General features: G+C 54.9%; 18 protein-coding genes and 2 long non-coding RNA genes across 32 annotated transcripts in view; 13 read left to right on the top strand and 7 right to left on the bottom strand.

Moving 5' to 3' along the window:
• Nucleotides 1-185, top strand: part of HAPLN4 (hyaluronan and proteoglycan link protein 4) — a 4,437-nt gene extending 4,252 nt beyond the window's left edge. The window contains exon 4 of the mRNA XM_069878321.1: nucleotides 1-185. This exon is cut by the window's left edge and continues 276 nt beyond it. Coding sequence (XP_069734422.1) covers nucleotides 1-62 — 62 coding nt within the window. The 3' untranslated portion in view covers nucleotides 63-185.
• A 1,881-nt stretch (nucleotides 186-2,066) lies between these two features.
• On the bottom strand, nucleotides 2,067-19,356 carry NCAN (neurocan). Of its 2 annotated transcripts, XM_069878294.1 has the most exons (15): nucleotides 19,339-19,356; nucleotides 11,758-11,837; nucleotides 10,411-10,812; nucleotides 9,531-9,705; nucleotides 9,325-9,452; nucleotides 8,797-9,090; nucleotides 6,787-7,629; nucleotides 5,545-6,705; nucleotides 4,931-5,047; nucleotides 4,426-4,539; nucleotides 3,891-4,049; nucleotides 3,702-3,784; nucleotides 3,481-3,625; nucleotides 2,520-2,702; nucleotides 2,067-2,408 (listed from the first exon to the last, which is right to left on the bottom strand). In XM_069878294.1, exons 2-15 carry the CDS (start codon nucleotides 11,828-11,830, stop codon nucleotides 2,179-2,181), a joined length of 4,107 nt encoding a protein of 1,368 aa, XP_069734395.1. In that variant the 5' UTR covers nucleotides 11,831-11,837; nucleotides 19,339-19,356; the 3' UTR covers nucleotides 2,067-2,178. The 2 variants fall into 2 exon arrangements, with proteins under 2 accessions (XP_069734395.1, XP_069734396.1); XM_069878295.1 differs by lacking the exon at nucleotides 19,339-19,356 and having other exon boundaries at nucleotides 2,132-2,412; nucleotides 11,758-11,852.
• Nucleotides 19,357-27,413: 8,057 nt separating this feature from the next.
• Nucleotides 27,414-30,937, top strand: NR2C2AP (nuclear receptor 2C2 associated protein). 2 transcript variants are annotated; one of them, XM_069878354.1, is made up of 6 exons: nucleotides 27,414-27,451; nucleotides 29,054-29,115; nucleotides 29,210-29,300; nucleotides 29,437-29,542; nucleotides 30,291-30,359; nucleotides 30,600-30,937. In XM_069878354.1, the coding sequence occupies exons 2-6, from the start codon at nucleotides 29,075-29,077 to the stop codon at nucleotides 30,713-30,715; spliced, it is 423 nt and encodes a 140-aa protein (XP_069734455.1). In that variant the 5' UTR covers nucleotides 27,414-27,451; nucleotides 29,054-29,074; the 3' UTR covers nucleotides 30,716-30,937. The 2 variants fall into 2 exon arrangements, with proteins under 2 accessions (XP_069734455.1, XP_069734454.1); XM_069878353.1 differs by lacking the exon at nucleotides 27,414-27,451 and having other exon boundaries at nucleotides 29,031-29,115; nucleotides 29,482-29,542.
• A 414-nt stretch (nucleotides 30,938-31,351) lies between these two features.
• On the bottom strand, nucleotides 31,352-38,339 carry RFXANK (regulatory factor X associated ankyrin containing protein). The gene is made up of 10 exons (XM_069878352.1): nucleotides 38,257-38,339; nucleotides 36,567-36,781; nucleotides 36,280-36,357; nucleotides 35,578-35,658; nucleotides 34,492-34,557; nucleotides 34,237-34,337; nucleotides 32,982-33,107; nucleotides 32,338-32,404; nucleotides 32,029-32,109; nucleotides 31,352-31,723 (listed from the first exon to the last, which is right to left on the bottom strand). The coding sequence occupies exons 2-10, from the start codon at nucleotides 36,772-36,774 to the stop codon at nucleotides 31,665-31,667; spliced, it is 867 nt and encodes a 288-aa protein (XP_069734453.1). The 5' UTR covers nucleotides 36,775-36,781; nucleotides 38,257-38,339; the 3' UTR covers nucleotides 31,352-31,664.
• On the top strand, nucleotides 33,143-36,057 carry LOC138732009 (uncharacterized). The gene is made up of 6 exons (XR_011339242.1): nucleotides 33,143-33,296; nucleotides 33,717-33,956; nucleotides 34,277-34,625; nucleotides 34,918-35,259; nucleotides 35,440-35,528; nucleotides 35,770-36,057. It is a non-coding gene; the product is annotated as an uncharacterized lncRNA (long non-coding RNA).
• A 1,247-nt stretch (nucleotides 38,340-39,586) lies between the features above and the next one.
• On the top strand, nucleotides 39,587-47,051 carry BORCS8 (BLOC-1 related complex subunit 8). Its single transcript, XM_069878355.1, has 5 exons — nucleotides 39,587-39,651; nucleotides 41,475-41,587; nucleotides 44,893-44,957; nucleotides 45,405-45,512; nucleotides 46,502-47,051. The coding sequence occupies exons 1-5, from the start codon at nucleotides 39,615-39,617 to the stop codon at nucleotides 46,542-46,544; spliced, it is 366 nt and encodes a 121-aa protein (XP_069734456.1). The 5' UTR covers nucleotides 39,587-39,614; the 3' UTR covers nucleotides 46,545-47,051.
• A 671-nt stretch (nucleotides 47,052-47,722) lies between these two features.
• Nucleotides 47,723-52,882, bottom strand: TMEM221 (transmembrane protein 221). Its single transcript, XM_069878351.1, has 3 exons — nucleotides 52,570-52,882; nucleotides 48,586-48,671; nucleotides 47,723-48,350 (listed from the first exon to the last, which is right to left on the bottom strand). Exons 1-3 carry the CDS (start codon nucleotides 52,875-52,877, stop codon nucleotides 47,839-47,841), a joined length of 906 nt encoding a protein of 301 aa, XP_069734452.1. The 5' UTR covers nucleotides 52,878-52,882; the 3' UTR covers nucleotides 47,723-47,838.
• Nucleotides 52,883-65,548: 12,666 nt separating this feature from the next.
• On the top strand, nucleotides 65,549-69,658 carry MEF2B (myocyte enhancer factor 2B). Of its 2 annotated transcripts, none has more exons than XM_069877885.1 (8): nucleotides 65,549-65,666; nucleotides 65,830-66,033; nucleotides 66,104-66,178; nucleotides 66,317-66,479; nucleotides 67,312-67,457; nucleotides 67,902-68,013; nucleotides 68,115-68,205; nucleotides 68,651-69,658. In XM_069877885.1, the coding sequence occupies exons 1-8, from the start codon at nucleotides 65,613-65,615 to the stop codon at nucleotides 68,937-68,939; spliced, it is 1,134 nt and encodes a 377-aa protein (XP_069733986.1). In that variant the 5' UTR covers nucleotides 65,549-65,612; the 3' UTR covers nucleotides 68,940-69,658. The 2 variants fall into 2 exon arrangements, with proteins under 2 accessions (XP_069733986.1, XP_069733985.1); XM_069877884.1 differs by having other exon boundaries at nucleotides 66,104-66,232; nucleotides 68,651-69,655.
• Nucleotides 69,659-110,461: 40,803 nt separating this feature from the next.
• TMEM161A (transmembrane protein 161A) lies at nucleotides 110,462-114,865 on the top strand. Its single transcript, XM_069877810.1, has 11 exons — nucleotides 110,462-110,587; nucleotides 110,663-110,743; nucleotides 111,133-111,230; nucleotides 111,327-111,483; nucleotides 112,060-112,211; nucleotides 112,294-112,354; nucleotides 112,479-112,622; nucleotides 112,826-112,939; nucleotides 113,447-113,621; nucleotides 113,697-113,793; nucleotides 114,007-114,865. Exons 1-11 carry the CDS (start codon nucleotides 110,490-110,492, stop codon nucleotides 114,261-114,263), a joined length of 1,434 nt encoding a protein of 477 aa, XP_069733911.1. The 5' UTR covers nucleotides 110,462-110,489; the 3' UTR covers nucleotides 114,264-114,865.
• Nucleotides 114,866-117,913: 3,048 nt separating this feature from the next.
• Nucleotides 117,914-129,648, bottom strand: SLC25A42 (solute carrier family 25 member 42). 2 transcript variants are annotated; one of them, XM_069877818.1, is made up of 8 exons: nucleotides 129,584-129,620; nucleotides 129,116-129,238; nucleotides 127,806-127,917; nucleotides 125,540-125,565; nucleotides 124,571-124,737; nucleotides 123,806-123,922; nucleotides 123,174-123,325; nucleotides 117,914-122,780 (listed from the first exon to the last, which is right to left on the bottom strand). In XM_069877818.1, exons 2-8 carry the CDS (start codon nucleotides 129,197-129,199, stop codon nucleotides 122,455-122,457), a joined length of 984 nt encoding a protein of 327 aa, XP_069733919.1. In that variant the 5' UTR covers nucleotides 129,200-129,238; nucleotides 129,584-129,620; the 3' UTR covers nucleotides 117,914-122,454. The 2 variants fall into 2 exon arrangements, with proteins under 2 accessions (XP_069733919.1, XP_069733920.1); XM_069877819.1 differs by lacking the exon at nucleotides 123,806-123,922 and having other exon boundaries at nucleotides 129,584-129,648.
• Nucleotides 129,649-139,936: 10,288 nt separating this feature from the next.
• ARMC6 (armadillo repeat containing 6) lies at nucleotides 139,937-146,386 on the bottom strand. The gene is made up of 8 exons (XM_069877893.1): nucleotides 146,315-146,386; nucleotides 144,968-145,120; nucleotides 144,425-144,507; nucleotides 143,171-143,741; nucleotides 142,534-142,679; nucleotides 141,855-141,986; nucleotides 141,480-141,617; nucleotides 139,937-140,660 (listed from the first exon to the last, which is right to left on the bottom strand). Exons 2-8 carry the CDS (start codon nucleotides 145,086-145,088, stop codon nucleotides 140,448-140,450), a joined length of 1,404 nt encoding a protein of 467 aa, XP_069733994.1. The 5' UTR covers nucleotides 145,089-145,120; nucleotides 146,315-146,386; the 3' UTR covers nucleotides 139,937-140,447.
• Nucleotides 146,387-147,761: 1,375 nt separating this feature from the next.
• On the top strand, nucleotides 147,762-163,290 carry SUGP2 (SURP and G-patch domain containing 2). Of its 4 annotated transcripts, none has more exons than XM_069878286.1 (10): nucleotides 147,762-147,964; nucleotides 149,742-151,388; nucleotides 152,759-152,876; nucleotides 153,559-154,067; nucleotides 154,253-154,364; nucleotides 155,429-155,952; nucleotides 156,815-156,879; nucleotides 157,481-157,617; nucleotides 159,898-160,018; nucleotides 163,025-163,290. In XM_069878286.1, exons 1-9 carry the CDS (start codon nucleotides 147,844-147,846, stop codon nucleotides 160,016-160,018), a joined length of 3,354 nt encoding a protein of 1,117 aa, XP_069734387.1. In that variant the 5' UTR covers nucleotides 147,762-147,843; the 3' UTR covers nucleotides 163,025-163,290. The 4 variants fall into 4 exon arrangements, with proteins under 4 accessions (XP_069734387.1, XP_069734386.1, XP_069734385.1 ...); XM_069878285.1 differs by having other exon boundaries at nucleotides 161,067-163,290; XM_069878284.1 differs by having other exon boundaries at nucleotides 160,213-163,290.
• Nucleotides 163,291-166,271: 2,981 nt separating this feature from the next.
• Nucleotides 166,272-176,125, top strand: LOC138731937 (semaphorin-4E-like). The gene is made up of 15 exons (XM_069878241.1): nucleotides 166,272-166,345; nucleotides 168,042-168,338; nucleotides 168,733-168,878; nucleotides 169,200-169,259; nucleotides 169,456-169,554; nucleotides 169,715-169,814; nucleotides 169,991-170,101; nucleotides 170,454-170,605; nucleotides 170,933-171,108; nucleotides 172,251-172,407; nucleotides 172,752-172,974; nucleotides 173,447-173,562; nucleotides 173,975-174,144; nucleotides 174,325-174,377; nucleotides 175,204-176,125. The coding sequence occupies exons 2-15, from the start codon at nucleotides 168,236-168,238 to the stop codon at nucleotides 175,839-175,841; spliced, it is 2,304 nt and encodes a 767-aa protein (XP_069734342.1). The 5' UTR covers nucleotides 166,272-166,345; nucleotides 168,042-168,235; the 3' UTR covers nucleotides 175,842-176,125.
• A 2,197-nt stretch (nucleotides 176,126-178,322) lies between these two features.
• Nucleotides 178,323-201,848, top strand: HOMER3 (homer scaffold protein 3). Of its 3 annotated transcripts, none has more exons than XM_069877811.1 (10): nucleotides 178,323-178,612; nucleotides 187,880-188,024; nucleotides 189,448-189,604; nucleotides 190,981-191,112; nucleotides 191,528-191,635; nucleotides 194,734-194,855; nucleotides 195,771-195,927; nucleotides 197,390-197,500; nucleotides 198,399-198,479; nucleotides 199,828-201,848. In XM_069877811.1, exons 2-10 carry the CDS (start codon nucleotides 188,011-188,013, stop codon nucleotides 200,014-200,016), a joined length of 1,071 nt encoding a protein of 356 aa, XP_069733912.1. In that variant the 5' UTR covers nucleotides 178,323-178,612; nucleotides 187,880-188,010; the 3' UTR covers nucleotides 200,017-201,848. The 3 variants fall into 3 exon arrangements, with proteins under 3 accessions (XP_069733912.1, XP_069733914.1, XP_069733913.1); XM_069877812.1 differs by lacking the exon at nucleotides 178,323-178,612 and adding an exon at nucleotides 187,660-187,783; XM_069877813.1 differs by lacking the exon at nucleotides 187,880-188,024 and having other exon boundaries at nucleotides 178,326-178,612.
• Nucleotides 201,849-207,507: 5,659 nt separating this feature from the next.
• Nucleotides 207,508-212,422, bottom strand: DDX49 (DEAD-box helicase 49). Its single transcript, XM_069877809.1, has 13 exons — nucleotides 212,300-212,422; nucleotides 212,092-212,215; nucleotides 211,913-211,998; nucleotides 211,361-211,482; nucleotides 211,085-211,272; nucleotides 210,805-210,945; nucleotides 210,502-210,577; nucleotides 210,312-210,388; nucleotides 209,769-209,866; nucleotides 209,483-209,557; nucleotides 208,841-208,929; nucleotides 208,381-208,452; nucleotides 207,508-208,001 (listed from the first exon to the last, which is right to left on the bottom strand). The coding sequence occupies exons 1-13, from the start codon at nucleotides 212,412-212,414 to the stop codon at nucleotides 207,825-207,827; spliced, it is 1,440 nt and encodes a 479-aa protein (XP_069733910.1). The 5' UTR covers nucleotides 212,415-212,422; the 3' UTR covers nucleotides 207,508-207,824.
• A 402-nt stretch (nucleotides 212,423-212,824) lies between these two features.
• COPE (COPI coat complex subunit epsilon) lies at nucleotides 212,825-230,387 on the top strand. 2 transcript variants are annotated; one of them, XM_069877821.1, is made up of 11 exons: nucleotides 212,825-212,976; nucleotides 213,832-213,894; nucleotides 214,299-214,399; nucleotides 214,590-214,742; nucleotides 216,041-216,094; nucleotides 216,551-216,632; nucleotides 217,586-217,741; nucleotides 218,187-218,255; nucleotides 218,512-218,586; nucleotides 219,043-219,098; nucleotides 230,366-230,387. In XM_069877821.1, the coding sequence occupies exons 1-10, from the start codon at nucleotides 212,854-212,856 to the stop codon at nucleotides 219,088-219,090; spliced, it is 924 nt and encodes a 307-aa protein (XP_069733922.1). In that variant the 5' UTR covers nucleotides 212,825-212,853; the 3' UTR covers nucleotides 219,091-219,098; nucleotides 230,366-230,387. The 2 variants fall into 2 exon arrangements, with proteins under 2 accessions (XP_069733922.1, XP_069733921.1); XM_069877820.1 differs by lacking the exon at nucleotides 230,366-230,387 and having other exon boundaries at nucleotides 219,043-219,371.
• Nucleotides 222,583-235,999, top strand: CERS1 (ceramide synthase 1). Of its 2 annotated transcripts, none has more exons than XM_069877814.1 (7): nucleotides 222,583-222,822; nucleotides 232,035-232,194; nucleotides 232,654-232,834; nucleotides 233,071-233,232; nucleotides 234,081-234,228; nucleotides 234,745-234,893; nucleotides 235,286-235,999. In XM_069877814.1, exons 1-7 carry the CDS (start codon nucleotides 222,595-222,597, stop codon nucleotides 235,326-235,328), a joined length of 1,071 nt encoding a protein of 356 aa, XP_069733915.1. In that variant the 5' UTR covers nucleotides 222,583-222,594; the 3' UTR covers nucleotides 235,329-235,999. The 2 variants fall into 2 exon arrangements, with proteins under 2 accessions (XP_069733915.1, XP_069733916.1); XM_069877815.1 differs by having other exon boundaries at nucleotides 222,603-222,626; nucleotides 235,286-235,997.
• A 1,337-nt stretch (nucleotides 236,000-237,336) lies between these two features.
• GDF1 (growth differentiation factor 1) lies at nucleotides 237,337-239,658 on the top strand. The gene is made up of 2 exons (XM_069877822.1): nucleotides 237,337-237,880; nucleotides 238,767-239,658. Exons 1-2 carry the CDS (start codon nucleotides 237,601-237,603, stop codon nucleotides 239,603-239,605), a joined length of 1,119 nt encoding a protein of 372 aa, XP_069733923.1. The 5' UTR covers nucleotides 237,337-237,600; the 3' UTR covers nucleotides 239,606-239,658.
• Nucleotides 239,659-241,544: 1,886 nt separating this feature from the next.
• Nucleotides 241,545-265,185, bottom strand: UPF1 (UPF1 RNA helicase and ATPase). 2 transcript variants are annotated; one of them, XM_069877795.1, is made up of 24 exons: nucleotides 264,762-265,185; nucleotides 258,385-258,527; nucleotides 257,471-257,560; nucleotides 256,756-256,923; nucleotides 255,682-255,862; nucleotides 254,970-255,131; nucleotides 254,244-254,328; nucleotides 253,973-254,071; nucleotides 253,675-253,792; nucleotides 252,676-252,835; nucleotides 252,437-252,555; nucleotides 252,002-252,166; nucleotides 251,674-251,788; nucleotides 251,336-251,479; nucleotides 250,444-250,657; nucleotides 250,123-250,240; nucleotides 248,389-248,545; nucleotides 247,242-247,384; nucleotides 246,576-246,750; nucleotides 245,752-245,833; nucleotides 245,063-245,224; nucleotides 244,567-244,784; nucleotides 244,070-244,192; nucleotides 241,545-243,957 (listed from the first exon to the last, which is right to left on the bottom strand). In XM_069877795.1, exons 1-23 carry the CDS (start codon nucleotides 264,984-264,986, stop codon nucleotides 244,073-244,075), a joined length of 3,363 nt encoding a protein of 1,120 aa, XP_069733896.1. In that variant the 5' UTR covers nucleotides 264,987-265,185; the 3' UTR covers nucleotides 241,545-243,957; nucleotides 244,070-244,072. The 2 variants fall into 2 exon arrangements, with proteins under 2 accessions (XP_069733896.1, XP_069733897.1); XM_069877796.1 differs by having other exon boundaries at nucleotides 253,675-253,783; nucleotides 264,762-265,184.
• A 682-nt stretch (nucleotides 265,186-265,867) lies between these two features.
• LOC138731968 (uncharacterized) lies at nucleotides 265,868-267,486 on the top strand. Its single transcript, XR_011339240.1, has 3 exons — nucleotides 265,868-265,905; nucleotides 266,753-266,833; nucleotides 267,399-267,486. It is a non-coding gene; the product is annotated as an uncharacterized lncRNA (long non-coding RNA).
• The last annotated feature ends 1,393 nt before the right edge of the window (nucleotides 267,487-268,879 follow it).

The raw sequence follows: 268,879 nt of genomic DNA, 5'->3' as shown, positions 1-268,879 counted from the left end.
AGAAGGCCGGCGAGGCTGAGCCGGAGAAGGCATCGGGCGGGGTGCACCCCAATCGCGTGTGAGGCTCCCCGGCTTTGGGAGCACCCCCTGATTTGGCTGGGGACCCCGCCAGGTGCTGGGGTCCCCGGCGCGGCGGCAGCGCGGGGAGCTGCGGGCAGCCCCTGCCTTGGACTGGGAGGAGGTGCCCGTGCCTGCTGGGGCGGCTGCTGCCCCGCGGGCTGCAGGCAAAGCCCCGTGACGCTTGGGGAAACTGAGGCAGCGGGAGGGGAGCAACTTCAAGCAGCCCAGCCGGGAGCCTGCGCTCAGATCCAGGGCCGGCTCCCCAGCTCATCGCTTATCAACCAGCGTAGTGCATGTGCTAAAGGCCCGGCCGGAGCATGATGTCCCCGTCCTCGCGCCTGGGGACATCCCTGAGACCCCATGCAGCACCGAACCCCCCAGGGCGATGCCCCAGGCAACCGGCACCCTGGGACCAGGGATGCTGACCCATCACAAGCTCCCCTCGTCCCCAGACTCCCACCTCGGTGCTGGGCGAGCGCTGGGGGGCTCTGGGTTTGGCTTCGTGCAGCGGGTGGTGCCCCCGAGCGCCCGCATGCACCCGCCACGCTGCGAGCCCGGAGCTGCGGCAGCTCCTTGGCGCTCGGCTTCGTGCAGAAGCAGCCGATGCCGGGAGTGGGGAAGCACCCGGTGGGCACCGTGCCCTGTGCCCGAGGCTCCCCGCAGCCCCGGCGCTCGCAAGCTGGACGTAGATGAAATAAAAGCTTCGGCTGCTTTGGAGAGCTGAGCCGGGCTCTCGTGTCTCCGTCACTGGTGCCACTCTGAGGGGGCATCTCGGGGGCAAGGGGACCCCAGGCTGCCCTGCGCTTCTTCTATTCACTCTCGAATCCAAAGCCCTGGAGTTGTTAGTCCCGCTGTGCCCTCCAGACGGAGCCGGGCACGTTCGGAGCATCCCAGCTGCAGCATCGCTCTCGGATTTATTGGGAGCAGCTCCAAGGGAGCAGCAGCAGAGCTGAGGCTTTGAGGTGCTGGCAGGGATCTGGAGCCACCACGGGGGTGGCAGCGCAGGGCTGGGGACCCTGGGGTGCTGGAGGGGGGTCAGGGCTTCCTCCACGCACACTCCATCCATCACCTTTGCTGATTTTCAGCAAGAAAGAGCTGCTGGGATGCGACCCTCGCAGCCGCCGTGACCTCTGGGAGGGGAAAGAGGGGACCGCGTGGCCACCAGAGCCCCAGGTGGTGGCTACCAGACGCTCATGGATGGCAACCGGGGTGCAGCCCCAGGGCTCACACGGGCATCACCCTGATAAATTCACCAGCATCTTCCGATCTCATCGGGGTCGTCAGGGAAAGCCGCGGCGGCCACCACTGGCGTGACTCACGGGTGCTTGGCTGGTGCCGGGAGCACAGGGAGCGCTGGGAGAAGGGTTAGGGGTGCTTAAAATGAATTTAGTGGCATCAAAAGGATGCAGAGTGGTGGCGAGGAAGCCCCTGGTCAAGGCAAGGGCTGTGGGGGGAGCATCCCCACTCTCCCATCACCCCAGGAAAGCGCAGGCTCGGGGCGGCTCAATGTTAAAAAAATTTATTAAAATGTCCAGCAGTACAGAAAGGCAGAGTCAGAAATGGCACAGGGAGTTTGGGGGGGGGGGGGTGGGAACGATGGGGAGGGGGCTCGGGACACGGCAGTCACGTCGCAAACAGCAGAGAAAGCGCCGTACACACACACACACGCCAACTCCAACGGGACCCGACGACGAGGGAACGGGGGGAGAAAACCCAACCCCTAAACCAGGCGGCAGAGCGGGACGGCAGCATCGTGTCCCCCTTCCTTTGCCCCACCACCCCCCAGCTGCAGGGACACCCCCGCGGGCAGGACTGGGGGGGCTGGCGTGGGGAGCTGGGGGCTCGGGCGCTAAAAAACCAGAGTCGCCCTGTGCCAGCGGGACACGACGGCCCAGGGGGAGGTGGGGGCTGGTGGATCCATCCCCTCCTTTGGGGAGGGGGCCAGAGCCCAGCCCGGGAGCAGCCTCCGCGTGGGGCAGGGGGGCTGCACCCCAACTCCGGGGGCGCTGAGCGTGGGGCATGCAGGGAGGGCTGGGGACGCACACGCAGCCGCCCCCTCCGGATCCTATTCCCTACGGGGCTGGGCATCCTAGGAGCTAAAGCCGAGGGTTGGGGGGGTTATAAAAGAGGGGTGGGGGGTAGGAAAGGGGGGCAGGCAACGTCACCGCATCCCACGGGGGACACCTTTGTGCTTCCTCGCGCCCCGGCTCTAGAAGTAGTGGCCCTCCTCCATCCAGTCCAGCCGGAGGTGCTTGCGGTGTTTTCTCCGCTCCTTGCGGGGTTTGTGGTGGTGGTGCTGGTGGTGGCTGTGCCGGTGGCGGTGGTGACGCCGCGCTCGGTGCGACCGCCTGGCTAACAGGGGCAAGGGAGGGGACCCAGGGGGGTCAGGAGGCGCCGCTCCATGAAGTGCCTCGACACCCCCTTTCCACCCTGAAACACCCCCCCAAGTCCCCACTAACGTTTTGTGCAGAGGATTTTGGGCCGGTCCCACTTGCCGGTGCTGTGGCACTTGATGGTGGGGACGTGGCGCTGGGTGAAGCCCTCCTCGCACTGGTAGCGCACGCTGGAGTGGATGTTGTATTTCTCCTTCTTCTTCCCAACGGTGAAGGCGTTTTCCACCTCCGGCGGGGGCCGGCACAGCACTGGGGGGACACACAGACCCCGTCACCCCCAGGGGACAAGGGGACACCGTGCCCAGTGCCACCGGTTCGCTCCAGGAGCAGCTCTAGGATGAGTTCCTCCATTGGGTTGGCCATGAGGTGTTCCCCGAGATTTACCTCGTTAATTAATGGCCTTATCGGGGCGAGCGCATCGTTAATGCGCAGCCGGCGGGAGAGGGCGGCGCGCTCCTCCGCCTCGAAACGAGCGGCTGGAGGTTAATATAACTTTCAAGATAAGGAATGGGAACTTAATAGTATTAATGGCGGCAAATTGAACAAATTAAGTGGAGAGGGAAGAAGTGACTATGGGAAAAGAAAGAAAAAAACCCAGAGATTAAGCGGAACTGCTTGAGTTTTCCTGGACCAGGGGCTGGGAGAGGCTTCCTAAGGATGAGGAGGGCCCCGAGGGCTGAAGGATGAGGATGCTGGGGGCTGCGGGATGGGGATGAGTATGCTGGGAGCTGCGGGATGAGGATGCTGGGGGCTGCAGGATGGGGTTGAGGATGCTGGGGGCTGCGGGATGGGGATGAGGATGCTCAGGGCTGTGGGATGGGGATGAGGATGCTCAGGGCTGTGGGATGGGGATGAGGATGCTGGGGTCTGCGGGATGGGGATGAGGATGCTGGGGTCTGCGGGATGGAGATGTCAGAGCCTGTGGGACACGGATACTGGGTGCTGTGGGATGGAGACTGGGATAACTGGGGCCGTGGGCCTGGGACAGCGGGTATGCCAGGGGTGGAAACGTTGGGGAAGGTGGTACCTGTGCCTTTCTTGCAGATGTAGGGCAGGTTGTAGTTGCAGGGCACGTCATTCCACTTGCCGATCTCGTGGGACACCAGCACCACGCAGTCCTCGCCGCCCGCAAAGAAGTTGTCGGGTTGGTTCTCCCGCCAGTTCTCGTATTGCTGGTGGGACACGCCGGGCGATGAGAATCTGACACCCACACCCTGCACCCCAGAGAAGCCACCCCGAGGGTCTCACCAAGGCCGTGTTGTCGGTCCACTGGAAATCCTGCTCCACAATCCTGTCATTGAGCCCGATCCAGGTGTTCTCGTGCCCGAAGCCTGCGGAGAGAGGCACCCATGGCTCGCACGGCGAAGGTGAGGAGCACCCAGGGGTGCTGGTGCTCGGAGGGCTGTAGGATGGGCTTCCACCACCCCCGACCCGCACCGTTGATGAAGCCGTGCTCCTCCTGCGAGTGGATGCTGGTGAGGTGGCCGGCGCGGCGGCGACAATCCCGCTCGGCATCCTCCCAGGAGCGCCGCCGGGCGAAGTAGCGGTAGCAGTGACCCTGGAACTTGTGCCAGTTGTGGTCGCAGCCCTCGGTGTCTGCGGGGACACGGGGACGGTGGGGACGGTGCCGGGGGGGGCTACCCCAGCTCTGGGGAGGGATGCAGCGAGCAGCTCCCCATCATCAAATCATAGAATTACCAGGTTGGAAGAGACCCACCGGATCATCGAGTCCAACCATTCCCATCAATCACTAACCCATGTCCCTCAGCGCCTCGTCCACCCGGCCCTTAAACCCCTCCAGGGAAGGGGACTCAACCCCCTCCCTGGGCAGCCTCGGACAGGGACCAATCACCCTTTCCATGAAAAACTTTTTCCTAATGTTCAGCCTGACCCTCCCCTGTTGGAGCTTGAGGCCATTCCCTCTCGTCCCATCCCCTGTCCCTGCGCTGGGGACACCTCTGCCTCTCCTCACCTTTCTCGCAGCGGCTGCCGCCGTAGCTGGGCAGGCAGAGGCAGACGAAGGAGTTGACCTCGTCGATGCAGGTGCCGCCGTTCTGACAGGGGCTGGACAGGCAATCGTCGATGTCTGCGGGGAGACAGGAGAGCAGTGGGCACGTGGAGACCCCCGCTGCCACCCACCCAGCCCACTGTGCCCTCCACAGGGACAGGGATGGAGCAGGATCCTCTCCACCAGCCCCAGTGCCAGGGACAGAGATGGAGCAGGATCCTCTCCACCAGCCCCGGTGCCAGGGACAGGGATGGAGCAGGATCCTCTCCACCAGCCCCGGTGCCAGGGACAGGGATGGAGCAGGATCCTCTCCACCAGCCCTGGTGCCAGGGACAGGGATGGAGCAGGATCCTCTCCACCAGCCCTGGTGCCAGGGATGGAGCAGGATTTAGAGCTGCAGCCCCATTCCCCATCCCGCTTTCGCTGTCTCTGTGCTGGGGAGGCACAGGGGGATGCTCGGGCCGCTCACCGATCTCACAGTTCTCGCCGGTGAAGCCCGGGGCGCAGCTGCAGCCGCAGACGGTGCCGTTGGCGTGGCAGGTGCCGCCGTGCAGGCAGGGGTTGTTCTGGCAGGGGTCAGACGGAGCTGTGGGGTGGGAGAGGGTCCCCTGAGCCAGGGCTGGGGGGCAGACACCACTGCACCCACCCCCTTCCCCACCAGGAGCCAGGACCTGCCGTACATTAACCGTGGCACCTTTTCTGCTTGGCCACAGCCAGGCTGCGTGTGCCACGTGTCCCCTGTCACCAGCCCCCTCCCCAGCTACAACCGTTATTATTAGCATCACAAATATTAAATATTTAAGAGAGTGCCTTCCCAGCTTCATTAATAGCTCGTCTCCATTTGAAACACCCAAGACCTCCTCCCAGCGCATCGCGGTTGCTGGAAACTCCCCGTGGAGTCAATTGGTTTGGGTAAAAGGAGAGACTCAATCCCAAAGCCAGCGCCAAGGGTTGGCATCGTCTTGTGGGGAGGTCAACGTCGAGGTCCCCATGTCCTCCAGCCCACGTCTCCCCGTGCCCCCCAGCTCTGGGTGCCCCCAGCCCTGGATCCCGCAGCCCTGGATCCCCCAGCACGGCGCTCACCTTCCTGGCTGGTGTTGTAGGCATCTCCCCAGGCCAGCAGCTCCCGCTCCTCCAGCCCCGGCTCCTCGCCGCTCCCGCTGTCGGCATCCAGCAGTGGGGACCCCCCGAGCCCCCCGAGCTCCGACACCGTGGAGGGCTCCGAGAGCGGCTCTGTGCTTGGGGACAGCCCTGGCTGGGGGACGGTGGGGGACAGCCGGGGGCTGGGGGTGGCTGAGCTGGGGGGCTCTTCCCTCTTGGCTTCCCCAGACGCATCCTCCTCACCGGGGGCTGTCAGCGTGTCCCTGGGGCTGGGGACACCCTGGGGGCCGGGAGGCTGGCGAGGGGCCGGAGGGGACAGGAGGAAATGCTCCGCGTCCCCAAGCTCCGGCACAGAGTGGTCGGGGGGCTGGGGAGCCTCAGAGGTGAAGCCCACGGACACCTCCGAGGCCACCGGCTCCATCGCTTCCACCTCTGCCGGCCACTCGGAGCCCCCCGAGGTCACCTCGCTGGCCAAGACGGGAGGTGAAGGTGATGGAAGATCTTGTGCTAGGAGAGACGTGGCTGCCTCACTGCTTGGCTTGGCTGCACCTTCCCCGGCATCCCCGTACCCAGCCAGCGGTTCGGCTGATCCGTGGGGATCTGTGACGCTCAGCATCTCCCAGGGATGGGGAGAAGCTGCCTCGGTGGGGCTGGGGGTGCTGGGGTTCCCCACGGAGGAGGTGGCCGAGTGGAAGAAGGTCACGGCTTTCCTCTGCCTCTCCAGCGCGCCGTCAGCCAGGGCCCCGCTGCCATCGGCACCGTCGCCACGGGGCTGCGGGGCCGTCGCGGGACCCTCAGCCACCCGCGGGGCTGGGGGCAGCGGGGGCTGCGGTGGGACGGAGCCACCGTCCTCCCGGGAGGAGGCATCCCCAGAGAAGTCCTCGGTGGCATCCGCGGGTGGCCGGGGAGAGTCACCACGGGCGCTGGGGGCGCGGGGCTGAACCCCAACCGTGGTGCCGTCCCGGTGGCCGAGAGCATCGTGGGGAGCGGTGGCGGCGGGCAGGGATGGGGATGGCGGAAGGGGTGTCCGTGCGGCCCCCCCGAGATTGTGGGGGGCCATGCGGGGGCTCCACTGGGGCGAATCCCTCCGGGCAGGCGCCTGCGGCGAAGGGGACAGCGGGGTGGCGGCTGGTGCCATCAGCTCTGCAAAGAACCACAGCCATGAGGTCCTCAAGCTGCCGCAGCCCCCACCAGGACCCCCTGGCTCTTTAGGGCATCGCTTACCAGGGCTGGTCTCCTCCTCCAACGCATCGGAGGGCGCGTAGGTGCCCTCCTGTAGGACGCTCTCGGTGCTGGCGTGGGGCACGTTCCATGTCTCCACCGTGTTGGCTGCAGCCTCCTTCACCTCCAGGGCCAGGATGGGGGCCTGGGTGACCGTCTCAACCACATCTCCAGCCACCGTGGCATCTCTGGCCACCGGTGGGTCCCCAGCTGCCCCCGCGGGGTCCCGGCTCTGCCGCGGCAGCTGGAAGTGGCGCCCGTTGAGCCCAGGGTAGCTGCTGCGCCGCGGGGCGTGGGAGCTGCCCGGTGGGGTGCTGGGGACCATCCCCATCCCAGGGGGTGCTGCTGGTGAGCCCACGACGTGCTCCTTCGTTGGGCTTTGGGACTGCAGCGGGAGGGTGGCCAGAGGCTGCTTGGAGCCAGGGACCTCTTGCGCTGGGCTGGTGCCGGCCGGACCCTGCCAGGAGCTCAACGGCACCAGGTCCACCACGTTGAGAACTTCATCCTCGCGGGGCCACGCTGGTGAGGAAGCCACGGTGGCAGGTAGGGATGTGCCACCACCCAGGCCATGAGCCACGGTTGCCCGCGAGGCCACAGCCGTGGGGAGGTCGCCGCGCTGCACCGCGGGGCTGCTGCTCGCTGGCCGCAACTGCTCGTCCTCGTCCTTGTCCTCCCCCAGCCCCGCGGGCTCCGGCTGTGGCACGAGGCCGTGGTGCTCCGGCAGCGTGTCCCGGGTGTCCCCCGACGTGCCCGGGTCCTCGCCGTGCTCCACCAGCACGTTGTCGCTGCTCGGAGGGTCGGGTGTGGGGGGCTCTGCCAGCTTCCTCTGCCCCACGGCTGCGTCTGCTGCAGGGAGAGTGTGAGCATCAGCCGTGCCGGCAGCGGGACCGAGGGGCGGAATCACAGAATCACAGAATCACCAGGTTGGAAGAGACCCATTGGATCATCGAGTCCAACCATCCCCATCAATCACTAACCCATGTCCCTCAGCACCTCGTCCACCCGGCCCTTAAACCCCTCCAGGGAAGGGGACTCAACCCCCTCCCTGGGCAGCCTCAGACAGGGACCAATCACACTTTCCATGAAATATTTTTTCCTAATGTCCAGCCTGACCCTCCCCTGGTGGAGCTTGAGGCCATTCCCTCTCGTCCTGTCCCCTGTCCCTTGGGAGAAGGCTGAGGGGAGACCTCATTGCTCTCTGCAACTCCCTGAGCCTCCTCTTCTCCAGGCTTAACACCCCCAGCTCTCTCAGCTGCTCCTCTTCTTCTCCAGCCCCCTCCCCAGCTTCGTTGCTCTTCTCTGCACTCGCTCCAGAGCCTCAACATCCTTCTTGTGGTGAGGGGCCCAGAACTGACCCCAGGATTCGAGGAGCGGTCTCCCCAGTGCCGAGTCCAGAGGGAGAAGAACCTCCCTGGCCCTGCTGGCCATGCCGTGTCTGATCCAAGCCAAGATGCCATTGGCCTTCTTGGCCACCTGGGCCACTGCTGGCCCATGAATGGGCACCCCGGGCACGAGTCCAGGCCCCACATCGCCCCTGGGGCTCAGCGCCAGGCGCCGCATCCCCCAGCCAGGGTGATAGATGGAGCTGGGCTCCCTCCCAGCACAGCTCTCCTCATTTATCTCATTAATTCCCCAATTAAATATTCATCTGCAGCAATTTTCCTGGCCATGCCCACCAATTCCCAAGGGAAGAAGGGCCGGGGCTGGGGAAGGGGTACGGGGCGTGAATGAGGTGCCAGCATCGCTCGTTTTGAGCCGAAAGAGGGGAGATTGAGATGAGATCTTAGGCAGAAATGTTTTGCTGTGAGGGTGGGGAGGCCCTGGTGCAGGTTTCCAGAGCAGGGGTGGCTGCCCCATCCCCAGAGGGGTTCAAGGCCAGGCTGGATGGGGCTTGGAGCCCCTGATCCAGCGGGAGGTGTCCCTGCCCATGGCAGGGGTGGGACTGGATGGGCTTGGAGGCCCCTTCCAACCCAACCCATCCCAGGATTCTCTGATCGCAGTGGTCACTCTTACCTTTATAGCAGTAGGCGTCAAATTTGGAGGTGGCGGGGGGGAAGCCAGTGCGGTTGGGGAACTGGTAGAGGGTTCTGACGCCAGAGGCATCCCCACCGCATCTCTTGCGCGGGAACCTGATGGGGTAGCGGACGCTGCCGTCGGCCAGCCAGCCCGGGTCGCACTGGTCCAGGCCCTCACGCCACGCCAGGTAGAGCTGCCCCGTGGTGGCTAACGAAGCGCCCCGGCTCCGGCAGTGCCAGCGGGCCCCCTGCCAGGTGAAGCGCCCCGGCATCGTGGCGTAGAACACCGTCCCTGCAAGAGAGCAGAGCCGGGTGGGGATGCGGGGATGGAAAGTCCTGGTGGCTCAGGACCAAGGAGTGGTCCTTGGCCAAGGCTCACCACGCCGCTCAGCACCGAGGGTGACATGGAGCGCTGGCACAGCACCAACACCCATCCCTGCAGCAGGAGATGCCCACGATCCCATCCAAGCCGTCACCCCGGAGTGACGCTCCCGGGCACGCACCGAGCCCCCGCGGCACCGCTCACCTCGCAGCTCCCGCGCGTAGCAGTAGACGTCGTACTCTTCTCCGGGCTCCCTCCAGCCGTAGCTGCGCACACCGGGGAGGCTGTTGCGGTCTCCGTAACAGCCGGGCCGGGAGAGCGTGATGGGGTACCTGGCAGACAGGCGTGCGGTGGGTGCGGAGCCCACCAGCTGAGCCGTGTCCCGGCGGCAGCGCGTGCCGCGCTCTTACCGCACTGTCTGGTCAGCCAGCCAGCCCGCGTCGCAGTTGTCGTAGCCGTCCTCGAAGGCCGCCTGGAGGTGCTGGGGCGAGGCGACCACGGCCGAGTTGTCCAGGCAGGCGCGCCGGGCGGCGGCGAAGGTCAGAGCGTAGCGCTCGCCCGCGGGGCGGTAGTGGAAGACGACACCTAGAAGGGCAGCGGGTGGCACAGCTGGCACGGCTTGTGCACGGGATGCACCAAGCACACGGCTTGTACGAAATCCAGGGCTTGAATGAGGTGCATGGGGCACGCAGGACGTATCAGAAATGGTGTGACCAGCAGGTCCAGGGAGGTTCTTCTCCCTCTGGACTCGGCACTGGTGAGACCGCTCCTTGAATCCTGGGGTCAGTTCTGGGCCCCTCCCCACAAGAAGGATGTTGAGGCTCTGGAGCGAGTCCAGAGAAGAGCAACAAAGCTGGGGAGGGGGCTGGAGAACAAGAGGAGCGGCTGAGAGAGCTGGGGGTGTTTAGCCTGGAGAAGAGGAGGCTGAGGGGAGACCTCATTGCTCTCTCCAACTCCCTGAGAGGAGCTTGTGGAGAGGAGGGAGCTGGGCTCTTCTCCCAAGTGACAGGGGACAGGACGAGAGGGAATGGCCTCAAGCTCCGCCAGGGGAGGGTCAGGCTGGACATTAGGAAAAAATTTTTCGTGGAAAGGGTGATTGGTTCCTGCCCGAGGCTGCCCAGGGAGGGGGTTGAGTCCCCGTCCCTGGAGGGGTTTAAGGGCCGGGTGGACGAGGCGCTGAGGGACATGGGTTAGTGATTGATGGGAATGGTTGGACTCGATGACCCGGTGGGTCTTTTCCAACCCGGTGATTCTATGATTCTATGATTCGAAGTGATGTGCCCGGCTCACCCGTCACCTCCAGCGGCAGCAGGTCCTGCTCGTCGTCGATGCCGGCCACCACCTCGCAGCGGTACAGCCCCGCGTCGCTGGCGCGGGCGGCGAGCAGCAGCAACGTGGCATTGGAGCGGTCGCGGGGGTAGCCGGGCAGGGTCACCCGGCCCTCGTAGGCTTTCACCACCTTCACCGCATTGTCCTTGGCCACCAGGATGGGGACGTCCTCCCGCTGGCCGGTGGCCGAGCGCACCTTGCTCCATTTGACGCGGGGAGGGTCGGGGGGCTCATTGGGGCCCAGCGAGGCGGAGGGCTGGAGCAGGAATTGGCAGGGCAGGGCGACGGGCTCCCCCAGCCCCACGCGGACCGCTTGGTGCTGCACCCTGTTGATGTGGATCACCTTCCCGTTGTCCTGGGAGCCTGGAAGGAGAGGTGCCCAGATGCCACGGGGATGGGCGGTGGGAGTTCCAGCAGGGCTCTCGCTCACAGAGGGCAGAGCTGGGGGCAGGGGGGGTGGTGAGGGCTCCGTATGGGGTACCCCGAGCCCCAGCAAGGAGCAGGACAATGAGCAGCCTCCCTTTCTAGTGGCTGGAGACCGACTTTGCCAGTCAAATCTGCTCCTTCAGGGCTGAACCCCCGACTTGGTGGAGTCCTGGTGCTCCCTGGGATGCTGCTGGGCACCCATGGGGACGTCGGTGCTCCCTGCACCGGTGACTCTGTGCCACCCAAGTGCCTTAGCACCCATGGGAGAGCCACCCCCCTGCTGGGATAAAGCGTGGCAGCCACCATCACCTCCTCCTCCCGCACTAATCCTGCCCCAGCCCGTGCCAGCTCCAGCTCTGCTGCCCCAAATCCCCCCACTCTCGGAGCCCCCCGTGGCTCGGCTCTCCCTGCGCTTGGGGGGACGCTCCCCGCAGAGCTGGGGACCGGGGACGGCCACTAATCCCTTCTTGGCACCTTCTCCCTCCCCAGCTCCTCACCCTCCATCACCCCCCAAGCCCTTGGCTCACCGGGAGGTGCTGGGGTACCGGGGTGGGGGGACACAGCGGGGATGCTGCGATGCCCCCACTGTGCAGGGTTGGGGTGGGGGGACACGGATTCTCCTGCTCAGAGACACCACAAATCCCCGGGGGACTCAGCAGGGAGGGGACCGGGGGGGCCACCAACGGGATTAAGGATTTAAGGTCTCAGCTGCATGGGGGGTGTCGCGGTCGCCTGGGGGGCTGCTCCCTCGCTAATCCCCCGCAGCCCAGGGTAGGGGGGCCGGGGGAGCCCTCCCCTGGTTATTATTGATCTTCGCTATTTATTATGGACCATAGTTCGTTATTCGCTGGTGTTTATGGGGTAATTAGCCCTGGCACTTACCCAGGACGGCGACGGGGAGCAGGGAGAGCCCGAGCAGGAGCCAGCAGCCCGCATCCCCCATCACATGGACCATCCTTGACCTGCAAGGAGAGCCAGGGTGGAGAGGAGCCCGCTGCTCCTTCAGCAAAATCAGGGGCCATAAATCACGCTGACACCAACCCGGGAGCCGCGGGGAGGGAGCAGGATTAGCCCCACGTAATAAGATGCCACTGGCCCAACGGGGGTTTGATTTCGCTCTCAGCATGAAGCCGGCGTGGGGTTGGGATGGACCACGCGGTGGCACCCACCGAGCCCTCAGCTGCCCCGTCGTGGTGTCCTTCGGTGTCCCCTGCCACCAGTGCCACCCACGGCGACATCCCTGCATCTACACGGAGCCACCCACTGAGCCCCTGGTCACCTCGTCATGGTGTCCTTCTGCATCCAGTGTCACCCACAGTGACAACCCCACAACCACAGAGCCACCCACTGACCCACCAAGCCCCCAGCTGCCCCATCGTGGTGCCCTTCTGTGTCCTCTGCCACCAGTGCCACCCATGGTGACACCCCTGCATCTACACGGAGCCACCCACTGAGCCTACGGCCACCTCGTCATGGTGTCCTTCTGCATCCAGTGCCACCTACGGTGACAACCCCACAACCACAGAGCCACCCACTGACCCACTGAGCCCTCATCTGCGTCCCTCTGTGTCCCCTGCCACCAGTGCCACCCACGGTGACACCCCTGGATCTACACGGAGCCACCTACCAAGTCCCCAGCCACCTCTTCACGGTGTCCTTCTGCATCCCCTGCCACCAGTGCCACCCACGGTGCCACCAGCCCTGAGCTCAGCTGCAGGTGGGACACGCACGTCCGCATTGGGGTCAGCGGGCAATCTCGGGGGTCTCGCAGCCCCCCTAGATCCAGCAGAGCCGGAGGGAGCCCTCGCGCTGCCCCCAGCATTAACATGCAGCGGATGCTCCGGCTGCCGGAGCCGGCGTGTGGCGTGCGGAGCACAAAGCCGGCACGGCCACTCGCCGAAAATCTCCCATCCATCTGTTTGACCGCGGCGACGATGAGGATTTCGAAATCATTTGGTCTCGGGGCTCACGGGGAAGTCGGACGCGTCGCCCACCCGGCGCGGGCACCACTATTACCCGTCTCCCGCTGCCACCGCAGCCCCGTTCTGGCTTTGTTTGGGATTCCAACCAGGCTCCGGAATCCTGTGCTGCCAAACCAGCCAAGCAGAGGCAGCAGGGGTGCAACCAGCACCCCAAAACCCCAAACCGACTCCGCACCACACGGCAGCGAGCTCAAACCCTGGTTCTCCACACACCAGCAGGTCCAGGATGGGGTTTGCGGCTCTAACAACGCCCCCTGCTCTGTCCCCTGGGCTGGAGGGTGAGCTGGGGAGCACCCAGCTTTTGGGGGGACACCAGGAGCCCCCCATCCCTCTCCCAGCTGCCCCCAGGAAAGGCTGCAGCTCAGCCCACAGGTTCCCACGTCCCTGATGCTCCATTTTCCAGCCCTTGATGGCTCATTCTGTCCCTTCTGCTTTTATGGGACAAAAATAGAAAGAAAGAGCGAAACGGTGAGGGAAGCAAAGGAGACCCCCCATGTTCAGCGCTAGAAAAGGCCCTTTTAGGGGTGCAGAACTGGGTTTTATGTGATGTCTTCTCAAGAAGAAAGCGTTGGCAGCCCCCTTCCCTCCCGCAGCAGCTCCAGGGGCCTTTCAAGCCTCCAAACCTGCTTTCAGCCTTCAACCTGCGGATGAAAGATGAGGAGGTGACCTGACTGCGGCTGCGGTGCCGGAGCGGAATTCCTGGGGTGCAGAGCAGGCAGGGGCTGCAGGTCACTGCCACGTCTCCCGGGAGCCGAACAACCCCAGAGCAGCCCCCGGGATGCTCCCCAGCACCAACGGCAGCTCCTACCTGCCCAGTCAGAGATGCTCCAGGGTGGAAATGCCCCAGGCTCACAGCCTCAGCAGCACCAAACTCTCTCCTGCCTTCCCACTAGGAGGAATTTCTTGGCACCGTTGGGATCAGGAGGTTCCAGCTCCTCCCCACTGAAATGTTCTTGACTTTCTGGGGTGTCAGGAGTTCTCCCAGCACAAACCATCCGTGCTGGGACGTGGGAAGGGATGAGGTGGCTCCTGGCCGTGGGACGGGGTGGCTCTGCCCTCCCAGCTCATGTCCTTGGCCGCCCCGCTGGGTGAGGGTGGGGTGGTGGCTGCAGGATGGGGACACCCGAGACACTCCGCACCAGGTGAGACGGGTGCCCTGAGCTGTGCTCCCACACGTCCCAGAGCTTCAAACCACCCACAGCCCCTTTTCTACAGTCTTTCCACCCATTTTCTTCTTCGCATCCCTCCACACTCCCCTCCCATGCAGCTTCCAGGCGACTTTTCCCATCGAAGGGCAAACACGACAACTTCTCACGTGGCAAAGCAGCGACCAAGTCTCACTCCACAACAGCATCACCAAGACCTTCCTCTTCTCCATCCTCCCTCCACCCCAGTTCCCAGCGCAGCAACCCCCATTTCCAGCCAGGGCCACCAACCCCAGGGCCAGACCGGGACGGTGGGACGGAGCAGAAGCCAAAGGGATCCAAGAGATCCCGAAAACCCACGTTAACGTGCCAGCGTATAAATCCTCTTCTAAGCTCTCGGTTGTTTACCCAGAGCGGCTGTTCTGGAGACGGGTCCTCGCTGAGCAAACGGCGGGCAGCGGCGCTGAGCAAACAGCCCAGGGTTTATTTAAATGTTAAACAGAGAAGTTGCTCTTTGGATTTGCAGCCGCTACCCCAGCCAGCTGCGAGCCGGGCACACGATGGGATGGATGGATGGATGGGATGGGATGGGATGGGATGGGATGGGATGGGATGGGATGGGATGGGATGGGATGGGATGGGACGGGACGGGATGGGATGCAAGGGAAGGAATGCAAGGGATGGGATGCAAGGGATGGGATGCAAGGGAAGGGATGGGATGCAAGGGATGGGATGCAAGGGATGGGATGCAAGGGATGGGATACAAAGGAAGGGATGTAAGGGATGGGATGGGATGCAAGGGATGGCATGCAAAGGAAGGGATGCAAGGGAAGGGATGGGACCGTGGTCCTGGATCCCACCAGGACACCCCAACCTGGCAGCACCATGGGGAGCGGGCGCTGCTGGCACCAATGGGGCCGGAGGCTGCAGGGCTGCGCGGCTCCATCTGCGGCTGCCGCCTTCCCTGACATCAGCACTTCTGCAGGTTCTGCTTTCGCAGCAGGGACGGTGCCGCGGTGGGGAGAGCTGGCACCGCCGGCAGCCCCCACCGCCTCCTCGGGGACCCCAGCCCCAGCCTGCGCTCCCTTGGGGACACCCGGCTGGCACCTCGGAGCCACGCGGGCACCGCGTTCTCGCTGGCACCATGCTCCCACCGCGCAGACAAAGGGAGGACCCCGCTCTGCTCCCCCCAGCAGACCCCCCGGCAGCCCCCGCGCTGAGCCAGCAGAAAGCTGATCCCAAGGTCAGGGCAAGCGGCACAGCGGCCTCCAGCCGCGCCGGTGCCACCACACGCGGTGTCCCCCACACCAGGACCCCCGCGCTGCGCCGGGGGCTGCCGAAGCCTCAGCCGAGCAGCATCCATCCAGCCTCGGCGCCTCGTTAATTATTGAGACCGTCTCCCTCCCACCTCCTCTTGATCCACTAACCCACAATCGGGCGCCGACGGTGCCAGCGAGGCAGCCCGGGGCTGGCACCGCCGAGTCGTGACCCTGTGGCACCACCGGCATCAGCCCTGGCCTCATCCTGGCTCCCCACCGCAGGCTCAGCACCACCAGCCTCTGTGCCGAGGGGGAAAAAGCAGCACCAGCTCCATCCCAATGGGGCAGGATCCATCCTGGGGCTCCACAGAGGGGACTGTGGGCATCACTGCGCCATCGCCAGCGGTGCCAGCAGGACAAGGACGGTGGCACCGAGACCCACGCTGCCAGGACCCCACGAATCCAATGCTGACGGGGTCTCTCCGCGCAGCCCGGGCGATGCCAGGGGGCTCGGGGCGCAGCGACGTCCCCGGTGCTCGCGGCACCCGCGTCCCCGTCCCCACAGCAGATAGAGGGATCTAAAATAACGCCGGTGCACAGCCGCCCCCCCAAAACCCCGGGTGAACATTTTCACATCTGTCACTAGCTGTCACCTTGTGAATAATTCATCTGCCTCATGAATATGCAAACCCAGGGCTGGTGATTAGCTGCAGCTGAAACGTAGCTTAATTCCTCACAGGCCACCGGGTGTCGGGACGGCTGGTTTTGGGGTCTCCTTTCACCCCAAGCTCCCTCGAATCACAGTCCGGGGGGGCAGCTCGGGACCCCGGGGAGCTGGGGGGGCATTTGGGATAGCGGGGAGACGCAGAATGGGGTGAAGAGGCTGCTACCCACCCATGCACACCGATGCGATGGGACACAGGTGCCCCCCACCCTGGGGATGCCGCGGCTTTCGGGGGGCCCCCCAGCCGCCCCCCCAGCCACGACGCAGCCCCCGTGCCCTCTGCCATCCACACGGGTCGCTCCGGCATCACCGGAGCACACGCAGCCTGGGGGTGCCCACTCACCCACCCACCCACCGCGGGCACCCCGCGAGCTCCCCCCAGCCCCCCCAGCCCCAGCGCAGCCCCCCAGCACCCACCTCCCTCCCAGCGCCTCCGCGGTGCCTCCGTCGCCCCGACGGGGAGGGGGTGTCCGTCCTGGAACCCCCCAGCGTCGCGAGGCCGCGGTGGGAGCCCCCGCGATGAGGTTGGCTCCGCGTCCCCTCCTCTCTGCCCACAACAAAGGAATTCTGCAAACCTCGCTGCCGTCACATCTCACAGGCAACGTGATGCTTCCCGCTCCCCCCCAGCCTACGAGAATAAATTAGCACCTCGGAAAACTGTGATCCCGTCCAATATGGGCCCTTTGCCGGGTGCGATTTTTATTAGGCAGACAGTCTGCAGCCTTTATTTTAGATTTTGCTCCTCTCTCTATGCTTTTTTTTTTTCCTTTTCATTTTTCTCCCCTGCTTTCTGCCTCTCCCTGGGAAGCTGGAAGCGCCGTGGGAGCCCCAAAGCCGGTGCGGCATCACGACAAACCCCTGCCCCACGGGTGGCTTGGCCGCACGCCGGCGAGCGACTCCGAAAGCGGCACCGGGAATGGGAAGGAGAACACCGGGAGGGTGGGCCTGGCACGGGATTGAGCCTCCAGCACCATCCCGGCTGCTGGGCTGGCACACGGGAGCGAGGAGCCCGCGAGCGGCTGCAGACCCCTCAGTGGTACCCACATCCATCCATCCATGCCGGCATCCCTCCATCCATCCATCCATCTTTCCATCCCAGCCTCCCCGCGTGGCATCCCCATGCCAGGGCACGCCGGCTGGGACTTTTCCCGCAGAGCCCTCGCTGCTCTGCCAGCCCTTTCTGCTTCCCGGCACGCCGGGAATGCCAAACTTCCCAGCTCCTTCCCTGCCAGGGAACCACGGGCAGCACCGATGGCACATGGGGCTCCAGCCCCGCGCAGGGACGGCTCCGGGGGGCACCCACCCGCCAGCACCTCCTGCTCTCCTGCTGGGTTCCCCCAGCCCTATGTGTGCCCCCAGCTCCGCTGACCGTGTCCCCCAGCCCCTCTCAGCCCCCAGTCTTGGTGTCCCCCAGCGTGAGAGCCCTGGTGTCCCCCCCAGTGTCCCCATCCCCCTGATCCACCTGCCCTGGTGCCCCCAACCCCACTCCTGATCCCCTCCGATCCTACCATCCCCATCCCCAATCCCAGCATCCCTGACACCTTGAGTCCTCTCAATGTCCCCAAATCTCAGCCACAGCATCTCCCCAACTCCAGCGCCACCTCTCCTCATCCATCCTGGTCCCCACAGCGTCCCCCAGCTCCAGCGTCCCCTGCATCCCAGTGTCTCCCAGCACCAATCCCAGTGCTCCCAGCCTCAGTGCCAGTATCCCCTCCATCCCAGTGCTCCCCCCACCCCAATCCCAGTGCCTCCCCCATCCCAGTGCTCCCCAGCCCCTGATCCCAGTCTCTCCCCAGCCCTGACAGCCCCGTTGTCCTCACCACGTCACCTACCACAGATCCATCCCTCTCCTACCGTTGCAGTGCCGGTGCTATCCCCGTTCCCATCCTCATCCCCGTTCCTGTTCACAACCCCATCCCTGCTCCTGTTCCCATCCTCACCTTCATCCCCGTTCCCATCCTCATCTTCATTCTTGTTCCCATCCTCATTCCCATCCGCTATCCCTGTTCCCATCCTCATCCTGGCTCCTGTTCCCTACCCCTGTTCACATCCTCATTTCATTCATGCTCCCATCCTCATCCTCGCTCCAGTTACCGTTCCCATCCTCATCCCCGTTCCCATTCCCATCCTCATCCTCATTCCCATCCCCTATCCCTGTTCCCACCCTCATCCTCGCTCCTGTCCCCTATCCCTGTTCCCATCCTCATTTCATTCATGTTCCCATCCTCATCCTCTCTCCTGTTAGCTCATCCCCGTTCCTGTTCACAACCCCATCCCTGCTCCCGTTCCCATCCTCTCCTTCATCCCCGTTCCCATCCTCATCCTCTTTCCCGTCTCCTACCCCTGTTTCCACCCTCATCCCCGTTCCTGTTCACAACCCCAACCCTGCTCCTGTTCTCATCCTCATCCTCGCTCCTGCTACCGTTCCCACCCTCATCCTCATCCATTCCCATCCTCATCTTCATCCCTGTTCCCATCCTCATCCTCATTCCTGTTTCCATCCCCATTTCAGTTCCCATCCTCATTTTCATTCATGTTCCCATCCTCATTTTCATTCATGTTCCCATCCTCATCCTCGCTCCTGCTACCGTTCCCATCCTCATCCTCATCCCTGTTCCCATCCTCTCCTTCATCCCTGTTCCCATCCTCATCCCCATTCCTCTTTCCATCCCCATTTCAGTTGCATCCTCATCTTCATTCATGTTCCCATCCTCATCCTCGCTCCTGCTACCGTTCCCATCCCCATCCCCATCCTGCATCCCCATCCCCATCCTCATCCCCGTTCCTGTTCTCATCCCCATTCCCATCCTGCATCCTCATCCCCATCCTGCATCCTCATGCTCATCCCCATTCCTGTTCTCATCCCCATCCTGCATCCCCATCCTGCATCCCCAACCTGCATCCCCATCCCCATCCTGCATCCCCAACCTGCATCCCCATCCCCATCCTGCATCCCCATCCTGCATCCCCATCCCCATCCCCATCCTGCATCCCCATCCCCATCCTGCATCCCCATCCCCATCCCCATCCTGCATCCCCATCCCCATCCTGCATCCCCATCCCCATCCTGCATCCCCATCCCCATCCTGCATCCCCATCCTGCATCCCCATCCCCATCCCCATCCCCATCCTGCATCCCCATCCCCAACCTGCATCCCCATCCTGTATCCCCATCCCCATCCCCATCCCCAACCTGCATCCCCATCCCCATCCCCATCCTGCATCCCCATCCTGCATCCCCATCCCCATCCCCATCCCCATCCTGCATCCCCATCCTGCATCCCCATCCCCGTCCCCATCCCCATCCCCGTCCCCATCCCCGTTCCCGTTCCCGTTCCCGGTGCCGCCGGTACCTGCTCTCAGGGCGCTCCGGGCTTCATCGCCGCCGGCACCGGGGGCTTTAAACGCGGGGGGCGCGGAGCGGCGCGGGGCGGGGGGCGGCGGGGCCGGGCCCCCCCCGTGTCCCCCCACCCCGGAGGGGGCCGAGCCGGGCCGGGCCGGGCCAATCGCGGCTGTTCCGGCCCCCCCGGTGCCGCCCGCCCCGCACCTGCCCGAGAACGCGCTCCCGACGGCGCAGGGCGAGGGGCGCCGCGCATGCGCCCCCCCCGGACCCCCCCCTTCCCCGACCCGGACCCCCTCCAACTGGGGCCGCCCCCTCGGACACCCCCGAACCGAGCTGCCCCCCGCCCTCAAACCGGAGCTGCCCCTCCTCCATCCAGAGAATCCCCCCCCTCAAACCGCAGCTGCCTCCCCCCCCCCTCCAACCTTCCCCATCTCGCCCCCTCCCCCATCTCAACCCCCCTCTCAACCCCCCCAAACCGGAGCTGCCCCTCCTCCATCCAGCCCCCCCGCACGGAGGCCCCCCCCCACTTCAAACAGGGGCTGCCCCCCCATCTCACCCCCTCCCCCCCCCATCGAGGCTCCCCCCCCCACTCCAACCGGACCCGACCCCCCAGCTGGACTCGAACCCCCTCTCCATCCAGCGGAGCCCCCCCCTCCCCAATCGGGGCTGCCCCCTCCCCTCCCAACAGAGCCACCTGCCCCCCCCCCGCTGCCTCCCCCCCTCCCCAACAGGGCCCCCTCCCCACCGGAGCCACCCCCCGTTCAATCGAGGTAACCACCCCACACAACCGGGGTCACCCCCTCCCCACTCAGAGCACCCCCCTCTCCCCCCACCTCACCCCCCCAATCAGGGGGGGAGCACTCTCCAGCCCCTCTGCAGCCCCCCAAGCCAAAGTGGGACCCGTCGTGTCACCCCCTGCAAGGTCTGTCCCCCCCCCACCTTGGCATCCCCACCCTGGGACCCAGTGGGGTTTTAGGGTGCCTCCAAAGAGGGGAACATTTTCCAGCCCCTCCGCACCCCAAAACCCCTTCTACCCCATCCAGGCTGTGTCCAGAATCATCTACCAGTCCCCCTGCGCCCCTAAATCCCTTCTCAAGCTACACTGGCTGCATCCAGCAGCCCCTTTTGCACCCCCAAACCCCTTCCAAGCCACACAGGGTCCTCCAGCAGCATCCTCCAGCCCCTCTGCACCCCAAAATCCCTCCTGCCCTATACAGGCTGCATCCAGCAGCATCTTCTGCGCCCCAAACCCCCTTCCAAGCCACATAGGGTCCTCCAGCAGCATCCTCCAGCCCCTCTGCACCCCCAGATTCTCTTGAAGATGCTGAGAACGGCTGAAGGCTTTGAAAAAGCCTGAGCAACTCCAATAAACCGAGTGAGACCCTCCACGGAGCTGCAGTACCAGAAACAACCCCCAAAATGGGGGAGAAAGCCATCACTGAGCTGCTGGGGAGGGTTTAGGGGGGTCACCTCCCGACCGGTGGATGGAGGATGCCACCCTGCTCCCACGGCTTGGCAACCAGCGGGGTAAGAGAGATTTTTCCCCCCTCTTATTTTCCTTATAGGATGGGTCCGCGGAAACCCGAGAGCAAAGTTCTCATTTCCGACTCCATTGTGCCAGACTCCCTTTTTTCGCGGCGTTTCCTGCCTTTTGTGAACCCCCCTGGCACAACCCCGGCGCACAGAGCTCCTCTGTTCCCCTTCTTTATGTGGCTGCAGCTGGCGTCCCCGTCCCCACGTAGGTGCCCGAGCGTGGGGGACACAACCAGGGGTGGAGCCCCCCAAGGGTCTTTGCCAAGCAGGATCGGGGGTCCTGGGGGATTTGCCGGCACCCTGATGTCTTGACTACATCCTCCTCCAAGCGGATCCAGGTGGCTGGCGATGCCACCCTGGGGGTCTCCATCCCGCTGGCGGCTTTGGAAAGAGCACCCAGGGGTGCTGGGTGGGCTTTGCTGCCCCATCTCCATAGAATCATAGAATCACAGAATCACCAGGTTGGAAGAGACCCATCGGATCATCGAGTCCAACCATTCCCGTCAATCACTAACCCATGTCCCTCAGCGCCTCGTCCACCCGGCCCTTAAACCCCTCCAGGGAAGGGGACTCAACCGCCTCTCTGGGCAGCCTCGGACAGGGACCAATCACACTTTCCATGAAATATTTTTTTCCTGATGTCCAGCCTGACCCTCCCCTGGTGGAGCTTGAGGCCATTCCCTCTCGTCCTGTCCCCTGTCCCTTGGGAGAAGAGCCCAGCTCCCTCCTCTCCACAACCTCCTCTCAGGGAGTTGGAGAGAGCAATGAGGTCTCCCCCCAGCCTCCTCTTATCCAGGCTAAACACCCCCAGCTCTCTCAGCCGCTCCTCTTCTTCTCCAGCCCCTTCCCCAGCTCCGTTGCTCTTCTCTGGACTCGCTCCAGAGCCTCAACATCCTTCTTGTGGTGAGGGGCCCAGAACTGACCCCAGGATTCGAGGAGTGGTCTCCCCAGTGCCGAGTCCAGAGGGAGAAAGTGCCTGAAGAAGACAGTCTAGCGTGGATAAGCGCGACTCCCAGTGGAGTTGGGGCCGCTGCCTGTGCGAGGTGGAGCCGGCTCCCAAACACTCATAAACGTTCACAAACGCGCCAAATGCCTGGGAGCCCGTTGGGGTGAAGATGCTCCCGCTGCCCCCACCACAACCAGGTCCTGCGCCCGCAGCAAGACCCACATCCCACCCACCTGCTGCCTCCGCGCGGCTCCCAGGGCTGCCCAAACCCTTCTTCCCACTCTTCGTCTTCCCAAGCTTCATCCGGCATGAGGCGTCACGCCTGGGGAAGGGATGTGATGGGTTCTTTGAGAGCCCAGCTCCTTTGGGGTCCCTCTAGAACCCACCACCCTTCACTAATGAGCACGATGACCAAGCGGCACCCAGTGTTCGACTCGGACCCACGACGGGGGTGAGGGAAGAGTGGAACCAGAGCCACCTGGGGGACTCAGACCTTCCTGAGGCTTTGGAGGAGCAAGGGGGAGGTGAGTGAAGAGTTGGGGGGACCTTGAATACCTACCCACCCTCCTCCTGGGGGGACGCAGGGCCTGGCTGGGCCACCAGCCGTTTGTCTCGCTGAGGAAGGTGCCGGCAGTGAGTTATCGGAGCTCTCCTCTCGAGTGGAGATAAATGTCATAACAGACACCAGCCAGCGCGCCTTACGGACGGGGATTTAATAGACAGCGTTCCCCCCGCACACCTCCTCATGAGGGCACCGGGGGGACCAGTTCTTCTACCAGCACCAGTTTGGAGCCCCAGTGTCCCCTCCGGCTGGGAGGTGACTTCATGGGGAGCCCCCACCCCTAGCCTGGAGCCCCAGCATCCCGCTGTGATTGGGATGGATCTCCAAGCACCCGGAGAGGGTGGTCCAGCATGGATGAGCGCGGCTCTCGGAGGAGCAGGACCACGTCCACGCCGCTGGGAGGTGACTTCATGGGGTGCCCCCGTCCCCGAGCCCAGCCTGGAGCCCCAAACCCCCTCTCCATCCCCATCGCTCCAGCCGGGAGGGAGAGGCAGCTCTGCCTGGTGAGGAGGGACACCCCCATCACCCCATCCTCACTGGGCTTGGGGTCCCTTCTGCACCCCCAGCCCCACATCAAACCCACCCTCGCCCCATCGCCCCAGTTGCGCTGGTGGCTCCGTCTCGAGCTGCTCCCACAAGGCAGCGTGTGTTGTCACCACATCCTCGCTGTGCCCCACGTCCCCGGTGGGGCCAGGCCAGGCCCCCAGAGCAGCGTCACCGCGGTGTCTCCATCCCGCTGGGCCACACGCTCAGCCCTGGCCCCCTTGGGTTTTGCACCCGCGCCCGCCGGGACGAGCAGGGACCCGAATGCCTTTTTTGAGCCGGAACGCTGGGTTTCTGGTGAAATCCTGCAGCAGTGTTGCCGTGACGACCCTCCTGCAGTTTCCATCCAGAGATGTTTTCCTTTGTTGTGACAGGGACGTGGGGAGGCGGCTGCTGGCGCTTGGGGTGCGCGATGGCGAGGGGCTCCCATCACAGACAACCAGGACCCGCTGCCCCTGGGAAACCCAGCGAGGCTCCGGCTCTGGGGTGGGGCTGGGGGGTCCCCACGGCTCCGACACAGACCTGGATTGGTCCTGGCCACCCAGGGGATGGCACAGAGAGCAGGAGCCACACATAACATGAGTTTGATGGGTCTCTATTGCGCTCCCATCAAGAGCCGCAATAGAGAGGTGACGCGGCCAGCGGGGAGCGCAGGGACACTGAGGAGCCCCACAGGGGATGGAAGGGTCACCCCTGGCAGAGCATGTGGTGAAACCAGTGACCCCTCAATGACGGAGCCGGTTTGGGGGCGGCGAGGCCAGGAGCAGCTCCAGTGCTGCCCAGTTTGGCAGCCAGGGCGGCTGTGCCGTGACTGGGGTGCTGAGCGGTGTCACCGGTGCCGTCCCTCAGGTGCTGAGTGTGGGGGGACCGGGGTGCCCGGGACCCTCCCTGGGTGGCGAGGAGCCCCTCGGCTCCCCAGGGCTGGAGCGTGGCCGCGTGCCCCAGTCCCTGTGGTGCTGGGGGGTGTGGGGGACCCCGTCCTGCGCCCCGTGGAGCCGCTTGTTATTCCGCTCAGGTCCGCCGGCGGCTAATGAAGCCCGTTCCAGGAGAGCTGCCACATTCATCGGGAGAGCCGCTTATTAATGAGGCCTCTGCCACCGCAGCTGGGGCCGGCGCTCGGGGCGCTGGCACAGGAGTGGATGGATGGATGGATGGATGGACGGACAGACAGACAGCTCCGCAGCAGGTGAACCAGGAGCTGGTGCCACTCCTGGGTGAGGTGCTGGTCTCTCCCGGGCGAGATGCAGGATGCTCCGACCCGGGTACCACTGGGAGGGGATGAGCCGAGCCCTGGCACCGTGGACCCGCATCCACATCATCCCTGATCCCTCACCAGGGCCAAGTCTTCCCCGCGGCACAACCGGGCACCGTGGCGAGGGCGCAGCGAGCCCGGGGCTGGGGGCCACGGTGCCTCCCCCAGGGCTGTAGAGCCCCTGCCCTGGCCAGGCCCGACTTCCCTCCAAACCTGCCAGCAGGATGCATTGATTTTATTTTCTGTTTCCATGGCAACCGCCTCCTTCCCTGCCTTCACCCTCCCGCAGCACCCAGCACCCAGCACCCTCCGGTGACACGGGCTGCGTTGTCCCCTCCGGAGCGGCGATGCCACCAGCTCAGCTCCCACGATGTTCAATCCGGCGTCCGATCCCGGTGCCGGGGGGGATCGTGGGGGCGCAGGCGGCAGGGCTGGCGCGGGGCTGGCAGCGGGCACGGGGAGCACCAGCCCTGGCCAGTCCCTCTCCGACGCCGGCAACAATTAGCAGCAGGGCTGGCGGGATGCTGTGCTGGTTCATTAGCCAGGGCGTTAATTATCCACCCCCCTCCCCAGCACTGACTGCACAGGGATGCCGGGCAGCATCTCCCATTAGCAAAGCCAAGCTCATTAACGGCACATCCCACCCCACACCTGCTCGCGGCTGATGTGCCGCATCCCTGGCATCCCCTGCGTGGGGAGGACACCAGCACCGCCGCGGAACAACAGTTTGTGGCTTAAAACGAGGTTATAATAAGATAATTATAATTCCATCCCTTTATCCATCCCCTTCAGAGGGACGCACCCATCACCATCCTGATACGGAAGAAGAATCAGGGCCGCACGGCTGCTTCCCAGCGCGGAGATGCCACCACATCGCTGTTTGGCATTAATTATGGTTGTGCCAAATCCTGCCCTTCTCTCTCGCTCCAGGCCCCTCGGACCCTCCAAGGGGGCTAAAGGAGGGGCCGCGATGTTCAATAAGCGCCGGTGCCGCATTCACCGCTCATCTCCAGTGTTTACACGGAAGTGGAAATCAATCCCTGCAAGTAATTAACGGCGAAGGGCACGACACCCGCTTCTTTTTGGGAAGCGGCTCCCAGCGCCAGCCGGGGCTGCTCAGCAAAACTCAAAACCCTCCACACCAAGGGCCCTGGTGCCCCGTTTCCGAGGCGGCCGCGGCGGCACCAGGCCAGCGTCCCGCCGGCTGCCGGGTGGGAGCTCGTGCCGGGTGGGAGCGGGGGGGGTCGGGATCCGTGCCCACGCTTGGTTTGGCATCAGGCTCTCCATTAGCTCTTGGATAAAAGGCGAAGGACCCCCCGCAGCGGGCGGCTGGATGGCAGCCGCGAGCCAACGCGGCCAAGCTGCTCCCGGCTGCGTCTACTGCCTCGTTCCTCGAGAGCGAAGAGGAGGAGGAAGATGCTGAGGCCGAAGAGCCCTGGTGTCCCCCCCCAAAACAAGGGGTTGGGAGTCACTGGGGCGAGAGGGGATGGTGCTGGCATGTGCAGGCGGGAGGGGACGCGGTGACGCGGTGGCAGAGCTGGCAGCTGCGTCCCCGACGCGCAACGTGCCGTGGGGCAACTGAGGCTCCTGTGGATTTTGACCCAATTTCTCTGGCAAAACTCAAGTGGGGGAGAAGGGGAGGAAGGGGGAGGAAGGCAGCGCGTGTCACGCGTGCGCTGCCGTGTGTCACCGCGGGTGCGTGCACGCATGGGCACGCGTGTGTGCAGCCCCCAGGTGGGGCTGAGCCCCCAGAGCCGCGTGGCGAGGGGGAGGTGATGGTTTTGCAGCCCTCAGCAGGCTTTATTCTTGCTTGTGGCTGAGCGCAGGCAGCTTCGACGCGGCCACCGTGACTCATGCAGGCGGCTCAGCACCCAGGGAGGATTGGGGGGGGCTGAGCAGCCCTGCTGGGCCCTGTCCTTGCGTCGCCTCCCCCGGCAAGGTGGGGCGAGAGCCAGCTGGGGACGTGGGACCACCGCGGGGTCAAGGCTTGGCGACCTCACCGAGCACCAGGGCGCGTCCACAGAGCCCGTGGGCAAGCGCAGCGGGACCATAAGCCTGCAAAGGATGATTTTAAGCAGATGCTGTGTTATATTTGGGGGATGTGGGTGTGATTTCTGCCTGCACAGCTGCTCCGGGCTCCCTGGGAGAGCTGTGCTGGCCCAGAGGCAGCGGGGAGGGCTTGGATTCCATGCTGGTGTCTTGTATTGGTGAGGGGGACACTGGGAGTGCGGGGATGCTGGAGCGTGCAGGGATGCACCAAGCCCCTAGAGATGCTCCCAGTGCACAGAGATGCTTGAGAACGTAGGGATACTGGAGCATGTGGAGGTGCTGGGTGTGCAGGAACACTGGAGCATGCAGGGATACTGGGACGTGTAGGGATGCTGGAGCGGGCCAGGATGCTGGGATGTGCTGGGTTGCTGAGATGTGCAGGTATACTGGAACGCGCCAGGATGCTGGAATGCACTGGGATGGCGGGATGTGCCAGAATGCTGGGTTGTACTGGGATGCTGGGATGCAGGGATGCACAGGAATGTTGGGTTGTACTGGGATGCTGGGATGCTGGGATACTGGGTTGTACTGGGATGTAGGGATGCTGGGTTGTACTGGGATGCTGGGTTGTACTGGGATGCAAGGATTCTGGGTTGTATTGGGATGCCGGGATTCTGGGTTGTACTGGGATGCAGGGACGCTGGGTTTACCAGGATGAAGGATTGTACTGGGATGCTGGGATGCTGGGTTGTACTGGGATGCAGGGATTCTGGATTTTACTGAGATCCTGGGATGCTGGGTTGTACTAGGATGCTGGGTTGTACTGGGATGCTGGGTTGTACTGGGTTGCTGGGATTCTGGGTTGTACTGGGATGCAGGGATTCTGGATTTTACTGAGATGCTGGGATGCTGGGTTGTGCTTGGATGCTGGATTGTACTGGGATGCTGGATTGTACTGAGATGCTGGGATGCTGGGATGCTGGGTTGTACTGGGATGCTGGGATGCTGGGATGTTGGGTTGTACTGGGATCCTGGGGACCCCCCCCCCCCGCGGGCCCTCAGCCGCGCTCCCACAGCGCCCCCTGGCGGTCAGACTCGGGATGGCGCCGCGCCCGCCCCGCCGCGCCCCCCGGCCCCCGGTACCGGCTGTTGGGGGGGGGGGGCACCCCCCGTGCCCCGGGCCGAGCAGGGAGGGGAGGGGGCGGGGGGCGAAGCTTTTGCGGGGAGGGGCGGGGAAGGGGGCGGTCCCGGATGCGCGGGGCCCGGGGAGGCGGTTCCGCCTCTTCCTGCACCGGGAGGTGAGACCGAGGGGCTGGGGGGGGGGGTCCCCGGGGCTGCTAACGGGTCCCAAATGCTCCCCCGGGGTGGGGGGGGGGGTCCCCGGGGCTGCTAAAGGGTCCCCAGTACTCCCCCGGGTGTCGCCGGGGCTGCTCGAGGCTCCCCAGCGCTGCCCGGGTGCCCCCGGTGCGGTTGTGGGGGGTCCCCGGGGATGCTTGGGGGTCCCCGGTGATGCTGGGGGGGCTCCCCGGGGCTGTTTGGGGGTCCCCTGTGCTGCCCGGGGTCCCCTGTGCTCCTCAGGGGGTCCCCAATACTGCTCCTGGGGTCCCTATGCTGCTCCTGGGGTCCCCAATGCTGCTCCTGGGGTCCCCGGTGCCTCTTGGGGGTCCCCACTACCACCGAGTGCCCCCTGTGCTGCTCCTGGGGTCCCCAGTGCTTCCTGGGGAGTCTCCAAAACTTCTCGGGGGGGTGGTCCTCAGTGTTGCCCAGCAGTCCCCAGTGCTGCTTAGGGGTCCCCAGTGCCGCCCGGGGGGCGTCCCCTGTGCTGCTCAAGGGTCCCCAATATTACACAGGGGTCCCCAGTGCTATCAGGGTGTCCCAGGTGCTGCTGGAGGGTCTCCAATGGTTCTTGGGGGTCTGTATTGCTGCCCAGGTGTCTCCAGTGGTTCTTGGGGGTCTCTATTGCTGCCCAGGTGTCTCCACTGCTGTTGGAGGGTCTCCAGTGGTTCTTTGGGGTCTCTATTGCTGCTCAGGTGTCTCCAGTGGTTCTTGGGGGTCTCTATTGCTGCCCAGGTGTCCCCAGTGGTGTTGGAGGGTCTCCAGTAGTTCCTTGGGGTCCCTATTGCTCCTCAGGTGTCCCCAGTGCTGCTGGAGGGTCTCCTGTGCTGCTCAAGGGTCTGTATTGCTGCTCAAGTGTCCCCAGTGATGTTGAAGGGTCTCCAGTGGTTCCTGGGGGTCTGTATTGCTGCCCAGGTGTCTCCAGTGGTTCTTGGGGGTCTGTATTGCTGCCCAGGTGTCTCCAGTGATGTTGAAGGGTCTCCAGTGGTTCCCGGGGGTCTGTATTGCTGCCCAGGTGTCCCCAGTGCTGCTGGAGGGTCCCCAGTGGTTCTTTGGGGTCCCTACTGCTGCCCAGGTGTCTCCAGTGCTGTTGGAGGGTCTCTAGTGGTTCTTGGGGGTCTGTATTGCTGCTCAGGTGTCTCCAGTGGTTCTTGGGGGTCTCTATTGCTGCCCAGGTGTCCCCAGTGCTGTTGGAGGGTCTCCAGTGGTTCCTGGGGGTCTGTATTGCTGCCCAGGTCTGTATTGCTGTCCAGTGGTTCTCGGGGGTCTCCAGTGGTTCTTTGGGGTCCCTATTGCTGCCCAGGTGTCTCCAGTGCTGTTGGAGGGTCTCCAGTGGTTCTTGGGGGTCCCTGTTGCTGCCCAGGTGTCCCCAGTGCTGCTGGAGGGTCTCCAGTGGTTCTTGGGGGGTCTCTATTGCTGCCCAGGTGTCTCCAGTGGTTCTCGGGGGTCCCTATTGCTGCCCAGGTGTCCCCAGTGCTGCTGGAGGGTCTCCAGTGGTTCTTGGGTTCCCCAGTGCAGCCCAGGTGTCCCCACGTTTGCCCCTCGCTGACCCCGTCTCTCCTCAGGCAGCTCGGCCGCGGGCAGCGATGCCCGTGGAGCCCCTGGTCTGCGCCGACACGGCCACGCGGTGAGTCCCGGCGCTGGAGGGGACAGCGGGTGGCAGGGGGGGCTGCCAGGAGGGTCCTTCTGTCCCTGACGCTGTCCCCATCGCGTCCCCGCAGGGTGAGCTCCGTGCTTAACCGGGATGTGAAGCAGTTTGGGAAGAAGCACATGTTCGACACGAGCGAGGAGACGTGCTGGAACTCGGACCAGGTCGGGGGACGAGGATGGGGGAGGCCACAAGGGCCATGGATGGGACAAGAGCCACGCGCGAGGGCTGGGAGCCGTGCTCGTGGGGAGCAGCCGCTGTCCCCGCCGTGACGGACCCCGGTGTCATTCCTGCTTCCAGGGCACCTGCCAGTGGGTCACCCTGGACTTCCCCCGCACCGTCAAGGTCTCGCAGCTCCACATCCAGTTCCAGGGAGGATTCTCCAGCCGGCTGTGCACGCTGGAAGGTGAGGAGTTGGTTTTGGGGGACATGGGGGAGCCCTCTGCCTCAGTTTACCCACACACCTGGATCCCACAGTGGTTTGTGAGGTCCAGAGGTGTTTTTCAGTTGGTCCTGAAACCTGAGAGGGGTTGAGACCGTGGGCTGGAGCAGAGGTGGGGGAACAGCAAGGACCAGAAGAGGCTACAGAGATGATTGAAGGGCTGGAGAACCTCCTGTATGAGGACAGGCTGAGAGAGTTGGGGTTGCTCAGCCTGGAGAAGAGAAGGCTCTGGGGAGACCTTAGAGCACCTTCCAGTACTGAAAGGGGGTCCAGGAAAGCTGAGGAGGGGCTGTAGGTCAGGGAGTGCAGAGACAGGATGAGGGGGAACAGTTTTGAGCTGAAAGAGGGGAGTTTGAGACAAGAAATGTGAGGGTGGGGAGTCCCTGGCCCAGGCTGCCCAGAGCAGGGGTGGCTGCCCCATCCCTGGAGGGGTTCAAGGCCAGGTTGGATGGGGCTTGGAGCCCCTGATCCAGTGGGAGGTGTCCCTGCCCATGGCAGGGGTGGGACTGGATGGGCTTGGAGGTCCCTTCCGACCCAAACCATCCTGTGACCCGGGGTTCTCCAGGATGCTTCGGTTGTGGATGGGAACCTGGTCCCTTAGATGAACCCCTGCTCCCAGAGCCAATGCAGGGAGGATCTGGGGGGTCTCTGTGGCCGTGGCCGCCAGCAGAAGCTCCCCCAGCACCTGAGCCTCCACCTTTGCCCTCCGCAGGCTGTAGAGCAGGTGAAGAACTGGTGAAAATATCCGACCTGTACCCCCAGGACATCAATGCCATGCAGATATCCTTTGCCACGTTGTGCGATGGGCTGAACAGCTTGGTGGGTGGGTTCAGAGCCCCCTGCGGCTGCGAAGAGACAGGGAGGTGATGGCAGAGCTGGTATTTAAAGCAGCTCAGCAGAGCTGGAGCAAATCTGGACATCGCTGGCTGCAGCGTGAGCCCCACACGAGCCTCTTTAGAGCCGGTCTTCCACCAGTCATGACATCCCCCTGCCTGTTTTTCTCCTTTACGGGCCCCACACAGATTCCAGGTGGAGGAGACGGTGCTGGATAAGCTGAAGATCACGTTTGAGAACAGCACGGACTTCTTCGGGAGGATTGTGGTGTACCACCTCGGGGTGCTGGGGGAGAAGCTGTAGGGCAGCAGCGAGGGGCGGCGTGGGGGGCTGTTCCCCATCGCCTGCGTGACCCCACGGGGGGACGCGGGGCAGCAAACCCTGCCGGCCGCCCCCTGGGACGCTGAGAGGGAATCCCACCCCACGGGTGGCAGCGACGGAGGGACATTAGTGCAGATCCTCCACTTCCAAGCCTTTGGTGGGACGCAGCCTGTGTAACTGGCTGAATAAACGGTGTCCCCGCTCCTTCCCGGCTGCTCCTCGGGCAAGTGGCAACCCAGAACCGAGCCCTCTGGGGTTTACTGTGGGTTCTGGCTGTCTGTCCCCTTTTCTAACCACCCCAGAGCTTCTTGGAGGGGCTTTTGTGGCCTTGCAGGGCTCTGGCTCAGGGTTGTGGTGTGCCGGCTGTCGGCTGGGGCCGCGCAGGGTGATGCTTCCTGCAGAATTTCGCTCCAGCCTGTGGATATTTCCCTGTGTGGTTAGAGCGCTACGTGCAGACAGGGCTTGGCAAGTTTCTGGGTGTAAGAGGGAGGTTCCCTCTTCCAAGAGACAGCTCTGGAGAGGAATAAAGTGGCACTGGGAGGGGAGGTGGGTGGCCCAGTACCCCAGCGCTGGGTTCAGGGACTGGCAGCTGCGATGGGCTGAGGCAGTGGACAGGGCTTCAGAGGCTGCAGGAAAGTTTACTTCCAATAATGCAATACCTGAATGCAGACGCACGGAGCAGCCGAGCCCAGACAGGGCAGAACCACAGCTGCCCCGAGGAAGGAGTGTCTCTAGGTACGAGGTGGCGTGGACGTGCCACCCTGTGGGAGAAGCAGAGGGCAGGTGGTTCCCAGCCTCCTCCACGTGCTCCTTGCTCCACGTGTCGTGCCGTTCTCTGTTTCGACGTGGCTGGGTGAGGCCGCCTTGGTCCCAGAGCCCTTGTCGGGCCGGAGAAGCCCTGGTGCTGCAGCAGCACCGCGTGAGCGCCATGTCACTCCAGCTCCTTTTTCTGAAAGAGCTTGAGGATGTGATTTTCAATAACCTGTTGAACTAAGGGAGGAGAGAGGGGTGAAACCTGGGGAAGCCAAGCCTGCGAGAAGCCAGCACCACGGTGGGCAGGAGCTGGTCACTGTTTTGTTCCCATTTTCCAGTGGGAGGCTGGAAAATCCTTTTCTCCCTCTGCCCTGTACCAGCGTGGCTCTGGTTTGGAGGGCGAGCAAGGGGAACAGGACCCATCTTAGTTCCTCTAGGGAGCTGTGGAAGGTCGAAACAAGCCCCAAGCAAGGCTAGAAGCTGGGAATTGCCTGTAGGCTTTTGGAGAAGGGCTTGCTGCCGGGCACGGAGGGGCCACTTGCCTTTCTTGTGTCCCAGGGCCACGGCCAGATCCATCGGGGTGTAGCCAGAATCCGCCTCCGTGGTCAGGTCGGCGCCGCGAGCTGCAGGCAGGCAGTGGGGATCAGGGCAGAGCTGCCAACGCGGCTGCCCCTCTGGGTCGGGCACAGGGCGAGGGGACCCCCAAAAAGGTGCCCGTCCTCGCGGAGCAGCCCCCCGCGACACCCCCAGGCTGCTCAGTTTCTCCCCCCAGGCGTGTCCCGCTCTCCCCGAGGCGATGGGCAGCGAGCAGCGATTCGAGGCCAAGGCTAAGAGCAGATCTTCCCCGTTACCTAGTAGAGCCTCGACACACTTGACGTGGTTGCCGCGCACGGCGTAGAGCAGGGGGGTGCCGCCGTTCTGCAGGGAGAGGGAAGGGACCGTGTTCACACAACTCCTGCTTCTCCCCAAGCTGTAGGTCCCCAACCCACTGGGATCCTCTTTCCACCCTCTCGCAGCTCCAGGCTCGGTGTTTTCTCAAAGAGCATCTCTGCGCAAGGTTTCTTCCCTGCCTGCCATACAATTAACTTTTAAACCGTGTCATTTTAAAGACAACCTGAAGTTCTGAGCGCTGATTCCTTGTGGTAGCATCACCAGTGTGAGCGGCTGAGGAAATCATTTAAAATTATTATCCAGATTAATTTCTCGAAGCAACCGCATGAGCAAGCAAACGAGTGCTGTGAGCCTGGCGGGCGGCTGGGAGAAAGGAATTGCTGCTAACACAGCCCAGAAGGACGGGAACTCCTTCTGCTCCCATTTTCCTTCCCTCAGGAAGGAGCGTCTCTGGGTGTTTGGTGCTGCGGCCGTGCCACCCTCTGGGGGAGAAGTGTGGCTCCAGTGAGGGTAGATCATAAAATGCGCTGCTGCTTCTTAAAATGAGCCCAGCGGAGCCCCGTGTGGGGCTCGGTGTCGCTCCCAGCGCTTTAGCAGCACTCACCCAGTCGTAGATGTTGATGTCCACGTTCCTCTCCAGCAGCATGATGACGATGTCGGTGTAGCCGCCCATGCTGGCCAGGGACAGGGCGCTCTCCCGCTCCTTGGCCAGCGTGTGGGGGTCAGCGCCCTGGGGACGGCACGGGCGTTAGTCCCCAGGGGGGGCAGAGCCCTGCGGGGACCCAGCGTGCTCGGCACAGCCCTGCTGGGCACCCCAGGGGCGCTGGTCGTGGAGCACAGACGGCTCGCACGTTCCCAGTGACCTCTCCTTGACTAAAGTCCTTACCGGGCAGGTTTTTATCATCATTGAACTTCTCAGGTGAGGACTTAAAAGCCCTTCTCCTGCGTCAGTATCTGAGCCTGATGGTTCCTGTTACTCAGCCCTATTTCCCATCACGAGCAACCGCGTTACTGACCTGTCTAAATCCTGTACAGTCTCCACCATCTCTTTTATTACCGATTTACCTAGAAAACCTCCCTGTTCTCCAAGCCCTGTCAACCAGGACCTCTCTGGACTTCATTATAGCCTTTATCACCTCATAGGGAGGGGGTTGAGTCCCCTTCTCTGGAGGGGTTTAAGGGACGGGTGGACGAGGCACTGAGGGACATGGGTTAGTGATTGATGGGAATGGTTGGACTCGATGATCCGGTGGGTCTCTTCCAACCTGGTGATTCTGTGATTTATTTTGGGTTCAGTTTGTCTCTCTGGTAACACATTGCGATTTTGCTGCGAGTACAGTAAGAGAGCCAGAGTTTGGCCTTTACGTGGCTTGAGTGGTCGCCGGTCCTTGGACACATGGATGTGGGACTGAGCTCTGGGGAGCAGCTTGATCCAGACAGCAGGAGGATGTGGCTCCTGCTCGCCCCCAGCCCGTGCTCGCCTGCAAGCCCGGCACTCAAGGACGATGCAGCAATGAGTTCATTAACTGCGATGATACCTCAGCGAACACATTTGCCGGCAGATTACAGGGCCCAAGTGGTAAGCCTGATCTCAAATTACCAATAAGCAGATATTTAATTACAAACAGTTATTGCTAGCTGTGAGATAAGACTCTTCATGCTCCTGACTTAGCTCATAGCCCAGCGGGGAGCAGCAGCCGACAGCGTCGGAGCGGTTAGCTCTGCAAACCCGTCCTGTTTGGTGCCATGGGAAAGTCAGGCTGAGATGGTATCGGGACAGCGCTGGACGATTTGGCAGCTCTTGGGGTTGGAGATGGGAATTCTCTGGTTAACAAGGTGCTGTGTGAGCTTGGCCTTACCCATTCCAGCAGGTGACGGACTGTTTCGATCTCTCCGAAGGCTGCAGCCCAGATCAGCGGCGTGAAACCTCTCTCATCGGGTTTATTCACCAAGTTCTCGCCTGTACAAACACGGGTGAGACGTCATGAACAGGATGGGTAAAGCCCCCTCTGCCCCCTGTCCCCTCAGGAAACGCAGTGAAGGGTGTAAATGAAGCCAAGGGTTTAGCAAAAGGCCTGCGATGACTCTCTGTGACCCCAAAGGAAGAGACCTACCTTTCCGCAGATGCTCTTTCAGCTGGCTGAGCTCTCCTTGGGCAGCAAGCTGGTGGATGGACAACGCTGAGGAGCAGAAGGAATTCACCCATCAGGACAAAACGCTTCCCCAGCTCAGCACCCACTGTCTTCAGGTTGGCCCCTCGAAATCTGGGAGGTGGTAACCCATCCAAGCCCCAAAAAGCCCAGTGAGTAGCTAACACTGTTCTGGTCTGAGCTAAAGCAGACTGATTTTCTAACTTTTCAGCTAAGCCTCTTCTAAGTAACTTCAGGTTTTGAGAGTTCACAATATGTTTTTCAGAGAGTGTCTGTCTCTAGAAGTGATAATGTTTAATATTTATAGTTTAGTTTAATATTTATAGTTAATCACCAAAGTAACAGGGCACTGGTATGCAGAAAAGCCACTGTTTATACTTATTTGTGTAGAAACCAAGGCCATGGTGGAGCTGGTGCAATGCTTCAAGCCTAAAGGGCACCTGCAGGGGTGAGTGGACAGGAGAGTTGACCCCAAATTACCCAGCGAGGTATTCCATGCCATATACATCATGCTCAGTACAAAACTGAGGGATCACAAGGGTCAAGACCTCTTCTTCACAGTGACTGGCAGCTAGTGAGAGCCTCGCACATCCTTCTGCCTCCTGATTCTGATCCACTCGTTACTGAATCCAGCTCCTCTCTGCTGCTGAGTCCAGCCAGGGACCTCTCCCTGTCGCCACCCTGCATCATCACTGGTGATGAAGTCATTGAGGGGTTCGATTTTGTATATTTGTATGTGGTTTGTTATTTTCATATTAATATTTTCCTTATTATTGTTTTTCAACCCACAAATCTCTCTCCCTCGTTTCCCTTTCCCCTCTCCACGTGGCGGTGGGAGCTGGGACACCGCTGCCCGTGTTTAGCTGCCGTCCAGGCTGGGAGTGGGGCTAAACCGTGACAAACTCTGTTCAGGAGCAGGAACAGGCGGACACAGCGAGTGCTGGGAGCGACGGGGAGAAGCCCGAGAGGCGCTGAACAGCGAGGCAGCAGGAGCCAGCAGGGTATGTCCATGGTGTGGGGTGCACAGCTGCTCTGCGCAGCGGAACTCACTGTCCAGCGTGGCTGGGAGGGCTGAGACCTCGTTTCCTCGCTGCCTGTTCGTCAGCGTGTTCGAATGCTTCAGGGGAAAACCTGTTCCAGAGAGAGGAGAGAGTCAGTGAGGAGCTGCGCTGGCTCTAGAGCTTCATGAAAGCTCAGGTCTCAAGCAACTTCTCCAAATCTGTCCCCTCCTGTTCTTGGCAGAAACCGAGTCTGGTGAAAAAGGAATTTTCCCCTTGCACATAAAGAGCCTGGAGACTGCGGTTTGACCGGTGTGTGGGACCAACAGCTGAGCAGGGAAGATAAAACAGCTGCCCAAGGAGGGGCAGGGTCCATCTGGGGCACCGCGGGAAGCAGGGATCTGGCATTAATGGCATCATTGCAAATGGTACGCGGCAGGGGGGCACAGCCTGGGGGATGCGCTCATATTTCCTACCCTTGAAGAACTCCACTTGGAATTAGCGAAGTGTTTTCAGTGAGCTATTTGTAGTTTAATTAGGAAAATATACAGAAAGAGCCTCTGGTTCTACTGCACAAAGCTGCAGCGACCTCTCACTGCTGTCACGAGTCATCTGGATTTGGACTTGGCAGTGGTAAAAGACTTCTTTTTTCCATGTCTTTGTGGAATGGGAGACCCAGATGACCTCTCCCATGCCCGTCTCCCACTGGGGCTGCGCCTGAGCATCTGTGAGCAGCAGGTACCGCGACACTCACTGTCCAGGGCCGAGAGCTTGGGGCTCCTCTGCGTGTCCCGCGAGGCAGCCGAGGGCTTTGGGAGAGCGTCTGCTCCACCTGTGAAACCAGCGTGGCCGTTAGGGGCCTTGGTTGTGCTTTTTGGGGAGCAAGCTGGGCTCCACACATGGCACGATGAGACCCAACCCGCGTGCACCCCGACCTCCAAGCAGGCTGATCCCAGTTTACAGCGGGACAGATGCTGCAGGACCCCAGGTTTGTGCACGTCCCATCTCAGCTCCCACCCCCCTGTCCCCCCCAGCACTCACTGCCCCTGTGCTCCAAGCGTGTCCTGTCCTCATCTGCTTGCAGATGCTCCTGGGGGGCACTGCTGTCCCCCACATCCCCCCTCACAGCCAGCTCCTCTGCAGATGCTGCTCCCTTGGCTTCATTTTCACCCCCTTTCAGCATCTCCTGGGCATCCTCATCGCTCGGGGGGGTCTCCACGAGACGAGCGGCGCCTTCTTCACCCTCCATGGGGCAGCTGCCACACGCAACACGTTAGGAAGGAGGAAAAAGTGGGGTTGTCCCCTGGGATGGAGGGGACAGCAGGGATGGGGGGCGGCTGCCAGGTCCCCCAGCGCTTGCAGCCACCAAACTCTGTGCCGGCAGCGCAGTTTGGGGTTCCCCTTGCCCTCTCCGGCCAGACTCCCCGCAACGGTGGTGACAAAAGCTGCCGTCACGGGACTGTGGCCAAACCACTCATCCCAGCATGCCTGTCTCCCCACTCACAGCGGGGCCAAGCCAGGGATCCCCCTTTCTCCCTGGTTCCCCCACTGCCACCTCCATCCCCCTTGACCCCAAGGTGGCTGGGGGGCTCCCCAGCTCCCTCTGTCCCCAAGCTGGTTGGGGGTGCTCCCAGCTCCCCCTGTCTCCAAGCTGGCTGTGGGGGCTCCCCCTGTCCCCAGGATGGCTCAGGGGCTCCCTACCTCTTCCTTGACCCCAGGATGGCTCGGGGGGTCCACAGCTCCCCCTATCCCCAAGCTGGCTGGGGGCACTCCGCAGCCCCTCCTTGACCCCAAGCTGGCTGGGGGGCTCCCTACCTCCCCCTTGTCCCCAAGCTGGCTGGGGGTCTCCCCACCTCTCCTTGTCCCCAAGCTGGCTGAGGGGGGCTCCCCCTGTCCCCAAGATGGCTGGGGGGGCGCTCCCCCTGTCCCCAAGCTGGCTGAGGGGGCTCCCCCTGTCCCCAAGATGGCTGGGGGGCTCCCCAGCTCCCCCTGTCCCCAAGCTGGCTGGGGGTGCTCCCCTTGTCCCCAGGCTGGCTGGGGGGGCTCCCCCTGTCCCCAAGATGGCTCGAGGGGGGGCTCCCCCTGTCCCCAAGCTGGCTGGGGGGCGCTCCCCCTGTCCTCAAGCTGGCTGAGGGGGCTCCCCCTGTCCCCAAGCTGGCTGGGGGGCTCCCCCTGTCCCCAAGCTGGCTGGGGGTGCTCCCCTTGTCCCCAAGCTGGCTGGTGGGGCTCCCCCTGTCCCCAAGCTGGCTGGGGGGTGCTCCCCTTGTCCTCAAGCTGGCTGGGGGGGCTCCCCCTGTCCTCAAGCTGGCTGGGGGGGCTCCCCCTGTCCCCAAGCTGGCTGGGGGGTGCTCCCCTTGTCCCCAAGCTGGCTGGGGGTGCTCCCCTTGTCCCCAAGCTGGCTGGTGGGGCTCCCCCTGTCCCCAAGCTGGCTGGGGGGGCTGCCCCTGTCCCTAAGCTGGTTGGGGGGGGCTCCCCCTGTCCCCAGGCTGGCTGGGGGGGCTCCCTCCAAGCTGCCCCTTCCCGCTGAGGACTCTGGGCTCGCCCCCAGCATCCTCCGCTGCAGGATCCCCCCGCTCCGCGCGAGGCCCCTTCCTCGGGCCAACCTGGGGGGGCTCCTTGAGGGAAGCGGGGGGCTCCCTGGGCCCCCAGCCCAGCTCCCCCGGCGCTGAGGGAGGCGAAGCGGAACGCGTGGCGTTCAAGCCGCAGCGGGGGAGCCTCGTGGCCATCTTACCGCGGCGGGTGGAACTTTGGGTTCGTTCTTCTTCTTTCTCTTCGCAAGCTTCGCTTGGAGGCAGCCAGACCTCGGGGTTCCGCGTACGGGACGGGGCCTGGGGGCGCGAGGAGCTGGGGCGAAGGCGACGAGCGTTTCCCGGAACGCGTCGGAGGAGCGCGGGTCGCGTATAAACAAGCCCCGATGGTCTCTGCTGGGAGATAAGGGAAAACTGGCCAAGGAGAAACGGCTGCGAGGTTAAGGATTGTGGGAAACACTCGCTGGTAAAATAGTGAAAAGGACAAAGTCTTCAAAGCCAAGGCGATAATATTCCTATTCTACAATCCGGCGCCCAACTGGATGCCTTTCCTTACAAAAGCAGTGGGTATACATCCTAGTTTTAGAAAAAGAACCATATAAATCCTCAAAGAATGTTCTTTTTTTTTAATATATTATCCAACCATGTCCAGAGACTCCCTTCAGGTTATCCCGTGACCTAAACCAGCTACATCTTACAAGACACATTTATACAATGAAATAATTATAGGTACAAACCAGCTGCAGCAAAACTGATCGATTAATTCTCACAGGATCGTCAAGAGGAGATGGAGAGCACTCATTACCCTGCTGGAGACCACCATAAGAACTGGTAAAAGGAGAATTTTGGAGGATGTGCACCCTTCATCTTAGAAAAAATACGAACTCCACAGTTAAGCAACTTAAAGTTGAAAGCGTATGATGGAAGAAGGAAAGGGAGATCGGGAAGGGAGGGTTTGTGATTGTGTAAGGTTAACATCCTTATCCTAACTAAGGAATTCTGGCTTCAGTTTTGGGTCCCTCACTCCAAGAAAGACATTGAGGGGCTGAAGAAGGGGAATGGGGCTGGAGAACAAGGGTTATGAGAGGCAGCTGAGGGACCTGGGGTGTTTATCCTGGAGAAAAGGAGGCTGAGGGGAGACTTTATCGCTCTCCACAGCTCCCAGAAAAGAGGTTGTGGTGAGGTGGGTGCTAGTCTCTTCTCCCAGGTAAAAAGTGATGGGATGAGAGGAACTGGCTTCAAGTTTATACTGGATATTAGGGAGAAATATCTTCACTGAGGGAGCGGTGAAGCCCAGGACAGTGGGCCAGGAGAGATTTAAAAGCCAGGAAGATGAGGTGCTCAGGGATGGTTCAGCAGTGGGCAGGAAGGGGGGGACTTGATGCTCTCAAAGATCTTTTCTAACCAAACTATTTGGGGGGGGGGGGGGAGCGGAATGAAAGCGCCGGGTCGGTGTTTCCAGCCGGGGCCCTTTGTGGTGCAGTGGGGGGGGGGGGCGGTGTTTCCAGCCGGGGCTATTTAAGCCGAGCACCGCGGAAAGCGGAAGTGGCGGCGGGGCGGGATGGAGGAGCCCGAGATGCAGCTGAAGGTGAAGAAAGGTGGGAGCGGAGCGGGGACGGTCGCGGCCGGGCTCTGCGGGGCTGAGGGGGACGGGGGGGACGGAGGGAGTCGCGGCGGGGCCCCGTGGCGGCAGCTGGAGTGGCGACAGGGCCCCGTGGCGGCAGCTGGAGTGGCGACAGGGCCCCGTGGCGGCAGCTGGCGTCGCGGTGGGGCCTTGAGGGGAAAGATAGGCTGGGGCAGGACAAGTCGCAACGGGGTGAGGGGTGGTAGGGCTCTGTAGCGACAGCAGGAGTCGCGACAGGGCCGTGTCGTGACGACAGGGGTCGCGACAGGGGCCTGATGGAGAAGGGTAGGCCGAAGCAGGGCAAGGCGTGACAGGGTGGTTGGTGAAAGGGTGTTATAAGTGCTGATAGGGCTCTGCGGCGACAGCAGGAATCGCGACAGGGCCCCGTGGTGACAGTAGGAGTCAGGACAGGGCCCTGCATCGATAGGAGGAGTCGTGACGGGGCCCTGGGGTAGAAGAGTAGACCACGGCAGGGCAAGTCGCGACAGGGTGGGTGGTGGTGACAGGGCTCTGCAGCCGCAGCAGGGCCTCTGGGCTTGGTCACAACGGGGAACTGGATGTCGTGACAGAGCAGGGGACGACGTGCGTGGGGCCTGTCGGGATCCCCGTGCACCCCGGTAGCTGCCTTGTGCCCCCTGCTCCCACCCTGTCCCTGCTATTCCTGCCCCGCCACCAGGCTCTGTCAGGTCGCTTGTGCCAGGAGGACAGACAGACAGGGTCTGCCCCAGCTGGTGCCATTATCCCTGGAAAGCTTTCCCTTTATTCCCATTCCTATTCAGGAGGCTCGCTCTGTTTTCTGGCATAACAGAACTGCGGGACCTGAGCGGATCTCACTGAAACAAAAGCTCTGGAGGGAGGAGGAGAGAATCCTTATCCTTAAAACACAACTTTATGCTCTGTTTCTGCGTGGCAAAACACTCCTGGATTCACCTCCAGCGAAAGCATCTCTGGTTTTTGTGGCTCTTAATAACCAGGAGCTGTCAGCGTTCACCTTGCAAACCTGCAGTGAGAGAGAGGGCAGAGCTGGGATGCAGCTGGACCAGGAGAGGGGTGGAGGGAGGGGAAGCAGCTCGGAAAGCCAACGAAGCTCCTCAAACTCACGTCTGCATCCACCGTGTCCCCTCCGCGGGCATATTTTGGATGTCACCTGAGGGAGGTGTCTAGAGGGGAGCAGCAGGAGGACCCTGCAGCGAGGAGTGGCTGAGGCACAAGAGAACTTGAGGCTCTGAGCAGGGATGAACCCAAAGGGTTAGTAACGAGACTGGGAGATGCTCAGAGAAGCAGTGGAGTCTCTGTCCCTGGAGGGGTTCAAAATGCATGTAGATGTGGCTCTTCAGGATGAGCTTATTCACTGTGGTGGGGTTGGGCTGGATGAGCTGAGAGGTCTTTTCCAACCTTTATGATTCTATGTGGTGTTCCCAGCTGGATGGGGCAGCTGTGGGGCGCTGGAACGGGAGCCAGGCCACTGCTGGGCTCCGCTCATCTCTCGGTCCCTCCAAATTGGTCAGAAAGGGCCCAGTGTCGTGTTCCAACCCCCTGCCATGGGCAGGGACACCTCCCCCTGGATCAGGGGCTCCAAGCCCCATCCAACCTGGCCTCGAACCCCTCCAGGGATGGGGCAGCCACCCCTGCTCTGGGCACCCAGGGCCTCCCCACCCTCACAGAAAAACATTTCTTCCCAAGATCTCATCTCAATCTCTCCTCTTCCAGCTCCAAACCATTCCCTTTCATCCTCTCCCTGCCGTCCCTGATCAAGAGGCCCCACTTTCCATAATGCTGTTGTTTTTCTCATTGCAGTTACGGACAAATTCACGGAGAGCATGTACGTCCTGGCCAATGAGCCCTCCGTGGCCCTGTACCGGCTCCAGGAGCACGTGCGGAGATCCCTTCCGGAGCTCGCGCAGCACAAAGTGAGTTCTGCGTCACTTTGAACTCCACAACTGTGACACCGTTGGACACAAGCTGGATTTTTTCCACACATTACCCCTGTTTCACCTCCCTGGAGATGAGCAGGGAGGAGGGAGATAAGCCATCAGGGTGTGAGGTGCTGCAGGACCCTGTTTGGTCTGAACTGGGGATGTGGGGACGTTGCAAATTTACCTCAGGGTGTAAAAAAAACCCTCGAGAGCTCAACCCCATGCTCGCATGGCTAGAGTTGTGTGTGGAAACAAAGGAAAATGAGTAGTCTGTCTTGTCCGGGGAGAAGGGAGATGTTAAATCTTATTACCCCTGCCTGCGCTGCGAGGGTTTTATTTCCTACATAAAATAAGGGGGAGGTTGAGAGGAGGGAAGGGGGAGCGCGAGGGAACAAGTGCGAAGAGCCCACATGAGGCAAAGCAGGATAATGAATCGCATCTCGCAGCTGTGTTCCTGCTTTCCTCCGGAGCACGGAGCACAGACACTTTAATGCCAGCCTTGTTGTCCTTCTCCCTCTTCTGCCAGTCATGATTCATTAGGAGTGATGTCTCATGAATAGATTACTGCTTCATGTCTATGCTAATGCACTGTCAGGCTCCATTTTTCACCTTTGCTTTACAGCCCTGCTTTCCAAATTAACCTGGATTGTGACACTTTATTATTCAATTATTTATTAACGTTTTATATACGTGCCTGTGTGCAGTGGTAGGTATAGAGATGTATGTGCATGTATAGCACACGCTTATGCGATTGCATCACTGGCACGCGGGAGACAGCTTCGTAATGTTATTCCAGAGCTGTCGCTCGCTCTCATTTAATCAAGATAGTCCCGGTTTCAGGGAATGCATCCTGAACAAAAGGAAATTGAGCAAATTGTATGACAAGTCATGCAGAGGGAAGAGATGGGTCTCCACCGTTGTGTAACGGGGATGAGGGCGAGGGGCAGCGCAGAAGCGCTTGTGGAAGCGACAGCCGAGTGAAGGCACTGGACACAGAGCGTGTTGTTAGGCAGCAGGATTTATATCACACAGGATCTCTGGAAACCTTTGATTCTCTCGTTTTCCCTGCCCAGCACACTCCTCGCAGTTATCCACAGCGTTCTGTGACCTCTCTGGCTCGGTGAAGCTCATTTCCTAGCTGCAGTCATCCCAGAGAATTCTCTTTTGTAGCTAAAATTGCTGCCGTTTCCCAGTTTCTTCCTGTGAGAAAGGAGGTCATACAGGACACCAGCAGCAAATACAACAACCTGAGCTCAGTTGTTCTGAGGCTGCAGTGTCATGTTTGGAAACACACTCTTCCTCCCTGCTGGTAACCAGTCCCTGGTAAGAACTGGGAGAGTTAAACGTAACTTGGCTAGGCCAGTGTCCTGACTGTGCTGCCAGGCTGCTGCTGACGGGCTTGTGGTCAAGTTCTCTCCATTGTCCTTGATCCCACTCTCATTTTATCCAACTTTCAGGCACTGCTGTTTGCAGGGAATGGGCTGGGCCTGCCAGGCAGCCAAACCCCAGGAGACTCAGGGCCCTGACAGGACTATCATCCCAGCGGAGCGTTCCGTTATATGGGGATGGATATTTTGGGTTGCTGTGCCAGAGCCCATCGGCTTTGTGGCCAGGCACTGGAACAGGAGGGTGTCAGCAGGGCTGCGCACCGTGAAAACGCTGTCAGGTTTTATCTAAATCAGAGTGAAGGCATTAAAGTGAGATGGGTTTGATTCCTCAGAACAGAAGAAAAAGGAACGCTCTGCGTGGATCCATTCTCAGGTAATTTAGTCCCAGGATGTAGGTAATGTATAAAGGAAACAGGATTTATTGGTGGTTTCCAGCTTTCCTTGAGCTGTGCAGCAACTCTGTCTCTGGCTGGCTGGGTTCTCCCGAGACGCAGCCTTTGAAATTCCCAGAGGGATTAAACTTAGGAAAAATTGGGAGTGAGGAACTCTAAGGAAAGATCTTTTTCCTAATTAAGGACATGAGGATCCCAGGAATTGATGGGAATGCTGGGAACAGACATCACTGGCTCTGATTATGGGGAGGGATTAAAATCTATGGGTTCTCAGGCATGGGAGGAGCACAGAAGCAGCTGTGATGTGACTGATGGATATCGGGGTCTGAACAGTTGTTAAAGATCCACCTGGCTGCTCTCGGAGAGAGCAGGGTGAGGGGTTGCAGGAAGGCTTCTGCAGCTCCAGCAGCTGCCTCCACACACAAATCTCGTTCCCAGCAACAGATGGAGTTATGTAACACACAACTGGACTCGGGGACGAGCGTGATCTTGGTGGGGTTGCAAGTCCTGGGTTGAAGGCCCCTCTCCTGCAGAGAACTGCCTAGAGCACTGCATGTAGAGGCTTGTTTCTTTTGTAGTTTGAGGCTCTGTGATCAAGCGTCCTGATTGTAAGGCAGGCTTTGAACAGCAGGAGTGATTCTGGATGCAGTCCAAGCTCCTACCCAGCCTCCTTCAGCCACAGAAAGAGGCCCTTGCAGTTCCTCTGGCTTGTAACTAGATCCAGCAGAATAGAGGGGTGAATTAGCTCCCATGAGAACGTGTTTTAAAGAATGCCCAAACTGCTTCAGCACTTCTGAAATAGTTACCTATTGAGCAGTGCCTCTGAACTCAGCTGGGCTTGGAGCTTGGAGCGCTTACCTCCCGTGCCAGAGCTGGCTGTGTGCGGTGCTTCTTGGGTTTGCGTGTCCTCTCAGGGTTCCTTCGTGCTCGTGAAAGGATGGGCACGGTGTTAACAGCTGCTTGGGATCAGATGCCAGAGTTTTTGAGCAGATTGGAGGACAGGGCCGCTTGTGGCTGTGAGAACAGCAGGTCCGATGGCCTGAGAACTTGCAGCGTTGGAAAAGAAACTTTCAGCTGGTGTTGGACGAAAGAGTGGGCACTGCAAGAGCTGTGTTAGTTCAGATCCTGTCTGCCTGCCCGAGTATCCCAGTACTCTGCAACATCCAGCTGGTTCATTGCACTCAGTGCGATGGTGCAACCGACGGCTTGGTCACCGTGGCTCTGAGCTGGCTCGTGGGCTAAAACGTCTGAAAACAAAGGGAGTTTTGCCAGAGTATCCAAAGTGTTTGACTGACCCAGTTGCCCTTCCAGAAATACACGCAATAGATGTTTCTTTTAAGTGCTACAGCACTTGGAGCCCAGAGCCGTCACAGGCTTTCAAGCAGGAGACAGATTCCAAAAGCAGTTTCCAGTGCAAAGCAGCCAGAGCTCTTGTCTGGGAAGGGCTGGCAGTGCGAATCGCTGCGTGCTGTACCTGTCTGCTGCGCACCTAACGATGCCGCCTTCTTTTCTCTTTCAGTCCGACATGCAGAACTGGGAGGAGCAAAGCCAAGGTGCCATCTACACCGTGGAGTACGCCTGCAGGTACAGGAGACTCCTCCGAGCAGGAGGGTCAGATTTGCAGGAGCAAAGCAGAAGCTGCCTGCGCTTCCCTGAGGCCTCCCCGGTGTAAGCCATGGTTGGTGACGGTGTGAGGCTGCAAGGCTGTTCTCCCTGAACCACTGCCCTGAATCTTGGGGGCTTCACTGTGATGAGTGTGCCACCTCCTCCCCAGTTCCGTGCATGGTGCAGACCTGCTGATCTCATAGGAATGGTTGGACTCGATGATCCGGTGGGTCTCTTCCAACCTGGTGATTCTATGATTCTATAATCTCCTTCAGTAAACTTACCCACCAGCTAGAGTGTGAAGATGCATAAAGCTGAGGTTTCTTAACAGTCCTCTCTGTCAGGGAGCGTGTGCTCTAAGACCAGGGTGCCTTTGGAAACACTAACCAGTCTTCCATCTCCCTCCACCCCTCTCACTTCTTTCAGTGCCATAAAGAACATGACTGACAGCACCGTCTACTTCAAGAGCATTGACAGTCTGCTCAAACACGCCATAGCCCTGAAGGATCAGCTGAACGCTGCACAGGGACGCAGGTAGCAAGGGGTTACGACGCTGCCTCTTTATCTGAGTGACTGTACAGGCTTTCGGGACATGGAAGGTGGGAAGTGTCTCTGCCCATGGCAGGGGTGTTGGAACTGGATGATCTTTAAGGTGCCTTCCAACCCAAACCGTTCTTTGATTCTGTGTAATGCAGCCCAGTGTGAATATGCCAAGCATTTGTCTCAATTCTAGACTGTTATTTGAAGGAATGTGCTGCTTGCCTTCCAGTGATCTTCTGTCTTTGTTACTGGGAAGCAAATAATCTCGTTTTCAAAAGGGCAGCTGGAGAATAATTTATTTCCTCATTTTAAAAGGGCTGTTTGGTGGGTAAAACATGAAATCTTTGTGTTGATGGTATTTGAGATGATGCTGCTGAGATGGAGTAGGTGAGAGCCTGCGTTTGGTGCTGTTCTCTGTCATCTCTGTGGCTCTGTTTGAGCAGACTTCTGTAGAGGTAGGTGATGGTGGCAGGTGGAGCAGAATGATGAGGCAGTTTTGTATGTCTGCAACTGAATTGCAGCTACTAAAACACCTTCCAGCAGATCATTTCAGTCTAGTCTGTTTGTCTCTCCTGAGAATGGTATTGGTTTTGGGGTCTGACAGGGTGGGAGTGAGAAAACTCCCCAATGCCCATCCCTGATGAAACCACTGGAGCAAACAGAGAGCTGCAGAACGGCTCTGCCTTAGGCGGTTGTGGTTCAGGCTCTGCGATTTCCCAGTTGCCTGCGTGGCAGGGTCACACTGTGCAGCCCAGACCATTTTTAGTGGTTTTTGTGGTAAGGATTGCTGCCTTGACACCCATGGGGGCTGGTGTGTGTTGCTCCGTAGTCTGCATCGCGCACTGAAAGGTGTCCTTGTCTCTGCTGCTCTCCTGCTGCAAGCAGGGAGGTTTTATTGGAGGGAGGCCCTGGTTCTTTGCATTCTTACGGCTGCTGGTGCCCTGTCTGCCCCTCTGGGCATGACTGTCTCTTTCTTTTTACAGCACTGTTGCTCCACAAGCCAAGAATCCTCCAGCTAGTTCCTGATCTCAAAGACTGGCTGCCATCTGCTGCCTTCTCCAGCCCAGCTTTATGTTCTCCAACCACGAGGAGGAGTGAGAAACCGTTGGCTTAATCTCTGAAGCTGCACAGAGCTCTCTGCCTGCTGCTCTGTTCCTGGTGAGGTGCTGCACCTGAGCAGGCAAATCCTGCCACTGGGGCCAGGAACTACCTTTGCGGGGTGCTTTGGGGAGCAGTTGTGTCCCTTTCCAGAGCACTTCACAAAAGGGAAATGGGGTGGATTTATCCTTTCCAGTTCTTTTCCATGGCAGACTGCTACGAGGTGTTATTCTCTCTACCTCTTGGCCACAGAAATCTGTCAGAAAAACTAGGTCTTGCTTTCAGTGTTTTGTAGTCGGCTGTGTAAAGACGTAATGTGGGCACACTTCAGCTTTGTTCAGGAGGCATTCGGCGAGGAGAGCTATTCATGCGTGTGCCAGGGAGCTGCTGAATTTGGTTTTAGTGAGAACAATAATAAAAAGGAAAAACAAGAAAGTTCTAAGACCTTCCCCTGTGGCTCCCTCGGGCTGGGGGGTCTTGGAGCCCGCTGGCTCTGCGTGTTTCAAAGGGCATGGGGCAAAACAAAGACATGCAGAGTTGAAACCTTTTAAGTGGGGAAAAAAGAAACTGTCCTGTTCTTCAAAAAACAACAACAAAAAAAGGACTTTCTTCATCCCCTGGCAAGCAGTGGGAAGCAGAGCTGTGCACACGGCTTCGGAGATCACTTTAAATAGGATGTGACTTCAGTGTTAAATTCTCCTGGAACCAGCAGTTCTGTTCTGCTGAGGAATTTACCAAGGATGCAGGGATCAAAGCAGTGCTAGACTTCCCAAAGAAATAGTATTGTGCACAGGATGACAGGTATCTTCAGGATAATAGCATGGGAGGTGAGAGAGGATCTGAATTGGCGGCCTCCACTCCCCGAAATGCTTTACTGTTTGCTGAATGGTAAGGAATTGGGGAAGAACCAAGTGTGCTGCTTCCCTGGGCCTGGGCAGGGCTGGTGGAGCGTGGGGCTGTGAGCAACCAGCAAGGTGTCCGGTCACCACAGCGACAGAGTGAGTTGAACCTGCTTGTGTTTGATGGAAATAGCTGCCGCCTTTCCCTGTGCTTTCTGCCCCGCACACGGCAGAGGGCTGGGGTGCAAACCCTTCCCAGCCCTCACCCTGGACAATTGGCTCTTCTCCTGGGGACCTCTGTTTAGCTCTAGGAGATGCAAATCTTGGCTCTGGTGCCTGAAGCTCCCTTGGGATGAGATGAGGCAAAAAGGTCCCACTTCCCCTCACACCAGGGTTGAGTCCTTGCCCGAGGCTCCGGGTTTGCGTGCCAGCACGTTCCTCATCTCCTCCGTGACACCATTCCAGGGCTTTCCCTGTGCATGCAGCAGGGCTGACTCTGCCGACAGCGTCCGGTGTGTCCGGGGCAGGTTGTAGCTCTCCTTCTCGGAATGAAGCCCAGGGCTGCCTGAGGAAGTGAGGTTGCTGCTGGCTGGAGAGCCCAGCTGGGATTTGCGCTCCAGGAAAGGAGGGAAGGAAAATTCCCGGTGGATCTCGGGCCGGGGTGCAGCCACATTCTTGTTGTTCAGATCGCTGGTGGAGGATTCGCCGTGCTGGGCGGAGTCGTTCTCGTACAGGGTGTGAGAGACCTCAGAGCAGCTGCGGCGCGAAACCTGGGAAGCGCGTACCAGGGCGTGCGTCACCGTGATCAGCAGGACGATGACGCCGGAGGAGAGGATACAAGCGCTGGCAATGCCGGCTTCCAGTTCAAAGAGCAGCAGCATGTAGATAGCGAGAGCTGGAAGGAAAGCGCAGAAGAGCTTGAGGAGCCAGAAAGGCTAAAACGATGCAGCTGACCTGCAAAACCTTAGGCTCCGTGAGGGCTGGTCACTGAGAAGAGAAAGATTGTGCTATGGGAATGAGCTGGCAAAGCCGTTTGCAAAACAAACCCGATGCTGAAGTAGAACCTCAGCAGCTCATGAGCGCTCAGCAACCATCACAGGGTGTATGGGCTGGGCTGAAAATACACTTGCCTGTTAGGTAAACTGAGACCCCGCAGCAAAACAAGCCGATGGCAGCGTGGCGAACCATCCGGCTGTCCAGAAGGAACCAGTCTGCCCTGCAAAACAGGAGAAAACCCCAGGTCTGTATGATCTCCTGGCCCTGGTCTCAGCACAGCAAAAACACTGATGCTGTGGCCTGGCCCCTGCTGAGAAACTGAAACACTGGGTTTACATAGAGAACAGGTTCCAAGCCAGGTCACGAGCCCAAGGACCTCTGTGAGCTGGGGTTTTGACCAGGCTGCAGGGTTGCACAGCTCCGGGCTGCGTTGTTCCCACTCTGGAACAGGAGATTTTGAGATCACTTGAAATGTCAAACTTTTCCTCCCTGGTTCAAGCTGTGCAGATGGGGTAGAGAAATGGTTGGAGGCTTTTTGCTGCTGTTCAGCTGACCCTGAGAGCAAGCAGGGAATGAAACTGAGGCTGTCAAGCCCATCTCCCCCTAAAGAAAGAGTGACAGGTCAAGTGCTGGTGCGCTGAATTAAGCAAGGCTGGGTTCTCCACCCTTGGGATTGGATTTCTGTGCTCAGCTCGGATTGCAAGCCTTTTGTCTGGAAGGGGCTTGGTACTTGAATTGTTCTTAAAACACATGAAAAGACCAGCTCCTTTCCAGCAGGGCTTTTGTTTCCCATCCAACACCAACCCCTGCGCCTGCTGCCGGCGCTTTCCTCCGCCGAGGCACCCACAGCTCTGCCTGGGCACCTTCGGAGCCAGATTGACCTGGCAAATCTCAGTCCTCGCTGGATTTTGGAGGCAGCTGTCACCAGAGGATGCCTCCGCTAATTGGGAAGGTGGGATGTGGTTGTTAGGGAACGCAGCGCAGTGTGGCAGCCGGGTGCTGGGAAACTCGGGGGGCTGGCAGTGGGAGTGCTCAGAGAGATGCTGGGAAGATGCAAACTGTCCCTCAGAACAACAGGGGGTGCGCAGGGCACTGCTGGTCCTGCCACCCACCTCCAGAAGCCTCACAGAGCTCTTTGGAAACGTGCTCTGGCATGGAAGGACCAGCTGAAGAGGCAGCAGCACAACCGTCCTCCTGCCAGGACCAGCCGTCGTGTTGCTCCTCTGCGATGCCAGCTCCTTCCACCCCACAGGGTGAACTTAGCAGCCAAGGATGCTGTGTCCTGGCCCCCTCCCCTCCTCTGGGGCTTGTTGTAGCCCCTCAGCCGTTGCCGCCCGCGCGGGGAGTCCGCAGCCAAGCGCCGTTAATAGAGCCTGGACCTGCTCCCACTCCTCGCTGCTGGTGGGGAAGAGCAGCCGCTTTGTTTTATTAATTACCTGAGTCGGAGGGGGATTAGCGGGGAGGAGAAGGACTTTGTTTGGAGCTGGCTCGGACTATTGAGCACAGCGCTGAGAAGTGGAGTGGTAATTCAGTGTGACAGGCCCAACGTGGGAAAGGTCCCTGGGACGTGAGCGGGTCCCCTAATGAAACCGGCGCCCGGTGAGACCAGGCCAGCTCGGCCACGAAGAGACGGCGGCTAATGGCATCCCACATCGCTGGGGAGAGGGGCTGCGTCCTTCCAGCACCTCCTGCCCGAGACAGCCTGCAGAGAGCATCCCTGTGTCCTCAGAACCTGCCCTTCTCCTTCCGAAGACAAGTGTAACCCTCAGGTCACGTCTGGGGAAACTGAGGCACAGCCAGACTAAGTTATGTGCCTGAGGGACACCAACCCTGGCTGCCAACCCTACTAACACCTTGTATCACCGGCAGCAGAGCCCAGAGCAGCCTCTTGCTTTGCTGGGGCTCTGAAGAAGAGCACAGAAATATTATTTAAAACCAAATTGGGAACATCTCGCCCTGGTGAGACGAACCAGTGGGGTCTGCGGCGGTGCCAGTGATGGTTGCTCTGTCCTGTAAGTCCTTGAACAAGGTGCTGCTGCTGTTGGATGGGGGCTGAACCACGGCGGGGCCATGCTCCATCTCCCAACCTGTGACTTTGCATCCAGCTGCCTGATTAGCGCTGCTCCTGTTTCACCCTCGGGGTTCCAAAGTTGACCCTCACACCTTCCAAACGGTGTTTTACAGCCCGAATCAGTACCAGGTCATAGAATCACAGAATGGTTTGGGTTGGAAGGGACCTCAGAGCCCATCCAGTCCCACCCCTGCCATGGGCAGGGACACCTCCCACTGGATCAGGGGCTCCAAGCCCCATCCAGCCTGGCCTTGAACCCCTCCAGGGATGGGGCAGCCACCCCTGAACTGGGCAACCTGGGCCAGGGCCTCCCCACCCTCACAGCAAAATGTTTCTCCCCAAGATCTCATCTCAATCTCCCCTCTTTCAGCTCCAAACCATTCCCCCTCATCCTCTCCCTGATCAAGAGCCCCTCCCCAGCTTTCCTGGAGCCCCTTTCAGGACTGGAAGGTGCTCTAAGGTCTCCCCAAAGCCTTCTCTTCTCTGGATCTCAGACACATTTACAGCTGCGGGGGAATTTAGCGCTTTTAACAGTTTTCCAGCAGAAGCCGAGATCCCACCAGCAGCCAAGTTTGCTGCGGGAACATTGTGTTTCACAGAAATATTTTGCTCTCCTTCGTTAATGAGCACGCTCGGCCTCGGCTTCGGTTGGAAGATGCTGAGAGGAGACACTGCCGCTTGCTGGAGTCCCTCCAGCCGTCATGAAGCACTGATGGGTTTGTCTAATTAGTGACACAAGTAACTGTTGAAACATTATTATCTCCTTTAAATGGGTTTTGACTTCCTTAAGTCAGAGTGGTCCCAAAACGGTCCCATGAGCTGCCTTGAGGAACCTCCACGCACAGACCAGTTTCCACCAAAATGCCTTTAAATCTGATCATTTGGAAGCTGTTCTCCCCCTGCAGCTCCCCTCGCAGGGCAGTGCCTGGGGGGGCAGCAAAGCCCAGATCTTGGGGGGCAGGAGGGGTTGGCAGGGCTGCTGCCCCCTGAGTCCCCCCTGCACCCTCAAGCTTTGCTGCCCCCCAAGCTCTGCTGCCCCCTGAGTGCCCCCTGTGTACCCCCTGCACCCCCGAGCCCCCCTGCACCCCCAAGCTCTGCTGCACCCCAAGTCCCCCCTGCCCCCTGAGCCCCCCCTGCGCCCCCAAGTTCTGGAGCCTCCTGAGCTCCCCCTGCACCCCCAAGCTCTGCTGCACCTCAAGTCCCCTCTGCCCCCTGACGCCCCCCCTGTGCCCCCAAGCTCTGAAGCCTCCTGAGCTCCTCCAAGCTCTGCTGCCCCCCGAGCCCCCCTGCACCCCCAAGCTCTGCTGCCCCCAAGTACCCCCTGCACCCCTGAGTCCCCTTGCACCCCCAAACTCTGCTGCCCCCCAAGCCCTGCTGCACCCCAAGCTCTGAAGCCTCCTGAGCCCCCTTGCACCCCCAAACTCTGCTGCACCCCAAGCCCCCCCTGCACTCCCAAGCTCTGAAGCCTCCCGAACTCCCCCTGCACCCCCAAGCTCTGCTGCACCCCAAGCCCCCCCTGCACCCCCAGGCTCTGAAGCCTCCTGAACTCCCCCAAGCTCTGCTGCCCCCCAAGTACCCCTTGCACCCCGAGCCCCCCTGCACCCCCAAGCTCTGCTGCCCCCTGAGCTCTGCTACCCCCTGAGTACCCCCTGCACCCCTGAGCCCCCTGCACCCCCAAGCTCTGCTGCCCCCCAAGACCCCCCTGCACCCCCAAGCTCTGCTGCCCCCCAAGACCCCCCTGCACCCCCAAGCTCTGCTGCACCCGAAGCCCCACCTGCACCCCAAGCTCGGAAGCCTCCTGAGCTCCCCCTGCACCCCGAGCTCTGCTGCCCCCCAAGACCCCCCTGCACCCCCAAGCTCTGCTGCACCCCAAGCCCCCCCCGGCACCCCCAAGCTCTGAAGCCTCCTGAGCTCCCCCAAGCTCTGCTGCCCCCCAAGCCCCCCCTGCACCCCAAGCTCGGAAGCCTCCTGAGCTCCCCCTGCCCCCCCGAGCCCCGCTGCCCCCCAGCCCCCCCTGCCCCCGTTCCCTCGCCCCCCGCGCTCTCACCGGTGGGAGCCGGGCTGCCCCCGGCAGAGCTCGGTGCTCAGGTAGCCGTGGAGGAGGCAGAGCAGGAGGCAGCTCACGTTGAGCACCAGGCAGAGCGCGGCCAGCACGGCCGAGACCGGCAGCAGCGCGGCGGCCACCGGCTCGGGCAGCGCCCCGGGACCCCCCCCGGGACCGGGACCCCCCCCGGCACCCCCCCGGCCCGCCGGCAGCTGGAAGATGAGGCTGGAGGCGAGCAGGGACATGGCAGCGGCCAGAGTCCCGAACAGCAGCAGCACCCACAGAGCCCGCTGAGGGTAAGCGGGGGGCATGGCGGGGCCGGTACCGGGGACCCCGAGGGAAGCGGAGGGGAACGGGGCGAGGGGGGGATACCGGGGACCGGGAGGCACAGGGAGCCGGGATGCTCCGGGAGCCGGAGGGAAATGATGGGGATACGGGGTACCGGGAGGTACAGGGAGCCGGGATGCTCCGGGAACCGGGGGGGAATGAGGGGATACCGGGTACCGGGAGGCACAGGGAGCCGGGATGCTCCGGGAACCGGGGGGGAATGATGGGGATACCGGGTACCGGGAGGCACAGGGAGCCGGGATGCTCCAGGAGCCGGAGGGGAATGAGGGGATACCGGGTACCGGGAGGCACAGGGAGCCGGGATGCTCCGGGAACCGGGGGGGAATGATGGGGATACCGGGTACCGGGAGGCACAGGGAGCCGGGATGCTCCAGGAGCCGGAGGGGAATGATGGGGATACTGGGTACCGGGAGGCACAGGGAGCCGGGATGCTCCGGGAACCGGGGGGGAATGATGGGGATACGGGGTACCGGGAGATACAGGGAGCCGGGATGCTCCGGGAGCCGGAGGGGAATGAGGGGATACCGGGTACCGGGAACCGGAGGGGAATGGGGGGATACCGGGTACCGGGAGATACAGGGAGCCGGGATGCTCCGGGAGCCGGAGGGGAATGAGGGGATACCGGGTACCGGGAGGCACAGGGAGCCGGGGGGGAATGGGGGGATACCGGGTACCGGGAGGCACAGGGAGCCGGGGGGGAATGGGGGGATACCGGGTACCGGGAGGCACAGGGAGCCGGGATGCTCCGGGAAGCGGAGGGGCACGGGGCCGGCAGACCCCGCTCTGAGCCGCCGAAGCTGCGTTCGCTCCGATCCCGGGACGGGAACCGGGAACCGGCCCCGGTGCTGGAGCTGCGGCCCCGCCGGGATCGCTCCTCCTCCCGGGGCGGGACCGAGCCGGACCCCCGCGGGGCCCCCCGAGCCCCCGGAGGGGGGACGGGAACGGGAGGAGCGGGAGCGGGGGCTCTGGAGCCCCGTCGGGCTCGGGGGGACGGACAGAGGGACGGATGAGTGGATGGACAGAGGGACGGGAGGGTGGAGAGACAGAGGGATGGAAGGACAGAGGGACAGGTGCTTGGATAGAAGGACACACAGGTGGAGGCACAGAGGAAGGGGTGTGGGGACAGAGGGACATGTGGATGGACAGAGGGACATGTGGATGGACAGAGGGATGGGTGGAGGGACAGGCAGAGTGACAGAGGGATGGGTGTGTGGATGGACAGAGGGACGGGTGGATGGACAGAGGGATGGGCAGGTGGATGGAGAGAGGGATGGGTGGATGGAGAGAGGGAGAGGTGGATGGACAGAGGGACGGGTGGATGGACAGAGGGACGGGTGGATGGACAGAGGGATGGGCAGGTGGATGGACAGAGGGACGGGTGGATGGAGAGAGGGACGGGTGGAGGGACAGGCAGAGTGACAGAGGGATGGGCAGGTGGATGGACAGAGGGACGGGTGGATGGACAGAGGGATGGGCAGGTGGATGGACAGAGGGACGGGTGGATGGACAGAGGGACAGACAGGGTGACAGAGAGGCAGGCAGGTGGATGGACAGGTGGAAGGACAGACGGACAGACAGACAGGCCCTGCAGGTGCTCTGAGGGCGCATCCCGCTGCTCGCCGGGGTCAGCCCCAGCTTCCCTGCTCCTGGACAAACCCCGGGATCAACCCCAGAAACACAAACGCGGCCTCGCGTGGAGTGAGCGCAGGGGGGAGAGGGGTGAGAAGGGGGCACCCCCACGGCCTAATCCCTCTAATCCCTCTTCCCTGGGGAAAGAGCCGCGTTTGGTCTCCACCTGCCCTGGGAGCAGCATCCTCGCCAGGTCGGGGGAGCACCCAGAATGTTCTTGGTTTGGTGATTGATGGGAATGGTTGGACTTGATGATCTGGTGGGTCTTTTCCAACCTGGTGATCCTATGATTCCATGATTCTATGATTCTCAGTCCTGCAAGGCTGAGAAAGGACCCGCGAGGCGCTGCCCTCGGCCGCAGCCCCTGGGACCAGCACCAGTTTCCCGTGGCTTATAAATATCCTGGGAAGCAGAAGCGCCTTTTCCCTCGAGATCTGCCCTGCCAGTGGGTTCCCCCTGGGAATCTGAGGGGGACAAGAGGGGGATTAACTCAGGCAAATTCACTCTACAGGTCACCCGTTGCCTTGAGAAAAACCCCACGCCTTGGGAGCAGTGGGGAAACTGAGGCAGAGTTTCCCTACTCAAACCCAGACCTAATTTCCCTTGTGAATGAGACACTGGGACATCAGGATCTGGTATTTCCATGCTCATCCTGGGCCTCCTGCCATGCACGCCTGACGCTGCCTCCTCCATCCCGGTGTCCTCATCCCCTGGGCCCGTGCCTGGTGCCGCCTGCGGGATGTGGACGGGGTGACCTTTCCGTCTGGCGAGGGAGAGGCTGCTCCGGCCTCCCCGTCCCGCGTGGGTGGTTCCCGCTGGCACCCTCTGCTCCGGCCGGAGCCGCGCGGGACAGGGGCTATTTTGGAGGCTGGCGTGTTGGCCTTGGCAGGCAGCGCAGGTTTGGCTCCTGGATCCATTCCAGCCCCACTCACATTTTTGTCTGGAGAGGGGGATGACGCTCCCCGAGCCCGTGTCGCTGGCTCTCAGCCCAAAGTCCCCAAACCAGCTCCTGGTATGTTTGTGTCCCTGCTCTGTGTCCTCTGGGCTGCGTCATCGCCCAGAGCAGGGGTGGCTGCCCCATCCCTGGGGGTGTCCAAGGCCAGGTTGGATGGGGCTTGGAGCCCCTGATCCAGTGGGAGGTGTCCCTGCCCATGGCAGGGGGTGCAACTGGATGGGCTTGGGGGTCCCTTCCAACCCAACCCATCCCATGATTTAGGGTGCAAAGCACTGCAGATCTCAGCGTGGGGCACCGAGCAGCTTTGGCTCCCCCAAACCCCAGGATTTTGGGGTAGGAAGAGCCTCAAGAGGGAGCTCAAAGCTTTCAAGCTGCTCACCTGGAGCTTGCAGGGAGCAGCCAGGCAGAGCCCAGCCTGGGCACCCCCTGACCTGGGGGTCCGGGCTGCCCCTGTGCCCAAAGAGGGGGTTCAGCTGCTGCATCTGGAAGCGGCTTTAGCCCAGCTGAGCCCCTGGGCAGCCCGAGGCGAGGGGAAGGGGCAGCGGGACCCCAGCCTGGGAGGCAAAGAGCCACCCTGCGTGTCCCCAGACCCCAGCCAGGAGCAGCTGGACACTGTTAGAAAACTGAGATGTACTCCCACGCCTCCTCTCCCTCCCATTTTCTCTTCAGGATCAATTACGATTATGAGCAGGGCTAATTAACGGCGTGCTAATTGCACTCCGAAGCCCTCTCTAAATCATCAGCTTTAAAAGCAGCTCTAAGGAAGATGCCACGTCCTTTCTACCAGCACAGCCGGCGCTGAAAGCCTCATCCAGAGAGTCTCCTTCCCTCCAGCCCCTCTTCCCAAACCCACCAGGACCAGACCCTCACCACGAAGCATCTTGCTCCGAGCTGGTTTGCAGCGAGCCCGCGATAACCCCCTTCCCACCTGCTGCGTGGGCAGCTCCGATCACGCAGCGTAACGGGAGCGTGGGAATTGCATCCGTTCCCCCTCCCCGCTGTAAACACGGGTGCTCCCTCTGGGAACCCCACGGCGAGCGGCTCCCGGACACCCCTTCACCTCCCCACGGCGAGTGGGACCCCCGGCTTTGTCACAGAACCCCAGAATTGTTTGGTTGGGAAAGACCTTTGAGATCATCAAGTGGATTGATGGGAATGGTTGGACTCAATGATCCGGTGGGTCTCTTCCAGCTTGATGGTTCTATGATTCTATGAGTTCAGCCGTACCTGTCCAGCAATAAACCATCCCTGAGCACCTCATCTTCCAGCCTTTCAAACCCCTCCAAGGATGGGGACCCCACCACCTCCCCGGGCAGCCCCTTCCAGACCTCGACAGCCCTTTTGGTGAAGAAAGGGGTCACACAAGGACAGGAGGCAAGTGCGGGTGTCAATCAGCCTTCTCCAGGGCTGATTTTGGAGCCAGGTTTGGACCTGGATGCAGAGCCAGGGCTCAGCATCCTCCTCCCAGCTCAGGTTCTGCTCCCTCCAGCTGAAACGCGGACTCCCAGCTCCGCTGTGCCAGTTCCCCCCTTCAGATCCAGGCTCTGTCACCAGCATCTGCCTCCCTTTGCTCTGCAAAGTCCACTCTGGGTCACCTTCCTGAGCTTTGAGCTGCAGGATCCACCACCACCTGCATCCTGCGGTTTCCACTCGAGATGCTCCAGCGCAGAGTGAGTTTCTGCCACTGTCCCTGGGCTGGGAGTGGGGACACCTGTTTCCTTGTCACCCCATCTCTGAAGATTAAAGATAAAAATAAGAGAAAGGGTGTTTCCTTTTGGAGTTGCAAACCAGTGGCAGGGGTTTTGCACTGATGAGGGGTTTCAAGCTGATGCCTGCAGTGACCCCCCTAGTTCTGTCACCCCCCCAGTTCTGTCACCCCCCCCCAGTGCTGTCACCCCCCCCCACCCCGAGTGCTGCAGCCCGGGGGGCAGCGATGCTGGAGGGCTCCCCGTGATCCATCGTGGGCCAAACTCAGAGCTTGGCCCTAAACCAGCACCCAGAGCCCCTCCAGCTCAGCCCGAGCCTGAGCCCCCCCCCGGCGAGGACACAGCATCCCCCGAGCCTCACCTCAAACCCCCCCCCCTCCAAGTCTTCCCAGCTCCCCAAGTGCCCTCATCTTCACCTCATCCCAGCCTCAAGACCCCCTCAGCCCCCCAAGTCTTCCTAGCCTCACCCTAATCCCGGGCCCCCAAGTCCCCCCACCCTCACCCCATCCCACTCCCCCGCTCCGAGTACCCCACCTCAACACCCCCAGCCCTCCGAGAACCTCCAGCCTCACCCCCAGCCCAGCCCTCCAGACACCCCCAGGTCCCCTATTCCAGCCCCCAGGTTCCCCCAGTTCCCCTCCCCAGCCCCCCAGGCCCCCATTCCAGCTCCCGGGTCCCCCCCAGTTCCACTCCCCAGACCCCCAGGCCCCCATTCCAGCCCCCAGATCCCCCTAATTCCACTCCCCAGCCCCCCAGGTCCCCCCAGTTCCACTCCTCAGACCCCCAGGTCCCCCATTCCAGCCCCCAGATCCCCCTAGTTCCACTCCCTAGCCCCGCAGGTCCACTCCATTCCACTCCCCAGACCCCCAGGCCTCCATTCCAGCCTCCAGGCCCCCCCAGTTCCCCTCCCTAGCCCCCCAGGTCCCCCCTGTTCCACTCCCTAGCCCCCCACGTCCCCCACTGCAGCCCCCAGGTTCCCCCAGTTCCCCTCCCCAGCCCCCCACGTCCCCCATTCCAGCCTCCAGGTCCCCCCAGTTCCCCTCCCTAGCTCCCCACGTCCCCCATTCCAGCCTCCAGGTCCCCCCAGTTCCCCTCCCCAGCCCCCCACGTCCCCCATTCCAGCCTCCAGGTCCCCCTAATTCCACTCCCCAGCCCCCCAGGTCCCCCCACTTCCACTCCCCAGCGCCCCAGGTCCCCCCAGGTCCCCTCCCCAGCCCCCCAGGTCCCCCATTCCAGCCCCCAGATCCCCCCAGTTCCCCTCCCCAGCCCCCCATAAGCCCCCCCAATCTCCCACGCTCCCGCCCCCCTCTCCGGCAGGGGGCGTGGTTATGCAAATCTCCCCTCGCCGACGACCAATGGCGAGCGGGCCCGGCTGCTCTATGCAAATATCCTCGCGGCGGGGTGGGCGTGGCTACCCATATATGGTCACGCGGGGGCGTGGTTATGCAAATGAGACCGCGCGCCTCGGGTGGGCGACGCGCAGCGTGCGGCTCCGGGACCGCGAACCGGGACCGGGACCGGGACCGAGACCGGGACCAGCACCGGGGGCCGCTCCGGGGCCGAGCCGGCTCGGCTGCCGCGCGGGACCGACGGTACCGAGCCTGGGGGAGCCGCCGAGGAGGAAAACCCCTCACCCAGGTGCGTGTCCCGGGGTGGGATGCGGGGTAGAGCCGCGTGCCGGTGCCCCCGGGACCGGGATTGGGGGGGGTGGGGGGCGGCGGAGCTTCCCCCGCTCCCCGCACCCATCCGTCTGCCCCAGGCTCCTCCGTTTGTCCTGAGCGGGCTCCCCCCCGCCTTCTCCCGGCCGCCCCGTCGGGGCTCACGGGCTTGGGGAGCGGCACCGGGGGGCACCGGGGGGCACCGGGGGGGGGGAGATGTCCGGCGCCCCTCGGGCTGTCCCCGGCCGCGGCGGAGCCCCGTTCCCCCGCCCCGCCGTCTAGGGAGGGCGGGCTATAAAAAGCTTGCGGTTTGCGCCGGTTATTTTTACTCGTGTCTGTGCAGGGAGGAACCCAAACCCGGGTTTAACCCAAACGAGCAGCCTGGACGGCAGCCGCCCTGCCCCGGGATCCTCTGCCCCATCCTCCCCGTCGCCACTGAGTCCCCATCCCCAGGGCTTCTGCTCTTTTAGTGAGAGAAAGTTTCCCAGAGGTGCTGCCTCTGGAGATGGGGGTTTGCGGGTAACGGATCCACGTGGCAGGTGGGGTGAACTGGGCGGCAGGGACGGCGCTGGGGGGTGATGGGCTGTGTTCTCGGTCCATGAACATCCCTTGGGATCCCTCGAATCCTGGGGTCAGTTCTGGGCCCCTCACCACAAGAAGGATGTTGAGGCTCTGGAGCGAGTCCAGAGAAGAGCAACGAAGCTGGGGAAGGGGCTGGAGAAGAAGAGGAGCAGCTGAGAGAGCTGGGGGTGTTTAGCCTGGAGAAGAGGAGGCTGAGGGGAGACCTCATTGCTCTCTCCAACTCCCTGAAAGGAGGTTGTGGAGAGGAGGGAGCTGGGCTCTTCTCCCAAGGGACAGAGGACAGGACGAGAGGGAATGGCCTCAAGCTCCACCAGGGGAGGGTCAGGCTGGACATTGGGAACAAAATTTTCATGGAAGGGGTGATTGGTCCCTGTCCGAGGCTGCCCAGGGAGGGGGTTGAGTCCCCTTCCCTGGAGGGGTTTAAGGGACAGGTGGACGAGGTGCTGAGGGACATGGGTTAGTGATTGATGGGAATGGTTGGACTCGATGATTCGATGGGTCTTTTCCAACCTGGTGATTCTGTGATTCTACAAACACCCCTTGGGAGATCAGGTACTGAGGAGATGATGGGCTGTATCCTCCTAGTCCGTGCACATCCCTTGGGGCATCGGGTACCAGCTGGGAAAGGAGCGTGAGCGACCCATCCAGGGCCCTTTTCCATGTCCCTGGCTCCCAGCTGGACACATCACACACCAGTGACGTGCCAGGGAGACCCGTGCAGCTCAGGGATGGAGAAACTGGGATGCAGATACAGGCATCACGTTTGGTTTAGGATGTCAAACCTTGCTGCTCGCCTCCAAGCCCAGGGCACGGATGTACCCTAGTGCTAAGTGGGAAGAGAAAGTGGATTTGAGAAATTTTGCCTGGTGCGAGGGGACAGAGATTCATGCTCAAAACCCAGAGAAGCATCCCAGTGGCTCTGGGGGAATTAGTGTATTTAAGACCCTTGGATTTCCCTTTTCTTTACAAGAATCACAGCAGGATTGGCAGGAGCAGAGGAGATGTGTAAGCCACACAGCCCTGACACCACGGGGATGGGCTCAGGCTGGTCACCAGCAGCTTCTGGTCACCCACAGTGAACCATCCAGCTGCAAACCAGCATCGCTCCCCGTGTTAATGCCCAGTTATGGTGTGGGGCAGCCCAGCCCCATGGGATCAGCGTGTCCCGTGCCAGCAGCATGGCCAACACCGAGCAAAAAGAGGTGTCCTGGGCCCTGGACGGGGTCTGTGTGTCCGTCTGTTTTTCCAAGGAAAAGAGCTGCCTCATTTTGGGGGGGCTTTTCAATCCTTCCTCCTTCCACACAGTCATTTTGGAACCGAAAAGCCTCCACCCATGGCCGAGCTTCGCCCCACGGCAGCGCCGGGGGCTGGCAGGACTTTCGGTCTGCGTCACCCTCAGCAGGATGGAGCCGGGGCTGGATGGTGCTGGGGCTCCAAGATTTGGCTCTGGGTGGGGGGCACAGGACGATGCGATAACCAGGCCCTGCGATAGGGGTGGATAAATGATTTATAATTGCCCCAGGGGTGGTGCTGAGGTGATGCTTGTGAGATAGGGAAGGGGGTTAGAGGAGGTGAACCCCTTGTCCCCAGCGCTATTTCACGTTCTCGATGTGCCCACGCTCCCCAAGCTCTCCCAGAGCCCCGTTCCCTCTGGATTCTCCTTTCCCCTGCTTCCCAACAGGCTCCTCCTGCCTTCCCCTCTCCCCTTCCCGCACTGCCAGCCCTGCTCTGGTTTATACTGGTTAGTTGTTTAAACAACCTATAAAAAGCAGAAAGGCCCGTCAAGCCCCGGCAGAAACCCTGGTCAACTTTGACTTTTCGCAGTGCCGGGCTCGGGATGCTGCTCGCACCGCACGGCCCCAGCGCTGCCGCTCCCCGGGGACCCGTGAGAGCCAGAGCCACGTCCCATCCAGGACCAGGGAAGGATGCAACCCACGAGGGTCCCAGCGCCGCGAGTCCATGGGCGGCTGGTCCATAAAACCCTGTTCCAAGCCCCTTTCCCTCCCAGCATCTGGCCTGGCCCCCTGGGATTCCCACTGCTCCTGGCTCAGATTTTCCTCTCCCAGCCAAGCTCACTCCTTCTCCCTATAAAACATGGGATGGAAACTCTTTCTCTTACTTTTAATCATGATTTTTTCTCCAACAAAACACTTTTTGCAAGCCGACGAATGCCAACTGTGGGCACGGGCTGGCTGATTCCTTCCCCTCTCCTCCCCATTTCTCCCCGCAGCTTTCAGATTGGCAACAAAATCCCCACAATTCAGTGAAAACGCCCTTTTTATCCCCAATTTCTCCATCGATGTTGGTTTGTCCCATGGAGATGGGAGAGGTGGGAAGATGAAATGCTGGGGAGCTCAGAGACCTTGACCTGGGGTTTTGAGGGAAGCCCCCGAGCCCCCGGGGTCCAGGCGCTCCCCTAATAACCCCGTGGCTTTGACTTTAGGATGAACTTGGTGGATTTAACATCTCTAGGATCATCTAGGGATGGAGAAGGATGTGAAGGTGTTAAAGGCAGCACCGCGCTGAGCATCCCACACGGTGCCAGGGCTGCAGCCCATGGAAAAACACGTTGCTCTCCAGGGGTTCGCTTGGTTTCAACGCGCTAATTAGGAGCCGGGATAGGAAGTTTACGCGCTCCGGCGTGATGCAAATGACCCCGAAAGATGTACAGGATCCGGGGAGCGAGTTATAAACCTCGTGGCAGCCCAGGGGTCGGGGTGACACCTCGCTGCTGCTGCTGGTGAGGGGACGGTGGGACCAGGGGTGTGGATGGGAGCCGGCTGCGTGCGAGAGAGCAGAGAGCCCGGGCTAAAGATAAGCGCGCGTGGGAGGGAGCGGAGGCCGGCGGGATGCCAGGCAGCGCGGGAGCCTCTGCCCGGGGAAAAGCGTCTCCTCTCTGAAAGGTTTAGAGGGCTCGAGAGCTTTGCTTGGGCTGGGTTTGGTTGGTCTGGTTCATAATGACGATGCTGAAGGGTTCTTCGTCCCCAAACGAGTCCCCGTCGCGGTAACGAGGAGCTGTTTGCGCAAGGTGGGACCTGGTGGAGGTGGAAATGAGAGGCTGTGGGTTTCTCCAGGGCACCCCAACTCTCTTCTCTCCTGCTCGGGGGTCCCTGGCCATGAGCCCTCACTGGCTGCCCCCACGATGCTGTCCCAGCCCGCAGGGACGAGGCTGGGAGATGCCACCAAGCTGGATCGTGGGATGGAGGTGGCAGTGCCAGGCAGAGCTGCCCTGTCGTGCCTGTCCCTGCCAGCTGCGATTGTCACCTGCAGCTGCAACGCTGCTCAGCGCCCAGCACAGCAGCTAAAACCCAGAGTGAAAGTCCCCCCTCCCAGCCCTTAATACCCACCCCGGGGGAACCGAGTTGCTCTGCGGTGGCTGAGGTACCAGGACGTGTGCAGACAGCGAGCTGTGACACCTTGTACCCCGCTCCCCAGCCCTGTGCCCCTCCTAGGATGCTTTGGGTTTGGAGGGACCTTGAAAGGTCATCGAATCCTGCTGCTCTAAGGAAGCAGGGACAGCTTTAACCGGATCAGGTTGCTCAGAGCCTCATCCAACCTGGCCTTGAAGACCCTCCTGCAAGACCCCGTCCCCGTGGGTCCCGCGTGGCCGCGATGGCCAAGGCGATGCCCCAGGAGGAACAGGGCCCTAACGAGCTGCGTGAGGAGGTGGCTGATGAAACCTCCCCTCGTGTTGCACGAGGCCTCAGACAGTGCCCAGCTCAGCCTGCGGCACGCGTGCCATGAGCCTGGCTGCAGCGGGTCCCCATCCCTCCTGGCCCAACGATGCTGCTGCTGCCTCTTGCCTCCCACCCCCACCCATTATTCTGGGCTGGGACCCCTACAGCATCACCCTGTGGGTGCTGGTACCCCCACCCCGTACCCCCTCAGCATCTCCCCATGGGTGCTTGGATCCCCGCAGCATCACCCCCAGGGTGCCAATACCCCTCCAGGACCACCACAGCATCGCCCTGTGGGTGCTGCTACCCACCCTGGGACCTCCACAGCGTCATCCTGAGTGCTGGTACCCCGAGGACCCCCCCCACAACCTCACTCTGTGGGTGCTGGGACACACCTGCACCCCCGTAGCATCACCCCATGGGTGCCAGTACCCAAGTGGGACCCCCATAGCTTTGGTTTACGGGTGCTGGGACCCCCCAGGGTCCCCCCAGGGCTCCCTACCTGGGCAGGTACAGCTGTTCCAGGGCTCAGAGCTGTGCTGGCACCCAGGGGTGGCTGCTGTCCCCTGTCCCCTGCCCTGGAGCAGCACAGAGCAAGGGGACGTGGCCAGGCTTTGGGGCAGGCTGAGGCCAGGAAGGGACTTGCAGGACCAACATAAAGACCATCTTCTTCAGTGCTTCCCCTGCTGGGGTGCTAGAGCAGGGAATTGGGGTGCCACAGCATCCCAGGAGTTTTGGGTGCTGGCTCCAGCCAAGGGGGCCCTTGGAAAGGTGTCGTGTCCCCTCTGCAGGGGAAGGGGCCACATCCTTCCATCCCCAGCACTTCAGAGCCTTTTTAAATCCCTCTGGGATGAGGCTGTGGGGGGCTCTGGGGGTACCAACACCCACAGGACGATGCTGCAGGTGTCCTCGATGGGCACCGAGTCCCTGCATCCCTGCACAGCTTCAGGATGCTGGACACCCCTCTGCACCCCTGAAGAGCATCCCCTGAGCTAACCGAGCCAAACCCAGCTGCGAGCTGCACCCCAGCAGGGAACAGCCCCTGTTTCTGCCCCCCAAACTAAAGATCGTGGGGTGGGGATGGGCAAGGGAGCCCTGACCATGTACCTGGGAGCGCTCAGCCCCAGTGCTGCTCTGCAAGTGTTGGCGCTGGAACAGGCGCAGAAATCGTTGGGAAAATCCTCTGTCGTTTCACCAGGGAACCTCGTTGGCTTTTTCCGGCGGGGCTGGGGGGCTCTCGGCACCCTCCGTACCTTGGTGTCGTGCGTGGGCCCCGGGACACAGGGTGGCAGTGGGGCCGTGGGAACGGCAGCGCGATTTCCTTCCATAAATTAAAATTAGTTTTGATCCGCTAAATATAGCAGCTGAGCAAGATGGCAAATGGCAACGCGCTTGAGAGGGGGAAGCGGGACGAGCTGGGGCATCGGCTGGGCTGGCCCAGGCCCCATCCTGCACCCTGGGGCGCGTCCCTGCGATGGGGGAGCTGCTGGCTGGGCTCAGGGGGATTTGGGGTCCCTGCTGGCCCCTGGGAGTCGCAGCACGGAGCTCCCAGCCCCGCTGGCCCCCCAGCTCAGCTGTTGCCTCATAGCCATGGCCAGGGGACCAAGCTGGGCTGGGTCCGTATCCAAATTTAATAGTGATGCTGGGCGCAAGGGTCCTGTTGGGAGCATCTTGATGGCTCCACACGGGGTGCGGTGGCACCAGAGCATCCCAGAGGGGGTTCGGGGATAGGAAAAGGAGCGAGGATTGCATCCCTGAGGCAGCAGGGGGATATGGTGGCGGGGGTGTCACAGCCCCGTGTTGTCTGCGATGGGTGCTGCTCCCTGCGACCGGGATGGGGTGCAAGGTCCCCTGACCCCTCACCCTTCCCACATGGGCTCAAAGAGGTGGGTGGTTTCGCTTTGCTGTCTCCTCCTGCAGCCACTTCCTGACCTGCGAATGACAGGGGGTCAGATTTAGTCTGTTGGCGTCAGAAAAAAAAAAAAAAGAAGAAAAACAAGAAAAAGAAATAATAAAGAAAAAAAAAATAACCTTGAACTTAAAACCAGCCCTTCTGTTGTACAGACCCTCCCCGCAGCAGCCTGACCGCCCTTATAACCACCCTCCGTGTCCGAAGAGCCGGCGTCGAGCAGCATCAGCGCGCGGGGCAGGGTCAGAGCAGCCCTGGAGGCTTCAGGCAGGTGGTTGGGGATGCAAAGACCGATTCCATACTCCTAGTGATGGACCCAGGGCGGTGGAGCCCACTGGGCAGAGCAAAGGGGATTTTTTCCCTCTACCCCAGCAAAATTTCCCATTTTTCACTTCGCCACCATCTTTGCTGACCAAAAAACTGCCGAAACTTCCTCTGAAAAGTTTTTTTTTTTTTTTTAGCAAAGTTTATTTTGCTGAAGAGGAGGCGCACGCAGTGCTGGGGGGTGGATGCTCGCTCGGCTGCGGGAGCTCAGGGGCTTCTCGCTCTCTTCCAGCCGCGTCTGGAGCGTAGGAGGCAAAAATGGGCAGGAAAAAAATCCAGATCAGCCGAATACTGGATCAGCGCAACCGACAGGTAGGAGCTGCCTGGGGATGAAGGGGATGGGGAGCCACGAGGCAGAGCCGCTCTGCTTCCATCTTCCCGTCTTCCTTGGGCTGTTGGGGCCCCAGGAGGAGGGTTTGGGGCTGTATCCAAGGTTTGTTGGGTGCGGCATCCCATCCCCTTCCCTGGACCGCAGGTGACCTTCACCAAGCGGAAATTCGGGCTGATGAAGAAGGCGTACGAGCTGAGCGTCCTGTGCGACTGCGAGATCGCCCTCATCATCTTCAACAGCACCAACCGCCTCTTCCAGTACGCCAGCACCGACATGGACAGGGTGCTGCTCAAGTACACGGAGTACAGCGAACCCCACGAGAGCCGCACCAACTCCGACATCCTCGAGGTAGCGGCGGGGGACGAGCCGGGGGGCCGGGACGGGCGCGGGACCCCCCTCACCGCCCCGCTCCCCGCAGACGCTGAAGCGCAAGGGGCTGGGGCTGGAGAGCCATGAGCTGGAGCTGGATGAGGGCTCGGACCCCGGCGAGAAGGTGCGAAGGCTGAGCGAGGGGATGGACCTGTCGGTGGCACGACCCAGGTTTTGCGTGAGTCGCTGCCGCCCCGCGGAGCAAGGAGTCCCGAAGGGTCCCTGTCCCCTCCCTGCCCCTCAGCCTCGCTTCGCCCCGCAGAGCCTGGCTCCGCTGCCCGAGTCCGCCTACGGCAGCGCCTCACCGGCCGCCGACGCATCCCTGGGTGGCACCAGCGGTTCCCCACAGGGCCAGGGTCACCTACCCGCCTTCAAACAAGCAGCGCCGAAGCCACCGGGACGCTCGCCGGGGCCGCTGCCCCCAGGTAGGCTCAGCCCCATCCTCCAGGGGTGCCACGGGGAGCCGGCATCTCCACCGCGGAGAAGGTCCCCACCACGGGGACCCAGCCCCATCGGCCTGGCGGGGATTTTTCCGGCTGGGCCCACATGCAAAGCTCCTCTCGAAGCATCTCCTGGGGACGTAGCGGGAGCGGGGCCGGGGCGAGCGCGTGGGCAGGTAGCGCCGCTGCAGCTGTGGAAACACCGGCCCCTGCCTCCATCCAGCTGCTTCCTGCGCCCTGACGGCACCCTGGGCATCCCGTGCCCGCGGCTCGGGGCGGTGACGGGGACACGGGTGCATCCAGAGCCACGCGGCCGAAAAGCAGCTGGAAAAAGAGTTTCTGGGCTTTGACCGGTGGAAACCACACGGTTGGGTGGGAGATGCCATGGTGGTGGTTGGGTAGGAGTTGCCATGGTGGTTCTGGGTGATATTCCCGGTGCCGGATGCGGAGGGATGGATGCGTCTCCTCGGATGAGGTCCCAGGTAGGCTGGATGTCCCCGCCGGAGGTCCCAGCCGCTCTGGGGCTGGGGGGCTCGCCAGGACAGGGTCCAGCTGGAGAGGTTTGCAGGCTGCTGGCCGCGGCGCCGGGTCCGAGCGCTGCCTTCGTGCAGCGTTTCCGCTCGCAGCGTGCAGCCGCAGCCCAGGTGCGCCCGCGGCCTCGCGCAGGAAGTGGGTTTGCCGGAACGCGGCACCACGCGGGCACGCACAGCTGCTCGCGGCCACGAGGCCACCGGGGACACGGCCATGAGCATCCCCGTGAGGACGCTGCTTCCCTCCCTGCCAGCCCGGGCATCCCCCCATCCCTCTGTCCATCCAGGTATGGGCTACCCGCTCTTCCCCACGAGCAGCCTCAACAGAGCCTTGGCCACCAAGACTCCGCCACCGCTGTACCTCGGGGCCGAGGGCCGGCGCGGCGATGCCCACGGCAGCTTGGGGAGCAGCCGGAGCGGCGGCAGCTCGGCGGTGAGTGGCACTGAGGTGACACCAAGCCCACAGCCCCCCCAGCCTGGGCTGGCATGCCTGCAGCCCCCCAGCTCTGCAGCCTCCTGCCCCCAGGCTGGGCTGGCCGCGGGTCCCCGGGGTGGCCGTGGTGTCCCAGGGACCCCTTGGCCGTGGGGTTCCCTTGGGGTCGGTGCCAGCAGGATGCTTGGTGGCCTTGAGCACCCACTGGGGGGACAGCAGGGCAGGCGGTGAGGGGTCCCCCCAGCTCACTGCAGCCAGGTCACCATGCCCGGTGCCCCATGGGTGCCCCCTCCCCAAATTCAGCAAGGAGCTGCTCCGATCCTCTTCCTGAGCCCCACAGCCGGGCTTTTTGGGGCGCATGGGAAGGGGCTGGGGGGAGAAGAGGTGTTATGCCTCCCCCAGCCAGGCATGAAGCCTGAGAGGGGGCACCCCGCTTTCCCCCAGCGGCCGCTGTACCCCGCTCTGCAGACCCTCAGCCCTGTGCTCAGCCCCGGCAGCTCCGGTGTCCCGAGCCACAGCCTCGCCGGGTTCCCCTTCCTCGCCCCAGCCCAAGCGGGTAAGTCCTGGCTCCTGGACAGGGCAGCTTCCCCCTGGCTGTGGATTCTCCCCCCGACCCCATCCCCAGCTCCTGCTCACTCGTGGCCTCCTGCTCAGCAGAGTTTGGGACTGGCGAGGCCCCACAGCCCCCTGGATTCCTGCAGCCCAGCCCCACGGGCTGGCAGCACCCGCGGGACGTGGCCGCGCTGGGGTAAGGATGGGGGGACGCACATGGGGTGGGGGGGACACACATGGAGTTGGGGGGGGAAGCGTGGGGTGGGGATGAACCTGTTCATGGGGAGCTGCTTACACCTCCCAGCACCCGAGGTGCAGCCCCTCCACCTGCCGTGCTGGGCTCTGTCCAGCTTCACCCCAAAACTGGGGTGCATGGGGACCCCCCCCTGTGTTTGTGGAGCCGATTTCCCCAGGGGATCTGGTCCCAGTCTCCCCCCCAGTCACACACCGGGCTCCCAGTAGCCAGGTGGGCAATAGCCCAGTGCCCAGCTGGGTCAGAGCTGGCGCGTGAGACGAGTTGGGGGGGGTCTCAGCCCCTCTAGGGGGGAAAAGCGGGGGCGATCTCAGCCTCCCCCCACCTCAGCACCTCAGCAAGGGGTGCAGGGAGACCCAGCCCCACTCGTCCTCCCCTCTTCCCCCAGAGTCAGCAGCCGGATTGTCCCCACGGAAGAGCCGCCCGCGGCCCCTGGCACCTCTCCGCAGCACCAACCCGTCAGCATCAAGTCGGAGCGGGTCTCCCCGGGGCTCGGCTGCCCCCCGGGCACCCCCCAGCCCCCCCTGGCCTCCCGAGGCCCCGGGGACCTCCAGCCGCGGGACGACTACACCAAGGGGTACCCCTACCCGCCGGGACCCCCCCGGCCGCTGGCAGAGGAGCAGCGAGCGCCCGCGCCCCCGCGACGGGCACAGCCCGCGGACGCTTGGCACAGATAGCGAGGCCGAGGGGGTGCGGGGCAGGGGGGGCTGAGCCTGGGGGAGCAGCCCCCCCGCTTCACCCCCATCCTCCAACCCCTGCAAACCCCCCCATGAGCCCTTCGAAACGCTGCCGGGGGGAAATCATCGACGCTGCAGCGCTTCCCATGGGGTCCCGGTCCCCAAATCTGGGGCTGCAAGCCCCCTCCTCACCCCACTGCCTCTGCCAGCCCCCCCCATCCCTGCAGCTCAGCCCCCCCAGACCCTCTGCGATGCCGGGACCCCACGGTTGGACTCGATGATCCGGTGGGTCTCTTCCAACCTGGTTATTCTATGATTCTATGGTTGAGGGGCGCTGCCCCAGCCCGCTGTCCGGTGCCGGACACTGTACGTCCACGTCCGTTTGTCCGCGTCCCAGCGTGTCCCCAGGCCGCTGGGAATGACTGGGACGTGCCACGGGGTGGCAGCAGGACTGAGCACCAGCTCCAGCTCCAACCCTGAGCAGCCCCAGCCCAATCCTGCACCCAGCTGGGGTGCAGCCGGCGTCCCACAGCGGGATGGATGGAGGAAAGCAGAGAGAGAGGGCAGTGGGGGCTGCTCCCCCAGCCCGGGGGCTCTTTTCTATTTATTATCTTCTCACCAATAAAGAGCTGGGGGTGTCGGGGTGCCTGGCGTGAGATTTTTTGGGGTTGGGCAGCACTGCTCGGCGTGGCTAACGAGCGGCAGGTCATTCATGGCCCCAAGGGGACGAGCAGCCCACGGCCTGACCCCCTTCAGCCCCATTGCCCACGTGCCCCCAGCTCAAAGCCACCTCTCCAGGGTCCCCGACCAAGCAATGTGGGTGACAACCAGCCCCCTCCCAGCTCTGGGCAGGTCCCTGGGGCCCAACTGTGCTGCCCCCACCCCTCAATTCCTTGGGAGACCTCAAAAAAGCTGCTCATGTGGTTCCAACACCACAGCCTGGCTCTGGGAGGAGGTGGGAAGAGGGAAAAAACCCTTCCGTGCCCTTAAGATCGGCACCATTGGGGCGAGTGGAGGGTTAAGGGATGGGGGATGGGACAGGCCCAGCTGAGCTCCATCTCTTATAGCTCAGGGCTGGGGGGTTTGCTTCTCCTGGGGGTGGAGGAGCATCTCCTGGTCATGGTGGAGCATCTCCTGGTCATGGTCATGGTCATGGTCATGGTCATCACCATCACGCTGCAGAGAGGTGAGTGAGGAGGAGGGACCGTTACCCATTGTCCTCAGGTTTTGGGGGGCTGTTGGCTCCCCCCAGCACCGCTTGGGCCCCCCACAGGTTGGGGATCAAGCAGACATGCGGGTTCCTCCACACCAGCCTCTCGCCGAGCTCCTTCCAGCGGGGGGATTAGTGGTGGCCGAGGCCCGGGATTAAAACCTGGGCGGGAGATTAATCCTGGGAAGAGTTTGCCCTGTTTAACCGAACCCGGCAAGGGACATAAATACCAGCTGGGATTAGGGGCTCCGTGAGCCCAGGGCTGGATTGGGCTCAGCTCAAGCCCCCACGGCCGGTGGGTCCCCTCGTGGGTCACCTCTGGGGTGGGGAAGGGGCTTTGCTGTGCGGGGAGGAGGCGAGACACCCCGGGAAAGCGTGGGGGCTGGGGTAAGAGGCGCTGATTGAATAGCGATGACTGCATGATTTATGGTTTGCATTATTGCACGGCTCATTTGAATATATGCTAATAAGGCTTTTTTCTCTCCTGGTTTTGTTTGTAAGATTTAGATTCGCTATGGCAACCCGCTGGCATGGAAGGAGCGCCGGGAAATGTCGGGGTGAGGGGAGCCCCAGGGAGGGGCTGGGGGCTGCTTGGGGGGGGATTCATCGCATCCCACCGTGGGGACACGAGAGCGGCCGGAGGGACGCGAAGGGCAGCGGCCGGAGAGCCAGGAGCTGACCGGAGCCTCGCACCCCTGGCTACCTGCAGGTCCAGTAACGCCCTGTGGTGACAGGTCCTAAACTGGGGGGTGGGGGGTGCCCTGGGATGCCCCCCAGACTGGTTTTGGTCCTGCAGAGAGGCCCCAGTCGCCCTCCGTCCCCAACCTGGTGCCCCTGCCTGCCCTCCGAGCAGGGTGGAGAGGGGTTCAGGGTGGTGAGGGTGGTGGGACACCCCCTTGCGCTGGACCCAGAGGTGACCCCCAGGGCCCCCAGTTTGGTTGGGGGGGCGATGATGCTCGGGGTGACACCGGGAAGAGGCAAAGCACCCGCCTTGGCTCTGAATCCCCCACCCACCCACCCATCCTACGGGGCCCTGGTCTGCGCTGGAGGGGTCTGGGCCACCTCCCCACCTTTTTACCTCCACGTCCCCTTCCCAGCTGACTGGGGAGCTGCCCCAGTAAAGCCCAGTTACCTGTAGGCCCCGTGCGGAGGGGGGCTGTGTCGCTCCTGGGGGGCTGCGGAGCTGCTGGGGCTTTGTCTTTGTGGTGCTGGCACCTCTCTGCTTGGGGGTGGGGGGGTCTGTGCTGTCGGGGCTCTGCACCCCGACTTGGGGGGCTGTGGACCTTGCAGTCGGGGTGCTCCCTTGAAAAGGCGGCTGGGTTGGATTTGGAGGGGGGGGGGAGCAGCCCCGTCTCGTTGGACCCCAGCGCAGGGGATGGGGGGTGATGGTTTGTGTCCCTCGAGGTGGTGATGGGGACACCCTAGGTGGGGAGGGGGGCACCCCAGGTGGGGATAGGGACCCCCTCGCCGCCCCCACCCCCCCCCCATCCCATCCCGGGATGCGGTAACGGGGGGGCGAGGGGGCTCTGCCGGGGCTGGGGGCTGCCTGACCCCGACGGGACGGGCTGCCCCCCCCACAACCGGAGACCGTTCCCGGTTTACCGGCAGCCGTTTCACACGTTATAACGGGGCAGGAACAAACCCGGGGCCATGAGGACCCTGCCCCGAGGGGATGGGGGGTGCTCAGCCCCTCCTCTCCCCCCCCAAAACCGGGGCCAAGCCGGGTCCCGGTCCCCCTCCTCCCCCCCCCCCCCCCCCCCCCAAACCCCACTTTGTTGTTTTGCAAAACCCCTGAAATATTCATGGCGCTGCGCTAGCGCTTCTTAATGAATTTTTGATCAAAACCCTTATCGGGGAGCCAAAACGCTGCGTCCCGCCCCCACAAAATCCCCCTCCCGTCGGGATGGGGAGCGGGGTACTGGGTACCGGGGGGGCTGGGGGGAGCCGGTCCCGGGTAGCCCCGGGGGTCGCCCCCCGCTGCCAAGAACGGTTATTCGGGGGGGTCTGGAAGGATTTGGGGAGATCCAGGTTCCTGCTGCCCCCCCCTCCCCCCCCCGGGCCGGACCGAGCCCCGTGAAGCCCCGGTTGGACGGGACGGGTGATGGGCGAGCGGGGGCAGAGCATCCCGGGTCCCCCCACCCCAGCGGGGAGAAATATTCGTTGAATGGAAAATGCATAAGAGAAGCTCATTAGGGGAGAGGGCGGAGCCGGCGGCCCCCCCCCCCCCATCCCCTCAGACCCCCCGATATCGCCCGGGGAAGGGGGGGAACCGGGCACCGACCCGCATCCCGATCGCTCCGGTGGCCGCAGCTCGTTCTGGTCCCTCTCCAGGGCTCGGGGGTTGGGGAGAGAGGGATGTGCTGCCCCCCCCCTTGCCCCCCCCCACCCCCCCACCCCTTGAATTTGGGATCAAACCCCTCCGAGCGCTGCGCGGAGCCTCCGCTTATTTAACGCGCATAGAAAATCGCGGCGCAGCGGAGCTGGGGGGGGCGGGGGGGGCCCCAATCCCGGTCGGTTTGGAGGCGTTAACACCCGGGGAGGGGGGTTAATTAAAAAAACAGACGATTTTTGCTTCATTTCCTTAAAATAAGCCGGGATGAGAGGTGACCCTTCTCTCCAGCAGCATCCTCTGCCCCTGGGGGGGGGGGGGGGTAAAGCAGGAGAGACACCCCCAGCCCCCCCATCGCTCCCCATGGGGTGCCCTGACTTCTAGGGGGGGGGATCCAGATCCAGCCCCCCCCTCCCTTGCCGCATCCGCGGGGTCACCGATGATTATTATATATATTTTTTTTTTTTAAATAATAAAATGCCCGTTATTTTTAGGTTCTGCTGGCGGAGCCGCCCCCGCGCCCCCCCCCTCAGTCCGGTGCATCCCCCCCAGCGCAGGGCTAACCTCTCCTCCTCCCGACGTGAGGACGTCACGCCTTACGTAGTAAAATATGGAGAAAGCAGGGGAAAAAAAAAAAAAAAAAAAAGAGCATTTTTCCCCTCCTATCTCCATTTCCAAAAGGGACAAAATGGATGTTTGGGTGGAATCGGCGCCCCCCTCCCCAGAAGAGGCGGCGGGTCGGGGGGTGCCCGGGGCTGGGGGCTCCCGGGGTTAAAGCCCCCCGGTAGCCGGTCTGGGTTTAACCCCACGTCAAGGCAACGTGAGCGCGGGGGTTTCTCCGCTTCCCCGCGGCTCCCGCCGGGGTTTTCTCCGGGAGCCGCGGCTGCATCGCTCGGATCTCTCCGGGATCCCCCGGTTAGCGGGTCCCCCCCGAGCCCCGGCGGCTGCCGGTGTCCCGGTGGCTCTCGCTAAGTCACTAACGGACGCAGAATATGCGGAGGGAGGTAAATAACAACCCCCCTCCCCTTTTATTTTGTCTCTTTCCCCACCCCCCCCTTCCCTTGCCCCGCATCGAACTCCCCGGTGCCTCCCGTCGGGGGGACCGGGACCGGCCCCGCCGCCCCTCCCGCTGCTCCCAACTTGCTGGGACTCTTCGAGGGGGCCCCCCCGACTCCCCCGCTTCGGTTGGATTTATTTAGGGGGGGGTTGTGGGGTGTTTCTTGCCTCCTCCCCCCCTCTCCATCACCCCATCTCTCCTGGATTCCAGGCTGCGGGTCCGGCCCCCGGGGGGAGGGATGGGGTGGGGGTGGGGGGGGTGAGGTGGGGAAAAAAGGGGGGGTTGGGGGGGGCTGGGGGGTGGGAAGCTGCCCTCCCTCCGGCTCCCGCAGCGCCGGGAACAATGGCCACGGGCTCCGTGGGGACAATGCCCGGCGGGGCCGAGCTGCTTGGGTTGCAGGACACGTTCAGCCATCGCCTCGACCCCCCCCACCCCACCCCCCCCTCGATCCCCCCGGGGCACGAACCCCCCGGGAAAAACAAAAACGCGTGGCCAGGGGTGGGAAGTAGGCACCAAACTTAGAGAAAACTCTCCCTCCCCCCATCCCATCCCGGCGCCTCGCTGCGTCCCATCCCAGTTTTGGGGGTCCCGGGATGAAGGGGGGGGTCCCTTTTCATCCCTCCCGACTCTTCCCTCAAACTCTACCGGGGGCTCAACAGGTACCGGGCAGCCCCCAGGTGCGTTTCTTCCCGTGTCTCTCCGTTTCCACACCTCCCACCTCTTTAACTCTCCCCATTCCCCCCCCCTCCCTCCCTCAACACCTCCTCCTCTTCCCAACCGCCCCCCCTTTCCCTGCACCCCTCCCCTCCATCCCCTCATTATTCCCGTTATCCCAAAGCAGCCTCCGTGCCCAAAGAGGCAAACAGAGCGCGATTGTTCCGAGCCTGGGAACGCGGGGAGGGGGGCGAGGGTCCCCCCCCTCCCGGCCCCCTCTCAGACGCGATTGTGATGGAAATCGGGGCCTTTTCCCCGCACGCTGTTGAACTTGATGTTGACTCCTTTTTTTTTTTTTTTTTTTTTTTTCCTTTTTGGGGGTTTCACGTCTCCTCGGCCGCTTGTGGGGTTTTTTTTTTGGTTTTTTTTTTTGTGGGAAAATTTTTCTCCCGAGCTCCGGTGTGAAATTAATTAATCAGGGCCTCTAGATGGCAATGGGGACACAAAAGGGGACAGCCCGGGGAAACTCAACAAACTCACAAAAGCCACCGCCGGGGTTTAAGAGCCTCGGTGCCCGAGGTAAGGGGCTCCCGGAGCCAAGATTCGGCGTGTGGAGCTATTTTTTGGGGAGCTTTGGGAGCTAAAAAATAAGGGGGAGTAGGGGAGCGAGGGGTTGGGGCGGTGGGTTGGGTGGGAGTCACTCCCCATCCCATCCCAGTCGATGCGAGGCTGTATCCCAGCCGCAAAAATCAAATAAAACGGGATTAGGGAATCCTCTCTAAGGCTGGAGGTAAATTCTGGAGAAAGGAAAACAAAAAAAATCATTATATTGGTTTATTATTATTATTATTACTATTATTATTATTATTATTTCCCCTAAAATAAGTAGCTGGGGTTGTCCCTGTGCCGAAGCTCCCGGCTCTGCCCGACCGGGCACGGTGCAGAGTTCCATCTCGTTTATTTTTTTTTTTCCTGAGCAGAAAAATCTTTCCCGAGCGCCGGGAGAACCAGTTTCCCCCCCAGTTTGGACTGGGGAGGGTGGTTATTTGGTTTCCAGTCCCCCTCCTCGCTCTGAGTTTCCGCGGGTGCGCGAGCTCCGACGGGGGCATCGAGAGAAAATCCGATTTTCTTTCGAAGCGCTTTGCGGAGCGGGATAGGATTGATTTTCTCCTTTAGGAATCGTTCTTTGCGAAGCGTTCGGGGCTTCGGGGGGATATTTCTGCGCGGAAACAGGCCAAAAATTCGAGCATGGAATCCCCTTCGCGCTCTTTGTTGCCAAAACACCTTCGGGTGGCAGCGGCTGCGGAGAGAAAAATCATTAAAATCAGTGAAATTTTTGGTTTTCGCCCGCATCGATATTTCCAGCCGGGATTGGGCTCGGGGACCCGTTTTCCTCGAGCTCAGACCCCCCGACTTCGGTGTTTGCTTGACTCGAGCTGCGAAGCGATTTGCAGGGGGACGAGTCGTTTTATTTTAAATGCGAATAATTCCCAGCGACAACGTTGGAACCAAACGGGAGGGAGGGAAGGGGGGGACGAAAAAATGGGGTGGGAAAAGGAAAAAAAAAATTAAAAAAAAAAAAGAGGAAAAAAAAAAATCTCCGTGGGAGGAAAAGATCGGGGCTGGGAGGGGGGATCAAGGAGCTGAAAAATCCGCTTTCGAGGGGCTCCGGTGCCCGGTGCGAGGCTCCGGTGCCCCCAGCGCAGGGGATCGGGGCCCCTTAAAGGCAGACAGACAGACAGACAGACTCTAGGTGCGGGGCTGCCCCACCGCGAGGGTCTCCGGTGCGTTCCCGGTAGCGGAGGCCGCGTCCCAGCTCGTGTCCCACCCCCCCCGGGGCACGTCGGGGGGCTCAGGGTGGGGACCCCACTCCCACCCTTGGAAGGGACCGGTTGGGGGGCACCCCCCGCCCTGCCCGTAGGGGGGACCGGGACCGGGGAACCGGGCGGGGGGGGATCCAGCACCGCCCCCCCCTTTCCCCACACCGTGAAAGTTGCTCCAAGTTGGAGCGGTGGCTCCTCCTGACGCTTCTTTTCTCTCTTTTTTTTTTTCCCTCTCCAGGTGCGCTCAGCCCGGCGGGGAACGGGGACACCGGGCCGGTTGGGGGTCACGGCGGCTCCCCCCGACCTGCTGGCTAGAGGCAGCCCCGGGATGCGGCCGGTTCCACCGGAGGGAGGCAGGTGCGAGACCCGCGGGCACCGGTAACGGTGGGAAGTTCCTAGGCTGATGGGGAGCGGCGATCCGCGACGTCTCCCGATGCGATGGGACGGGGCTCTCCGGTGCTCCGGTTTCCCGGTGAGGAGCTCCGGTCGTGCGGCTCCTGCGGCGAGAGCCGTGCTCGCACCGGAGAGCAACATGGCTGCTGCGGTGAAGGTAGGAGATTCTCGTACCGGCGCTGCCGAGGCTCCCCCGGGGACAGGGAGACGTGGGGAGCCGGGACTGGGCACCGGAGGGAGCGAACGGAGCCACCGGAGCCCGTGCGGGAGCGGGGGGAGCGCGGATGCTGCGTCCCGGTCCCACCGGAGCCCGGAGAGCTGCTTCCCCTGGCCGGTCCCGGGCCCGAGGGGGCTCCCCGCCGCTCCCCCGGTGCCGTTCGGTCCCGAGGGGGCTCCCCGCCGCTCCCCCGGTCCCTTAACGGAGCGCCGGGGCCGCAGCCGTTGTTGGGGTTTTCACCCTTTCGGGTTCCGTAGCCGAATCCACCGGGGCCGATGCCACCGGAGGGGTGGGGGGCGGCGGGGCTGAGCCCACCGGGCCCGGGAGGGGGGATCATTTCGGAGCAAGGTTGAGGAGGTAACGGCACCGGCTCGGTTCACGGCGCGGGGGGGGAACGTGTGCGGCCGCTCCCAGGGGGGGGCACCGGCCGTTAATTCGGCCCCGGAGGCTGCCTCGCCGCGGCGTCTTCTCGCTGCGACGGGAACGATAACGATAATAATTAATAGCGGTGGGAATAATCGTTAATTAGCGGCGGAGGCGCGACCCCGCACGGTTTCAGCACCACGGAGAGCGTCAGCGCCGGTAACCGGGGCCCGAGGCGGCCCCGCTCCGACCCCCCCGTGCCGCCCCCGAGCCCCCCGAGGGGGGGTCCTGCTAGGGTCTCCCCCATTCTAGGGGGTCCCCTGTACCGGGCTCGAAGCCCCGTGGCTCCCGGGGAGCTGCCGGTGCTGGCGGGTTGGGATCGGGGCGAGCGCCGCCGCCGCCGCGCTCCCAGCCCCTCCGAGCACCGGTGTTATGTAAAATATAAATTTATAGATAGGTGGATGTATAGAAAAGGTGGGGGTGTGGGGAGGGGACAGCTCCGTGCCTCCTCCCCGAATCCCGGAGCGCCGGGAGCGGGAGCCGGGCCCCGATGCTCCCGGTTCCCGGTGGAAGCGGAGCCGCTCCGGGGCACCGGGGCCGGTGTTAGACCCCGATTTCGGTTTTTTCCGCCGTTTCGCCGGAGCGAGGTGCGATGAGGCGACCCGGGGAGGGGGGAGGACGGGGGCAAAGCTGGGGGGCTCAGGGGGGCTGCGCCGGTACCCGAGCATCTCTAGGGGGGTGGGTGCGCGGGGTCACGGCGGTGCCCGGTTCCCGGTGGGAGGCGGCTGGGGGTGCCCGGGAAAGGCCTTTGCCCCCTTCTCCTCCTCCCCTGGCCGCTGCTGCCCCGCCGTTCCCGGGAGAGCGGAGCGGGACCCCCGCCCCGGACCGGCCCCGGGCGGCCGCACGGGGGGGACGTGGAGCCGGACCTCGACCGGGGCCCTGCCCCGCTCCCCCCCCGCTTTCTCCCGAGCCTGGAGGGGGGGGGGACCCTCATCGAGGGGTCCCGTTACACCCGGGACTGGGGGTGTCGAGCCGGGTTTTCCCCCAGAGCGGCCCATTTTTCCTCTGTCTGAGGAGCCTCGACGGGAGGGTCCGGGGCCCCCGCACCCCTCCTCCCCTCGGCCGCTTCCCCGCTCCGGTTATGTCGGGTTTAACCCCCCCGTTTTTGTCGGGGGGGGGGGGCGCGGCTCCGCCTCAGCCCTCCCCGAGCGGGGTTACCCCCGGGGCACCGCCGCCTCCCCGACGGGGCGGGCCGGTTGCGGGGCCCCCGGGGACGGCGGCGGCGGTGGCGAATGGCAGCTCCCCCCGCAAGGGAAGGGAGGAGGGGGGGGGGTGACCCCTGCCCCGGCCCCGCCGCTCGGGGCTTTGTCCCCGCCGGGCGCCCCGTCCCTCCCCCCGCCCCCCCCCCACCTCCGCCCTCGGCGCTGCCTCAACTTTAGAGGCAGGTCCCGGAGGAGCCGGGAAGCGGGAGCAGGACCGGGATCTGCACCGGGAGGGGAGCATCCAACCTCCGCCCCGCTCCGACCCTCCGAGCCGGGAAGGATGCGGCCGCCGGGAACCGACGGCGAGCGGCAGCGGCCCCGCTGGGGGAGCAGGTACCGCCTCCCCGCTTCCCTTCCCCGGGGTCCCCCTCTTCTCTTCCTTCTCCCCGTGGGAGCTCTGCCCCGTTGCGGGCCGGGGGCAGCCTCTCCGGTGAGTTTCCCTGCGGGACGGAGCCCCCCGGGCCGGGAATCTCCCCGGGAGCATCTCTCGCTGCATCCCGAGCGCTGCCGGTAACCGGAGCCTCCCGGCCGGGGCGCAAACTCCTTAAAGGCGAGGACGGGGCCGTCCTGGGATTACAGGACATCCCACCCCAGTGAGATTCCCGGTCCGGATCCCCAGGATATGTGGGGTCTCTCCCAGGATTCTGGGCTTGGGAGTGGGAGGAAGAGGGGAGAGCAGAGTGTGGGGGTGCGCTGGAGACCCCCAAAGGGGCCCTTGTGGCTGGCCCCAGCCCTTCCCCAGCCCCTCTCATGACTCAGCGGTTCCGTGGCAGTAATTACAGTAATTATAAAGTGGGAGTGGGCTCCGGGGTGGGTCCGGGGGGCTAATTTGGGGCTGGGAAGGAGGCAGGTCCCTGGGCCGCAGGGATGGAGCCTGGGCGAGCATCCAGGGGTGTCGCGTAGGGCTGAGCTGCTCGAGGCTGTGGGGTCACCTGTGGGGTGGAGGCATCTGGTTGGGGGGCTCAAGTGGCTTTTGGGGAGCGTGGGGGTTGCGTGTTGCATCTGGAGGTGCGGGGGTAGATTCCCGTCTCCCACCGGAGCCGTTGGGTTTCTTCGTTCTTGGCGGCGAGGGGACAAGGATCACGGTTACTTCGGGGGGCTCCGATCCCCCCGGGTGCACAGGGCTCGGCCGAGGCCCCTTTTGTAAAGACCTGGGTGGGTTTTTCTCTTTGGTTATCTAGCTGTATGAGTGTATGTGATATCATAAAGCTAGAGAACCGAATGTAAAAACCCGCTCGCTGTTCTCCGGGAGAAGAGCCCTGCCCTCCCGGCACCAGAGGGGCTTGGTGGCCACTGGCCTCCTCGGGGCACTGGCCCCGGTGCCTTTGCCGGGGGAGAGCATCTGGAAGCCAAACGTAGCCGTGGAGTGGGAATTTCAGCACGGTTTTGTCTCTTTAATCATTTTTTATCGAGGCCCAGAGCTAGCGCCTGTGCCCGGGTGATTATTTCCATCCAGCCCGGGGTTCCTCAAGCTGCCCACAAACCCAGCACCTTTATTTCATTAATTCTTTTCTTTTTTTTTTTTTTTTTCTGCTGTGGTTTTAATTTCCCTGTCAACAATTAAGCTCGTTTGCACCAGGTGTGCTGGAGATAAATGAAACGGGGCCAGCTCAGAAATACACCCTCACACCCCCCAACCAGAAACCCTCTTTATAACCAAGTAGAAGGAAAGTTGCTTAAATATATTACCACATGCAAATTGTAATTTAGCGCAAACCCGTTTCCGAGGCCGGTTTATCTAGTGGGGAAGAGAAATAAATCAGCGTCGCTCGCCAGTTATTCTGCATCTGCAGAGAGATTGCAGCTTTGTTCTTTGGAGAGGGGGGATTTGGGAGCTTCGTGCTGAGGGGGCTCCGGTCTCAGCCTCCCCCTGGTCCTTTCCAGACCCGTCGTGCTCCTGCTCTGCTGTTTGTGGGTCGGGGTGTTGTGTGCAGCCTCCTTCCTTCCCTCTTGCTTCCTTCCTTCCCTCTTGCTTCCTCTGGCTCCTCGCGGTGCCAGGAGAGATTCGCTGGAGCGAGGGATGCGGAGCTGAGCCCGGGGGCTGCGGGGACCACGCGGGTGGAGAGAAGCACTGGATCCAGCCCTGACGGCTGGAAGAATGGAAAGGCTGGAAGTTGTGATCCCAAAGGCTGGAAGTTGTGACCCGAAAGGCTGAGTGGTGCCCGGTTATCCCTGCGAAGCTCAGGGATTGGGGAGCAGAGCGTTCAGGTGTGTGTTTCGGGGCACAGGTTGGACAAGGCAGCAAGGGGGGACCCCTCTGTGGCCGCAGAGTCTGGCCCCTCACTCTCTAAGTGTTTGGTAGCAGCCACCAGGGAGGCTCTGAAGACAGATCCAGGTGCTTAAACCACCTCAGGATCAGGCCCTGGCTGTGCCAGAGCATCCACCGCTCTCCTATCAGACGCGGACACGGCACGAGGGGTGCAGCAGCCTTAGCAGGGCGGTGGCACTGGGTCACATCCCCTGCCTTCCTTGCTGCTCGGCTCTTCAGTGCATCAGTTCCTTGAGAAATGAGAAGGGGAAGAGCATCCGCTGCAAATATTAAAAGCTCAACTCCTCAATCCCTTGCCCCATCAGTCTATCCCTGCCCTGGGCGCCCTGGCCAGGGTTTTGCTGCTATGTGGGGTTGCACCTCCTCTTCCACCTGACGTTGTGGACGCTGCAGCAGAGGAGGAACGGGGGTGTGAGAGGCAGGGATGTACCTTCCGCCCTCTCCACAGGTTCTTGTTTTGTTCTGGCAGGAGATCCAGATCCAGAGTCTTGGATCTCTGTGCTCCCTGGCACTGATCCTGCCACCCCAGCCTGCTCAGACCCCCTGGGATCACCCAATTTGGGTCTTTTTCTGAGCAGGGAGCACATGGACCCTATATATAGTGTGGGATAAAGTGGGGGCAGCCCTCATACACCCCAGAATATGTTGTAGGGTAAAGAGAAGATGGTCCCTCGTCCACCGCATACCCCATGGAGCTGCTCCACCTGCAGCTTGGGGACAGGGATAGGAGTGTGCGGGGGATTTAGCCGTGCCGGGGCCGAGCTGCGCGAGAGCCTTTGCTGCAGCACGACACGGAGCAGCTGCGGCATCCGGAGGCACCGACTGACTTGTCTCCTTGGTGGAAGCGCAGGTCACTGGGAAAAAGGGGCCTCGTCTGATGGCTGATGCCACCCTGCGCTCTGCTCGCGGGGATGGATGGATGGATGGGTGGATGGGGCACTGTGATGCAAGGAAAAGCTTCCCCAGCTCCTTGCTTATTTGCCCCGAGCTCTTCCAAGGGCTGGCAGGTGCCTGTCGGAGCAGGCTCTCCGTGCTCGCATCCCTTCGACCATCGCAGGCTCTCCGAGATCTGCGAATCCCCTCGCTTCACGTGCAGGTTGGGGCAGAGGCTGCCTGCGCCGCCCTGTTTCCATCGCGTTGGCTGAGGAAGCCGCTGGCTGGTGGGAGAAGCATCTCAGCAGCAGCGAGGCCGCGTGGGGACAGCCGGGAGGATGCAGCAGCGGGAGGGATGCACGGGGAGCCGACGCTCCGCACCAGTCCAACCCTCACCACTCTCATCCCCAGGCTGAGCCGTACCCCAAAACACACCCCAACATCCCATCTGGGAGCAGAGGCAGAACCGGTGCGGGCTCTGCCACGCTCAGGGATCCTTCTCCTCCCTCCTGACTACTTGTAAACCATTCAGCAAGAATTTCTTAAAATAGGTTCCACTTTAAGGACTTATCTGCTGAATGCCATTAATTTTCTGGGGTTCGTTAAAAGCAAACTTGGTATCATAGCAACTGAATCTATTCCAGGGAAGCAGCCAATTGCGCCGTGCGGTGTGTGCAACCGAAGGCGAGAGAAAGGAGCCTTTCAGGTTTATTCTCGGGCTTGTGCCTTTGCAAGTGAAGTTTTAATTTTCAATGTTTTATTCCTCGCAGAATATTTTATAATTTCTCCCGGTGAATCTACAGGGAGAGGGAAAAAAATTCACCATGCTGGCAAATATTTGCAAAATCAGCTTCACTTTGCGCCATCAGCGTGCGGGCAGAGGGATGCGGTGGGTGCTCGGGATGGATCCAGCACGGACAATTCCGCCTCATGCTCGGGACATCGGGGCTCATCCCGCTGGGATTGGTGCCACCAGCCCCGATGTCACCCCCGGGAGCGATGGGTCCGGGACCGCCCAGCGGGATTGGGGGCTGCTGGTAAAGAGGACGCTAATCCCCGTCTCATTTCCTCAGCCTCACTAAAGAAATAGTCATTATTTTCCCTTTAATCCCATCTCTCTCCTCTTTTCCATTAGGCCCTAAGCTGCAATCTTGTTCCCGGGGGATGTTACGCTGAGGATAATCCGGGAGCTGCTGGGGCGCTTGGCCCGGCTACTTTGGGGCAGGGGGTTGGTTTGCAGCTCGGGGCGGATGCTGGTGGGTTGGAGCTGAGCCTGGGATGGTCACTGGGGTCTGTGGTTCTTGTTTTCAGCACCGGGAGAGGAGCTGGGCTGAGCATCCCGGTGCCAGCATCCCTGAGCACCCCAGTGCCAGCGCAGCAGAACAGCTGGGGGTCAATGGGGAGACCCCCAAGCTCTTGGCCCTGCGGTGGAGAAGGGAGCTTGTGGCCACCTGGGGTGTTGGGATGCTGGGATGGAGCTGCTGCCCATGTTGGGATGCTGGGATGGAGCTGCTGCCCATGTTGGGATGCTGGGATGGAGCTGCTGCCCATGTTGGGATGCTGGGATGATGCGGCTGCCCCTGTTGGGATGCTGGGATGGTGCTGCTGCCCGTGTTGGGGTGCTGGGATGGAGCTGCTGCCCGTGTTGGGATGCTGGGATGGTGCCGGTGGTCGGCTTAGGTGGTCAGGATCTGTCCCTGGGCTTGGCGGTGGGACAGGAGGAGCCCTTTGTGCTCTGGCTGCTGGAAGGGATGGAGGGAGCTGGGGGATGCGGGAGTTTGGGGTGCCGAGAGGAGCTGGGAGGCAGCTGGACCCCTAAAAATGATGCTACCCAAGACCGTCTCCCGCCGCCAGCAATGCAGTGTTCAGGTTTAATTGGGGATGGATGGCGAGAGCTGCGTTTGCATCTGTCCTGGCCGCCGGCATCGTGTGTGTATGTGTTTACCTGAAGATTGTGGCTCCCAGCCTTGACCGTTAAACCCAAACTGCTCCTCGTCCCTGGGTGAGGGGGTCCCCTGCATCCCTCCCTCCTCCTCCTGCTGCAAGGTGATGGTTTTCAAATTGATAGCAGGGAGGGAGGGGGGAAAAAGTGTAATTTATGATAAAAGTATCATTTAAGCAGGCAGAAAGCGTAAAAGTCCCAGCCCAAAGCACATCCCCAAGCAGGAGAAAATGAAAAACACTGATGTGTTTAACTTTGGGCCATTTAAAAACACCCACTGAGCAGGCGACGGTAAATATCGATTCCTTCCCGTTAGGTGAGTGTCACTGTGGTAGTGAAGCCCCCGTTTATTTACCCAAAGCTGGCAGAGGATGGCCCGACCGGCTCCTCAGCTGCTGATTTTTACAGATGTCAGGCTGGAGTCTCCAGCCTGGGTAAGTCAGCGATGGAGGGAGCGGTGTGAGAGCACTCAGCCTGGGGGCTGAGATTGTAGAATCGTGGGATGGTTTAGGTTGGAAGGGACCTCCAAGCCCATCCAGTTCCACCTCTGCCATGGGCAGGGACACCTCCCACTGCATCAGGGGCTCCAAGCCCCATCCAGCCTGGCCTTGAACCCCTCCAGGGATGGGGCAGCCACCCCTGCTCTGGGCACCCGGGGCCTCCCCAGCCTCACAGCAAAACATTTCTCCCCAAGACCTCATCTCAACCTCCCTTGTTTTAGCTTACGATGAGGCCCCACACGCAATTTTGGCTTGCCAGAACATTAGGGTCTGTTCCCAGCCCCACGTGTTGTGCCAGAGCCTTGCCTTCTCTCTCTCTTTTTTTTTCTTTTATGAAGAAATTATTATTTACAGTTTAATATCTTCATGTTTCTATGGAAACTCCATGGCTGCTCTGGGTGGAGAAGTGAAAACCAAGTGGGGAAATGGCAGGATTTGGAAGTGAGAGGAGCAGGGCAGGTGCCTGCTGGTGGTGGGATGCAGGGGCACCAGGGTGGGATGCAGGGGGACCCGCCGCGTGTCGATGATGCTCGGGATGCTGAGATCGTGTCCTCGGTGGCTGCGCTTTGTCCGTCCTTCCAAATCCAAACCCTTCGCCTGGGCCGCTCAGCGAGCGGTTTGCAGGATGCTCCAACCAAGCAGCGTTTGGCTTGCGTGGGCATTGCCCACCCAGGGAAATCTCCCAGGCTGAGAGAGCTGGGGGTGTTCAGCCTGGAGAAGAGGAGGCTGAGGGGAGACCTCATTGTGCTCTGCAGGTCCTGGAAAGGAGGTTGTGGAGAGGAGGGAGCTGGGCTCTTCTCCCAAGGGACAGGGGACAGGACGAGAGGGAACGGCCTCAAGCTCCACCAGGGGAGGGTCACGCTGGACATCAGGAAAAAATATTTCATGGAAAGGGTGATTGGTCCCTGGCAGAGGCTGCCCAGGGAGGGGGTTGAGTCCCCTTCCCTGGAGGGGTTTAAGGGCCGGGTGGACGAGGTGCTGAGGGACATGGGTTAGTGATTGATGGGAATGGTTGGACTCGATGATCTGGTGGGTCTCTTCCAACCTGGTTATTCTATGTTTCTATGATTCCATGAAATCGCGACGGCCCCGAATGTAGGTCACGCACATACGTGCATCATCATCATCTCCATATGTTGACTTCAAAGAGCTGGGGCTCATCCTCGCCGACAACAAACCCGCGTGTGGCTGTTGAACAGATTTGCGTTTATAAACGTGCAAACGTGGGGCGCGTGTTACGTACCGGGGGGCACGGGGGGGACCTCCCCGCCTGGTATCGCCGCCGGAGCTCATGTGGAAAGACCAGGGCTGCGGAGACCTTCTCCCCCTAATAGCCGGTGACAGGGACTTGCTAGTGGCGATGTCCCCGCGCCGGGCGCCGAGCAAGGATGGAAGGTGCGCAAAGTCCCCGCGTTTGTCAGAAATTATCTATCAGAGCAGCAGGGAAAGGTCAGCGGGAAAAGCACGCAGGGAGGCACGAGCGGGCCCCGAGGAGGCTGCGCTGTCCGTCTGTCCGTCCAGCTGCCAACGCCAGCCAGCGATGCCTCTCCCCGAGAAGAGCGGCTTCAAAAATCCCAGCCGCTTCAAAAAATTATAACTATGGGGTTTGCTGCCTTCGCCTTCTGGTTTTTGAGGCTTCGGGGAGGGTGTACTCGTGCCTTCCGCCACCACCACCAGAAAGATATTTATTTATTTATAATAAAAAGCACAATCCTGGTGCTATTTTGGGGCTGGGCCCTGGCAAACAAGGGAACGGGTGGACGAGGCGCTGAGGGACATGGGTTAGTGATTGATGGGAACGGTTGGACTCGATGATCCGGTGGGTCTCTTCCAACCTGGTGATTCTATGAATATTGTGGGGCTGGGGCTGCGCTGCTGGCTCTGGCTTCGAGGAGCAGCACCCCCAGCTCTGCCCTCCCCGCGGCTCCCTGGGAGGCTGAGCCCAGACTTTCTCTGCCCTAATTCCCTGGGAAACCAGGCGAGCACTGATCCTTGTGTGGCTGTTTATTGTTTTTGATAAATCTTAGATTTCCGTGGAGCTGGGAGAGGATTTGTGGGCAACCTACGGGCTTGGTGTTAGGGGAAATCGAGGTCTGATGTGCCCAAACCGCCCCATCCGCGGGGAATCCCGTCGCTTCGTGTGTCAGGCGAGGATTTAACGTGGAGTATTCGCTCCTGGAGCATCAAATGCTGCTCCTGGGAAGGGCTGGGGCTGCGGAGGAGCTCAGGGTGGTGTTTGGGGTCACCATCCCTCCCCAGGGCTGGGTCAGGGATAGCGACACGGTCATCAGCCCTGTCCCCCCCTCTGCTCACTGAGCCTCTGGGTTTGCAAACTGGGGCACCTTGTAGGTCATTTCTTATGTCGAAATCGAAGCGTTCAGATAAGAGAGAGACGGGAGGGTCCGGGCTGGGGGCATTAACACCAGCTCAACTGCCCCCGGTGTGGGAAGCCCCATCAGTCCCATATTTCCCCTCCACTCCCTTTCTTCATCTCACAATCAGAGCGAGGTTTGGGGACGAAACCCCGCGCCAGCTGCCCCGCGCCACCCCCCGAGGGGCTCCCTCGCGCGCTCCCCCGCGCGCCCCGGCTTGCACACGCGTGTGCACGTGCAGGCGAGCCGGACTCGGGGCCGGCTGCTCCGGGAGACGGGGTGCGAGTGGCATTTCAATGCAGCCCAGGCAGGAACAATGAGGTGTGTTTTTAAGGGGCTGTGAAAGGGGGGGTTTTTGCTGAAGGACTGAAAAGGCGGCGGGGGGGAGGAGGGAGCCCGGCAGCCCCTCCATTAGCTCAGTGCAGCAGCGAGAACAGCTGTGAAAAGAGCCCAGGCCTTTTTCCCACGCCCAGAGGAGCGGAGCGAGGGAAGGAGCCCTCCCAGCGAGGTCAGATCCCATCACTAATATATACACAGGCTGTGCCCTCATTCACGTCACCCCGGTGCAGGTTTGTTTAAGGCGCACACACACACTGACACTAATTTCTCTCCTCGCCTTCGCTCCCCCAGCCGGCCCCATTATGGTCCCCGCTGCATTAAACCCTCCCCGTGCCCCGGCGACGGCTGGCGGCACCCAGGGTTCTTGTATTTATTTGATTCCAACCCCCTCCCCACCCAACACCTGACCAGCAAGGTCAAGACGAGCTGCCCGCTCCACGGAGGGCGACGAGCGGCTCTGGCCGGCAGCTGCTGGCTCGCAGGAATGCGCCCGGGACCCGCAGATGGGACCTGGCGGGGGTCGGACACCCGCGACTCAGCTGGCGGAGGCGGATGGGGGATGCTGAGCTGGGGGGAGTGTGTGAAATGAACCCCCCCCCTCACCCCGAGCCCAGCTCCGTGCGTTCACGGGAAGCGTGGCTGATTGATGCCGGCGGAGCTCTGGCCTCGTGGCTGGTTGTCAGGAGGATGGAGTTGGGGGGGCTTGGATGGGGCCAAATTCAAGGGTTGGTGCAAACCCCATCCCAGCCTGCAGCTTCCAGGCCAGGGAGTGATCCCAGTGGCTCCAGTGCTGCCAGCGGGGTCTCCCCAGGAGGAGAATCATAGAATCACAGAATGGTTTGGGCTGGAAGGGACCTCAAAGCCCATCCAGTTCCATGGCCGTGGGCAGGGACGCCTCCCACTGGACCCGGTTGCTCCAAGCCCCATCCAACCTGGCCTTGGACACCTCCAGGGATGGGGCAGCCACAACCATAGCAATGGTTTGGGTTGGAAGGGACCTTAAATATCATCTAGTTGCAACCCCCTGGGCTGGTGCGATGTCCCAGCAGTGCAGGGCATGAGTGATGCCAGGAGCAAGCCCTCCTGCCTCTCCTAGTGCTGGCTGCGCTCTGCTGTCCCACAGGACCACAAGCCTGGGTCCAGGCAGCTCTGTGCCTGCCCTCGCTGCCACTGTCCCCATCCTGTGCACCCCAACACCTGGGGGGCTCTGGGGAACGATGCTTTGAGGTGCTGGAAGGTGCAGGATGCGTGCGTTTGGGGCTGTTCTGCAGCCCTCATAGTGCAAGGGGCAAGGGAGAGAGGGAGATGCTCCCCTCCTGTTCTTCTAGAATTCAGTATTCTACCACAGCGATTCCCTGTCCCCCCTCACCCCGCGGTGCCGCCGGCCCGGCCAGGCATCTGCTGGGATACAGGCAGCAAATAAATCAGGTCTTGTTTATTCTCGTGCCTCGGCTTGGTGTGTGAGTTCATTTGAAAACGTTCTGCCTTAAATTACAGCCTAATAAATCAATACCCACTTAGTGATGCAAGCGAGTGGGAGCAGTTTGCGCAAAGAATTAAAGTTGCCTCCGTTGACTCTCGGGCTCGGTGAGGGGCGAGGGAGTGAGCCCTGGTGGGATCCTGTGCAGGGATGCAGGGCGGTGCATGGCCAGGACCTCGCATGCACGGATAGAACGCACGTGCACGTGACGGTGCGTGGCTGGAACATGTGTGCACGGTGGTTTGCACGGCCAGGACACGTATGTGCGTAGCTGCGTATGGCACAGACACGTGTTAGGGCAGCAATGTGCCACCAGCTGCCCCGTGAGGAGCTCGAGGCAGCCTCATATCCAACCCCAGCTCCTCTGACACAGGGTGTCTCTGGCTTCTTCCCCTAAAAAAGGCAACAGCAGAGTTTTATGCATCCAGCTCATCCGTCTCTGCCTCGCCGCCCCCTCCCTGCTTGTTCATGTCCCTGCTAACAGCTTTCCCTGAGCATCCTCCTCCCTTTCTCCCCTCTGCTCACACCTTTCACTTGTCTAATCCCCTTGTATTTGCCTGGGCCGCCTTCCAGGGCCACCCACCCCTTTCCAGGGCTGCTGCTAAGTAAACGCTGCTGCCTCTTCTCTCCTAAACTCCTCCTTGGTTCATCCAGGGTTAGCAGGATCCAACCTTTCACGTGCCAATCGCCTGCTTGGCTTCTGCCCTTCATCTCCTGGCATGGTCCCCTCCATCCTCCTCGATTCCGGGCACACCGGGTCTCGCAGCCCCGGGTGCCGTCACCCCCTGCTCCCACTCTTGGTGTTGGCCGAGCACCCTCATCCTCGTCCCCCCAGGCTTGTGTCAGCGCTGGTTTTATCCCTCCCCCTCCTCATCTCCCTTGCCAAGCCCTGACACTTGATGGCAGCCCATTCAAAATGCATGGGCTCCCCTTTCCGAGCGCCCCGGTCCTTTTGAACTAAAAGGATTTTCTCAGAGGCTAAGTTCAAATGTGCGGCCGTTATTTATTTATCACCCCGCGATGTATTATTCATTTATTTAAAAATGTATGGCAGCTGGGAGCCCCGTGTTTAATCACCCCGCGGATGGCGAGGGCCAGGTGGAGCCAGCCCCTTGCTCCGCCGCTAACCTGGCGCGGTGGCTGCCACCAGCCCCGCCGGCCTCACGCTTGATTTACCGCGAACCCAGCCAAAACCCACCCCAGCGCCACAGCAGCCAGAGCTCGGTGGCCGTGGGGCGGGAGGCGGCGTTTTAGGGTGATGCTGAGGTCCTGCTGTGCCCCGACGCTGCGTCTCGCTGGGTCGAGGTGCCTGGGGTTGTTGTCCCCCCATGGGGACGCTTTTCTGGGGTTGGGGACCTTCCCTCGCTGCCTTGGCCACTGTCCCTGGCCACCGTCCCTGATTGCTCCCCGTCCCCACTACAAGGATGAAGTGGCCCGTGTGCAGCCGAAGGGCTGGAAGGGGCTGGCGTTGGGCTGTCAAAAAGGATAAAGAAGGCAGAAAAAGGAGAAAACTGGTTGTGTTTTGCTTTCCGTGGTAGCACAGAGAGAAGAGGATGCATCCAGCCCTCCTGGATGCATCTCCTTGTCCCTACAGGGCTTAACACCGGGGTGAAGGACCGAGTCCCTTTGCAGGAGGAGCGTGAAGGGTTAAGGATGCTTTTCTTCCCCCACTAAACTCCCCATATCCACCCACGAGCCCCCCACCACCCTTTTCCTCGCTGGGACACTCGCTAATTGAGACAGCTCCAGCCCCTGCCTCTCTCCTCTCCCCCTGGGGCTGAGCTGCCTCTTCCCAGGGGGAGCACATTGTCTGCTCCAGCCGGGTTGATGTAATCCCTAAACCCGAACAATACTTCCCCAGCCCGCTCCCGCTGAAAAGGGTATTAGTTGCCCAATGAGATAATTACTCCGCAGGCCACCCTAATCATCCCACCCATCCAGCCGCTTTCCCCTCTGGGTGAGGAACTGCTCCACTCAGCCCCAGGGATGCGGGTCCAGGGGCGCTCGAGGTGATGCTGCTGGAAACGCTCACCGGGCACGAGCGCTCGGACCCCAAATATCAGCAGGAAATTGAGAGAAGAGGGACAAGTCGCTGAGATGCCACCTCCAGCCCATGGTTGGTGGCACCTCGCCATGCTACCCATGCATGAGGCGTGGGGTGGGAGCACCGGGATGCTGAGCCTGGGCTGGAAATGCTGCTGCCACTGTGGGCTGCAAAGGGGTTTGGGTTTTTCTCAAAGTCACGTCCCCATCTCAGCCTCCTTAGAAGGGTCTGGGCTATCTGCTGTCACCTGAGCACCTAGCAGTGAGCGCAGACCCATCGAGAAACCAATTACCAGCCTAAAATTTTGGGAAACAAAATACTACATTACCAGCATTTACTCAGACCTGATTTCAAAAAAACAGATTTTCAGCCCCAACCGATAGGATGAATGAGACCACTTGGCTGAACTGGTTAAATAGGAAATAATCCCAGTTTTTAGCCCTGTTTTGTGCAGGGGTTTTGCCAGAGGGACCCTGCGCTCGCTCCCACGGAGCGTAAAGGGCTGCACGGTGCACCTGTGGGGTTAGCATGGACCCACAGGCACATACGTGTGTTTGCACATGGGATGCTGACCTCTCGGCTGGGCTGAAACCCCGCTGGACGGTGCCAGGGTTGGTTTTCCCCTCCTGGAGCAGTTAGGATGTGGCTGTCGGCCACAGAGCTTCCCATCTCATAATTGTCCAGCCTGCTGGAACTGGGGATGCTGCAGGAAAAGGGACTTGTTCAGGGCTGCTGAAATTAAAGCCTCGTTCTCATTAATACCGCTCTCTGCGACTCCGGCTACGCTGAAGCTGGGGATTATCCCGGCTGCCTTCCGCATGCTGGTACAGCGAGAGTGAGGCGGCCAGAGAATTAATTTCCTGATCCTGTCCCCAAGAATGGTGAGTGGGGGGGGGACCCAGAGAGGCTGGGGGGACCAGAGCTGAGCAGGGGGTCACGGACCCTCTGCCACCGCAGGTTTGTGTGGGGTTTGGGGAGAAGAGTTGGCATCTGCCGGGATGCTCCATGGGATGCTCAGTGAGATGCTCAGCGGGATGCTCCTGGGATGCTGACTGGGATGCTGACTGGGATGCTGACTGGGATGCTGACTGGGATGCTGACTGGGATGCTGACTGGGATGCTCCTGAGATGCTCAGTGGGATGTTCACTGGGATACTCAGTGGGATACTCAGTGGGATGCTCACTGGGATGCTCAGTGGGATGTTCACTGGGATACTCAGTGGGATACTCAGTGGGATGCTCACTGGGATGCTCACTGGGATGCTCCTGGGATGCTGACTGGGATGCTGACTGGGATGCTCACTGGGATGCTCCTGAGATGCTCAGTGGGATGTTCACTGGGATGCTCACTGGGATACTCAGTGGGATGCTCACTGGGATGCTCACCAGGACGGGGTGGGTGTTTGAGGGACGGGTCTGGCAGCACCACAGCCACCAAGTTGCACCACCCCAAATTCCAGGAAGGACTTTTCCCCGCCGGCATCACTGGGAATGCTGTTGGCAGTGCAAGTCCAATGCTGCATGAGGGACGCTGCCCCGCTCCAGCCACCGCTCCTCCCCGTCCCTTTCTCAGCCGATCTCTTCTGACGGACAAACACCGATTCTTTCTCTGCCACAAAGTCCTTGTCCAGCCAAGCACACAAAGCGGATCCATTATCCGATGGGGACAGAAAGGAGGGCCTGGGGGTGGGCCGGCTGCCGCACAATGCGCACAAGTGGCGCGCGGGGCCGCCCTTATTGTGTCTGGGCAGGAAGGGACCCAGGGCAAAGCCCCCTCAATGGCACCTTTGTGTCTGAGCCCCCCCGTCCCCTTGGGTGTCCCCTTGGTGTGTCCCCCCATCCAGGGCAGTGCTGTCAACGCGCCCTGTCTCCGGTTTTTTTAGGTTCCTCTCTTCCCATCGGACGCCCTCGGGATGCTGAGGGATGTTGGAAGGGTTGAGCTTCAGGGAGCAAAGCAAACAGGCTGGTGGGTGCCCATCTGAAGTCCTCACCTCACCTCCCCGTGACCCCTACAAGGTCCTGTCCAACCCAAACCATTCCATAAGTCTATGAGTCTGTGACCAAGGGTGCATCTGGAGGGGATTCACCCCCGTCACCTGACATAAAGGGGTTTTCCTCCCCACCGGCTTCCAGGAAAGTTTGGGTCCTCTCCCCATCTGTAAACTGGGATGCAGGAGTCAGTCTGGGCTGCGATCCTTGGGGAGATGGAGCCACTTGACCATCTCTCTAGACCCTGATGGCGAGGTCAAAGAGAAACCCATCCCTAAACACAGACCCGTGTGGGTACTTAGAGCAGGGTTTGCACACAGAGGTGGGTGCAGAGACCACGAGACCCTTCGCCAAGCTCCAGCAGTGCCACAAGAAACCTTTGTGATCCTCTTAAAGCATCGTCTTGGCCACGTGGACCTGCCCAGTGTGGCTGCAGGATGTTTAAGATGAGCTGAGCGAGACTGGGGTGGTTTTGGAGGCGGTCAGTGAGGTTTTAGAGGCAATTGGTGTGGGTTTGGAGGTAGTTGGCGTGATTTTGGAGGTGGTCACTGTAGTTTTGGAGGCAGTCAGTGTTTTGGACGTGGTCAGTGTGGTTTTTGAGGTGGTCGGTGTGGATTTTGAGGTGATCGGTGCAGATTTAAATGTGACAGGATTGCTTATTTTATTTTTTGCAGAGGAATCCCCACCTTGCTTTGATCAACACAGCCCAGCAACATCCACCACCATGGACGGGGATGGGATGAAGCAGCCAGAGCCAAGGGGAGCAACCAGGCCAGGGTGGGCAGAGCCCTTGCCCTGAAAATCCAAGGATGGAGAGCCCCGTGGGGCACCTTGGACTGGGCATTCGTGCCTGTGGGAGCCATCAGGACAGGAGGAAGATGCTCCCAGCACCGATTTGCAGCGGCAAAGTCACGCGTGGTTGTTTGGAACGGGCTGGTTTGGTCGCATCCCTGCATGGTGAGGGCAGCGCCGGGCAAGGAGATTTGGCTTCGCTCCCCCAAGGATGCTCGAGACCCCCTTGCCTCTCCCGGATGGGGTAAGTTTGAGCATTTCTTGCTTTCCTCTCTCTTCTTGTGAGCCCAGCAATGGGTTTCCCTGCAAAACCTCGCCCCGGGCTCTCTCCGGACAGAGATTTGGAGGGTCCCACGCTGGCTCCGTGTGCGTCTGGGCTGCTCTCACTGTCACATCCAGGCAGGCGGCTGCGATTTCCAGGCTGCAAGGTCCTGCACTGATATTTTTTCTCGTTGTTTCAGGAGGAAAAGACAGCTTTTGTCTCCATTTTATTTATATTCCTCTTTGAAAACATTTTGATTCCCCCCTCAAAGCTAGTGGGAGGCTGGGCTGTCGGTAACAGCTTTTAGTTGCCAGATAATTGACTTTTCCCCCATTTTTCCTATTTAATATGCATCCAAAATCTTCCTTCTGTGACCCAAACTCACCCTTTTTTATAAATATTCCCTCCTCTCCTCTTACTTTGTCCCCAGCTGGGAGCGCATCCTCCCCACCCCCCACAGATCTTCCCATTCAGCCTCATCCAAACCCCCCAAACCCCATTTTTCCAGCTGGCAGGCGCTGGATTTAGCCACACGAGCGACTTCCAGCTCCTTCCAGGAGCCTGTTTTGGGGTGACAGTTCCATCCCAGCCCCCAGCGGTGCTGGGGAAGGGGGTGGGGAGGAGCTCAGCCCCGCAGCAGCCGCAGCGTCGCATCCTTGGGAGTCAGTCAAGGGAGAAAAACCACATCGCCTGCGGTCCTCGCTCCTCCGAGGTTGGGTTTCTTTTTTTTTTTTTATTTTATTTTTTTATTTTCACGTGACAGCAAAGCTGTCCAAAACATTAGAAAAATAACTTTCACCTTTCCCAGGATGAGCCTGGCAGCCGGCACAGGCGCTGCCGTGGTGCCTGTCGGCAGCCCAAGCTCTCAGGGCTGGTTTTCCAGCAGGGTTTTGGTTCACTCCTCGTGGAGAGATGGGGGATGTTATCCCCTATTTTCCAGAAAAACCCAATTCCTGCGTTTGGGTATCTGCTCATCAAGCCTGAGGGGTTTTTTTTGCTGTTTTTCCAAGGAGGATGGGGGCGCATCCCCATGGGATCACCCTCCGGAGATGGGTCTGGGATGCTCCCGCGGCGCATGGCAGCGTCGATGCTGCTTTTTAGGGGAGCGAGACAGGGTGGTGGACCCAGGGAGACACACGTCTCGCTCCCCATCGCCCACCCCCTCCAACAAATACCCCTGGGGACGTTAATCCCCGTGTCGCCAGCCGATCTCCATCTGCGGGGAGGCCAGGCCACCTCGCCTGGAGAACCCGGGATGCGGGGACGGAGCAGGGGAGCCCCAACGAAGGCGAGGAGCACCTTCATCCCCCAAAATCGTGATGCTCCGACCCTTCCAATCCCCCTTCCCCACCCGTTTTCGCTTCCTCCCTTCTCCCCCCTGCTTTTAAACGGCCTCGTCTTCCTCCAAGCACCATGGATGGCGGGTGATGGGGACCATCGGTGCCCGGCCGCAGCCCTGTGCCCAACGGGTGCCCCCAGCAGATGCTCGGCGCCGCGGGCGAAGCTCTTTTCCTCCTCCTCCTCCTTCTCCTCCTCCTCCTCGCTCTAAGATGGCCGGCGGCCCCAAAATGGTGCTGAGCATGAGAGGCCATCTGCAAGGCTGGTCCCACGCCCGCCGTGGCCTTTTTATGCAAAGGTGAATTAATTAGATTTGAATATGGTAATTAAGCCATCAAGCCCCTCCGGGTGCTACCAGGTCCCTTCTTTTCTTCAGGCTTTCTTCTCACCCCTCTCTCCCGCTGCCCCTTAACCCTTCCCCCTCCGCTTCTTGCACCCAAAGAACCGCTCCCGCATCCTAATGAAACGCCGCGTCTGGGTGATGCCATCGCCGTCCCCTCGGTCCGTCCGTCCGTCCTGGGGGATGCCGTCCGTCTGTCTTGGCCAACGGCCGCGTCTGTACCTCGTGTGCACCCGTTCCTCCTCTCCAAACCCCCAGAAAGGGATGAGGGCAAGAGCCCGAAGGGGACCGTGGGACTGGAGCAGGCGATGGCCGCACCAAGGAATCGGTCCAGAATTAATTCCCCCAAAGCCAGGTCGTGTTTTAAGTCTCTCTGATCCTCACGTTCTCAATATCATCTTATTTTTTCCTGATGGACACAGGGGTCCTGGTGTCACCTGGGTGCTGGTGCACAGGGATGGGTGAAGCCCATTCTCCCAGGATATTTTGTATATATATATATATATAAAAATACATAGGGGGTGTGTATTATACCTATGGTGATACTGGTGATATCTAGGGTGCTGCTAAGAGGCTCCCAGCGGTTCCATCCCCACCGTAGCTCGGCAGCAGGCAGGGGCAGCCCCAGGGCTGGGCCCCCGCGCTCTCTCGCCGCTCTGACCTAGATAGCGGGTGCCCCATACGGCCACCCCAGAGCCGCCGTGACACCCGCTCCCCGCTGCCGGTGCTCCTGTGGTGATGGACACGGAGGGACTGGGATCCTTCCCCATCCCCAGGCTCCCCCTTGGCCACAGTTTGGGTGGAATAAGGTGGTTTTCTCCTCTGGCTCCTGGTTTTATTCCTCAGCAGGCACAGAGCACTCGCAGCAGCTCTGGCAGTGGTGCTCTGGGGGACTCTGGGGACCAGTTCCTGGGCTTTGCCCCAGCCCAGCCCAGGCTCCAGAGCTCTGATGAGATGCAGAAGGCACTGGTGGCATCTCCTGGGCTGTATTTCCCAGCTCTGCCTGAAACAGGAGTAGGAGACCAGCCTGTGCCAGCAGCCCAGGGACCAGCCCCAGTCTTGTCACCACTGCTATGGTCCTGCTGTCCTCTCCCAGGATGGCAGAGAGGACAGAAAATACCCTGGAGAGAGGGAAAACGTGCAGGGTGAGGAAGAGAAGGGAAATCTATGGAGCAGGGGAGGAAGGAAACCAGGGAGAGGGAGAAATATAGGAGCAATAATAAAAAACAAGGAGGGGAAAAGGGGCAGAGGGGAAGGAAGAGAAGATAACAGAGGGTTGATGGGCTCAGAGACAAATCAGGGTGAGGTGATAAAGCAGGAGATGGGCAGATAAGGTAGGGAGGAGCCCGGGCAGCGCCAGTGGAATTAGAGTGTGGCAGCCTGGTACCCACGGGAGGATGCTCGAGGCTCCGGGTCACACCAAAGCTCCGAGGCTGCAGTGGTGGCAGCGATGTCCCTGCCAAGCTGGAAAGACTCAAAGTCAACAAACACACGAGCATCCTCACATCCCTCTATCTATCTCGTTAACCAGGAATCCTGGCTGATGAGCCCGGCCTCGTAGAGCAGGTGAGCAGCACCCATGGCGGGCAGGAGGCTGCAAAGCACGGGGCTATAAATCTCCCATGTGGGGTGGGTGCTGCCAAAACCCTTCCAGCAGGATTTATCTCCCCTTCCCACTTTCCCCGCCTTCCCGCAACCGCCACGTGGATTCCCCGCGGCAAGGGAAAACAAGCGAAGATGCTTTCTTTTGTCTCCGTTGCCCGCTTGGCTGTGGTTCTCCCACTCTAATCCACCTCGTCCTCCTCTTCCCCATTCACAATTTTCTTCCCATCCCAGCGGTGGCAAAACAAAAAAAAAAAAAGGACAAACCTTTTCTGGTTTGGTTTTCTGAATAGAAAAATAAATCAGTGTTGGGATGGTGGCGGCAGCGCCAGGGATGGAAGGATGGGGATGGAGACGCCTCGACAGCCAAGCCTGGTTTCAGGGTAACCCCAGGGGTTTCACCTCCCCGAGCCCCTGCACGACGCCCACCTCATCTCACAGCTCCTCATTATTCCTTCGAGCCCCCACCAACCGTCTCTGCTACTTCTGCGCAAAGAAATTAATATAAATATAAGTGATGGTTGCACTGGTTAGAGCTCCATGGAGGGGGAGGGAGGAGGGGAAAAAAGAGGGGGGAGGGTGAAGAGCTTAAAAATTACAGTGGGAATTAGCAGGAGCCTAAGCTGTTGTTTGCGCTGCCCATTAGCATCTGCCTATTTATCTGTCACCAGATCCTCGTGGCATCTATCCATCCATCTGGATCCTTGTCAGTCTGTCTGCCTATCTAATTATCCATTAGCATGGCAAAGCCCCCCTGACAGCGGTCCCGGCGAGGCAGACGGGAGCCCACCTCAGCTGCCCTCGGCCGGCGCGCGGGGGGCTTTTATGAGCCCTCCCGACATACGTTTCACAGAACAATCTGTTACGGCGGGCAGGGAAGGCTCGGCGAGGCCGCGGGGTGCAGACGCACCCGACGGCGACGCAGGGAAGCCGAGCAAGAGCGAAGGGGAATGCTGGGGGTCGCGTGGCAGGGGGTTCCCGTTGGGTGTTGGTTGCACAGGGGGTGTATGCACACACCAGGGTGTGTGTGTGTGTGTGCAAACCATGATGTGTGTGCAAACCATGATATATGTGCACACCATGATATATGTGCACACCATGATATATGTGCACACCATGGCATACGTGCTCACCATGGTATAAATGCTTTAAATTACACCTTTACGTCTCTCATGCCATGTAACGAGCGATGGGATGAGAGGAAATGGCCTCAGGTTTTGCCAGGGGAGGTTTAGATTGGATAGTAGGTAACGTTTCTTTACTGCAAGAGCGGTGAAGCGCTGGAAGAGGCTACCCAGGGAAGCGATGGAGTCTCCATCGCTGTGTTCGAAAAGCACATAGCTGTGGCACTGGGGACGTGGTTTAGTAGGCATGGTGGGGCTGGGCTGATGGTTGGACTGGATGATCTTAGAGGTCTTTTCTAGTCTTTACGGTTCTTTATGGTTCCATGAATCGTGATGTACATACACGCCATGGTACCTGTGCAAACCATGGTAAACGCGTATCCATGGTCTATATGCATGCCAGGATGCATCTACACGCCGTGAGATACGTGCCTGGCACGGGATATACCCGCACCATGGGATATGTACACACCACGGTGTACGTGCACACCACTCCACACGCTCCCACCGCTCACAGATGCTCCGTCTCGCCCCTGGGAAGCTCCACCAGAGACCTCGCCCGACGCGGGCATCGTGGGCAGCGCCGGTGCCGGCAGCTCTTTGTGCCCGCGCCGCCACGTGGGATTTCTTTGTCTGCAGTGCTGGGCAGGTTCCCCCTCCCCGCCTGCCCACTGGCCCCCGGCCGCCGAGGAGCAAATCAGCGGCGTTTGCATATTCAGAGCAGGTGGGGGCCCATATGCCTAAGATGCACCAGACAAAATTAGCCACCATAATCATAATCAAGTGTGCCGTTGCGCTGGGGGGAAGGGAGAGCCTTGCAGACAAGCCTGATAATTATGAAGCTCAGCATGTGCGCGGCGGTTTTGCAACAATTATGCCTAGCTCAGCAAGCCGGCGAGGATGCCTGTTACAACCACCCTCCATCGCCCAGCCGCCCGCCGGCGGCTCGCTCCCCGGAGGGCTGCACCGACCTTGGTCTTCCCCGTCGCCAGCGGCCAGGGAGCACGAGGCCGGAGAGCCTCCAGCCCTTCTCAAGCTGGTTTGTGGCTTTGTGGTGGCCATCGGTTGGGTACCGAGCTGCCTCCTGCTCCATCCATGCCCCTGTCACCTCCCCACACCCTCCTCGTGCAGCCAAACCCTGTTTCCCACCTGGACTAAACCCACAGTGTCCAAGGCATCGATAGGATCCATCCTCCCCCAGCCCAGCGTGGAGAGCAACACAAACCCTTTGGATAAAGGAGCTCTGGCATCCCAGCGTCACTAAAATCAGTTTATATTTGCCTCCTAGGATTTTCTCTTCCCCATCTTCCTCTGCGTTTTGCGGCTTCTTATCCCCCACGCAACCGCTCGGCAGGCTGGGGATGAGGGCGGTGGCAGGAGGTGACACTCCAGATTCATCTCCGGATGCGCTCGAGGGCCGGTGTCACAGAGCATTTCCCTGGACGAGCCCTGGGGAAGGGGAACGGGGAGAGGCCAACGTGCGCGCGGGGCTGACGGGAGATGCTCTGTGGCGGAGCGAGGACCAGCTCCTGCGCAGTGGCCTCGGGAAGCAGCAGCTCCAGGCTGCGCAGGCACAGACGGCATCGAGCATGGCCAGAATGCTCCACGGCACCTTCCAATCTGCATCCAGAGGAGGAGGAGGAGGAAAATAGACAGTGTTCCTCTTTTAAATACGCTGGAAGCTGCTCTGGCTCAATCCAGAGCTGGGAGCAGTGCTTAGGGATGCTCATATTTCTGGTGCCCCAGTGCAATGGGGACAGGAGGACTGGGGTTGTAGCTGTTGCCCCAATGGATCGGCTGAAAAGGAGCTTGGGATCATGGAAATCACAGCTCTGCTTTCCCCAGCATCCTTCCTCTCTGCTGTGCAGTATTTTGGGGTTACGACGATCCTCCAGCCCCAGGAAAAACCCTGCTAGAAGCACAGTGGTACCTGCAGCTGTGGGGCTAAACAGCCCCAAAGGAGGATTTTCCGCGCAGGGAGGTTTGTGGAAGCACTTGGCATCCCAGCACCTCTCTGCCCGTTACCTCCCAGCCTGACGAACAGAAAGAAGCACCAAATCAGCACAGAAATGCCTGTGAGCACAGGAGGATCACTCTGCCCCGCCCTGGGATCACCCAGACGCCGATTTGCTCCAAATGAGAGGATTTATCAGAAGATGACGACAAAAGGACCGGTTTGGTCCATTTACCCCGGGGCGTCTCCCAAAGTCCAGTGAAACAGCCCCAAACTCCACTTTCTGCAGGACGGGGCAGCACGTGCCTTTGGGGGTGGCACGTGGGAGCAACTCCACACCCTGAGGGGGGATTTAGGGTCCCCCGAACGGTGCCAGGGATGTTGGAAGAGCTGTCGGTGTCGTACCTGGATGCCTGACGAATCATCTGGGGGATTTGCTGGATCCTCTCTGGGCTCGTTTTCCCTCTAAGAAGCAGGGAAAGACAAGAGCCTCAGCAATTCCCCGTGGCTCAGAGTCTGCTCCACGCTCAGAGTCTCTCACTTCTATCCATGTGGGAATAGCGCTGGTAGCATCCGACTTGCTTGTCTAATTCCTATGAGCCGGAGCATCTGGAAACAACCAGAACAGCCCATATTGGCTCAATTTCCCACTGGTTTCAGCCCTGGTATCAGTAGCGAACTCAGCAGGAACTTGGATTCACAGCTGGTCCTTCCTTGCCTCACATGAACCATGAGAGAGAAGTTAACCCTCATCAGGATCTTCCAAATCCCAGTAACCCAGGGTCATCGCCGTGCCCTGTGCCTCCACTCATCCTCCTCTCCCTTCACCAAACCCTGCGGTTACCCTGGTCCATCCCATCCTGAGCAAACACCTTTGCTTAAATCATCGGCTGCAGAGCTTGAGGTGCTGAGGGAGCTTCCTGGGGACTTCGATGGGCTCAGGGCAGACCTGAATCCTCCGAATTCTGGTGGTACTGGGATTGCACCCACACCCAGCATCTCTGACAGCTATTCTCAGCATCTCTGACAGAAGGATCTCTTATTTTTTATATATATATATTCATATAGTTCTTTGCTGGAGCTTTGGAAAGCAGCTTTCCATTGTTTGAATTGCTGGAAGAAGCAGCCAGTGAGCAAAACCACAGTAAAATAAACCAGCAATGCATTTTCACACCACCTTTTCCACCCTCTCCACCAAGCTGGTCTGGGAGCAGAGCGGCTTCACAAGACTTGGGAAAAGCAAGAAAACCCTCCCCACCTGTTTGCTTTTAAACAGGCATTTTTTTTAAGAAAGCAAGCGAGCCTCGAGCGCCACGATCCCAAGCTGTTATTCCCACCCACGAGCTGTATCGGAGGGGCAGGATCCGCCACTCCCCACCCCGCGGGGTAAAGAGCGGCCGCTCTCCGGACTATAAATCCCCAGCTTCCCCCGGATCCCCCCAGCCCGGCTCTTATTGAGATGCAGGGAGCAGGGGAGAAGGTGACTGCCGACTCCATAAATATTATTGGGGGCGACGGGGCTGCGTGGGGCCGGCGGGCGCAGACAAAGCGCCCATTGAGCCATCGGCGCGACGGCCCAGCTGCCGCGGGGAGCCGGGACGGGGGTCAAGGTCAGAGGTGGCCCCTGCCCGTAATATTCCGCCCCAACCCCCCGAAATCTCTTTTCCTCAGGCCCATAAAATTAATAAAGTTAACTGGAGGATAGCGGGAGAAGCGGGTGTCGACGGCGGCAGCCGCGTCGGTGATGCAGGAAGGGAAACTGAGGCACCGTGCGAAGCCCAGCATCGCGTCTTCTCCGAGTTCTGGTGTTTTCATCTCTTGGACACCCTTTTGTGAGCCTATTTAATAATAAATATGCATCCCCAGGTCTGTGTGGGAGCAATCCCAGGATGATGCCAAGGCCATCAGGGAGCTCGTGCCCACCCCACATCACCCCAGTTCTCCCAGTGCCAGGGGTCTGTCCCTGCAGGAGAAATGGAGCTTTCGAGCTGCACGTGGGAGCCACGGTGAGGACAGCCCTGTCCACACCCCACCCCAGGACCAGGGGGTTCATTCTGCTGCCACATAAACTTAGATTTTAAGAATATTTTGCTCCGTATTAAGCAATCCCTTAGCAACGCTTGTTTCCATGGCAAAGAGCAGAGAACCTCCGTGCTGACACCGAGCTTTGCCTTAAACTATAATTCAGCTCATTTTATCTGGGTGCTGCCCCTTAGCACCCACAGGGGCTGCCTGCCCTGGGATGGACCGTGGGTGCCTCTTCTGAGCTCCAGGCCAGCCTTGTGATGCAAAGCAAGGGAGGTTTAGCCAGGAACAAGAGGTGTGCAGCATGCAGAGCCTCTTCTCGGAGGAAAGTGGGGCTTGGGACACCCCAAAAAGCTGATTTCCATCCCCTCCATCCCAGCTCTGGAGCTCCTGGGGCTTGGAGGCAGAGCCATACGCAGCTGCAGGGCAGCCCCGGCTTCCAAAACGAGCTCAGCCACCAGCAAGGCTGCACGTTTTCCTTCCATCCCTGCTTGGCCGCATCTTCAAGCCTTAACGAGCCCAAATAAATGAGGCACAAGATGCTGGGACAGCACTGGGTGCTGGCAGGTGCTGTGGCACCAAACCAAAGTGCTTTACAGCCTCGCTTTTCCAAAGGGATGCGAGGCACCAAAAAAATTATAATCCCTAAAAAACTCCAGTTGGAAAGGGTATTTTTTTTTTTAGTTTTTAAAATAGCCCAGTGTTCTGTGCTCCGCTGGGTGTTTTCAAAGAAATAGGTTTAATTCTGCTAGATCCATCCTCAAAAGCTCCAAATAGGTTTAATTCTGCTAGATCCAGCCTCAAAAGCTCCACTATGGAGCAACAGCAGCTTCCCAGAATGGACCCTCCGTGGGATTCCCTCCAGGAATCACCCAGGCACCCAAAAATCTCTGGGGTTTTCCACCCCAGAGACCCCAAAATCAGCATTTCAGTGTAAGCAAGACCCCAGCAGACCTGGCATTGCTGGGTTTGCCCATCTCCATCTCCCCAGAAGGAGAAAGGAAACTCCTTCCTCCCCGCGCTTCTCTTTTGCTGCAGCGATAATGAATTCTTGCAGCGGTTCGTGCCCTGAAGGAGCCTTAAAACCTCCCAAATTTGACAGCCAAAAATAGCTCTCGCTCTGCTTGTTTCCAAGTGTTCGCTAGCCCTGATTTATTTTATTTACCCCGGTTATTTGAATCCGTCGCGCGTTTTGAATCCCAAATCCTGAGCAGAATGGAAAAAAACCAGCATCTGTCATTTAGATGCTCTTGCGGGAGGGGAGGAGCGGGGAGGGGGAGATTTTCATTTCTCCTCGCTGAAAGGGTGTTCCCTGCACCAGGAGTCCTGCGGAGGGCTGGAAAAGCCAAAACCCATCATAGCATTATTGGCTTCTGGGGTTTCCAAGCATCCAGACAGCGCGGCTGCTCCAGGAGTGTTTTCCCAGCCCTCGCTAGCCCTGTTTTTGTCCGGGGAGGCTGGGGGTGAGGTACCTGCAGGGCAAACGCTGCACCGGGACACAGCCAGGAGGATCCTGGGGTGGCGTGGGGGCATCTGAGAGCTTCCAATCATGACAAATCAAATGGATTTTCTTCCCACCACCCCAAATCTCTCTTTCTTTGCTGGCATTTTGGCCACTTGACGCTGACCCTTGGCTCCTGCTACCTCTCTTTGGGAAGTTTCGATGGTTTGGACGCTGGAGGATGGGTGCTGGGTGCTCCCCCAGCTTGGGAGCAGCATGGTTTAGTGATTGATAGGAATGGTTGGACTCAATGATCTGGTGGGTCTCTTCCAACCTGGTGATTCTATGATTCTATGATTCTATGATTCTATGATTCTATGATTCTATGATTCTATGATTCTATGATCTCTGGCACCGGGCACACGCTGGGCTGGGCTGAAAACCTTCCCGAAGCTGGAAGGGATGAAGGACAGAGAGGGTGGATGGGGCTGTGGAGAGAGGAAGGCACCCCTCATCCTCCTCATCTCCCCCCTGAGCCAGGCTCAGCTTTTCTCATACACACACTCGCCTCTGCCAGGGAGGGAGTGAAATTAATCCCTATGGAAATTTATTTAAATGAATTCCCTGCCTGGACACTCAAGCTGTTCCCGGCTTGGTGAGGGCAGGGTAGGAGGGGGAGGGAGGGTGTGCAGACTCCCCAGTTCCCACCTTCCAGCCACTTCTCCCAGGGTCATTGTCCCCAGGGCTCCCCTGGGGTCACTCACCTCTTGTCCACGTATCAGGGCAGGGGGGAGATGCCCGTGGCTCCCACCACACCTCAGCAAAGGTTGAGGAGGAGGAACATCCAACCAGGTTGCCTTGTGCCCTGTGAGCCATGGGGCTTGGGCAGTTCCTTAGGGGAAAAGAGAAATCAGCTGAGCGTTCTGATGAATAGGAAATACTGTTTTTCCTGCAAAAAACACACCTTGGTTTATTAATTTCAAGCTGTTTGAGGGGAAGAGGTGGAGTTCTTCCTCTTCCCATCACCCTGGGTGAGCTGCTGAGATCCTTGTCCTGCTCCTACACCAGGCTCCGCGCAGACTCTTGGCTCGAGTGGTCTCACCCCATGGATTAGGGGAGATGGGGGGCACGCAGGAGGCAGACGGGGGGCTACAGGGACACACAACCAGCACCACGGTGAATCCCAAGCTCCCGGGAAGTGTGAGCAGCCCCTGTGTGTAGCCCTGATCCTGTAAGGAAGCGACGCAGCTGCCCCTGGGAAGGGGGATCCGTGGCATCTGCATCCCCCGGACAAGGGTCCTTTGAGATGGGGCACAGACGTGGTATTGTCAGCGCAGGCGAGGGCTGAGGGAGAGCCGGGAAGAGGGTTTAAATGGGATTGCGGTGGGAAAGGTCGGGTCTGCAGGCAGCCAGGCTTTGCAGGGGACCCCACGGGCAGCGAGCACCATCCCCGCACCCCAGCAGCTTTGCAGCATCCCAGAGGGAGAGCTCAGCCAGGCTCTGGCAAGGCCTGAGCATGAAAAACATCAAGAAGGAGCTTTTCCACGTGCAATATTCCTGTCAGAGCATCGGGCAACCTCAGCAGGTGCAAACACTCTCGGGTGGGGATGCCCGGCCCCGTGGGCATCCCTGAGTGCATCGGGGTGCTCAGGTCCGAGCAGCTCAGGGAAAGACCATGCATGCACTGATCCCCCACCCCGACCACAGACAGGGGTGGATCTGAACCCCAAACCCAGCAGAGCCCTCGAGGGCCAGCAAGAAGAGGCACTTCTTGGGGATTTATATCATGCAGCGCCTGTCAGCGCAGCTTGAGCACCCAGCAAAGCAGGGCTGCAGGCTGAACATGAAGGGAGAGATGCCCCAAATGGCCAATTAATGAGCAAACTGGGGCTCAGGCCCCTCCAGCAGCATAAGGGAGAGGCTGGAGGGGGATGCAGCCATGGGGAGGAGGGGGAAAGCGCAAGAGGAGGCTGGAATGAGGCGAGGGATGCGAGCACCGCGATGCTGTGCTGCAGCCCCAGAGCCTGTTCATCTAACATTGTGCATGTTTGTCCGCAGGCAGCTGCCCGGAGCCAGGACGGGGGGTTTGGTGACCGTACCCCACACCCAGGACATCGGGATCACCTACGAGCCACCAGCAGCAGTGATGACGTGAGCAAAGAGATGCCCCCGTATGCTCCGGGGATGGCGTGATGTTTGCAAAAGACCCAGCGCGGCTCCCGGTGAGGATTTTGTGGAGCAGCCCAAGGGAATAGAGTGGGAGGTGGGGACCCCGTGAACCCCCTAGGCATCCCCAGAGCTCTGATGCATTGGGAGCATCACCTTAAAGGACTTCTAGATGAGTTTTGTGGGACATGACTCCATCTCCTACCCCGGTGGGAGCTCTTCTCCTCATTAGATATTGAAGCAACATGGTTTTTTCCTGCTCCTGCTGTCCCCTGCCCTCTTTCCAGATGTCCCAGGGGGTAACCGACCCCCTTAAATTCCCACTGACCCCAAACTCCTGCCTGTCCCCGCTGCCAAACCCCATTGGAAATGTCCCCAGGTGCCCGGTGGGATGGGGACTGGCAGAAATCAGTTGGGCAGGGAGCTGGCACTGTCACCTCCCAGCCATCCCGTGGGACTCAGCCCCAGTTCTCACCGGGCAGAGACTGGGCTCACACCAGTTTCTCCCATTAACAGGTGAGGTGAACAGATGCCTCGGGGTGCAGGCGACCAAGAGAGGCTGGAGAAGAGCCAAAGCTCAGTTTGAAGCGTGGACAGGACCCGTGCGGATGCCGGTAAGGGCTCGCTCTCTCCCTCCCTGCCCGGAGAAGCAGCCCCAAGGCTGACACCAGACTTACCTGGGGGGCAGCCCCACATCTCGGTGCTGGAGGGGGTGCACGGACCATGAGGTGACATCCCAGGACACCGGAGGGACACCAAGCCGCTGCCACCAAGCCCAAGGCATCCAGGGGATGAGATCTGCAGCTCAAGGAGGTGAAAGAGAAAAAATATGATGTGCATTAAAGGTGTTCAAAGCCCCCAGCTGTGTCACAGCCTCATCTCCCTCGCGCCGCTCACGTTTGAGTAGGATTTTGCTCCTTTTTCTTGCAGGACCCAAACACACCCAAACAGCACAACCAGCGCTCAGTGCATCGGTCGTTCCCAGCACAACTGGTGCCTCGGGTCTTAAGATTCTCTCCAGCTCTGCAGCTCCTGCCTTTAAGACAAATATCAAGGCAAAACCAGAGCCTGGAGACCTGCACCTCCAGGAGGGTTGGTGCATGGCAGAGTTTGGTGACTTTGGTTGCTCGCTGGAGCCACAGAGCTGGTGCTGGGTCCAGCCAAGGCTGTCCCAGCTCAGATGCCTTCCCAGCGAGGGCTGCGAGGTCCCACCAGTGTTTCTGGTTGAATGGGTGACGTGGGACCAGGCAGGTTCGTAGAATCGTAGAATCTTTAGGTTGGAAAAGACCTTAGAGATCATCAACTCCAACCATACATGTCTACTACTAAATCATGTCCCCAAGCACCTCATCTACTTGCTTTTTGAGCCCCTGCAGGGACGGGGACTCAATCGCCTCCCTGGGCAGCCTGTGCTGGTGTTTGAGAACCCTTTCCATGAAGAAATTTTTCCTAATGTTCAATCTAAATCGTTCCTCTTTGGATGCACCGGGAGGGAATCCTTGCTGGAATCTCTACCTCGGAACCCCGCCAGCACGCGCTCGCCCGCCGCCGCCAGCGACCCAGACGCCCAAATATTGAGCTATACATGAAATTACCCAAGGGAAAAGGGCCGGGAGGGAGCCGGAGCAGATCGGAGGGAGCGTGGCAGTTTGTTATGCTAACCGAGGGGGGCTCCGCTCAGGGGATGTGTCGGAGAGGTCTGAAGAGCAAGGAGTTCACAGGCCCTCTCCTTTTGTCATGCTAAAAGTGCAACACAGAAAATATATACAGGCAGCTGCTCAATGGAGCATGAAATACAAGTGATTTCTCCGGGAGCCCTGGGTAATGCGATGCAGCCCGGACAATGCCCGCCACCGGCTTTGTGCGGAATGGGAAACTTCAGCGGGGGGAACGGGCACAGAGCGGCTCCCGGCCCACCAGCTGCCCCCAGCATCACCCAGAGGTGGGAAATCCTCGAGCTGGTTCCCAGCCGTGCTGCTCGTGGGGTTCTCCATCCGCAGAACCGGCTCGGTGGTTCGGGCATCGGCTTCGGGGCGGTGGGTGCCACGTTGCTGCCAAGTCCCAACCCACTGAGGAATCGCCTCCCCGAGCTCGCGGGGCTCGTTCTGGGTCCAGCACCCCACCAGCGGGCGCGGGACGGGGGATCCCCATTAATTTGAGGACTTCACAGCAGCACCGACACCCGCCAGTGGCGGCAGCTCCCTTTGCTGATGCTAATTTGGACAGTGTAAAATCAGTCCTCAAAGGGGCTTTTGTGTCCTGGGGGAGGGCAGCCGGGCTGGGGGGGGCTCCGAGCATCCATCTTCCATCTTTCCCTCCTTTTTTTTGTGTCTCGGCCGAGCTGAAAGCCAGCGCCGTGGGGGCTGCGAGGATCCTGGGGCCCTGCATTCGTTCCAGAGACGCGCAACCACCGGTTTGTGCGGCTCCCACAGCACCAGTGCAGGGGCTGAGGGGACTGGGAGGTCTGGATGCTCCCCCAGACCCCGGGGCAGCCAGGATTGGGCCACTCCGGAGAAGCCGGAGGGATCTGCTGGCATCGCAGCCCCCAGGTTCTCCTCTCCGTTGGCGGAGGGGCTGCTCGGCTCCCGGCACAGCGGGCACATGGGGGGCTGCGTTCCCAGCCCACCCCGGGGAGGAGGACGGGGCACCCCAAAGCCTGGGTACCCCAACCCTCGGGGGATGCTCGGGGCACAGGCAGAAGCGACATCTAGCGGGAAGCACATCCCGTTGCCTGAGAGATGGATATCCATGGCAACCCCTCGGGGCCACCAGCACCCCCCCTGGACCAGGGGCACCCACCAGCACCCACCAGCCTCTGCCACTGGGTGTTCAGAGAATCATAGAATCACCAGGTTGGAAGAGACCCACCGGATCATCGAGTCCAACCATTCCCATCAATCACTAACCCATGTCCCTCAGCACCTCGGCCACCCGTCCCTTAAACCCCTCCAGGGAAGGGGACTCAACCCCCTCCCTGGGCAGCCTCAGACAGGGACCAATCACCCTTTCCACGAAAAATTTTTTCCTAATGTCCATCCTGACCCTCCCCTGGTGGAGCTTGAGGCCATTCCCTCTCGTCCTGTCCCCTGTCCCTTGGGAGAAGAGCCCAGCTCCCTCCTCTCCACAACCTCCTCTCAGGGAGTTGGAGAGAGCAATGAGGTCTCCCCTCAGCCTCCTGTGTCCCTACTCACGTCAGGATGAGTGAAACTGGATGGTCCCTTCCAACCCAAACCGTCCCAGGAGTCTATAAATGCAGCAGAAAAGCCCGTTTCTGTTGCAAGGAAGGCGTGTTCAGAAGGATGAAGTGGGAGAGACGGTTACAGCCTGCCCCATAGCATCAAGAGTGCAGTGACAGAGCAAGAGGGGACAGTTTTAAGCTGAAAAAGGGGAGATTGAGATATCAGGAAGAAATGTGAGGGTGGGGAGCCCCTGGCCCAGGTTGCCCAGAGCAGGGGTGGCTGCCCCATCCCTGGAGGGGTTCAAGGCCAGGTTGGATGGGGCTTGGAGCCCCTGATGCAGTGGGGGGTGTCCCTGCCTCACAGATCCACAGACAGATCCACATCACATAAACATACAAACCAGCTGCAGCAAAACCCATCAACCAATTCTCACATAAGGATGGAGCCGCCGCTGCTCGAACCCCTGTGTCCCACTTGGCCCCGAAATACAGAGCCTGGAGGCTGTGTGCAGGGATGGAGATTGCACAGGCTCACCCTGAAGGGACCCTTCAGGTGCAATTCCCCCCTCAACGCGTGCGCACACACACACACACACGTTCAGACACACATGTGGCTGTGGTTTCACGCACATCCTGGTGCAGGTTCGGCTCTGTGCCCCAGCATCCGTGCTCCAAGGGGAAACTGAGGCACAAGCGCACCAGTCCCCCTCCTCCAACACCTGTAGAATCATGGAATGGTTTGGGCTTGAAAGGACCTTGAAACCCATCCAGTCCCATCTCCTGCCATGGGCAGGGACACCTCCCACTGGCTCAGGGGCTCCAAGCCGCATCCAACCTGGCCTTGAACCCCTCCAGGGATGGGGCAGCCACCCCTGCTCTGGGGAACCAGGGCCAGGGCCTCCCCACCCTCACAGCAAAACGTTTCTCCCCATGAACAGCCTCAAGCTCCACCAGGGGAGGTTCAGACTAAACATTAGGAAAAAAATATTCCCAGAAAGGGTCATTGGCAGAGGCTGCCCAGGGAGGGGGTTGAGTCCCCTTCCCTGGAGGGGTTTAAGGGACGGGTGGCCGAGGTGCTGAGGGACATGGGTTAGAGATTGATGGGGATGGTTGGACTCCATGATCCGATGGGTCTTTCCCAACGTGGTGATTCTGTGATTCTATGACCCACCCCCACAGCCGCTGCCCCGGGACTCGAACCCGCGGCCCCAGCAGCGGCGGCTCCCAGGAGGCAGCGGCAGCGAGGGGCCCGCCCCCCGCGCGGAGCCGCGCTCCCATTGGCCGAGGAGCTGCCAATCACCTGGAGGGGCGCCGCCGATTGGCCGGCGCGGGGCGGCGGGGGGGGGGGGGGGGGGGGGGGGGCGCTTCCTGCGGCCGGCGCTGCGCTCACCCCGGCATGGTGAGCGCCGGGTGGGGACACTGCACGGGGCTGCGGCTCGGGGGGGCGCATCCAGGCTGTCCCGGGGGGCTGCATGGCAGGGGGAGCATGCAGGGGCTGTCCCGGGGGGGTGCATGGCAGGGGGAGCATGCAGGGGCTGTCCCGGGGGGGTGCATGCCTCGGAGCTGCGTTCCAAGGAGGGTGCATGCCCAGGGGATGCATTCTCGGGGTGTCCCAGGGCTGTGCATGCCCCAGGGGTGCAAGCCCAGGTGCCCCAGGGGTGTCTGTGCCCAAGGGGTGCATGGTCAGGGTGTCCCAGGGGTGTCTGTGCCCGAGGGGTGCATGGTCAGGGTGTCCCAGGGGTGTCTGTGCCCGAGGGGTGCATGGTCAGGGTGACCCAGGGGTGTCTGTGCCCGAGGGGTGCATGCCCAGGTGCCCCAGGGGTGTCTGTGCCCAAGTGGATCCATTCCCGGGGTGTCCCCGGGGGTCTCTGTGCCCAAAGGGTGCACAGCCAGGGTGTCGCAGGGGTGTCTGTGCCTGAGGGGTGCATGGTCAGGGTGTCCCAGGGGTGTGTGTGCCCAAGTGGATCCATTCCTGGGGTGTCCCAGGGGTGTCTGTGCCCAAGATGTCCATGCCCAGGGTGTCTGGGGGGTGTTGGCCTCCAAAGGATGCGTTTCCAGCGTGTCCCAGCGCTGCATGTGCCTGAGAGCTCCGTGCCTGGGGTGTCCCATGGCAGGGAGGGGGCCCGGGGACGCAGCCAGCCCCCCCACCCCTGGTCCCCACAGCTCTGGGTGCTGTGGGGCTGGAGCGCTGCGGGTGTCCCTGCAGGCGGTGATGGGGGTGCAGGTGGTGGTGACCCTGCTGGCCGCCAGCCTCATGCAGAAGCTGGCCCCGCACTGCTCCTTTGCCCGCTGGCTGCTCTGCAACGGCAGGTACGTGTGCCACCCCCCGTCCCCGCGGGGCCTCGGGGACCCCCAGCACCCCTGACCCCACCTGCTCCCTTCCAGCCTGCGCCGCTACAGGCACCCGTCGGACGAGGAGCTCTGCGCCCTGGCCGGCAAGCAGCGCCCCAAGAGCAAGAGGGACAGGTCAGCCCCCCTTGTGCCCACGGGAGGGTCGTAAATCATAGAATCATAGAATCACCAGGTTGGAAGAGTCCCACTGGATCACTGAGTCCAACCGTTCCCATCAATCACTAACCCATGTCCCTCAGCGCCTCGTCCACCCGTCCCTTAAACCCCTCCAGGGAAGGGGACTCAACCAAATCCATGGGTATTGTTAATTGGTGCTATCGGGAGTCATCCCGGGGTTCCACTGGGGAGGTGGCAGCGCCAGCCTTGGCCGCAGACGGGTTCGGGGCCAGTGATTGTGACAAGGAGCCCCAAGTTGGCACCACGCGAGGTGCTTTCTGCACTGTGGGACACAAGGGACGAGCCGGCTCCTTGCCTGCCATCCCCAGCCCAGGTCTCCCTTGCAGGAGGGCGAACGGCGTGGCGGACGACAAGCCCCTCTCCGTGCCCCGGGACATCGACCTCCACCTGGACACCAGCCCCATCACCGCCGTGGATGCCCTGGGTAAGCCCAGCGCTCCCTCTGCAGCCCCCGCTGCCTCGGACTCGGGACCCTGCGCGCGTTCCCGCGGCGTGGTGACGCGCCCCATTGTCCCACCAGTGCTCCGATATTTCCTGGATTACCAGTGGTTCGTGGATTTCGCCGTCTACGCCACCGCCGTGTACATCTTCACCGAGGGCTACTACTGCCTGGTGGATCCCCAGAAGGAGATGAACATCGGGGTGCTCTGGTGCCTGCTCACAGTTGCCTTCTCCATGTATCCTTCTGGCGACGTAGGAAGGGCAGGGATAGGACGAGGGGGAAGGGTTTCAAGCTGAAAGAGGGGAGAATGAAGTGAGATCTTACGAGGAAACGTTTTCTTGTGAGGGTGGGGAGGTCCTGGCTCAGGCTGCCCCATCCCTGGAGGGGCTCAAGGCCAGGCTGGATGGGGCTTGGAGCCCCTGATGCAGTGGGAGGTGTCCCTCCCATGGCAGGGGTGGGACTGGATGGGCTTGGAGGTCCCTTCCAACCCAAACCATTCCAGAATTCTGTGATTCCGTGACTTTCGAGGTGCGATTGCCACCACCTGCTGGGGCCAGGCCGCCAGTGGGTGGGAAAGGGAAGCCCCCCTACTTGTTTTTTCTCCATGAAAAGCCAGTTTAGGTGGAAAAAACTAAATTTATGAATGTATAAACCACTTACTGATGAGCTGAGAACCTTCCCCACACAGAAGGGGGTGGTGGCCTAACGACAAGGATGCTTTACAATGTGCTAGTGAGCAGGGGGGTCCTGTTGGCGTTGGAGGGTGGTCTTGAAGCTCCTGGTTGCCTTGACGGCCGCCTCGCACCTGCAGCAAGGTGTTCTTCATGGTGATGCGCCATTACTTCCGCTCGGAGGAGGGTGGGGAGCGCTCCGTCTGCCTCACCTTCGCCTTCTTCTTCCTCCTCCTCGCCATGGTGGCCCTGGTCATCCGCGAGGACTACCTGGACTTTGGCCTCGAGCCTGGTGGGTGGAGAGGAACAGGGGGAGGAGGGCAGGGGGTCCCTGGGGCTGCGGGCACCCCACTCATCGGGGTCTCTCCCCGCAGGGTTGGCCAGCGTCAGCAGCAACCTGGAGAGCGTCCTGAAGCCGCGGGGCTGGGAGTGGACGTGAGTTGGTGGTCAGATGCAGAGGGAGATGGGCGCTTTCGGGAGGTTTTTGGGAAGTCTGGGGTGGGAAGGACTCCAGGGCTCAGCAGGGATGGGGCCGACCTGTCCCACCTTCTCTCTGCAGGCTGCCCCTTGCCAAGTTGGCCTTCAAGATGGGGCTGGTGGCCCTCTGCTCCTTCCTGGGCGCCTGCTTGACCTTCCCGGGCTTGCGCCTGGCCCAGATGCACCGCGACGCTCTCCGGATGGCAGCTGACAGTCCCCTGACCCAGTTGGGTGAAATCTGTGGGTGGGGAAGGAGGCCAGGGGGTCGGTGCTGGCATCTCGGAGCTGGGAACCCCCCAGCTCTGTGGCTGCAGGGCGGCAAGGAGGGTGGGTGGTGGGAGGCGGTGGAGAGGGGTTGGGTGAGAACCGGTCCCGGGGCACGGAGGGATGGAGCTGGGGGCACCAGTGTCTCTGACGGCTCCACCGCAGGGTCCTGCTCCACGTGAGTTTCCTGGCACCTGTCCTCGTGGTGGTGATGTGGATCAAGCCCATCTCGCGGGATTTCATGCTGCACGCACCCATGGGCAAGCAGACGGTGCAGATGTAAGTGGGACACCAGCAGCTGGTTCAGCTCTGTGCCCCGGCGTCCTTGCTCCAAGGGGAAACTGAGGCACAAGCGCACCAGTCCCCCTCCTCCAACACCTGTAGAATCATGGAATGGTTGTTTGGGCTTGAAAGGACCTTGAAACCCATCCAGTTCCACTCCTTGCCGTGGGCTGGGACACCTCCCACTGGCTCAGGGGCTCCAAGCCCCATCCAGCCTGGCCTTGAACCCCTCCAGGGATGGGGCAGCCACCCCTGCTCTGGGCAACCTGGGCCAGGACCTCCCTATCCTCACAGCAAAACATTTCTCCCCAAGATCTCATCTCAATCTCCCCTCTTTCAGCTCCAAACCATTCCCCCTCATCCTCTCCCTGATCAAGAGCCCCTCACAGCTTTCCTGGAGCCCCTTTCCATACTGGAAAGAGCCCCCCATCAGACACCCCCTCTGGGACATGGGGGGGTTCTGAACCTCAAGATCTCCCTGACAGGCCCCTCGTTTTCCCCCAGCATGTCAGACTCTGCCTACAACACCGCGCGCCTCTGGACCATCGTTGGGCTCTGCGTCTTGCGCTTGGCCATCACCCGCCCCCACCTGCAGGCGTACCTGGGCCTGGCCGAGCGCTGGGTGCAGCAGATGAAGAAGGAAGCCGGACGCATCCCCGTCCTGGAGATCCAGCGCCAGGTGCGGGTGCTGGGGTGGGAACTGGGGGGGTTCGGGCACAGCCGCCGGGTTCCTGCTCATCCGCGCTGCCCACAGATCACCAGGATCTACTGCTACGTCTCGGTGGTCAGCCTGCAGTACCTGGGACCCATCGTCCTCACCCTGCACTGCACGCTGCTCCTCAAGACGCTGGGTAAGGAGACGGGGTGGGGGGACACGAGCTCGGGAGGGGCAGGATGGGACCTGCGGGTCATCATCGAGCCGTCAGCATCCTCCGGCTCTCACGATGTGACCCTAATACCTGCAGCGAGCGTGCTGGGACTCGGCCACCAGCACATCTGTGGGGTGGGGATGGGGCTGCAGAGCAGGGAGCAAGCCCTGCGGACCCGTTCCCTCTGTCACACAGGGCACCACTCGTGGGGGCTGTACCCGGAGCCCCCTCCCCTCCCTGCGGCAGCGCCCGTGGCACCGCCACAGCCCAGCGGGGAGGACGGGGAGGACGTACGCGCTGCGGTGGAGCAAATCACCGGCATCCTGGGCGGCATCTTCACCCCCCTCTTCTTCCGTGGACTTTTTGCCTTCCTCACCTGGTGGGTGGCCGTCTGCCAGCTTGTCACCAGCCTCTTCGGCTTCTACTTCCACCAGTACCTGGTGGTCTCCTGACTGCGGGGAGCTGGGACCTGCCTCGGGGTGCAGTCGGTGCCCCGCTGGTTTCTCCTTTGCTCGTGCTGGTGGCACTTGCGGACACACACAGGGACATTTCTGCCCCAGCTCTCAGCGAGATGGAGTTTGTGCATCCAGGCTGGCGTGGGCACCCCCTGCTCCTGCCACCAGTCACCACTGTGCCTGCTCTCACCCTGCTGCCTCTCCGGGCTCTGGCCCCTCTTCCCAGTCCCACAGGAGATGGAGGAGCTGAAGCTGTGATTGCTGCTGCCTGCTCTGCCCCATCCTGGGTGTCCGAGGCTGCTCTCCTGGGGGCAGCGGCTCCTGCCAGCCTTGGGGGGGACGTGCTGGGCAGGGGATGCTGCAGGGATCACCTTCCCATGGAGGAGACCTCACAGCCAGGCTGGAGCGACAGGCTCTGGGCTTTACTCTGCCTTGTGTTTGCCTCTCCCAGCTGAGGGGGGGGGGGTTTGTGGGGTTGCTGCTCTGGCCAGCTGGGTCAAAGCTCCCTGGAGTTGTCCCTTTGCTTCGTGTGAAATCCTCTGGCCCAGCAGCCTCGGCTGGTTGGCGGTTTTAGAAATAAATAAGAAATCCAGAGTCCGTTTGCCACGCTGAGAGCTGCTGTGGTGCTTGCACTTTGTGCACCTGAAGCCCTTCCAGCAGGGCAGGGGCTCTGGGTGTGAGGAGCCACCTTTGAGCAGCTCCACCAGGGTTATTGCAGGTGTGGGAAGAGACTGAGCACCTCGAATCATGGAGTAGTTTGGGTTGGAAGGGACCTCCAAGCCCATCCAGTCCCACCCCTGCCATGGGCAGGGACACCTCCCAGTGGATCAGGGGCTCCAAGCCCCATCCAGCCTGGCCTTGAACCCCTCCAGGGATGGGGCAACCTGGGCCAGGGCTTCCCCACCCTCATTGTGAAAACTTTCTTCTTTATATCCAGCCTACATCTCCTCTCCTTTAGTTTAGAGCCATTACTCCTTGTCCTGTCGCAACAGGCCTTGCTAAAGTGTCTGTTCCCAGCTTTCCCGGAGCCCCTTTCAGCACTGGAAGCTGCTCTAAGGTCTCCTTGGAGCCTTCTCCAGGCTGAACAAGCCCAATCCCCTCGGCCTGTCCTCACACAGGAGGTTCTCCAGCCCTCGATCGCCCACGGCGTGGAGGCCGCGGGGGAACAGGGTCCGTGGCTCCTGGTCCGTCTTCCCCGCCGCACGGTGGGTGCTGGTCCAGCCGCATGAAAAAGGATTAGCAGGTCTGGGCTGTTCAGAGAAAGGGAGAGGAGCTCTGATCCTATTTGATAGCCTTGTAATGGTCTTAATTCCCTCTCGCTAAGGGCCGAGAGGAGAAGGCAGCCCTGCGCGGGGCTAATCCCGACAGCCCCCCCTCCGCCTGCTTCCCCAGGACCCGAGGTGGACGCAGTAAAAGCCTTTTTCTTTGGTTGAAAAATTATGGGGAATCGTAGAATCACCAGGTTGGAAGAGACCCATCGGATCATCGAGTCCAACCATTCCCATCAATCACTAACCCATGTCCCTCAGCACCTCGTCCACCCGGCCCTTAAACCCCTCCAGGGAAGGGGACTCAACCCCCTCCCTGGGCAGCCTCGGACAGGGACCAATCACCCTTTCTGTGAAAATTTTTTTCCTGATGTTCAGCCTAAATTCCCTTTTAGCAAACGTCTGGGATAACGCGAGCGCGGAGCGGTGCCGTTAACCAGCACAGGTGGAAAGGTGCCAGGAGAAAGGGAGTCCCCCAGGGCTGGGATGCAGAGGGTTCCAGCCCGCGCCGTCCCATTACAAGCTGGTCCAACAGCCTTGATGGCTCATTTATCTAATTTTCCATAAGCACGGGGAGGAAGCAGCCGGGGGCTGAGCCTTCGCGGCAGGAGGATGGTTGCTAGGGCCTGGGGTTGTGCTGCATTCAGACATGCAGACAGTTCCTCCCCTGAGATCTGCCCAGACGTGACCCTCTCAGGCAGGGACAATGACTGATAGACTAGCCAAGAGCAGGAGACAGAGCCACCGGCACTGAAATTGGGCCACATCAAATACAATGAACGAGCCCCCCCCCCCCGCCGCCCCGTTTTCTTCTTCCCACAATTATTTTTAATCTTCGTAGCTTTGCTTTATTCACGCCGGGGCACGGGCTGGGCTCTGCACTGCCATGGAGAGGAGAGCAGCTGGGACCAAGGGGGTTGGTGGCTGTAGAGGCATCACTGCCACAAGCATTCAGCCTGGCACCAGGGCTGGTGATGGTCCGAGGGCTGGAGCACCTCGCGTACGAGGCCAGGCTGAGAGAGTTGGGGGTGTTCAGCCTGGAGAAGGCTCCAAGGAGACCTCAGAGCAGCTTCCAGAGCTGAAAGGGGCTCCAGGAAAGCTGGGGAGGGGCTCTGGGTTAGGGAGGGCAGGGAGAGGATGAGAGGGAATGGTTTTCAGCTGCAAGAGGGGAGATGGAGATGAGACCTCAGGAAGAAATTCTTCATGCTGAGGGTTTGGGAGGCCCTGGGTGCCCAGAGCAGGGGTGGCTGCCCCATCCCTGGAGGGGTTCAAGGCCAGGTTGGATGGGGCTTGGAGCCCCTGATCCCATGGGAGGTGTCCCTGCCCCTGGCAGGAGATGGGACTAGGTGGGCTTTGAGGTCCCTTCCAACCCAAATCATTCCATCGCTCTACAAGTCCCTGCTGTGACCCAGACCTGGCATCGTCCCTGCTCCCCTGGTGCACACCTACCTTCAGCTCCCACTGAACATGGCAAGGAACTGCAGACCAGGGAGAGGGCTTGGATCACAGCAGCTCCTGGAGATCTTCCTTCATGTCCTGGCAGGGAGGGAAACAGCGAGCCCTGCTTCCCCACCCCACTTCCATTTCAAATGAGATCCCCTCGAGCTGTTCCTGCTTGGAGCAGTAGGAAATTTCTATTGACGGCTCTCTGGAGTTGGCAGTCCAAACCAACCCGGGAGGATGCTTCTCTGCATGCAGGGACCCAGAAAGCCAAAGGTAGGGAGATGCTACCCTCAGCTGGTCCAGGACAGGTGTGCAGGGACCTGTCTCCAGCTCTGTCACAGACTTCCCGCAAGGTTTAGCACAAGTCTCAGCCTCTGGGTCTCAGTTTCCCTTGGGATACAACCAGGACATCTCTTGCAGGGAGCAGCACTGGGCTACAGGGAGGTTGTATTGGGAGCACTGGACCTGTCCTCACTGCTGAGACCTTCCTACCTTGCAAGGCATCGAGGTGTCACATCCACAGCGGACACAAACAGAGCCCCAAAAGCCCCAGGAGCTGAACAGGGCACAGGAGCAGCCAGGGACCCCACTCCAGGGAAGCCGCTGGGCTGTGCCTAAGCCGACAGTGCCACCTGCTGCCACCACACACCCGTCCCCATCCCACAGCGGGTTTGGAACCCTCTCCAGAGCCCCTTCCTTCCTCCGAGCTTCTCCCAACTTCCACGCAAAGCGAAAAAAACCAGACCCACACGTTTGAAGGGAGCTTTGTGCACAGGAGACCTGCGTGGTTGGGGCACCACCAGCCCTACAAAAGGTACCATCAGCTCCCCCTTCCAGACAACCCCGCGTTTAGTCCCTCACTAAACCCACCCTGATGTGCCAGGCGCCTCTCCCTCAGGAGCCTTCACACAATAGGATTCACCCTCCACGAGCCTGCAAAGTCAATTAGAATTTTTTATTAAATATACATCCTCTCTTGGCACAAATCTTAAAATATATAAACATTATATAACAAAGTGTCTTCACTGCAATAAAATAGAACTCCAGATCCAAGAAAAGCAGTCCAAACCGACACACGTCAGACACACACGCACACATCGATGGTGAGGACACGTCTGGACAAAAGGCATTTAGCAGTGTTTGTGCTAATAGATGCATAGACCACACAGGCAGTGAATGGTGCTGGGAAACCCGGCATCGCCCGGCAGCGAAGGGGAGACGGGGAGAGCGCGAGGAATGAGCCCCTACAATAAAAATAAAGGCTGTTTTGTAGGAAGCCACCTCCTCCTCCAGCCCAGTCCAGGCAGGGGTGCACCCAGGTCCCTGCAGAGCCCGAGTACCCAACCAGGCACCGCAGCCCCAGCATGGGAAGCGTCTCCCATCGCATCTCCTGCCCCTCCAGGACTGGCACCAGGCTCACTCGGGGTTGCCACAGTGCTTCTGCTTGGAGTTTCCTCTTATGCCTCACCTGCTGTTGCGTTAAAGACACCAGAGGGTGAAGATGACAGCGCTCAGAGTCCTTCTAAGTGGAAGGCGATGAGAGCTTAGTGGAAGTACCGCTACTGTTCCACAGAAGCTATGGAACTGCTTTTGGAGCACCCCCCCATCGTACCACGGCTACACCCTCCCCAGGCCTTGACTCCTCTCCCAATCCTTCCACCACGCTCCTGCCACCCAGCCCAGCGGCTCCTCAGCGGCTCTGCCTTCCCAGGGAACTGGCAGAGGGCACACAGAGCAAACAGGTTTGCAAGAAGCTAGCTCAGATTCCACCTCTCGCGTACTCAAGGTCCCCACCTGACCCTCTGAGCCTGCCAGGACCAGCAGATGCTTTCCCAGAGCAAGCTGGTACCACAAGGTGGAAACAGCAAGAGGCAGCAGGGTCTCACGGCTTGCAAAGTAAAGGCGCTAGGCTGGACGAGCCATTCAAGAACTTTTCAAAAACACCTTCTTCCCCATCACTCAGGGCTTTTTTCCTTCTTGTCCCCATGAGCATCCCTGCCTGTGAGGGGGAAGCTGTTTGGCTGTTTGGCTCTCACTGTGGAAGCTGCAGTCGTGTCATTCTGGATGCATTTCATCGGACCTGATTTTCTCGAAGTGCTAGTGCGGGATGAAAGGTGCAGGCGCAGGGAGGGAGGGAGAGGAGATAAGATCAAAAAGCACAGAAATTAATCTTTGTTCCTTAATGTGTTACTGCCAACGAGAAATGTGGTTTGAAAATAAAAGCAAGGAAACTGAGAAGAATAAAATGGAAAAAATGGGGCGTTTGTGGTAATAAAGAAGTTCTAAAGCAAAGGAGAAATAGAGAATATTCCTGCTAGACTTGTCTCTGTTCTCAGCACTGAAGGCAATGGACCTTCTTGGCCAACACAGAGGCACCCTCCCTTTCCAAATCAGCATGTCCAGCCTCCTCAGGCACTCCTTCCAGGCAGCAGAGATCTGGAACACATCTCAATTCACGCAAGGATTAAGAGGAGGGAAGAGAACACTCTGTTTCTCCATTTCTACATTCAAATCAGAAAAGAAAAAGTGGAAAAAAAAAAACCTATTTAAAGCAACCCAAAGCAATAACACACAGTTACTCTGCACACTTCTGCCCAAGAAAAAAAAGCACCAAAACCATTACAGACCGAATTCAAAGACGTCTCTGAACAAACTCAGCCTGCAGAACTCAGAAAAACACATTTGGCTAAAATTTCATTGAATTCAAGTCAGGTGCAGCTGCTAAATTAAGGAACAACAACTCCAAGCCCAATGCTTCCAAGCCTGGCTGTGCTTCAGGTCTTGTTTCTCAGCTCAGAGTCCCCAGGCTCCAGCATTTCAGCTGCGAGGTGAGCGATGCCAGGGTCAGCCAGGCAGAAGCTGCCTCCTCCACAGGCTTCCTGACCATTTAATACACCAGCAGAATGCACCCCGTGCAGATCTGCTCTCCTGTTCGGTCCCAAACAAGAGGCTAGTCATCCAGTGTAAATCCTTTCTCCGTCAGGACCCAGGAGGAATTAAGCCACCTCTGCTGCCATAGGGGTTCAGCGATGCTCAACGTCTCATAAGACAAGGTCTGCTGCGCTTGCCTCTGAGCTGACCTACCGTGCCGTGGAGCACAGGAGCCTGCTCCAACTCAGAGGCCACAGCTCAGCCTCCTCTCGGCCTCATACAGCACCTATCAGTGGGCAAGGAAGGACTGTGCTTCAAACCAGTGACCTCTGAGCTGAGACAGAGCTTGGCATGGATCATACACACAGTCGGACACACGGACACACACGCGGCTGCCGACACACCCAGTTGCTGGTCTGTACCACCCTTTTGTGGCAAGATGCAACTGCCTCAGGATTTCCTCACTGGGCCAGACACGATCAAGACAAGAGCAGAAGTATTTGGCTTCTCCATTGGAGAAAAGAAATCAGAGCTCTTGCAAAGGACTAAATGAAATTTCACCCCAACAAAGAGAACAGCTGATCATTTTCCATCAGCAACGGGAGCAAAACAGACAGAATTCATGGCTATCATCTCTAAAAACTCTTAAAACAAGCCTAACATTAATTACAAGGTAAATCAGAGACTGCAGTCAAGTTTCACAACAGAAATTGTCGTTCATGGGCTCAGAGGCAGAAGTTACTGAGGTCAATACCTCACCCATCGCCAAACCATTAAAGTACGATGGATCCCACTGGTTCTGGGAACAACATGCGTGCTAATACTTCAGAGTGCGGGGTCTCCACCAGGTCCAAAATAGGGAAGCATGGGCTCTCAATTCCTAGGGAAATATTTGGCATTAGAAGCAACTTATGCTCCAAAGAACAAGTGCAAAGACCAAAGAAAGGAGAAAGCTATTTCTACCCATTGTGCAATTACCTCCATTCCCATTAACAAATCCATGACATGAGGCTCAGACCACAACAGCTAAAGTACAGACACCAGAGAAGGACAGCTTTGAAATTATGCCCTATTTTTCTTTGATACATTACAGACTATTTCAGCTGGAAAGGGACTTTTAATTATGGTTCATGTAATCTGATTCTTAAAGAAGTCTAAAGGTTGCTCCGACCACTCCAACTTTACTGCAGGAATGGGACATGGAACCAAAACCACCCCCGCATTTCCCTTTCCTCAAAGACTGGTTTGAAACAGGAGCACTGAAAGGTTCTTCACCACCCATTTTCAAATCACAATAGGAAATGATTGGCACTATATAGGATTTCTGAGGGGTCAATACTGGCTGTGGAGCCTGTTCTCCCAAGGACCCAGCTGGTCCAGAAGAACACTAGGAATAAAAGCAAGAGGTTTTAGGTGTGAATTAGCAAACGGAAGGGACATGACCTACACAGCAGGCACCAGAAGACAACGCGGTTGTTCAGGAGCAGGGCCAGCAGCTTGAGGCAACTGCCAGGCTGCATCCACCAGGCGCGAGCAGCCTTTCGGGATAGCTGAGCCTGCATCACACATGCAGCTTTGAGATGTTTGTTCTTGCATCGCACTGAAAGCAGCAACAATAATACTGAAGGATAAAACAGCTTAAGTTTTCAGTATTTAACACTCCCTTTTCTAGTGCATCAACACGACAGGCTGCCAAATCCCTCAGAAAACGCTGCCTTTAAGCCCAGGACAACAGAAGGGTTCGGGCAGCCTGGAAGCACATCTGTGGTTCGGTTCGATTGGGTTTGTGAATCCAGGCACAGCCCCTGCTCAACAACAGTAACAAACATGAGAATGCGATCTCCAAACCCGCCCAGAACACTCTCCCCCTGCTGCCTGCAGTCTTTGGTAATCTCAAAAGGACATCGCAAGCAAGGGAGATTTTATGCAACAAACCCCAGAAACGGGAAAAACAACTGAAAAAAAAAAAAGGGCAGCATTTCCAGGCAGAGCTCCCAGTCAACTTCCCAAAAAGAAGTGACCTGGACCTGTTAAATCCTGCTGCATCCTCTTTTGTGGGGACCAACGCTCGCAGGTCAGAGGAATCTGGAATTCCCTAGAGCCTATCTGGAATATTGCACTTGGCAGACTGCCTCCAGCTCTAATGCATGTTCAAGACTGCCTACCAGGAGCAGCAGTCACTTCCCAGATTCAGAGGTTCATTCCAACAGCACCGAGTCCTCTCTTTCATCATCCACCGCTTCATCTGCCCACAGAGACCAGGTGAGGAGCCAGCAGCAGCACACGTTTGTTTAAGAGGCTCCACTCCTGGTATCAAAGAGGAAAACAGAAGGGTGAGGCAGCTACTGTGGAGGACTCAGTTCTGCAGAGCTGTCAGAACAATGGTGTTTAGGAAAGTGTTAGTTTCAGGTTGAGGTTTCCAAATAACTCAAGAGGCTCATTAAAAAGAACAAAAAAAAAATCCAACAACGGAAGAAAACAAACAAACAAACAAGAAAGGTAAGTTCTCAGCTGCAGGAGAGCATGTACAAAGTGAGGGAACGCTAGCATTGCGCTTTCTACACGTGTTGGACTTTTCCCCAGCAAGGGCTGCGGGGATTAAGCTACTACCTTTCAACATTAGTGCTGTGCTGTAATTTACGGAGAAGGATCTGCGTCAGGTCAAAGGTTGTGAAGCTTATTCCCACTGCAATTGGACCTTTGACCCAGTTCATGCTGAGTCCTTTGTACAAGCCACGGATTAGTCCCTCTTCTCTTATAATCTCCTGCATGGTGAGAAGGATGGAACTGTACGTGTGTCCCATAACCCCCGCCGTCTGCATCCGTCGGCGAACCACATCCAGGGGGTACGAAGCTGACTGGCCAATCAAGCCTGCGCAGGCACCAAACAAAAGCCGCTCTGGAGGGGACGGCTGCAATTTCCCACTGTGATCTGGGAAAGAGAAAGGAGCAGAGTGTAGAAAGTTCCTGTAATAAATACATGATTAGGGTCAAGTGGGCTGAGAGCCAGACAGCCCTGAGTGCCAGAGCTCCCGAGATCCTATTCCCAATTTGACTGTTAGCTGGCTCCATATGTAACCGAGTCCTCCCGCACCCAGAACCTTCTTGTTCCTCTGCAAGACAAGAGGTACTGCTTTTCGGCAGCTTCTCTTCTTCACAGCCTGGAATCGGAGAGAGGGAGGGAGAAGGTGTCCTCCTCCACATGCACAGAACTGTGCAATCAGCTTCAAGGCCAGGAAAAGGACTTGTATCACTGATTTCAAACATCTCACACTGGCCAAAAGCCTACACCGCTTCATTTGAAAGCAAACCAAGTTGCCTTTACCTGCATGTAGCTTCTTCAGCGTCTCATAGGTGAAGAAGCTAAGCCCAGCATACGGAATCACTCCAAGGATGGTTGGTGTAAATCCCCTATACAATGTCTTCAATCCTTCCTCTCGGGATATTCGGATGAAGACATGGACAATATTGCTGTACCTAGCGTGTGGACACAGGAAAACCAAATCTGTGCTGGTTAGTGACTGCCTGCACCAGTAATATTTCCAACAGGACTTTCTGAAGGATCGACAGTTAATTAATTGGGGTCTGAGCTCCTCAGACAGCTCAGAAGGGATTTCAGAAGCCTGTCTGCAAATGGAGAAGCCAGGCAGCAGCTCTCCCCTAGCCCTATCACAACATGCTCTCCTGTCTGTCAGATCCCTTCTGGAGGCATCGCGCCAGCTGGCCTCCAAAAGAACCAACACACAGGTTCGACCAGTGAGATCTTTCCGTATCCACCTCCTTCCAGCTCCTGGACTAACCAGGACTGTGGGCATTGAATCAGTGCTCAGACCCCAGCAGTAAGAGGTTTATTATATCAAAGGCTCCGAGCAAGAAGTGACCCAGAAAAATGGGAATAAAGTCATCTGACCTTAAAAGAAAGTTCTGCATTTGTTCTTGCTTTCGTTAGGCACTTACATCTCCTTCGGCGTGACAGCCATTCGAGCACGGACCATATCCAAGGGGTAGGTTAACATGGCAGCCGTGGTGCCTGCCAGAGAGCCAGCAATGAATCGAGGAAAGGGTGCCAGCGCTCTAAAGTAAGGTGAGAGAAGAGACCAAACACATCACCTGGAGATGGAAATACTACGTGGCTTTTGAGGGTGGCTCTACTCTATCTGCTACCGAATCCCTTCCCTGTCTGTGCACCGAGGAGCTGGGTGGGGGGAGCTGAAGCAGCCGTGGTTTGCCACAGCCGTTCAGGACAGAGGCTTAGGGAAAACCTCTGCTGAGGACAACAAGCCTGACTTGGGGCGTCTCCAACCCTGCGTGCCCAAGAGCAAGAGGCTCAGGCCACACGCACGGCTCAGATAACAGCACGAGGCTGGATCTTGTTACTCCTCCTGCAAAGAAAAGCTCTTTGTTTTGCCTGCCCACTCGCAGCACAGGGAAGTGCTAACTCCATGTCTAGGCCACTTCTTGCTCACGCCTCTAGAAGACAGGGTCTTGGTCCCACAAAGATCTCCCCTGTGCAAGTCTAGGAGCCCAGCCCTCTGCTTCGCCCCCTCACATGCCCTGCCCTGCGAAGCTGAGACAAGAGGGGCTGGTACAACTTTGTACCAACAGAGTTTTTGCCTCAGCAGGGCTGCACAAGGCAGAGAAACACGCTCCCTCCCTACAAGCTATCGTCCCACCAACTGCTCCATCCTCCTCTGCAAGGATCAAAGCCACGTGGCATCTTACTTTCCCTGGAAGCCATAGTAACTTCCCAGGAGCTGCTTGTACTCTTCGTGCGCACAGAACTGAATGGCAGCGTAAGGGATGACACGGACCATGGTGGCTGAGTTCCCCCGCCAGAGACTCCAGAAGCCTTCGTTGAGGTAGGTGCGATAAATCAGCCTGTAGGCTTCCTGCAGGCAACAGATCAAAGGTCAGACAGGGAGATCATGATAAGATGGAGTCCAAACAATAGAGGGGGAAAAGGTGACCCCATAGCTTAACCTCTCCAAATCCTCCTTCCCACTCCAGCCCCGGTAAGCCGATAGGAGCTGTTTACGCTCGCAACACTGACTCCAGAATAAGACAACTAAAATGTCTTTGGGGAGATGGAATGAGATGCATGACAGCAAAAAAGAACCGGAGCCAGGAAGATCGAGTTTATATTCGAGACATCTTCATTTTCCCCCTGAGGGCTGGGCACAAAGCTGGACTGCTGTTTACACAAACCGTTTCCCAGCCCGAATTAATCTTCTTAGTACAAAGCAGAAACACTCAGGTTACACACATTAGCACAGCACACATGGAACAACTGTGATGCGCATGCAACGAAACATTCAGCAAGCAATCAGCTCCCAAATCAAGATCTCGTATATATTCTGAAACAACTCCAATGGTGGTTGGAGGAAAGAAAAGAACCACAAGAGGAGACACCACGTAAATCAAAACCCTGAGTGATGCCACAGCATTTACTAGAACCTCTAACACGAATAAGGACTGAGGCAGCCCCGTGCTCGGCACTGGACAAGAACAAGCACTAAGGATCGTCATAAACAACCCTGTTTCCAGCCTTCCCTCTCTGCTCTTTCACTATGAGTGCTGCTAATAAAAGCCCATCAAGGAAATTAAGTAAATGCAAACAAAAGGTGCTGTTAGGGCTATTACTACTATTAATCAAACACTTCAGGTCAACAGGAGACAGACACATCACCTCACCTTGGCAGAAAATCTTTTAGAAGACACTAAAAAGAAAAAAAGATGAGCATTAGTTCTTACAATACGTTCAGATGGAGCAAATAAACCATACAGGTGTTTTGTCTAAGGGATAAAAATAGAAGCAAATGAATGAATGCAAGAGAAAATAGAGTTCCTTTATAATAATACAAGAAAAAAAAAAAGAGACCGTTTATAATAATCAAAGACTTTCAACAGGTAAGTGCTCCAAACTGCCTTTAGCACATCAGTTCATTTTCCACCTCCTGCTACGAAAACGCTCAGTTTGCCACATTTCTTCCTTTAAAGCACTGAAAATAAATTAATAAATTTTAAAAACTGTACAAAAAAAATCCAAACCTGCACCAATCACTTAATTTCCACACACAGGTTCCAGCCCAATGCCAGAATCCAGCAAAGCATGGAGCTGTTTAGCGATGCTCCACGCAAGAACGGTTTCATTCTAGCCAAACTCAAATGAACACTCAGTTTCCTTTCTTGCCTCCATTCAAACTGACAGCATCTCTTTAACTTTAAATACACGAGGCATTTGGAAGCGAGATTTATTTGGCATACGGCAGCTCCGGTTTGTAGCATCCCTCCAGCAGGAAGGAAACCCAGGCTGCTCGAACCCAAACTGCAACGCTAATGAAACGTGGTTCCAATTAAGTGTCTATTGCAGTTTCTTTCAAACTCCTTCGAGACTCGTAACCTCTCGAGTGTATCAAACAATCGCATGCAAATACATTTCACCACGCTGCTTCTTTATGCAATTCAACATATTTTAAAACAATAAAAACACCTCAATAACCAATTGCAGCTGGTTCTGTGGTGGAAAAGAGCCCTTTTCTCTATCCCACAGGAAAATTCATCAGTCTCTAGTTCAAGGGACAATCTTCCTAGCCTGTATGACCCAAAGATGCTTTTCCTTTTCAGAGTCCCCAGAGTAAAAACCTTTAGGAGAGCAAGAGGTTGAGAAATCCATTAGACACCAAGAAATTAGTCACAACAGGCAATTTTTAATCACGTCCTTTGCAGCGAGTTTAATGGGCCAAACCAAACAGGTTGTTTTCTAAACGCAGGCTTGTACCGCTGAAAGGTGATTTATCCAGACAGCTGTTGACTCTGCCCAGCTCTGCCGTTTCCATCTCACCTCTGATCCTGACATTTCCAACCCAAGATGAATTACAGTGTTTGTTCTGGTGAGAAAGCACAGCACGTACTCATCGCATCTGGTCCCAGCCACAACCCCAGCTCAGGCTTTAGCTCCTACAGCTCCAACTCCCACACCTCTACCCCCGCTAGCCCACAGCCCCTGCTCAGCGAGAATGAAAATCATGTCAAACTGAAGTCAATTCAAAATTAAATCTCATCCAGGGATTAGATTCAACCTATCCAATTCATTTAAACTGGGATGTCAACCAGATTTAAATCTCTTGGCCTCCCCAAACGTCCGTTGTGTTAACTGTCTGTGTGCTCCCCGTCAGGAGCAGATCCTGCACTGGAAAGGGGGAACCAAACGGAGCCCGTGCTGAGGGTGAATCCCAAAGCCCACTATAGAGAGGAATTTCTGGTTTCAATCAGCTGAAATTCATTTTCAGTTAAAGGCTTCTGGGTTCCAAAGAGGGCTCTGCAGCACACAGCTAGGCACGCCAGCTTCATCGCCTCTTGTGGGGCTTCAACCCCAACCCAAAGAAGTCAGCTGGAATACAACGCAACTCTTAACAGAAAAGACTGCAGGTATTTGAAAAGGTGCAGCCTTTAGCAAGAAACCCAACAAGCTCCCTTACCTCCTTCCAGTGTCAGAGCATCACATAACACTGCTCCTTTCCTTATTTCCCCAAACTGAACAGATAAATCCACCATGTTATCAATTTCCCCCTCAGACCCTGCCTTTAAGGTGTCTATTTACGCTGCACTCCAGGAATCTCCCTTGTGTCACAGACTACGTGGCCAGCCAGCGCTCACAAGCCACAAGCATCATCTCTAACATGCGACGCGTGCATGTGTTACGCTGAAATAGCAAAAGTCTCGCTAGAGGCTTGGATCAAACAGTACAGGACAGATGCCCAGCTGACTGGCACCTGCAATAACCCCACCAAGAATCAAGCAATAGATTTTTGGACTCGACTCATGGCAGTAAGGTCACTATTCCATCCACATAGTGCAGACTGAAGGAGGGCAAAGCACTGGAGAGCAGACAGAGAAGCTGGTTTGGATTCTGCTAACAATAAAGTAAGAACATTCTGCAGAAGCCAGCAGGACTCACCTTGAAACATGATTTTTGTCCTATCCAGTGGAGCTACTGCAGTTTTAGCAACAGCACCAGCCAATGCACCAGACATCAGGGAGTTGAGGACTTTCTTTTTCTCCTGGTGACCCTGGAACAAAGCATCGTTCAGTACGACACAGTCAATCCTAAGCATAAGTTGTAATATTTTACCTTTGCTGCATTTTACATCCTCTTAAGGGCTTCAGTCATAATTATCTTCAAAGTTTCAAGCACAGTAAATTCTTGGTCAGATCATATCATAGAAAAATGGAATGGGTTGGGTTGGAAGGGACCTCAAAGCCCACCTAGTCCCACCCCTGCCACGGGCAGGGACACCTCCCACTGGATCAGAGGCTCCAAGCCCCATCCAGCCTGGCCTTGAACCCCTCCAGGGATGGGGCAGCCACCCCTGCTCTGGGCAACCTGGGCCAGGGCCTCCCCACCCTCACAACACGTTTCTTCCTAAGATTTCATCTCAAACTCTCCTCTTTAGCTCAAAATCGTTCCCTCTCGTTCTGTCCCTGCACTCCCTGATCAAGAGCCACTCCCCAGCTTTCCTGGAACTCGTTTCAGTACTGGAAGGCTGCTCTAAGGTCTCCCTGGAGCCTTCTCTTATGTTTTCATGAAGAAAAGTTAACATTTTTCTTTTTTTCAGAATGTTTCACACCTAAAAAGTTAATATTTATTACCAAAATATACAGTTCAGTTCAATTTTCCACTGCAGTCATTGCCTGTCTGGTGCTAAACGCAAGGGTGACCATGCAAAAGCAGCACTGGGTGAACTTCAGCCTGAGTTTTTGGTCTAAATCAGACCAAGGTTCAGTGTATCTTCCAGAGTTTCTAACAAGAGTCTGGTAACGGCAGCAAGAGCAGGGAAACCGTTGACTTTTGGCTCTTTTCCAGCTCTGCCACTGAAGACATAAGAAGACGTAACCTTGAGCAAGGACCGCAGCCCTGCCTGCCTATCAGCTGCCTCTTCCCAGAGGCTCAAACTGCTCGGCTGTCCTCAGAGACACATTCTGTGGCTTGCACACCCACTACAGCTCTCTCAGGACTCCACAGCTCAAATCCCTCTGAGCCTCCACTTTCTGGAGTACCCACGCAGCTTTTCTCTCAAATTCATTGCATAAAGAATGACAGAACGCTTCGGGTGGGAAGGAACCGGAGCAGAAGGGCATAATCCCCTTTCTGATCTTGTTGGTCCCACTGCTTTGGGTTGATTTTCTGGGCTGTGAGGGCTCTTTGCCAGCTCATGTCCAGCTCTTTGTCCATCAGAAGCCCCAACTCAACAATCTCCCCTCCTTTACCTCTGATGGAAGAAGGGCTGATGTAACTGGCTCCACATCCTGCTGTTTGAAATCCACTTGACCTTCTCTCACACCATTACCCATACCAGTCGCGCTTGCAAGCGAGCAGAAGAGCTACGGCTCCTGTATTGAAAACAAGAACAAAGCAAGAGTTAGTGTCCAAAGCAGGAAACACGCAGGTAATAAAAAACGTGTACAGGAAGGAAGAGGCACCTACTCCTATGGCCATTTTCAGAAGGAAAACCCCATCCCAAGCTCTCAAATGAAGAGTATTTCCAATATCCTAGCACCATTTCCTTCTTTTAAGGTGCAGGGGTGTGTGTGGAGGGGTATTCTGGTGCTGTGTAAAGGCTGTGTTAATCAGATTCAATCTTTTCAGCCCACAAGGAACTCGGCTGCGAGTTACAACATAAAAATATCCATAGTTTGTAGAGAAAAGAATGGGATCCTGCTCTGTCCATTGCTTACAGTGAGGATTCTGGTTGCTGCTCGCTCCGACTGCTGAGCATCCAGACAGCAGAGAAGGCACACAGAAATTTAAAACCCAGCCCTGGAAAATGGAAAAAAATAGTGACAGCAGTAAGTCCTGAAAGCCTGCCATAAGCAATTGGAGGTTATTTTAGGAAACAGATAGATCCAGTGCCTCACACGTGCCATAAAGGCTATTTTGATGACGTTAGGGATTTGACTGAAAGCAGCACATCAGTGATTTCCGACCCCCCCTCCTTCACAGTCACAGTGCACTCGTGCTGGGGAGTTAGTGCCATTTGCACTGATGTTTCTTGCTGCGATCCACGCTCACACTTTGTCTCACAAACAGCAAGGTCAGTCTCACCTTTGCTGCAGAGAATCATGGAATCACAGGATGGTTTGGGGTGGAAGGGATCTCCAAGCCCATCCAGTTCCACCCTTGGGGCAGGGACACCTCCCACTGGATCAGGGGCTCCAAGCCCCATCCAACCTGGCCTTGGACACCTCCAGGGGTGGGGCAACCACCCCTGCTCTGGGCAACCTGTACCCGGAGTTCTCCAAGCCACAAGCCTGCTCAGACAGCCCCAGAGCCACGTTGTTAGCTTCCTGGCAAGGAACACGGTATTAGGAAATCTCAGTTCTCCAGTTGCTTCCCAATTCTTCCACAGTCTTCTCACGCGGCCTCGAGCAGGTCCCCCCACCTCTGCGTCCTCCAAGACCTCAGAAACCACTGGCACAACAGCCTGCTTACTCGTAAAGGCTGGCTTAAAACTATTTCTTTTCCTTTATAACAATCTCTAGATATTATATGCTTGTCAGCACCTTTCATACTTGCTGACCTATTTTTTTCCCCCCCTTGCATCGCTCTCATAAATTAGTGCCAGACTTCACTTCCAAACCCCCTTGGTTGCAGGAGAGAAATTAAGGCAAAGCCAGAGGCAGATGGGCTTTGTCTGTAGTCGTGCATGACCAATTTGTGATGATGAAGCTCCCCACGACCCACGCACTCAGTCCAAGGGAGGACAAACACACCTGGGTATCTTTAATGCCAGACATCACTTGCTAGATCTTTGGGAAGACACATATCAATGTGTTTACAGCTCCTGAGGGTGTTTTTGGAAAGAGGAGATCGCAGGATGCTGTTCAGAGAATAATAACTCACAATTTTAATGAAAGAGAACACCCGATCGACCAAAGCACGACCTGAACAGCATCAATGTTTGCAGTCAAAAAGTTCTTTCGCAGAAGCTGGGTCACATCAGAGCACACGAACAAAATCACCCGTAAGCATCAAGAATAGAGACAACTCGGAATGCTACAGAGTTAAATTAAATTATTTGAAGAACACAGACTGTTGATTATGTCTAATTACTGTCTGCAGTCACTTCCTTTCCCTCTTATCTCATGTGCCTAGGCAATTTATTGTAAAACAATGCCTTGAAGCAAAAGCATGAAAGAAATCACAGGTGGAGATACTACCCCTTGCCACTGCAAATAAAGAAATGTAGGGCACAAATATCAGATTCATCCCTACCAAAAATAAGCCCACAAAAATAGAAAATGCGCTAAAGAGCTTAGGAATGCAATATGCGACTTTATTTTCAAACACGATTTTGAAAGGCGATTGAGAAAGAGATGAGTAAAAGGAAATTTTAAATACCAACCCGACGTTGTGAAGCCTGGACATATTTTAGAACATGCGCATGCATAAAGATGGTATCCATTTACTCAACAATATTCTCTTTGATCCTACTCAGAGACGTTCTTGTTTTATTTTTAGTGCCCGATGCCCTGATCTTAAACACCTGCCTATACGCTCAGTTTTACACATTCAAACCGCACGCATGCTCTATCGAAACCCAGGCTCTCCACTCGCAGGGGCTCAAACGTAAAAATAGCATTGATTATTTTTATTCCCATTTGCTCCCTGCAGCTTTATTTGATTCTGGAGCTGGGCTGGATTCTGATGCCACTGAGTTCAAACTGAATTCTGGCTGTTGTGAGCAATAACGCACATCGGAGCCACAGAAAACAGAACTTTAAGTTCTGGTGTGAATTTGTAGCGCCTGGTGGTTAGAATCAGTCTTTATTTTGCATATACAGTGATCTAACTCGCTCATTAAGCAATTCACTGAAACCCAGCATGGATATCTTCTAAATCCTTGTAATTCCTACTGCTTTGTACACAGTCCTTGCATATGTTTGCAAAGCCACAGAAAACAAGAGAAAAATAGCTGTGGATTAGATTTTTTTTTTTCATAACATGCTTACTGCAGTTCTAGGGGCCCTCGCACACATCTGGATCCAGACTCCTCAGCTCTTCGTGCTGCCGAGCAAACCGGTCCCCTAAGAGAATCCGTAATCAGAAAGCAAAACCGCTAGTGCAGGCGGGTTCAAAAGTTACAGAGGTTTAATGAGTAACACACACGATCATGAATTTTGTTGTAAACGCACAGTGAATTGAAAGCACAACGTGCTCGCTCTGGCATCCAGCTTCAAGCCTATCAGAACATCAGCCGCGCTAATTCGCAGTCACCAATTAAAGCTCATTTATTGCACTGGGAAACAGGGATGCTCGGCCCCTTTGGTTCTTCAGGCTGCTGAGCTCAGCTGCCTCGCTCTGCTTCATGAGGGGCCTCTGAGCCCCGGGACCCTTTCCAGGTATCCTGCCTGCTTTCTAGCGACTGCAAACACATCTGAAACGAGTTTCGTTCCCCGCATACCAGAAGATGCACAGAATAAATATGCTCTGCACATTAAAAACTGGAGCATTGTTAGTCCTGCCTCTCCATTCTCCCAGCTCTCTCGAGCGGCACTTAATGAATACCTGAGCTGGTTCAATCAAGCTGTCAAATTGACTCCCTGACAAGGCAGACACTCTGCTTTCCTTGGTGGGGATTTTGATTAAAAGGACAGGCGAGACAGAATCAAGTTATTCAGATGATAAAAGCAGCCCACGAGGAAGGATCCCTCACAGGCAGGTGCCAGTTCATCACCCGGAGTGGGGGGGCTCAGACAAAAACAGCTCTAGCTGTCCAAGTCGCTCGTGAATCCAATCGTGATGCTCTATTTCATTCAAACGTGTTTTAAATTACTCAGTTTTAAGATAATTAGTTCCTCAGCTGAAAAGCCAGCGAGTCCCAGAGACCAGCATCACAACTTGCATGCAAGGTCAACTTCTCCAGCCGTACAACTAAAACCACGTTGCTAAACTAACGCCTTGCAGATTATTACACATTTCCAAAACTCGTAATTAAACTTGACTTAAAAGTCTGACTTCACAACGTTACAGCACAACCTGCCTGAAATCCCTCCTTTACGTGTTTTACCACCTACGTGTGTTTTCCCATGGTGGATTATCACCATCAGCTTTCAGGAGCAGCGGGAAGGAGAAGATGTGGGGTTTGCACACAATTTTCAGTTGATGGAGGAAGAAATCCCACTAACCATCCTCCCCAAGCTTCACCAACATCCCAACCTCTCCTGTTCCGCAAGGGTTTAGTTTGAGTTCTGTTAGTTTAGGTTTGCAACACCTGGGCAGACCCAAAACTATCTTTTAATAGAAAAATACCTTGCCTACAAACACAGACCTAGTCCTTACAGTTCCCATACGCAGAGAACAAGGCATCCAGCCCACAGACTGGCTTGCAACGTGTCACTACCAAAAAAAAAATGTTTGGCTGATGCTCTCCAGTGGAATTCAAAACACTGAACGAGTGTCACCTACTCGGCAGAGCCACAAAAAAGTAAACAGCCAGCACCACTATCTGAACCCAACGGCAGCTACGTGCTGAGGAATGTTTGCCCTTTCCTCAAACAACCCCAGTAGTAATTACCAAAGTCATTTAGAGCCTTGGACATGGGAGTGCCCTGACAGGTAATGGCAAACCCACAGTGTCAGCTACGACTCAGTGCCCACAAAAAGCTCTGTGAGTGTGAGATGGGTAGACGGAACTTCATAGAATCATAGGATGCTTGGGTCGGAAGGGACCCCAAAGCCCAGCCAGCCCACTGGGGTGAAGGCTCAGTTCACCTTTGGGGCAGAATTCCCATTTCATTCAGGTAAAGTAACTCATAGAACTCCATTCAGAAGCATCAGCTCCCCGCACGACTTGTGACTCGACAGCTACTCAGTTCCTAATTCTTCTTGTATCATCATGTTGTTAACATCACTAATGAAAGCCTATAATTAAATTAGGAAAAAAAAATAGAAAAGCAAGAGAGTTCCTGCAGAAATCTTCACACATTTCCCAGGCTGAAGTTAAACGGTACCCAGGGAAGTCGCTCAATTAGGTCTCCTTGCATTGTCACTGTTAAACTGAGCAATCGAGCCTGACAGAGAGCGAAGTCGTAAGAGCTGAGATTCACTCTTGAATCAGCCTGCAATTCACTCTTGAAGCAACTGCATCGCAGAAAAAAGGGCTGGAACCCTCAGCACAGGGGGGTGAACGAGAATTCGATGGCCCCTCCAGGTCTATCTTTGCCCTCCAGTTTGATTAAGCCATTAAAAATAAAAGAGAGATGCCCTGCAGACTCGGCTCTCCTCAGTCCCATCCATCTTACAGTCACATCCAAATCCGAGCCCAAAACATCAGCTATGAATAGTCCATTGCCTTTCTCCCTTTAAAAACCTGTACAGAAACCGTTAGCATGGTTTTAGAGAATCACTCACTAAAAGACTCAGTAAATTACAATATCTGGAAGAGTTTCCTTTTTTTTTTTTTTCACATGCTTTCTTAGCTTCAAAGTACAAAATAAAGGCTCCTCCTGCCTCCCCCAGCCAAACACAACTCAAGGCCGCCAGTAAAAGCCAGGATAAAGACACAAATCCTCTGCATGGTCTCAGATTATCTGACGTAAATTAAGCTGAACACTGAGAAACGGTTAAATCTGAACCTCTGCAACCAAAGCCAGCTGCATTATTCAGAGGAGCCCAGGAGCGTTTTGAACTGAGCTTGGAAGGCAGGCAGGAGCCACAGAACAGAGGAAAACTTGGCAAGGAAAAACAGCGCCTCATTCTTCAGCTGCTACAAGGCGGCTGTTGCTGGGAACACCTCGACTACGCTTCTCACAGCCAAAAAACGACGAGCAGTTCTTATCTGCAGGGCAGATAACAGCTTTATCTGAGGGAGAACGGGGCAGTTACACAAGGGGATGGAATCGCAGGGCCCCGCTGCTGAACCCACGCAGACAGCAACAACCTTCCTTCAGCAGAAAAACAGGCAACCAGCCACACACACAAACCCCCAAGCATCCTCCCAGCTTGAATACTCCTCTCAAAAATAATTTCTCAGAGGCAACGTCATAAAGAAATAACTATAAGATATTATACGTGAGCTCTCGGTCAGCAGGCCCATGCGAATGCGAGCTCTCCATCCACCGGACCCGGGATATATTCACTTGATGTCACCACACGAGGTCCCAAAGTGACAGATCCCAGCCGAGAGGATTTGGTTTCTAATTGAAACTGAGATTATTTGGAACGCCAGCAACCCCCAGTCAATACACCAGCAATCTTTGCCAGGAACTATTTCAACACAATAACGGGTAATTGCAATCTCTGCTCTCAAACCCCAGCAGTTTAAATTGTTTATGCAAAAAAAAAAAAAAAAAGAAGGAAAATAAAGAACTAAAATCTTCAAGCAGAACGACCACAAGCGTGGTGCCAAGCAGGTGACATTTCCTAACGGCAACGCTTCCCACGTGGAGCTACCACCCTGCTCTCGCACTCACTCGTGTTGGACAGAAGTTGCTGCCAAGTTCAGCATCAGCTCTGCCCGGCCAAAGCACGGCAGATTTCAATCGGTCCTGATTACCCAACGCGACACGGAGCTGTTGGAGCGAGCCTAGGAGAGGGCCGTGAAAATGATCTGAGGGCTGGAGCACCTCCTGTACCAGGACAGGCTGAGAGAGGTGGGGTTCTTCAGCCTGGAGAAGAGAAGGTTCTGGGGAGACCTTAGAGCAGCTTCCAGTGCTGAAAAGGGCTCCAGGAAAGCTCGGGAGGGGCTCTGGATCAGGGAGGGCAGGGAGAGGATGAGGGGGAACGATTTTCAACTGGAAGAGGGGAGATTGAGACAGCAGAGTTACTAGGAGAATACTTTTCCTGGTTCCTAAGCTTTTTTTTTCTACCTGCAAACCTGTCCAACCTGTACCAAGCCCTGCTTCCCCAGGTAACCACACACTGAGGCTGTGCCTGTGCTCACCTTAGGTTTTATACAACCTCTTGAAGGGAAGTTTAACCCACCAGACACGGGAACTGCCCACCCCGTACACCGGCTACAGCTGCAGGTTGAGCAAAAAGGAGTTATTGCAGCTCCTGACTCACATTGCTGTTCTATCAAGAGCCAGAATTCCCCTGCCTGAAGCCATCACCAGGGTTGAAATCCAACACAGAGGCCAGCCCTGTCCCCTCTCTGTGGCAGCTCAGAGGTCCTAAACGATGGCATGGATTTGCTGGGGGAAAAGAAAACAAGCGTTGGGTATCCACAGCTCTAGAAGGACGCGAAGATGCTCAGTTACTTGGTGTTTTAGACCTAAATAACAGGATTATTTTCAAACACATTCCCCCCCAGCCCCGGTTGCTGGTGTGATGACACCAGCCCTCTGGTCCCCTTAGTATGGTCTCTCTTCCCTCAGCTGTTTTCCAACGCCCACAGGCATCTCTCCTGTTCTATTACAACCAGCCCCTTCCCAAACCAGAGTCATTTAAAACCCAGAATGTTTTCAAAACACTCTAAATCCACCAAACCACAGGGAAAACATCGGAGGAGCACACAACCTCCAGAAAAAGCTTCGCCGTTAGACCGTGAAGCATAAGAGCCCGACACAAATAAAGAGCCAAGTGCCGGCAGACTCCAAACCCACTCCAGGCAGTTTGCTAAATTAGCAGCCAACAGGAAAAAACACAGCCAACAAACTCAAAGACATCTGCAACTCCTCCAGACTCCAGGGGAGCACAGGTTTAAGGTCAACAAAGCAACTGCAGCACCAACTGCTAGGCCTGCGGTATGGAGAGTCACGCGGCACCGAAGGTGGAACAGCGCTGATTAACCCTGCACAACCACTTCCAGCATTTTCTGTCTGTCTTTTGACGTTAGAATTTAAATTAAATCTGAGATGCAGCTTCCATTTCCACGCCTGAAGCAGGGAAGCCATCACTGCTCTGCAACTTTTTGCTTCCACTGAAGTCTGACTGAAGCAGAGAATCATTTGGCTTGGAAAAGATCTTTATGATCATCGAGTAAACCAATTCCACCACTGAACCATGTGCGTAAGTGCCACATTTGCATGGTTTTTGAACACCTCCAGGGACAGTGACTCCACCACCACCCCGGGCAGCCTCTGCCAGTGCCAGAGAATCCTTGCAGCGAAGGAATTTTTCGGAATATCCAATTTGAGCCTTCCCAGTGCAAATTGAGGCCATTTCCTCTCATTATCCCTTGTTACTCGGGAGCAGAGCCTGACCCCCACCTCACTACACCCTCCTTCCAAGCTGCAGAAAGCGATGAGGTCTCCCATCAGAATCCTCTTCTCCAGGCCAAAGAGCCCCAGGTCCGCTCCTCACAAGACATCAAGAGATCTGCATTTTAACAGATCCCACGCTCTCTGGCATCGACCCTTCAGCAGCGAAACACAAGCTCACCTTATCCTCAGGTTCATGTCAACTTAAAAAACAATAAAAAAAAGTCACATCTCGCATCTACACACTCATCTGGAGACGCGCACTCACCCCATGGAAGACTTGGAAGGAAAGAGGAGCCCAAAGCAGTTGGCACAGACCCCAGGCTCCCACCTCTGAACAGAGACAGGCTGGACAGGTAGGAGATGGGCAAGGTGGGAGGGCAGGGCTGGGGAGGTGGCAGGACGGGAGGGCGAGCAGGTAAGGCAGGCAGCGGGGCAGAGAGCAGGACAGGGAGGGCAGGCAGGGCTGGGCAGGCGGGCAGGGAACGCAGAAAGAGAGGGCAGGGGAGCAGGGAAGGCTGGATGTGGGGCAGGGAGGGCAGACAGTGGGGGCAGTGGGGCAGGGAAGGCCGGCAGCGCTGGGGAGGTGGCGGGGGGCCAGGTAAGACAGGGAATAGGGCAGAGGGGGCCAGGTGAGGGGGAGCAGGGGGGCGGGGGGGGCCAGGTGAGGGGGAGCAGGGGGGCTGGGGGGGCAGGTGAGGGGGAGCAGGTGAGGGAGAGCAGGGGGCAGGGGGGGACGATGAAGGAGAGCAGGGGAGGAGGATGAGGGAGAGCAGGGAGGCAGGGGGGGCAGTGAGGGAGAGCAGGGGGGCAGGGGGGGAAGATGAGGGAGAGCAGGGGGGGCAGGGGGGGAAGATGAGGGAGAGCAGGGGGGGAAAGATGAGGGAGAGCAGGGGGGGAAAGATGAGGGAGAGCAGGGGGGGCAGGGGGGGAAGATGAGGGAGAGCAGGGGGGCGGGGGGGGAAGATGAGGGAGAGCAGGGGGGCGGGGGGGGCAGTGAGGGAGAGCAGGGGAGGAGGATGAGGGAGAGCAGGGGGGAGGATGAGGGAGAGGATGAGGGAGAGAATGAGGGAGGTGATGAGGGAGAGTAGGGTGGCAGGCCAGGGAGAGCAGGGGGGCAGTGAGGGAGAGCAGTGAGGCAGACCAGGGAGAGCAGGGGGGCAGAGGGGGCTGCAAGTCTGGGGAGGCCGCGGCTCTGGGCCCCGGTCCGGCCCGCACTCACCGGCTCCGCTCGCCGCCGCCGCCGCCTCCGCCGCTCGCTCCCCGCGGCCGCCAGCGCCCCCCCCCCCGCCTCCCCCTTCCTCCCCGCGGCGCCTCGGGGGGCGGGGCCAACGCTGACAGGCGACCAATCGCCGCGCGAGGAGGCGGCGCCGCAGCCAATGAGAGTGAGGAGGGGGCGTGGCCTCCGCGCGGGGAAGGCGCGACAGCCAATCAGCGCGGGGAGGAGGCGGGGTGGGCGGGGCTAAAGCTGACAGGCACGGGCAGCAGCCAATGAGCGCGGGGCAGGAGCACAGTGGGCGCAGTCCCGGCTCCAGCTGCTTCACCCCCCGGGCAGCGCGCGGTGTCTGAGCCCCGAACCGTGTGCCCTACCCAGCCCCTGCCCCCCGGATCGGTCCCTTCCCCCCGATAAGCCCCTTCCTCCCGGGACCGACACCTTCTTTCCGCTGCCCCATCCCTGGAGGGGTTCAAGGCCAGGTTGGATGGGGCTTGGAGCCCCTGAGCCAGTGGGAGGTGTCCCTGCCCATGGCAGGGGTGGGACTGGATGGGCTTGGAGGCCCCTTCCAACCCAACCCATTCCAGGATTCGATGATTAAACCAGAGACGGAGGCTAGAAGCAGCACAGCATGACACCCATGTTTGTTTAAAGCAGAAAGGAAATCAATCCAAACTTTCCAAGGCCAAGTTTGATCCTCGCTCAGCACCGCGTCGAGGTTGGGTGCTGCACCTCGCCCACCCCGATCCCCCAGCAGGCTGCATCAGAGCCCCCAGGCTCGCTTTCCATCGCAGGCACCCACGGGACTGAGCACCCCAGGGCTCCTCGGCCGCTCTTCTTGCCCGCTCTGCCCCTTCAGCGAAGGGTTGAGCAGCTCACAAACGCACTGAGCAGCAGGAACACATCCAGGCAGCCTCTCCTCACGTAAACGCTCCCCAGGGTCAGAAGCCTTCGAAGAACACAGTGATCTTTGCTGTCCGCTGACGCAGGGCTGCAGGAGGCTTCACCCACAAACGACACCAAGGCATTTCCACCACCTTTGTTTTCCCACCTCAGAAAGGCTCCATGAAGAGCCAGCCACCCTTGCACGTTTTTATGTTTTATAGGGTCAACATTTCCACAGAGAATATCATTTTAGAAAATATCCACTCGAGTACAGCGTCAGCAGCAGCGCAGGAGGAAGGTTCAGTGCCCAGAGCAAGGGCTGGGAACAACACAGCTCAGCAAAGATCAGAAACCATTTGGCTGGGGGAACACAAAAGCCTTTAGCTAAGACTTCAGCACCTTTCTAGATGTTTCACCTCTCCTGTTTTGCCCCCAGGACCTCAGCTGCCTTCAGTCCACGAGCAGCATGGCCTCTTCATCACAATTACAGCACCCTCGGATTCAGGGAAGTGCCACCCTGCTAAGACAGAATGAGCCAAAGCCTGGCCGGCCTCCCCAGTGCTGGATTCCTGCTGTGTGGCACCACTACCAGTTTGTCCCTGCTTTGAAACTCCCATCCTCGCTACCTCTCCCTGATTTGCTCACGTCACAAAAGAGAACGTGAACTTTCCTCCTGGATGCAGACGGCAACATCATAAGGTAGGTCGCTTTGGGCCATACCATCCAAAATCCTTATTTGCTTAAAACATTACGTTGGTCGAAAATCCAAAAGAAAGAAGCAACACAGAACGTGGTAAGCAGTAAAATAACAGTTAGTACAACAGGACAGAACACATTCACAAATGACAGGATTCCTCCTTGCCCATCCCATTACCAGATCAGGCTCCAGCCTCCGTCAGCAGAGAGCAGAGGAGGAAATCGGAACCAGCTGTCACAATCCATACCAAACTCCTACCAGGAAAGATCCACTTCTGCTCTCACTGTACAGAACAGAGCACACGGGGGCGGCCCTGTTCTGTACACAAGTTACACACACAACAACAGGGGGGGAGCAGATCATCTTCAGGCATTAGATGATTCGGGAATGATTACTACATGGAGCTGATTTGCAGCCTGCGAATGCATAAAGCCGTTTCAGCTGTAGCTCCCAATAAAAAGTTCACTGCAGCCTCATAAGCCAGGCATTAGCTTCAGATATTCCAGTTCAACATAACTGCAAATGAATCCATGCCACTTTGTTTTCCCCTTGAGAATTCCCGTACATCGATGTTTCCAAGCTCCGCTGCCCAGTGGGGTGAGGATTCACTGAGCCAGGCTTCCCTTCTGACCTGTCCACAGCTCCCGGAGCTCCACTTTGCAGCCCAGATCCCTCAGTGCAGCTTTGGCCACGTCATCGCAGTCCCTGTGCGTCGCACGAGCTTCTGTTATCAGGTTCTCAGCTCCCATCTCTAAAATGGGCTGAGAAAAGTCCCGGCTCCGGGAGACCAGGTTGCGGATCAGCATGCAAGCCTGTTTCTGAGGAGAAAAGGAGGAGAGATATCAGCATATTTTGTAGGGAAAAACCATCCATGTAGGATGCTGGCACACGTGGAACAGATCCAGCTCCAACTAAAGAACCTTTTCTGGGCAATCAAATGTGAGATGCTGTAGACAGCAACAAACTCTTTCCTGGAAGAATAAATCCATGGACAAAAGCATGGCTGCTATTTCACAGCGAAGCTTATACAACAAAACCTCCTGCTTCTGTCAGAATGCCAGCAAATCTCAACCACCAGCCAGGCAACACCAACACCACGACAGAAGTCTCCACTTACAGCAGACTCACCTTTCCACCCCCTTGTATCCTATTCCAGGCACCTTCCCCAGCACTGAGCTTAAACTACTCTCTCAGGAAATATTTCCTATAGTATTTTTATATTCTGGAGAGCACAGAAGTAGACCCCAAACCTACTGAGGCTTGCACAAGAGACTAGGAGCTAACTTCTTGCCGTGCAGGTGTTTTATTCAGCTCTGGATAGCAATGTCTCTCATAGGACAGATAATACCATAGCACAGGCTGAGACTGAAAGAGCCTATCCTCATCCTGTTCTTTCAAGGAGAGAGGTAATGCCTGGAAGAGAAGCTTGGCATTCCACAGTTGCTAGAACCTGGATTCAGCTCTGAAATCCAGATTAAACTTTGTACCGATCTCATCAGGGTGATAGATGCTGGAAGCTCTGCATTGCCAGCCTACTCAGAACTTTTTGATATCTGTAAAGGACAAAGCCCCAGGGAAGCAGCGAACACAGCCAACACCAATCCTGAATAAATAATCAAGCTCTCCGAGGCAAATACCTGCACGGCCACTTCCCGTGGGTGTGCTTTCATGGCCTGAAGAGCCGCCAGCGCCCCTCCGCCTTCCATGATGACACTACAGTTCTCAGGCTTGCGCAAAGCCAACATGCACAAGGCAGCACAACCTTGCTCGCAGATCTGCAAGGCAAAGGGGAAGAGACATTGTTGGCTGAACATGTTTCTTTGAGGAAAAAAAGTGTTTGGAGTTTCTTTTGGCAACTTTTAAAATATATATATATTTTTTTTTTATGTTTCTTTCACTGAAACACTCTGCTTCTCTGGCACGGAAACCAGGCTTTACTTCCCAGAGACAGAAAATGCCATATCCAGTATCCATCTGGTTCAGGACCAAGAGAACCCACCAACCCTGCGTACCTGGGGGTTGGCGAGGTGGTGGCTGATAGCGAGCACGATGAGGTCCGTTGCCCCAGCATCAACGATGGCATCTTTCACGTCATCATTACCTGCAACCGCTCGGATGGCGCTCAGCACTTGCTTCACCACATCCTGCGCTCATCAAAAAAAGAAAACAGCTTAGAAAGCTGCAGGAATAGCTTTACAGGCTTTGGAAAGTGAGCCAGAACGCCCCCCAGCAACTCCATTCCAACAGTTGTCATTCCCAGTTCTGGACAGCAACGCTACCCTCAGTCACTCAGACACCTTGTTAGTTCAGCAGAGGTTTTCAAAGAAGCTTAAAGAATCAAATCTCAGTCCTCTGGGACTGGAGCATCCAACTCCTCTTGAACCTCTTCTAGCCAGAATGGTAGAAAACCAGCAGCTCAGCTTTTCTGGGAGCAGTGTTCTGCTTCTGGGGTGTGGAGGGAAGGACGTAACCATCAACGAGGGGTTCAGAATCACCGCATTCTTACCTGACAGAGCACCTGTAACCTAGTTCTGTGTATAAGGCTGTAAATAGGCATCAACGGTTGGGTCTTAACCCTAATTGCACTTCAAATACTGCAGAGTCTAAGGCCCATTCACAGCCAGGACTTTAAAATGAAAAGCAGGCCCTGTTACGTTACCTCTGCTGCCCGGTACACTCTGTATCGCTCACCGGGTGGTCGATGCAGTCCGCCAGGAGAGCCACCATAAAGCTTAAGCCGCCGAGGTCCACAATTTCTTGACAGAATTCATTCCTGACAGAGAGGCGAGAAAGGGTGGCACAGAGTTCACTGAGAACACTGGAGTTATCTGTGAATGCTGCAGAGAAGAGAGGATGAATGGAGTGACCAGGAGCGAGGAGGGGGGCTGCAGAATCAAAGCGTTTTACTTTCCTTCTTTAAAAAATGAGCGTAAACAGTGTGTTTCACTTTATATATTAAACCAGCACAACAACATCCTGTCCATTCTGTATCTAGACAGAGACAGAATGTTTTCTTGGAAAGAACGCAACACGTCAGAAGGGAAAATGTGCCTGAAAACCTACAAGGGGCTGTAAAATACTTCCTACCCGACTGACAAACAGCTCTGATAACTGTCACCTTCATGCTGCTGATAGCCTCGGGAGCTGTCATGTTATTTTTCTCCCTAAAGGCACATTTCATCAAAGGAATTAAACATAATTTTAGCAGTAAACTCCTGAATCACCTCTGGGGAGCTTCAAGTTATGACAAAGCACACTTTCCAGACAAGAGGGCACAGATGATTCAAAATTAGGATCAACAGTCCTAATTAAATAGGGTTAATTTTACCTTTTGCAGCCTCAATCAGGACTCTTAGCCCATCGTTCTCCAACACAATCATTTTTGCATGATCATGAGCATGGCCAAAGGGCACACGGATGTCGTCATCAAACGTCATGATCCTGAGTGCCGAGGAGGCTGTTCGGACGACGTCGGCGCTGTCTCCGTGCTGGATTATTGCTCCGGTCAGAAGCGGGAGAACTCCACCTTTCACAAAGTCCTGACGGTTCTGCTCGTGTTTCAGACAGGCGTGGCGGATGCAGTGGATCCCAGCCAGCGTCATCTCCGCATCCTCTCTGTATTCTTTCAGAGTTTGTAGCAGTAGATCCTGGCCAGCGGAGTCGAGTAGGTCTGGCTGCCCATCAGTTACGGCAGACAGAGTATGGAAGGCTTTCAGCATTAAATCTCTGTCTCCTGAAGCCAACTGGCAGGCAGAGAACACCACGGAATAGGCGCCGTTCTGCCCAGCCAGGTAGCGGAAAGCCAGCTGCTCTTTGCACTGATCGGCGAAGACCACCAGCTGCTTGGCCATCTCAGCAAGATCAGCATCAGCAACAGCTCTCCCAAGGGAATCTAAAGTCTACAGAAGAGAACAAGAGTTACTTTTCAGTCCAAAGGAACAAGAACGGTTCTTTCTAGTCAGTCAAATGTGTTAATTGATAACAGCAGTCGTCTGTTAAATTTAAAACTAGTTTGATGTATCTAAGAAACTGCTGTCTCTTAAGAGCAGCATTTTGCCTTCACACACAGGACCTGTGGAGGAAAGCGGGTTGCTCTGTACTCCTGCCTTCACTGTACCCCAGTCCAACCAGCAGAAGGTGAACTGGGTCCAACTAGAACATTCCATACGCATCAGCAATGTGCACGAGCGCTTTTATACTCTGGCTGGTGAGGGGCTTTATTCAATCTTTTCACCTGCCCTCAGCAGGGTTAAATAATAGCTACTGCTCCATTTACCTGTATTTCCTTCATTAAAGCCCTTCTGCGGTTTGAGTTTACCTGATAACAAAGAATCTGCTTCTAAATTATGAGCAGCAGTCTCTGCGTTTCCTGGGCAGGGGATTCTGGCACCTGGCACTTCCACTGAACAGTTTGAACATTTACATTATTCTTAGTTTGGAGAATAGATGGGATTAACTGTGTGTTGAAGAGCTCACAAAGAAACAGGAGAGGCAGACGTAGATGGTATATTTCACTTTTCCTAGTCTATTAAACTATTCTATACCCTAGTTCTTAAACAACAACATCAATTTGTGCTCCTACCAGCAAAATTGCATGTTTTTGCTGTTGGCCGTTCTCCGAGGCCGGCTGCCGCACGGCTTTCACAATGTTGCTGAGGTCAACACCTAAAGGGAAAAACAAAACCAAGATTAATATTAGTCACAGGAGCCTGGGTAAAATTTGTCAAGTTAACCACAGTGAACAAAAATAAACTTAAAATCAAGCATGGATCAATGCACAAAGACGCTGAAATGTTGCTAAAGTTCTGACTATGACGGTCAAATACATTTGGGAACAAAGCATCAATTCCAGCTAAATGTCAGCTGGGATTTAAAAAAAAAAAAAAGAGAGCCTAATTTCATGGACCAAATTGCACCCTGCAGCTTCACTCAAAGCAGTTTTTCAGTCATAATTACTCCACGAAACGAGGTTAGCATTAATAGTGGCTGTGTTCCACTTCACAAAGGCTTCTTTTCAGCACCGGTCGATAAATCTTTGCATGCTGGCTCTCTTAATATTTAAGACATTTAAAACCTCAGTCCATAATAACCTGGCCTGCAAAAGCAGATGGATTTGCAATAATACCTTGGGACTCAAACTGCTGCACAGCTTCTCTCACTGCCTCTTCAGGATCCATTTCAAACTCGATAATGTTTTCTTGCACTGCTTCATCAAACGTTTCCTGCGCAATCTGTTTCGACCCCATTTTACTCAAACAGGATAAGCCGTGTCCTCGTCCTGTCATTAAGATAGTCCACAACTAATTTTGGTACAAGTCCTTCTGATTTTAATCAAACCTTCTAATCAACTTTCTCATTTCTATCAAAAATAAAGGAAGTTATTTGTTCCTTAAAAGAAAAGCACAGACCTTGAGACCAAAATTGTGTAGTTAAAGGGACATTCATGGGTTGGCTTTCCGGGTTTTTGGAGGTACTTTTTAACAAGTAGAATTATAGCAATTAGAAGAAGGAAGGAGGAGTTCCAGAAGCACAAGATTTGGATGGGGAAGCCGCTGCTGCCATGGGTGTCACCATTACAGGGCTCTCGCTGCCCCACGCAGGGTGCGGATCCACCTGCCCTGAGACCCCCCAGACACTCGAGGGCAAGACGCAGACGGAGCCCCTGGGCCCGGCTCCATCCCTGCTCCCACAGTGAGGTCTGCTGCATCCCCTGCATCCCCTTGGATCCCCCTGCATCCCCTTGGATCCCCCTGCATCCCCTTGGATCCCCCTGCATTCCCTCGGATCCCCTGCAACCCCTTGCATCCCCTTGGATCTCCCTGCATTCCCTTGGATCCCCCTGCATTCCCTTGGATCCCCGTGGATCCCCCTGCATCCTCTGCATCCCCCTGCATCCCCTTGGATCCCCCTGCAACCCTTGGATCCCCTTGCATCCCTTCGATCCCCCTGCATCCCCTTCGATCCCTCTGCATCCTCTGCAACCCCTTGGATCCCCTGCAACCCCTTGCATCCCTTGGATCCCCCTGCATCCCCTTGGATCTCCCTGCATCCCCTTGGATCTCCCTGCATCCCTTGGATCTCCCTGCATTCCCTTGGATCCCCGTGGATCCCCCTGCATCCTCTGCATCCCCTTGGATCCCCCTGCATCCCCTTGGATCCCCCTGCATCCCCTTGGATCCCTCTGCATCCCCTTGGATCCCCTTGCATCCCTTGGATCCCCCTGCATCCTCTGCAACCCCTTGCATCCCCTTGCATCCCTTGGATCCCCCTACATTCCCTTGCACCCCTTGGATCCCCCCGCATCCCCTTGCACCCCCTTCCACCCCCCTGTAACCCCCTTGCATCAGGCCCAGCCAGGCCCAGCCCCCCGGGCTCGCTGCAAGGCCATCCCCGAGAGGGCCCAAGAGCCCCCAGCAGGTTCTGAGGGAGCCCCCAGGCTCACCACGGGTCCCGGTTACCCCTCCCGACCCACCTCCGTGCCGAGCCGCCTGACAAAGAGCCGCGCGCGGGGAGGTCGGACCCTCCTCGGCCACCGTACAGCGCCGGCACCGGCCCCCGCCCTCCCAGTGCGCATGCGCCGCCACAGAAGCCACGCCCCCACGAGGAATCACGTGGCGCGAAACGCGACGCGCGCGGGGGGGGTGAGGTCCTGACGCGCATGCGCCCTGCGCGGCCGCCGGACACGTGCGCTCGGCCGCCTTCTGCGCATGCGCAGTGCGTGGGGCTGAGGGAGCGGTGGGGGGGGCTGTGAAGGAGGAGGCTGAGGGATCCTGGAATCATGAAGGCTGGAAAAGACCTCGAGGCTCATCCAGTCTAACCGCCAGGCCAACGCGCTGAGCGCTTTCTGTGGAGGGCTCTTCCCCAATATCCAATTTAAACCTCCCCTGGTGCAGCTTGAGGCCGTTTCCTTTGCAGAGCTTCATCCCATGGACCAGCCTGGCCAGATGCCTCTGTAGAGCATTATTGCCTTCCAGCCCGTGGATCCATCCTGTCCAGATCCCCCTGCAGAGCCTCATCTCATGGATCGAGCCTGCACAGACCCCTCTGTAAAGCATTCCTGCCCTCCAGGCCATGGATCCAGCCCACAGATCCCTCTGCAGAGCCCCATCCGATAGTCCCAGCCTGTCCCAATCCCTCTGCACAGCCTCATCCCATGGATCCAGCCTGTCCAGACCCTTCTGCAGAGCATTCCTGCCTTCGAGCCCATGCATCTATCCTGTCCCAATCCCTCTGTAGAACCTCATCACATGGGCCAGCCTGTCCCAATTCCTCTGCAGAGCCTCGTCCCATGGATCCAGCCTGTTCAGATCCCTCTGTAGAGCCTCATCCCATGGATCCAGCCTGTCTAGACGCCTCTGCAGAGCCTCATCCTATGGATCCAGCCTGTCCAGACGCCTCTGCAGAGCCTCATCCTATGGATCCAGCCTGTCCAGACCCCTCTCCACAGCCCCATCCCGTGGATCCAGCCTGTCTAGACGCCTCTGCAGAGCCTCATCCTATGGATCCAGCCTGTCCAGACCCCTCTCCACAGCCCCATCCCGTGGATCCAGCCCGCAGACCCCTCTCCACAGCCCCATCCCGTGGATCCAGCCCACAGACCCCTCTCCACAGCCCCATCCCATAGATCCAGCCCACAGACCCCTCTCCACAGCCCCATCCCGGCCCCCCCCCAGGCCTCAGGCGGGTCCCGCTCTGCGCATGCGCGCGGCGAGCGGCGCCGCGGGGCCTGCTGGGAAATTCCCGAGCGGCGCGGAGGCTGCGGGCGGGGGGACCGGGGCGGGGGCGGCTCCCCCGGCCTCCTCCTCCTCCTTCTTCTTCTCCTCCTCCTCCTCCTCCCTCTTATCCCTCCTCTCCTCCCCCTCCCGGCACGGGAAGGCGGGAGGCACCGGTAGCTGCTCTTTCCCCGCCGTTCCCGTCGGAGGAGCCGCTGGGCGCTGCGGGGTCTGGGGGAGAGGGAGGAGGAGGAGGAGGAGAGGCCCCGGCTTTGTGCGGTGCCTCAGGATGAAAATGGCCTCTCGGCGCCTCACCCGGGAAGCGTTTGATGCTGTGGTGCAGGACAAAGTGAAAAGGTACCGCATGGAGCGGGGAGATGCCATGGAGGAGCCCATCCATCATTTTAAAGGTGAGGAGACCCTGGGATGACAGGCACCAGCGATTCCGCTCACGGCTCTCCTGGATTCCTCGCCTCCCGTTTATGTCTCTTTGGATTCACACGGAGAGATCCCCTCTCCACATCCATTTTTATGGAAGAGGCCGGTAGCTTGGTGTGACTGACACTGTTCCAGGGTGGAATGCAAATTGCCCAGAGCAGGGGTGGCTGCCCCATCCCTGGGGGGGTTCAAGGCCAGGTTGGATGGGGCTTGGAGCCCCTGATCCAGCGGGAGGTGTCCCTGCCCATGGCAGGGGGTGGAATTGGGTGGGCTTGGAGGTCATATCCAACCCAAACCATTCCGTGATCCGGTTTCCATATACATTTTTTAGGAAGAGGCTGGTAGGTTGGTACGACTGACACTATTTCAATGTGGAATGCAAATTCCAGGCAAAAAAAAGCCCAAATGTTAGAATATGGAACTGTTGGAAAGGGTCCAGAGGAGCCCATGGAGATGATACAGGGGCTGGAGCACCTCATGTATGAGGACAGGCTGAGAGAGCTGGGGTTGTTCAATCTGGAGAAGAGAAAGGTGTGGGGAGACCTTAGAGCAGCTTCCAGTAGGGAAAGGGGCTCCAGGAAAGCTGGGGAGGGGCTCTGGATCAAGGAGGGCAGAGACAGCATAAGAGAGAATGACTTTAAATTGGCAGGGAGAAGATTTAGGTTAGACATTAGGAAGAAATTCTTCACGCTGAGGGTGGGGAGGCCCTGGGTGCCCAGAGCAGGGATGGCTGCCCCATCCCTGGAGGGGTTCAAGGCCAGGTTGGATGGAGCTTGGAGCCCCTGATCCAGTGGGAGGTGTCCCTGCCCATGGCAGGGGTGGGACTGGATGGGCTTTGGGGTCCCTTCCAACCCAAACCATTTTATGATTTCAATTTCAAACAAAGGAATTCTGTTCGGGCTGTGTCAGAGAGCGGGTCCGATTTCAGGGAGGTCTCCAGAGGCATCGCTGCGGGATGGAATTCTGTTGATGTCTGGATAAGTTAAATAAACAGGAGTGAGTTTGAGGCCTTTGGGGCTTTGAAGAAAACGCTAAAACCAGGACATTAATCCTGTGAATGCACACAAAACATGATCTGCAAATTCTTTTGTCTTATAAATTTGACACTTAAAATGTCCTGAAAAATAACTTGAAATACATTCATAGGAAATTGAGACTTATCTGTTTTCTTAAAGTTGTATAAGCTCCAGAGGAATGATTCATTTGAAATACTTAAGTTGTTCAAGTGTTCTTTACTTTCTGAGTTAAAGAACAGGGATTCTTGGATGCTTTGCAGGAAATTCTGATGTTTCTGACTATAATGTTTTCTTTTATAATTGTGTGTGAGTTTATAGAAAATAAGGTCTTGTTTTCAACTGCAGGATTCCATGTGGAAACAGAAAGTGCACACACTGTTTTTTTACATCAGAGAAATGCAAGTAGAAGCATTATGAGCACATCATTAACATCTTCCTAGACTGAGAAAGTTGTGAGCACATAGATGGTGAGATTTATAGCAGAACTTGTGCTTCAGCTTTAGAAAAAGTAGAAGCTTTAATAAATTGCTTTTAGGGGTTTGTTGGGGTTTGCTTATTTCAAATGATTTAATAAATGTACGAAAGGAAATGGGAGTATCCAAAATTAGTGAAACTTGAATAACAGTACATGTATTTTTGTTCACTCTTGTAAGCATCCAAATATGCGTGGGTTTTTTTTTTTCCTTAATCCTACTTGCAGTGCGTTGGTATCTTTATGCTTTTATCCTCACAGCTCCTCCAAGGCTGGTCCTGAGACCGAGATATGAAGAGAGCTTTCACGATGATGGAAGATACGCTCACGACAACGCCCAGCACCATCCACACGATGACTGGAGCGAAGACCCGAGAGATGAGTATCCAGGACCTTCCTATAGATCTGCTAGTCCCCTCATAAGAAAAGATAACTACTACCATGAGCAGTACGGCCACCCAGCGTCTCGTGACCGGGAATTTGGTCGCCCAGCATCTCGTGACCGGGAATACGGGCGTCCAGCCTCGCATGACCGGGATTATGGGCATCCAACATCTCATAACCGGGAATACGGGCGCCTGGCTTCCCATAACCGGGAATACGGGCGCCCAGCTTCCCATAACCGGGACTACGAAGGCCTCGCTTCTCATGACCAGGACTATGGCCCTCCTGATTCTTGGGAATCCACCCACGAAACTGACTTTAGTTCTTCAGATATTTTAGGTGATTTTAGATCGCCAGGACTCATGGAAGATGAATATGGAAACATGGAAAATCAGGAGTATGATGTGGACTTTGGAATGCAATCCGACAGCGAGTTCCGACCCCCGATACGGAGGGGCAGCATCGGCAGGGGGAGGATTCTGCGAGGAAAGCGTATTGCAAGGGGTGTTGTTAAGACTAAAGTTTTCAAAGGAGATATCAAACCTCCCCTGAAGAAATGGAACACTAAAAAGCTGCCTCCAGGCCCCGATCAGAAACCAGATGCGCAACCTGATCAACTCCCCGAAGCTGCTGAGCAACCCAACCAGAGGCCGGTGACAGTCCAGCACCCTAATCAAAAGCTGCCTCCACGACCTAATCAGAGGCCAGCGATAACAGCCCAGAGACCTATTCTCAGGCTCCCGAAGCCTGCGCACGTGTTCAGAAATCTCAATTTCGATCTTGTGGACAAATCGGACATTTTTTCAACTTTTGGAATAGAAATTATAAAATGGGCTGGGTTTCATGCAATAAAAAACGATGCAGAGTTTTCCCGGCTCTTCGGAGCCCTCTTTGAACTGGAGACAGAAACCTGCGCTAAAATGCTCGCTTCCTTCAAATGCTCCTTAAAGCCAGAACACCGAGATTATTGTTTCTTTACCATCAAGAGTTTACAACATGCTGCTCTGAAAACTCCCAAAGTGGACAATGAGTTTTTAAATATGCTATTGGACAAGGGGGCTGTGAAAACGAAGAACTGCTTCTTTGAAATAATCAAGCCTTTTGATAAATACATCATGAGGCTACAAGACCGCCTCCTGAAAGGCGTTACCCCCCTGCTCATGGCCTGCAATGCTTACGAATTAAGCATTAAGACAAGTGGGTTTGGTAATCCAAGAGAAATGGCGAGTGCTTTTGAGACTACCGTTTCTCTCTGTCGTAAATCTTTAGCACTTCTGGGTCAGACCTTCGCGCTGGCGTCTGTTTTTAGGCAAGAGAAAATACTTGAAGCTGTAGGGCTCCAGGAAATGGCTCCGGCACCAACGCTATTCCCCAACTTTGATGATTCAACATTGTTTGGAAGAGAGTACATTGAAAACTTGAAAGCTTGGTTGGACAAAAGTGGATATCCCATCCAGATGAAGAAAGCTGAACAAGAGTCCACAGCAGAGCTTGAAAAACCCTCTCCTGACACACAAGCTAAAAGTGAGTGAATTGTCGTAGGGTACTTTGCAGTGCCTAATGTCTTTATTTGTCACTAGCATTTTATCTTATTTTTTATGGTTTCACTGGGTCAGGGATTCCTAATTCTGGGAATTCCATGTAAATCCCTCGCAGTGCTGAGGCAGGTGGGAAATATTTTCTGTTGTAACAATTGCTTTCAGCTTTCTGGGTAAAAGCATGTCTCCTTCCTCCCTTCTGCACCTGCTTATGCATCAAAAGAAGCGTGACAAGAAGGATGAGGGAGGGGATTCTCCCCCTCTACTCCTCTCTCCTGAGACCCCACCTGGAGTCCTGTGTCCAGTTCTGAAATCCCCAGCATAAAAAGGGCATGGAACTGTTGGAAAGGGTCCAGGGAGGCCACAGAGATGATCCGAGGACTGGAGCACCTCCTGTATGAGGACAGGCTGGGAGAGTTGGGGTTGTTCAGCCTGGAGAAGAGAAGGCTCTGAGGAAACCTTAGAGCAGCTTTCAGCACTGAAAAGGGCTTCAGGAAAGCTGTGGAGGGGCTCTTGCTCAGGGAGTGCAGGGATAGGACAAGGGAGTACAGTTTTGAGCTGAAAGGGGAGATTGAGATGAGGTCTTGGGAAGAATTTCTTTCCTGTGAGGGTGGGGAGGCCCTGGCTGCCCAGAGCAGGGGTGGCTGCCCCATCCCTGGAGGGTTCAAGGCCAGGTTGGATGGAGCTTGGAGCCCCTGATGCAGTGGGAGGTGTCCCTGCCCACAGCAGGGGTTGGAACTGGGTGGGCTTTGAAGTCCCTTCCAACTCAAGCCATTCCGTGATTCTGTGATTTATACCTTGTGCCCCAGCTGCCCTCCCCTCCAGCTTCACGGCTTCCAGGGAGCGAGTCCGGGACTGCAGCTGTAACCAGCTACGTCGCAGAGTGAGCGTTTGCGTAGAAGCAAAGCTGGAGATGTTCCTGTTACTGCTTTTATTGGATGCAGGCCTATTTCTTTCAAGCTATTTATATACTACCATCTACAGGAGTAGAGTGGCCAATAATTTGGAATTCGCCCCTTCAGAGTGCTGTTCAAATATACTTATTTTGCACAAAATCCTTTTGGAGCAACAAGAATTTGCTGTTTAAGGGTAGCTTAACGTGGCCAGGATGGCAAAGGATGAGTTTCTTAAACCCCAGCACTTCTCATAATAAAGTCTTCTAGAATTTAAGTTGAGTTGAGGAAACAGTCAGGAAGTTTCTGAGGTTTGTTTGTTCTAATATTAAATGCTGCCTTTTTTTTTTATTAATATGTTGAGATGCTGCAAATACCAGTGTGTTGAAGAATGAAGAGGACTACATACTGATACTCTGTTGATGAGAATAACCCAATTACTGCATCATCTTTCTTCCTACAGCCCCACAGCGAGCAGATCGGAAAGTTGTGGAGACAATTGAACAGCTAGTGAACAGCATTGTTTCAGGAACCTTGTCTGCCAAAGAGAGAAACGCTCAAAAGAACTGCCCTGAATATTGGTAGGTGTGTTTGAACGGTGTGTCTTGATACTGCTCTCTGCTGAAGGTATTTGGAATATATTTAATTACATTCAGTATTTCATTCAAGGGGCATAGGGACAAAGCCTGTTGTATATTTAATCAGACTTACTGAAAGTGTTTCCTCAGCTCATTATGCTTCCTGATACCCCTGGAAATTGTCCTGTTGCTTCTGTCTGGTCTAGTAGATCATGTTCTTTTGCTCTGTCAGTAATGACTGTGTGTCAATCCAAACACAAGATGTTAAAGCTATTTCTGTAGCTTGGATTATAATAGGAAGCAAATGTAGTCGATATAAACATACAATAAGGTAACAGACTTATGGATCTCGTGTTCCATGAATAATTCTGGAAAAGGAACGCTGAGACAGTTCCAAGTATCATAATCTTTTAATAAGACAGTATCTCTTCATGTGTGAATTGCAGCATAGCTGATTAATTACTAACCAAACCATTTCTATCAAAGCCTCCCATCATTTATTTGCTCGGCACACTTCACTTACTGCTTTAGAGGTGGAGGTGGCTGTTAGGCTGAGAAAAACCTGGGCAGGCTACCATTAACTGGTGTATTCCTTTGGAAAAAAAGGATCGATTGCTACTGAACTTCTAATCTGAGAATTCGAGATCAGTTGCCCTTTCAGCTTTGTTTATATGATTTTGTTTAGGTTCTTGTCTGATGAAGATAGTCTAGAGTACAAGTATTACAGACTGAGGTTGTCTGAGATGCAGAGGCTGACATCGTCGGGAAAGGAAGAGGGTGGTGAGGGCAAAACTCTAGAAGAATCTGCAACAGAATCAGTCAGGGCCATGCTGTATGCCAGGAGAGTCGCAAGCATTAAGAGGCGGCTATTTAAAAGAAAGAGGCTTGGAGCTCTCGTGCAACGTGGTATTCGAGGAAGGAGGGTGACGAGAGCAACCGCAGGGACACAGACTGTGCTTTCAGCGGGGACAGTGCTCAAGCCCCAGGACAAGCATCTTCAGGGGTCGGTCCAGTCAAAGCCTTCTGTGTCGGAAACCAGCCTGTCGGAGAAGAGTTCCTCCCTCGCTGCAGCCTCATCCTCGCAGTGTGCTGCTAATTCAGAAGGGGCTCTGCCAGCAGAAGGAAGGGCAGATTCTGAGGATTTATTAGCACCAGCTGAACTTTTCCCACCGCTGTCCTCTCAGTTTCCTGATGGTAAGTGAAGATTCAAGATTAGATTCTAAGTTGTAAATTATATGAGAAAAACATTGCATAGAGTGTTCTACAGGGAACTCTAAAAATAATTTCTTTTGCTGAAGTAGATATTTCTCAACTGCATTGGCAGTTCAGTGATGCAGATTGTGTGAAGCTATAGGTAACAAGCTTTTTATTTCTTGCAGTGGATGCTAAAACAATGGAAACTGCTGAGAAGCTTGCCAAGTTTGTTGCTCAGGTAGGACCAGAAATCGAGCAGTTCAGCATAGACAACAGTGCAGATAACCCAGACCTCTGGTGAGTAAACCACACCTTGATCTATGTAAAGGGGCCAATAAGAAAAACCAAACCAGAATCATTAAGGTTGTAAAAGAGCTCTAAGCTCATGCAGTCTAACCGTCAGCCCAACACCACCATCCCTACTAAAATGTGTCCTAAAGTGCCACGTCTGCATGCTTTTTAACCCCTCCAGGGATGGAGACTCCCCCGCTGCCCTGGGCAGCCTCTGCCAGGGCTTCACCACTCTCTCAGTAAAGAAATTTTTCCCACTATCCAATCTAATCCTTCCCTGGTGCAACTTGAGGCCGTTTTTCTCTCATCCTCCTGCTTGTTCCCTGGGAGAAATAACCAGCACCCACCTCACTACAACCTCCTAAACAATTACTAAAGAGAAATTTCCTTTTATTGTTTGTTGATGTATTCTTTTACTCACTGTGCTTAGGAAGAGAGGATTTTGAGCCTCCATTAATGAATATCTGAAATAACTAAGAAAGAAAAACACTTCTCCTAAATGCGCACATGCACTGATATATGTCGTCTTTTATGTCTTAAGTAATTGGCTTGCATCTTGACACAGTGTTCTGTCAGAGTATTTTTAGTCTTGTTATTCTTTTAAGCGAGGCTTTGATTGCAATGGCCGGAGTGCTCTAGTGTAAATTAGTGCAGGTTTTTCTTTTAGTCGTATAGAGCCGCGCTGTCTTTTCCGTCTCTCCAAATCAATATGTCTGTTTGCACAGAGACCGCAGGGCTGCTGTTTGGAAGACCTGAATTCTCTTCTGTGCTTTGCTGTTTGCCTTCTGGGTCACCCAGAGCTAGCATCTTTTCTTAGTTTCTCCATCTGTAGAATGAAGATAACGGTACTGAATTCTTTACAACACAGGTAGAGAAGTGCTGGTAAAAAAGCAGTCAGGATGATTGTTCCCAACAGATGTTGTTGGGGAATCCTATAGCTCTCCGAAAACAACACCTGGAAAGACCATTAAAAAAAAAAAACTAACGAGAGGTTTATTTCTGATGTCTTGCTTTGTGCTAGCTAAAGAAAATATCTTTCTGATATAATTTTCACTGTAATTTTTGCCCAGGTTTCTACAAGATCGAAACAGCTCTGCTTTCAAGTTCTATCGAATGAAGGTCTATGAGTTATGTCCATCCATTAACTTCAGCGCTGTGTCTGAAGCAGCTGATGCCGGGGAGAGTGCTAAACCTGAAGAGAGGAACTTGGATATTTCAGAAGAGGAGGAGGAGGAGGAGGAAGAGGAGGAGGACGAATATAATGAGGAGGAAGCTGAGTTTGAGGAGGATATATCCCAGCCTTTGGAAGAGATGGAAATGGAGCAAGCGGAGGAAGGAGAAGAGGATGACGTCTCAGCAGGTAGAAGTGTGGAAAACCTAGCTGAAGAGATGATTTCCAAAACAGGAGAGGAAATATCAACAGGTGAAATGCCGCTAGCTGCATCATCTGATGGTGCTGTACCAAATCTGTCGACACAGGCATCAGCTCCTGCTCCTGGCACCCCCTTTCCTCGCAAACGAATCAGCAGCAAGTCTCTGAAAGTCGGTATGATTCCTGCATCTAAAAGGATTTGCCTCATAGAAGAACCAAAAGGTGAGCGTTACTGAAAAACATTTTGTAGGGCTCAGTACAGGGCTCTTGATCTTATGTACTTTGTTACTGGCTGTTATTGGCCAGAAGAATTGCCTTTCATTAGTACGAAAGTGAACTCAATGTTCACTTTAAAGGGTCAGTCACTGACAAAGGAGAATCTGAATAAATTGCGTAACAGTGTTTGTATTATAGTGCAGTAGCAAAGTTTGCGTCAAACATCAATCCTCAAATATTCCATAAGTATATGTGAATGTAATCCTCTGTCTGCTGCTTAGAAAACTCATGGTAGGAGGTTTTGCGGGGTTTATTTATCAGTGTATGCAAGATTTAATAGACTTAAAGTGTGTTCAGCGCTACACTTGAGTGTTTGTCTGAATAGATTTAGATTTGGATTGGCCAGATTTGTCAGTATGGCCACAGCGGGGGTGGGTCATGGTATTCTAAGAACTGAGAGTGAAGTAGCTTAAACCTGATTATTTGTGCTCTGCAGCTGCTTTAACAAATGTCTTGTCTTTGCATAGTGACTTTTTTATTGGTGAAGGTTGTCATTTGTGATATGAATATGATAGACGATAATCTCATTTAAGTGCATTCTGAATTTTCTATCATGAAAGCTCAGAGAAATGAAAGATCTCAAATCCTTATCATCCATCAGTCCAAATGTCCAAAACTAAATGCATGCATGTACTAATTACCTTTTATATGGTGGAGGGAGATAAAATACCTTACTGTTTCATTTCTTGTAATTCCAGTCTTTCTTGCCAAGGCATTGAGTCAAGTCCCACTTGAGATGTGCTTTTGGAGTTCTACGTTACAGTTGTTTTTCTTTACAGCTGAATTTTGTCTTTGGTTTGACTTGCAGTGCATGAACCTGTCAGAATTGCTTATGATAGGCCTCGTGGTTGCCCGGTTACAAAGAAGAAGAAGGTAAAGAACTCTTCTGGTTTGCCTTTGCGTTCTGAGAATCAACTGTCTTTACAAGAGGTGAAAAGGTGTCACTGTCGTAAAACAGAATTAGAGCCTGAAGAGCCTGATCCTGACAGACTGGACTAAACCTGAGGAAAACCATGGCTCCTGTTGTCTCTTAACTACCAAAATTAAGCATTTTATGATTACAGCACTATTTAAAAGCAGTGTGTTAATCTTGTCTTCCAGTTAAAAAAATAATAGAGAAATCAGCGCATTGCTCTCTGCAAAATACGTTGGCATTTCCCAAACTTGGTGAGATCTTGTTTGACTGCTTCTATATTTGTCATAGGGATTCAGTCATCAGATCGTTCAATGTTTGTTACTAAAAACCATAAATACATTTTACAATATGAAGGTGTACTCCTTGTGATTATAATAATGTATTTAAACAGTTTGAGAACCTGAAATAATCTTTCAAACTGGCAAGGCAGATATTTACTCTTCAATGGACGTTCTCTGTGTGGCTAGAGAAATGCCAGAGATATTTCTATATATCCAGAAATGCAAACACACTTAGTTTATGTTTGGGTTGGTTTTTTTTCTGCTTCTCCTCCCACAGAAACCAAAAGATTTAGAATTTTCCCACAAGAAGCTGACCAACAGGAATGTGGGTTTCCAGATGCTGCAGAAGATGGGCTGGCAGGAAGGACACGGCCTTGGTACACGAGGAAAAGGAATCCGAGAGCCTGTGAAAGTGTATGTAACGCGAACACCCTGCCGAAATGGGACAGCTCTGGAAAAGGCTGGGATTCCAATAGTCACGCTGTTTATCTACCCCACCTAGCTGTGGCCAGTTCAGTGGTTTGTTTCCATCTTGACGTTGGCCTTTGGCCTCAGCAAAGCTGAGCGTGGCGAATTCATGTGTTTTTCTGGGTAAAGCTGCTCTGGCAGGTGGCTGGTTCTTGCCACCCTATTTGACATCACTGAAGGCTGCAGCATGACCATTGCAGTGCGAGGACACTTTCTGAAGACATGTGGGTGCCCCTGTTCTCCAGGAGGTGTTTTTTGAGGGTTTTTTTTTTTGGTTGCTTAGTGTATTTTCAGGGTTCTTTAACACAGTATTATCTGGGGGCTCTCCTTGCTACATCACCAGGTACATCCTATATAAATAGACATTAAGAATATCACACGGTGTGATAACACTCCTAGGTTTAGGCAGCAAAGGTATTTTCACTCTAATTATGAGATTCATTCCACCGCATACTGAAAGAGGTAAGTGCATCTGCCAGAAGGTAAGCGTGCTTTTCCTTCAAAATATACTTCTCGTTTTGAATCTTCATTTTGTCTTCTAAAGCTGCTGTATCCACTGTCCGCTGCTGCCAGCACAGAGAATTAATAATGCCTCCTTCAACTCCCTGGCTGTATAAGGAGGCAGAAATTATTTCTGGACCCATATTCTAGCCCACACATGTGGTCTGTGATTTAACAGTCTTCTTTCTCCAGGGATGTCTATGTTCTCTTCGTGCCTTGGGCAACACTGGGCCTTGTAGCTGTTGGCTTTCGTTTTTCCTGTTGTGCTCCCAGTGGTCCAGGGGCCATCATTATACTTTCTATAATTTCTTCTTCAGTGTTAACCGACAATGAAGAAGCAACTCGCTTCACCTGCAGCTCTCATGTTCACTAATGTTAGAACCTTGGTCCTGACCTCAAAGCTTGTTGGGACCAAATCTATGAGTAATTTGTTTCTTTCTGTAGCCCCTGGCACAAGTTTCACTGCACAGCTAATCAGGAGCTGTTTAATTGTACCTGATCTGACAGCCCAACACATCCTAAAGGTTTCTGGCCATCTCTAAGAACTGCGTTTTTAATGAGGGAAATAGAGTTTTTCCAGGTTGACTCCGTTACTGTGTCACCTTGTAAAGACACCTGCAAAGAGCAGTGAGGAACTGTGTTCTGTACCTCCTACAAAATCTCATTGACCTTTTCTGTAATGTAAAGAGAACTCCGTATTATTGTTTTCATGGTTTGAACCGCTCTCTGCTTTCCCATCAAGGTCATTCTTTGGACAGTACTTAAGGACAATTTCAGTGAGGATGAAACCAGTGCAATTTAACGTTTTGCTTTCTCATGTTGGTTGCTTTGGTACAGTGCAGGGGTATTTTTATCCATTTAGCAATCTGTAGCCTCTGCTCTTTTCTCCCCTTTTGAAAACTACCAGCTCTTCTATTGATGACTTTTTTTAAAAGTCCACGTGCTACCTAATCTCATTCTCTGCACAAAAGGGGAGGAATTAATAACCGGATACACGCCAGTTCTAGTGTAGAGTGCCTCTTGATCATTATAGAATGCTGATATCTGAAACAGATTTATTCAGGTACATCAGTTATTACACAAAGAAACTCAAGGCCTCCAAGGCAAAAAGTTGTTCTGATATTGTCAAGGCCTGCCTGCTTCTGTCAGCACGTTTGGATGAAGAGAGAGGAGTTGTTAACTCATTTTCCCTTGGAGGGCAGGAGCTCCAGGTTTTGTCTGTGGAGTGTGTCCTACAAGACTTCATCTGGCTTAGAGCACTAGAAATTCTAAGCAAGCAGCATTATGTTCCCGTGGTAACATAGTAATGTGGTGTATCCTGCTCATTCTGCAAAGCCTCTGACTTCTGTCATTTTTGAAATGTAAGAAATAAGGCAATTTTTGCCATCTTTTCCAGAGAGGATCCCATCTACCATGAACAAAGTGGTTAATACAGGCGTTCATGTAAGAATTCAATCTCTTAGATGACTATCTTCCCTGCTCCCCTCATGTCAGAGGAGCGTTTTCTTCTGGTGGGTATTTGCATGTGTGATGGGAGGTGGGGAACGGTTTTATAGCTGATCTGGTGTGCCAGGTACCGAGTCTCCACTCCCTTCTCCCACGATTGAAGGAGAATTGCTTTCCACTTGAATTGTGTCTATGTTGGAAGCTGTTGTTTAGATCTCTTCTGCACGTTGTCAAATGTAACAGCAACAGAGTGTTCTAACTATTCATTTTACTCCCTAGGGGTGCTACCTCTGCAGGGGAGGGCTTGGGTGTTGCAGGGGAAGAAAATAAAGAAGATGCATTTGATGTTTTCCGTCAAAGAATGATACAAATGTACAGGCAGAAAAGAGCAAGTAAATAGGTATGTGCAATGGACACGTCTGGTTTATGAATTCCTGCAAACATTAAAATACCAGGGGGTTGTTTAAGTCTTCCCTTTACCAAGAGAATGTTGCTGTTTCCATGAGTATGTCTGGTTTCTTAACATGTCGTGAAAACCCAGACCTACGTTGAACTGCTTTGAACTGCTCAGTTACCCCAAATCTTACTTTCTAGGTTTGACATAAGAGACTCCCTCGCTAGAAAGCGCACGGATATGCAAAGGCTGCTGTGGGAAAGATCTGCGGCAGAGTATGCCAGTACGAAGAACACTTTGTTCTGTAGTAGCGGACTCGAACGCTAATGTATTAAAACACTTTCCAAGATTACAGTTAGTCTTGTATTTAATTGTGCAAGCTAACAACTTGGATGTCATCTTCTGAGGAAGAAACAACCGATTTTGTTCTCGGAAGTGCCTGTTTACCTCTCTCTTTGGCCAAGGTTGCCTGTTATGTGATGAGATGGCTTAGCAAAAAACAGAATAAGCAACATGAAAAATATACCCAGCCTGTTTTGGCTTGGATCCTTTCTGAAGCCAAGAACCTTCTCAAATTCAGATCTTCTTGCAAGGCAGTTAAGATTTTTATTTTACTCCATTTTGTTGATGGGCTGATCTTCTGATCTACTTCTGGATGCTGCGTAAAGCAGTTTCCTTTCCTCCATATGCCAATTTTAAGAAGAGCCTCTACCTGCATGCTTATTTTATATAGGATTCTAAACTTTAAGTGTAGGATGAATAACTGGGCTCATCTGAGTCTGAGAACACTAAACTCTTCCTTGAAAACCTCGGCTGCTAAGGTTTTTTTGACTGTAATGAACAGGTAGTACCTACTTTAAGTATACGTTTTGTTTATACACACATTTGCAGCTCTTCTCCCAACAAATTCTTGCATAATTCCTTTTCCTCGCGAAGAAGGTTAAGCCATGAGCAAGTCCTATCTATGTGTCTGCAGAAAATACTGAAGACACTTAGAAGTCATCTAGAAGTGGATCATCAGTTGTATAAGACCATCATTTCTGTTCTGTTTAAGGTTTGCTTTGCAGAAGTTCTTGTATTGAAAAATCCCAAGAAATATGACAAAAAACTTGTACTTTAAGGGACTTTACCAGAACTTGCTGAAAGAGAAGACTGGATTAATCTACTGTGCTTCAACAAAAAGCATTACCTCTCTGGTGAAGCACGACGTGAAAGATTTAGCAGTGTTACCACAAATTAAACATTCAAGGTCTGATCATTTATCTTTTCCCGACTTGCACATCAATGAGGGAACTGTGCCTGGATTACTGAGAGGGACAGAATTTAATATCCCACTTTTTAGTGTACTGTTCTCCATCATTACCTTTCTAAAACTAGCCAGAAGTCTTCACTTGAATGTTAGAGCACCCACGCCTTCCTCAGTGAAGTTCTCTTAAAGGAGTTGAGCATGAGCTGATGCGTGTTTTGTGGCAGTGAGTGCTGTCTTGCCGATGTTTTCATCCCTTACCAAGGTTCTTGTAGAGCACAGAGCGTGTGGGACACCACGAATAGCGCCTCACTGTCCTGAGGCAGCATCTCCAGTTCCTAACTGACAAATAAGTAAGAAAACGTGTTCCTTGGTTACCAGCTTGCCTGTGCCTGCTGTTTAAAGAACGAAATTATATTCTCTCTCCATTGAAAGCCCTGCTGGTTGAAAGGGTGTGTCTTCACTTTCATTCCGTAGCAACCAACTTATCCTTGCTTGTAACAACCAGTTTTAGTTTATGAATGCAAGGTTTTTTCTCTTTACTGCATGGATCTTTGAAACCACGAGAAACAATTGCTGATGGCTCAGTTTTAGTTGCCTTGAAGCACATAATCACTAAATAAACCCACGATGGCAGGTTTAAGAAAAACACACTGGCAGTTCTGTTTTTCCATGTGTCTTCACCTTTACGTTACAAGAAATTGAAGCATGAAGGCTATAAACACAAAGGAGTTTATCTGGTTGTCAGACTTGATTAAGGATGTTCGATAGCCCAGAACATTTCTCATAGGCTTTACTCAGAGATGTTTAAAGTCTTTAAGTGTTTTGCACCACAGGCTGCTTTAAAGATCATCAGTTACAGTATTTGGCAGCGGATGCTTACCTGTTAAGTTCCTATTTGGGTGTGTTCCTCGCTGCCTGTCTTTCTTTCCTGTGCCCAATTAGTACTTACAGTGTAAAATGAGCCTTTTGAAAGGCGATCTGCCAGTCCCAGGTTTAGAATGACACTGGAACCGGTACTGTTGGCCTCCGAGTTATTTCTCAGCCCCACTCAAAAGGCTTGAGCTGTTCTTTTAGTTTCAGCGCTGAGGCTGCCAGTGTTTCTGTTCACAATTTTTATGTCCCCGCAAACTTCCCGTCCCCCTCTTTCCATTTTTTGAAGGTTTCTTGATGATGTGTTACACTGTGCAGGAAGGCACGAGGCGAGGTGGAGCTTCACACTAGATCAAAATCCACTCTCGGCCCCCAACCAGCGTTGTGCGCTGCTCTGATTTAACCTGAGGTGGTTGGGCTTGGTGCCATTCGGGGCGCGTTTGCAAAATGCCTGCTTACCCAATCTGGGAGAAGCGTTGGGATCCCGACTGGAAAAAGGTGCCGTCCTTTGCGAGCGCAATTCAGTTTAGAGTATAACACTGCCTTGAGAATAAAGGTGAACCTCGGGCAAACCCTAACCTGCTGCTCTGGAGTTCTGTGGAGTCGTCTGTCCTTCTTGTGCCAAACTTTAATTTTGGACAAGGTCTCAGCAGAGCGGTGCTGGTGCTGAGATTCCAGCGTTGCTCTGCAGTGGGTTACCCTTTGCCCCTTTTATCTTGTTTTACCGAGAGATGACCTTACGTTCCTTTTGCAAAAGGAATTTCCTTTGATTTTGACCTGCTTTTGCAGGCAGCTCTGATTTGCCAGTTATAAATACTTGTAGATGTGAAACATTTGTTATGCAGATGCATTGCCTTGTTTAAAGTTTACTAGCTTCTTTTCTGTTATTTTAGTTCCAGGCTCTCTTCCATGAAGACTGCAAGCTTCAGTGAACATTTTAACTAACTTCAGTGGTGTGTCTACTGTCTTTGGGTTGGTTTTTGCCATTTAAACTCGTAGAGCAATTTGCTAGTTTCTGTTCCGTGCACATTGGCCACAGTGCTAAGCTAGCGATGAGTAGATGCTTATGTTATTGGGTAACTGACATTTCTTTTTAGTGTAAGTAAACCTGTTAGCATTGTTAATCCTTTAATATCCGCAATAAATGTAGAACAAAACAGTTTTCTGGTTTAAATGTTTTGCTTGTGAATTTGGCCATTTGTAAGAGATATGCATCATTTTGGCACTAAAAAGTGGAACTGAGATTATGCGGCTGTTAGATTAGTGTAAAGCAGGATTTTATGGTATGTGAGGGAAGGAAAGTCCCTCTGTTTCAGTGCTGCTAAATGTCTCTGCTGAGAATTCCCACTAAATCACTTCTGAGTTACTTCTTCACGTGGCTTCTGGTGCATTCAGTCCATACACAAGAGCGTTCTGAATGCCAGAACTGCTGTGCCCCAGCCAGAGCGCAAGAGTTTTACCCTTTATTCACACATCCCAGGAATTAGTCGTCTTTCTGATCTTCTTTGTGTATCGGCTTAAACAGCAAAACTTTCTATTTACGTATGTGTGTGGTTTACTTCCTTTACATTCAGATTCCTTTTTTAGACAGGATTTGAGGGGGGAAATAGCAATCAGTGGGGACTCAATGCTGGTGCAGCCGCTCAGTCGAGAGGTAAAGCGAGAGTGTTCATTTCTGAAAGACGCCCCCCAGGTCTCTGTCCCTTGCTTTTATACTGACAGCTTGGAACAGCTTTGTGGAGCCAAGGCCAAGCCCTGGCACCTTTTTCCTCCTTTTCCTTCAAAAACGTGCTGTCTACAAGGCCCTGGTTCTAGGAGAAAGGATGTTTGCTTTTGGAGAGAAGGGAGATCCCTGTTTTGGGGGAGGTGCCCTAAGACAGTGAGAGAGCTGCAGTCGGAGGAATTGTGTTGGACTAAGGAGGTGCTTTCATTTTTGCCTTTGAAGCTTTCCTTTGGTGTAACGCCAATTATGTTTCTCCTATTTATTATTTCCTTTTATAAAGACACTACAGCATCCCTAGTGTGAACACTTCATCCGTGCTGAGATGCTATTGCTCACAAATCAGTGTACGGTATTTTTTTCTATTGATATTCCATTCTGCTTTGAATTTAATCTCGATGTGTTGTGCCCAAAGAAAGTCTGGACTCAAAAACTCGAATATCACTATTTTGGATTGTTTTCTATCCTACAGGATGGTGTATTTTCTAATTAAGAGTGAATTCCTTAAAGTCCTGTGTCCTCTTTAATCCTGCATATCTCGTGACTGAGTGGCCAATCACAACCAGACTGTAGATTTGAGCAATAATAAACACCTGAACTGAGAACATGCTCAAAGAACCATAGGGTACGTCTGAAATCAATAGTTTTTGTGAACCTTGTTAAGTAGGTAACTTGCTGAATTGCAGCAAGGGTGGAAAATGTTTGCATTGTCTGTGGGCAATAAAGTTACTGCTGTTTAAGAAAGCGCTGGCACACGGTGTGTTCTCTTCAGCTTTTTGTGCCTAATTCATGTCATTATAAGTGCTGATTTCCTTTGGAATTATTTCCTAGGTGTTGAAGGGGAGGTCATACTCTGTTATCCTGCCACGAGGTAAAAAAGCAACAGTAAAGCAGCAAACAAAGCAATAAAAATCTGATTTTTAAAACAGGTGCCTCATTGGCAGAGGTTCAGCATCGACGATTGAATTAGTAGGGGTAACAGAAGTCCTGTCTGAACAGTTTTTGCAGAACCTGGAACTGGTTTTGGATGGGAAATAAGAATTTTGAAGAACAATCTGAAATGAGAGATCATAATGAGGTCACACAACACTAGCATGGAAAGGGAATCCATAGCTCCTGGCTTTACTGGATGCCCTCTCACTTACTGTGTGTTCTTCCCTGGTGCCAGCGGGAGGAAGGTTTGCAGAGGGAGGTCAGCCAGGCTCTCGCTTGCACACACCAAGTGCGGAAAATCCAGTTTATTTTACTGTTCAGCCATGGTAGTTAAGTCACTAGAAGAATGCAGACTCATTCTCATCCGTACACACATACAGTTTATCTCCCTGGCTCACCAAACTGAACATGCAGATGAGTTGGTTGGGGTGCAACAGGGCACAGAAATACTCCTGATATACTGAAATAATATACAGAAATACTCCTGAAATACTCTGATATACTCGGAAATACTGAGCACAGCGGGAGCTGCTGTTCCCTGCTCCCACCATGGGGAACAAGCAGGAAACTGAGCGCTGGGATGTGAATCGACTACCTGCCTTTAATTGGGCTCAATCCTCTAGCATTGGCTGAAGAGTATATTGGTTTAATGGGCTGCCAAAATTCCAGGCATAAGAGCACTCGATTCTAATTATCTTAACAGAATAGGAATTCTATTTTTCATAACACATGGCCAATTGGATAGGTGTGTGTGTAAAAACTGGGAAGAAGCATGTTCTGTATGAGGACAAGCTGAGAGAGTTGGGGTTGTTCAGCCTGGAGAAGGCTGTGGGGAGACCTTAGAGCAGCTTCCAGGATGGAAAGGGGCTCCAGGAAAGCTGGGGAGGAGCTCTGGATCAGGGAGGGCAGGGATAGGATGAAGGGGAACGGGTTTGAGCTGAAAGAGGGGAGACTGAGATGAGATCTTAGGGAGAAATGTTTTGCTGTGAGGGTGGGGAGGCCCTGGCCCAGGCTGCTCAGAGCAGGGGTGGCTGCCCCATCCCTGGAGGGGTTCAAGGCCAGGCTGGATGGGGCTTGGAGCCCCTGATCCAGCGGGAGGTGTCCCTGCCCAGGGCAGGGGTGGCACTGGGTGGGCTTTGAGCTCCCTTCCAACCTATCCCACAATTCTATGATTTTCTTCTGCCTTCTCCATGGTTCTCCGCGCAGCCCCAGCCTGGGGAGGCCAGTGTCTGCATTCCAGAGGGCCCCTGTCTCCCGCCAGCCCCCAACCCTGTGCTGCCCGGTCCCTGGGAGGGGAAGGGAGGCACTTTCCGTGGCCCCGGCCCCAGCCTCACCTCGGCCAGCGGCCGCCGCCATGCGGGTGCGGTGGGCGGGGTTGTCACGTGGTGCGGTGGGTCACGTGGGCCGGTGTCACGTGGCCACACGGAGAGGCGGGAACGGCCGCGCCTTAAGGGTCGGGGCTGAGGGGCTGGCGCCATCTTGGGGTGTGTGGGCAGAGGGGAGCGGAGCTGGTGTCTCGCCCTGGGCGTCGCGGTGGTGCCTGCTGGGGCTGAGCAGGATGGTAAAGGCGTCTCCTGAGGGGTTGGGGAGCGAGGCTCGGCTGGAGCGAGGTTCAGGGGGTGTTTAGCCTGGAGAAGTGGAGGCTGAGGGGAGACCTCATTGCTCTCTCCAACTCCCTGAGAGGAGGTTGTGGAGAGGAGGGAGCTGGCCTCTTCTCCCAAGGGACAGGGGACAGGACGAGAGGGAATGGCCTCAAGCTCCACCAGGGGAGGGTCAGGCTGAACATTAGGAAAGAAATTTTTCACAGAAAGGGTGATTGGTCCCTGTCCGAGGCTGCCCAGGGAGGGGGTTGAGTCCCCTTCCCTGGAGGGGTTTAAGGGCCGGGTGGACGAGGTGCTGAGGGACATGGGTTAGTGATTGATGGGGATGGTTGGAATCGATGATCTGATGGGTCTTTTCCAACCTGGTGATGCTATGATTCAGGGGTGCAGTGATGCCAGGCTGAGGAATGGTTCAAGGAGCCTGAGGCTGGGAGTGGTCACACACCACCTGTCCCTTAGGCCAGGGCCACCTCTGCTCTGTGGCTCCTGTGCAGGCCAGGATTGCTCCTCAGGGAAACACTAAAGGAAAAGGTGCTGCGGGATTCCAGGGTGGGAGCTGGGGTTTGTCTGCTGAGGCAAAGATGGGGCACGGCAGTCCCAGGCTCCTGGTGTTTGTTACTGCCGGAACTAGCTGTCCCAGGCACTGCAAGCAAAAGTGGTCACGGGGCAGTACAGGCCCAGGGTGTGGAATCTGTTCTCAGACACCGTGGTCACATCTGGGAGATGGTGCTGTGGGATGAGGCAGTGTCTTGGCACGTGGGATTTGCCCATGCAGGCTCCCACTCTGGCTTACAGGGGCCAACAGAGTTGTTTTCTGAAGTTTCCAACCCGATTTACTAATCAAAAGCGTTCTCACCTAAGCAATATTTCACTTGGCTTGCACTAATGCAAACTGTTTCCTTAGCTGTTGGCATTTGGTTATAGATGAAAGTGCAGAAAGAGCAGAGATTCCATTCTCTGTGAAAGCAGATTTGGAATCTGGCTTTGTGGTTTCTGCAATTGCAGATGATGAGTACCTGCCTTTAATTGTGCTTGAGGGCGTCTTCATTTAATGGGCTGCCAAAATTCCAGGCATAAAAGCACCTAATCCTAATTATCTTAATAGAATAGGAATTATCTTTTTCATAACATATGGCTGATTTGATAGGTATATGTATATAACATATATAAAAATGGGGGAGAAGCACCTCTTGTATGAAGACAGGCTGGGAGAGAGGGGTTTGTTCAGCTTGGAGAAGAGAAGGCTCCAAGGAGACCTTAAAGCACCTTCCAGTAGGGAAAGGGGCTCCAGGGAAACTGGGGAGGGGCTCTTGATTGGGGAGAGGAGGGATAGGATGAGGGGGAACAGTTTTGAGCTGAAAGAGGGGAGATGAAGGTGAGACCTTAGGAAGAAATTCTTCACAATGAGGGTGGGGCAGCCCTGGCCCAGGTTGCCCAGAGCAGCGGTGGCTGCCCCATCCCTGGAGGGGTTCAATTCTCCAAAAACTGGGGAATTACTGTAACAGATTGGAATTGCCATTAGATGTGTCTCTAATTCTGATTAGTATAAATGCAGGTAATAGCTACAAAATCTTGTTATAGGGTTTGGCTGTCCATCTGTGATAAAAATAAACGTAACCAATTATTACAGTGAACTTAAACTGCTTTTAATTTTAGGCCATCTGAAAGAAGTTATCTGAAAGGAAAACTTGAAAGGTTTTGACAAGTTTCAGAAAGTATTTGAAGACTACAGATACTTTGGAAGGCTTTGCAGGAAGTTTTCGAGAACTATGAAGAAATTCCTGCCTGTAGTTATTTAATGAGAAGGAATAACAGCTGGAAAGAACTTCTTTCTAGTGAAATCTCTAAAAATGGGTAGCATTACTCTTGTCCTTTACCTTGTTTTGCAATTAGCAGACGAGGCAGAAACATCCATTGCCAACTGCATTCCCAGAAAAACAGTGAAATACCACGGTAAGTGAAAAATAGGAATTTCACAAGCAGAAAGAAGCAGCGCAGGGTTGGGAGTTTATTTTTTATTAGGCATCAGAAGAATGTGGTGAATGGTTTCACCTCGAGTGTTGCAGATGTGCTCATCCACGTGCGGTGAGGAATGTGTGAACAGTCCTTGTTGTAGCTGGCGGGTCTGGGCTATAGGTAATAATAGTGATGGTTTTGTTCCTGTGATGAATTGAAGAAAGAGTATCCATGAAGTTAGGTAACTGCTTTCATATTATTTAGAAGATGGTTTGGAAATGTTCATAAGCTTTTATCTTTGTTACAATTTTTTTTTTTTTCAATCTGGAAATTTCATTACATAACACTGTGATAAGTTATTTTGAAAACATTTATCTTCTGTGTTTTACAGCTGGAGAAATAACCACTTTTATGAAAGAAGGATTAGCCAATATTTCCACTCTCCTTGTGAATGAAGAAACTGATACCTTGTTTGTTGGAGGCAGAGACGCAGTGTTTGCTCTTGACTTGAATAATATTTCTAGAGAAATAGCCAGGGTAAATTAAAGACTTTGGGGTTTTTTTTCTGCATACTTTCTTTAAAAAAATACTTCGCCTGGGGTTTTCTTAATTTGAACCTAGTGTTCTGATTTTAAATATGTAAAAGTATTACTGTTTCAAGGCTTGAAACTTATCACAGAATCTTTTAAGCAAAGCAATACCTCACCAGGTTATTTCTTATGCCTTTTATGCTACAGAGATGCATAGAAAAATGCTTACTTATCTGATAAGTCCAAAGTTCAGATCATTTAGGGATTTTTTTAACACAAAATTTTGTGATGAAAGAATTGCAACCTTACAAGTGTTTCTGGCTTTTAGGAATACTGGTTTGCTACACAGGAAAGACAACTGGAATGTATTCGTAGAGGAAAGGACAAGGTAGGAACTTCTGCTTCCCACCAAGTTAATACCTAAAATGAAATACGGTGATAATATTGAGCTTCTTTGTAATGAACAAAGTCAAAGTGGATTCATTTAAATCTGTTGCGCTTGTTTGCTTGCTGCTAAAACACCAAGATATCTTCAGATGCAAACCACTACACTGTGTAAATGTTGGGTTTATTTTCTGTTTTAGCTAAGATGCCAGAACTACATCCTCTCCCTCCATAAGATAAATAACTCTTACCTGTATGTTTGTGGAACCAACGCATATCACCCGACTTGTGATCATATGGTAATAGTATTGGAATACAAGTTTTACTGACCGTATTTCTAAAAATATTCCTATTGAAAATGAGAAACTTCCCTAATTCTCTTATAAAAGAAAAGCCAGAACAGTACTTATCAATTGTTTGGGGGTTTTTTCATCCTGTTTAAATGTTCATTTGCCATAGGTTATCCTTGGAATGAACATGAGCTTGCAAGGAAGAGCTGAAGAGAGCAGAGGGCAGTGTCCATTTGAACCAACTCTGAATTACGCATCTGTTTATGTAGGTAAGTTTGGACTGACACGCAATATGATAATGGTTTTCCTCATCTAAACTAAGGTACTGGATACTGTTAACCTAATCTGGTTTTACATGTAAACCTCAATTTGTTCCTTACGTTATGTCTTTGCATTTTAAAAAGAAGTACTTTATACTTTTCTGGTTTTTTCCAAATCTTTACAGACGGGGAATTTTATTCAGCTACTTCAAATAATTTTTTGGGAACAGAACCTATAATACTTCGCAATATGAGAAACCCTGTTAGAACGGAGTTTAAAACATCATGGCTAAATGGTAAGAAGTTTTTTTATATACATATGTTTCAGTTTCTTGAACTTTAATTTGGTGTATGAATTCCCTCTGGAATGGAGTTGTATGTTACAGATTGATTTTTTGAATAGGAGCTTTTGAATGAAGGACAGAATTTTAAAGGAATTTGTGATTACAGAGTACAATGATAGATGAGCTGCAGCCCCTTTCCATTCATGAAGGCATGGTTCCTTCACTTAATGTTTGATAGATTCATAAATGCTTCTTGGTCCACTAGTCCCCAAAAAAGTTCAATTAGACTTAATTTCAAACTAATATCTGGCATTACTATTTTTCTTGGAATAAACTTAGTGTTTTGCATATTGATGTGTTTCAGAACCAAGTTTTGTTGACATGGAATTAGTGCATGAAAGTGAATCTAATCCAAATGGAGATGATGATAAAATTTATGTGTTCTTCACGGAAACAGCTGTTGAATTTGAATTCTATGACAAGCTTCTGGTGTCCAGAATTGCCCGTATCTGCAGAGTGAGTATTTGTAGTATAAAGATCTTGTGTAGTGTGTTTCAGCTGAAGTTTCGTAGTTGCGTGATGAACAATGGTATCTACACTGGCCAATCATGCACAGTTATGTCATACACTTTTAATTTCTGAGCTAGCTTCCTCTTTCCCCACTAGAACAGAACCAGTGTTTGGTTCTCCAGGTTGCATTTGGTACCTAAACCTGCTTTCTGTCTTTGACTGAGATTTGTATTGAAAGGCCAACTATCTTTTTTTCCCACATCAGTGCTACTAGGTGAAAATCACATCTTTCTTTGTGCCCTCTACAGTGTTGATATTATTCCTTTCATTTAGGGCGATCTTGGTGGAAAACGCTTATTGCAGAGAAGATGGACATCGTTTTTAAAATCCCGCCTTTCCTGTTCCGTTCCAGAATTAAACTTCCATTTCAATGTTGTCCAGGACATCTTCTTCCTTAGGAGAAGAGAGTGGCAGGAGAGCATATTTTATGGAATATTTTCCCAACAATGGTGAGAGAGGGGGCTGTTTTTGCTGCTCAGGTGTGTCATGAACCGAGTGAGCGTTCTCACTTCACTGTTAACTACATACACTGTGTGTTTTAGTGGACTGCATTTGTTTTTCTTACAGCTTGATCCAGCTGAGCAAACATTATCAGCTGAAACAAAATGGTTTTGGTTCCTGGGCCAAAGCTTTCAATTAAAGACCAACCAAAAGCTTCTCCTAAGCCAATTTTTGAGAGTTAGTCAGATGGCAGGGCAATTAAAACTAACTAGATATAAAATTGCATAATTACATACACAAAGCCCTGGGTTCTTCTGGTCTTTAGTGCACTGCAAGAAATAGCTGACATGTCAAGGTGTGGAATTATTCTCCTGTTCCAAAAGGAGCTTCTGTCATGACCATCTGATGTCATCTTCTGTGAGAATGAAAACTCAACTCCAAACCCTAAAAGCGTGCGAGTTTTAGGGTTAACTAGCTTTTTCTTAATTCTCTGACTAATCAAGAAAAACAAGACAAAGGGTATCAAAATTTTACTTGTCGAACAACATCAATGACAAGATTGCCCCAAGTAGGTAAATAGAGTCCTTCGGGTGTGGCAAACACTGGCTTGGCATGCACTGATAGAGCTGAAATCACATCAATGCCTGATCCGGACACTCCTAAAGCACTACCTGGATTACCAGGCATTGTTATGAAAAGCATTGTAATTAGAGGCAAAGAGAGAAAGTATTGTGTTTTTCAGTAAGAAGAGCTGAAGGGATTAGGAGAAGAATTAATGGCCTGTGTCAGCAGTGTGGAGCTAAAGGGAGGAGAATTCCATCACACATTGATTACTGTGATAGTTGAGCTGATCTGCCTGTTGACAGGAAAGGTTGTCAAAAGATCCTCCTCTAAGTTGTTTCAATCGATTTCACAGCAGTTACTTGATTTTTAACAATAAGATTTAATATCATCTTTTATGAATATTTTGTTTTATTCTTAGTGACTCATAACTGCAAACAGGGAAGTGGTTTTAGTGCCGGATATCTTTGCACTAATCCGGGAAGAGATATGGCAGTGCACGCTGTGGAGATGGGGTTATTTTACAGTATTTATTTCTATATAAAATAACAAAACTTGCTTTTGTGTTGTTATTTTTTTTCCTTCTCAGGGGAAGGTTAGACATCTCAGCTGTTTGTGCATACAGCATGAAAAACATTGAGGAAGTCTTCTCCAAAGGAAACTACAAGGGAGCCGTGGCTGTCGAACATTCCCCTGTTAAGTGGATGGTGTACAGGGGAGACGTGCCAGTTCCACGTCCTGGCGCTGTAAATATGAATTTACTTTTTCTAATTAAAGAACGGCCTCTAGATTATCTTTGGTAGCAAATCTTTAGCTTGTGTTTTACCAAGATAAAGACAGTGTTTATAACTGGCAGAGAGATCCCTGCTTTGTCCTATCATCATATGAGGGCTCCTGGAAAAGCCACCTTGCTGGCAGCTCTGCTCCACAGAGATGTGGGGTTACTAGCTTGCTCAGAAAGCATGAGGAGAATACTTATTTTGAAGATAAGTAGAAATAACTGGGTGTTTAGAAGAAAATACAACTTTTTTATATGCCTTGGTGAGATGTAAAAGCAATTGTAGTCATGTTCCCTCTGTTTTGTTCCTAGTGCATTGACAACTTTGCCCGGAGTCTTGGCTATAACACTTCTTCTGACCTGCCTGACAAAGTTCTGCAGTTTGTTAGAGATCACCCTCTAATGGATAACTCTGTAAATCCAATTGGTGACAGACCTGTGCTGCTGAAGAGAGGTTCCACCTACACCAGGATTGTCGTAGAGAGGGTCACTGGCCTGGATAAACACACATATGATGTCATGTTTCTAGGAACAGGTAAGTGCTTTTATTTTAGGAAAAGATACTCTATGCTTTTATGCATTTTGTTCCAGGGTTTTTTTCTGAGACTTTAGTAAAGTGAAATAATTCATCAGCTGTTTGAAGTTTTGCATTCAGAAGCTGTCTTGCTAGTTTAATGTTTTCATCCCAGTTAGATTAAATGTGTTTGGCTTGTTGGACATTCAAAGGCTCTCTTTAGAAACTTTCCATATCAAAGGATATTTGACATAATAAAATTCAGGGATTGTTTGATTGTTTGAGTTTGGGGTTTTTTTTCCCTGGGAAAAAAAATCATTTCTTGTGTCTTATTGAAAGCAAAAATAAGAATTGCTTTGAAGAACTAAAAAAATTCCCTGTGCTCAGGAATGCCTTCTAACTCTCGATCTAATTTCAACATGAATTATCAGGCAAAAACGTTAGGCTGTGTTTAAACGAGTTTATCTTTAGAAATCCATTTCATTTTATGTAGATGATGGATATTTGCATAAAGCTTTCAGTTGTGATGGGGAAATGTTCATTGTGGAGGAGCTCCAGCTGTTCCCATCTCCTGAGCCTGTACGAGCTCTCCGGCTGTCGTCTGAAAAGGTAAAACTTCTGTCCCTGCAGATGGAAAGTGGCTGCTCTAATAGCTCGCCTCAGGCCTTGCTCTGCTCTGTTGTTCTGGCTTTTAAATAGCCTCTAAATGGCTCATAATTCTACTATTGTTTATTCTTTAATAACAGAAACGAAAAACATCTTTTTTTTCTGTAGAAGAATTTGCGTGTGTCAAAATAGAACTGAAACGGGCCTTTATATTCATTAAAAAATCATGGAGGGAACTCTTCATTTCCCATGCTATAGCAGGCTAGGTTTTTCTCTCAGTCATAACCATCTGTTATTGCAGGATTGTTAGTTTGCTGATATTTTGAACAAATAGAAAATCCTACAATCCCTATTCAAAAATATCAGCTTACAATCTCACTCACTGTTGTAAAGGAATTCCCCCCTGCATTTCTAGGGAATGCTCTATGCAGGGTCCCAGTCTCAAGTGGTGCAGCTTCCAGTTTCGGAATGCGGGCGGTACAAGTACTGTGTGGATTGTGTCTTGGCTCGGGATCCGTACTGCGCGTGGTCTCAGTCTGCGAACGAGTGTGTCCTGCTGGTGAAGCAAGCTGGCCCGACAGCTGCGTAAGTCAAAAGCTGTTGTTTCATCTGCACACCTGAGGGGAGCTTGCTTTGTAAGTGCCCTCTTAATGGCTTGAACACAAACCTGGGATGGTTCCTAGGAATGGAATGACACAAGCTTGGAACACTTCTGTCTGTGTTTTCATCTGTTTGGTCTTTGGGTTGTGTTGGTTTGTTTTTCAGGAATTTAATTCAAAGTGTGAGATACGGGGATGCTTCCAGCTGCCTCAGCATTGGTATGTGAATGTTTGTTTTAAGAAAGAATATTTTAACTTCCTGCAATCAAAATGCTCTACACTTACTGAAACTCTTGCATTATAGAAACCCACAGAATTAAAATTACACTGGCTGTCACTTTTACGCTTAGACCAAAAAACCCCACGCTGAGCTGGTCCTGCTCAATGCTCTTAACCCTCTTAAATGGTCAGTACTGCAACTTAGACTGAAACTCTTACTCTCAAGAGGAGTGTAAATGGGACCTGTTTGGAGTTACTGGTGTCCCTCCCGCACCCACCTTGTGGAAATCACACACATCAGCTGTCCTGTTAAATCTGTCACTGCTTCCGGGTGCTGTTCTACGGATAAATGGCATGTGATTCAGGAGCGTGCTTGAAAAGAAGGCTGTTTGTTATCAGCCATTTAAAACTGGTTTTATTTTTTTTAGTAGGCTTGGAAAATAGATTACTTTTAATGTAGAGCTACAGGTGCAGGCAAATCAAAGCATTTTTGAGGAGAGGTGTCTTTAACCAATATAGAAGTCAAGACATACAAAGGTGAATTTACTTATGCAAGGCAAAATCAGACTAAAATTTGGAAATCTTAAACTTCCAGTCCTGTATTCATTCTGTTCCACAGCAGAGCAATAAGGCCAGCAAGATATCCCTGGCAGATGGTCAGACCTGTCAGTAATGGGATTTCCTTGTCTTTACCCCTACCCTTCTCATTTCCCGTTGTCAAGACGGGTGAATGAAATTTCATATTTATTTGAATGTGTATTTGGTTTAGTAAGTTAAACTAAATCCCCGGCATTCTTACTTAAAATAATTATCTTTGTAATTTCAGAAAATAGTGTGAGAAAGTGTGTCTTTACCCTTGGAAACAATGTGTATCTCAGATGTGTCCCCCTGTCCAATCTGGCAAGTGTGGTGTGGAAGTTTAATGGGAGCAGACTCCAGGCTGAGGACCCCAACTACCTTCTCTATGATGGAGGAATGGCAGTATTAAATGTGACACTGGATGCGGCTGGATTCTATGATTGTCTCTCAGTAGAGAAATCCAGAGGGAAGGAATTCCATTTCACTGTGGCCCGCTATGCCCTTTATGCCCAAGAAAAGACAGCGGAAGCAAATATTATTGCCACAGTGAAGGAGGACCGCAAGAAAAGAACTGAGGAGTTTCAGTCTTTAGAACCACCTTTGTTACCAAATGGGGCCGTGAGACAGGAATCTGTGGAGAGCCGAGCAGAGAAGATGGTTTTAAGAGTCCTAGGGGCTGGTTTTGGTCTTCTTTTCTTGTTCATGTTGATTTGGAACTTCCACAAAGGTCACTTACGTCTGCTGTGGAAAAGCAGAGAGGCCAGTTCAAAACCCACTGATGCAGCTGGCCTGGAAAGTGCAGTGCCAGCTGCGGAGGGTTTGAGCGATGAGAGGAAGAATTCAGTCACAGAAATGAGCGTGTCTTCTGTTAATGAACGCGAGTGAGCTTTTTTCGTAAGGAGTGCAGAAGGAACGCACAGCAGGGCGAGTTACACAGAGCACTCCGGGAGCTTGCGGCTCCCAGAGCTGCTTGGGGAAGCTGACATGATGTTTCCTGTGCAGGAATGTGCGTTTGGGTGGGAGTCAGAAGCTCTGGTTTGAAGATGACAAGCTGCGCTGTCTGTTACGTTGTTGTGTTACTGGTTATGACTTTTCAAAAGCAAAATTCTGTGTTTGGGTTCCTTTAGGACAGGATAGAACCATAAGAATAAATTTCTTTCAAAAATTGACACTGATCCACTTTTTTGTAATGCTGGTGTTGCCCAATTACAGAAATTAATCCTTGAGAAGCTATTAATACTCAGCATTTAGTGCTTTCACCTTCAGACTCTCTGTTTAATCTACGAATAGCAACTAATTAAGTCTCCCAGTGCCCCAGGAGGTTGCTGCTATCCTCATTTCACACACGAGGTTACATTACTCGCCACTGACCACAGCTGGTATTGGTGTCAGATCTGGGGCTTGGTTAGAAGTTCTTGAGTCTTTTCTTATATGTTATGTATCTCTTTTTTTTTTTTTCCTTAATTTAACTTTGTAAACACTTTCCACATATGTATTTTTACGACTTGCAAGAGGCCAATTCAGGGGTTGCTGTGTCAGTCTGTTACACTGCTGCTTATCAGCAGCGTTTTGCAGAAGGATGTGAGGTGTGAGCAGTGTCAGGAAGGTGAAGCCGTAGGCACAAAGAGTGGATGAGAGAACCACATCTGATGGACGTCTGACAATTAGAAGGCTGGAAGGCCGCTGGCAAACTGTGACACCAAGGCCTCCATGTCTGATTATATCAGTGCCATGCAGGAACAAGATTGGAGGTGGATATTTTGTCTTGGTTTGAAAGGGAATCTCCTTCCTTGGGGCTCCTTTGCCTTCCTGCTCCCTCTCTGAAACGGTTTTATGGACATTAGCGATGCAGGCTGGATGGTGCCATGTGCACAGGAAGGGATCGAAACATCCATTTCTATCTTTGGGGACATTTGATTTCTTCCCTTAGTAACAGGAAATGCAGGTGGGATACAAAACTCCATTGCAGAAGATCCTCCCAGGGCTATCAGCATTTGGTTTCAGTTCAATTCCTGCTGATGCAATTGCCCTAATTTAAGTGTGTAAAATAATTAGCTTACAAGAGAAGTCATATATGAGTTAGAGTTAACAGGTTGATAGGAAAGATGCTGTGCCCTACTTTGGGTGGTGTCTGCGGTGCCGTTTCAGTCCCTTTGTCATTGGGTGCTATGTTGCGCATGAGAAGGACAGAGGATTTGGGGCAGGAGGAGTGCTGGGACTCCGCGCCGGAGCCGAGGCCGCCCTTGGGCTGCGTGTTTGGGCTGAACAGCCCAACACTGCTCTGACTTGCACCCTGCAGCAACTTGTCTGAGTACGCTGAGAACACGAAGCTTCCCCATCCCTTCTGACCACAGCCCCAACTCCTGACTGCTGCCAGCTGCTGCCTTTGTTTCCAGCGCTTAGTGCACTCGGGGTACATCCACGTGTAATGACAACCACTGACAACCCCAAACACAGCGGGGACACCGGAGATGAGTGAGGTGCTGAGCGACATGGTGTAGTATTTGATAGGAATGGTTGGACTCGATGATGCGATGCGTCTTTTCCAACCTGGTGATTCTATGATTCTAATTACAGCCAGTAAACTGTTCTTCTAAATATATTGCAAAAAGGGGTGGGGGTGAAGCACTGGAAGCGAGGTGTGAGAAGCAGCATTATTGCTGCTGTTTGTGCTGCTAGGGTTGAATCTTTGCCTCTGGGAAAGCTGGGGAGGGACTCTGTGAGGGAATGCAGGGTCAGGATGAGGGGGAGCGGTTTTTAGCTGGAAAAGGAGAGATTGAGATGAGATCTTGGGGACAAATGTTTTGCTGTGAGATTGGGGAGGCCCTGGCCCAGGTTGCCATTTTCCCACTTCTCCTGAATCTCCGCAACTCTTCCTGGGTCTTCACGGTTCTTCCCACTCTCCCTGATTCATCCCAGCTCTCCCACTCTCTCTGGCTTTTCCCACTCTCTCTGGCTTTTCCCACTCTCTCTGGCTTTTCCCACTCTCCCTGATACATCCCAGGCTCTCCCGGTTCTTCCCACTCTCTCTGGCTTTTCCCACTCTCTCTGGCTTTTCCCACTCTCCCTGATACATCCCAGGCTTTCCCGGTTCTTCCCACTCTCTCTGGCTTTTCCCACTCTCCCTGATTCATCCCCGCTCTCCGGTTCTTCCCCCTCTCCGTGGCTCATCCCGCTTTCCCAGCTGGTCCCTTCCCTCTGTCCCCGGCAGGTGGTGCCGCCGAGCCGGCCCAGCCCCGGGAATAAAGTCTGGAGAAGCAGCCGCCTGGAAATGTGAGCGGGATGGGGCAGCTGGCAGGGGGAGGAGGCGGATAGGGCAGAGCGAGAGCAAAGCGAGCGGCCCGAGGGGGCTGGAGCCGCAGCCGCCTTGGCTCTCAGCGGGGCTGGGGAGGCAGCGGCTCATCCCGCTCCGCTTGGAGAAGGAGCTCGGGCTGCGGCCCCGGGGTCCCTGTCCCCGCCGCGCCGGGGCGTTCCGAGCCCGCAGCAGCAGCAGCGAGGGCTCAAAGTGAAATTCCGGAGGAAATTTCAAGAGCATCCGGATCCGGAGAAAAGACTGAAAGAAAGAGGAAGGGAGAAGTAAATCAAAACGTGGAGAGGATCCCCGGCAGCTGAAGAAAGGAGGGGAGAGAGCGGAGCTGACGCCCAGCAGCGATGGGGTGAGCCTAGCACTGTCTTCTTCTCGATTGCTTTTGTTATTCGTGGCCGCTGAGCTCGTTTTAAAGGAATTGCAAAAGAAAGGAAGGTTTAAATTTGTTTTTTGTCACGTTGGAGGCTTTAAAGTTTAAATTTGCTTTTTATTTTGCACGTTACAAGGTGGGGAAATGCAAGCCTGCAACTTCTTTAAATAAACTGGCGTGTAAGGGAAGCCTCTGGTGATCCCAGGGCTGTGCAAGATCCAGACTGGGAGGACTGGAGCCCAGGTTGTGCTCGCAAACTTTTCCAGAAGTTAGGAATTAGGGATTTGGTTTGGCAGTTGTGACTTTTTGGCATTCGGTAAAATGAATCCTATTTGCATTTCTAAATGGATAAATCCCTTATGGGAAATCCCTGGTGGCTTCGTTAATCATCCCCGTCAGCTTCTGCAGGAATGAAATAATGCTGCATGGGAGCGGCGGTGGATTCTGGCATGGAAATAGAGGCTTAGTCTGGAATTTAGTTTATGTCCTAGTTATAAGTCTTAACCACAGAACTCTTAAGGACCTGGTGTGGGGACGCGAGTTTCTTGTGCAAGAAGGAACTTCTTGTTTCGCTGTTTTTAGAGTCTGTGTGAAATCCCAGTGGATCCGAGTCTGATCCACTCCGAACACGTGGGGTTGGCAACGCAAGAGGAAGAAATCCCATTCTTAGGGGCTTGTTTGCCTTCTGCTAATTTTCCTCTTGGGCTGCCTGGGTGAAATGATTGAGCAGACAAACACAGAGCCGAGAGGCAGAGAAGGCGAAGGATGAGAAGTGACGGCAGCGTGAGCATGGCACAGATCCTTTGAAGCTGGCGGTGTCTGTGCTGATTCAGGGTAAATCAGAGTGTCCCGATTTTCCTGTGAGGTTTCCTGTGATCCAGAAAGTTACTGTAAAACTTCTAGAACTGCCAGGAGGGATTTAACAAGAGGAGAGCTTGGGACTAGCACTTTATTAGAGGTGTTGGATGAATCCTTCTTGGACCTGCACTGGGTACACCCAGCAGCCCTCTGATTTCTCCGGAGGGTCCCCAGCTCCCGTGGGGAACGTTGAGGTGGTGTCACTGTCTCAGCCTGCTCAGACTTCACTGTATGATTACAGCAGCAGCAAAACCTTTGTTAAGCTAGAGATGATGTTCCCACCCAGAATTCCTTATTTCTACTTGCCTCCTGAGATCAAAGTGTCTGTTTTGCTCGTACGTTGATCACACGAGGATATTGAGGATATTTTAGCAGTGTTTCGATTCCTCTGGATACAAAAGAGATTAAAAGCACATAGAATCATCACCTCTTGCGTCACATCTGGCAGCTGGTTTTAGTTAACTTATTTTCAGAGCAGGGATTCTGGTCTTATTCCTCCAGATCTGATTTTTTTTGTGACAACCAGAGCGTGATTTCATGGATAAATTCTCTATGGACTCTGTATCCACATTACTGTAGGTATTAATGCTGCAATTCTTCTCTGAAGAGGACAGTTCTAAGTAACGCTTGATCCTGGAGGAGGTGAATTTGGTTGGATCCTAGTTGAGTCTTTGGTAGAAACTCACATTTCTGACTCTGCTGGTAATATTGTCAGATGTAAGGATGGGGAGGTGGAAACTTAACACTTCCTAATCTAAGCAATATAGAGTTTACCTGCTTGTCACATATATCAAGCAGATGAATTCACCCTCTCTTATCTAGACTGTCATCCCACCAACCTCTGCTGAGCAGGCAGTGGGAACTGGCCGTGTCAGAGGCTGCTGGTTGTGTTTGGAGCTCTGGCAAAGGCAGGTCGAAAACAGCAGCAGGTCGTAGAATGGTTTGAGCGGGAAGGGACCTTAAAGCCCATCCAGCCTGGCCTTGAACCCCTCCAGGGATGGGGCAGCCACCCCTGCTCTGGGCACCCTGGGCCAGGGCCTCCCCACCCTCACAGCAAAACATTTCTCGCTAAGGTCTCATCTCAGTCTCCCCTCTTTCAGTTCAGAACTGTTCCCTGTAGCCCTTTTCAGAGCTGGAAATTGCTCTCCAGAGCATCGTGGCTGCTGAGCACTGTCCTACTGGGTACCTACCACACAATCTGTGTTTTCACCTTCCTGGGACAACTGCTACTTCTGCTACTAAGCTCCAGCAGCTCTTTCTTTCCAGACACACAGGCTGTTGCTGCAAGTCTGTGCAGCAATTAAAGTTCAAAAACCCAGCAGAGCCAGACTGCAGTTAAGTAATTCTTTATACGTTCCAGAAAACATGTCCAGTAATAATGAGAACCAGAGAAGTGGAGATACAGGCATATTTCAAAATGTTCCATGCCTCCAACACATTCTGCCTCTGCATCTTCATTATGAGCCACAGGACCCGCTGTACTTCCAGGCACGCCCGCTCAGCTTCATGAAACAACCCCCTAAGATTTAAGCTGAAAGAGGGGAGGTTTAGATGAGATTTTAGGAAGAAAATTGTTACTGTGGGGGTGACTGAGAAGGAGACTGCTTTCCAAAAGGGGAAAAAAATGTCTCTCTCAGCTATGTTGTGTCTTTAAATGCCCTTGATCCCCTGTCTCTGTGCCTGACCTCGCATGCTTGTCGCCGTTCCCCACGCTGATCCAACGGGAACGCGTTCAGCCTGGATTCCTTCGCTGCCCTTTATCTGCACACAGGCCATGAGGCAGCTGCTTTCCATTCCTGCGCTAAGCCCTGCCGGGTAATCTCCTGGGAGCTGGGGGAGGCCGAGGGGGGAAGGCAGCCCCTAGGCAGCTCCTCTGCCCTCCTGCAGCCCCATCTGGACGCTGGTAGCATCTCTGCACGCTCCCCAAGGTGACATTGCGCGGCACGGAGTGACAGCGAAGCTGCAGCAAAGAGGGCTTGAAAACCTGCCTGTTGGTCAGAGCAAAGGCTTGGGAATCCTTGGGAATCCAGCCTCCCCAACTGGGTTCCCAAGGCGGTTTTGCAGTCTAACAGTCAGTGTCCTGGGGGGTTGCTCCCAAATCCCGGGCAAGAGGTATCAAAGCGTGCTCTCCACACCCCGTTTCCACGGGCTCTGGGTTACACCCAGTCCCTGGCTCAGAGGCAGGGCTGGACTTCGGGGATGGATGCGAAGGGAAGGAGATGAGGCTTGACTCTCATTACCCACCCTTCTTCCCCAAATGGCCCTGACGAACAGCCAGCAGCGCAAGCTGCTCAGGGAAGATAAAAGGAAACACAAGACAGCGGGGAGGAGGAGGAGAGAGGTTCTCGCGCCCTCTCTGTGCTCCAGCTCTGCCTTTGGCAATACTGGGCTATGTCTGAAACCCGTTTCCCCCACTTCTGCCCCAGCTGAGCCCTCTCTCGGGTTGTCCCGGCCGGTGGTGCCGTGTGGGGTTTCTGGCCGGAGATCCCGTGGCTGGGAGAGCCAGCAGGGCTCCCGCTGACTCAGCGAGTGGTGGGCTGAGCGCCAGGGCCCAGCCACGTCTGTCCTGCTCTCACAAACCCCTTTGAGCTCGCAGCCCAGAAACCAACCGTGTCCTGGGCTGCATCCAAACCAGCACGGCCAGCAGAGAGGGAGGGGATTGTCCCCTCTGTTCCTTTCTCAAGGGACCTCATCTGGAGAATCATGTCCAGTTCTGGAATCCTCAACGTAAGAAGGAGAGGGACGAGTGAAGACAAGTGAACGAATATCTCCGCAAAGGGAAGCTCAGTGAGTGAGAGGGGTGCGGGCTGGGCACCACCAAGGGGCTTTCTTGAGACCAGGAAATCACGGGATGGTTTGGGTTGGAAGGGACCTTGAAACTCATCCAGTGCCACCCCTGCCATGGGCAGGGCACCTCCCAGTGTATCAGGTTGCTCAAAGCCCCATCCAACCTGGCCATGAACACCTCCTTGCGGCCTTCTCTTCTCCAGGCTGAAAGACCCCAACTCTCTCAGCCTGATGCTCTGGCCCCTCAGATCATCCCTGTGCCCTCCTCTGGACTTGCTCCAACAGATCTGTGTCCTTCCTGTGCTGAGGACTCCGGAACTGGAGACAAGACTCTAGGTGAGGTCTCACAAGACCATTACCTGGTGACAGGAGGCTGGAGGATGCAGTGGGGAATATGCTCTGTTCTCAGCTCTGTCTGTGACTCCTGTGGCTTAAACCAAAAAATCTCTTCACCTTTTTACTTCTATTCTACTATTGGACTAGTCTGCAGATTTGAGAGTGTTTTTCTGTTGAAGATGAAGGAGAACGCTTTGTGAAACCCTCCTGTTAAAGATAAACCCGGCAGAGGGACTAAAGGTGCCTTGCTCAAAGCGTGATGCGTTCAACCCTCTGTGCGAGATGGGCTCCCAGCAGGCTGGTGTCAGCATTACTGCTTCAGCGTGGCCCGTGTTTTACTGTGTGGCTGGGATGTAGGTACCGATCCACACGATCCCACGCATTGCAGCTGCATCCTGGCACCGGCCCTTGGTGCTGTCTCCTACATGGGAGATGCCGCAGTCCCTCTCGGGGAGGTGGCTCATCTCCCTTTCTGTTCGTTTATCTCCATCAGCATCAGGTTATTTTAGAAGATCCAGTTTGGGAAGAGGCCTGCGTGCTTGTAAGGAGGGGGGCAGAGCCTACAGCCAGACAGGACACTCAAGGACAGTCCATCCAGTGCCACGTGTGTTCAGATTACACGGAACAGAGGGGGCAGCAGCGCTGGTTTGAGTCTTCTCCAGGCTTTGGCACCTTTTATGCCTACTGAGGTAAAACGTGGGGCTGTGCGAGGGACTGACTTGGTGCCATCTGTCCCTCTTGGCACAGGGAGGTGCTTCCAGGGTCTGCTTCTCCTTCAGGGTCTTGGCCAGTTGTCTGTGTGTCCTAACCTGACAAGGTCCCTCATCCAGCCTCAGTGATCCTGGTCCCTTTGACATGCTCAATCCATGCTCTGCTGAGACTGTAAATTAAGAGGGCAAGTAATGATTTGCTGTCCTGGCAATGGTGAAATAAGCAGCTATTCATGAAGAAATCAATTTGGATGCTGTAGAGAAGGGAATGATATAAGAACCGAAGTGGAAATGAGACCAGCATGCAGTTTTACATCTTGTCTTAATGACCACTCAGTCAGAGACTCCAGCCAGTGAGCTAATCGGAAACGATTGATCCATGCCCTGAATTCATGTGTCCTCCCCAAACACCCAGTGACCTTCCAGCTTCTCTGTTAAGAGAAGCCATGAGAGGAGGCAATTGGGTCTTTACTGAGACAGCATCCAGGAGCCAGTGGACTCTGCTGGTGGGAAGGAAGCATTAGGAATAGCTGAATCAGTTGGATCATAGAATCATGGAATGGTTTGGGTTGGAAGGGACCTCCAAGCCCATCCAGTCCCACCCCTGCCATGGGCAGGGACACCTCCCACTGGATCAGGGGCTCTAAGCCCCAACCAACCTGGCCTCAAACACCTCCAGGGATGGGGCAGCCACCACTGCTCTGGGCACCCTGGGCCAGGGCCTCCCCACCCTCATCATGAAGAATTTCTTCCTACTGTCTAATCTAAATCTTGTCTTTTCCAATTTAAAGCCATTACCTCTCATCCTGTCCCTGCACTCCCTGATCAAGAGCCCCTCCCCAGCTTTCCTGGAACCACTTTCCCTACTGGAAGCTGCTTTAAGGTCTCCTTGGAGCCTTCTCTTCTCCAAGCTGAACAACCCCAACTCTCTCAGCCTGTCCTCGTACAGGAGGTGCTCCAGCCCTCGGATCATCTCCATCTCCACTCATTCCAACAGCTCCATGTCCTTCGTGTGCTGAGGACTCCAGAACTGAGTGCAGGGCTCCAGGTGGGTCTCACCAGAGCAGAGGGGCAGAATCCCCTCCCTCGCTTGCTGGTCCCACTGCTTTCGATGCAGCCCAGGACACGGTCATCTCTTCATTTCATTTTTAGCTGTTTGATGTGGCCGGGCAGCAGGATGCCTGCTGCTGGAGTATTAGGGAACATTCATGTGGAACAAGTAATTTTTTAAACTAGCAGTGGGACGTGGGGTATTGAATTTTGCCCTTTGGGCTGGGAACAAGCCCTGGCAGCGATGAGACCTGGATCCTTTCCAGTTGCCATCAGGCACTTGCTGATCATGGCTGCGTCTCAGCCAGATCTTTGTCCTTTCATCATTTGCTTTGGTTTTTCTTAATGATCTGCAAGGACAGCCCCGGGGAGAGGGAAGGGGTTTTAGTTACACATGCTTTTCTCGCTGCTGTGTCTGTGTTGTTACGGGAACTCCCAGCTGGGAGCAGGAAAAGAAGTGTCAGCAGTTCGGGCTGTGTGGCGCATCCAGCACCAACGCAGCGGAAAAGAGGGCTGTAACGGGAGAGAGAACATGACAGTTTGAATCCTGGGTGCTTTCTGGACTATTTTTAAATGTTTTGTAGTGTTTTTGGAAACAAGAGATCAGCAGCTTGGTCAGAAGGAAGCTGATTGCGGGCGGGTGCTCCTCAGACGTTGCTCCACTCGTGTCTCAGATCTGGTGCTCAGCTCTTGGTTTTTGACTCCTCTGGACATCCCACAGCATCCGTGCTCCTGCCTGGCCTCCCACCACACTCATCCTCTCAAACCCTGCTGTGGTTCTTTGCTGCTAAAAGAATGGTGGATGGGTGAGGGAGAGCCCTTTTCCATTTAATGAGCCATTTGTGGCTTCTTAGAGATGCCTGGAGACTGGCAGACTTTCTTGCTTCGATTCTCTCTCGGTTTGCGTTCCTGCCCACTCTCTCTGCCTGCTTTTTGTTTTGCTCCACCACTTAGGCTCTAGGAGAGCTTTTGTTGTGTAGCGTTTGCTTTAACCTTGTCAAACCAGCAGCGAGGACTGAAAGGCAGGTTTCCAGCCCAGCGTCCCCGACAATTAAATTCTTGTACTCACTGGATACAAACCGTATCATTTGACGAATTTAAAACAAACAAAGACAGGGTTTTTTTCCCTGCACAAGCACTGCAAAAGGAGCATGAACATCTCTGTGCTGTTTGCAAGCAGGGCCCAAAGCTTTTCTCGAGCATTAGTGTCCAGAGGAGGGCAATGAAGCTGGGGAAGGGGCTGGAGAGCAACTCTTATGAGGAGCGGCTGAGGGACCTGGGACTGTTTAGCCTGGAGAAGAAGAGGCTGAGGAGAGACCTCATTGCTGTCTATAACTGCCTGAAGGGAGGTTGGAGCGAGGTAGGTACTGGTCTCTTGTCCCAAGTAACAAGTGATGGGATGAGAGGAAATGGCCTCAAGTTGTGCTGGGGGAGGTTTAGGCTGGATATTAGAGAAAATTTCTTCACTAACAGAGCGGTGAAGCCCTGGCAGAGGCTGCCCAGGGCAGTGGTGGAGCCTCCATCCCTGGAGGGGTTCAAAACACACGTAGATGGGGCACTTCAGGACACGGTTTAGTAAGGATGGTGGGGTTGGGCTGATGGTTGGACTGCGTGAGCTTAGAGGTCTGTCCCAACCTTAACGATTCTGTGATTCTATGAATCCCTACAGGGCTTAAGCAATTGCTTCCTAGAAAGCTCTGTCCCTGTGCCAGGCTGGCACCGTGCTCAGGTAGTTGTGAGATGATGTGCTGGGCTCATAAACCACTCTCCGGTCGCCGTTCTTAAGGACGTGTGAGTTGGCAGGAACCGTTCTCTTTTGCAGCGAGGGAAGGGGAGCCGTGAAAGAGGATTTCAGGAGGTTCTGCGTAGTTTGCATCCTTGGGAAGGAGGTGGGCTCAGGGCATCCCTCCTCGGCACCAGGCAGGCAGGTGAAGCTGCTGTGGAGCCCTGTCGGCTGGAAGCAAAGCGCATCTGGTGTGCCTGGCAGCCGGCCTCTTCGGAGCAGCGGAGAGGCTTCCGCGCTTGGAACTGGAAGGGATAGACCTCTCGCAGACAGCGTGAGGTTTCGTTGCTCCAGGGGAGACCACGAGGCGTGAATAAAGAGCATATGGGCTGATGGGGGTTACGTCAGGGCACAAAAAGCAGAGCACTCTTCCCCATCAACACAGGAAAGCTGGGGAGGGGCTTTTGATCAGGGAGGGCAGGGATAGATGAAGAAGAACAGTTTGCAGCTGCAAGAGGGGAGATTTGAGATGAGATCTGAGGGAGAAATGTTTTGCTGTGAGGGTGGGGAGGCCCTGGGTGCCCAGAGCAGGGGTGGCTGCCCCATCCCTGGAGGGGTTCAAGGCCAGGCTGGATGGGGCTTGGAGGCCCTGATCCAGCAGGAGGTGTCCCTGCCCGTGACAGGGGAGGGACTGGATGGGCTTGGAGGTCTCTTCCAACCCAAGTCATCGCATGGTTCTGTGGACACCATCGCTGGGGTGTGTGTCTGTGCACTGTGGGGTGAGCAGCCCTTTCAGACTCACGTGGGCAGAAAAGTCTTAAGCTAAGCCCTGTGAAGGTGGCTTTTCTCCCATCTGACAGGCCTTCCAGTGGCATTTGTATTTTCCGCTCCTGGTGCTCAGAAGGAAAGTAACGCTGGCTTTTGTGGCCAGTGACACTGTAATTACAGGGCAGTTGACATCTGAGTGGCCTCCCTGCCTGGGAGATCGGCAGGAAGGCTGTGAGGTTTCCTGAGTATTAAAACCCTTTACTCTGACCTGCCTGGAGGCAGAGCTAGCAGAGAGGCTGGGAGATGTGGGCTCCCTTTTCCAGGCACCCTTCATCCTGCAAATTCACTTTCTTACCCTTTCGTTCCCTTTGTGAGAGCTGAGGTCTTGGAGGGGAGGGCAGGGTGGGAGCCCTGGAGAGGCTGATTTACTAAGAAAATTAAGAGCACAGGGGACCCCCCCTCACCGCTGTGCTCTGGGATCAGCTCTGGCTCCGCTGAGCACGGGGCAGCGGGTCCTCAAGGCGGGGGAAACACAAACCCCATCCCTGCGGGCAGGGAAGAGTTGTCTCTGGGGATGCTGGAGCTCTTGTCAGGGTGCCAGGCTGGGTCCGAGCCCTGCTGCATCAGCAGGATGGTTTCCATTGACTCGTGCAGACCTCGCTGATGGATCGCGAGGCCAGGAATAGCTGCCGTGCGGGTGAGGGGTGATCTCGGAGGAGGGTTTTCCATCCTGCAGCCAGCGTCACGTGCGTGTGACTGGAAACAGGGGAGCCTTCCAGGCTCCTCGGTGCCCCTCTCCCCCAGCCAGCACCTGCTGCCAAAGGGATTTACACCAGTGGCACAGCTCACCCGATGATCTCCCGTGACAGAGAAGAGAACTTCTTTGGTGATGAGAAATCATTGCAAATTACAAGCTCTGTGAGACTGGGACGAGCGAAGCCGCTAAATGGTGCCTGGTTGAACGCTCTGCCTGTGCTCTGTGTGATAAATAACAGCTTGTTTTTCCATTGCTAGGAAATGAATCGTGGTGGAGGCAACCCCAAAGAGGAGCCTCAGCTCAGCTAGGAGCCCCGAGAAGGACGCTGTTGGAGGAGAGACGCGTACTAACTCCACCGGCCCGTAGTCTGTCCTACCCTTACTAACAAATGTCAACAACTAGGTAACGTCCTTCCTCTGTTCTCTCCGACGCTGGCCCTAAACTTGGGGGTTAAGGTGCAGAAATGTTCTTTTTCTCTGTTCTGTGTCTCAGCGGGCAAGCTGTGATCCATGTAAAATTCAGTATGTGTTAGCAGAGTCTGGAAAATTTGGATCTCGTTCCAAATCCAGACTGTGGATGAGTAAAACCAGGCAGGGAGGATGCTGAGGTGGGGCTGGTTGAGCCCCGTGTGCCCTCTGCCTCTGAGTCGGGGCCGTAACTGGGAATGGGATGGAAACTGGGAGGGAGCGGGGAGCGTTTATTTCCTCCCTAAGTTTTGTGGTAGGTTCAAAAAGCACCTAGCATGGTTGTCTTTGTATTGATGGAAAAGGTCTGCTCGTTGCAGCTGGGAGGACTTGGAATGTGGAGGAACTAGAACTGCCTGGGTGCTGGGAGCTCCCACGTAGCAGGATTGTGACTGTGCCTCGTTTGCAGCTGTTGGGGGGAGCGGGACGCTCCAATCACGTTGGATTTCATGAGGCTTGGGGACGGAGCGTGGCAGTGGCCGGCGCCTTGGGTTTTAAGTCAAATGAACTCCCCCCAGCCCTGATGCACCTGGGCTGTTGTATCATGGAAACATTCCTTCCTGCCTCCCGAAACGCTCAAGTTACATCCTGATGCCTGAGATTCAACTCCTTATGTCAGCTCCGATATTCCTGGTTACAAAACACCGGGCAGTGCTTGGTTCAGTGCTTTCTCGCAGCAGCTGCACGTTGCGTGGCGAAGCGTTTCCTTTTATTCCCTCTTAAGGGACTTGCTTTTAATCTTGCGATGTGACCTCTCGCTGCAGGATGCACTTCCCAAGCGTGAGTCAGGGGAGGAAGAGCTGTGCTGAGGGGAAGGAGCTTCTTGTGCTCACATCCCAAACGCATCTTCCATCCATCCATTTCCCTGGAGCTCCAGCTTGGAGATCTCCGATGAAATGCAAATAATGCAGCAGCCAGAGGAATCCTGTACCTGGTGAAGCTGCCCTGAACTGAGCACTGAGGGGCTGAGGGATGGGGAAAGAAAGCTTCAAGTCAGGCTAAAAAGGGCTTTTGAAGGATGCTGAGGAGGTGGAGGGCTCCTGGGGGGAGCCCAGAGGTCTTGGAAAAGCAACTGGGGGGAGTGATGGAGAGCTTGGGTCGTTGGTCCACTGACAAGAAGGGACAGTAGATAAGAGCAGCCCAGACAGCAGAGATCTGCTGCTCCCTGCAGAGGTTCAGGGGAGGGCTGCTGGTTGAGAAATTCTGTGTCCTTGGGGGCTGGTGTCTCAGATCCCCGGAGAGGTGGTAAATAGCAGAAGTTCTGCTGGTGGTGCCTAACGCAACACGAGCGCCAGGAAGTTGATCCTCTTCCTCCATTGCTCAGCTTTCCCTCCTGACAGCCCCGTACGTTTCTCTCGCAGGGAGCAGCCGATCTTCAGCACCAGGGCCCATGTCTTCCAGATCGACCCGGCCACCAAACGGAACTGGATCCCGGCCAGCAAGCACGCCCTGACCGTCTCCTATTTCTACGATGCCACGCGCAACGTGTACCGGATCATCAGCGTGGGGGGCACCAAGGTAGAGGGCATTTGCTGACAGCAAGTGGGTTTTTTCCCAGCCAAAATCTCTTCTGCGGTTGGTGTTGTTGGGGTCAGGTTGGTCAGTTCTCAGCATGGGCACTCTGGCATCATCGCTGCAGGGAGTGGAAAGTAAAACACCGCCTCCATGCTCAAGGGTGTTAATATGTAGTGTTAGACTCTAGATCCTGTTAGACCGAGAATCCACACTGATCAAAAATGTGCCTGAGGGTCTGTTGTCGTCCCTCCCCACCACGCTCTGTCCTCACCCTTTGCCCCCTGAATGCAAAATAGGAGCTAAACCCAGTGCCTGTAGATACAAAGAAGTCACAGGCACAGGTTGAGGGAGTCTGAGGTGATCAGCTCAGTCACTTCCATGAAATACAATTAACTCTCCCTAAACCATCCTTGACGGACATTGTCCTGACTGGTTCTTGAAGGCCTGCAAAGGCAGAGTTGCAGCCTTCGCAGGCCGTTTACTGTGCTGCTCCCCTAACCAGCACAGAGTGTTTCGTAATATCCAGTCCTGAGTGCTGTTTAAGCCTTTTTTTTTTTCCCCTTACTTGCCAGGAAAATGGAGAACATCAGAAAGTTGCTCAGTCCCCAGAGAGACGCTGTCTCTTGTCGTCTTTTCCAGCAGTGGAGCCCAATGAAGCTGATGATACTGAGGCTTTTTTCTCCTTTTCTTTCCCCCTTTTTCAGCAGACAAGATGACTGAGATTTGTTCATGTCACGCAGGCAGACTTAGAAAGACTTTTGGTCACCAGAAGCCTGAACTGTTGTCTTACAGATTAAAAACAAGAGCTTCTACCCTAGTTGCTAGATCTCGATCCCACACCACCACCCTGGAGCAGCAGGATGGAGCTTTCTGACTCTCACAGAATCATGGAATGGTTTGGGTTGGAAGGGATCTCAAAGCCCATCCAGTCCCACACCCTGCCATGGGCTGGGACATCTCCCACAGGATCCAGTTGCTCCAAGCCCCATCCAACCTGGCCTTGAACCCCTCCAGGGATGGGGCAGCCACCCCTGCTCTGGGTAACGTGGGCCAGGGCCTCCCCACCCTCACAGCAAAACATTTCTCCCTAAGATCTCATCTCAATCTCCCCTCTTTCAGCTTCAAATTGTTCCCCTTGTTCTTGTCCCTCCACTCCCTGATATCCAGAGCCCCTCCCCAGCTTTCCTGGAGTCCCTTTCCCTACTGGGAGCTGCTCTAAGGTCTCCCCAGAGCCTTCTCTTCTCCAGGCTGAACAACCCCAACTCTCTCAGCCTGTCCTCGTACAGGAGGTGCTCCAGCCCTCGGATCATCTTTGTGCCCTCCTCTGAACTCGCTCCAAGTCGCTCCGTGTCCTTCAGCTGTTGCCTCTCTCTCTGCAGGCGATCATCAACAGCACCATCACCCCCAACATGACCTTCACAAAGACATCCCAGAAGTTTGGACAATGGGCGGACAGCCGAGCCAACACGGTGTATGGGTTGGGCTTTGCTTCGGAGCAACATCTCTCCCAGGTAAGGCTGCTCCCAGAAACCTGATCCTAGCAGAGGGAACATCCCTTAAACCCTAAAGGGGAGATCAGCCTCTGGAAAAGGGGCTTTAGGAACCTGACGTAACACTGTTCCCAATGAGCTAAAATCTAAAGCCGGATGCAAAGATGCCAGGAGAGCTTTAAAGGAATACTTGCCAAGTGTGTTGAACACCACAAATTGAATTAGGACTTTGGGCTCAATTTCTGTCACTGCTATTTAGCTCTGAGTGCCAGAATCAGGGGTGGGAAGCGGCTACTCACTGGATTTTATTGAGAAATTAAGAGAAATTAAAAAGCATGCTGAATGAAGTTGCAAAAGGAGGGGTAACCCAGGCATCAGTTCCAGTTCATTCCATGTTTCGGTGTAGCCCTGGAGTGAATTTTCTGCTCCTTTGTAGTTTGCAGAGAAGTTCCAGGAGGTGAAAGAAGCAGCGCGTTTGGCGAGGGAGAAGTCCCAGGATAAAACAGAGCTGACCAATCCTGCCCTGAACATCACATCTCACCAGGTAACGCTTGGAAAGGGCCATGGGGAAGTCAGGTTGGATGAGGCTCTGAGCACCCTGATCCAGCAGGAGGTGTCCCTGCCCATGGCAGGGGGTGGAACTGGAAGGGCTTGGAGGTCCTTTCCTATCCAAACCGTTCCATGATTCTATGATTTTTTAGAGCTTGGGACTGAGGAGTCCTGGCCAGGCTTCTGGTTTTGTCATATTCCACTGTGGAAGCAAAGCTGTGCTACGAGAGCAGAAGCCGCGCTCTCTCCTTGGGAATTCTCCCCTAAGGTAGAACTGCACACCACAGCCAATTTTCTTTCCCCCAGGAGACGAAGCCAGAAAGCTTCAGCCCATCACAGCTCCTTCTCACGTGTGTTGCGCTTGCGATTGTTACCTTTCTCCCTGTAGAGCTAAACCAATTCCAGCAGCAGTGGGATGGAGGGGAGAGGATAAGCTGTGGAGAACTCAATGCTGTTTTTCCCCGTGGTGAAGCGGTTCAGTGCTGATGGTGAAGTTGCCCTCCCAGATAGTTCATTCCAGAGGTGACTCTGCAATTCCCAGAGCTCCCAGCAGCAGGAGAGGAGCTCTAGGATGGAGGACGCTGCGTTCTCTGGGCTGAAGACAGATGGAGTGGCAGCAGAGGAGGAGGAGGGAGTGTGAATGCTACCCTGGCCTGCAGGGAGAAGGTGGGGGGAGGCTCCGCGGAGACTGGAAATGTCATAGAGAGGTGCAAAAATGGGGAGAATCTGCACAGCTTTTGGTCCTGCTCATTCTACACCCCATCCTAATGGGTGGTGAATGAAGAAGGAAGTAGAGTAGAGCCTTCAGAGCAGAACCAAACCTTTCTCTGGTCGGTGATAATTGCCCAAGACTGATTCATGGCCGGCTGCAGCCTCCAGCTCCCCTGGCCAGGAGTTGGAGGCTGGGAGCAGAGATTCTCCCTCTTATCTTGTTTATACCAGGAAGAATTCGTCAGGTGCTACAACTGGACACATTCATCTCCCCTATGCTGGGATGGCAACTTCTGCCAGAAGGAATGAGGAGGTCAGGACCTCCAGGAGGGATGGGGAGGATCGGGTTGAACGCAGATCAAGGAAATGGACCTAAGGCTCCATTTGTCCCTCTGACCTGACTCAGCAGCACTAGAACTGCCGCGAGGGGAACCACGCTCCCTCTTTCCATTCAGCTGCCTCATCTCTTGGTGGCCGAGCTCGGACACGAGCGTGCACGGCCCCTGTGCAGCCATCAGCAGCCAGTGCTCACTCGGTGACGTGCAGTGTCCCCTGCGTGTGGGGATGCAGATCTTGTCCTGCGTTTCCTTCCCCAGCTTTCACGTACATCAGCCCATCAGCCCAGTGCTCATTCGCCGTCTCCACATTAGTAGGGCTTCAAACATGACTTTCGTCCTTAAATAATTGATTGTGTTTCTGTTTGCAAGTGAGCAGAGAGCAGATCTGTCTCCTAGAATTAAATCAGGGCTCCCTCATTTTCTGCATCTGCACTAGTTCACTTAGGCTGTACATCTTCAGAGCTGGGGAAATCCCAGGATAGAAGCTCTTTTCTCTTCTCCAGTGCCTTTTAAGCCGATCTCCATCCCATTTAGCATCCCCATCATAGAGCGTGTCACTGTGGATAACGTAAGCAACAAAACCGCGTGGAGCATCCTTAACTGTTACCAGTTTCAGTTGGACTCACAAGGGCTCAACACACCAGAACAGAAACTTCTACCCCTTCCCTGCCTCAGTTTCCCCACCGTGTGGAAAAAGGTGTTGTGCTTTGCAGGTCTCACTTCTGAGTTGCTCTCTGGAAGGCTTCTTGCAGCTGGTGTTCAATGCATCTGATGGCCCTGTCTGTTTGTGGATGTCAGATGACTCTGAAGGCCGGTGGCTCTCCTGACCACAGGCATTCGAGGGCTACCGAGTGGCTCCAGCAGCCTCACAGCCCCCTGGTCTCACAGCCCCCAGCTTGGCATCCCAGAGACTCTTTGTTCAGTCTTTTTATGGCATGGTTTGCCCTGTCGGTGCCAAGCTGCTTATTTACTATAAGAGGCGACTATGCAGACAGGGTCTTCTGGAGGGGCTGGAGGGTGTAAAGGCTGCTCTGGCTTCTGCATATTCATCTCTGCTCCAGCGACAACCCTCTCCAGCCTGGGAGGGTGGATCCCCTGTCTCTGCTAGCTCTGACGTACGCAGGAACGTGGAGCCATAGAGAAGGGTAGGAATGGTTGGACTCGATGATCTGGTGGGTCTCTTCCAACCTGGTTATTCTATGATTCTAAGGGTTTACTTTGGTGCAGGGGCTGGGAGTTTCTTCTCCCACACCTTTGCACAGCGGGAGCCACAGTTGTCTGAGCAACAGCAGAGTTTCCCTCCCGTGAGCTGGAGGAACTCCATCCCAATGGCACCCGGTGGCTTAATTCAAGGTTCAAAAGCTGGAGTTGCCGCTGAGCCCAGATGGCCTGGCAGGTCTGCGTTCGGAGCTTGTTAAGTCTTTGCACTGCTCTGAGAACCAGCAAGAAAATCCTATAAGGAATTCAGCAAACCCCTGGAACGGGCAGCTCGAGGCGTTGTGCACGGCCACGGGACTCGGGTTGCAGGCTGTCACATCGCTGGCATTGGTCAAGGGGAAGCTGAGAGGCAGAGAATTCCGTATCTCTGCTCAGGAGGGAGGTGTGTGCAAGCTGGGAGCCCACCTGCTCAGGGTGTCTGGCGCTGGGATCGCTGCCCCAGCCCGACAGGGCAAGGGAGGACGTGGCAGCTGCTGGAAGGGCTGAGCTCTAACCTGCCAAGCCGAGAGAAAGCTGTGTCTGCATGGCTTCTAAAGTCATCGCTGTGCTGCTGAGCCGTACGTGAGGATCTCTGCTACTCCTTGTCACGCAGAGAAGCACAGCGCTATCTAAGAGTTAGGACTGAAAGCCAGTGTTTCTCACACAAACACTGTTTAGGTTGGGAAAGACCTTTGAGCTCATCAGGTCTGATCATAAACCAAGCTCCCAAGAGGAGTGCGGGGGCAGAGAAACAGCCCAGTGAACCCAGGTTGTGAATGCATTTGCAGAGACCTTGTGGCCGCGTGTCTTCACTGCTGTGTGATAACCACCTCCTCCTCATCCCCAGGTACTCCCCAGCCCCATCATCAGCTCCAATGGACCAGGAGAAGATAAGCTATTCCGGAGCCAAAGTGCAGATGTGGAGATCACAACGGAGAAGGAGCGGCTGAAGAAGATGCTTTCAGAAGGGTGAGGCTGCCACAAGTGCTCTCTGCTTCTGACTCCTAAACTGTCTGTTCTGGCAGGGTTTGGTCCACGTCTCTGTCATCCCAGTGCTCGCAGAGACCTGAATGACTGAGGGGCCTTATTCCAAAAGCTTTTGACCCCCTGCTACTTGTTTAGATAGCTGAGTGATGGATACTGCTCAGACCCTCCACAGAACCCATTTCCCCCCTTCCCCAGTAGAAAGTTATTCCAGCTTGGAGGTGAAATCCACCCTTTTAGGCAAGGGAAGGCAAATGCTTTGTGCCAGCAGCAGGGATGAGTTGATGCCAGTTATCTACAGATCGCTAGTTTGTGATACCAGAAGATGTTCACACTTTTCCAGCTGGCCCGGGGCTGCGTTTGTGTTAATTCCCCTGACAATTCCAGCACAGTCCCTGCTGCTTCCGTTCTTTGTCTGTTCAAAAGGCTCTGGGCTGGGTTCTACCCTGTGGCTCCCATTGAGCTCCCAGCGGAACACTTAGAGTATTTTTAAATCAAAAGTGAGTGTCTTTTGCTACCAGTCCAGGGTGATAGGGTTTTATTCAAAGCAAACTCAGATCTAACAAAGATGTAAAATATGGATTCACAGCCCAGAAAGATCCTTTCTAATAGTTTTATCTCCCCCACCCCATTAATCTCACAGTGGGGCTTCTGCAGCTTCGAACAAGCACACGTGGCCTTAAAGTCAAATATTATCCAGGGATAAAGGGAAGAGATGCACATTCAGGGCTAGAAGAAGCATTTGGATTTGGGAAGTGGTCTGAAAGCCAAACAGAGAACAGGGAGCTGCTCAGCACTTCCAAGAGCATGGTTTCAGTGCACGTTAGCGTGGGGAAGGGAAGGAACCGTCATGCTGAGACTCTTACACTCCCCTGCACGCTTCCCTGTTCTCTCATGCAGCTCGGTGAGCGAGGTCCAGTGGGAGGCCGAATTCTTCAGCCTCCAGGACAACAACAACAAGCTCGTGGCTGCTCTCCATGAAGCCAATGCCAACGTGGACCAGTGGAAGAAGCAGCTGGCTGCTTATCAGGAGGAGACGGAAACCCTGCGGCAGCGGGTGAGCGCAGGAGAGCCCTTGCGGTCAGAGGATGCCTGATCCCAGAGCCAGATGGTGCCCTTGACCCCATTCTCCCATGAGTTTCCATAAGTGTCAGCAGGAGACGGGATGGAAATCCAGGATGCTGCATGAGCCTGGCAGGGAAAACATGTCAAGGAATAAGGCCACGTAACTAGGGAGCTCTCACAAGAGCTCCTGTTTTGTGCAGAGCAAGATGGGGCTGTGCTGAGTCCCCGTGGATAAAGGGAGGAAACAAGAGCACAAAGTCAAAGAATACCAGCTTCCCTTTGGATTTCCTGGAGGCAATTCCCAGCTGCCAGCGATACTGAGTCCGACCCGTTCCCCCCGAGCATCAGGGCGATCTGCTGGCTGCTGACAGGCAGGGTGAAGCTTGCTGTATCCGCTATAATTAGCTGGAATTCAAGCTGCAACATCATGAAACCCGGGTGGCGCAGGACAAACCGGCCCTTGTTCGGTTGGGATAATAGGATCTCTTGGCCTGCGTCACGTCAGGGAGGTCACGGATCAACTGAGGCCCGCGTGCATCTGGGCAGAGGAGTGACAGTCACAGGGCTGGGTTTGTAGGGAGGGAAGAGCTGCGGAGGGCTCGGGAAAGGGTTTTAGGACAGTCGGGTTTGGCTGGGAAAGGGCTCTGGAGCCCTGGAGAAGAAGGCATGAAGCCATTTCGCTTTGAGACAGCTCATTCAAAAGACAGCAGGGATTTATAGCAATTAACGCCTGTTGCCGCTTGATGGCTGTTGTGTGGCCAGTCTGTGCAGCAAACAGCCGCCCCCCAGCCTTCCCTGTGCCCGTTGCTAATTCCCAGTGCCAGAGTCAGGCAGGAAAAGAGCTGTACGGAACCGATTTTCTCCTCTGCAGCAGGAGCCTGCCCTGAGTCCAGCAGAGATCGTGGCTGTGTGGGGCTGGGGATGCTGGGGCAGCTGCCGCTCCCCTGCTGCTGCTCTCTGCATACTCAACGGTTTGGTGGCTGCTCTCACAGCCAGGAGCTGAGAGGGAGGGTTTTGTGAGCCTCGGGTGAAGGGCAACCCCTGGGGCCTTTGCACAATCAGAGAAGGAGCTGTTAAATGTCAAGATTTGCCCAGAGAAATCACGGTTTTCCCAGCCCTGGAGGTGTTGGAGGCCAGGTTGGATGGGTCTTGGAGCAAGCTGATCCAGTGGGAAGTGTCCCAGCCAGTCAGGCTTTGCTGGAAGTGCGAGGCTGCAGGAGAAGGCTGAGTCTCTAGACCGAGTTTCGCCTCAGTGCGTTTCGAAGTGTGATGTAGGCAGAGCAGAAGAAGAGAATTCTTTCCTACCAGCCCCAGGGTGGGAGCTGCTCTCCTGCCGTAAGTCTGGTTGGGTTTGCAAGGAAGCCAAAACAGGACAGAGGGTGGCTGTGGGCGCTAAGGTGTCATGATATTCTCATATCTCTGAGTGTGTCTCCTCTGTGCTCGCTTCCACGTAGGTAGTGGAACTGGAGTCACAGGCAGCTCACGATTCCTCCAGCGAGAACAACAAGGAAGAGTTAAGCCAAACCCTGGAGGAGCTGGAACTCCTGATCAAGGCTAAAGACGAGGTAGTAGCCCACAAAGCAGAGCAGAGCCTGAAACTGGGTGGCCTCTCAGTCACTGACGCCCTGTCTGGGTGAGATCACAGCCCCTCGTGCTGCTCCAGGCGCCGTCTTTGCAAGCCAGGACACTCTGCAGCCCCCTCAGTGCTGGGAGCAAAGCTGAGGGAGAGTAAAGTGTGGGGAGTTTCCCCTGCAAACAGCCTGGAGTGGAGAATCTGGCTGCACAAGCAGCAGGGCTGTGTCTTCTCCTTCCCCTCTCAGCCGTCAGCAGCTGCCGTCGGCCTCTAGCGTAGTAATTGCTTCTCGCTTTCACTGCATTTAAATGAATGATTTAAAGCCAAGTTTTAATTACAGAGGCTGTGAAGGAGGAGAGATGTGGGAAGGGGGAGAGGAGGAGCAGGCGCTGAGCTCTTCTCTCTGGTGGCCAATGATAGGACTCGAGGGGAAGGTTGGAAGATGCGCCAGGGGAGGGGTAGGGTGGATGTTAGGGAAAGGTTCTTCCCCAGAGGATGGTGGAGCCTGGAACAGCTCCCAGGGAAGCAGTCACAACACCAAGCCTGACAATATTCCAGAAGCATTTGGCTAAAACCCTTCACCCCACAGTGTTAATGCTGGGGTGTCCTGAGCAGGAACAGGAGCTGGACTCGATGAGCCTTGTGGGTCCCTCGCAGCTCAGGACATTCTATGAATCTATGATTTGCATGTCTGCGGGCTCTCTGGTGGCCGTGCTGCAGCAGAGTGGGGGCACAGAGCCCTGGGGCTGGAGGTATTAGGACTTGGAGGCGAGTGTGGTTTTCTGATCCTTGGAGAGAGGGAAGGCACCTTGGTTGGGGTGTGTGGTGAGAGCTGGCCTGGCTGGGACAGGAGTGGGTCTGACACGATTCTCTTCCTCCTTGTGTTTCAGGAGATTCAGATGCTAAAGAGCCAGAAGTGTGGCCGATGGGAAGCGGAGGGCGAGCGTGAGGAGATGCTGCAGAAGTTGCAGGTGAGGATGGCAGATCTGGGACACCTCTGCACTCAGAGTAGAGGGATCCATCCCCGTTTCTCCTCTGAGCCAAAAAAGTAAATGCTGCAAAGCTGCCGTGCCTCTCTCTGCCTCTGGATGATGGGAAGAGGTCCTTGCCTGTATCTCTGCCTCCTTCCACCCTCCCTGTATCCCTCAAAGGTGGGATACGGGGTACAGTCAGCAGGCAATAGCAAGCTGAGCATTCACAGCCGCTCTCCTAGCACTTGCAGTACACCCTGACGGTACGATTGGAGCAGGACGGGTGATGTCCTGTGACTCTCTGTCGCTCTGAAATCCTGCTTAGCCTGCTGGATGGCCATGGGTGGCTGGGGAGCAGAGCTCCGGCTCCGTCTGGCTGGCAGGAGGGAGGCAAGCTGCTCTGCACCGCGGGGCAAGAGCACAGATGGAAGCACGATCTGTTGTGCGGTCTCTGGGGGCAATGCCTGTCTGTGTTTACCTCTGAGCTCCTGAATGAGAGGGTCTGCGGGGCTCAGCACAGGCTTTCAGGGCAGAATAACACCTCCAACCACATCCTGGGCTGCATCCACAGCAGTGGGAGCAGCAGGGCGAGGAAGGGGATTCTGTCCCTCTGCTCTGGTGAGACCCCACTTGGAGCCCTGTGTCCAGTTCTGGAGTCCTCAGCACAGGAAGGACACGGAGCTGTTGGAGTGAGTCCAGAGGAGGCCATGGAGATGATGCGAGGGCTGGAGAACCTCCCTTATGAGGAGACGCTGAGAGAGCTGGGGTTGTTCAGCCTGGAGAAGAGAAGGCTGCGGGGAGATCTTAGAGCAGCTTCCAGTACTGAAAGGGGCTCCAGGAAAGGTTGGGAGGGCAGGAGCAGAACAAGGGGGAATGATTTTCAGCTGAAAGAGGGGTGGTTGAAATGAGATCTTAGGGAGAAATGTCTTGCGGTGAGGGTTGCCCAGAGCAGGGGTGGCTGCCCCATCCCTGGAGGGGTTCAAGGCCAGGCTGGATGGGGCTTGGAGCCCCTGATCCAGCGGGAGGTGTCCCTGCCCATGGCAGGGTGGGACTGGATGGGCTTGGAGGTCCCTTCCAATCCAAACCATTCCAGGATTCTATGACAGGCACACAAAATCTGCATTTATAGCACTTTTGCAAACTGCAGGCAGGTTCTCAGGGTTGCGGAACGTGTGCTTGCATCTGTGTACGTGTGGCTCGAGATAGGGGGGTCCCCTGGGGAAAGAGCTGGGTGGGTGTGGGCAGCCTGGCACTGAGGCGCTTGGCAGGGCTGGGTTGTGGAGATAAGGGTGGTGGGCTCTGAGCAGCGTCTATCAGCCACCTCACTGCGCTCGTCTTCCTTCGACAGGAACTGGAGACGCGCAACGCGGAACTGGAGCGAAGCCTTCACCTTGCTGAGCAGACGCTGGCGGAGACCCTGGCCGAGAGGGAGAAGATCCAGAACGAGGTCACCAAGGTAGCAGAGATAATGGACGTGAAGATATTTGAGCTCAGCGAGATCCGGCAGGGACTGGCCAAGCTGGTGGAGAGCAACTGAGCAGCGGCACGCTCGGAGAAGGCTCCTCCGGAGGAGGGGAGCCCAACCTGGGACTGGTCACTGACAACAATTACGGTCACGGAACAGCCTCGAGGTCTGTTCAGGCAGGACACCAACATACCAGCAGCTGCCTGGACAGCGTGGAGACCAGCGCAGCCCCGTCCTGCCCACGGAACTCCCAGGCAGAGGGGACCTGAGCTCCTGAATCCCCTCCAGGGAGCATTCACAAGTCACAGCCAGACCTCTCTGGACCCTGCCCTGGCTGCGGCACGGTCCAGAGACAGCAGCTACCCCCGTGCTGCCTTCCCAGCCTCCCTGCTGCCACACTGTGTCTCCAACGTTTTTACTGTTTTCTAGGGGAAGAGGTTGAGCAGCCTTCACCTTTTTTCAGTAGTTTTTTAGGAAACCACTTGCCTTTTGCCAAGAAGCTGCCTGTTTCCCCACCCAGGGAGGGAGGGAGAAGCCCCAGCACACTGAGGTCCATAGTTGCTCCTTTTCTTCTTCCCCAGCCCCACCAACTTTGTGTCTTCCTAGCAGGATCCAGTAACACTGGTCACTGTCGGGAGCTTCCAGAGGTAGCAGAGAGGGAGTTTGCCTGCCCCTGTGTCCTTTCCACTGTTCAGACACATCGTCCAGTGGAAAAAAAAAGAACTGCAGATTTTAAAGTGCTTATTAAATTAACACAGAGGGGTTTAATGACTTGTTAAAACTTTCAGCTGAGTAGAGTCTTGGTTGGGAAGGGGGCATTTGAGAAATGGGCCATCCCCGAAGGGACGGCCACCAAACTGCTAGATTGGCATCTCTCCTGGCCTCTGAGGGCTGCAGTTAATTGAAATTAAATGGAGCAAAGCGCAGTTGCTCTTGGTTTCTATTTTTTTTTCTAGGGAAACAGTCCACAGGGACGTCGTGCTCCATGTGAGCCCCGCGGTGCTCCTTGTGAAGAGCACGCGTCCCAGCTTGCTGGGACCAGGTGAAATGAGAGCAGGAGGCAGCTGGAGTGCGCTGGGACCAGTGCCCTGTGGGGCCTGCGGGAAGTTGTGAGTTATTATAGATGTTCCAGGCCAGGCTGGACGGGGCTCGGAGCCCCTGATCCAGCGGGAGGTGTCCCTGCCCAGGGCAGGGGGTGGAACCGGATGGGCTCGAAGGTCCCTTCCAACCCAACCCATTCTATGATTCTATGATTGATTCTATGTTGTCTTGTTATGGGAATGGAGCAAGGCCTGAGGGAGGCACCACGGAAGCCTGGGAAGATGCGTGTCCTCCCCCGGGGCCGGCTGCACCCCTGTAGATCCCTAGGAGCATGCTGAGCCCTGCGCTGAATGACGAAGCAGTGGCTGCGTAGAAGTAGTTAGTAACCTTACAGGAATGTGGATGGATTTAGACTTTGTCATTGTTCTTTTTTTTGCCTTCTTTGCCACTATCACTTAGGCAAAGACAGCAGGAACCCTGGGAACGGCTCCCGGGTCTGCAGAAACTCCGGGACTCGGGAAGCGTTGGCTGCCAAGCGCTGGCCTCCTGCAAGCCACCAAGCCTTGGCGAGGCAGCGCGGCTCCTCGGGGGCTGCCTCTCCTCTCCCTCACCCGGTGACGGCGAGAGGAGCCCCGAGCTGCCCCGCGCCGCCTGCAAGTCTGGGCAGGACGAGGTCTGGCACCTTGGGAGGCGGCAGGAGTGGAAAACTGCCAGTGCCCGGGCTGGGCAAAGCCCTTCCCTCTCCCAGGGGAGGAGGAAACCCTGCGATTTCCAGACCTGCACAGCCAGGGGAGGGGGTTTCCAGTTTGGGATTGGGGTTTTTTTTGTTATTTTTCACTTATTTTTCCTTTTTTTTTTTTTTTGCATGAAGTGTTCTCACAACTGTATGGGACTGGAGCCGCTGTAGGAATATTCTGGAGCCGCTGTAGAAGTATATGTTTTGGGGTGTTTAAGAAGAGAATGAAGGAACTGGCTGGCAAACATTTCTAGGGACTTGTTTACCACCCTGTGCCAATGTTGATACTTTATTCCCACAGGAGCAGCCTTCTTTTGAAATAGAGATCAGCTTCAAGAACGTGTGTTTGGTTTGCATCGCCAGCGCTGTAAGACAGAGGGAGGCGGGTGGAATTTGGAGGTAGGGGGGGAAGAAAGTTGAGGAAAGGTTTCTTCTGTTCTGTCCTCACACCTGTGGTCCGTGACACACGAGGTGGAGGTGCGTGTGGAGCCCTAAATTGTGGCGGTGCCCATCCCATCGCCCTGCGTCTGGCCGGTGCCTGCGTCGTGTTGGTCATTGATGGGGGCTGAGGAGGCATCAAACCCAAGAGAGAACACGCTCCGACCGTTCCCAGGAACTGGGAAGGAGAAGCTTTGCAGGAGCTGCTGCTGGGCACTGTTTTCCTTGGGGCAAGCAGTACTGCGCCTACAAGAAAGCTGGGGAGGGGCTGTTTCCAAAGGCTTGGAGCAACAGGACGAGGGGCAATGGGGCTAAACTGGAGAGGGGCAGATTTAGACACGACATAAGGAAGAATTTCTTCACTATGAGAGCGGTGAGGCCCTGGGACAAGTTGCCCAGGGAAGTGGTGGCTGCCCCATCCCTGGAGGGGTTCAAGGCCAGGTTGGATGGGGCTTGGAGCCCCTGATCCAGCAGGAGGTGTCCCTGCCCATGGCAGGGGTGGAACTGGATGGGCTTTGAGGTCTCTTCCAACCCAAACTATTCTATGATTTTATGATCTGCTGCGCCTCGCTCTGTCGCAGCGCTGGCTTTGCTCCTTCGCTCTCCTGTTGTCAGGAGAAGAGAACATTTTCCTTCCCACTCTTCCCCACGGGCGCTGGCTGCAATTCTCCTCTTTGCCAGAACCACCTGAATAGTGGCTTTTTGATGAGATCTGTCCTGCGCTCGGCATTTGTTCAGAGTCTTTTATTCCAGGCTGGTGTGATGGATGGTTCTGGGAGGCACTTTCCGTTGCAGTCTTCCCCTCTTCTGAACTAATGAAAACCCATTCATCACCACCTATTTCCACGAACGCCCTACATCTGCGGTTAGCAGAGAGACAGCCCAGCTCTCGATGGCAAAGCAGCAAAGCTCTAATTCTGCCCCACTCTAGCGAGCAGTTATAAAGGACTTAATTGTGTTTCTAGATGTAACACAACCTATCCACTTCCCAACCCTCACCCCTTCCCCGTTTATGCTCCTCTTGCTTCAAAAGGAGAAAATTGCGCGTTACAAAAGCCAGCGGTGATTGGCAAGGCTGCAGTTTTCTGTTTGCTTGTCTCACCATAACAATTACTGTCAGCAGCTAACGAGCAGTGGCATCCTCGCTGGAGAACAGCTGATTGCAGGTGCCTTGAGAGATCTAATTCCGTTGGCAAATGAGGATCTTAATTATTCATAGAAAACCTAGACAGAACATTAATAAATGGACCGTGGGGAGAACGGCTCGCGTATGAGATCAGGGTGAACAAATAAAAGATGTTGCTGCCCTCCCCTCTGTGCCCGACATTCCGATGGGCAGCAGCAGGGTGGGATTCTGCTCTGAATCCAGCCCCGAGACCCGCTCAGCAAGAGGAGATGGAGCTTTGCTATTATGGGATGTGCTGATAACGTTGCCTCTGAGATCTGAGAGATGCCAACACCGGCCTTCCCGGCTGAAGAGGAATGAAGCTCCAGTCCAGATCTAGAGCCAACCTGGCAGCCGGCGCAGCTGCCCACCACCCGCCCCTGGCTCTGCGAACTCCCCGGAGTCTCTGGCCTTTGATTCCTCCTCCACAAAGCAGGTAATTGCCCTCCCTGCAGGGCTGTTGGACTCAACTCCTGGCTGGACTTCAATTCCTGGCATCTCCAGGGTGCCTGGAGAGCTGCGAGAAGAAAAGGTTAACACAGGCCAGGCTGGTTGATGCCCCGAGTCCGTGAGCGATTTTAAACAAGAGGTAAAAAGCTTTTTCTTCCCCTAAAGAGCCTCCTGGTAGTGCAGGTTGTGTTGTTAGCAGCCTCACATCAAAGTTCCTCAGCAGCTTGTCTTTGATAGCTGTATTTTTAATAAGTGAGAACACTGAAGTTCTTGATGGAGGGGAAGCAACCGGGCACTTTATTTTACATCTCTAAAAAGCCCTAACTGGGGGCAGTTTGTAATTAAATAACACCATTAATGAAAACTGGGTGAGCTGAGCCTTTAGAGCTGCTGCACTGGGGCCGCGGAGATCAGCTGCTCTGTGGCTCCGAGGATGGGTTATTTTTAGTTCAGAAATGGTCTGTTTACACTTGACAGCCCCGGCAAGCGGCCTTGGAGTGTAACACCCCAGACACAAGCTTGCACTTAAAGATGATTTCATTGTACACCAGAGAAGGCAATTAAATGTGTGTTCTGGAAAATGTCACAAACACGTAATACAGCCCCAAAAAACCCAGCAAGGTTCACAATCCCCTTTCCCAGAGTAATTTATAAATATTATTGTTATTAGATTGTGGTGTGAGAAGGCAGTTTCTGCTCCAAGGGAAAAGAACGTGAGAGAAGGCTCTGGGGAGATCTTAGAGCAGATTCCAGTAGGAAAAGGGGCTCCAGGAAAGCTGGGGAGGGGCTCTTGATGAGGGAGGGGAAGGATAGGACAAAGGGGAATAGTTTGCAGCTGAAAAGGGGGAGATAGAGATGAGATCTTAGGGAGAAATGTTTTCTTGTGAGGGTGGAGGTCCCGTCCAAGCCAAACCATTCCATGATTCTATGGTAACTTGTCCCCCCACTGTCTTCCTGCTTTTTTAAGCTGAATCTTTACCATCCAGCTGCCTGGCCAAGACACCCTGTGCTGTATTTCCTTCCGAACGAGGAGCAGAGCCAGCAGCGAGGATGTCCTGAGCACCCAAACTGCCATCGCCAGCTGACCCAGCAGCGGAGCCGGCCGAGGCTGCAAACACGCTGACCTCGGAGAAGGGCTTGGAAGGGGAAAAGGCCATTCCTGGTAGAAGAGCTTATGAAGCAGCTTTTTTACGGCTTTCAAAACAGCTGATTTTGTGTTTTCAAAGAAGATCCAAAAGGTAAAGCAGCAGCTGACGCAGTGCAGGTGACCAAGGAGATTTTGGACAGCAGGGAGAACCCGCACGGAGCTAGAGAGTGAAATGCTGATGGAGATGGGGCGTGCAGCCCTTGCCAGGGAGAGCTGGAAACGGCTGCACCTGCAGCAGCAAAGCTGGAACACGAGCTCCAATGCAGCACTGCTGTCTCAGCAGAGAGGAATTCAAAAGCCTGGCCCCCAAATTACCCCAGATTATTTAATTGCAGCTGCCCTTTCATCGCTGTAGAGACCCAGGGCTGCCCTGCCTGATGCTGCACAGCAGGTGAAAGGGTTGCAGCTCCTACTGTTACCAAAGCCTCCCTGCTTCCCTATTTCCTTGCTCACCAGAGCAGTGGGGAGGAGTTATCAAAGACGATATCTCGCCTAGGAGGATCCCAGCGTCTCCCTTCTCCCTGCAGATCTCCTGGGAAGAGAAATGCTTCAGGAACACACAAATATTTCCTTAAGTGCACAGCAACAGCCACTCTTGGCACACGCCTGCAGCTCCATCGGGGTGAGGGCCAGAAGGAATTGCCCCCCAAGGTGGGAAGAGGAGCAGCGGGTGCTTTCCAAGCCCCTCAGAGCAGGCTGGGTGGTGGTTTAGCACCCAGAGGAGAGGGCAGGACGAGGAGGGCTGGCAGGGGTGCAGGATTGGCCCCTCGTGCACAGCGTCCGCGCCAGCGTGATGCTCAGCAGCTGCACGTGAGAAAAGGCAGCAATCCAAGATGCTGAATTGAGGGGTTTCCATGGCAACCCAGCCAGGGAAACCCCTCCAGAGCTGGGGAGCTGGGTGATGAGAAGGAAGTCCTGCTGTTCCTAGGGGATCCCAACAGTTTATAACAACACTTGGAACCCCCAGAACGGAATATCCTACCCTGACGGCACAAACATCACCCGCTGTCCTTTGCCCTGGGCAAGATGTAAATTCCTTATCTGGGAATTTAAGGCATCTTCCTACATCCCAACTAGGCAAGCAACCTCTTTTTCTACCCAGCCCCTCCCAGGCTGATTATCTGAAGCAAGAACATCTCGTCGGCGCTTCAGAGAGCTCTTCTTTCCAGCACGTGTCCTACCCTCCCAGAGAAGGCTGCTCAAGACAGACAAGGGGTGTATTAAAAGGAATTTTGAATAAAGCTTCAAGACAAGAGCCTTGATCAAACCCTGCACGTCACAACGTGCTGGAAGGAGACGAACTGAGAAACCCCTGCCAGGCTGGAGCAAAGAGGCTTCAGAGAGCGGGTTAAGAAGAGGCTGCGGGAGGGAGGGGATCAACTGGCACACAAAGGCCCCATCAGCACCTTCCCCGGGAAGGCAGGAGCTGCCTGTCCCAGACAGAACGGCTTTTTAATCTAGAGCTAACAGGTTTGCTCCACAAATTAGCATGCACGAGGCTGTAGAAGCATTTAGTATTCAGAAAGCATCAGGCTGATAGAAACCTACGTGCTGCTGCTGCGGCAGCTGCCAGAGGTGACAGGGAGCTGCGCTACACGGCAGCCGAGTGCTTTTTCCTTCCTGGAGGGCACCCAAGAGGACAAAGAGAGGAGGAACACGGTTCCCAACCCCTCCTCACCGCACCCAGCAGCTCACCTGCCATCTCCCAAGCCCAGCTCAGAGCTGCACCTGGCGGCCTCACGAAGGCACCGAGGGATGCACCATCAGCTCCAGCCTCACCCAGCTCCTGAAACAAAAAGGATTTTACCACCCAGCGGTTTGCAGACGCAAGCGCTGCTCCCAGCCCAGAGATCCCACAACTCCCCCGTGTGTCGGTGAAGGCCAAACACCCAGGCACTTGTTGCAATAAATATTTACTAGGGCATCGACCACAGAAACTATTTTTGTAAGCCAGAGGACACAAATAACTGACCTCCAGTCGTAGAAAGCTCTGAACAGTAAAGAAGGCACCGAGGATCAAACCTGACATCAGAACAGGGCTGGCCAAGCTCTGGCCTGGGCTGCTCTGGGATTTGAAGCTCTGGAGGGAAACACAAGTTTCCTGGGAGCCTAGAAAACTGCACAGGGGACCCAAATATAAATCATGCTGGTTACTCTCGGATGGTGCATGAGACAACGCAATCCAGCTCCTGGGGCTGCTCTTCTGTGCCAGGAACAGCCTTTGAACCAACTGATCATCAGAAAACAGAGGCCCCAGCAGCTCCAAACCTGGACTCGGCTCTCCCTATGGATGGCAGCCCCAGGCTGGAGCCTGAGTCAAGGCCGACAATTGCAGGCACGAGCATCGCTTCGGTGTATAAAAAGTGGAATCATCCCAAGAAGACCCCAGGACCTGCCACACAATAAAGCCTCCCCACTTGTCCCAGGTATTTTTCCTCTTGGAGAACTCCGGGCTACGGCCCAGAGAGGGCTGAGCTCATTTTGTCACAGTATTTTTAGGTTCTGGCTCAGGGGAGGATTTGTTGATAAACAAGTGTGAGCGGCAGCAGCCCTGGAGAGGGAAAGATCAATGATGGAATGAAGGGGGAAGCGAGAGGGGATCTTTATTTCCCTTCACGTCACCAAGAATTCAGGTCTGGTCCCTCCTTTGCTGGAGGAAGGAAACATGCTCTTGAGAGACATTCTTCCAGGAACCTGATCCAGCCTGCCAGGCACGGCCCAGGCCAGCAGCACCGTGCAGGAAGGAAAAACAGCAGAGACAGTTTGTCAAAGCATCCCTTCTCCCCTCACCCATTGCCCAGTCTCCAACACAGCCTGCGAGTCAGAAGCGGTCACGTTAAGAAGTGTTTGATCCCAGGATTCCCAAAGCAGCAGCAACGTCAGGGCAGCCCGAGCCGAGGATGTTATTTCTCCTCCGCAGCACGCGCTTTGTTCCGCCGCTCCATCTTCTTCTGCAGTTTCCTCTTCAGCTGCAGCTGCTTTTTCCTCTGAAGGATCTGCTGCACCTTTTCACGGCACTTCTTGTTTTTCTTCTTGATCTTGGCCAGCTCTGCTTTCCTTTTTGCCTCCAGATCTGGATCCTGCAAGGGCAAATTCCAGGACACTAGCGACATGGCTAGGGACAGCACCAGCCCCTTTCCCTTTCCAAGACGCCCGCGGTGCCTGTGACCGAGCAAGCGGGATGTCAGACACTTCTCCACTGCACTTATTAATATCAATCAGTATCAGTCACCTTTCCAAATAAAAATTCACCTCCTTCGGGGTAGTGACAGCACAGCAGTGAGGGGGGAACTTTTGTTCCTTTTCCACACCGATGGCTTTGCATGAGCTACTGATCAAAGTCGTAGAATCATGGAGTGGTTTAAGTTGGAATAGACCTTAAAGATCACCCAGTTCCAACCCCCTGCTGCGGGCAGGGACGTCTTCCACTAGAGCCGTTAATATGGCAGCAACTCTCACCTTCCCTTCAAGGATCATTTGTTTCCGCTTATTTATTTCTTTCTTCTCATCAAAATCCATTCCCTCCAGTTCCTGTCAAAACAAAAACGCAGCAGCGCAATCGGTACCCGAGGACTGAGTGGACGTGGGGAGAAGCCGCACAGCTCTGAAGAGTTGGCAGGGTGCACACGCGTGGTAGCCCACAAACCTTCCCCTCAAAGCACCAGTCTCAACACTCAGCAGCACAAAAATGCTCCAAAAATGTGTAATAACAGAGCAAATCCAGGGAAGAGAACTACAACCACCCTCCCCACATACACATCTAAGTGCTTCCACTAGAAAACGGAATGAAAACTCTTATTTATGTGCTCAAGAGCAAAGCTGAGTATCCAGAGCTGTGTGTTAGACTGCAACAAATCTCCTGGTTGCACCCTGCTGCCTGAGACATCTGAGCAAAGGGGCTTTACGTTCACACACTTACTATTTCACACTCCCTCCGGGTGACGTTCACTTGGGTGACGATGTTGAGCACAGCCTGCTCCTCCACAGAGAACTCCTGCAGCTTCAGTTCTAGATCAAGGCAAGATGTTTACAGACCATGGTTAGTTACAAAACCCAGGGGCAGACTCTCAGCTAGTAAAAAAATCCGAGTTTAGTGGATTACCCCAGATTATTAGTGGAATTGCTGTCTTACTCTATGATCGCTCTGACTTCTTCAGCCTACAACAAAGGATTAAATCCTCCCTCTGCCTACAATTCCCCGTAGCACAAGATGTTGCATTCAGTAGATCTACTCCCTAAAAAAATATGAAGCCCAAACCAAAGCAACTTGTTCTTTTTGTCCATGCCAGCACACACAGTAGCAAGGAAGTAAGGAAGAAGTTGTCTCCTTTAATAAAAAGGTTACAGAGAGAAAAAGTAGGAAGACAAACACGTTCTTGCCTGGCGCACCCAGGAGCGGAATCAAAGCTGATGGAGATTCCAGTGCTCCTGCTTTGGAGAAAAGAAACCATTTCTATGCTGATGTTCTGACCACGCATCGAAATCAGGGCTGCAAGTACCACGAGCACAAAGGAACAGATGTGATCGCACATTTTAGCAGCATTAATGGTGCTGGACTTACTGATTTCCTCCTCGATGGCGTGTACGAGGTGGATGTCATACTGTGTCACCAGCGTAATCGCGATTCCTTTCCGACCTGAGTGATAAAAGCACAGGGATAGATGAATCCTGAGAAGCAAAGGGAGATGGAGCTTAACCCACAGCAAATTCCATCCATCCCCATCGGCCAGCCCAGCACATCAGGGCAACAGAGGCTCAAAGGCTGCGCTGCAGCTGCTGCGAAGCCTCCTCGCGCCCACTGGGACCCCAGTTCAGCCGGCAACGAGCCTGCGGTTCGTCCTGCTCACCCGCACGGGCCGTTCGGCCAACCCGGTGAATGTAGATTTTCGGCAGGCCGGGAGTGTTGTGGTTGATGACAACTTGTACAGTCGGAATGTCCAGGCCTCTAGAACAGGGTGTAAAAGAAGAGAAGCTGAGAAACACCGTCTTAATACACAGAGTCTGAGTTCCTGCCCTCTGCTTTCCCCAAGAGCCCCATATCCTCATTCTTTAGTGGCTCAGGCTGATCCTAGACCAAACTCTCCCTTCACACAGCTCTCCAAAAGCCATGAAGACAAAGTCACCTTATGCCCTGCTGCTCCCTCCCAGCCCCAGAGAACACCCTGCGGCTCACAGAAATCCTCCTCCTGCTGGAACATCTGCGCTGCTGCAGCAAAACAAGCCTGGACCAGAGCTACACGGCACACGGCTCAGAGACATCCCACACTGCCCTACCCAAGTGGGGGGAATTTAAAGCTCTGCTCTCGCTAAACCCAGACCTATCCCCATGGTGGTTCAGGTGCTTAAAAAGCAGAATAAGACCCGTGGCAAGACACCCCACTTTCCCTTACCTGGCAGCAACATCCGTGGCAATGAGAATCTTAAAGATGCTGGACTTGAACTTGGCTAACGCTGCAAATCGTTGTCGCTGTGAAGAGACAATGAGGGACGTTGTGATCCAGAGGAGCTACGAGGCTCGGAGAGCTCTGGCTCAGGCATGCAGCTGAAAACCACCATCTCCTAGATTTGTCCATCGCTCACCTGCTTCATCATGGAATGCAGAGCTACAGAAGGGAAGCTGTATTTCCTCAGCATCATGTTCAGGACCTGGCAGTCCCTTGAAGGAAAAAAAGGAAGAATATGACAGGGAAATGTAAAGCTGATGGATTGAGACAGCCCCATACCACTCAAAGGAGAAGGCGTTTCTCTCCCAATTTCAGAACAGACTAAAGAAGTAAATCCCATCCCAGCCTTTTGCCCAGTACAGGAGAAATTTGGAATCTGAACTGGAAACATAAAGGTACGTCTACGTTAAGAGCAACCACAAGGAGCGACACCACTCACTTGCAGGTTTTGGTAAAGATAATAATAGACCAGTCTTCGTGTTCATCCTGGAAGGTCTGGATTAAATGGACAAGGTAGGCGTCCTTGATGGCCTCAGGTACAAGCAAGTAGCGCTGGTCCAACTCATCCACAGTCCGCACCCTGTGGGAAAAGGGAAAAGCACCAGGAAGCACTGTTCAGCAGGGAGACAGGGAGGGCAGAGAGAAGGGAGAGGAAGGAGGGATACGCAAGAGCAGAGAGAAAATGGAATTCTTCACCTGCTCAGTGGGTGAGGACTTACTCGGACACGGCCTCCCAGAAGAAGGGCCTGTTCTTGGCCAAGCTCTTCAGCTCCTTCAGCGTGTCGGTCAGCGTGGCGCTGAAGAGCAGCGTCTGCCTGCGCGCGGGGACGGCGTCCAGGATCACCTCCAGATCCGCCGTGAAGTCAGCACAGCCCTGCTCCAAGAGCCGGTCGGCTTCGTCCAGAACCTGGGCACAGCCAGAACCCAATGAGCCCCTCTGCCCACACGCCTGACGATCCGCCGGGCTCCACAACAGCCCCAGCGAGCCGCCTCACCAGGAACTTGATCTTCTTAAGGCTGAAGGTGTTGGAGCTGCGGAGGTGATCTGACAGCCTGCCTGGTGTAGCGATGACGATGTGGGGTTTGCGAGAGAGCTCCAGCGCCTGCGCCACCATGTCTGCACCGAGAACCACAGAGCCGAGTCACTGAACATTGACCCTAAAATCCTTTGGTCCGTACAGCTAAGAAATGTCACTGCCCCTATTCCCATGAGCCTTGGGTGCTGGATGGCAGCTCCTCTGCATGAGGAGAACAAACCACACAGAAGGAAAGTCTCCTTACGTACTCGGATCTTTTTTTTAGACTGTATTGAACTGGAAGGAAAGCCCCTCCAAGCAGTAGGCTCTTTCCCAACTCAACGGTGCTGGAGGGAAAGGAAATCCCCCCCCGAGGCGCTCTGCTCCTTCCCAACCCAACCGTGCTGGAGAAGGAAAGCCTCTAGGCTGCTCCTTTGCCAACCCAACTTGCCAGAGAGTGCCGTGCTCTTTCCCAACCCAACCGTGCCAGGTGGAAGGGCAGAGGCTCCGACCCCCTGCAGCCGCACTCACCCAAGCCGCCCACCACCACACAATCCTTCAGGCCGAGCGGCTTCCCCAGGACGCGGAACTGCTCGGCGATCTGGTAGGCGAGCTCCCTGCCGGCGTTGGGGAGAGAACAGAGAGAGCTGAAGCGGCGCCGGGGAGGCTCAGGGGGGCCCGGTTAGCCCGGCTCTCGTCTCCCCCCGTACCTGGTGGGGGTCAGCACGAGGCAGAAGATGCCGTAGGGGTCCTCGGAGAGCACCTGCAGCACCGGGAGCACGAAGGCGGCCGTCTTGCCGCTGCCGGTCTTGGCGCAGCCCAGGCAGTCGCGGCCTGCGGGGAGAGGGGGAGGCTTGAGCGGCGCCGCGGCGGCCCGGGAGAGGCGGGGAGGGGGTGTGGGGTAGGGAGGGCGCTCACCCTGCAGCACGGGGGGGATGCAGGCGGCCTGCACGGGCGTGGGGCGGCTCAGCCCCACCTGCCGGGCCTGCTCCGCCAGCCACGGCGCCAGCCCGAGCGCACGGAACTCCGCCATGGCCGCGCGCGCCGCTTCCGGCGCCCGCGGTGACGTCACGCGGAGCGCCCCCCGCTCACACCCGCTCCGGGCGCGGCCGTGACGTCACTGAAGCGCTCGGTTGGGAAAGAGCGGTGAGCTCCTCGGGCCCAGCGGTCCCTGCGCGTCCGCTAAACCATCCCTGAGGGCCTCGTCTGCCCGGCTTTCGAAGCCCGGCGGGGATGGGGGCTGCGCCACCTCCCTGGGAGCCTCTGCCGGGGCCCCTTCCAACGCAAACCATTCTGATTCTATGCTTCTTGGCCCGCGCCGGCTCCCGTACAGCCGCTGTTCACCCCACGTGCTCGCCCCTCGGCGCGCTCCGATGACGTCACCAAAATGCGCGTCCCCTATGGCTGGCGCTGCGGAAGGGGCGTGGCCTCCCGGGTACTTCCGGGTTCGTGGCGGGAGGGGCGGGGCCGCCATGGCGACTACGGGCCCCGCCGGGCAGGGAGGCGATGCTGCTGCCGACGAGCTCTTCGACGTGAAGAACAGCTTCTACATCGGGGCCTACCAGGCCGCCATCAATGAGGCGCAGCGGGTGAAGGTAGAGCCGGCCCGGGGCCTCCTCTCGGGCTGTTTGCGGGGTTCCCTGCGCGGTGAGAAGGGGCTCCGCCGGGCATCGCGGCGTCACGGGGTGGTTTGGGGTGGAAGGGACCTCAAAGCCCATCCAGTCCCACCCCTGCCACGGGCAGGGACACCTCCCGCTTGATCAGGGGCTCCAAGCCCCATCCAACCTGGCCTGGAACCCCTCCAGGGATGGGGCAGCCACCCCTGCTCTGGGCAACCTGGGTCAGGGCCTCCCCACCCTCACAGGAGAACCTTTCTCCCCAAGATCTCATCTCAATCTCCCCTCTTTCAGCTGAAAATCATTCCCCCTTGTTCTGTTCCTGCTCTCCCTTATCGAGAGCCCCTCCCCAGCTTTCCTGGAGTCCCTCTCAGCACTGGAAGCTGCTCTAAGGTCTTCTCAGAGCCTTGTCCTCTCCAGGCTGAACAACCCCAACTCTCTCAGCCTCTTTTCCTAGAATCGTACTGTTGCTTGCTTGGAAAAGACTTTGCGTTCATTGAGTCCAACCGTACCCATCCACTACTAAATCAGGTCCCAGAGGACCTTGTTCACTTTTCTTGCGAATGTCTCCCAGGATGAGGACTCCACCGCTGTCCTGGGCAGCCATTCCAGTGCCTAAGAGCCCTTTCAGTAAAGAAATTTTTCCTGGTATCTGATCTGAACCTCCCTGGGTGTACCTTGAGGCTGTTTCCTCTCATCCCCCAGCCTGTATCGATACTCGAGCTTGCTCTGCTGGCTGGGGCGGGGATCTTGTGTGGGGAGCGGAGGTGCTGTGGGGTTGTCACGGCTGCCTGAATCCCTGAGAGAGTTTCTGGTTTCCTGTCACCCCCTCAGCCATCCAGCCCGGAGAAGGAAGTGGAGCGGGATGTCTTCTTATTCCGAGCCTACATCGCCCAGGTGAGGAGGCGAGCGCTGAGCACAGGGTTGGCTGGAGAGGTCGTGAGGCTGAGTTCTGTGGGTAGAGCATTAGATGGTTCTATAATAAACCTTCCTTCAACCCAGGGACGTAAAGCATCCCCTGACAGCAATGCAGTTGTGAATACAGTGTGTTATATGCAGGGCCAGGGTGACCTGAGGGCACCTTCTGGAAGGCATTTCTCTGTCTTTAAAACAGTATTTGGGGAAACAGCCCCCAGGTGTGAATTTTGGCTGCGTTTGTGGGGCGTGATGGGAGAAATGAAGTAGAAATTTGCCATTCCTGGTTGTTCTAAAACAAGTTTTAGAAAGGGAACGGGGTTTATTTTTTGTATTATTAAGTAGTTAGTGAGCTAGAGATGATTCTTTTTCTTTGCCTTCAACAGAGAAAGTACGGTGTCGTCCTGGATGAAATCAAAGCCAGTGCTAGTCCCGAGCTCCAGGCAGTAAGGATGTTCGCTGAGTACCTTTCAAATGAGAGTCAGAGGTAAGGCTGATAGTCAGAACTCAGGCCCTGAGAAGCAGGGAATATGTTTCCATGCGGAAAGCTTGTAGAAGCGTGGTCTTTGTTGAGGTTGTGTAGTGGATCTCAAACAGGCAGAGTTGTGTGGGGGAAGGAGCTATTTATCTTGCTTAATAAGAAGACGCTCCCAAATTCTCGCTCTTGCCCTTTGTAGGGATGCAATCGTTGCTGATTTGGACAAGAAAATGGCAAAAAGTGTTGACATCACCAACACAACTTTCTTGCTGATGGCTGCTTCCATCTATTTCCATGACAAGAACCCCGACGCGGCTCTGCGTGCTCTGCACCAGGGGGAGAGCTTGGAGTGGTGAGTGTTCCTCCCCGGGCGTTGTGGAGCCGTGTGCTGCGACGCTGCTCTCCTGTCGAGGGAGAGGTGCTGCAGAAATAGCTGAGGTTTGGCTTGTCCCTAGAAATCTTGAAACCACTGAGAAACCACTTTGAGCTTTGCCTCGTAAGTAGGACAAGGTTCAACCAAAAAAAAATAACAAAACCAAAACCTGAGTCTGCCTGTAACTCTTTTTATTTAACTAATGATGAAAATCAGCTATGACAATCTTCACAGCTGTTCCCTTCTGAGTTCACACACAGCTGTGCACGATGCTGGCAGCGTTCACAGATCATTCTCTGAAAAGTTGTTGAGGATCTCAGTTGGTTTTGCCTTCACATCTTCTACTGAGAAAACACACGTTCCTTTAAGCGCTGGTGGGATCTTTTGAAAGAAGCAGGAATTGCAGGGAGCTGGATCTGGTGAACGGGGTCGGGGCTGAAGCACTGGGATGTTGTTACCAGCTAAAACCAGCCGCACAGACGAAGCGCGGTGGGCCGCTGCGGCGTCTTGGTGCAAAATCCACTGCCCCTCATGCTTTCTCTGCCTTCTGAAAATCGTTTGTGCTGTTCCTAACTGTGTACACGAGATGTGTGCGTTTCACCATCAACCTCAGTTAATAACTGAAAGTTTCCATTGTGGATTTTTTCGGTTTCACAAGAAGCCTGGTGTGAATTGGCTGTTTGCTCTTGCACAGCAATATTTTCCGACAGAGGGCAAGGAGGTGTCTCTGTTTGAACACGCATCCACTCGTAGCGAGTGAACCGATTGAGCTGAGCCTGGTCTCGCTGTGACAGGGTAGAATGTTCTGTAACCATCTCTTTGTCTCTCCCCTCCCACTCTTGGTTCCTGAGATATAGGGTCAGTCTTGGGCTTTTGTGTCGTACCTTGTAAGTGGTTCGGTGCTCCCCCTGCTAAATCCAGTCTGTTGCTCCCTTGTGAAACTTCAGAACCCTATTTATTGGTTCTCCCATGTTCAGAATCACTGAAAAGAGCCTTCTGTCGATACAGCGAGGGAGCACTTGGGAGCCAGGAGCAAGCTTCTCCATTCTGGGTCCTGCTCCAAGAGCTGCTCGCTCTGCTGGAGCCCACAGCAGGGAGGCTTGGCCCTGGATGCAGCAGAGAATCACTAGGTTGGAGAAGACCTCCAGGATCATTGAGTCCAGCCATTAAGTCAGACCAACAGCATGTCTCTCCACAAATCGACAGGCTCCCGAGTGAAGCGTAGGGCACAGTAAAGCGCAGATGAATAAAAATTGCTTTGCTCTTGTTCGTTGCAGCATGGCCATGATGATACAGATTCTCCTGAAGCTTGACAGGCTGGATCTGGCTCGGTGAGTGAGTTCGTGTCCCTTGGCTTCTTAGTGGGGTACTTTGACGAGGGAATTTTCACCACCCAGCCTCCCCCAGGGTGCAGCATTAAACACCTGCAGGAACAGAGGAACTTACGTGGAGGTACAGGTGCACTGCAGAAGGCTTTTATTCTTCAAGTTGTAAAAGTTGTGAGGATAATACAGCTTGATACAACTAAAGAAAGAGATGGACCTTTAGGTTTGAGCTTGCCTTCAGCAGGATGTGGTTTGAGTCTTTGGTCCCGTGTTTCTGACTCCCCATGAGGAGGTCTTTCTGTAAAACCTGATGAGGAGTTTGTGCCCCATGACTGACTTGCTGTGGCTGTTGTGCTACAGCACTGGAAAAACTGAGAGAGGAAATGACAGCCTTTTGTATCATAAAGAAGGGCAGGAAAGGCCTTGTCTTTCTGTTGCCTGACTCCACTTCTGCCTCTGCAGCAAGGAGCTGAAGAAGATGCAGGAGCAAGACGAGGATGCGACTCTTACTCAGCTGGCAACTGCCTGGGTGAACCTGGCCATAGTGAGTATCTGAAATGGGGATCCCTAGCCTGCACCATCCGGGGAACACTGCTCTCTATCCTCTCCCTGAATCCTCTTACAGAAAAACGTGCAGGTTTTTGGATGTTTTCTTCCCTTCCTTCAAGTGCACAGAGAATGCTGGTAGCTGGCTTCACAGCCTGGCTGTTTGGATTGTTGGCCTTTGCGCTTCTGAGCCTCCAGCTCACAAAGGGAAGAGCTAAACGACAATGAAATGATTCCCAAAACACTCATCTGACATAGGAAGCTGCAGCATTACTGGCATCCAGACCTTGCAGTTGGACTCCAAGGAGCAACTGTAACTCTATCAGAGCAGACTGTCTGTGTGTTGTGAATCAAAAACTCTCTGCCTTGATAGTCCAGACCAGGCCAAGTAAAGTTTCCTAAAGTCCAGTGAAGTCCAAGGTCACACATGCAATAACCTGTTACACCATTAAGAGTCTCTTTGTAGCGTTGCCTTGGGTTTTGTTAGGAAACTTCTCATGCATCGCTTGTGCCTCACAACAGCGTGCAGCTAAGCTTTCCTCAAGCTGTTTCACAAGGTAGAGGGAAGCTTCTGCATGTGGAACCTTTCTGAAGCTGAGGATTCTTGACAAAGCCAGGTGTCCATACCTGTATTTAATTATGAAAATCTCATTTCATAATCCTTTATTACATCAGACATCTGAAGTGGTTCTTTTGAAGTGGATTTTTTTTCTTCTTGAATGGAAGCCTGGCTCTTTTGATCATTTCAGTGGTTCTTCATATTTAATATTTTTCCATTTCTTTCTTCTGTGGTCTAACAGAGATCTGTTGTGGTGCAGGAGGTGGTTCTTACACTGTGCTTTGTAACCCTAGAAATGAACTTTGTGCCTAGTCCCTTAACCATGGCAAGAACATACAAGCTTCTCCACAGCGCGTGGTGAGACCGTGGGTGTTTGTCTCCTTTCTTGGCAGGGTGGTGAGAAGTTACAAGATGCCTATTACATCTTCCAAGAGATGGCAGACAAATGCTCCTCCACCCTCCTCCTCCTCAATGGACAGGCAGCCTGCTACATGGCTCAGGGCAAGTGGGATGATGCAGAGGGGGTACTTCAAGAGGCACTGGACAAGGTACTTTCTGGTTTTGCCAGGTGGATTTGCTGTTGTGGGGATACGGAGTGAACCCTAAGGACTTTCAGCTGAAAGAGGGGAGATTTACGTGAGGTGTTAGGAAGATGTGTTTTCCTGTGAGGGTGGGGAGGCCCTGGTTGCCCAGGGAAGTTGTGGCTGCCCCATCCCTAGAGGTGTTCAGGACAAGGTTGGATGGGGTTTGGAGCAACCGGATCCAGTGGGAGGTGTCTTGGATGGGACTGGGTGGGCTTTGAGGTCCCTTCTAACCCAAACTATTCCATGATTGTACATTGGTCTTGGGCTTAAGGGTGGTTGCTGTTCAGACCTGCCTTTTCTTCTACTTTGCCTTTTCCTGTAAAGAGCTATGGGTTTGGCAGAACCGTGCTGGTTATGACACTCGGTCACAGCAGGCGTAAGTTAGATAGATGATTGTTCTTGTTTTCAGGACAGCGGCCATCCCGAGACCCTGATCAACTTTGTTGTCCTGTCACAGCACTTGGGCAAACCACCAGAGGTGAGGCTTGGGTTATTGCCCCTGGTAAGCAATCTGATCGGCCTGGTCCTGCTGCTGAGGGCAGGTTTTGCCCTCCTGGTACACGTGGTAACTTTGAGCTTTTTAAGTGCAGAGTATGCACTGGGGCTGTTCACATTCAGGACGTTGAGAAAATCGGATCTCTACTCACTGCAGACACATCCAGTGAGGTGTGATGCTTTAAACTCTGCTTCTCCTCACGTCTCAATATTTAAATGTCTCTCTCTCATCCCATCAGGTTACGAATCGCTATTTGTCACAGTTGAAAGATGCACATAAGAACCATCCATTCATAAAGGAGTATCAGGCAAAGGTACTAATCAGTATGAAGTGAAGTGGGTCACGCCTTGTACCCGTGCCGGGTGGGGACAGTGGGTTCTTTCCCTGCAGCTCTGAGCTTTTCCTGTGCCAGCACATTTTCCAGCCCCTGGGAGGGATGCTGCAAACACAGCCGTGTGTTACCGAGGGGAGGGATGAGCCTGAACCTCGTAGCACCTGGAAAGAACAACTCTCAATCTGAGTCAGAAACTTGGTACCATCAGACGCTGCTTGAATAGTGGAAATGTGCTTCTGGAAGAGTGTTAGGGAAAGAAGGATAAAACTAATAGCGAAGGGAAAATGGAACAAATTGAAAACAATTGAGAACTGATACAGGTGATCTTCCTGCTTGGAATTGTGATAGTAGTGTTCTCTTCAGCTAATGCAGGTTCTGTGACATTTTCAGTGCAGTTCAAGGTTTGTTCATGTTATTTTTGTTTCTGCTTTGAAGGAGAATGACTTTGACCGGCTGGCCATGCAGTACGCCCCCAGCGCGTGAGGAGAGGGAACCAGGGAACGCGGAGCCTCTCTGGTAATGTGGAAAAATGCCCTCTGCGAGTCAGCCTGGCTCGCCTCACCATGACGGGGTCTTGCAAACCAGCAAGCTGATGCTGAACCCTTACAGAGCGTGTAGCTACTTGAGTCTGGTAGCTGAAAAGCCAGGGTTCTGGCTTGCCTTGAGTCTGAACATGGTTTGAAATACAGTGTGAATCAATAGTACGTGACACTGTACTTTACACATTCCTAATAAAGCCTTTTCGGGATCCACGTGCCCCTTAATTTCTGCAATTTTGGCTGTTCTGTGCTGGTAGTGAGCCCTGTCTCTGTACCACAGGTGTGTTTGTGAGAGGAGTGCGAAGGTTAATTTTAGGCATCTGCATCCAGTACCTGGATGAATCCGGAGTTGGGGGTCTGTCAGTCTGACTCCTCCGTTAACTCCATCCTCCTGTGGAAGGAGCAGACCCAGCTGCAGGGGTTACTGCTGGTGAGAGGGGAAAGCCTCCTCAGAATAAAAATAATCCGCCTGTAATAGGCTCAGCCTTAATCTCACCTTAGTCAGATGCAGCAGGGCAGCTCCTGGAGCCAGGGAAGCATTAGGTCTTGGCTTAATGGAGCACGTCCTGCTGTGCCTGTGGGAGCACGTGTCACCAGCCTCTACTAAACCGGGGTGGCACCTGCTGTGTTGTGGAACGTGACGGGATCCAGTGCTGCGTGATGATGCTTTTTGGTGCCTTGCATTCCCGTGGAGCATTTCAGACTGTGCCAAGTGATGTGTTAGAAATGCCAAGAGCAGATGTCTTAAGTGGAACCCTCAGCTGGAACCCCCTGAGCTCCAAAACTGGAATTATCTTTTGCGTTATTTTGGGGGGAGGGGGGAAGAGGGGTTTATTCTACACTGTAAACGCATCTGGCTGGCCTTTCCTTTGTGCCCACCTCCCCGGGGCTGCTCTGAAAGGGCTCATTGTCTCCTTCCCTGGCTTGTTTTGGAGCAGCTCTTTTTCAATGAGGGGTTATTCATGGTCCAGTCTTGAATGAATGTTTCCTTTGTGGAGCTGTCTGAGAGAGACCTGAAAGGGGCTTGTGTGTTCAGGGCAGCCTTTTCCCACTTGATGGGACATGATAAATTGACTTAAAAATGTAAACAATAAAAGCAAGAGGCATAGCGGGAGCCAGCGCTGTCAGTGTGAGAGGAGGGGAACACGCTGTTGTTTGAGCCTCTGAGAGGAAGGGGGTTGCGTTTTCTCATCGCAATTTAGAGGTTCCAGACAACGTGGAGGCAGGATGGCTGTGGCCAGAGGAATGACTTTAAATGACATAAAACGACATATTTTGTCTCTACTTCCACTGTTCTATTGTTGATTGCTACCTCTTGATACTGGAATATTGAGGTTTGCGTCCAGTTCTACTTTGCTGTCATGAAACCTCACCTGGAGTCCTCAGCACAGGAAGGACATGGAGCTGTTGGAGTGAGTCCAGAGGAGGCTACAGAGATGATCTGATGGCTGGAGCACCTCCTGTACGAGGACAGGCTGAGAGGGCTGGGGTTGTTCAGCCTAGAGAAGAGAAGGCTGCAGGGAGACCTTAGAGCAGCTTCCAGTAGGGAAGGGGGCTCCAGGAAAGCTGGGGAGGGGCTCTTGATCAGGGAGGGCAGGGATAGGATGAGGGGAACGGTTCTCAGCTGAAAGAGGGGAGATTGAGATGAGATCTTTAGGGAGAAATGTTTTGCTGTGAGGGTGGGGAGGCCCTGGCCCAGGTTGCCCAGAGCAGGGGTGGCTGCCCCATCCCTGGAGGGGTTCAAGGCCAGGCTGGATGGGGCTTGGAGCCCCTGATCCAGTGGGAGGTGTCCCTGCCCGTGGCAGGGGTGGGACTGGATGGGCTTGGAGGTCCCTTCCAACCCAAACCATCCCATGATTCCTGCTGCTGGAGCAGCTCCAGCCCATTGCCCCGTTTGCTGTCTGAGGCAGTTGTGTCCTTGGGTTGTGCAACAAGCTGCAACGTAGAGAGAGACTGTGCTGGTTAAGGGGCACCTAAGGAGCCCTTAACGAGCTGCTGCAACCCTGAGCTGCTGCAACAGACACCTAATGAGCCTGTGCTCCGTTCCATACTAATTAACGGGCACTTAACGAGCTGCTGCAACCCTGAGTTGCTGCAACAGACACCTAAAGAGCTGCCGCTCCGTTCTGTGCTGCTGCAGCGGGCACTTAATGAGTCTCTGCTCAGTTTTGTACTAATTAACGGGCACTGAAGGAGTTTCTGCAGTCCTGAGCTGCTGCAGCGGGCAGGGAATGAGTCTGGACTGTGTTCTGTACTAATTATCGGGCCCTTAACGAGCTGCTGCAACCCGGAGCTGCTGCAGCGGGCAGCTAATGAGTCTGTGCTGCGTCCTGTACTAATTAACGGGCACTGGAGGAGCTGCTGCAACCCTGAGCTGCTGCAGCAGGCAGCTGAGGAGCCGCCGCTCCATTCTGTAGTAATTAACGGGCACATAACAAGCTGCTGCAACCCTGTGTTGCTGCAACAGACACCTAATGAGCCTGTGCTGCTTTCTGTTCTAATTAAGGGGCCCTTAACGAGCTGCTGCAACCCGGAGCTGCTGCAGCGGGCACCTAATGAGTCTCTACTGTGTTCTGTACTAATTAACGGGCACTGAAGGAGCTGTTGCAACCCTGCGTTGCTGCAGCAGGCATCTAATGAGTCTGTACAAATTAACGGGCCCTTAACGAGCTGCTGCAACCGTGAGCTGCTGCAGTGGGCAGCTAATGAGTCTGTACTAATTAAGGGGCACTTCAGGAGCTGCTGCAACCGTGAGCTGCTGCAGCGGGCAGCTAATGAGTCTGTGCTGCGTTCTGTACTAATTAACGGGCACTGAAGGAGCTGCTGCAACCTGGAGCTGCTGCAACCCTGAGCTGCTGCAGCAGGCAGCTAGTGAGTCTGTACTAATTAAGGGGCCCTTAACGAGCTGCTGCAACCCTGAGCTGCTGCAGCAGGCAGCTAGTGAGTCTGTACTAATTAAGGGGCCCTTAACGAGCTGCTGCAACCCTGAGCTGCTGCAGTGGGCAGCTAATGAGTTTGTACTAATTAACGGGCACTGAAGGAGCTGCTGCAACCCTGCGTTGCTGCAATAGACACCTAATGAGCCTGTGCTGCTTTCTGTTCTAATTAAGGGGCCCTTGACGAGCTGCTGCCCCCCCGAGCTGCTGCAGCGGGCAGCGAATGAGTCTGTACTGCGTTCTGTACTAATTAAGGGGCCCTTAACGAGCTGCTGCCCCCCCGAGCTGCTGCAGCGGGCAGCTGCGGAGCCTCCGCTCCTTTCTGCGCTAATCCGGGGGCGCTTCGTGCTCCGCTGCAGCTGCGGAGCCGCCGCTCGGGGCTCGGGGGGCCGGTACCGGCGGGAGGGAGGGGAGGGGAGGGGGTGGCCGGTGCGGGTCCCGCCCCGCGCGGCGCCGGGCGGAGGGGAGCGGGAGGAGGAGGAGGAGGAGGAGGGGGAGGAGGAGGCGCAGCGATGGCCGGGCGGGCGGCGGAGCCCATGCCCGGGTACGCGGAGCTGGTGCGGCTCGGGCTGGGCAGCGCGGCGGAGGCGGCGCGGGGCTGCGGGGGCTGCGGCTGGGAGCTGGCGAGCCGCACCTGGGCCGAGAACGCGCACCTGGGCTGGGCGGAGGTGCTGCTGTGCGGCCTCGGGGCCCTCGGCTGGACCGCGCTGCGCAGGGCGGCCGCCGCCAGGCTCTTCAGGGTCAGTGCGGGCAGCGGGGGGGGTACCGGGGAGGGAGGGAGGGGGGGTAGCGGGAAGGGATGGGGAGGGATGGGGAGGGATGGGGAGGGAGGGAGGGGGGGGATACCGGGGAGATGGGGAGGATGGAGGGTACCGGGGGAGATGAGGAAGGAGGGATGGAGGGGGTACCAGGGAGAGATGGAGGGATGGGGGGTACCAGAGAGAGATGGGGAGGGATGGGGAGGGAGGGATGGATGGAGGGATGGGGGGTACCAGGGAGAGATGGAGGGATGGGGGGTACCAGGGAGAGATGGAGGGATGGATGGAGGGGGTACCAGGGATGGAGGGAGAGATGGAGGGATGGGGGGTACCAGAGAGAGATGGGGAGGGGCGGATGGAGGAGGTACCAGGGAGAGGTGGAGGGATGGGGGGTACCAGGGAGAGATGGGGAGGGATGGAGGAGGTACCAGGGAGAGATGGAGGGATGGGGGGTACCAGGAAGACATGGGGAGGGATGGAGGGGGTACCGGGGAGATGGGGAGGATGGAGGGTACCAGAGAGAGATGGGGAGGGAGGGATGGAGAGGGTATCAGGGATTGATGGGGAGGGAGGAGGTACCGGAGAGATGGAGAGGATGGAGGGATGTTGGGTACCAGGGAGAGAGGGAGAGATGGAGGGATGGGGGGTACCAGAGAGAGATGGGGAGGGGGGGATGGAGGAGTACCAGGGAGAGGTGGAGGGATGGGGGGCTACCAGGGAGAGATGGGGAGGGATGGAGGGGATACCGGGGAGAGATGGAGGGGGTACCAGGGAGATGGGGAGGATGGAGGGTACCAGAGAGAGATGGGGAGGGAGGGATGGAGGAGGTACCAGGGAGAGATGGAGGGATGGGTGGTACGAGGGAGAGATGGGGAGGATGGAGGGTTCTGGGGAGGGATGGGGGTGCCGGAGAGAGAGATGGGGAGGGAGGGATGGATGGAGAGGGTACCGGGGAGAAATGGGGAGGGAGGAATGGAGGGGATACTGGGGAGAGATGGGAAGGATGGAGGGGGTACCAGAGTGAGGGATGGGAAGGGAAGGATGGAGGGGATAGAGGGGGGAAGGTGGAGAGGGAAGGATGAATGGGGCACCGAGGAGGGATAGAGGGGGCTGGAGACCACGAGGGCTGGATGGGGAATGCACCGGGGACTGCCGTGGAGGTACCAGGAGGGGAAAAGGGGCACTGGGGACCACTGGGGAGCTGGTTGCACAGGGAGGAGGGAGCTGTCACTCGCCTCCATCTCGGGTGCATCATGGGTGACTCATATGGGAAAGCACATTCTCCTTTCCCTGGAGCTGCATCCTGGAGGACCGAGCATCCCTCCTGTGCCGGAGGACGCTCTCTGCATCCCCCTGTTCCCCTGGCTGCATCCCGGGAGGGGCTGGGCCCCGTCTCCCCTGTAGCTGCACCCCAGGAGGGGTTGGTGTCCCCCTCCACCACCTTAGCTGCATCCCAGGAGTTATTTCTCCCATGGGGCCAGGTTCTTTCTTGCACGGGGGAAGGAGAGGGCTGCGTGTCTGCGTGTCGTTCATGGTTTGAATGAAAAACGTCCTTCCCCGCGTTCGCTGTGCTGGTGCGGCGGGGCTGGCTGCTGTGCTGCAGTGCTGGGCCGACCTCCTTCAGAGCCTGGGGGATGCAGGGATGCAGGGATGCAGGGATGCAAACACCCCAGCGGGTTTACTGGCTCCTCGTTAGTGCAGCGCTTCATAAAGACCAGGACGAGCAGGACGCCCCGAGAGTGAAAGGTGGCTCCATTTGATTTCTTGCTGTGAAAAGCGTGCGGAAAGAAACGTGTCCTCCCCTCTCTTCCTGATGGCTCGCTCCTAGCCGAGGTGATTTCTTCCGCACTGCTTTCCTGGAGAGATGCTGCGTGCTTTGCTCTGCAGCCCCCCCGGCCTTGGGAGGCAGGAGCGAGGGAGATGTGGTGTTTTGGCTCAAGGGACAGGCCTCCCCAGCTTTTGGGGACGTGGTTAGCGACCCTTTTCTCACCCACCGTGAGTCTCTGCGAGAGCCTCCGTGGTTCTCTGCGGTCCAGGCTTGTTCCCTGGGTGAGTTGCTTCCTCCAGAGGTGACTGAAAGCAGCTACCTTGCATCCCATCGTTAGGCTCTCAGGATCTACTGCTGTCCTCTCTCTCCTATCTGCTTCCGAGCCCCTTCCGAGTGGCTCTTCGGAGCTGTCTCTGCTTATGTGGTAACATGAGGTGCATCTTGACCTTGCGCGGGGTTCCAATCTAAGCCCTCTGGAGTCATTTGAAGCTGCTGAAACGCTGTGCGGGGAGGTAACCTGCTGGCTTTTTCTGTAGGACCCTATTTCTCCTTGTCGCCTGCCCACGGCTGTGGGTGAGCAGCGCCCGGGAGCGCTGGGACTGGGGTGAACGAGGCTGGAGGTGACCTTAGGGCTGTCGTAACCAAGTGGAGGTGATTCCCTTTGCGCTCCGGTCTCTCCTTGCACGAGGCTCACCTTTACGGAGCATGGAAAAGGCTCTTTGCGCTGTGGAGTCCACTCGGTGCCCTTGGAGGACGCTCGGCAGCGAGCATCCCTCGGAGAAATGGGTCACGCTTGTAACTGTAGAAGAGCAAGAGGAGTTGGTTGATGGGAGCTGCTTCTCGTGGCTACGCTTGCATGTGTTATAGAGGGATGAGATGCATAGTGCAATTGCGATAGCATCATTTTTTTTCCCATCTGAGAGGTGGAAGAGAGCTGGTAGGGAGAGACAGTTCTCTATTTATGTATTTTTTTCAAAGGAGCTGAAGCTTTTCTCTGGTTTTGGGTTTTTTTTTTTATTTCTGCTGGATTTGCCTCGGGAAAAGCTGGAGGTGGTTGCTTTCCTCTCAAACCTCAGCTGCAGGGAATTTAAGGAATACGCATCCTGAAGTTTAAGGAATCAGTTTGCATTGTGCAGCGATGGAACAGGTCATCGAGCAGCAGGGGAAGGTTTTATTGCTTGGAGAGGGGGAAAAAATGACCCGTTTAACCCCCTGGGAGGAAACTTCTCCCGCGCTCAGGACTTTGCTTCCCACGCAGGCTCAGAGCATCCTTCCTCATTTTGAATCTCTTCACGTTCCCTGCAAGAAGTGAAACGCTCGCAGTTCTCAAAATGAATCCACGCGGTGTCCGGCGAGCGCTACCTTCCTGCGTGGTGCTTGTAAATAATAAATCCTTCAGCCTTGATTGCGACCCTCTGCGTCTGAGGGGGAAGTGACTCCTACCACAAGGCCTTGAAGCTCGGGGCGTGAAGTGCAACTTGTTTAGCTCTTAGACCACTTTTCTGAGAATCGAGTGTGTTAAAACCATGAGCCGCTTCCTGTGCCGTGCGTGGCCCTGTTTTTATCGGTGGGACCGAGACCATGGGAGGAAGGCTCCTCGCTGTCTCCTGGGAGCCACGTCAGCGGCGTCCGAGACCATCCCGCAACAGCTTCGTCACGAAAGGTCTCGCAGTTGGGTTGAAGGAGCAGGATCATAGAATCATGGAATCACCAGGTTGGCAGAGACCCCCCGGATCATCGAGTCCAACCATTCCCATCTATCACTAACCCATGTCCCTCAGCACCTCGTCCACCCGTCCCTTAAACCCCTCCAGGGAAGGGGACTCAACCCCCTCCCTGGGCAGCCTCGGACAGGGACCAATCACCCTTTCTGTGAAAAATTTTTTCCTAATGTCCAGCCCAAACCTCCCCTGGTGGAGCTTGAGGCCATTCCCTCTCGTCCTGTCCCCTGTCCCTTGGGAGAAGAGCCCAGCTCCCTCCTCTCCTCAACCTCCTCTCAGGGAGTTGGAGAGAGCCATGAGGTCTCCCCTCAGCCTCCTCTTCTCCAGGCTAAACACCCCCAGCTCTCTCAGCCGCTCCTCTTGTTCTCCAGCCCCCTCCCCAGCTTTGTTGCTCTTCTCTGGACTCGCTCCAGAGCCTCAACATCCTTCTTGTGCTGAGGGCCCAGCACTGACCCCAGGATTCGAGGAGCGGTCTCCCCAGTGCCGAGGCCAGAGGGAGAAGAACCTCCCTGGCCCTGCTGGCCACGCCGTGTCTGATCCAAGCCCCTTGGCTTCCTCACTTGGCTGATGCTCGGGGTGTGTCTGATTTCACGAGCTCATGGAGCTTCCAGCCGCCTTCGGAAACGCCGACGGAACCAGTTCTAGGCGAGCACTCCCACCCCTCAAAGCCCCCCTGGTTTGTTTGCCCCCGTCCTGCTGCTGGGGGTGTCTGCGCCACGGCCCCCGTGCGCCCTGCGGGGAGCGTGGCCCCAGCCAGCCTTGCAGTTGATTAAGAAGCAGCAACCTGAGCATCTCTGCATTAGTTACACGTCCCGAAGCGCCGCTGAGCCCAGACGTGCCGAGGCCGAGCGCTGTGGGAGTGATACCAGGCGGCTCCGCTTGGGAAAGGCCGGGTGAATCGTAGAATTGTGGAATGGGTTGGGTTGGAAGGGACCTCAGAGCCCATCCAGTCCCATGGGCAGGGACACCTCCCGCTGGATCAGGGGCTCCAAGCCCCATCCAGCCTGGCCTTGAACCCCTCCAGGGATGGGGCAGCCTCAGCTTCCCTGGACAACTGGGAACTCGGGACCTGGTGATGCTCCTCAGGTCTCGCCGCCTCCCCTGCCTTTTCTCTGCAGTGGGGAATCACGTTCTGGTTTTGGCCCGGGCACGATTCAGTTTGCTGTTGAAATCTGGAGGACGTTGCAGTGTCCTCTGCAAGGAAAAGCGTTGGGTACGTTGAAAAATGTGCTCTGGAGCGCAGGGTTCCTAGGAGAGTGATGCAGTTTAGCCCTGGGAAGGACGTGGGAGCTGGAAAAGGAGGGTCCCTGTTATCCCTTTCAGTGATTTATGCAGATTTCTCCACCCTAGGGTATTGTCAAGATGTTTTTCTGAGCCCGAGCGCTGGCTGTGTGACTCGAGGGGAATTATTGCTGTCCCCAAACCCTGCCACCATCTCAGAGGACACCGACCGAGCCCTTTTCCAGGCTCATCCTGCTGTTTGAAGCCCAAACCCTGGAAGCCGAAGGGGAGAAAGCCACAACAATGGGTCCTTTCTTCGCTCGGGGAGGGAGGTTGTGCTGCCACGTCTCGGCGCGGGGGCTGCTCTCCCCGGGCCGCTGTGTCAGCGCGCAGGCACGACGAGGTTCTTGAGCCCCCGCAGCGCCCCGTGGGCGGCTCTGTCTTGTCCTCAAAGCGTGTTTTCTGTCGCTTTTCTCTCTCAGGAGCAAATTTGCTGCTTACCACCAAAGAAGAAATAACGCCTGTTGGTTTGGTGCTGTTGTCGTGTTGCCTTTCTCTACCTGGAATCATAGAATGGTTCTGTTTAACGATTGCACGTTAATCTGGAAGGTGTTTTCCAGAGCCTAACGCAGCTTTGTGGTGTCTCAACCACTGTACTGGTGGAGAAACTGAGGCACTGGGAGGCTGGCTGCCTGCTGTGGGGATGGAGCCGCGGGAGCTCTTCGTGCTGAGCTCAGTTAATTCCTTTTTCCTAGTGGGGTGGCAGCTCCTGCCTGTGGGTAACGAGTGATGGGATGAGAGAAAACAACCTCAAGTTGTGCCAGGAGAGGTTTAGATTGGATATTGGAAGAAATGTTTTCACTGAAAGGGTTCTTGAGTGCTGGCAGAGGTTGCCCAGTGAAGGTGGTGGAGTCCCCATCCCTAGAGGGGTTCAAAAACCACGTAGATCATAGAATCATAGAATCACCAGGTTGGAAAAGACCCATCGGATCATCGAGATGTGGCGCTTGAGGACGTGGTTGAGTAGGGATGGTGGCGTTGGGCTGACGGTTGGACTGGATGAGCTTGGAAATCTTTTCCAGCCTTAATGATTCTACGAAAGGCACCTTTGTGGGGCTGTGGGGAGCTGCGCCGCCGCGGCGGAGCGGGCAGGACCCGTTGGCTGCGGGCAGGTTTGCAGTGGGAGCTCTGCTCGCTCGTCGTTATCGTCCGCACCGAGGAAAAAAGCTGGTGTAAAGCTGCCAGTTGCCTGGGCTGGGGATGCTCCGTGCCAGCCGCTCCTTTGTGTTCCTGCAGGGAACTCGCTGTGCCCGGAGCCGCCGCGGCAAGGCTGGGGCTCGGCCAGGCTCTCCGCGGGGCTGGGCAGAAGCCGTGGGGGTGGTGTGGGGGATACAATTCTGGGGTGACAAACCTCAATTCATAACCCATCCGAGCAAGCCTCCCAGGCTGCTGGAAGGACTCGTGTCCCGCTGCGTTGGCTTGTTGTAGATTTAAGGGCCCTGGCTGCTTTCCTCTAGCGCCGGAGGCTGCAAAAAGGGAGCGAGCATGTGTTTGCTTTTTGCTGCGAGTATTTTTTTGACGCTTCGGCTGAGCCGTGGGCGGCTGCGGTTTCCATTCGGTTTCTCTTTCCAGCTCCAAAGGGCTCTCGCTGGGTGCTCTCACCCGCTGCCTCGCTCCCCCCAGCCCCGGGGGAGCAGTCACGTCCCTCACCCCGCTCCGTTTCGCTGCTGAATCAGAACATGCCTGCGAAGGTTTGCGTGGGGGGAACGAGGAGGAGGAAGGAAGAGCCGGTCGCCCTTTAAGCGGAGCCCCGTTGCATCGCTTGCCAAGAGCCTTGGGCTCTTTCAGCCCGAGCCAGATCTGCTGTTCCCACCGCAGCAGCACCCGTCGCCCTTAGCAACAGGCATCTCGGCCCCGTTGCCATGGGAACGGCAGGCGGGTAGCGGGAGGACATCCTGCGCATCTCCCACCCCGGGCAGCGTCCTGCGTGGCGTGGGCTGCTCTGCGCCCCCCTTGGCTCGTGTTTCTCTCTGCCGGCGCTCTGGCTCTTGGTGGGGGCCCAGAATTTGTCCCCTCAGTCCTGGGACGTCCCTGTGTCCAGAGCCTGCTCCCGTTTCGTAGAATCACCAGGTTGGAAGAGACCCACCGGATCATGGAGTCCAACCATTCCCATCAATCACTAACCCACGTCCCTCAGCACCTCGTCCTCCCGGCCCTTAAACCCCTCCAGGGAAGGTGACTCAACCCCCTCCCTGGGCAGCCTCTGCCACTACCCAATCACCCTTTCCGTGAAAAATTTTTTCCTAATGTCCAGCTTAAACCTCCCCTGGTGGAGCTTGAGGCCATTCCCTCTCGTCCTGTCCCCTGTCCCTTGGGAGAAGAGCCCAGCTCCCTCCTCTCCACAACCTCCTCTCAGGGAGCTGGAGAGAGCAGTGAGGTCTCCCCTCAGCGCTCTGGGCACACCTGAGGTGCTCGGTGGCTTTTTGAAGGAGGAGGAAGGCTCTACGCAGGGCTCATGGTTAACCATAGGTGCAGCGAGGGCTAAATTCTCGCTGCGCATCGGCCCCCACGAGCTGGAGCGAACTCGCCCTTCCCTGGTTTTGCCTTTGCTGCGGGCTGGCAGCTCCCGCAGCGGGTTCTTCATGGCAGTGATGCCAAGGCTCCGCGTGCCCGCCAACCGCGGCTGCTCTCGGCCCCACGGGTGCCGTCCTCGCCGCCGGCTCTGCCGCCCGGGGTAGGAACCCGCTGCCCTTCCCCTCTCGCAGGTGGGAGCCGAGGCGCAGGGAAGCAGCGAAACGGCTTGGCTGGTGACGGGCAGCGAGGCTGCGGCGCGGATTTAAGGCTGAGCTCAGCATCCTAAATTGAGCCCCAGCTGAGAAGGGCAGGAGCTCTGCGGCTCGCTGGCGTGGTGACCCCGTCTCCGAGCCCTTTCTCTGCTCCGCTGTATGGAGACACAAATAATTCATGCTTTCTGGGCCCAGGACTTTCTGTCTCTGCATTATTTATTCATCCTTCAAGCATCCTTCTCTTTCTCCTCCCGTGGCTCCTGTTGGAAGGAGCCTTGGCAGCGGCGCCTTCCTGCTCTCGACGAGGACGGTCGTGCTCCGAATGCGAGATGTGTCGGCAAGGCTGGAGGGGTTAGAGACACCTCAGCAGAGCTTTGGGGGGCTGGGGGTTCCAGATCCAACTAGCAGCTTGGACCAAAGCATTCTTAGGCTGGGACAATGCTCGGAGGCGGAATTCTTTGAAAACCTGACGCGGAGAGGGGCTAAAAGCCAGGCCAGCCCCTGCCTGGGGACAGCTGGGGTCTTAATATAGCTTTGAGCATCGAGGAGCCGCGCGCCGGCTGCAGAAAATGCTGACCGGGGCCAGGGTACGGTTACTTTGCAGGCATTTTGTTTTCATCTCCTATGAGCTGCTCTGGTGTGTCCCGCGGGAGCTCTCGGCCGGGGCCCTTTGGGTGTTATCTGGGTTTTAGGCAGTGACGATGCCCTCTGGACCCTGCCCAGCGCTGCGAGGGCTGCGGAGCTCGGCCGGGCTGATACGGCTCTGTCACTCTCGTGATGAGAAGCAGAAATGGTGCCTGGCGTCGCTCAGCTGCCACGGAGGGAAAACATCCATTCCCGGAGCCCCGGCTGAGCTCGGGGGGTGCCCGGCATGTGGCATCGCTCGCCCCGTGGCACGTGGTCCAGAAAACCAGCTGTGTCCAGGGCTGCATCCAAAGCAGCGCGGCCGGCGGGGAGGGAGGGGATTGTCCCCTCTGCTCCTCTCCTGGGAGACCTCAGCTGGAGGATCGTGTCCAGTTCTGGAATCCTCAGCATAAGAAGGTGCTCCAGCCCCTCAATGTCCTTCTTGGGGTGAGGAGCCCAAACCTGAGCCCAGGATTCAGGGTGCAGCCTCGCCAGTGCCGAGCCCAGGGGTCGATCCCTGCCCGGCTCCCCCATGGCTGATCCAACCCATGGATCCGTTGGCCTTCTTGGCCACCTGGACCGCTCTTGGCTCATGTTCAGCTGCTGTTGACCAACACCCCCAGGTCCTTCTGCGCTAGCTTTCCGGATGCGCTTCCCCAAGCCTGGAGCATCCCATGGGGTTGTTGTTGTGGCCCAAGTGCAGGACCCGGCACGTAGTTTTGTTGAACCTTATTAGGAACATTAGGAAAAAAATTTTCACAGAAAGGGTCACTGGGCCCTGGCACAGGCTGCCCAGGGAGGGGGTCGAGTCCCCTTCCCTGGAGGGGTTTAAGGGCCGGGTGGACGAGGCGCTGAGGGACATGGGTTAGTGATGGATGGGAATGGTTGGACTCGATGATCCGGTGGGTCTCTTCCAACCTGGTGATTCTCTGATTCTGTTCGTGCTGTAAAGGCATCCAGAAAAAGAGGCTTGGTGCCCCTGGGTTTGTCTGGTAGTGCTTGCAGGGCTCGAGTCTCTTGGAGCCGTGGTGTCTTTCGGCCCCGTGTGACGATGTTTCTCCCCTCTCCTTGCAGCCCTTCGGGGAGTGGTGCAACCTGCGGCCGAAGGATGCTGCCAAGATGCCTGAGAGTGCCTGGAAGCTGCTTTTCTACACGTTATCCTGGTCATATGGCATCTACCTGCTCTTCTTCACCGACTACCCCTTCTTCTACGACCCACCGTCCGTCTTTTATGGTACGGTGGGAACCAGATGGATTGGGATGTCCAGGTTCTGGGTTGCAGATGGATTGGGATGTCCAGGTTCTGGGTTGAAGAAGGGAATGGGAGTTGGGATGAAAGAGGGAGAAGCCTCAACCCCTAAGCTGCCTTTTCTATGATGCTGTGGGGACGGAAAGGGCCCACCAGGCTCTCTGTGCTCATTCCATTACAGAGAGAGGCACCTAGTGGCTGGGACTGAGGAGTTAAAACAGCAGAGAAGCAAATCAAGGTTTCTTCTTTAGATTTGAGAGGGTCTAATGCTAAAGAGCAGCTGGATCCTCTTCTGGTCTTGAAAGGGAGGACCTGAGCCCAGCTGCGTGGGGCAGCGCCGCCTCCGGCTTGCTCCCTGCTGTTTGCTCTCCCGTCTCGCTGCCGATGGCTCCTCCGTGCTCGTGGTTCTGGGTTCACCCGGGTGTCTTTGTCCCCCCACCCCAGACTGGAAGAAAGGCATGGACGTGCCCACGGACATCGCCATCGCCTACCTGTTGCAGTGCAGCTTCTACGGCCACTCCATCTACGCCACCGCCTACATGGACACGTGGCGCAAGGACTCCGTCGTCATGCTCCTCCACCACGTGGTCACGCTGACCCTCATAGCCTTCTCCTACGCTTTCAGGTGAGGCCCCAGATAGGACATTGCCCCTCTGGGCAGAGTTAGGTGGGGTATTAGGAAGAAATTCTTCACTTTGAGGATGGGGAGGACCTGGGTGCCCAGAGCAGGGGTGGCTGCCCCATCCCTGGAGGGGTTCAAGGCCAGGCTGGATGGGGCTTGGAGCAACCTGATCCAGTGGGAGGTGGGTCCTGGGTGGGCTCCTCTGGACATCTCCCTCCCTGCTTTCCTCGTTCCCAAAGGTACCACAACGTGGGCATCCTCGTGCTCTTCCTGCACGACGTCAATGACGTGCAGCTGGAATTCACCAAGCTCAACGTCTACTTCAAGCACCGAGGGGGGGTCTATCATCGCCTCAACGACGTCATCTCCAACATTGGCTGCCTCACCTTCTGCATCAGCTGGTGAGTTTGTCTGCCTGCCCAGCCCTGATCCCACTTCTAACCATCTCTGCCGGCCAGTCCCCCTGATGCCTCAGGGCTGGGGTTGCAGGTGAACCAGCCCTTTCGAAAACTGCTTGGGAAGAGGTTCCTGCAGAGCCTGACCCCATGCTGGGCTTGGAATCCTTCTGTAGTCGCTTTGTCTGTCACCACAGAAGTGCCTGTGAAGTCTTGCTTGCGGCAAGACAAATGACCCCGGGGGAGGAGAAGCCTTTTCCATCTTTTTCGTTTTCCCACTCGCTTGGTTTTGGAAGTGAGAAGCAGTTTGGCAAGAAGGGAATGGGGCTGTCCCAGATTCCAGCCTCGCTGCTCCTCTTGGGGCAAAGCAGGAGGAGAAAAGAGATGAAGAATTGAGCTGGGTAACTGGCAGGTTGTCTCTCCTCGCTTGGCCCTTTATGTCCTCCCTCCCTCTCCACAGGCTGCCCTGGAAACAGGGGAGGAAAGAGCCTTCAACTCGAGGGAAGGTTCTCAGTGATGAAATAGGGATGCTAAAAGCCTTCCAGCTCCATTCTCCTCCTGTCCCTCCTCCTGCTGAGAGAATCTGTGGTGCAGACCTGCCTCTCTGCTCTGCAAAAGCCCTTTCCCTGCGCTGGCGCTGAGGCTTTTCTGCCCTGGAGGGTTGTTTCTGCCTTTGGTCGCTGCCCCGTGGCTGGGGGGCGTCCTGCCCAGAGCCAGGCTCTGAACCCGAGCCAGATGCCAGGAGGAGGGACCGCAGGCTGCAAGAGGAGCTGGGGGAGGCTGCGCCGGGTCTGACCCCTCTCCCGGGGTCCCCGTGGACCATCAAACCCACCCTGCTCCCTCTGCCCCGGCAGGTTCTGGTTCCGTCTCTACTGGTTCCCTCTCAAGGTGCTCTACGCCACTTGCCACTCCAGCCTCCAGGTGGTTCCTAATATCCCCTTCTACTTCTTCTTCAACGCTCTGCTCCTTATCCTCACTCTGATGAACATCTACTGGTTTCTGGTGAGTGGGGGAGCTCGGCAGCCCCTACGATGGCTTCTCCCTCCTCTGCTTCTCCTGCATCGCTGCTGTGGCCCGGGGGCCTGCGGAGGCTTCAGAGGACTCGGGGTTGGCTTGGAGAATTGGAGAAAAACCCACCGCAGCGCCTGGAGGGCTCCTCCTGGGACTTGCGCTGGGTGTGAAGGCTCCGGCAGCCCCTGAGGATTTGGGGAGGGAGTGGAAAGCGTGGACAGGGAGAGCTCGTGCCGGTGAGCTCGCCCTTGGGCAGGGCTGGGTAGTGTCCACGTTCGTCCACGTTCGTGTTCCTGAGGGGGTGAAATCAGATAAAGCAGCTGCAGGGTTGCTGCCTCCCACTGCTGGAGGTCGCCAGCCACCTCCCAGGGCTTCGGCCACCCCAGAGGGATCTGCCCGGTCCTTCTTACAGCCGAGGACAACGCAGAAAGGTCCCACTTGGATGAGTCGGGGGGGTGGAGCAGCTCCAAGCCCTGGGATTTGGGCTGACGGCGTCTCTCCCCGCAGTACATCGTCCTGTTCGTGGCCAAGGTGCTGATGGGGCAGATGAAGGAGGTGAACGACGTGCGCGAGTACGATGTGGAGGTCAGCAAGAAAACCACAGCGGCCAAGAAGAAAGAGGCTGGGCTCCAGCTGCCCAGTGCTCTGAAAGAAGGGTATGTGGGATATCGTACACGAAGGGCGTCTCTGGGCTCAGGGAAGGGATGTTCCACACCTCCCAGGGCCCTGGAGCCGCTGTCGAAGGCTTCAGCCCTGGGCTGGAAGGCAGAAGAGCAGGAGGCCTTGACATCGTGGGCACAGGGGGTGGAACTGGGTGGGCTTTGAGGTCCTTTCCAAGTCATAGAATCATAGAATCATAGGATAACCAGGTTGGAAGAGACCCACCGGCTCATCGAGTCCAACCATTCCTACCAAACACTAAACCACGTCCCTTAGCAAAGTCAAACCGTTCCATGATTCTGTGGAATTGTCTGTGTGAGCCTGTCAGGACAGGTCTGACCTCGGACGGGAGGGAGACCGAGCCTCACCGCTGCGCTCCCTTTCCCAGGACGCACCTGAAGAACGGGCTCGTAAAAGACAAGCGGTTGTGAGGGAAGCGCGGCGGCTGCAGCCTGGGCAGCCCTGCTGGATCTGGAGACTGACCCAGGACCCTGCCCTCCAACCCAGCAAATGAGAGGCACAAAGGAGACCTTCATCCCCGCCGCCCCTTCCTCCTCTGCCCAGGGAAGAGACGCCACTAGCAGGATGCGGCCCCTCCCAGCCCTTCACCTGACGCTGATGTGGTTTCCGTAGCCGGTCGGCGCGGGCTCGGTTGGTGGCTTTGCTGGCCCAGGTAGGATTTGGAGCTGGCTTTAGGTGTCCTGGTGGTTCTTCTGCCCCTCCATCCCTCGGCTCTTCTCAGTCCCTCTGTGATTTCCCGTCTTTCTCATTGGAGTCTCCTCCACTCACCCGGCATCAAACTGGGAAGGGAAGCGTCGTCTCCTCCGCCGGCGTCACCGTCCCCAGCGAGGGGAACCCAAAGCCAGCTCTTCCCTCACTGCCTGGCAGGGACTGGGGAGGTGATGCTGCGCACCTCTGAGCTTCTCCCGCACGAGGAGTCACCAACACCGAGCTGCCCACGTATATCTAGAGGCACAGCAGTGCCCGTGCCTGGAAACCCAGCCCTGGAGCAGTATTCCAGCCTCCTGTCCTGCTGGATGAGGACTTTTTTAAAAAAGTATTTGCTTTAAAAGCTTATCTAGGTCTCAGAGTTGTTGAAAAAGCCGGTCCTGGTCCTGCAGAGTCCCCCGCTGAGGGGTCTCTGGACTCTCCCCCAGCAAGGTCTGCTCGCTCCAGAAAAGAACAAAGAGTTTTTGCTCCCCGCGTTGGTTTTCCAGGCAGTCCCGGCTGCGTCTCTGCTGGGGTCGCACAGCCCCTCGTGCCAAATCCGTCCCATTGCTCCCGAGGGCACCGTCCCGGCTGGGGGGATCCAGGGCGTTAATTCCAGGCATCGGAGCGGGGTTAATCATTGGGGGTTTTTTCTTGTTTGTCACGTCGATTCAACCCCGGGCTCGTGGTGGGAGCCGTGGGGAAGGCTCTTAGGCAACCAGAAACGGGTGGCTGCTGGAAACCGTGCCGAGCAGAGGCAGGGAGCATCGCCTCCTCGCTCGGCGTCGCCTGGCAGGGTTGTGGAGGGGAGCATCTCGGTGCTTTCCTTCCTTGTCTTCCAAGCCGGCTTTGCAGAAGGAAACGAAGGGAAGCGATGTCCTAGGTCCCTTTCTGCTCCATCCTAGCAGAGCTGGGGCAGCAGCGGGGGGGGACGGCGATGCCTCGTAGGCACGTGGGGAGAATTCTAGAGTAGCGGCTTGGCCAGGCTCCACCACTGAGCTGGGTAACCCATTAGCTGGGTAACCTCTTAGCTGGGTGACCTCTTAGCTGGGTGACCTCTTAGCTGAGTAAACTCTTAGCTGAGTAAACTCTTAGCTGGATAACTCGTTAGCTGGGTAACCTCTTAGCTGAGTAAACTCTTAGCTGGGTAACCTCTTAGCTGGGTAAACTCTTAGCTGGGTAATTCGTTAGCTCGATAACTTGTTAGCCAGCACTGCGTGCGTCTGGCTGGGTTCTGCTGTCGTGGTTTGGAAGGGGCTTTGCCAATGGGGGCTTTGGGGACTCCCTCTGGCTGGCCAGGGCAGAGGGGTGGGTGCTGGTGATGGGTTGTTGGGTGCTGGTGATGGGTTGTTGGGTGCTGGTGATGGGTTGGGGGCTGGTGATGGGTTGGGGGCTGGTGATGGGTTGTTGGGTGCTGGTGATGGGTTGGGGGCTGGTTGCTGCTGCCTTTCTCTGCTGCCCTCAGGGCTGTGTGTTTTGTGGGCAGGGCGGCCGCGTGTGCAGGGAGCTGAAGGGTTTGAAGTCTGGGTGTGCTGGAGGTTGATGGCCTTGAGAGGGAGGCGTTGGATGCTGTGATGGAAAACAAAAGGTGCTTTGGGAGGAGGGAGCGTGAGGAGACCCTGATCTCCATCTAGGAGTGGGATGTCCGCAGCGGATGGGAGCAGAGCTCAACCCGCCGGCAGATTTGGGTGGGGAAGAGCAGCCTCTTCCCTGCTGCTTTGTTGGGTTTCGAACGGTTTGGAGATGTGGGAGAGGTTGTAGGAGCTCTGAGGGAGGAGAGCCAGCAGATGCCTTCTGGCCACACAGCCTCAAAGGGTTAACCGGTTCCAGGAGCCTGGTGGGACCGTTCACACCCTCTGCCCAATCCTGGGAATCCCTGGGTGCTAATGGAGCACTAACCAGATCAAAGGCTCCCATCAGGCCCTCGACACCCCCCTGGTCCAGTCCTGGGTCCCCAGCCCAGCTGCTCTTTGTCTGGGCCGGGAGAGCAGAGCCATGGGGCTTCTCCCCAGCTTCAGGGCCACCCTGGCCTGGGCTCTGCTCAGCCTGGTTCTGGGGATGGAGCTGAGCTTGCGGGAGAGTTTGCTCTTAAAATCCTTGGGTTTGAGCGCCAAGCCCAGCCCGAAAAGCCCCGTTCCTGTGCCCTCCGTGCTCTGGCGGATCTTCCAGCGGAGAAAGACGTCGTCGCCTTCTACAAACAAAGACCTGGTGGATGCCTGTAGGGTAGAGGAATTTAATGTCCCCGGGAACATCATCCGCGTCTTCGCTGACCAAGGTACAGGAGCGCCGTGCTCTGGGTCCTGCCTTTTGGAAGCCCCTCTGATCTCTGGGCTGGGAGACTTTGCTCCAGCCCTTCCTTTTCCATCTCCTGGGCGCGGGTAGGAGAGGCTCGGGGAGGACGGGGCAGGAGAAGCCACTGCTGTGCAAACTGCGGCCCCTCAGGATGCCGTAGAGAATTCTTTACAGCTTAGAAATGAGGCAGAGGGGCAGGGGAGGGTGGGGAGATCTGTCCTGGAGTCCCAACCAGAGGTGCTGGGTGGATCTGGGGTGCCTGGCTGGAGCCGTGCCGGAGGGGACCCCGGGGCGGGCAGCGGTTACGTGGCCGTGGGGGCAGCGAGGTGGTGGGCAGCGATGGGCTACTCGGCTTTGTGATGGTGTGTCCCCCTCCTCCTTTGTGCCCTCCTGCCCCTGGCTGACCATGCGGCACATCTGGCTGCACATCTGGCCTCTCTGGGCCCTTCTCGCTTCCATGGGAACTGTTTGGTCCCTGTCCTCCAGGTCTCAGGCCCCCAGGGAGCTCGTTTCTCTTGTGATTCCGGGTTTCCAATGGAAGCCGAGGGCTGGCCACACCGGGCAGCTTGGCAGGTCCTTCAGTCTGCTGCTATTTGCCCTCCTTCCCCCTCCATCCCAACCCCAACCCCATCCCCGCTGCGCCGGAGGGAGATAGTTACGGCTGGGGAAAAGCCACGATGTTAAGTAGCATCTCGAGGAGCTGCAGGCGTTTGCACCTCCAGAGCTTTCCGAGAGCCCTTCCTGCAGCCTCGGCATCTCCACCGACCACTCTCTCAGCCCCATCTGCCTCTGGCCAAGAGCTTAAATGGGATCATGCCCCGCGTAACCGGCTTCAACCACCACCACCTCTATTTCTCCTTCTTTGTCAGGCCACTTCATTCATAGCGAGCAGCCCCCGAGGCTGCTGTGCCTGCAGAAGCGTCTGTACTTTAATCTCTCGGTGCTGGAGGAGGGCGAGCGCCTGACGATGGCTCAGCTCGAGATCAAATTCAGCCACAACTCCTACCGCGCCGCCAGCCAGGGGCAGGTTTTTGAGCTGAGGCTCTACCGAGCGTCCCAGCTGGCTCTGCGAGGGATGTCCTCCCACGAGCGCAGCCGAAAGCTGCTGCTGGAGCAGTCCTTCGCCCAGCTGCACAAGTCTCTCCTCTTCAACCTGAGTGGGGTGGCCAAGGCGTGGAGAACCTACAGCAGGAACCTGGGCTTGATCCTGGAGATCTCGGTGAGCCAACGGGGCGGCGAGACGGCCCCGGTGGGCGAGGGGCTGCAGAGCCTCTGCGCCAGCATCGACTCCTTCGTGGACACCTCTCTGCTGGTGGTGACGCTGGGCCAGCAGCAGTGCAAGGCGTCCAGGAGGAGGAGGAGGAGCGCTCCCCACCTCCCCGTCACGCTGAGCAACCTCTGCAAGCCCCGGCAGCTTTACATCAGCTTCAGCGACGTGGGCTGGGAGAACTGGATCATCGCCCCGCAGGGCTACATGGCCAATTACTGCCTGGGCGAGTGCCCCTTCCCCCTGACAGCCGAGCTCAACAGCACCAACCACGCCATCCTCCAGACCATGGTGCACTCGCTGGACCCCGACGGGACCCCCCAGCCCTGCTGCGTCCCCGTCAGGCTCTCCCCCATCTCCATCCTCTACTACGACAACAACGACAACGTGGTGCTGCGGCACTACGAGGACATGGTGGTGGACGAGTGCGGCTGCCGATAGCGGGGAGGCGCCTGCTGCGGGGCGGAGGTGGGGAACCATTGATGGAATAAATCCAAGTGGTGTCTAAAATCCCCAGAGCTCCACGAACGGATCGTTATTGGACGCGTGATTAAGAGCTGGGTGCTCGGCTCTCCCAGCCGCTACGGGATGATGATCAAGCCTGGTGCTGGGTGCCTGCTCCGTCCTGCGCGGGCGATGGCAGCACCGGGCTGTGAATCCCTGAGCCCTCGCCTGCTTGGCTGCTGGCTTTGTGATTTGTGGCTTTGCAGCTTTCTCAGCGCAAAAATAAGTTTATTTTAGAGTGAGGTGATGCTTGGTGGAGCCGTGGACCGAGGGGGAGGCTGCCGTGCGAGAGGGGTTTCTGGCTGAGGAGGGAGCGTGTAAAGCAGGGGGATGTGGTGACACCTTATCCCCTCCCAGCCTGTTGTAAGCAGTAATTAATTTACCTCATTTGCTAATTGATGAGCCCAGGGTCCCTCGGGAGAGCCTGAGCTGCAGCTGGAGCCGGCTGGCAGCCACGCAGCGGGCGCCACAGCAGTGTTAGAGCCTGGACACGTCTGGCACTGCCTTCACGGGGTCAGGGTTTGTGCATTTTAGGATTCGTTTCGGTTTGTGTAGCAGTTTTATTTCATGGGCTGTGGTACCCAGTCTAACACCACTAACAGGCGCTGGGAGCAGGGCTGTGCAGGGACCCAGCTCCGCTCCAGCGCCGTGACCACTCTTGCTGCTTTTCCTCCACCTTTAGCACAGAGCTGAGCACTCGGAGCTGGTTTTGCAGCCTGGGCAGAGCTGCTCAGCCCTTCCTGGGCTTCCAGCACCAGCTCTGCCTGCTGGGGCTTTCCCAGCACCCCTCTAGCTTTGCTTTTTTGGGGAGCAAGAGGGTAAAAAGAATCTGAGTTAGACTTGAATTATTTTTTTTTCAAATGTGAACCTGACCCCGTAGCCTAGTTCGCATTGTTGTTTCGTACCCATGCTGTTTTCAAGGCCCAACGCAGTATTGCCTTCTCCTTTCGGGAAGCACTGAAGGTTTAACCACTATTGGGAGGGCAGAGGAATCGTCCTGTCCCCGTGAGCGCGTTCACAACCCCCCACCCCGACCTGTGTAGCTGAAGAGCAGCCTGGCCTGGCTGCCGTGCGTTAGTTCTGTAGCGCAGTGATGTTTTCATGCCCAGACGTGGTTCTCGACAGCGCACGGAGGAGTGGGAGCTCGGGGCAGCCGCCCCGCTTCCCTCCCGCAGGTGAACAAGAGCGATGGTGAAACCCGTTTCAAGCACTTCGCTGATTTAAGGGCTTAGAGTAGGGATTCACTAGAGCTAGCAGGAGCTGTTCCTTTCATATTTGAGATGGGCAGGATTAAGAAAAACCTTAAGCATTTCAGTTTTTGTACCTGTGCTGCAGCAGAGCCAAAGGCCCAGCTCAGCTGCTTCTCTGGCTCTCCAGCCTGAGGGAGAGTGACTGTCCCCTCCGTCACCCCATCCCTGACCTGGAGACAGCCCTGGTGGAGCTGGAAGGAGCTCAGGGTGGTGCCAGGACCAGGCCTGAACCCCAGAGCTGTGTTCCAGCAGACACTGAGCCACTGCCAGGGCCGTCAAGGGCCACCTCACGTCCCACACTTGGAGCCAGGCCAAGTCCGGGACACAGGTAAAAGCCATTTTCACCTTGACTGCAGCACAGGAGAGAGGGAGGAGATCTTCTGGGCTGAAGAACCCATCCTTCATAGAACCACCTTTCAGGAACTCCGCCCCAGGGCTTGTCCCAGTCCCTGGGAAGCAGAGGAGGGAAGAGTTTTCACGGTTCATTTGCTCCCCCGTGTACGCTATGCACACCCTCCCCCTTTTGTACTAGTCTGTGTTTAAAAAAGTAATAAACAAAGTTTATACAATCAGCCTAAGTTTTAATGAGCGTTGCCTGGTTTTGTCATTGAAAGTTAGGGGCCACCTTGAATGCAAGAGCTGTTTATTAATATTTTATTGATGACAAACAGGTTTAAAACAAACTTGAGACAAAATCAAAAAAGAGTTAACACCGTGCTAGCACTGATGTCTGGATTTATAAAACTCAGAGTAACCGCTACAAAGGAAAAAACCAGCACAAAGCAGAGGCAAGCATTCCCATCCGTGAAAGAAAGGGGGTGAGGGGAGAGGAGGGGGGCTACATTACTCAATGGATTGCATTGCACAGAGGGTTACAGCTTAAACCTATCGGAAAAGTCTATGCAACTACGCAGCCTACGGAAGGAAAGAACTTAAAAAGCCCTTCGGCAATGTTAATAAATAAAACAGTCCATCTTACAGGAAGGAAGGTGGCCTGTGTCTCCATTCTTTCACATTTTAGAAGTCTAAACTCTGGAGGCTTTTTATGAGAAAAGAATGGTTTTCATTTCTGGCAAAGTTTCTTGTTTTGCAGCTCTCAAACTCCGTTGGCTGCAGGGCTGAACGCAAACTTTGAACACCTGTCCCGTGGTGATGCGCACGCTACTCGCGCGGTTTGTGGGGCTGCTACGCCAGGTCTGCACTGGGGGAGAGACACTCCGGAAAACTACAGCAAATACAGGTTATGAAGCGGGGCAACAATCTACAGAAAGGACAGCAATGAAAGGGCTTTCTCCCCAGTTACAAAAAAGTGGGGGTTTATATCGTTTAAGTACATTCAGATGAGAGGTATTTTGAGATCCCCCCCCAAAAAAAAGACTAGAAACACTTGGAGCCCTTTGAGTATAAAGCTAACTTAATTCAAACTTTAAAAACACCTCGGTTAGTGAATCGCACTCTACTGATCTCGGCCAATTAGGAGGTAGAGGTTAGTCTAATTTAGGGATTGGATAAAAATGGGTCTGTAGGAATCTTAAATTCTCTGCGCTGTTTCTAAAAAGGTTTAGACAGAAATAAAATGCTCCCAGTGTTCCCATATGACTTAAGACATGGGTACAACTTAGAAATTGGATGGCTTCTCTTATGTGCTGTGTTCAGTTTTGACTTCCAGCTATTTCTCGAGCCAGCATCGATGGCACAGCCGTGTCCACTACCTGAAAAATAGGCTCCGGGTTTGGTTTTCAACACCTGAATCTCTCAGCTCTCTGCATTAATCACCGAAGAAGCCACACCAAAGCCTGACCCATTATCTCTAATTAAACCCAGCTATCAGAGGCCACCTTCCAACAACTGCCTGCTTTGTCCATGTTTCCAACCTGCTTCGGTAACGTTGTAGAGTCTTTACTTCAGAACCAATATAATCCCCAGTTTCCACTACTTCTTCCCCAGATCTGAGGGAGCGAGTGAAGCAGGCCTGTTAGCATCTTTTCCTCCAGGGCCGAAGGGCACAGGAACCCATCCCCTTTTCAAGCGCAAAGTTCATCTTACAGAAAGGCTTGTTTTTCACAGAGTAGAGTCCAGACAGTAGCCAATTAAAGCATACAGAAAACACTTTGAAACCCTCCTCCTGCTCGAGCGCGCAGGCTCCTTCCACTCTAACTGCTATCCAATGTAGGAAGAAGAGGCTGATTGCTGCAACTTTAAATCACACTGAAAGTTCTCAAGGTTGGTGCTCTAATTTAGTTTTGTTTTAAACTTTTTTGTAAGCTTCTCAGAACAAGGATCTCCCAGGTCCACCACTACGAATTCAGAGACAAACTTCTAAAAATTCAGTGCTCCTTTGAAAGAATCTCTTTAAAACCACCTCATCACGAAAGACCCGTTCAGAATGTGGGCGACACGATGACACTAGGATTTCAGAGCCAGTGTTGGACAACAAAACCTGCATCTCAGAGTTGAGCATCAGCTATGTTCCGCTGGATTTCTGCTTGGCTTGCCGTCACTTAGTCAGGAACTCACACTCTCTCTCTCTCAGATACTCTGCTTCTAAATTGTAAACAGTTACTGCTAAAATATAGTACCCCTTTAGAACAAGAACAACTCTGAGATGAGGGTTTTCCTCTCCCCATCTGCTCTGAAAAGTAATGCCCTGCTCGCAAAGAGAAGTATGGAATGAAGTGAAACCTGCGTAAGGCCCTTCTCTTGAGCTTGTTTGACTGGGGGAGCAGGGACTCAGCTGACCACTCATTTCAGGGTGAGTTGCCTTCCCCGTGAGGCGCCAGCCAGTCCTTCGGTGCTCTCTCTCCTCTCCGGTCAGTCTCCTTGTCTCAGTGAGCTAGCAGTGGGCTCTCTCGCGCGCGCTCCTTTCTCTCTCTCTCTCTCCTCTCCGTTGGTTGGTTTCTTTCTCCTGTTGCTCTCACACAGTGGTGCTTCAGTTTTAGCAGTGGAAAACAGGTATCCATTTTATTTTATTTTTTTTATTACCCAGAATAAAATGCTGATGAACTAAGCTCCACGCAAGCTTAGCTCTTCTTCCTCAACCTGAAAGCAAAACAACAATGGTTGTGTTAGGAACATCACTCTTAAGACAAATAATTTGTGCATGAACTTAAATAGGAGAGTAAGAAGCAGAAGTGAAGCTCAGGTGCCTTACACTCTAATACTGTGACAGTCCCGTCACTCCGCCATGTTGATAAGCACGTTCACCCTGGTAAGTAGAGTCCTGTGACAGCGCCACGTCAATCTGGGATTTAAACTCATCACCAAGGTAACTGTCCTGCAAATGAAAGTGGCTGTTAAGTCTGTAACTCATCATCAAGTGCCCACTCAGCAGAATACCTGGCAGCCGAGGCTAATCAAGTCTGAGAGGTTTTATCTTCTTGGGGCTTTTTGTTTGTTTTTTTTTTTAAATCTACTCTTTTGGCTGCAGAGTTTCTACAAACACTCAGGTTTTTGCGATAGCAGCCCAAAGACAAGGCTCACACTGAGTCTGTACATGCAGCATTTTACTTCCATGCCCTATGGTACTGAAATGGAGGGGTATGAAATGCTGCGGCTGAGTCACTGAAAATGGTTTTAGTGGATGTGCATGCACACACATCAACACAAAACCCGGGAAAAAGAGCAGACCGCACACCAAATCCTGCTTACCTGTGATAACTCCGGTTGGGAGAGCCCAGGCTGACTCATCTGCGATGGCTGACTCATGGAGATATACCCCTGGGTCAGGGGACCCTGGGAGAAAGGCTGGGACACCACGTCTTGGCTCGCCTGACTGTTGGGAAGGTTTGACTGACTAGTTCCAGGAATCCCAAAACGATTTTTCTGGCGCCCACCACGACCAGTTTTTCCTTTTGGCGCCCCACGTCCTGGAAAAGCATTTATTCCAAGCAAAAGTGAGAAGTCTTAGATGTGAAAACATGAATAATTAACCGTTTCTACAAAGACTTGATGACTCACACCAGGCAACACTTTACATGCACTCAACGTAGCAGGGACAGAGAAATCAAAAGGCAGAACCAGCAGTGCAGACACAGCGAAGGCATATCAGCTACGCCCATCAGCACTGCTGCCAGGGCAGCAAACACCGTTCTGCGATTTTAGAGCTAAAACGTGGCTTTTGGACAGTTTGACCCTTGCCCCATACCTGCAGCTGGTCCGTTAGCCTGGCCAAAGTATCCCGGCGGTGGCATCGGTGGCATCACAAGGTTGAAAGGGATAGGAATGTTCATAGCAGTGACGTGGCTGGGGCCAGCACTGATCATCCCGATCTGGTCGTGGGTCTGGAAGTACATGTTGGATGGGCGCCCTGCGGAGGAAAAGCCACAATGATTTCAGATACACCAAATATTGAAAAAACAAGTCACATTGAAGCTTTTATCAGTAATGGGAGGACTTGTGAGCAGGATAAATCAGAACCAGAAACCGGAAGGACAAGCCTACCACTGCCAAGAACTACCAATAGTTCTAGTTCACTGTTTATTCCAAACTTCAAAATTTCAGAGACCCATCTAACATGCATTCAGCACTAGCCAGTTGCTCTTCTCCAGCATCACCTAAGAGTCCTGAAACACTTTTCACACCCCTCCTCCCTCACATTTTTTTCCTTGCTCTGCAGACACCAAGTGAGACTGTGGGGGCTTCTACAGACAGAGCAAAATCTCTGCTTAGGTATCCAGGCACAGCGCAAACATTTTCAGTTTTTAAGTTCCGTATTTTTCTGTAGTGGCTCTACAAGCATTTAAAAAAGTGAACTCTCTAAGAAACCATACCCCACGGACCAGCTGAGGGGGGGAAAAAACCCTATAAAGGGTTAATTTTGACAGCTTCCTTTACCTTGACTGCTCCGGTCATAGACAGATCCTGGAATAATAGCCTCGCGTGCATCATACATGGCAGTAGTCATGAAACGGGCACCCTGGAAGCATTGTATGAGTTAGACGAAGCTTTCACATAGAAAAAGTTGGACTGCAACTTCAGTGTAAGTAATTTTGGGTAAGAATCCAGTTAACCTCCCCAGGAAACGCATGCTCTACACAAGCCGAGGAAACTAACCAGCTCTAATACATGGTAAACATCCCACTATTATTTCATCTACACCATGACAACAAGAAAAAAAGATTCTACCAGCAGCCTATCTGAAACTGTGAAACATCTGCTGAATTTTCAGTGTATGGAGGCTCTGGTGATGGTTCTTCCCTTGCTTCATCCCTACCGCTGTTCTTTTGGGACAGCTTGTGGGACAAGCTTCCCCCTGCCCTTAAAACAATTACTTGTGTTAAAGAACAAAGCAGAATACTCAACCTGCAAGCTTTGATGTTCAAGGCTATTAAGCACATGCACCTATAATGAGGTTGCCTTCCCTACACAGAACAGTTACTTATGTTTCATTTATTTCAGAAGTTACCCCCTCATAAAATTTTGTGGTAAAGACCAAAATAAAAGCACCAAGAAGGCTGTTCTACAAATGCTCAACTTGGAAGTAGCTGACGCAGCAACCTACTTGGATCACACTGTGTTAGCTAGGCAACCAAAATAGAAAGTCATGGGTGTGTGAGGCTACGTGGGCGAATGTTTATTCCATCCATTTGTGATCGATCAACCAACCCCCAGTAGCTTCATGCCACAAACACACGAAACCCCAGGAGAGGGCAGCTTACAGGGTTGATGGTGTTGACGAGTTTCCGGGGCTTGCTGAACTGCATAAGGCTTTCCCGGAGGTTATTCAGTGGTCCCTCCACCAGCACCTTTTGCTCCTTGTAGTAATTCAGCAGGTGATTCCAAAGGGGTTGTTTAGACAGCGCTTTTGGGTTCCCAACAATAATTACTCCATACCTGTACAACAACAGACAGAATAAAGCCACGTTACATATTAATGTCAAAACAGCCTCAAAGCCAACCTCTCTTGCAGTAGATCAGGGCCCTTAACAGTGGCCTGTGGGTGTGGGAGACCCTGATGCAACTGTTTTGTTTACAGCAGATGATTTCTGTAGGATGACAACACACTTGGAAGGAGGCTGCTGCAGCCAGTTTCTCAATAATCCCAAGCTTCCTTTTGCTAGCTTGCCAAATGTAGCGGTGCACTCAACCGACCACACTGGATTGGTTTAAAGCTTGCAGAGACCAAGGAAGCCAGCCAACGTAGCATTGAATCTACATCACCCTTCTCGGTAACCAAATCCATCGCGAGAGAAGCAAAAGTTAAAAAAATGGGAATAGGCCTGCTCCCCACAAAGCAGACCTCTTGTTAGTTGTGCTGCATGGAGGCTTTAGCAGACTGAATCAGGTCTCTAGAATAGATAAAAATTTGCCTAATTTTACTTCACCTTGCTCTTGTAAGAGCTACATTAAGACGCCTGGGGTCATTCAGAAACCCTATTCCCTGGTGTTCATTGGCCCTCACACAAGAAAGGATAATAAAGTCCTTCTCTCGTCCCTGGAAGGCATCCACACTTGCAATTTCCACTTCCTGAAACAGAGGAAAACATGTAAATCATGTAAGCAGAATGCAAAACAGTTATGCTACCAACAGGCATTACACAACGCGTTGGCTGAGCATTTGCAGTTCTCATCATTTGACAAAAACGTTATTTTTGTAATGACAAATGATTTAGTAATTCCACTGGTCACTAAATAGTTTTCCTACAGGAGAACAGACGGTCTCAGTTTAGGACAAATTGCTTTTATGTTCACTGCTTTACAGTTCTCCTGTTTCCCCAGTCCTGGCATTTGCGCTACGGAAAGCATCCTTTTTCTAGCCATGTTGCCAAAGAGACTTCTGACTATTCCAAAACCTCGTAGTAAGATGGATCCAAACGAGCATCGCTTCTCCCAGCCTCCGAGAAACCCGAATCAGAGAGACAGATCATTCCTGGCAGAAGTAGAAGTATTTCCACCGAGTCTTCTGTCAGTGAAAACACTGCTCAAGTTGTCAATATTGCAAAACAGACTATATTGAGCATACAAGCAACTTGTTTGTAGCAACAAAGGTCAATGTTTGGTAGAGGAGTTCCACTGATGGAAGGACATATTCCCAAACAAATAAATAATATGACCATCAGAATTTATGGAGCCTGGATCCCTGCAGGTCTCTTGGCACAAAGCTTTTATCTAAGACGCAAGCTGACTGAAGCTTTTCCACAACTGAAGCACTAGTGACCTCTCCCTCCTGTGCCTCAGTAATTCCTCAGAGTCTCACGGACTCACTGAAGCCTTCTGTTCAGAGACCTCAACAGGGCCCTCTCCTTTAACTGGCCAAATGCACTCCCGACACTTACTGGCATTTGATACTGCTGAGACACTTCTCTCTGGTCTATTTTAACCACAATCAAGTAAACTCAAAAATTAAAGAGTAAATACAGACTGACGTCTAACAAGCCAGGCTAAAAATTAAAATACTTTGAAATTTCACAATATCTGACTTTTCTAGCTCCTCTGCATCCCAGTGTTCTCGCTTATGGAATGACTCCATACCTGGTAGAGCTTTGTATGCAAGGAGCCACTGAATTGCATGTACTGCACCAGATAGGACCGTTGACCTTCGTAAGGGGTAATGATGCCAATCTGATCTGGTTTGGCACCAGCTTTCAGTAGCTTTGTAGTTATCTTCTCCACATTGGCAGCTTCCGTCCTAGAAGAGAAATTCATTTATCTAAGGAAAGTCAAGGTCTAACTTTTTGCAAGTTGAGCCTAAAATACTTGACCATATATGTATACTGTGCTAGCTTTTTGAAGAAAGGCTACTTCAAGAAAAAGATCAATTCTATGCTGTGCTGCTCAAGCACTCCGAGTAACTCAGCTTAAGCTTTGCATGAACGCTCACTGATACCACCTCTTGACTTAGGCCACGCGTGTTCTCACCCACAGGAATATGGGTAAAAGCCAGTATCTCAGAAAGAGATCTCAATGACACGTATCTCCTTAGTATACACCTCCACCTTCTCGGAACAACACCACTACAATAACACTAATAACTAAATTCAGTGGCCATCATTCCAAAAGGGAACTTGTTAGCAGAGTGAAATGTACATGTGTGCTTTAAGTAAGACCATTAAAAACGTTCCAGCCAGCCCTGCAAACAGATCCTACAGTTGCTTTATCTTAAAAGTTTTAAATATAGAATGTTTTTAATGCCAAAGTCCCTGCCAGCCAACTATTGTGCCATTTGTTTGTGCACAGTCTGGCTCACCGCATTCGGCAGTCTTGCACATGTTCACAAAACGGATTGAGATTAAAAATATCACAGCAGATATTTTTCATAAGTTGGTCTGGTCTCCCTTCCCGGCACATGAACAAATGCATGCGACCAAGAGGAGAAAAATGTTTTAAGCTCATTCTTCGAAAAAGAAGTTGGAATGTGCAGAAAAGGGACAGAAAGAAGAAAATTCAATTCCCATGTGTTTCGCGCCCTCACCAAGGGCTCTGCTTCAGGAGCTACTGGAATTCTGGCTTTGAAATCCAACCTGATCAGCATTTCCTGCTGCAGCTGCAGTCAGTTTACTTGCTGGCCCAAATATATCTCACATATCAAGCACTTTTTTGCCCCATGCACCAGTGAAGGAGCACATGCACCTCCACAGAGCAATTCAAACCCACGCAAGGTCTGAACTGCTCCCACTAGAGCTGCCTTTTTCTCTGTTTACCACAAATGGAGCCTAGGGCAAAGCAACTCAAAATGTGGCTCGCTTGCACTGTCCCTGAGAGCAGCTTTTATTAAAAAGGCACACAACCAATTGCAAATCATAGCTGTTAATGGGAAACAACATTTTACTGATTTAAAAGAACTCCTGCAGAACATAAGGATTGCTACCAGGGAAGCACTGTATCCCAGCACACAACACACGAGGTCTGTGGGCTGCCTCACTTGAAGCACAGATACAACCCTTCACAGAAATGGAAAGTAACTCTTAGAAAACACAAACCCTTATTTAGCCATTTTGCCTTTTTTTCATATAGCAAGGCACTACAAGTTCTGGTGAATACAGAATATTGTGAATGTTGTTGTAGAGACTGAGGCACAGAGAAATGCTTTGACATTTGGTTTGCAGTGGGAACTGTTCATTGCACTTTTCCTTGACTTCATTAACTGTCCCCAAGGGACGTCACAGAATTATTGACAGATCCATTTACGAACTTCCTTACATTCAAGATACTCAAAAATACTTTACCCCAGCATAAGTTTATATTTCAGCACTGAGTTTTGTTTACCTGTTTAAGTAAGAGGTGCCTGAGCTGGCAATTTCTTCCTGACCTTGTGTAACATAGAAAAACATTGGCTTATCTGGCTGTGGCCACTGGAAATCAAAACCTTTTTTCACACGGTCCGCTGAGGAGCACAAAAACAGTAAGGAGAAAAAGTTAACACTGCTTTACTAGCAAGAACACTCATTTTCACATCTAAGCACTTTAAAGATTCAGAACTTAGTGCACTGGCAACTATCTTTTTAAGCAAACGTGTTAAAAACCCCTCAGATTTTAACCCTTAACAAATGGAAAAAAGTAATTTGCAGGAGTACTACTTATGTTTACCTGCAGTAACACCATTCTGGAGTGAGCCCTCGTAGAAAATATTGGATGGAAAAGCACTGAGTGCGGGATGCATGCGGTACTGCACTTGCAGGCGGATGGGGCGGATCCCCAGCACCACAAGCCTCTCGAAGAGAGACTGAGACAGGCCAGCCTTTGCAGCTTTTTTACACATCACGACAGGGCCCAGCTGGCAGTGGTCACCCACGAGAATAAGCTGTGGAGAGGAAAAATCATGGACATGCATCTCAGTTTTTATTTGACAGAACTTGCCTAACAGCCAGAAGCAGCAGCAGTACGGAATCACAGCATTGGTTGGTTGGAAAAGACCTTTGAGATCACTGAGTCCAACCACGCCTGCCCACTACTAAACCATCCCTGAGCAGCTCATCTACCAGTCTCTTAAATACTTCCAGGGATGGGGACTCCACCACCTCCCTGGGCGGCCTCTGCCAGTGCTCAAGAACCCTTTCAGTGAAGAAATTCTTCCTAATATCTAATCTGAACGCCCTTTGGCATAACTTGAAGCCATTTCTTCTCATCCTACTCTCATACATTAGGACCTAATCAGTCTGATTTGTAATACGCTTCAGATCTAAACTAAGGCTTGTAAGCCTTTAGTGTCAACTCTTTTCAGCTGATCATTTCTGAATGAAATCTTCAGTCTCCAGATTGTTCCAACAGGGCCAACGTGTTCTTGGCAAACATTATGCCATGGAAACAAAGAGCTACAGGACTAACAAAAATACAGTCATTTAAACCTATATTATGGAAGCATCTTCCACAAAAGGAAAGGATTTTGTACCTCTGTGTGCCTACACTGTGAATGTTACTGCTTGATGCTACTTCCTCTATTTATAAATTCTTTGCTTTAATGCAGGCCAACGGCTCCTACCTGTTTTGCTCCCAGGACGACGGGTACCATGCACTCCGGCTCAGTAGCCTGCGTGCTCTCGTCAATCAGAATGGAGCGGAACTGCATTTTTGCAAGTCTCGGATCACCAGCTCCCACACAAGTGCAACAAATCACATCCGCATTCTGAGACAGAAACACAACCAACCTTAATCAAGTAGGATATCAGCAGATCATATTTTTATATGGAAAGGTATTCAACACCATTCCAAGAATCCCCCGAAAGGTAAATCGCACTCTGAGCCCCACCCAGCAAATTGCAATTAAGCCTCAAGTGGGAGAAGCAACTGTTTAAGCTGCTAGAAGCAACGCAACTTTACCATCAGTAATTCACGCTCTGCTGTTCGTTTCAGCGCACGGTAACGTTTCTCATCTGCAGATGACAGTTCTCCAGTTTCATCTTTAAGCTGCTGCAGTTTCTGAAGCTCCGGCATGCTGCAAAAGAAGGCATTTTGCTTTACAGCCTAATTAACAGCTTTGTAGGATTACAGTGGAACTCATTTGTAAAACTAAATGACATGTATGGAACCAAAAAAACATTACCACATCAAGCCAATACTCATTGTCACCATCACACAGTTTAGCAGCTGCACTCATCTCAACACTGTATTTGTTTTGGTTCCCTCTGCCCCCTCAACCATTTCTTACCTATCCATGTTTCGGATCTGGTTATGCAATGCCAGGAAGGACACAGGGGAGTCAATTGCTTCACGACTTTTAGCGCAGAGACGCACCACTTTCAGTCCAGTTTGATGGATCTTCTCAGTCAGCTGATCTACGGCGATATTACTCGGAGCACAGACTAAAACAGGCCTTGAAAAAATTAATCAAGAAGTCTCAATTAGCTGTACACTTTTTTCCACTAGACTCGTAACAAAGTCAGAATTGTGTTACAACATAAGTGCCCTAAAAACATGCTGGGAAAGAATATTTTCTGGAAGAGACACAAGTCTCCCCAGAAGAATATACTTCTGGAAAGCCCTTTCAGTTCAATGATGCACATGAATTCTTAAAACCAGGTTGATTCTAGGACTGTTAATGAAACAATCTCATAAATAAAGATTTAGAGAGAATGGTTCTTACCCATTGCCCTGTCTGGCCAGATGATAGACAATTGTGGCTGACGTCACTGTTTTTCCGGTGCCAGGGGGACCCTGAATAAGGCTCAGAGGGCGCTGCAGGACAGTCTTCACAGCATAAACCTGTAATGTTTTTTTCAATTGCTACTTAGCATTCAGTGCTTAGGAAGTTACGTTGTTCAACCTCTATTCATAAATCCTTTATCGTATCCTTTGTGTCTAGTAAGAAGGAGATGAGGTTACCTGAGAATGGTTGAGATCAGGAAGTCCTTGTGCTGTAAAGCGCTTTGGCAACTGGCATTTAATGATTACATCTTCTACCTCATGACCTAGCAGTTTGTGATAAATGTACCCAGACACCGAAGTCTCATCCACAGCAAATGTTTTTAAAGCACTTTGCATCCTGAAACGAGGGAAGGACAGGAGAAAAGAGATTGCAACAGCGTGACCTCAGGTATACCTAGCCACAACTGCCCTATGCAACGGTTAATCAGACACGAGGTACAAATTAAAGTAGACCTTGAGAAAAGAGAATAGTGTAGAACACATACTAACAGAATTAAGAGACAAAAACTAGACTCCAAGAACACAGATCTTGCTTTTCCCCAATGTAAATACTACAAAGCATTATAACCAAAAAATGTGTAGGGAAACAGGAGCCTCCGACAGATTCTGCAATAGCCATTTTAGGTGCAAGGTTTGAACCAAGTCTGTACCCTGTATCTCTCTTTCAGGATGACAAACTCCTCTCTTACAAAATGCAGTACAGACACATCTGAAGCCTATTGACCCCACAGCCAATTCAAATGCACTGAAATTCCAGCTGAAGTGATTCCAAGTTTAGGAAGGCCAATTAAAATCAGAGCAGTGTTCAGGAAACTGAACTACAAAGCAGTTTTTCTTCTTGTGTTCCAAGTATTACTAAACACAAGGTAATTTCTTCCCTTTGGTTCACACATTATCTTGATGTATTTGAAACAAACCTTAAGTGTGCCTTCAAAATGAGAAAAATTGACAGTTTGATGGCATTTAGATTAAGTGAACTTCTAATAAAAGTTCTAATAAAAGCTCTACAAAGCAGTTGATGCGGTCAGAGACTTCGAAACATTTGGTATAACCAGATTTCTGATTGCCAGTATCGTGAAACAACATCTTGTTCAAAAATTCTCACTGAAGGTGGAGGAAAAAAACCACACCAGCTGCACCTGTTATCTGCCAAGGTTTGCAGTGTTTTCTCAGTACCTGTCAAACGAAGTAGACTTCCATACGAAATCCACTTGGAAGTTATGAGTAACTTCCACGGGCGCTCCAACGCTGCTCCTCAGCTCAATGGCTATCTCATCACCATAATCTGTAGAACCTCGTTAAGTAGTAATCTATAGCAAAACTTTGAATTTGATTTTTCCCAATTTTTATTATTTTTAGCAGATCCCCATGACGAATTAAAATGATCTCAGAATTAAATTATACGCACTTACTGAGTGTTCAGAGATTTCAGCCTTCGCTAAGCCTCCCTGAAGGCTCACTAAGTAAAGGATACTATCAGGAACTTTGATAACATGACCAATTCCTTTCCACAAAGGGGCCAGGTCTCCTTTATATCTCAAGCAGATCTCATCTCCTTGCATCAGACGCATATCTATGAAGGAAAGAAAACTCTCTCAGAACATTCACTTATGAACGACAATCCTCCAGCACAAAAAACTTAGTGTTACCTTATATGCCAGGTCAGACCCTCACAGTTCTTTAAACAGTGATGTTATTCACCAGGCATAAACAACCCAGACAAAACACGTTCAAGCTGTGCTTACCTGAATCAGTCTTTGGCAAAGTGAAGTAAGCAATTCTTTTCTTGTTCAAGCCCAGGTCCCACCTGACCGTGATGTTATCTTGGGTCTAGAGGTAAAAAAAAAGGCATCCATTATGTTCTTACAGAGCTGTTTGCCACCTACAACAGCCTTTGCTGTCCTACACTTCAAAACAGTGGAGAAACAAAACTTGCTGTTCCAATGTCACTGTACAGACATATCTGTACTTATTCTCTTGGACTGAGTTCACACCATCTGCAGAAGATAATTCTGCTCTACAAGAGTCAGTTAATGAGAAGCAAAATCCTAATCACCATCTGCATTATTCTCTCCCCTCACCTTTTAAATATTCACCAAGTGCTTGCATGATCTCACATAACTCAAGTTTGACTGGAAACTCTGACCAAGGTAAGTGCCGGTTATGAGAGTAACAAAAGAACTTGGTCAAGTTGCACAATCCTACAATAGAATATAGTTCTTGGAAAGAACTTCTGAATGCAGAAAAGAGGGAAGTTCAAGCGTTTCAAGCTCTTCTTTTAAAACCTGAGTTTGAATATTTTTTTCTTTCCTCTCCTTGTTATCACATATCACTACTGTAATTACTGTGATGTTGTAGTACTGAATGAAGCCATCTATTTCACTTGAGTCTGTGCTGTCAACAGTGTCCCCGTTTGATACCAGAGAACCAGTCAGTACACCCCTCAAACAGATGTATTTCAAGCACACTACCTGAGACTCCTTGAGTTTCTTGTCATAGTCTGCCTCAAGCTTGACCAGAGGACCAAATATATTTTGGTATTGATAGGCATCTTCGTATCTAAGCAGGACATGCTGCGGTTCTTCATCAACACCAGGCTTTTCTAAATCCTCAAGGGTTGCAGATGGATTTTCCTAGAATTTAAAGCATATTTTGTGTCAAAGTTTTATTCTTAAAAGAAGTGACAAGCTCTCACTGTGCAACAGGACTGATAAAATCACATTTTACCACTACAGGAAGTTATATCAAGGTATAACCTGTTCAAACTACTCCAAAACGTGATGTGATGCTTTCCCGCAGGGTTGTTATGCAGAGGATATACAGAAAAACCTCTCAAAAAGTAATAACTGAATGCCAAGCGTGGACTAACAGCTCCCTACTTAGCTGGTTATGTAAAGCAGGAACAAGCAAAAGACTTGGCACAGGGAAGGAAAGTTGCTTTTTCATATTGCCTGACAATACTGAAGAACCTAAAGGTGGAACTTCCCTACTTTGACAAACTATCTCTTGAATCCTTTGATCAAATCCCAGTTGCACTGCTTGTCAAAACTGACAAGATTTAAACCTCGTGTGACTGAAGTTCCCTGCCTTATGCAGCTGCTACAACAGTCTCATCCCTCCTTCACAACCACATAAAACCAGCACTTGGTAGAATATAACCAGTATTTGAAGAGCGGCACATACCTTCCAAAGTTCTTCCAGTTTGTTAATCTGCTGAGCTGTGATTTGACGGGCTCGCAACTGTTCCTGCTCAGATGGAATCTTTACCAGCCACGAGAGGAAACAGCGATCCTGGATAAGAGGCTGCCACTGTGAGCTGTCCCAGTTAATATCCTTTAAACTGCTCTGACTGGCACATGGCTGCCTGCACAACCAAAATATTGAAAGAAATTATTAAATTAGACACGTGTAAGGAAAAGTCGATCATGTGAAGTGTGAAAATAGCCTTATCGCACTCTTAAAACAACTCAAGCATCTCAGTTTAAAAGGAAAAAACCAAAACCACCTTAGCCTGCCAGGGAAATATATTTTTCAGTTCCCGTAGGTATTATTTCACCACCAGGAAGGCTTGGCATTTCTTGGCGGTATTTGAGTGTTTCTAGAACTTAAAATGTCAGCATCTAAAATATTAAATATGATACTCATCTTTGAAACTGGTTACAGTCCATTAAGATTGTGCGCACACATAATAAACCAGAAAACAGTCAGGATTACTTCCCACCCGTTGTTAAAACAAACGGAAGAACTCACTCTGTAGGAACACACCTACTGTCAAACACAGTGACAGCACTTAATTAGAATATACACTTATAAAATCATGATTTCTGATAGAACCTGTCAGAGAACAATTTCCGATTTACTGTTGCCTTCAAACGATTCTCTGAGCTGACAGAAAAACCCTCTGTAACAGTCACCACTCCAGCAGGACTCCAGAGCAATTTCCTGAACTGATCTCTTATTCTTCCAAATCTGAACATCAGTGTAAAAGAGAAGAACGCTTTTCTTCCTTCAAGGTCTGCTTCATTTGGGAGAAAAACTTTTCTACAGACCTAAGACATTTGCCCAGCATAACCAAATCTTCCTTTACTGCATTATCGACTTGTATACAAGTCACAAAGTCCATACTGTAAAGGAAAAATGGTGCCAAATTAGAGTACAAAACATGTTCTGGTACAACAAGAAAGTGAGAGTTGCCCTTTAGAAATCAGGTGATGCAATAGCCTTGACGCAGACGTGCCACTAAAGGCATTCTCTCACCTGCACAGCAGAACAACCACGGAGTCTGCCTTGGCTGGAATGAAGCCAAGGAGAAACACATTACGACATCCGCAGTTGTAGCATTCCAGGACAGTCTCTCCTAGAGGTCCATCTTTATGGAGAGTCACCTCTTTGCACTTCGCTCTCACAAGATGATTAACAATGTGGCTGAAATCAGAGAGGACATACGTTTATACGAAATTAATAGGAAAATCAGATTCAGTCCTAACTTAAGGATCTATATCTCAGTTACTAAAAGACATAAGCAAAACCTATTTACACTGTGGCAGACACTGGTAAGATCTCGCTCTTTTAATCCAAGTAAAGATGCTGCTAACACGGGTTCTCAGTGTGTGAATGCTCTAAGGTAGGCGCGTGTGAAAGAATAGGAAATGTGGAAAAAGTCCTTTTTATGTTACTTATAATTGAAAGAAGCCTCCTGAAGCCCCACAGGTCAAGGGCAAGTGTTCTACTGTGCTTTGCAGTAACACAGGATACAAATGAAGCAGCAAACTCCCTTTCATGGAGTGATTCAAGTTTTGCTGAGATCAAGGTCTATGTTGGTAAGAGCAGAAAAGCTAAAGAGGAGGCTGGAGGTTCACATTTAAATCGCTAGACTTTGATTGTCACAAATGTAAGTCACAGCCATCATTCCACTTCAAAGAAACACACTCTAAACCAATACTGCCGTTATTCCCATTATTTGATTGTTTACCTGCCGGATGTGTTCCCACGCCCATTGCAGAACCACTTCTTGCTGGTGTTGCAGTAAACCACACAAGCAGGGTCATGGATACCACAGTAACTGGAATTAAAAATGAAAAAACAGGAAACAGTTGGGTACCTGCTTATAGGAAAACTCCAACACAACATTCAAACTACCTGGTAGAGTACAGAAATAATGGGAAGTGAAAATTAGGAAACATGAGTGTTGGTGTAAGTATCAAACACGAACCAAACTTCTGTTCTGAGCCACAAGCTTTTTAACACTTCCCACCACGATCGTTTCTTGGCTGGCTCAGCCTTCTCCTCCTCAATGAAGGTCACAGAATCCTGGAATGGTTTGGGTTGGAAGGGATCTCAAAGCCCATCTAGTTCCACACTTCCCACTGGATCTGGTTGCTCCAAGCCCCATCCAACCAGGCCTTGAACCCCTCCAGCGATGGGGCAGCCACCACTGCTCTGGGCAACCTGGGCCAGGGCCTCCCCACCCTCACAGCAAAACATTTCTGCCTGAGATCTCATCTCAATCTCCCCTTTTGCAGCAGAAAACTGTTCCCCCTCATCCTATCCCTGCCCTCCCTGATCAAGTGCCCCTCCCCAGCCTTCCTGGAGACCCTTTCAGTACCAGGAGGCCGCTCCAAGGTCTTCCTGGAGGCCTTTCTCCAGGGTCAATGGCCCCAACTCTCAGCACGTCAGTTATTTCCAAGCCCTGCTGGATGTGGCAGAGGAGAACCTACACAAGAGCTCACCAGAGGGCACCATTTTACCATTCTTGTACCAGGTCAGGGCTGTCTCCAAGGCATTTGCTCCCCAATTCCGAAGAATTCTCTAAGTATACCCCTTTCGCTCACACAAAGTGCTCCTTCCCTCTGGAAATAATAAGCTTGAGGCAAAGATTAGTCTCACCTGCAAGCATGCACAGGAAGATCCTTTGTGTAATAAGTATCTTCTTCATCTTCTTCAAAATTCAGCTCTGCCAGAAGCTGGCTTGTTTTAGCCACATTATCATCCACAGCTCCATTCTGCAGAATGCCGTCAGGTCCATTAACCTGGAATACAATGTTAGTGCTTAAGTTACAGAATGAAAATAGACTCCAAGACATAAAGCCAAGGACAGCAATCTCTGCTCCTGAAAGCAAAACCTTGTGTTTAGAGAAACTCACAAGAAAATGAAAATTCTGCTAAAAGCTGAAACACGAACCAGTTCTATAGTCAGTATTTGTTTAATTAGCTCCTATTTTACAGGACTGTTTAAACTCAAGATATCAGCAGCACGACTTTGTGACACTTGGATCACAGAGAGCAGGTAATCAAGAAACCCGTGTCACTTGTTCAGGATGTACTGACCATATTACACACTGAATCAAACACATTTGGAAAATCCATCATGGATGGCAGTCGCTATGGTGTTGCTTTACATTTGTTTTGGCTACAACACGATTTCCTGTAAAAACAAAGGCCAAAGCTCTCCTAGAAGGCTGCAGGAGCCCCTCAGAGCTGGTCACGCAGCCCATGTTCGCAGCGATCAGGTGTGCTAACGCAGCACACACCCACCAGGCGGGCTCTCTTGCCGCTGCTGACGTGCTGACTGCCAGAACTGTGGGATTCTGCAGCATTTGGTGCTGTATCAGCAACTTTGACACCCCAACCCTCACTCGTGTTAAAAATAACTCCTTTTGGGCAATTCTGAGTACAGTGCGTTTACCACCAGGAAAGAGCAAGAAGTGCAGCTGTCACAGACCGGATTCTAGCTCCCCATGGCCCAGGGGTGTTCTGGTTTGACTCTGCTGCTCTCTCTACAGACCAGCAGCTGTGGGAGCCTCAGCACCTTCACACAATGCTGTCAGGAACCCCCAGGATGGCTCAATCCCCACACTCCCAAATGCTCTGTTCACTCAGTCACTTCAATCTTTGATTTGTTTAGCCAAGACTTCACTAAACCCTGACAAGAGAGAAGCAGACCATAATCCGTTATAGCTTTGGGTGGGAAAGGGTAGGAAAGGGACCACCACCACGACTGCAGTGATGAGCACAATAACAAAATGTTTGAGATGAGTGCTGTGAGGTAGGTTCCCTCACACAGTAAAGTCATCCGCTGTATTAACCCTTCCATGTTTTTAAAGGCATTGGATAAGTCAAGATGAGCTTTGTGTCTGGAAACTGTAACTGGCCAATACATCAGAGCATAGAAATTGCTCAAGGCCTTTGTCTATGACCACAGCGTTTTAATAATTCTCCTCCACTTGGACACCTAATGCAATTTATCTGCTATCTGTAACTCAATTCTTTGTCAGGAGATGAGAAAGCCATCCACAGTGAGAGGAGAGCTAAATCTTCACTAAAAGAAATCTAATAAAAATAGCTGCTGTAGCATTTTAAAGCTACAACTCATAAGCAAATCAAAACGAGCTTAGTTCTCCAAGAGTCCCATTCAGATGCCACACAACCCAGTTTCGGTATTGCACATTAGAGGATGTGCAAAAGAAGTAAGGGGAAAAGGAAAAACCAAAGAAACTGCAGCAGCACACGATGACCCATTAGCATGGTGAACCCAAACCCGGTCAGCGTGCTGCATAAGAGCATCTCCACAGATGTTTGAAGATAAATACCCATTTTAGATAGTGTCATTTTACCAAATATGAAAATAATTTATTAACTGACCATGGAACAGGTGGAATTCCAAAGCCTGAATTTAACCTGAATTTCTTAGAAGCACAAACACCAGGCATTCACCGGTGCTTGTCTACCACTCTGTTTCAAGAGCCAGAACACATTCTCACACGCAACAGCCGACAAAGTTAATAAATTTTTGGGGGGTTCTCATAAAAAGTGGATTGCTGAACAGTAAAAACCTTGGGGTTTTTAAGGCAGAAACCCAAGAAATCACCACACCGCACAAGCTGTTTGTACCTCTGCACCAGGTGCCTGTTGCCTGCACTCTGGGAGCTCCTGCCCTGTCGGAGCTGGGCAGGAATGATGTCACCTGTCACTGCGAGGATCCAAATCCTGGGCCTTGGCAGGCACACAACCAGGAAGTGACTCGACTATTGTTCTCAGTCCTACCGTGTGCTCTCAGCCTGTGTGCATATTATTAACAACCTGGCACCATCGACCATTGTATGAGGCAGCGGGGAGGGCTTCTCTATTTTAAAAGTGTTGACTGAAACTTCTGGCACAGCAGGTTTAACAGCGCCAGCAGTCTGAACACCGAGGTGCTCCAAAACTGTCACCAAGGTACCGCTCCCTTCCTCCTGCCTTTTTTGGCCTCTAAAATATAGGTTGAGAGACAACAGTAAAGGTCCAAGGAACTGAGTTACAGAGAAGCAAACCAAATCGGTGGTAACAGGACATCACCACCCTGATTTCTCACGGTGCATCTGGCTAACACACCCAACCCACATCAGCAGCTGATCCACAGGTGAACGCAGCCACATCCACTTAACGCAGCTCTGCTTTAAAGTGGCTTATTTCAAGCTGTAACAAGAAAAATAATTGCAGTTAAGCAGGTATTTCGCTAGTAGAGCACTCGTGTTACAAAAGCCTGTAATGCGCTTCCACACTGCAGCTGCAGAACCCACTCGCATGGTCACCATCCAGGCAATTTTCACCTCAAGCTTCAGGAAAAATACACACTTTTGGACCCGCAGGGATAACCCAACTATGCGTTGTTTTCTTTGCAGATTTTTTTACATTAAATCTTAGATTATCTACTGTACCTTATTATAATCTCTCATAGCAATTTGCTTTCCCTTTCAAAAATCAGGGGATCTGTAAAGAGAACATCCACCCCCACAACACCTCAATGCTCTTTCCAGATGGGGACCGGAGCAAGGAGTCAGTCATTTTGTTAAGAAAAGAGTCTTTAGTAGAACTGGAAATTCAATCCAGCCCCCATAGTCCAGACCAGAAATCTAAATCCAGCCTCTTTCAAGCCCTCCCTGAAACAGCTCAGCTAACACATTAACACCTTGTCCATCAGTGACCGCTTCCTATCATAGCTAAGTCCTTGCCTGGAAGAGTGAAAAAATAAGTCAGAAATCAGAATTTATCTTAAAATATTTTGAAGAATCTATTTCTATGTTTAATTTTAATTATACATCACTGTGTAAACAATGGAAATAACATTTCTGAAGAGAAAGCAGCAGACATTGCGTCTGTAATACTGACCTCTCACTATCTTCCATCAATTGGGCGCTAATAATCATAACGACATCCTCTTAAACTATTAGTTAAATACATGGTGGGAAAGGATGCTCTTACAGACTAGATAAATCAAGCACATTTTCTTAAGAAATCTGGTACTCTGCACTGCTCAACTAATCTGTGTAAACACTAGGATACAAAGATGATAACAGACTAGGAAACAGCAGAGTACAAGCACAGCCCTGTGATGTTTATCAGCTCCAAACAGAAATTATTGCTTCAAGTAGCTTTAATTATAAACAGTGACAACACGTATGTGACCAATTTTCACACCTTAGAAGTTATTATTTAGTGTCCTCTGCCAAAAGACACAACAAGTTTAGATTATTTTTTGAAGGCAGCAAAGTTTGCCCCAGAATGGTTAAAAAACCACAATTTTTGATCTTATCACTGCGGAGAGGCAAGCCGGAACAGCACGAGGGAGCAGGGTTTTGAGACACTTAAGCTCAGGACACTACACTTAACACACTTTGAGAGTTCTTGTGGCAATAGGTCTACCCATTTTCCTCAAAACCTGCATTTCTCAAGCCAAAATGAAGATCACAATGACTGAAAGAGTTTGTAGGAACTTCATAAATACTCTGTTTAAACAGAAATAACTCCCTCCCTCCCTGCCTGTGCAGGCGGATGGTTACAGGCACACCAGCACCTGAATGTGCTCTCCAGAGATTTTTTTTCTGTACTTCAAAGGCTTTTCAAACATGTTTAGACAAAAAAAAAAAAAAGACAAATTAATCCTCTCATCTGGTCTTTTAGCTTATGAGGCTGATTTCAGGGTGGTTTTTCTTCTTCTGGCCACATATTCTCTACTGTGAGTTCTGGAATGATCACAGTCCATTGAAGCTTTAAAAGCTAAGATTTAATTAAAACTGCCTTCTTAATCAATTAATGCATAGCCTGACTGTACACAGACACCATTTTACTCCTACTACTTAAATTATTCAGATATCAAGGCTCAAACCAGCAAAAGTCTGCTAAAGCCAAACTCAAAAGCTGTAAGTAAACAGAAAATAAACAAACAGCCCATGGAATCCCATCTAATTCTGTCTCGCAAACGCTCTAACCTGGAGCTAGTCACACCACAGTGGCTGCGCCCAGTGTGCTGAGCACTTTTAAGCACCTGAAAGTCACTCGGTTCCTCCTGGGATAAACTCAACAGGGCTGGGACAGGGTAACACCCCCCTGAGACCCACACTGCCCACCTAGAGATTCCCAGCACCAGGACAAGCCGGCTTGTTCCATCATTTAGAGACCCTGACACGTCAGGTTTTGAAAGCAAAAGGAAAAATCAAGCCTGCTCAAACTCTGCCTCAAGATTAAAAACTTACCTCATGCATTTCAACTCCTCTTTAAAACTGAGGTACTTTAGAAACATTTAATTATTAATAATAGGACTAAACAAGTATTTATCTTGATGTAATGAAAATTAGCAGAATATTCCATGATCTTTAAATGGAGTAAAGTTTGACTTTTTACTACACAGTCCAGATGCAGCTCAGTGACAGGTAACAGCTTTTTCTGCAACACTTCCTCACTTGTGAGCGCACAGCCCCACTTCCTTTTTTAATTTCACATTTACTTAGCAACACTAAAGCAAATTAATTGTTGCGGATGTACCAGCCATCGACAGGCTCTGTGATAACCAGAATCACCTGTCGATTAAGCCATGAGGAACCAGATCTCTGAACTTAACTCTCGGGCCATATATCAACTGCTGCTCCCACACAAACCCAAAACAAACACAGCAGAAAAGGTGTGTGGCGGGGAGGGAAGTGCATTTTTGTCCTAGAAAGACAGAAATTAAAGGAAACAACAATTTCCACAGTACTCAAGTTTTCAAGTTTTGATAATCTAATACTACCTATGGTTGTGTTTGCTTTAAAGAAGGGGGGAAAAAGAACCCGAAGCCTTTAAAGAGGTGGGGGGGAAGAACCCAAAGTCTTTAAAGAGATTAGGGAGGGAAGAACCCACAGTCTTTAAAGAGGTTGGGGGAGAGGAAGAACCCACAGTCTTTTTAAAAGAGGCTGGGGGGGAAGAACCCAAAGTCTTTTTTAAATAGGCTAGGGGGGAAGAACCCAAAGCCTTTTTTAAAGAGGCTGGGGGGGAAGAACCCAAAGCCTTTTTTAAAGAGGCTGGGGGGGAAGAACCCAAAGCCTTTTTTAAAGAGGCTGGGGGGGAAGAACCCAAAGCCTTTTTTAAAGAGGCTGGGGGGGAAGAACCCAAAGCCTTTTTTAAAGAGGCTGGGGGGGAAGAACCCAAAGCCTTTTTTAAAGAGGCTGGGGGGGAAGAACCCAAAGCCTTTTTTAAAGAGGCTGGGGGGGAAGAACCCAAAGCCTTTTTTAAAGAGGCTGGGGGGGAAGAACCCAAAGCCTTTTTTAAAGAGGCTGGGGGGGAAGAACCCAAAGCCTTTTTTAAAGAGGCTGGGGGGGAAGAACCCAAAGCCTTTTTTAAAGAGGCTGGGGGGGAAGAACCCAAAGCCTTTTTTAAAGAGGCTGGGGGGGAAGAACCCAAAGCCTTTTTTAAAGAGGCTGGGGGGGAAGAACCCAAAGCCTTTTTTAAAGAGGCTGGGGGGGAAGAACCCAAAGCCTTTTATAAAGAGGCTGGGGGGGAAGAACCCAAAGCCTTTTTTAAAAGTCTGGCGGGGAAGAACCCAAAGTCTTTTTTAAAGAGGCTGGGGGGGAATAACCCAAGGTCTTTAGAGATGGTGGCAGAGAGAAGAACCCAAAGTCTTCAAAGAGGGGAAAAGGGAACTTGGAATGAATCCAGAAACGTTTCTGACTCCCGACTTCCACATGGCAGCGAAACGCGCCACAACTGTCAGGACCAAACCGCGGAGCCGGCTTTGCCCGCTTACGACCAGCTGCGGGGCTGATCCTCACGCCGTTTGCGGGGCAGAAGCGAGGCGACCCACCCGTTCCGTCCCGCAGTCCCGCTTCCACTTCCCCGTCCGAGAGCGCCCGGCCTCGCTCGGGAGGGATCCCCTCCCTCTCGCCCCTTCAGCTCCGTTCCACTTCCCTTCCCCGCCCCAGAGCTCCCCCCCGGCACCGGAGCCGCCCCGTTCCATCCCCCTCGGGACTCACCTGCGCTTCGATGGGTCCCGGCGGCCCCTGGCCCGCTCCGGGGGGACCTTGTCCCTGCCCCGGCCCCGCCTGCCCGGGCCCGGGCGGCGTTTGGGTCTGGCTGGGGAGGGTGAAGTCGGTGAATTCGAATTCGGAGCCTTGAGTGTCGGCTCCGAGCAGCTCGGCCTCCTCGGTGTCCAGGAAGGTGAGGGTCTGCGAGCTGGGGCCGTACGCCTCCACGCTCATGGTGGCGGCGGCGGCGAGGAGGACGAGAAGCGGCGCTTCCCCCCGCTCCCCGACCCTCCTCAAGCCCGGGCCGGGCCTCGCCTCAAGGAGCGCGGGCGCCGCTTCTACGCGAGCGGCTGGATCCGCCGCGCGCACCAGGCCGCGCGCGCGAGCCCGGCCGCCAACGAACCCTCAGCAGCCGCCGCTCCCCGCCCCCTCCCCCAACGGGCGGTGAGAAACGAACGGGGGAGCCGCCGAGCGACGCGAAAGGCCCGTGGAGGAGGAGCCGCCGAGCCGAGCGGAACCGTCCCGGCCGCGGTCGCCGCCGCCGCGCGCCAGGCCCCGAGCGGTGACGCGGAGGAGGACGCCGACGCCAGCACGCAGCGCGCGCGCCGTGACGTCACACGCACGCACGGCACCTGGGCGGGGCGGGGCTACGGCGGAAGGCGCGAAGGGATCCGCGGGGAGGGGGGGGGGGGGCGCCTTGAGTCACCTGGTGGGTGGGGCGGGCGGGGAGAGGTAAGAGGCATAGCGCCCCCCCCCCCCCGCCGGAGTGGACCGGACCGGGAGGGGTGGGCGGGGCTTGATGTTGATTGACAGTTATGGCAGCCAATGAGCCGTCGAGATGAGGTAGCGTGGCCCCCCTGGGGGCGGGGCCAGCTTGTGATTGACAGCTCTGGCAGCCAATGAGCCGTCGAGATGGGCGGCTATAAGGGGGTGGCGGGCTCCGCCCTGAGGGGTCGTCGGGGAGAGTGAAGTGTTGTGTGAGGGATTGTTGTGTTTTTGACCCCTATGAAGGTGTTTGAGGGGAGCTATGGTGGTTTTTGACCCCTGTGGAGGTGTTTGGGGGGGGTTGCGGTGGTCACTGACCCCTATGGAGGTGTTCTGGAGGCGCTGTGGTGGTTTTTGACCCCTTTGGAGGTGTTTGGGGGAGACTTTGGTGGGTTTTGACCCCTATGGAGGTGTTGGGGGGGCTGTGGTGGTCATTGACCCCTATGGAGGTGTTTGGGGTGGGCTGTGGTGGTCATTGACCCCTATGGAGGTGTTTGGGGGGGCTATGGTGGTTGTTGACCCCTGTGGAGGTGTTTGAGGGGGGGCTGTGGTGGTCATTGACCCCTGTGGAGGTGTTTGAGGGGGGGCTGTGGTGGTCATTGACCCCTATGGAGGTGTTTGCGGGGGCTGTGGTGGGTTTTGACCCCTATGGAGGTGTTGGGGGGGGCTGTGGTGGTTGTTGACTGCTTTGGAGGTGATGGGGGGGGCTGGCATGTACCAGATTTGCAGCTCTTAGCCTGAAAAGATCTAGATGAAGATTGAAAAGCATCCTTGTCCTAGGAATATTGTGCATCAGGTACAGAGGGGAGAGAACGAGTGGAGAGAATACAGGAGTCATCACTTCTGCATGCAGACTGAATTAATCTTTAGCTTTAAGCCTCTGGGAAGGAATAGACTGTACCAGTAGTTTACTGTGCTGTAATAGCATGCATACATAATTTAGCATTCAGATTAAAGTAGGTTAATCCAACAAGGCACTAAAATCAAGAAGCAGAATGGTAAATTGACTCTTGAATGATGAATGTCACTGTTTAACGTGAAGACATCAGCACAAGTCATTATATTCCATACATAAGTTCATCAGGGTTACAAGACAATTTGGATATTGAGACTCTTCATTCCTGAAGGTGAAATGTAGCTGAATTAAAACCCAGTGAAAGTTGAGTCGGAAAGCATCCATGGCTGAACTAAACTGGTGCTGTTTTAAAACAAACTGGAAGTTATCTGTTTTGCAGTTCAGAGAAAAACACACCTGTGAGAAAACATCAAATCCTACCTGAGGATGAAAGTGGAATTGAAGAAATTTATAAAAGCAGGTAGGCTGCTTGGTATGAACACTTATTTATTAAAAAACAGAACATACTTGTGATGTTTGGCAGGCTTACAGAATCCTGAAAGGTTTTGGAAGCAGATCAAAGTTTTGATGTGCTGCTGGATTCCTTTCCCTGTCCCCTACGTTGTACAGAAAATAAGAATGCTTTTAAAGAGGAGTTTGGAAAACTCGCTGAAAATCGCAGGTCCTTAGCTGACTGTGCTAGCAGAAGGAAAGTTTGGCTCCTGATGTGGAGGCAGCAGTGACCATCAGCGTGTTCAGGGGCAGAAAACCTGCGGTGCTGAGGCTGCAGGGATGTGAGGAGGCCCCCAGCACATAGTGTGTTCTGCTCCCACCTCCCACAAGGGAGAAGCAAAACAGTGGGGGCAGTTGGGTACAGAAAGCCTGCAGTTCCTTTTGGTGTATGTTGACAAGGGATTAGAATGGCAGCTTGTTGAGGCCGTTGGGCTTCTAGTTATTGTGTGACTGTGATTACTCTTTAAACAAACATAAAGGCAGGGCTTGTGAAAAGGGGGTGTCTGTTTCATGACATTATTGCTTAATTGTAGGTCACTGCATGCTGGAAACTATGAGCTACTTCGGTGCTTTTAAGGATAACACCTGGAGGCATGTGTGCAGGCTGCGCCACAAAGCTCCTAGACAATATTTGTTGTGCAAGCCATGTTTTGTGGAAGTTTTCTCTTTCCAGTCTGTGCTAACACAGAGAAATAGAGCTCTGACTCATCGGTCTTTACTGTTGTGCATCCGATATGAAATTTAAATGGTAAGCTGGAACACATTCTCTGAAAATGCTGCTGCTTTACCATTTCTGTGCATGGTTAGAAGGTAGAATTTGCAGGACATACTTAGCCAGAAGAAGCTGTCCATGAGAACAAACATGGGTGAATATAGCTTGAAAAAGGGTGCTCACTGCTTGCTTCAACAAGCTAAAAAGTTGAAGGTGCTTGTATTGACGTGGTGGTAATAAAGATTGCTGATGATTCTATGTGTAAAACTGGTGCATGCAGCAGTTTAGGTGTTGGTAGAATTAAGGCAGCGCTGACTCAGAATAATTGGCTTTGCCAGAGGACTTTCCTTGAAACTCATTTTGATTCCAAGACACTGGATTTGATAACATCCTCCACTCAGGACTGCACAGGAGAGGGCTGCAAACAAGCTGTTAGGAAGAGGAAGGAACTGATTGGTCTCTGCAAACTCTAAGCCTTGGAGATAGAGCTAGGAAGTGTCATGATGACGTGGGGGGTTCCGAGCCAATCAAACTGAGCATAAAGAGTCTTTGCAAAACTGCTTCTTCAAATGATAGGGCTGGATTAAAAAAAACAATAATTGTATTTTTATCCTCAGATAAAACAATTCAGGTTGGGTGAAAATGACTGTGAAGCAGAAATCAGATGCTCTTGGCAAAGAATGCTTGAGGGATATTCACACTTTACATAGCTGATGGTGCTGTCTATATAAGCACTGGGGTTAGCAATCCATTAATATGTTGTTGATCAATATGTTTATTATGCATATTTAATCACTTTACTGTCTTATCTGCTCTGTCACTTCACAGCTGCAGTTAAACATAGAATCATGGAACAACCAGGTTGGAAGAGACCCACCATTCATTCTTTCTTTTTTGTTTAATGTTCAAGTAACTCTTACTGGTTTGAAAGGTCATTGTTTTCTGCCTCTCTCTGCTTTTCCTTTTGCGTGCTTCTTCCCAAAACCAAATCTTCAAATGAAAATTCTCTACAGTTTTACCTACCCTGAAAAATGGGAGAAAATGGGAGGGCAAGGAATACCTGATGTTGGTTTTTGAAAAACTATTCCCTGTACACCGACAACATTTCAATGAAAGAAAGGTCTTTATTTTTTTTTAAAAAAAGGCATCAAAAATGCAGCAACAAAGCAAAAATTCGTGCAGGCTGTAAATTAGCCGTTGCATTGCGGATGTAACAGTGCTGCTTAGTTGCCACGAGAGGGACACAGAAGAAAAGCGAATGCAGCGCTGGGAGAAAACTAACAGGACAGCTTTATGCAGGGT

Source organism: Phaenicophaeus curvirostris, chromosome 28 (assembly GCF_032191515.1).
Source record: "Phaenicophaeus curvirostris isolate KB17595 chromosome 28, BPBGC_Pcur_1.0, whole genome shotgun sequence".
Taxonomy (NCBI): Eukaryota; Metazoa; Chordata; class Aves; order Cuculiformes; family Cuculidae; genus Phaenicophaeus; species Phaenicophaeus curvirostris.
This window is presented reverse-complemented; position numbering and strand designations above follow the sequence as displayed.

Coding starts and splice junctions, on each gene's coding strand:
- LOC138731937 (XM_069878241.1), top strand. CDS start 168,236: ATGGGTAGCATTACTCTTGTCCTTTACCTTGTTTTGCAATTAGCAGAC. Junction 169,815..169,990: donor TTACGCATCTGTTTATGTAG/GTAAGTTTGGAC, acceptor AAATCTTTACAG/ACGGGGAATTTTATTCAGCT. Junction 172,408..172,751: donor CAGTTCCACGTCCTGGCGCT/GTAAATATGAAT, acceptor TTTTGTTCCTAG/TGCATTGACAACTTTGCCCG.
- CERS1 (XM_069877814.1), top strand. CDS start 222,595: ATGGCCGGGCGGGCGGCGGAGCCCATGCCCGGGTACGCGGAGCTGGTG. Junction 222,823..232,034: donor CCGCCGCCAGGCTCTTCAGG/GTCAGTGCGGGC, acceptor CTCTCCTTGCAG/CCCTTCGGGGAGTGGTGCAA. Junction 232,195..232,653: donor CCCACCGTCCGTCTTTTATG/GTACGGTGGGAA, acceptor CCCCCACCCCAG/ACTGGAAGAAAGGCATGGAC.
- RFXANK (XM_069878352.1), bottom strand. CDS start 36,774: ATGGAGGGTGAAGAAGGCGCCGCTCGTCTCGTGGAGACCCCCCCGAGC. Junction 33,108..34,236: donor TCCGTCACCTGCTGGAATGG/GTAAGGCCAAGC, acceptor TGCCGTCCCCAG/GGCGCTGACCCCCACACGCT. Junction 32,405..32,981: donor ACATCAACATCTACGACTGG/GTGAGTGCTGCT, acceptor CTCTCCCTGCAG/AACGGCGGCACCCCCCTGCT.
- SLC25A42 (XM_069877818.1), bottom strand. CDS start 129,199: ATGGGTAATGGTGTGAGAGAAGGTCAAGTGGATTTCAAACAGCAGGAT. Junction 127,918..129,115: donor CAGCCCTTCTTCCATCAGAG/GTAAAGGAGGGG, acceptor GCTTTGTTCCAG/GGTCACCAGGAGAAAAAGAA. Junction 124,738..125,539: donor CTAAAAGATTTTCTGCCAAG/GTGAGGTGATGT, acceptor TGTTGCCTGCAG/GAAGCCTACAGGCTGATTTA.
- TMEM221 (XM_069878351.1), bottom strand. CDS start 52,877: ATGCCCCCCGCTTACCCTCAGCGGGCTCTGTGGGTGCTGCTGCTGTTC. Junction 48,672..52,569: donor GGGCAGCCCGGCTCCCACCG/GTGAGAGCGCGG, acceptor CCTGTTTTGCAG/GGCAGACTGGTTCCTTCTGG. Junction 48,351..48,585: donor GGTCTCAGTTTACCTAACAG/GCAAGTGTATTT, acceptor CTTTCCTTCCAG/CTCTCGCTATCTACATGCTG.
- GDF1 (XM_069877822.1), top strand. CDS start 237,601: ATGGGGCTTCTCCCCAGCTTCAGGGCCACCCTGGCCTGGGCTCTGCTC. Junction 237,881..238,766: donor CCGCGTCTTCGCTGACCAAG/GTACAGGAGCGC, acceptor CTTCTTTGTCAG/GCCACTTCATTCATAGCGAG.
- MEF2B (XM_069877884.1), top strand. CDS start 65,613: ATGGGCAGGAAAAAAATCCAGATCAGCCGAATACTGGATCAGCGCAAC. Junction 66,480..67,311: donor GCCGGGGCCGCTGCCCCCAG/GTAGGCTCAGCC, acceptor CTGTCCATCCAG/GTATGGGCTACCCGCTCTTC. Junction 67,458..67,901: donor GGAGCGGCGGCAGCTCGGCG/GTGAGTGGCACT, acceptor GCTTTCCCCCAG/CGGCCGCTGTACCCCGCTCT.
- COPE (XM_069877821.1), top strand. CDS start 212,854: ATGGCGACTACGGGCCCCGCCGGGCAGGGAGGCGATGCTGCTGCCGAC. Junction 212,977..213,831: donor ATGAGGCGCAGCGGGTGAAG/GTAGAGCCGGCC, acceptor TCACCCCCTCAG/CCATCCAGCCCGGAGAAGGA. Junction 218,256..218,511: donor ACTTGGGCAAACCACCAGAG/GTGAGGCTTGGG, acceptor TCATCCCATCAG/GTTACGAATCGCTATTTGTC.
- HOMER3 (XM_069877811.1), top strand. Junction 189,605..190,980: donor TCAGCGTGGGGGGCACCAAG/GTAGAGGGCATT, acceptor CTCTCTCTGCAG/GCGATCATCAACAGCACCAT. Junction 191,636..194,733: donor TGAACATCACATCTCACCAG/GTAACGCTTGGA, acceptor CCTCATCCCCAG/GTACTCCCCAGCCCCATCAT.
- SUGP2 (XM_069878286.1), top strand. CDS start 147,844: ATGAAAATGGCCTCTCGGCGCCTCACCCGGGAAGCGTTTGATGCTGTG. Junction 152,877..153,558: donor AAGAACTGCCCTGAATATTG/GTAGGTGTGTTT, acceptor GATTTTGTTTAG/GTTCTTGTCTGATGAAGATA. Junction 155,953..156,814: donor CCTCATAGAAGAACCAAAAG/GTGAGCGTTACT, acceptor TTTGACTTGCAG/TGCATGAACCTGTCAGAATT.
- NCAN (XM_069878294.1), bottom strand. CDS start 11,830: ATGGTCCATGTGATGGGGGATGCGGGCTGCTGGCTCCTGCTCGGGCTC. Junction 10,813..11,757: donor GCTCCCCGTCGCCGTCCTGG/GTAAGTGCCAGG, acceptor CTCTCCTTCCAG/GCTCCCAGGACAACGGGAAG. Junction 4,050..4,425: donor CGGCAGCCGCTGCGAGAAAG/GTGAGGAGAGGC, acceptor GTGTCCCCGCAG/ACACCGAGGGCTGCGACCAC.
- BORCS8 (XM_069878355.1), top strand. CDS start 39,615: ATGGAGGAGCCCGAGATGCAGCTGAAGGTGAAGAAAG. Junction 41,588..44,892: donor CGGAGCTCGCGCAGCACAAA/GTGAGTTCTGCG, acceptor TTTCTCTTTCAG/TCCGACATGCAGAACTGGGA. Junction 44,958..45,404: donor ACCGTGGAGTACGCCTGCAG/GTACAGGAGACT, acceptor CACTTCTTTCAG/TGCCATAAAGAACATGACTG.
- DDX49 (XM_069877809.1), bottom strand. CDS start 212,414: ATGGCGGAGTTCCGTGCGCTCGGGCTGGCGCCGTGGCTGGCGGAGCAG. Junction 210,389..210,501: donor TGCATTCCATGATGAAGCAG/GTGAGCGATGGA, acceptor GTCTCTTCACAG/CGACAACGATTTGCAGCGTT. Junction 208,453..208,840: donor CCCGGAGGGAGTGTGAAATA/GTAAGTGTGTGA, acceptor TTGTTTTGACAG/GAACTGGAGGGAATGGATTT.
- UPF1 (XM_069877795.1), bottom strand. CDS start 264,986: ATGAGCGTGGAGGCGTACGGCCCCAGCTCGCAGACCCTCACCTTCCTG. Junction 258,528..264,761: donor CGGGACCCATCGAAGCGCAG/GTGAGTCCCGAG, acceptor ATTGTATTCCAG/GTTAATGGACCTGACGGCAT. Junction 252,556..252,675: donor CTGATCTCAACCATTCTCAG/GTAACCTCATCT, acceptor AAAACATTACAG/GTTTATGCTGTGAAGACTGT.
- TMEM161A (XM_069877810.1), top strand. CDS start 110,490: ATGGGGGTGCAGGTGGTGGTGACCCTGCTGGCCGCCAGCCTCATGCAG. Junction 110,744..111,132: donor CCCAAGAGCAAGAGGGACAG/GTCAGCCCCCCT, acceptor TCTCCCTTGCAG/GAGGGCGAACGGCGTGGCGG. Junction 111,231..111,326: donor CACCGCCGTGGATGCCCTGG/GTAAGCCCAGCG, acceptor TTGTCCCACCAG/TGCTCCGATATTTCCTGGAT.
- ARMC6 (XM_069877893.1), bottom strand. CDS start 145,088: ATGGGGTCGAAACAGATTGCGCAGGAAACGTTTGATGAAGCAGTGCAA. Junction 144,508..144,967: donor GCAGCAGTTTGAGTCCCAAG/GTATTATTGCAA, acceptor TTTTCCCTTTAG/GTGTTGACCTCAGCAACATT. Junction 143,742..144,424: donor AAAAACATGCAATTTTGCTG/GTAGGAGCACAA, acceptor TCTCTTCTGTAG/ACTTTAGATTCCCTTGGGAG.
- NR2C2AP (XM_069878354.1), top strand. CDS start 29,075: ATGCCCGTGGAGCCCCTGGTCTGCGCCGACACGGCCACGCG. Junction 29,301..29,436: donor CGTGCTGGAACTCGGACCAG/GTCGGGGGACGA, acceptor TCCTGCTTCCAG/GGCACCTGCCAGTGGGTCAC. Junction 30,360..30,599: donor GGACATCAATGCCATGCAGA/TATCCTTTGCCA, acceptor GGGCCCCACACA/GATTCCAGGTGGAGGAGACG.